Genomic DNA, 218,535 nt, shown 5'->3' with positions numbered 1-218,535 from the left:
CACAGATTAGGGTGGATAGTGACGGAGAATGAGCGGCAAAGGATTTAGAAGCATTGAGACACATTATTAAGTAAGACTACATGCCAACTTTCAGCGCAATCGGCCCAGTAGTTACCGAGATATTGCAATTGTTGCAAAACCAACACCTCTTCGTTTTGCACGTGGCACGTGCATAAGTGGTCACCCACGTACATCGGGAATAGTCCAATTAATTGGTAGTAAGAATGAAGCTACCCTACAAAAATTACCGCATGTAAATCGGTCAAGTGGTTGCTGAGATATAAGCCTCGCAAAAGCGTGACCACGGCCGGCCGGCCTAGAACACAGGTTTACGCGATAACTGTACAGATTCGAGATATATGTTTGAGGGGATTATTAGTTTGGCCGTTAAAACTTGTATGTTCATGCCAGTAGGGTTAAGTTTGTTTACTTACTTCATTTAGCTGTATGGTAGGCATGTAGGTATATGCGCTTTTCGAGGAGCGCTGCAGATCCGAAAGTTTGCTCGCTTTGCTCGCACTTTGCTCGCTTCGCTCGCTTGATAATAAATTTATTTTATTTACCGGTAAAACCTGTACCGAATACCTGTACCTGCGCCTAATCCTGATCCTAATCGCAAACCTGTATTCTTAATATCCACAGAGTTCAAAGTTTAATGATCTCCCGAGCTGGCTCTCATCGTTTTCACTCAGTTTTTTAAGCGAACAACTGAGCCTAAAGCACGTGCTCTCTGCTCGGCGCCGGCCTCGGCCAGCCTGGGGCAGAGATGCACGCGCTGACGCCGCACCCGTGGTCCGATTGCGCCCATCTTTTGATACGATGGTCCGCCCCACCCAAAGTTTGTGGTCACTAAATTTCACGTCGATACGCGGCGCCGTTCCGGCGCAAGAAGACACATAAGGCTGACGGACGGACAGACAACTTGAAATTTATTACGGAGCGAGCGAAGCGAGCGTAGTCTTTCCTTAGATTAACCCTCGCCCGCACATGGGGGGGGGGGGGTGGTTGCCACCCCCCCCCCCCCCCAGGTAGTCTTTCTGCTCTGCACTCAACATTTTTAGAGCTAGGAGGCTGATTTTTCGTATAGCTGCTCCTCTATCCTTTCTTGATGTCCACTGAAAATTTCAAGTTTCTGTGACTTTTGGTTTCGGAGATATGACCTTGTTTTTCAGGTCATGTCATGACCCAAATGGCCAATTCTCAACATCTTGCGTTGGCTATGGGCCTTGTGAGCTTTTGACACCTTGATTTCGGCCTTTTTTGCCAGTCTTACCTCCCACCTATCATGGAACATGTTGTTCGACGATGTACAGATGTCAAGGTCAGGGTCAAGGTCAACCTAGGTCATCTAAGATAATTGCGTTTTAGGCAAGCGGAATTTACTTTTTGTGAATTTTTTTGACCGCATTTTTCGTAAAAGCTTCTTAGATCATGATTTCATGTAATATGGACACATAAACAATCGGTGCACACATCAGTATACACACAGACACACACAGACATACATACACATATATAATTGACCTTGACCTAACTTGACCTGAAATGACCTCAGCAGCAAAAACCTGGTCGGGTAGTGTGACAAAGAGGTTCTAGCTGGCTTGGCACCAGAAAACGGCATCGTCATCGGTATATGATAAGCAGCGCACTTGATATCCAACGGTGACCCAAAACAGCAACATTTTTTAGTTTGACCTGACCTGGAAGGTCAATGACTGACCTGAGAAGGTAAAACTGGGTATCATTGGATTCGTCTCTTCCCAAAGAATCTTTTTGGTCTTTACCGCTAAGCTCTATCTCCAACAGGAACGAAATGGCGCGGGGGGGTGGCAACCACCCCCCCCCCCCATGTGCGTTCTAGGATGGGAAAATGGCATGTGCGGGCGAGGGTTAACGGAAATTTCTGAGTATGAGCGGCCGGCCGGCCGGGCGGCCGGCCGGCCGGCCGGCCGGCCGTGCGGACGCTTTTGCGAGGCTTATATCTCAGCAACCACTTGACCGATTTACACGCGGTAATTTTTGTAGGGTAGCTTCATTCCTTCTACCAAGTATTGGACTATTCCCGATGCATATAGGTGACCCCTTATGCACGTGCCACGTGCAAAACGAAGAGGTGTCAGTTTTGTAATTGTTGCAATATCTCGGTAACTACTTGGCCGATTGCGCTGAAAGTTGGCATGTAGGTAGGCACCCACTAGGCACTGCATATCCATGTGCCAGAGTTGGGGTGCTGCTGCACGTGCGCACGTGCAGGGGTCGTTTCCAGATCTCGAGAACGGCTGGACCGATGGCGCTCAAATTTGGTACACGGTTAGGGACCGGTTAGTAGGGTGCCGTGCACAAGTCAGTTGGGACCCATTTTGCACGTGCGCACGTGCAGGGTGCCGCTCCCAGATCTCGAGAACGGCTGGGCCGATTGTGCTCAAATTTGGCACATCGCTAGAAACCGGTCAGTAGGGTGCCGTGCACAAGTCAGTTGGAGGTACCCCCTCGAAATTTCGCACGTGCAAGACTCACCCCCTCGCTCGCTCCGTTAGTCGCCCCAAAAGGCGCTATACTGGTCGTTAGTATAGACAACTTGACATTTCAAAGTTGACAACGGACAGACAACTTGAAATTTATTAAGTAAGATTCTGAGTATGAGCGGCCGGCCGGCCGGCCGGCCGGCCGGCCGTGCGGACGCTTTTGCGAGGCTCATATCTCAGCAACCACTTGACCGATTTACACGGGGTAATTTTTGTAGGGTAGCTTCATTCCTTCTACCAAGTATTGGACTATTCCCGATGCATGTGGGTGACCTCTTATGCACGTGCCACGCGCAAAACGAATAGGTGTCAGTTTTGTAATTGTTGCAATATCTCGGTAACTACTTGGCCGATTGCGCTGAAAGTTAGCATGTAGGTAGGCACCCACTAGGCACTGCATATCCATGTGCCAGAGTTGGAGTGCTGCTGCACGTGCGCACGTGCAGGGGTCGTTTCCAGATCTCGAGAACGGCTGGACCGATGGCGCCCAAATTTGGTACACGGTTAGGGACCAGTTAGTAGGGTGCCGTGCACAAGTCAGTTGGGACCCATTCTGCACGTGCGCACGTGCAGGGTGCCGCTTCCAGATCTCGAGAACGGCTGGGCCGATTGTGCTCAAATTTGGCACATCGCTAGAGACCGGTTAGTAGGGTGCCGTGCACAAGTCAGTTGGAGGTACCCCCTCGAAATTTCGCACGTGCAAGGCTCACCCTCTCGCTCGCTCCGTTAGTCGCCCCAAAAGGCGCTATACTGGTCATTACGGAGCGAGCGAAGCGAGCGTAGTCTTTCCTTAGATTAACACGCGCAGTGGAAGGGTTGCGAGTACTACGCCCAGTGGAAGGGGGGGGGGGGCGGATGTCGCCCCCCCCCCCTAAGATCTCAGCTCCCACTGGAGCTAGAAAGACGAAATTTGGAGGGTAGGTGGGGGCCCTGAGGAACTCTGTTGTGTGTGAATTTCATGACCCTAGGTCAATATCTTCAAGGTCAAATGAGGTCAAAAGTGGTCAAATCTGCCATATAAGCGACTTTTTTGCGTTTACACGCCGATAACTCAAAAAGTTACCCGCCGATTTTCTTTTTTCTTGCACTATACGAAAGAACATACAATTGTGAGTATGTATGGTGAATTTCTAGTTAATCCAATGACAAATATGGCAGTTAGAAGCCTGCTAAGCGTAAAATGTTGCCGTCTGAAGCGGGATCGGCAGACGCGGGAAACGCGGCAATCCCAATTTTGTGTTTACACACTCATAACTCAAGTTGTTACCGGCCGATTTTCAAAATTCTTTGACCATAAGATTGCCTGTACATTTTTTAGTCTTCCCACAAAATTTTACGCGAATCGAATATAATCAGCGGTAAGGAGCGCGATGTAAAAACGGAACCGTCCCGCCCCGGCACAGTCTACAGTTCAGGCGGCGCGTAACGGCTAGCGCCGGCCGCCGCGCCGCCGCGCCGCCGCGGCGGCAGGATGTTTGACTTTACACCGCTATTAGGTACTAGAAAAGTTGTGACCCGATTTTTTTATTTCTTGCACGAGAAGATCCGCAGTTCAATTCTGGGCAGGTAGCCGAAATTTCACATTAAAATCATGTTTGCGGCGCGAGTTATTGGCGAAAAACAGGAGGGGTGGGCGAAATCCGCCCCCCCCCCCCCCTTCCACTGCGCGTGTTAACGGAAATTTCTGAGTATGAGCGGCCGGCCGGCCGGCCGGCCGTGCGGACGCTTTTGCGAGGCTTATATCTCAGCAACCACTTGACCGATTTACATGCGGTAATTTTTGTAAGGTAGCTTCATTCCTTCTACCAAGTATTGGACTATTTCCGATGCATGTGGGTGACTCCTTATGCACGTGCCACGTGCAAAACGAAGAGGTGTCACTTTTGTAATAGTTGCAATATCTCGGTAACTACTGGGCCGATTGCGCTGAAAGTTGACATGTAGGTAGGCACCCACTAGGCAATGCATATTATCCATGTGCCACAGTTGGGGTGCTGCTGCACGTGCGCACGTGCAGGGGTCGATTCCATATCTCGAGAACGGCTGGACCGATTGCGCTCAAATTTGGTACACGGTTACGGAGCAGTTAGTAGGGTGCCGTGCACAAGTCAGTTGGGAGCCATTTTGCACGTGCGCACGTGCAGGGTGCCGCTTCCAGATCTCGAGAACGGCTGGGCCCATTGTGCTCAAATTTGGCACATCGCTAGATACCGGTTAGTAGGGTGCCGTGCACAAGTCAGTTGGAGGTACCCCCTCGCAATTTCGCACGTGCAAGGCCCACCCTCTCGCTCGCTCCGTTAGTCGCCCCAAAAGGCGTTATACTGGTGTATAATAACATCTGTTTTATCGAGCACGCTTTGTTCTATATCATTCGCGAGCATTAGTTACAACTGCTTGTCCTATTCGCAGCCTTTCGATCTTGATTCGCTAGTCTCGGGGTACTAGTTCCGGAATTGTATGGAATGGTTGTGGATTCGAGGCGTGACTGGCGAATGTTCACATAGGGCGTTCAACTTTTATCAGTAAGCCACCATCAATAGGGGCATGCATTCATAGCTAATGTAATTGATTTTGAAGCAAACTGATATTTTTTCACTAAAAGGTGGGCAGCATTAATACTGCCCACCTAAATCGGCCGCATTAATACCGACCGGCAAGGCGGCCCGCATTAATGCTGACCGGCCCGCATTAATACGGGCCGGACCTCCAGTCAGTATTAATACGGGCCGGGCAGCATTAATACAGGCCGGGTTTTAAAACGGGCCGTAACATACACACAGATACATACAGACATACAAACACATATAATTGACCTTGACCTAACTTGACCTGAAATGACCTCAGCAGCAAAATTCTGGTCGGGTAGTGTGACAAAGAGGTTCTAGCTGGCTTGGCACCAGAAAACAGCATCGTCATCGGTATTTGATAAGCAGCGCACTTGATATCCAACGGTGACCCAAAACAGCAACATTTTTTAGTTTGACCTGACCTGGAAGGTCAATGACTGACCTGAGAAGGTAAAACTGGGTATCATTGGATTCGTCTCTTCCCAAAAATCTTTTTGGTCTTTACCGCTAAGCTCTATCTCCAACAGGAACGAAATGGCGCGGGGGGGTGGCAACCACCCCCCCCCCCTAGCGTTCTAGGATGGGAAAATGGCATGTGCGGGCGAGGTTAAACTCCAAAAAGTGAGCCGAAGTCATCAAAGGTCAGTGACATGACCTGACTTTCAGGTGACCTTAAAACCCACCCTAATGCATGGGGTCAACATCATATCACATGTTTGAACGCTTGAAACCACGAAAAGACTGCAAACGCGCGATTAATGCGAGCCGACATACGCCGAATCGCGATTACGGCCAAACATGGTCTTGAGAAATAGATCATAGGTCAGAGGTCATTTGGGGTAGGGTCATGGAATGTTCAGGGTAGGTGTAAAATTGATCAACTTGAGGGTACTGAAAGTTTTGTCGCGATCGGCCGCTTTTAGCGAGAGTTACTAGCGAAAACCCGAGGGGGTCCATTCGACCCTCCCCCCCCTATACGGGCGCATGTGGAATTGAATCAAAGATGATCGCTGGCATACGTAAGCCGAATCGTTATGCCTGCCTGATATGATCTCGAGAACAATGTCTCAGGACAGTGTTGGGTCGTTAGCGTTATGTAAATTTTCAAGGAAGGTCAAAATTGATTAGCTGGAGGGAGATGATTTTTTTTTCGCTATCCATCGCTTTTTAACCCGGCTGGACACGGGGGGTAGGTAACGTAGTCCCGGGGCGTTTCTCGCCCTCTCCTTGTCTAGCTTCGTAAATATGGAAGTTACGGAAACAAAAGTAGTACCAAACGAAATGCCCTTGCGAGACAATTCTAAAGCACCAGAGGTCAATTTTCGAGGTCAGAGGTCAAGGTCAAATGTAAAAAACGGCATATGTATAGTGATCTCAAAGTTAGCGTTTTAGAGGACCGCAGGAGGCAAAAAAAAAACCGGCAAAATTGGGTGTCAAACGAAAGACGAGAATCTTAAGGTTCTGAAAATGTGCTCAAAATCAAAGGTCAAGGTTAACCCGCGCCCCGTAGGGCTACCGGCGGACCCTACCACCCGTAAGGGGGGGGGGGCGTTTCGGCCCCCCTGAGATCTCGGAAATTTACCGGCCGATTTTCAAAATTCAAACGGCGATCGATAGCCCCACCAGGGAACTACCTTGTGACCAAATTTCATTGACCTAGGTCAAACCGATGACGTCACAGGTCAGGTCAAAGGTCAGATTTTCACCGTTCACAGGCATTTCAAGAAATGTGTTGTGAAATCGAGTAAATTGGGAAGTTATTGAAAACCGTCGATGGTACATTGTTCGTCAAATACATACCTCGCTATCTGAGGTCACTGATACCAGGTCAGGTCACAGAGGTCAGGTCACTAGGGGTCACAATATGAAAGTGTAGTGTGATACATGTTTTATGGTCCATTTGACATGACAAATGCGATTATGTGGGTCAGGCAGCCTTTGGAGTCAGTTAAGATTATGTTCCGGTGAAGGTCAGGTCAAGGTCAGGTCAAGGTCAGGTCAAATAAGGTCAAATTTCAAAGTTGATATTTTTGCATAAAAAGGGTATCCATTCGATGCAGCTCGTCACGGGGAGTCCAATGGTGGTCTTTGTTCTGCCCTAGGTGGTCTAGAATTGCCAAAAATTGAGTTTGAAAATTTGACGTCATCATTTTTGAACAGTTTTTTTCGCTATAACTTGGCAAAAAAGGGAGATATCGATCTGAAATTTGGTATGTAGATAGAAGACGGTAGGCACTATCATATATATTCCGTTTTTTCGAAACTCAAAAAACGTTTTGGATTTTTTGGCTAATATATCCAAAAAATTGCATTTTTGATTTTTGGGGGTCGAAACTCAAAAATTTTAAAAATCCGAGATAGCAGTTTTGTAGCCCTGTCAATTTTACACATTTTATGGTTGATCATTTTTCTGTATCTTCAAAGCTGTAGGCCTGACAGCTCTTCTCGCGAAGGTCTTTTTTGTGTCGAAAATGGCAGAACATGACGTCATTCTGACGTCATTTGTGGCCAACCTATCATAGCCTCTGGAAAAATCTTTGGTCACAATGTGTAAAATTGATGCCCGGAGGGGTCCTGAAAGTTTTGTGGCGATATCTCCAGCCGTTTAGGAGATATCGACGGAAAACGACAGGGGGGGCCGTTTCGGCCCGGCTACGGGGCGCGGGATGTCATGCTCAAAATTGACCTCAAACTTTGCACTTTTTGTACCTACATCTTGCGCAGGTACTAAATTCCAAGATGTTAAAATGTTTTGAGGCTTAGGTATCAGGCCCCTATTTGTGGTTCATCTTACGATACAAGGCTGCTCAAAGGTCAAGGTCACTGAGAAGAGTATTTTTGAAAGAAGCTATTTCACTGATTTAAGTTTGTAATAATAATTAGCACAATTTTGCCGTCCGGAGGCTCTAAATGAAGGCTTAGAGGAAAATAGATGCCAGACTCGTGATCAGCGGCTACGAATCCATCATAAACGACCTTTCATTTGTCAGGGTCAACCAAAGGTCATTCGGGGTCACATGAGGTCAACATAAAACTTGACCTTTTCCTAACAAAATATATATCATTTGACGCGGCTTGACGCAAATGCGTTGGTACCACTGCCGTAGCTCTAAGTCCATTTTTGTTGAAGTTATTTGCGAAAAAAAAACTAAAACCACAGAGCGGGGTCGTATACCTGACCTCTGACCTCAGCTCAGGTCACTAAAACTATTTTCTATTTTTCTCTAGGTCAAACACTACACAGTACACAACCGTGCCCGTAATTTGTCTTTATCTCTAAAACGCTATTTTTAGCAGCTAAATTGAAGTTCGCGTCTGTGACTCCGAAGTTTGCCGTGCAGGGGTCTAGAAAAAATGATAATGTGACGTCATCAAGGGGGCTATTTCCAAGTTTTTTTTTACCTCAGAAGATGTCAAATTGATGGGAAAAAAGCTGCTGAAAGTTTCGCTTCTCTATCCCTAAGCGTTCGGGAGCTATCGCAAATATTCGCCAGGGGGCGAACTCTCATCCCCCCCCCCCGGGCAGCGAGGGTTAAATCCGAGATTTGTTCGTGAAATAAACCGAGAGGCGAGAGGCATCCGTTAAAGGGGCTCCGACACATTACCGGGATCGGAGGATCCGACCAAAAAAGGTGCATCATTTACATACTGGGAGGCATATAACTAAGGAAGCGAAATTCTTAAGTAGTCGGGCCTTGACAAACATTGCAGGAGCACCGTTCCGCTCCCCGCCAAGACCCCGAATACGAGTAACCACAACACCGGACCAGCCGGCGCGACGAAGGGCGGCAACCACAGGTTGGGCGTTTTTCCACCAGGTGTCGGGCGGGGTATGACTGGCCGACGACGTCTGCCGTGGCCAGGTCGTGTCAGAATCGCGCCGCTAAGCTGCCCGAGGGCGGTCGGATTGAGCCCGTGCGCAGCGTGCGCGGATCTTTCACGGAGAAGAAGGAGCACCTCTCTTACGGGTAAGTGGGAGGTGTGGGTGAGAATGCCACACCGTTCCATGCTTCTATCCTCAGGATTCTGAAATCCTTCTCCTCTACGCCACAACCCCCTCCGGGCTGGACAGGCAACTTTATCTCATGCGGGCTGCTCCCTTGGAGCGGCACCGCTGCTCCTGAGGGAGCGCACCCCGTAGCCGGGTGCAGTGAGTGCCTTGGGGCTGGGTGGCCTGTCCTTTGGACGGGCTCAGCCCCGGCGACTCACTAGGGTGCCTGCCCAGACCAATGTCTCCCCCTAATTCCTATCATCCTTCCGGCTCTGCAATGGTCTTGTCGACCGAAAGGGCCTAACCCAACAAAAAAAAAAAGAAAAAAAAAGAGAATGCCACGCTGACCGTCGTTGTTGTCAGTGACTTCGGAGTGGTTGGATGAATGAGTGAGGCGAAATGAGCGCAATTTAAGCACTGAGTGAACTGAACTGTCCGTGACCACGTGCGGACCATTTTACGCGTGCATTATACCTACACTATGAAAATACTATAAACATTGATGTTAGGTATGCTATGTTAATATGCATAATGTATTCGCAATACGCGGGCAGGCTGAGGGATTTGGAACGCCATTCCTATCAATTTAATCCAGAATTTTGTTAACTTAAATAAGTTATTTTGTTATTCATAATGAGAATATCCAAACTTTTCTCAAAATGATTATGGCTGTTTAGTGTCAAACAGTTACATGAGGCGAAAATTGATGATGCCGATCTTTGTCTCATTTTACCAACTGTAAATGATGCCACGGAGAAATGCCAAATGAGAAGCTGAAAATACGTTTTAAAAATATCTTCTTAGAATATGTACAGCGAACTATTTCATTGCATACTCACAATGAAATAGTTCGTTGTATGTAGGTACATATTCTAAGAAGATATTTTTCAAAACATATTTTCAGCTTCTCATTTGGCATTTCTCCGTGGTATCATTTACTCCACTCAAATGAGGTAAGAAAACACACTAACAAGGTTGATGTGCATTTCAATCGGAGTTACTGTGGATGCTCTATGCATTCAAACCCCGTTTAAAGGGGCATGTACTTGCTCACATGTCGAGTAATTCTTCCCTGGATCTGCTTATAGTGGCTCCGACAAAGTGTAAAGAATCAATTACTTACAGAATTTCATAGCTGATGCGAGGATGTGATCCCTGTTAATGTGTATGAGAGCTTTCAAAAGGACAAGTGACCCGTGATACACAAAGCCAGCTTACCTGGTGCGGAGGTCACCAGGGGTCACCGGCCACAACAAAGGGCCATAAGCGATATATGTAGAACGAGCTCCCGCACTCAGCAAACACTGCTCAGTCAATAGACGCCGCATGGACGAGTGCATGGTTCGCAATGACAAGACGGCCAAGCCACATATCGAAAAGACCTTGTATAACGTCGAAAGGTCAAACTTAAGCCATCAGAGAGCCTCCCCGCCCTGCCCTTTTAGCAGGACTTCACTATGCTAATGGAAAGCAGCTCCATGCCGCCGCTGCTGAAACAAGCGGCTTGGCGCTCACGCGGCAGGCGTTGCTGCATCGAAAGGTCGCGCTGTCACGTTACAAAAGGTCCCGGCCACGCCGCCGCCATCGCTCACTTCTCATTGATTATCAGTGTGTCACAACCCACAACACGTAACAGAAGCGGTTACTGGGAAGTTGGAACCGATTGCCTCATAAATATATACCGTATGTCGTAAACAGACCGCTGCGACAGCCGATTAACCCGCGCCCCACTGGGGGGGGGGCTATTCCTAGCCCCCTCCCGTTTTTCTGCGATAACTTCCAAACCACTTGACGTATCGACGCTAAACTTTCAGTACCTTCGGCTGCATCAATTTGACACCTTGTGTCAAAGTTTGAACTTCGTAGCTACCATAGGTCGGCCGAAAATGACGTCAGAGTGACGTCATGTTCGGCCGATTTCGACGCAAAACATTGAACCACGGCAATCGCTCCCAAGAGCTCAGTTTTTAAGTTAGATCCAATTTCTTTGCATGAAAAGACTCAAAATTGACTGCGCTATCAAACTGTTATCTCGGATTTTCAAAAGTTTGAAAATTTCGAAAATTTTATATAATAATATTCAAAATTTATATTTTTATATTTTTTTTCAAAAAGTTTTTGACTTTTCGAAAAAACCGGAATATATGTGACAGAACGCATGCTTATGACTAACTCTAGAAAGTTTTAGCTAAATATCTTCGAAATGGCCAAGTTATACGCATTATTGCAAAAAAATTCACAATTATTAATTTTTCAAATCAATTTTTCAGTACGTTTTTGACATCGTACACCAATATAAATAACACCATCGTGTTCCTGAGCTCAAACTGCATCCAATAGACACATTTTTTGTTGAAAATTTTTAACTTCAAAATTTGACCTTTTTTTACCTGAAAGTGACCTGACCTAAGCTAAATTCGACTCAAAATGACCTTGAATGACACAGACGACATCAAATTCGAAATCTATGGCCTAAATGGACCATAAAACATGTGTCACGTGACCGACGCATGATATAATATTTCCATGACCTGTGATGACCTGACCCTGACCTGAAAATCAAAGTACAAGTTTGGTACCCTCAAGGTATTTAGAGCATCTGTTCACGAGTGTGTAAACCAAAAATGAGCCTGATCTGACTTGTAAGACGGCGGCCAGAGCCCAAAAGGTGAACAAGCCGAAATGCTAATAATTTTTACTTTGACCTGATCTGTGACGTCATCGGTGACCTTGAGGTCAATGAAAATAGGTTTCGCTCGACAGTTTTTCCAGGGCTATCAGACGCCGTTTGAATTTTGACGATCGGCCCAGTAGTTTCGGAGTTAGGAGGGGGGGGGGGGGGCTATGGAGAGCCCCCCACCCTTCCAGTAGGGCGTGTTATACGCAGACCCCAGTGGGGCGTGGGTTAAGTTTTGGGCGCCAGCTCGTTGTAGCTGTTGATAAAAAAGCGCACTAGGTGCCAGCTACTCAAACCCGTCGACAGGAATTCAGGTACTTGCTGCGCAAGATATTCTTCATAGCAAGATGATTATTGAATTCTGAGCACGCAGCCATCCATTCATCATTAGCACATTACCTAATTGATGTGAAAAATGGGTGGCTGTGCAATTACTAATTAGGTACTAAATGTTGAGAATTTGAATATTTTCGTTGTGCTCTTTTCAGTTACGTCTATAACGATATTTCATAAAGGCTAAGAGAAGCAGCTTAAGAAGGTGTAATTTTCGTAACTTTCATTTTACGTACAGCATTAAACTTTTTCAATTCCTTACATAAGTTGATCTCCCGAAGGTCCACCGCTCAGTAACCGCGCTTTCCCCACTGCTGAGCCCTGTGGGGCACCATGCGCAGGTCATGGCACGTTGCTAATAGGTGAGACTTGTTATTTCCGATCGCTGTGTTCGTTACCGCGCCGGTAATGTCACCGGCACACCGCTAATGCCAACGACGCGCCGGTAAAGCCACCAGTGCGCCGTTAATGCCACCAGCGTCCACCTCGGCGCTAATGGCGGTCCTCGCTGACGGTACAAATGACCCGTCAGAACCGCGGCCACCCAGGACCTCAAAGACTCCACAAAGGCTCTCACTAACAGCGGCCTCCTGACGAGGACAATTGTCACGACAATAGATAACGCCATTGAGCTGGCGTGTACTCACCGTTGGTCTACGCGGCAGCTGTCGTATTACATATATACCTATGTCTCGTTAGTGGTAAGACATGTCCCAATGGGGTTATATTTGGTGTAGGACATGGAAGATATCATTTGTTTTTGCTAGGCGCTTTCCAAAAATAGGCATTTTCTTTTGTTGTCGTTGTTCCATAAATGATAAGTGGTTACTATATGCTGCTAAGTTACCGAGTTGGATACATATAACAAAAGAGGTAGGCACTATTATGTTGGAGTTTCATTTACCAAACTGTCTTTTATGAGGGTCGAAAGTGTTTAAAAGAGCCATTTTTTTAAACAAATACCCATCGGCACACAGCAAGAAACAATAAGTAGGCTCGACAATTTTTCAGCCAAAATAATCAAGCCGCATGAAGCATAACGACGCATGTGAACGTTTGTTTTTGCACTTAGCAGCAGGCACAGGTGGAATATTTGGTACAGAGAGAACTGTCACCATTCCATAATGTGACTGAGTGGCTGTCTGCCCAGTTGCAATCAGTCGACATCGCTGAGGCGGTTGCTGAAGAATGAGTGACAACTTGTAACTTGTTGTCTGAGTTGCCATGGTAATGCTATGTCACTATGTGTATACTATCGTCGCATGTCGGTGTACCAATGCATATGAAATATGCATGCATGCGTACCACCTTTGATGCATGCCATTTTGGCCTCGTTGGTCGGTAGATGTAACTGCGGTTACTTTACGAAGTAAAATGTATAATGTTCTTACGTCACTAGCTTTGTTACTACAATTATTAGAGATACGGCTTACGTTCCAGGACCTATCACAAATGGTTCTTGGACGGAAGTGAGGTTGACAATTTTTAACTTAGTATGTTTTGCAAGTCATGAAAAAGAGTTATCAGCTTAGAAAGAAAATAACTATTATGCATAAACCGATTGAGACGATGACCTTTTTTGTACATTGCGCAATGTACATGTAAGCAACTTCTGCTGCGTTTGTTGAAGAAATGGACACCTGACATGCTTCCTTTTATCTTGTAACTTATACGTACTGCATGCTGGACAGTTTCCTGAAACATTGATTACGAGAACTGTTATGATGCAGAGTCAGGTTGCTATATTTTTTTGTCTGCAGCAACAAATTAGACACAAGTTATATAAGTGACAGCTTTGACCGTTGACGACAACTATGTGTAACATTTTCGTAATTGGTCGTTCATTGAGACTTATTACGATTGGTCAAGACGTTTCAAATTCCCCCTGACGTTCTAGCTATATCCATTACTCAATCCTATCACAGAACCCATAACGAGCCACACTGCGCTTGGCTCTGGGACGTAGCCGACTGCTGAGCGGCCGTTGTGGCCCTGAGGTGGTAGACTGTCCCGCATTACCAGGGTGTCGTGCGGCACAGCATCCACCAAGCCACACCGCAGCATTGAGCAATGCTGCCGCGGTACGTGGCTTATCTACAGCTCTGACGAAATTTCTTCTGACTGGTGGCACGGATGGGTCAATTAGTTCACCGTAGGACAATTGAAATGTGGAATGTGGATGACTGAAATGATTATTATGAGGTTTTGGCAGTGACTTTGAGGTTACCACTTCCAAATGGTGCCAAAATGCAGATGAGCATACCCGATGCCCAAACAAATTTTTATAAGCCATGGTTGGCTATACGTTCGAACACTTCAGCATGAAACTTATTTAAAGTATCATGAGTTATTAATAATTTTCTAGCATTGCATCTACACGTTTTTTTGCTTATTAGTCGATTTCAAATAAGAATTAATTGTGACGGACTGCATTCACACGTGGATTTCATACAGTCTCCAGACAGGCACCTTATCAAATGTTAGGTTAGTAAGGCAATAATCACTCAACGGTTAACTGCATGACGATAACCCACTTCTTTTGCAAGGGTCATTTGCAGAGGTTGAATAGCGTGCCGCTATGGCCTACTTTACAGTTTCCAAGGTTTAAAAAACGAAGGCCCTACTAAGGCTAATTGAATCCTTTCTGACTCTCCGACGAAAAATTTGCAGATTGCTTGCATTGAGACAATTCATTTCATCTGTATTACTATTTACTAAGCTCAAACGAACGAAAACTAAAGCGATTTTTAACTTTGTCTTACTTACCCAATTAGCATGAGGAAATCGGAATGCCATTGACATAGATACGTAATTCATCTTCAGTAAGGTAATTAAATGTTTAATCTGGTGAAATTGTTACATGAGTCAATTTTTCTAAATGCATACGGTCTGCGCTACGCTTAAAAATGATTTGCAATTTTCGATGAACGCTAATTTATAAAGTGCAAGTCGATACATTCCATTCATTTTTGAAACCGCATGCTTCAAACCAGCCTTTGATGCCGGCAATAGATAATAAAGTAACGAAACATCCCACAGCTCTCACTGAGCCCTCAGTTTCGCCATGTTTCACTATCCTTGTATTTACCGCACCTGGCGACTCTGACCATCTATTCCCTTCTGTTACAGACTGCGAGCTGACTTCGGTCGATGGTGAGGAGTATCAGCGTGTCTCCCGAGCCCTCCAAGGACCTGGAGATGCACGGCCACAAGGAAATGCACGAGCCGGCCTTCAGCCAGGCGTCGCCCTCCTCCCAGGTGCCGATTGTCGTCAACGAACACTCGGGCGTGCTGTTCGGCGGCGAGAACTCAGGTGAGGGTGCCGGCCTCGGTTCAGAGTGGCTGGGGGGAGGTAGACTTGGCGTGAGGACGGAGAAGAAAGGCGTCAACTTTGAATGGAAACAGGCTGAGTTGGAATGAAAAGAAAATAATGCTGGTAAGGGCGTGCTGACAAAAGTTTACGAAGCTGATGTAACCGAATGTGGTATACGGTTGATTTATCGATGATGCAATGATTCTGTTCCCAATATTTATCTGTATTTTACAGTTTTATTAATAATCGTGAACTTCCGGTATTGTTATTTTCAACTGCCCTTATTTTTAGAATGTCTTACTATCGTTTACTATTTTGGAATAACAGCCGCGATGCTGTTGTCATGGATCGAATTTTTGTGAGACTAAATTTAGACGTTTTGTTCTTTTTTCACCCAGCGCGATACGTGATTTATTTGCCGTCTTGATGAGCATTTTTGCCACGCATGCTTTCCAGTAAGGGGCCATATCGTTGTTATAATAAATGCAGCGCTTAATTCTCCGCGGGAGATTAATCGAAGGACCCTTGAATGCCAATATGTCTGGATATTACACTTATACGATATTGTTCATTCTTGACATTTGCTACGCGTCGCTTTTGATGAACGAATGATTGACTTTCGATAATTATATGAAAACCTCTGTCAATTTCCTGATCGGTGATTGCGATGGTAACAACACATTCATGCTAGCTTGCGTTGATTAAATGGTCGCTGATGATAACTTATATTACCATAATAACCAAGGCTTCAGTTGTTGAACAACCAAAGTAGTATATTTTGTCTAGCACACACTAGCATTTTGTCAAATTTGAAAATGTATGTTTTTCCATAAACTATTAGCTTTATTCTTGTAGCAATTACAGGATAATGTTTCAAACGAATGAAGTTCGACTGCGTCATGCATTGTTACGAACTTTATTCCGTTTGGACTTCACTTTAACATCACAAACAATCAACCGTAAGTGCCGTCACGCAAGGCAATAATGAGGCATAATTCAGCATATGAAAAGTGCTATTGCCATTCCCACGCAATGATAAACTCATGCCAGCAAGTACCGGCCATGCCAACAACTGCTGAAGGAAAGTTTCTCAGCCATTATGCGAGCGCGTGCCAACAGCCGCTCAGAAGACAAGGTACATTGTCACAGCCCTTCGTTCAGTGCCTGTCGCCGGCGTGGGCCGACACATTTCCCAGATGAGTGCCATCAGAACCGGCGCGCGGCCGGCGGTCAAGATCGCGGCACCCTCGGGTTTGGGTGCTGATCGATTGTTGTTAGGTGGTAGCACCAATACGGCGGCGGTCGGCGGGCGGGGCGTCGATGGGGGCTGGCGGAGGTGGCGGCCGCGGCCACCGGCACACCTGGCACCTGTGCGTGTCATCAGTGGTCGAGCACCCGCTGCCGCTGCAAACACGCTCCTCGGGAACGACTAGTGAGGCTGAACTCATAACCAGCGATGCAGAGCATCAAGACGCCCTACCGCGATGTCGGTGAGTGGACGACGCGCTCCTGTGTGAGTGTTTGGTCGTTATAGCTACCCACGGCGATGACGTAAAGCTGTCACAGCGCATGTCAATATCGTTAGTTCGAGGAAAAGGGCCGTGGGAGCCTGCGATAAGGTGTTTATAGAGCACTTGGCAGTATAAAAATGTCTCGCAGAAAATGGTTAGTGGATTGATGGAGAGTGAACCGAAGAGATCGCAATAATGGGTTATAATCGGTTTACGGCAAGCTGTTCGGAGGATTTTCGTCCACAGCAGCCGCACCAATCGAATTAACCCAGCTGCTTATATAAATGTGACCACAGCCGGCAACGGATTAATTCAAAACACCCTCAAAACAAAGATGCATCAGATTTGGCATTGTGCTCAAATCATTGGGAATGATTTGTTTGTGTTGGATAAGGATTTGGAGATTTTGGAAATAAGGAATGAAAAGTCTTCGACTCAGTTCTCACATATTTTTGTATATCCGCCGTATTTTCCAGAACAGGGAAGGAATATTGTATTTTTGCCTTAAATCCTGGGTAATTCTGCCCTTGCTTACAAGCGTAGCCATTGCGCTTACAAAATGAAATGGATTTCTTTCACCCGTGTCACATGTTCTTTGCAAAACAAGCAGTAGTAAACGACTTGATAACGTCGGCTGGAATGTAAATTTTGTTTCACTTCTTATGATTACCATCATGTCCAAGTCAGCACTACAGTGGGGTAGTACCGTGGTACCTAGTACACTATAAACATGCTTTGGCTTATGTTGATGCTATATGTAAATAGCAAAATCAGTGAACACAGAAGCCAGGATGTTTACTTGTTGATGTAATGAATAGAGAAACCAAAGCCAAAAGAAAAGAAAGAAAGCAAGCCAAAAGTCTTTTTGCTGGTGTATGTAACCCAGACAGGGTTGTATACCAATCAAGTCGATTGAATTGATTGATTTGTTTCAACGCGTATTTTGAGTTGATTGGATTGAGTCGATTGACTTTTCGAGATGACTGGTTGACTGACTCGTTTGACTTTAGCGACTGGTTGACTGATTTGATTCCCGAAAATTAGAGTGACTCGTATGATTGAGTCGATTGAATGGAAAGTTCAAATAAGTTTTAGTTGACAAAAAATAATGACACCAATTGATGACATCAAAGATCACAAAACTACACTGAAAACTGCTTGTCATCACAACTGCAATATGGGGTAGATGGCCAAATAAAGAACAGGGCCTAAACATGAACAGCCAACTTTGACTTTCAACTGCAAAGTGCAATAACTGCTCCAATCCTGGTGATAGAACCTGGCGATGCACCTACCTACCTTTCTGCACTCAGCAGGAAACGTGTTTTTTTTTAATCCAGATGATGAAGTGCAAGGCCCTATATACTAATAAAGTGTGATTAATTAATAATTCACATCTCCACATCTCCTCAGAAACAACCCACTGAACTCTATAAATATCTGAAACCCCTACAAAAATAACTGAAACAAAAGCGCCGTTTTCGTCTCGCTAATTACGTTTACGTACCTAATTAATAGCTAATTTGCTGCATTGTTAAATTTGCAGCAGAACGTTTGTTGATCTTGTTCTCCTGAGAGCCTAAGCATAACATATTTAATATATTTCATTTTCCTTAAAATATTTTACCGAATATTATTAAGTGGTTGTATTTCAAATGAAATAATAATTAAAACGAAATTGGTGTTGTACAACCGATTTATTTTATGATGATCTACCATACTACATGATAATCAATGACGTCATCTTACCAAAAAATCAAAAGACGTAAAATAAGGATTTATAAAAGCTTAGCATACTTATTGGCAAAACGTTTTCTTTGTTTCTTTGTTTTTCGAACCAATGACATCAGTACCTACTGGACCTATGGCGAAGAGAGTAATGACATCCCCCTGCCATTTCCTTTAAGATATATTTTTAATCCTCATCCCTATCCCCCAGTCCTAACAGTTTCAAATTGTATTGCAATAAAATGTTTTGAATTCTTCACATAAGTACCTAACATTAACCCGGTTTACATAGCATATTTGACGAGGCTCTAGCTCGTTAATTTGGCGATAATTTCGTTGCAGTGGTCTTCAAATATTTAGAGGGGATCATTTTGTAAATTGTTAAGCACCATTGGCATCTTTTGCAACATCACGGACGGAGATATAAGCTTGCAACAAACCCTATGTAAACCGGGTTATTGACATGCCACGTCCAGAGTCGTGGATCGCTAAATACTTCAAATCTCTTCCTTCCCAATCTGACAACATCCCACGTCTCAAATGCACATTGTGTTGAAAGATTTTTCAGGCTGCCCGTCAGTCTCTGTCTAACCGAAACCGTCACATGCAGGTAAGATATTTATTTCTATTTCCCTATGGTTAATATGTTATTAATGCATACCTATTATCCATTAAAATAGACATGGTGTAGGGTAAATGGCCAAATCACGAACACTGCCAAAATCCGAGCAGCCAACTTTCAACTGCAATATCTGATGTTTAGTGAAAATGGAGTTGGAATATGGCCAAAATTAAATTGACAACTTTTAGGTGAAAGGTGGTGATTTGGGTTAAAGGGAGATAATGAGCTTCCTTTTTTCTAAAAAAAAAATTTATTCGATATCCATGCTATTTTTACTGTGGTTTCTATAAAATATGAAAATTTCCTAGCACATTTTCGTATGTGAAAAATGATTTTTATTGTTGCAAAAAAGAAGCAGTACTTTCAGTACTTGCAACACCCACCGAAATGCGTTGTCCTTCTCTATAAAAAGTCGCAGTGTATGGCGCTTTTGTTTCAAACAGCGACGCTTGGGTTTTTGTTTATGTTACCGTGTGTTTATGTTGTGAGCTTGGTTGTCAGTGTCGTGTGTAGGGCGTTGGTTGTAGGTGCGTAGTACCCTACAACCAACGTGTATAGGTACTGTGGCCATTCAAATAAGATGGAACGCAGTTACGAAATTTATGTCATCCGGTACACATGTATTTCGACTCACTGGTATTCTAAGAAAGGTAATGTATTTGTATCAATATATGAAAAGAATCTTTTGACATACTGACTAATGAAATAACTTATACCATATTCTTCCAAAAATAAAGAGCAAGACTGCTGTCATTCGTTCCTTATTACGGAGCGAGCGAAGCGAGCGGAGTCTCATACTGAATTAAAATCCTGAGTATGAGCGGCCGGCCGGCCGGCCGGCCGTGGGGACGCTCTTAAAAAGCTAATATCTTAGGAACGGGACATCCGATTGACAAGCGGTCTTCTTTACTGAATGTCACTTGGACGTAAAAGTTCTGTGGTGTGATGGCCACCATGCGTTCTTGCCAACCACCGCACGTGGCGCGTGGTAAAGTTGGACATTTTTTAAGAACCCCCAAAACTGCAACCTCAATAACGGCACAACGGTTGGGCCGATTGAATTGAAACTCGGTACACAGTTAGGTCTCCATCAGATAATTCATCTGCATGTGTTAAGGTTGGGGTGCTACAGCACGTGCGCACGTGCAGGGGGCGCTCCCAGATCTCGAGAACGGCTGGGCCGATAGCGCTCAAATTTGGTACACGGTTGGGGACCAGTTAGTAGGGTGCCGTGCAAAAGTCAGTTTGGACCCCGCTTGCACGTGCGCACGTGCAGTGTGCCGCTTCCAGATCTCGAGAACGGCTAGGCCGATTGCGCTGAAATTTGGCACATCGCTAAAGACCGGTTAGCCCGCGCCCCGTTGGGCTCTGCCGAGCAACGCGCCCCGTTGGGGGGGGGGGGCCATTTTGCCCCCCCCCCCTAAGATCTCGAGAACCACGCAACCTAGCGACAAGCGGCAAACGGTGTTGGATAGCCCTATCAGGGAACTACCTTGTGACCTAATTTTATTGACCTAGGTCAAACCGATGACGTCACAGGTCAGGTCAAAGGTCCAATTTTCACCGTTTACAGGCATTTCAAGAAATGCGTTGTTAAATCGAGTAAAATGCATTTCATTGAAAATCATCGATGGGGAAATGTTCTTCAAACACATATTTTGCTATTTGAGGTCACTGATACCAGGTCAGGTCACAGAGGTCAGGTCACTGGGGGGTCACAATATGAAAGTGTCGTGTGATACATGTTTTATGGTCCATTTTACATGACAAATGCGATTATGTGGGTCAGGCAGCCTTTGGGGCCAGCTTAGGTCACGTTTTGGTCAAGGTCAGGTCAAGGTCAGGTCAAGGTCAGGTCAAATTAGGTCAAATTTCAAAGTTAATATTTTTGCATAAAATGGGTATCGAATCGATGCAGCTCGTCACGGGGAGTTCAATGGTGGTCTTTGTTTTGCCGTACGTGGTCTAGAATCGCTAAAAATTGAGTTCAACAATTTGACGTCATCATTTTTGAACAGTTTTTTCGCTATAACTTGGCCAAAAAACGAGATATCGATCTGAAATTTGGTATGTATATAGAAGAGCGCAGGGACTATCACATATATTCCGTTTTTTGAAATTCGGAAAAATTTTGGATTTTTTTTTTATTTTTTCAAAAAAAATCAATTTTTCGATTTTTTTGGGGTCAAAAGCCCAAAATTTTGAAAATCCGAGATAGCAGTTTTGTAGCGCCGCCTTTTGTCTACTAGACCATATAAAGAACTTTGAAATTGCTTGATAACTGTAGATTTGGTGAGCGTTTCAAGATTGCATGTTTTTTGCTCATTTTTGCTCGAACATGACCTCAGTTTGACCTCAATAACTCCTGACCTAAGGTGACCTAAGACTTGAAATTTGGTGTGAAGGTGTCAAATTGATGCCCGGGAAGGTACTGAAAATTTGGCGGCGCTGCGCGCCGCCGTTTTTTTATTATTCAGGAAAAACCACAGGGGGGGGGCCAAAATGCCCCCCAACGGGGCGAGGGTTAGTAGGGTGCAGTGCACAAGTTAGTTGGAGGTACCCCCTCGCAATTTCGCACGTGCAAGGCCCATCCTCTCGCTCGCTCCGTTGGTCGCCCAAAAGGCGTTTTACTGGTTTAAAATGAGAAATGCTGCAACTAAATTATGTATTGTCCGGTACCTAATAATTAAAAGCATTCGTACACGTCGAAAAAACAAATGTATAAGAAAACCTTTTATTCACGAATCGACCATAAAGGCAGCAATCAATTAAAATAAAATTTTCAAATATCATTTAGTTTTTACTCACCGATTTTACTTAAACCTGCAAGTACTTGCTCACCCATCACTACCAAGCGCGGAGCGCTTGAGCTACTTCAACCTAAAAAACATGGTTATTTTTTGTGATTTCGGCAAAATGCAATGAATTTACATTATATTTATACATTTTCTACTAAAAAATGGTCCCAACTCCAATAAAGTGGGAAAAGGTCATAATCTCCCTTTAAGGGGCGAGTCAACTACTGGGTTATTTTGCACCCATTAAATGAAACTTCTGCTCCAATTCTACCCATTGAACCTCAATATCATGATCCACCTGTCCATCACTAGGTATCCTTCCTTATTACATAGAAACTTTGAATGGCATGGCAATTTATAATTTCAAATGACAATATTTTTATGTTTCTTCTGTAGGTAGGTAGGTAGGTAGGTAGGTACACCAGACTGCTATGGACACTTTTCCAAATTGGTGGGGCAAAAAACCTAATGTATGTCTTGGTTGAGTCGTTTGATTGAGTTGATTGATTCCTTTCATTGTCTCGTTTGAGTCGATTGAATCAATTCCCGAAAATTGTTCTGACTTGATTGATTTGATTGGTTTCCCAAATTTGTCGTGATTGAATTGATTGCTATTGATTGAGTCGTATACAACCCTGAACCCAGAAGCAATGTTTTGATGGACTAATTGAGTGCGATAGATCGCATGTATGATTTCAGATACCGACCCGTTAAAAACTCAGTCATGGGTGATATGTTGGATGGGTAAGTCTGCAAAACAAGAATCACTAGTCAGTTCCCAGCTGACCACATGCTGCAACTTTTCGCGGTAGCTATTAAAATGTCACCATCTTTCAGTACTGCAGACCGTAACTTTTCTACCGGCGACCGCTGTAGCTAGTGAATCATTTTCAGCCTCCTCGACCTTCAGCGTCTGAGCGGCAAAAGAGGGAGAGAGAGAGAGAGAGAGAGAGAGAGAGAGAGGGGGGGAGGGGGAGAGAGAGGGAGAGGGGGAGAGAGGGAGAGAGACAGAGGCCTGCCGCATCAAGCAACTTGTAGCATGTTGTTTGTTGAAGCTTGCAGCAGTTGGATGATAGGGTTGAATGCCCAAGAGACTTCGGCATCTCGTTCACATTTATTCATTTGTTTCTTTATTATTTGTTTTGGTCTCCCTGAATAAAACATGATGCTGTATGAATTCAACAATAGAGGAGCTTAAAAGTGAAATTAAAGTAAATAAGTATCCCTTCTTGAAAAAGTCACTGTATCAGCAGCGTTGCCCTCAGCAGTGCCCCCGCACGGATAATAAACATACGGTTACGATACATTATCACAAATAAGGCGTCTTTGGTTTTGTCTACATATTATATTAATTCATACATAACGTGGCCGGGTCCGGGGATAATTCCAACCACGCCTGGTGGGCGTTTTTCGGCCCCTCCATGTCTAACTCAGTAAGTAAGAGAGGCAGCGCGAGGGAAATAAAAGCGGTATCAAACAAAAGATCTCTACAAGACAATTCTAAAGCACCTAAAATTGTTTACCATAGGAGCGAATTTTCAAGTTCAGGGGTCAAGTTCAAATCCAAACCAGCAATATCAATAAGTAGTTAATCAAGCGATCAGCATTATCAAGTGACAACACTGCCTTAGCTTTAAGACACTTGTTGTAGTTACTTGCAAAAGAGTGAAAACCCTGCCCGAGGTCGTTGAACTAGCCTCTGACCACAGACCTAGCAAAACTATTTTGTATTTTCCTTTGGTTGGGTATATGTACACTGTAAAAAAATTAGCACCCTTTGGGTCATAAGTCAGAGTTCAATTTTCAGTACCCTGTTGGTGCTTAATGTATGCCCCAAATGGTGCTTACTCAAGAGCCCTAGATGCTAGCATTAGCACCATCTTGGTGCTCAACTTACACTCCAAAGAGTGCTTAGTTCAGAGCCATAGGTGCTAAATAGGTGCTAGCACTAGCACCGTTTTGGTGCTTTGGTGCTAAATTCACGCACCCAAAGGGTGCTTCATTAAGAGCCATAGGTGCTAAATAGGTGCTAGCACTAGCACCGTTTTGGTGCTTTGGTGCTAAATTCGCGCACCCAAAGGGTGCTTCATTAAGAGTCATAGGTGCTAAATAGGTGCTAGCACTAGCACCGTTTTGGTGCTTTGGTGCTAAATTCACGCACCCAAAGGGTGCTTCATTAAGAGCTCGGGTGCTAACATTGGCACCGAAGCACCCTAGCATGCGTCTAGCACCCAAAAATGTGCCGAGTTCAATTTTCAGCTCCTAGTGGGTGCTTACTGCCGTATGGTGCTACAGCGTAAGCACGTGCTAAGCACATGGGTACTTGACACCGACCTTCTCGAGCCTCTGGCGGAGGCCGGGACTTTTATTCGGAGCGGAGAAAACTTAGACGCATTTTGAAGAGTGGCGGCGAGGGACGTAGCCGCCGGCCGGGAGCCGAGCTAAATCGAAAGGAACAATGCGATTCTTAATGCCTACCTCATGCTGCAAACACGTTTAGTTGTTTAGTTGTTTGTCGTTTATTTATGGTAATGGACATGACGTATGACGGTTATTAGAGTTAAATTTAAGCACAAGCGTAAACTTCTTAATCACAAAGCACCTTTTTACAAATTAAAAAAAAAAACAACAACAGAATATCAGCACGTCCATGCGAACAGTGCCACAGGGCCGCTCCCCTGGCATTATAACATAAGCTGATAAATCACAACATATCGGCGCCGCTATACAGGCTGCGGCCGCCGCCCTAAACAGCCACGTCTGCCGTCAACCATGCCCGTAATAGATAAATGGAAAAATATGCCATCTGCATTCTGCAGTCTGCACTGTCTCTTTCACTGTAAAGATTATAATTCATTTCATTAGCCATCAGTTATCTGTCGCCTATCTGGTAAAATGTCGATAAAACTTTGCCTTATCAACCCTAAAAAGGTGTGGAATTACATCCATTATTATTCATAGCACGACAGCAGGTCAGTGCAAGCCCACCTTAGCACTCCGACAAGGCTGGAAAGTTCCCACGCAGCTCCTCCATTGATGCTCCGTTTCAGACTTCAGACTCGGTCTTCATTTCAGTTAAGACGACACCCACTTCAGTATTGTCACTCACGAATACCCGTATTCGCCTACAAACGACCAACACCATCACTGTTTCTATCACTGACCGCACGCACATGGACCAACCAACCCGGCCGAGCGCTCCCGCACAACTGACTTGACAAATGCAAATAGCGTCGCGAATCCCGCGCGCGCTTTCTGAATTCGCTGCTTTTTTTCGTACGACGTAAGCACCCAGATGCTGAACAAGCAAACCAATTAGCACCGAACGGATGCGATGTTCCCGCCAAAATCGATGAAGCATATTTTGGGTGCTTTCATCAGCTCTGAAGTTTGATCATGGTGCTTAAAACTGATGCTTAGATTAGCACCATCCGTGCGTTGGTGCTATTCTAAGCACCCTTGAAGCAGGGAAGTGCTTCAAGTGCGGGCAAATTGTCAATTTCGGAGCTTAGACAAGTACCTAAGAGTCTTAGACTGCTAAATGTAGAACATTTTAAGTGCAGGTTAAGCACCCAGGGCTCTTGTTCCAGAACCGCAGCATCCGACTACACTGTAAAAAATATTCAGTACCCTATGCAAGGTTTTCTAGATGTCAAAAACCACTACCTATATCATGCTAAAAAAACACCACATAGTCTGCTTTACCAGCCTGCCTCCATATGCATACTTTATAGACACCCTCGGTACACCCTATGATGTCAGGCTCTGGCGGTAATTTTACACCCTGGGGTGTAAATTCAGTGTTGATTCACACCCCAATTCGTACTTAAATTAGTATCGTATAGGGTTGCTGTCAAAAACCACTCCCTATATGGTACTAAACAAAAAAGATACTTTCTGCAGAGCCACCGGAAGTACCCCTTCAACACACCATCAGGTCAGCGAACACCTCAGAAATACGCTCATGTGTGGTAAAACAAAACCTTTATTACAGCACGTGTATGTATTATATAAAAACAACAGCAGTCATGCACTCTGAAACACTTGCAATTAAATGCAAATATCTTCGCCGAGTAAGACAAAAACGACCGCAGAACTGCCAGTTATACTGTGATTGGCCACAAAGATCACGCAACATCAACGTCTGGCGTCTGCAGAACAACGCTTCAGAAAGTTGCACCTAACGTCACATGTCAGCATTCTAAGTGGTGAAAACCCTGCGGTTACAGGCCTCCACCCTCCGCTCTGCTGGGCAGCACGCCTGGACAGGTCAGCTGCTGTTTTGTTGATAGGAAGGTCAGTACCTTTCCAGAAGTTATTTGTCCCTTCGTCGATGCCCATGACACACTTCTGGAGGAAGTACAGCAGATTCTTCACTTTCGCGGAAAATCAATATTGAACAGTGAACACACATGTGTCAGCACGTTTGCCGTGACAGCCCCTGCTTCAGTCTCAGCTGTGTAGACGTGCGGGTTTTGTGTCACCGTCAGTCCATAGGTGGCTGGCTGGCCTTCACGCCTGGCGTCGCTACTAAGCGACGGAGTGTCTACGGTAATTGGCGAGAAGTCGCGGGGGTGCCAGCCTGCCAGGTCTTGAACCGCGCCCCACATGCGACACCGAAAAAGAAGAGCAGCCGGCCGCAGGTGGGCACTACCGTGTGTCCTGCGAGCCGCGGGCGGGGGCGGCTACTCTACACTGATACACTCGCATTGTCAACACCATAGCACTCGATTTTTGCATTGTCAGCACTCAGCACACAAATTCGGCGGCACCCCTCGTCAGTGCTGCCACATCGCACGCACCTGCAGAGCCAACTGCCGGGACCTCGCCGACGCCGCTGGCGTCGGGACCCGGGCCGCTGATTGGCTGTAAGCGATGTTACGTCATCACTGTGTTTGAAAAGGGCGCGAAAACCGCCGTGTGACTGAAACACGCGATTACACCCCAGAAGCTACCTAAACACCCGCCGGGGAATTGCGATTTTCGCGAAAGGTGTTATTTTGCGTTTATATACTTCGAGTAGTATGCATTGCATACTCAAATGGTGCGGCTAGTAGTCCTGTTCTAACCGAGGTGTACGGCATCAGCCTATTAGAACGATATTGATACTAGGTGCAGATCCAGCCACCCTGCAACCACCTTGGGTTCTAATTATGTTTATCAGTGAAAGGTGCTATTTTGTTTCGTATGCTTCGAGAAGTATGCAATGTGTACTGAAATGGTGCGGCTAGTAGTCTTGTTCTAACCAAGGTGTACGTTATCCATCTATTTAAAATATCGACTTATATTAGAACTATATTGATACTAGGTGTAGATCCAGCCACCCTACAACCACCTTGGGTTCTAAATATTTTTTACAGTGTATAGCACACCGGGGTGCTAATCTTTTTTTACAGTGTATGCTAGGTACACAGCGGTACCTACTCGTAATTTGCTTATATCTCTAAAACTCTATTTTTAGCAGCTAGGTACTCGAAGTTCATTTCTGTGATGTCGAAATGTATCGTATAGGGGTCTAGAAAAATCAACCCTGTGACGTCAACCCTTTGCGCAACTTTTGACGAAAATTTTTGACCGGGACAGGTCAGGTCACGGAGCTAAGGTAACAAGGTCAGGCCGCTTTTGCACTAAATCGTAGTTTTTTGTGCTTTTAACAATGATATCGGTTGCACTTTGGCGTTGTTTGGGTCAAAAGTGAATGACATGGCACTGACACACCCTCCATTGACCTATTTAAGTTCAAGGTCAGGTCAGGTTCAGGTCAGTGACCTCTGGTGACCTCTTGCAGGGTTGATTTTACCGGGGCTTATTCTTCAATATTTGTCCTCCAGAAGATGCCAAATTGGTGGGGGCAAAACTACTGAAAGTTTCGTACTCCTATTCCGCAAAAGGGTTTTTGGTTTCTTATTGGTATCTTGGTTTTTGTTTGTTTGCCTTGACAACCAGCAAACAAAAACGCGCAAAATGTATGAGGAAAGCCTTATTGAGTTCACCAGCTTGAAACGTCTAAGAATATTACCCAATCAGAAGCAAGCATTCTGAAGAGCTTTACGCCGATTCGCGCACCATCTGCCCGTGTCGTCTCAACATGCTGCTTGCGGACAATCTTGAACACAATTTTAAAAAAGACGAATCTGTTAGGCGAATCCGTTCCCGTTAACTTGAAATCTAGGCTTTTTCTTGCTGACGTCGTACACCCCTGGTCATATCTGGTAAAGACCTTGGCGATCTGGTAAAGACCATCGAAATTGCTCTCTATCGCTGTCAATTTATATTTTTGAGACGAATGGCTCCGGATTATGTGGTTTTAGCATATAACGAGCAAAACTGCTATCTCAACTCCATTCCCCATGTTAGACATGAACATGTCCCTTTAAGCCAGCCTGCCTCGTCACCCTTCACTACAAACACTTAAACGATCCTTTCATAACATTCGTACAAATATTAGGGTTGTATGGTATAACATTAACAGTGCAACATATCTCAGTTTTTAGCTAAAAACCTTTAGAGGTGAAATAAAGTGCCGTCACGGCGACGCACGGCGGTGGAAAATCGAACAAGCCAGCGATCCAAAATATCATTTTTGCTCTATAACTTTAACAATATACAATTTTTGTTAGCATTAACCCTCGCCCGCACATGCCATTTTCCCATCCTAGAACGCACATGGGGGGGGGGTTGCCACCCCCTGCGCCATTTCTTTCCTGTTGGAGATAGAGCTTAGCGGTAAGATTAAAAAGATTCTTTGGGAAGAGACAAATCCAATGATACCCAGTTTTACCTTCTCAGGTCAGTCATTGACCTTCCAGGTCAGGTCAAACTAAAAAATGCTGCTGTTTTGGGTCACCGTTGGATATCAAGTGCGCTGCTTATCATATACCGATGACGATGCTGTTTTCTGGTGCCAAGCCAGCTAGAACCTCTTTGTCACACTACCCGACCAGATTTTTGCTGCTTAGGTCATTTCAGGTCAAGTTAGGTCAAGGTCAATTATATGTGTTTGTATGTCTGTGTGTGTCTGTGTGTATACTGATGTGTGCACCGATTGTTTTTGTGTCCATATTACATGAAATCATGATCTGAGAAGCTTTTACCAAAAATGCAGTCAAAAAACTTTACAAAAAGTAAATTCAGCTTGCCTAAAACGCAATTATCTTAGATGACCTAGGTTGACCTTGACCCTGACCTTGACACCTGTGCATCGTCGAACAACATCTTCCATGATAGGTGGGAGGTAAGACTGGCAAAAAAGGCCGAAATCAAGGTGTCAAAAGCTCACAAGGCCCACGGCAAACGCAAGATGTTGAGAATTGGCCATTTGGGTCATGAGATGACCTGAAAAAACAAGGTCATATCTCCGAAACCAAAAATTACATAAACTTGAAATTTTTAGTGGACATCAAGAAAGGATAGAGGAGCAGCTATACGAAAAATCAGCCTTCTAGCTCTAAAAATTTTGAGTGCAGAGCAGAAAGACTACCTGGGGGGTGACAACCACCCCCCATGTGCGGGCGAGGGTTAACCCGGCAGTTGCTGGGGTATTTCGCCACCCACCGTTTGCTGGGGAGGGGGGGGGGCGTTAAACGCCCCCAGCCGATAACTCGAGAACCAATAGGCGCAGCGAAACGCACGAGGCGGCAAACGAAAGAACGCGACGAGACGCTTCAGATGAGTACTTAAAAGTTGAATTTTGAGGTCACAGGTCGGGTCAAGGTCAGGTCAAACACCTGAAATCGGGCTTCCAGTAGCATGGACTTCAGGACTTCGCAATGGGCGCCTCTCGTCATAAACTCTGTCAAAACGGTGCACAATCCATCATATAAGGCCTACAAGAGTGTCAGCTCCATGTAGGGGTCAGTCAAGCATAGGTCAGGGTCAAGGTCAGGTCAACCGGGTATGCAAATATCCCCGAAAATCAAAACTAATATTCGCAGCCTGTGACACATGTTTTATGGGTGATTTGGGGGCGTAGAATACGATGGTGACATTCATTTTATCATATGTGTACGTGTTTGGCTCAAAAAGTTCAATTTAAGAAATGCATGTATCATGGTCGTAAAGTAGTCACGAGAAATTGCCAAGATTCAGTTCAAGATTTTGGAAAATGCGGAACGATAATCAATAATCGAAGATAGCCATTTGATTGTTCATGGTATTCGCAGTCTAATGGCATTTACGGCATGTCTGTATGTCTATTCTGTGATTTTATATGATTTTTTGAACATATGCCGTTTTTGGTCGAAAACTCAGAAATCATGACGTCACTAAAACCTCGATATCTCAAAAATTTTTCCGACCGATTTTTTTGAAACTTTGTCACAATACACTTCATTTAATTCCCTACAGGTACCAAAAATTTGGCGCGCCTGCGGCGCGCCGTTTTTATGCTATGGCCCGGCGAAAAAAGTGGGGGCGTTTAACGCCCCCCCCCACAGCAACTCGCGGGTTTTAACTTTTACGCTGGCCTTACCTTAGCTGCCACGCTGAAAGGACAAACACTTCAGCATTTTATTATGAATAATTTAGCCGGAAACGGGGTGGCCGGGCTTCCCCCGCGCCCGGGGTTACCCCGGCTTCCCCTAGCTATCAGCTAGGGTTAGCTATCAGCTAGGGTTGCACTAATTGCTTATATGCCTGCTTTGTCATATTATCAGAGTATCATCAATTAAACACTGAAGAAAAGTCATAAAGTAAAGATAATTGCAGTAAAAGAGATTAGGTGCAGATTTGGTCAAATTAGGTGCACTCGCCGGATAGCCCGTCGTGAAAACGGCTAATGAAACTGCACATTATAACAGGTGGCGTTTTCCAGTGCATTTGACGGCATAATTGCATTTTAACCGATTACAATGATTTATTGAGTGAATAATTGTTTATCAGAAAGCAATTTCTGTTTGCTTAGGAATAAACTAAACAAGAAAAACTGTCTCGCTGAGACAGGAAGGACCTGGACCATGCCAGGAACATAGAAAATGCCCTGGAACACATGATGGAGAAACGGAAAGAGGACGTGCCGGTGTCACCAACTAGACCGTATGCTCCAGTTTTAAATAATGGAGCCTCATAACCTGATTTGGGAGTTATGACCATTATGCAATACTTTCCTCTTTAACATCTGATTTATTTGCATGCTTGCTTATTCAAACCAGCAGCGACCCGTCGGCAGCAATCTGAGCAAAGTTTGGAAAACTTAGCTCCTTACTTATTCATGGGACCACACATGCAATTATCGCCCTTCTGTTTATACACCTAACCCCATTTGGGTCTCGACTATCTGCCTGTGCCGCAATGTAGGTAAGTTTGTTGAGCAACTGGGCCGCGGGTGACAACGTGTTTGGCGCCCGTCCGGCGGGCCGGGCTGGTCGATGTCTGTATCGACCACGGCGCCTGCTCGCGTATCGGTCGGACGGCCGGGTCCGCGGCGCGGCGCCGCCGAGTGGGTCCGCTCAGCCGCTCCCGGGCACAGCTCTTCCGCCGCGTTCCGCGCCGCTGCGGAACCCTCCGCGCACCAGCGGCGCCGCGGGGCTTCCTCTCGTGCGTCGGCTATCCGGCCTTCCACCGCTGCCGCCGACACCGTCGACACCGTCGTCGCCGCCGGCGTTCCCGTCGCTGACGCGTCCCGTCGAGTCGGTCTGCCGCATCCCGCCGGCACCCACGTGCGTGGCGACGAGCCATGTCACTACCGTCGGATAAGCTACCGCTGCGGAACGTGATGTCCCTGCCATCCAGTGCCGGGTCGCAGCGTTCGCAGCACTCACAGCAGGGCTACACGGGACGCTACCGAGACCGACAGCCCAGCGTCATGTACGGAGAAGGTGAGAGATGAGCGGAGAGAGAGAGAGAGAGAGAGAGAGAGAGAGAGAGAGAGAGAGAGAGAGAGAGAGAGAGAGAGCGAAAGAAAGAAAGAAGAAGGAGGAGGGGGAGTAGAAGGCTGTTCTCGTCTCTATATAGTTTCAGTCAAACGTGGGATATCAATCCTAAGTCGCTTATAATATGGCAACGGATTGCGGATGTGCGCCAAAGACATACCTTACATATACATAATGCTGGCTGTCAGCTTGGCGTCTTGTACGGGATAACTGGAAAAATGAGAATCATCCACCTATGCCAGAGGTGAACACTAGAGGTGGCAAAACTGGAAAATTTTGGGACCCGGACCCGGACACGGTCTGACTGGCACACTTCTGGAACCGGTCAGACCCGGTCTAAGTCAGCGTTGGAACCGGATGGACCCGTTCCCGAAATTCATTATGAAAATTGTGTACAGTTGTAGGTATAGCAAGAAGAAAATAGTTTCTTTCCAATTGGGTATACCTGTGTTGCAAAGTAAAAAACTCATGCCATGGTCATTTCACTTCGCTTCACAGTTTGTATTTTAGAACCAGATTCAGGTCATATTTAAGAATATAAGAAGTAAGTAGACCAATGAATTTCATGCTAACCTAAGCCACTTTTACTACAGCTGCTAAAAATGATGTGAACTGGGGATCCATGGAGCAGTGTGCCTTCACCAGAGTCAGAACCTAACATCAACATGGAACAAGATAACATACTGATACATACCTTTTCTAATATTCTTGGTAAAAGATATTCGTTTTTAGAATTAATTCATTAGTCCTTACAAATATTATCAACTATCCAAGGCCCCAAACGAGAAAACATTCAAAAGCAAAATAGAAACATCAAAACTTTGTGAGGTCCGCCAGAAATGTCGACACGATAGCAATGCAAGGACAAAACAGGTGTTAAATCACTGCAAGATTTTGTTGGGGTTAAAGTACTGCAAAATCGTAATGGCAAATGGCAATAAACTTTTAAGTACTGCAAGGTTGCGATCATGACTTAAGTGCCAATTTATTAACGTAGAAAACAAACTACATTTTGTTGTTAGTACCTAGATATAGAATAAATACCAAGGGTTCTGAGACTTACCTGATTTCTTCCCAAACGTGTTCCAAAATTGTAACCTTTATGCAGTAGATTAGCGTGCGTAAGGTATAGCATATATGACGCTCAAATGCACCATTTTCACATCAACACGGAATTATTGGCCTTGGAGAAGGGCATTGGTATTGACTCAGTTTTTGCCAGCTGATGCCGTATGATGGCGCTAGTAGAGCGCTATATGTATAATACGCTCTGCTAGCGCCACCATGCGGCGCCAGTTGGCTAAAAATCTGATCAATACTACGGTTTCTGGAGAATGCCTTGGGGCTTGGATTCATTTTTAGCTTTATGGATTTATGAAAGGGCATGTTGGTTTTATGAGTTGTCTTCTAGCCGTGATAGAAATAATTTCAAAGCTGTTTGAGTTATGAAATGCATTTGAATATCAAACATGAACTCTGATTTCCGGTGGGCATAGTGACTTTGGTATGTCAATGTCTTTGAAAAGGCAGGTGAGAATGCCACTGGTCAGCCTTGCTTCAATTGGATTTGTGTCCATTTATAAATGGATTTCAGTCATACCTACTGTCCTACATATGTTATTGGTATTTGATTTCTACAGCTCAAAATATTGCTAGGTTTTGTACAGCAAACTGAATGGAAGTGATCCGTACAAACATTTGGTGAAATGTTTTCTGGATTGCTAGCACTTAGAACTTGTTTATTCTGTTGTAGGTGACAAGATAAGAAATTGAAGCAAGACTGACCAGTTGCTATAGAATAGGTAGCCCAATCTGCAGGAATATTAAAATTCAAAAGTGGAATTGGGACTTATGAACTGGAAACTGCATCAGCTATGACTATGTTTGCCAAGCCAAAGCATAAAAGATATATAGCGCTAGAGTGTCTCTTCCAGTGGTTCTGCGCAAACACTATGAAGCTAAACACCGCTAAGACGCAGGTCCTTGTACTAGGAACCCCCGCTATGCTGCGAGGACTGCCGCCTGTCACACTGACTGCCATGGGTGCTGTTATTCCGGACTCTAGAGTTGTCAAAAATCTCGGAGTGGTCATGGACAATCATCTCAGCTTCAGGCCGCACATCGATTATGTGACAGCTAAGTGTACTGGTGTCCTAATCGGTCTGATGCACGCCAAGCACGTTATACCGAAGGCCTCTCTGCCTGTGGTAGTAGAAGCGCTCGTGAACTCCGTTATCAGATATTGCTTCTCGCTATACGGTACGTGTACCGCTACTCAGATTCATCGTGTGCAGAAACTGCTGAACTTCGGTGCTCGAGTTATTAGCGGCCGTCGTAAATACGACCACATCAGTGACGTTCTGTGCGACTTGGAGTGGTTGAATGCCCCTAACCTTGCTAAGTACCATCGCATCAGTTTGGTGCACAGTGTCACTACGACTGGAAAGCCGGAAGCGATCGCACAAACCATCGGTGACACCCTGCGTCACTCGTACGAGACGCGCAGAGCTGCCGACCACACGCTGCCGAGAATCCGCACGGAAGCCGGTCGCCGGCGGCTCTGTTATAGCGCAGTGCGTGAGTACGACTCTCTGCCGTTTGACGTCACCGTGCGAAACTTTCGGCGCCAGCTCAAAAAGCATCTATTGAAAGAACAGTGTGAGGCGCATGGTTAGCTCAGGTCGAGTGGTTGAGTGCTGCTTTTTATGCCTGGTCTTTTACTTGTGTTGTAAATGTTTGACGTGTGCCAATGAAAAACCATGCACCATGGATTTGTCATGAATATATTATCTGTATCTGTATCTGTATCTGATATTAATATTTACCATAAAGCACAGGGAAATGATAGGACCCGGTTGGACCCGGCCAAATATTTTGGGGGACCCGGTCTGGACCCATCCGGGTCCAGACCGGTTCCATAGACCGGGTCCCCGGGTCCACATTTTGCCACCTCTAGTGAACACCCCTGACACATGTGGATGAGCTAATGGACCGTCATGTCAGCTCAGGTTGGTGTAACGTAGAGATGAGCACATTAGCTCAGCATCGTAATCTGCGCGCGCCGTCGAGGTTTGGAAGGTTCCACGTCCTGTTGGGGGGGGGGGGGGGGTGCAAAGGGCTTCGTATTACAAAGGGCTGTTGCTTCGTATCTCCGGAACCAATGGCCGGATCGGATAAATTTAAACAGCATTCTAAAGGGCTCGTCGAGATGCACAAGAAAGGATATCGATGACCTTGATATTTGACCTGTGACGTCACAGGGAGGCTAAATAAGGTCAAATTAGTCCAATTTACAATGACGAGAAGCCGGTCATAAAAATGAAATCTAAGCTTCCAAAATGAGTTTGGATATGATATACATGATAGATCTTGCATGTGGATAGTCACCTGAGTGGATGATGACATGTGACGTCACAACAGAGGTCAGCCTCGACCAATCAGAAAACACTTTCGTGAATCATAAGGAAAGGCATGTTAAACTGCGAATATTCGAGTCTTTATGAAGACATGTCATATATGCAACCACAGAAACCTCCTTGGCCATTTTTCTTGGACCTATGACGTCACAGGAAGGTCAAATATGGTCAAATTGTGCCGGTTTACAACGAAAAACATTTTTACGATTGGGTGACAGTGGGTTGAACGTCGCAGTATTGACACTGAACTGACCTTGCCTATTGTCTGGAGCTTTAAAGGATATCAAATCAGTGTTCTTGATATTTACATTGTCAAAACCATGCATTTCTCGTCCGTTTTCCCCGTGTTACTGTTCACAAGGTAGGCATTCTATGCCTTACGGCCAGCGTAACTAATTGTATGGTAAAATAACTTGGTAAATTTACGCACTTTCTACTTACAAAGGAGATAATTTGCCACTGATGCCAAGATCGAGATAAAGATGACGGTTGCTTTCCCAAACTCTTTAGTTTCTTTATCATTAGAAACTTTCTTCATTGTTGGAAATGTGTTGCGTAATCGATTGACCTTTGCTCATTGGAGGTATTGTATGAGGAGTTATTAAAAACGTTATTCATGTCAAGCGGCGGAAAAATTACAGCCTTCTTGCACGTTGACACGCATTCACTGCGTGCTAACTGTCAGATGTTCACCTCAGCTTCCAGTTCGGGCACCCTTTAACTTCGATATGTTTTGTTCTTCAACCGCATATCACCATAGCAACACAGCCGTAATGCGCTCCTCAGTAACCCGCGAGTTGCTGGGGAGGGGGGGCGTTAAACGCCCCCACTTTTTTCGCCGGGCCATAGCATAAAAAAGACGCGCCGCAGGCGCGCCAAATTATGGGTACATGTAGGGAATTGATTGAAATTTATTGTAACAAAGTTTCAAAAAAATCGGTGGGAAATTTTTTGAGATATCGAGGTATTAGTGACGTCATGATTTCTGAGTTTTCGACCAAAAATGGCATATGTTCAAAAAATCATATAAAATCACAAAATAGACATACAGACATGCCGTAAACGTCATTAGACTGCCAATACCATGAGCAATCAAATGGCTATCTTCGATTATTGATTATCGTTCCACATTTTCCAAAATCTTGAACTGAATCTTGGCAATTTTTCGTGACTACTTCATGACCGTGATACATGCATTTCTTAAATTGAACTTTTTGAGCCAAACACGTACACATATGATAAAATGAATGTGACCATCGTGTTCTACGCCCCAAATTACCCATAAAACATGTGTCACAGGCTGCGAATATCAGTTTTGATTTTCGTGGATATGTGCCTACCCGGTTGACCTGACCTTGACCCTGACCTATGTTTGACTGACCCTTACATGGAGCTGACACTCTTGTAGACCTTATATGATGGATTGTGCACCGTTTTGACAGAGTTTATGACGAGAGGCGCCCATTGCGAAGTCCTGAAGTCCATGCTACTGAAAGCCCGATTTCAGGTGTTTGACCTGACCTTGACCCGACCTGTGACCTCAAAATTCAACTTTAAAGTACTCATCTGAAGCGTCTCGTCGCGTTCTTTCGTTTGCCGCCTCGTGCGTTTCGCTGCGCCTATTGGTTCTCGAGTTATCGGCTGGGGGCGTTTAACGCCCCCCCCCCCAGCAAACGGTGGGTGGCGAAATACCCCACACTGAAAAAAATAATGACACCTAAAAGGGGTGTTTTTTGAAGCGTACCAAAAACGCGCAGTTTTCTGGAGTCCGATTACACCCGGAATCAGACACTTTCTAGGGTATTATGACACTGGTTGAGGGTGTATTTTTATACCGTACGGCGTCAAATGATTCCCGGAATCATACGCCTTATGGAATAAAAATACACCCCAAATCAGAGTCATAATACTCTAGGAAGTGTCTGATTCCGGGTGTAATCTGACTCCTGGAAACTGCGCGTTTTTGGTACGCTTCAAAAAACACCCCTTTTAGGTGTCACTTCAGGGAGTAATCGGATTTTGAGGGTGTATTTTGATCCCACACGGTGTATGACTCCGGGAATCATTTGACGACATGTGGTATAAAATACACTCCCAACCAGAGTCAGATTACCTCGGGGGTGTCTGATTCCGGGTGTAATCGGACTCCTGGAAACTGCGCGTTTTTGGTACGCTTCAAAAAACACCCCTCGTAGGTGTCACCTCAACGGTGTCAAATGACTCTTGGGGTGGTTTTTCTATACCGGCTCAGAGCCTATTCCTGTTAGCGTCATACATCAGCTAATATCAATGTTACCGGTACTATTGGTCTCCTATATAAGAAATGCCGGTAATATTCGAGTGCGGGGATTGGGTTGTGTGCAGGGGTGAGGGATGCACTCGAACCGAGCTGCGGCGAGGGTATAAAGGGTATACATATTCATCGCATCAGAAAAACAGGTCGCCTGGGCCCTTATCTTGAGACCAATAGTATGGTACAACTAACCAACATACCCATGGGTATGTTCTGCTTCTGAAGCTTATAGGAACGATTAGCCAGACTGCAACGAGACTTTAAATGTAGCTTACATGTGTCTTCACCCTTGCAGCTACAATTTTATCTATTGACGATGACGTCTTCTTTTCAATCAGTCTTTATACCAGATATTGTCAAATGATTCTCGGAATCATACACGTTATGGGATCAAAATACACTCTCCAACAGTGTCATAATTGCAGTTGTTAGCCACGTGACGCAAATTAACAATACATGCATGTCATTCTTTATTTTATATGCAACAATAAATTCCAAAACATTTGGGCACGAAATGTATGGCGAAATCTAATGAAAACTTATCGTAAGGCTCATGGGTCCGTGACTCCATTCACCGTAAGGAATTACTCACATTTCAACAATGTTCCATCAACCGGTGATTATTGCTACTTACTTAGGTAAAGTTATTGTGCAGCTTAATGACATAAAAACTTACCTCCGTCTCCATGGTGCGCTGCTATCTTGTCCTACTTCAAAATTTCGCCGAGTGCAGGGCGCCTCGTTGTTTAAATACGCATGTTGAGCAAACTACAAATAATATCTGAAGTTTATCGTTAAAGCACTATTACTTGAAGTAAATCTAGGTACACTTTAAACAACGTTTGGCGACATTAAAAAGCGCGTTAATTCAAATAAGTTCCTCTCCCCGCTCACACCACACGCACCCACGTGGGCACACTTCCGGCAACTGAAGGACTGAAGTCAACGGCTTTCCTAACGGTTTTCCTGCAAGGTCGAGCTATTTCATCTTCGTGGCGGACCGGCATGGCTAGAACACAAATGACGTCACACGACAATGCAGCTTGCTGATTGGCCGGGCATTGACTCAAACCACTGGACCTGAGCTGTGGTTCGCGCCAGGGTTACAGAGTCAGAGTCAGAGTCGGGTGGAGTTGACAGTTGTGGCCGGAGTCAGAGTCGGAGTCGACGGCGACTTTGGAAGCCGGAGCTGGAGTCGGAGTCTGGGTCACCGAAAATCAATTGATACCGCAGCGTATCCGGACAAATCTTTGCATGACATTTCTTCGTCGCGCAATTCTTCGTCCGCAAAACTTCGTCCGCTCATTTCTTCGTCCGCGCATTTCTTCGTCTCCGCCTTTCTTCGTCTTGCATTTCTTCGTCTCGCATTTCTTCGTCTCGCATTTCTTCGTCTCGCATTTCTTCGTCCGAGCATTTCTTCGTCTCCGCATTTCCTCGTCCGCGCATTTCTTTGTCTCGCATTCCTTCGTCTCGCATTTCTTCGTTTCGCATTTCTTCGTCTCGCATTTCTTCGTCTCGCATTTCTTCGTCTCGCATTTCTTCGCCTCGCATGTCTTCGTCTTGCATGTCTTCGTCTTGCATGTCTTCGTCTCGCATTTCTTCGTCTCGCATTTCTTCGTCTCCGTATTTTTTCGTCTCGCATTTCTTCGTCCGCACATTTCTTCGTCTCCGCATTTCTTCGTCTCGCATTTTTTTCGCAAATCTTCGCCCGCAAATTGACAGTGCAGCCTGCTGATTGGGCTATTGCCTATTTCATCTTCGTAGCGGACCAGCCATGGCTAGCTCACACATGACGTCACTCGGGGCATTGATTCAAATCACTGAACCTACACCAGGGTTACGGAGTCAGAGTCGGAGTCCGTTGGAGTCGACAGTTCTGGCCGTAGTCGGAGTCGGTTGGAAACGACAGTTCTGGCCGTAGTCGGAGTCGGAGTCGATATTGGAAGCCGGATCTGGATTCGGAGTCTGCTTCACCGAAAAGAAACCATCAACCAACACTGCAGAGTCAAGAGATTTTCGGTGAATCAGACTCCGAATCCAGCCTCCGGCTTCCAATATCGACTCCGACTCCGAACCAACACTGCAGAGTCAAGAGATGGTGGTATACCACCAGTGACGTCAAAACAATTTCTGTAATAATTTAGTGTTTTTTGGTACTATCATGTGGAGTTTTTGAACCCTATGGGTGTCATTTCACTCAGTTGGGCGTTTTCGTAATCCGTGACTCGCTTATTAGGTGTAATTTGACCCTCAGTGGTGCCATAATATTCCGGTGTCATTTGAACCCAATGGGGCTCAAATGACACCGGAATATTATGACACTACCGAGGGTCAAATTACACTCAATAAGTCATTTGAACGGAATATTATGACACCATTGAGGATCAAATTACACCTAATAAGGGAGTCACGGATTGCGAAAACGCTCAACTGTGTGAAATGACACCTATAGGATATAAAAACTGCTCATGATAGCGTCAAAAACGCTTAGATGTGTTATTTTACACTGACACCGTGCAGGATCTTTTGACACGACACCTAAAATGGGAGTCAAAATTTTGGGAGTCAAATGACCCTTGGGTATGTGATTCTGACCGAGATCAATTTACACTAAAAAACGGTGTATGGACACTGTATTTCAGAATCGGATTACACCATGGGTGTCAGTTGATTCCCAAATAGGGGATCGTGATTCCCGGGGGGAGTAATTATTTTTCTCCGTGCAGCAACTGCCGGTTTAAATTATGCTATCATATGCCTCTTGAGACCGGTTGAATCAATTACTGAACATAACTATTGTTAATTAATTGCTGTCTGACCATTAGACACTGCTAGTGCTTATTGACCGAAAAAAAAATGTTCAGTTGGGGAGGATATAGCCTTACAGCAAATCTTAGAGGTAAAATCATGCTTATAGGGCTTTGGAAGAAGGGGTCGTAACTCGTTGACCTTCAGGATCCGCCCCAATTCAATTAACCAGTGAGCTGACCGGCTAGCGGCGGATGGCTGGCGGCTACTTGTGCTGTCTTTTAGGTGACGGAGCACGACCAACTCTTTTGACACGTCCGCTGGCAAACGAGCTAGTGAGAGACTCTTTGACGGACACCCTATGGCAGAGGCAGGTTGATGATTTCATTAAATTTGTCTTGCCTCGATCCCATAGATCAACGGAAGGCAGTCTGGAAAAGTTGGACGGTAGAAACAGGTAGCAGAAAGAAAAAAAAGAAACGGAGAGAAAGAGAGAGAGAGAGAGAGAGAGAGAGAGAGAGAGAGAGAGAGAGAGAGAGAGAGAGAGATAGAGAGAGAGAGAGAGAGAAGAGAGGAAAAAGAAAAAAGGGAGAAGATATAAGAGTGACGACTGACGATTGAGTATAGTCAAATCGGATGATGATCAACACCAAGGCATCCTACGGTCACTGTCTATCCCTTCCCTTCTCATTTTTCAGTCGGGTAATATGTGTCTCTCTTCTCTTCTCTTCTCTTCTCTCTGTCTCTGTCTCTCTGTCTCTGTCTCTCTCTGTCTCTCTCTTTCTCTCTCTCTCTCTCTCTCTCTCTCTCTCTCTCTCTCTCTCTCTCTCTCTCTCTCTCTCTCTCTCTCTCCCTTTCCTCTCCCTCTTTTGGGGTATTTCAGACCCAAATTTAGGAGTTGAGTGAATTTTTCAAGAGCTGCTTTTTCGTGTATTAGGCTGGTAGTTACATCTTTCACACCTTTGCCAGTTGACTCTGAAGTTTCTGATCAGTGGCTCGGAAAGATCTGCACCGGCTACCGAAAGCCGTTTTTAAGAATGATTAATGACAAGGATGGCCAAGTTTGCCACTCCAGGACACAAGTTAGCAACCCATGTTTTCATAAATGTATGAAAGTATTTATCGTTGAATGGAGTGATCGCTAATGCATTGATGACTGTAATTGAAGCATAGTCAAGCGTATATCACAAACACAGAAACAATACATTTGGCGAATGGTGTTAATCTCGTTGGCACTGATAAATACTATTGAGTGTTGAACTCATTAAGGAACATTTCCTCCTTTCAATTTCCCTGTTTACATACGACGTCTGGATGGGGGAAATATAAACTATGTATAACTATCTTTAGCTTATAACTATAACTATACTATAACTATAACTATAGTCTATAACTATACCTATAACAAGAACTATAACTTATAACTATCCTCATCTTGAAAGCATGTGTCTTTAACCCCTTTCTAAAGATATTCGAGGCTGCTTTCAATTAGGATCATGATCTACTTGAAAGATCAGCAAGATCGTAATAGGGATATATCGATCGATCGTAACATTTACTTCACTCTTACAATCAGTGAGTGCATGCAAGGTGGGACATTCAAAGCAGCGGTATTGCTATTCCATGTCGTGGGCATCAGCTCGTCGCATTTCCGTGAAGCCCTCGTTACGTAAATACCTTAGCGACAATACCCGTTCAATATCGCCGGCCCGGGGCCCTTTCACGCATGCACCATCGTTCCCCATAGACACAGCTGCCCATTAGAGATGGCAGCCCATTCGGCTGTTGTGCACCATTGACACTGATGTGTGCACACGCGTCACGCACGACGTTTCTATGGTAACGGTAACGCTTGGTGAACAGTTTGCTCGTTATTGTGCCTATATTTCTGTCGCAAATATAGGCTGTGTGTGTATGTGGGCGCTGCATAGAAGAGCGAGTCCGATAGATCGCGTATGTCTCGCACTAATTGTGCTATTCATGTAGGAAAGTTGGCTAAAGTGGAGCATAGGTATGCATTGTAAAGGCAGTCAATCATTGTTGACATTCATAATTGATCTAAGAACATAGCGTTGAATAAGAAAGTAATGCCGGCCTTTATATGCTTGTATGAATGTCTCACACGTTAATATACCTTTACATTTTTCCTAAAACCAATTCCCGTTGGTAAGCTTGCTTTTTACAGGGTGTAACGAAATTATCCGGACATCTTTCTTCGCGCTGTAATTAAGAAGCAAGACATTCTGATATTTTCCCTTTTGAATTATTATATAGCCACCTTTCATAAGAGCGCAGGTACACATTTTTGGAGCATTCCAGCCACTGGATTTTCCAGCACAGTGGGTTTCATATAGAGTAGCGCCTTACTAACCTGTGCCCGCAGTTGGGCGGCGCTGGTGGCGGGTGTCCCCTCATTCATCTCCTGATGGACAATAGTCCATAATATATCGATGGAATTGCATGGGAACTATTTCCAAGCCATACCCCTTTATCCCAGAAGAACAAAAAGGTCCTCTCGGCATCACTTCTCATTCTGCTAGGGACTTGAAGGTGGTGCGCCGCCCCGTATGAAGACTGCGCGGCTTGAATCAGGCATCGGTACACGTTCAGAAACCGAGCCATCCTGTGCCGTCTGGTTGAGTGGCTCCAACCAATCGCTAGCCAGGATGTTGCGCCGGTAATACTCGTCACTGATAGTGGTTTTCTGTGTCGTCATGAACAGCTTGAATATTACACAGCAGCTGAACATGCTCCAGGTCTGGATTTTGGCCGGATGTTTGACGCCGGCGACGGCCGGCACATTCGAGCTGCTGGCAGCCCACACATGGCCGATTTGACGGTTCAACGGGTATTGCAGCTCGAACAGCTTCCCATCCGACCAGGTCACCTCATTCGTGTCTTCCTTCGACCAGTGGACACGCCCTGGCCTGAAGCCAAAGGTGGTGGACTGGTTGTTTTCCCGTCAATTTCATTGTCTTTTCCAGTTTAAAGAGCAGTAAAACCAAGCTAAAGGGCGGGTAACGGTGAATCATGATTTTGGACCTCTTATTATCTGCCTTGGTAAGAATTCGAGTCAGTATGCGGATTAATTGGTGCCGTTTCCTTGTCGCTATCTTGACAACTCTCCTCACCACTTGGCAAAGGGCGCCTTTTGCGATCGAGGCCGGGCTGAGTCTGCCACCAAGTCCCAGCTTATTACGCCTCAGGCAGATGTGCTACTGGCTGCTGCTGATGTCCAGCTGCTGACAGACCAGCTTCTGGCTCATGCCACCATGCCACCAACACGTAGCCTTACTACGAAACGAGAGACTGTACTCCTTTCTCTCCACTGCCTTAAACGAAAACTATCAAATGAACCCGTCGGCGACTCGACTCTTACTCAGAGCAAGAGTCATTTCGCAAGGTCAGGTCACTGCTGAGTTGAGAGCAGATACCAGAGGTATGCATTCATCCAATTTTCCAGCTTCTGACATTAAAAGAGAAACTGTGCTAGCAGATATGGCGAAAAAATATATGTCCGGATAATTTCGTTACACCCTGTACATCCACACCGACCGCGACCGTGTCCATTATTAAAGATATTCTGGTGGCTTGTCTTGGGCCGATTAACGATATTATTGGCGGCATTCGAATGACGGCTGGATGTAGCATTGAGTGTTGAATAGGCATCAAACTATGTATGTAATTTATAGACTAAAATTGTCCGACGAATGTTGAACTACTTGAAACTTGCACACACTGACACTGGACATGAAAATGATACCAAAATCTACACATACTGGCATGCAGAAAAGGTCGGCAATCCTGCACCAGCTAAAAACGTCACAGAGAAATCGTCTTTTTAGATCGAACGTTCGAAGTGGACAAATTGATAACAGCCCAAGTCAGCGCCTAGTTAAACTTGTTTCGCAATGCACAGTAAAGTCGACTACAGAATGATGTTCCACTCCTCAGAAGCTATCAGTTGACCGGAGCGCTAAGTTGTGCCGTTTATTACGCAATTAAGCGTGTCGATTGTGAGCATTGGGACAAAGCTATAAGTTGTGAACTCAGCCCGTGTGATGCGGCACAGCCTACCACTCCAGGCAAATAATTGCCTGTGAAAAGTGGAACATCATTCTGTAGTCGACTATACCTTCTGACCGTTTGGGATTTTTTCGAGTAGCTAAAAAGTATAAATGCAAGGCTTAGCATGCGCACCTGGGCGAACGCAGCTTGTCTCATTCGTTGACTTTCTGATACGGCTGCTCTCACCCTTCGAAAAGCTCCGTTAGGATTCGCCCAAATCCAGCGCTGGAGCAACTCATCCCGGGCTTTCACAACAGCGCCGGTGCGCACAAAGTTTGATGCTCGATACCAACTGAACCACAGGCTTTGATTATTATTGGAATGAGGGGCTTAACTCAGGTTCCTCAGTGTCATTATCAATTGAAGAGCCTCTGGGTTCACATCAATCACTATCTATGGGCCGTTGCCACAGTCCGCCGAAATTTCCAACAGGCATTGGTAGCTGGAAACGGAAGGGGAGACTGACCTGACAGGTCAACTCAGTCAGCTGGCCACCCATAGAAACCCGTAGCTTTATTGGCTAGCTCATACAATGGAGTCACTAGAAAACGGCTATTTAGGAGTCAGCGCTCGAACTTCATTGGTCTCTGGCCACACAGGGCATCGCTCACTTACTGCGGTCGAGGGACTGCACTTTGACGCCTATGTTTTCTGTTAAGGCCTGGCTACACTATGCGTTTTTTGCGTGCGTTTTTTGCGGGTTTGCGTGTTTTGTGTAATATTGTTTTAGAAGAAAAAAACGTGACTACGTTTTTGTGATGATCTTTATTTTAAATTTTAGTTAATATAAGAGTTATATTAACTTTAGTACATAACTAATGCACAACTAATGTAAAAGTTGTATTATTTACAACTTTTTTCTAGAACGATATCACGCAAAAAACGCAAACCCGCAAAAAACGCACACAGAAAACGCATAGTGTAGCCAGGCCTTTAGTCGTTCGAAACACCAATGATTTCCGTAATGCTGTTTGAGGGGAAACCTGGCTTCTAATTAGTTGATTTTTCGCTTACTTGGTCCGTCAATACATTGTTTAGGTAGTCTTGGGACTAATGGATGTAAACTAGTACCGACCAAATGCTATGATTGGTGTAAGTGTTACAATCCTTATCAAACAGCTAACAAAAGGAAACGAAGACATCAGATGGCAGGTGGACATCAGATGGCGGTCACCTGACCAATTAGGGTACCGATTTATTGACTTGATATTTTCCTGACTTTTCAGCCCTCAAACTACCAGACACCAGTACCTACTGTATTTTTAACCATCTCAGTGTCTATTGGCTGCTAAATTATTATCAGGAAGCCGCAGCGCGGTCATTGTCAGTTATACTTTAATCAGCTATCGCGGGTTGCAGTGAGACAGGCGATTGGGAAGACAATTAAAGGATTTCTTCAGTGACTCCTCATTGTCTGCTGCACCATTGCACGCCCATAAGGCTACATTCGTCATCCAACAGAGAACACCGTACGGCTGCATGCCCGGCTGCGTATAGAGAAGGCAGGACGCCCGGAGCGGCTGCCAATCTCTAGGCACAGCGCCGCGGCGGCTGGCGGACGGCGCAGTGTCGCTGCAGACATGTGTTCGCCGGCACACAGGTGCCCGTCGGAGACAGGTGGTCGGCGTCCCACTGGAGCCCAGCCGTCACCCGACACTGTGACAGGTGACAATGTCACGGCCGCAGGACAAGATCGAGTGGCCCGCGTCTGGCCGTCGCCGGAGGGATGTCACATCGGTCAGGTCAGGGAAGGCCGGCGCTGCCAGATTGGCCAGACCAGAACTGCCGCGTAGTCAGATCACTCAGTGCTGCCCGCTGCACGTCGCGCAATGTTGTCAGTTGTGTTGAGGTAAAGTCTCTTATTACAAGATGAAATTAGCATCGGAGTTAACGTTTCAAGCTAAATAATAGATAAGCGTTAGAACTCTTGCTTGCTTTGGAAAGTGGCACACACAATACTTATAAAATACCATTGACAGATAGCAAACCATATATTTACATAATGTATAGGGCTAATGTTAAATTGCCAAAATCAAAGGGGGCACGGTGCCCCGCTGCCCTCCCCGTTCCGCCGCCTATGCTCAAAGAAAGTTATTATAAGGTCAGAACTGCGACTGGCAAATGATGTGTAATGGTCACTTCAATTTTTTTTATAGTTTTCAAAGTTATGTAAGGTGCGTTGACATTGATACAAAGTCAACGGCTAAACAACAGGTGTCCAAGGTGATTGGCGTCAACCCTTTATTTTATAAGCGACCCACTGCACAGTGGGGATTTTTCCGATCTAGCACGTATTTATTCGTAGAGGGCAAACCATAGGTAGTATTGTAGCCAGATTGTGCACAGATGTTGGCTGGTGTGTTCTGGTGAGAGTGTTACCTGTAAATGTGCATAATCAACATAGTATAGGGGGGTCAATTGGACCCCCGGCTCAGCCGTTTGGCCCCTGATCAAGCTAGAGCTTCGCGGAAAAATCAAGCGTGCTGTCTATGACGAGATGAGGCCGAATATATCCAATTTCAAAGTCCAAGGTCATTAGTTGACTTTCCAAGTCAAGTCAATGACCCAACTAAAGATGGAAAATCGAGACCTCTTGGAACTTCGTAAAGTTAGGATGTTACGGGGTATTTTGGAGTGCTGATCACGAATTTCATGTTAGTTTTGATCACAGACGATGTCTTCATGCATTTAAGCCAGGTCGGGTCAGGTCAGGTCAGCCAGTAGACGTCCTGCCGGCCATCCATAATAGGTGTCACCTACTACTGACAGCTTCGTAACATGGTACGAAGGCACCAGAACTACTTCGTAAATATTCAAATGGTTGCTAAATTCGAAATCAACACCAAAAACTACCCTAGAAGCAAGTAAAACTCGAAAAAGTGAACCAAGGTCATCAAAGGTCAATGACCTTGACCTGACCTTCACGTGACCTTGACACCCACCATAATGCATGGCACCAGCATCATTTCACATATTTGAACGTTTAAAACCACAAAAAGACTGGAAACCGCGGATAATGTGAGCTGGCATACGCCGAATCGCGATTCCGGCCAAACATGGTCTCGAGAAATATGCCACAGGTCAAAGGTCAGTTGGGTCAGAGTCATGAAATTTTTAGGTTAGATGTAAATTTGATGATCTCGAGGGCAACGAAAGTTTCGTCGCGATCGGCTGCTTTTTGCGCGAGTGATTTGCGGAAAACCATGGGGTTTTATCCGACCCCTTCCCCCTCCCCCTCCCCACTAGTGCTAGGGTTAATAAGGTTGCGGTATGTATAATTTACGCCTTTCATCCTATTCCTCATGAATGTGTCTCAGAAAATATGCATCATATAAGTCAGGAAGTAAAATTATTCGCCCATGTCTGGAACATACCTATATCGTGCTGTTTGCCCTAGCGCTCCTAGAGTGGGGTATTAAGATACTCTAATGCGAATATTCCGTGTTCAGGCAAGTTCCGGCAGCCAAACTAGGCGTTGTCTTGTGCAGGAGAAAGTGGCGAATTCGATAGGATATGTTTCGGAGTGGAAAAGTGTGGAAAACATTGTTGATTTCCTACATTTATCTAGAATACCATTCCTTCAATATGGTGTCTGTAAGGGTTTTTTGTAAATGGCATTTTTGTGACCTTAGTAAGGTTGTGGCATACTTTCTGTTTGCCATTCAATTCCTAATATAGGTGCCTTTCAGAAGATATGCAACTTTAAGAACTCGCAAGAATAAAACCAACAGGACAGGACAATGAAATTGAGCCATACTTTCGGTCCTTACTGAGCCCATTGAGTAATCACGCATGAGTGTGAACTTTGGGCGCATTTTTCCTAGTCTTGCTGTGGACATACAGATTAAACAATGCCATATATGAAAAATTCAGACATTTCTTAGCCCCACTGACACATAAAATAAACAAAAACCAAAAAAGATTTTTTGAATTAATAGGCGCTAGATCGGAAAAATCCCCACTGTGCACTGTTATGACCTGTCGTAGTTGTAGGCAGGGCTGCGGAGTCGATGCATTTTAGGGTGAATCCGGCTCCGACTCCGACTAAGGCTTCAAAAATCGACTCTGACTCCGACTCCAACTCCGAATCCGACTCCGGACGGCTCTATTAAAATCTATACCATGATATTGAAGTTCATAACGGAGATGTTTTGGCTTGCCTTAAACGATCCCTTGTGCGTTCCAAGTCTTTGAGATGCAATTATGCAATAAAAATAACACGCAGAAGCAGAGCAGGTTCTGGAAAATCCAGACTCTTGTTTCTTTCGCCGAAAACGTTTGTCCAAAACAACAACATGGCCTTTTTTCGACAAAATCTAATTTCAAGCGCAGTATCGTCAATCAAACAGGTGCAGTGCATGGCGTTGAACCATGCAGCGTTAACTCCGACTCCGGAGTCGGAGTCTGTAAGATTTTGGCGACTCCGACTCCTGGCAGAACTGTCGACTCCGACTGACTCCAGCTCTAACACCGATTCCGACTCCGCAGCCCTGGTTATAGGTACGCATTTTATTTATTTCACAAATATTTTGAACTAATGAATGTACTAGATGCATCGATAACGAAAGCAAAACTGCCCTGACTCAAAATGAAATTAAAACATTAGCTACAAAAGCAGCTACCAGCTTTGTCAACGGAGTCATTCCTCGGAAGCTATGTCATCCCAGTCAGTAATTGCTAATTACTAACGCCATCGACCGATGCTAATGTGGAGGCAGCTGTGAATGTTGTATCAGCCCGCCATGGAGCACGCTGACCAGTGGGAGTTCTGCCGCAGACGCGGCCTTTCCGACGCGAGCGACGCGTCGATACACAACGATCGCCACCGCCGCGGCGCGTCGTATTGGCCGCACTTGCTGAGCGGCGCGTCACGCGTCGGTTTCGTGTTCGGCGCGCCGTGTGTTCGCCTGTGACCAGCTCATTGATTGGTCGGACCGCGGCCCGGTGGTGACGGAGCGACCGGTGCGCCGATCGGCCCGAGGTGCGGTGACGGAGTCGGCGGGACGTGGCCAGAAGTTAGCGCGGCCCACAGCTGTGATTGAATGGGAGATTGTCGGATTGAAGAGAGGTTATAACGACCGTCAAGAGAACTTGCTGACGTCTGGAGCAAAGTGCACCACGTGATGAAATTACCAGGTGGCGGTTGTCGATAAGACAAATATTTCCTTCGAATAAGGTGGATTTTCAAGCATCAGGAAAACGATTCGAGCAGACAAGCCATTGAAGAGGATCTAACCGAACTGGACCGAATTGAAACCGAACAAATTCGAACTGGATCCAAGAGCGTAATTGTTGGATTGCGCTGGAGCCCAAGACCTCGGAAATGTCGCGTCGGAGCTCTTCAATCCAGCCTGTTTTGGAGGAGGACCCTGCCAACGGCCACCACCTGCGGCCCTACTCATCCGTACGCATCAGGAGCGACTCCATCCAGGCCAGTACGTATTGCTTTGACCGATATGTATTCAAGTATTTTCTATCAATGAGTATGCTGGTTATTTTTCTTTAAATCAACCATTCTGTAGTTAATACGAGTATTGTCACGCGTTGTACACAGTGCAGTCAAGAAAAAAAGCGTTTCCATCTCCATGTCCCTATTTTCCCTTTTGCCCCCCCCCCCCCCCGCCTGGTTATTTCGTTCGTTTATATAATTCCGTTTCGAGTCTTTCGCTGCCTTGTCGTGTTTTCACCGGTGCGTTTGAACCTGACACTCTTTGCTGCAGTGGTAATTAGCAACACTTTTGTGCAATTAGAGTAAATGCAACCATTACATACTAATATGACTCACTTCGACTTCAGAGAGAAGGAGAGAGAAAGAGAGAGAAGAAAGAGAACGAGCGAGAGAGTGATTGATTGAGTGAGTGAGTAAGTGGGTGTGTGGAAGAGAGAAAAAGAGAAAGAGAGACGGGCAGAGATGGAAAGAGAGAGAGAGAGAGAGAGAGAGAGAGAGAGAGAGAGAGAGAGAGAGAGAGAGAGAGAGAGAGAAAGAGGACTTGCACGTTGAATGGCATACCCTAACCTCGGCGAATACCTACCGATCATGAGCATGCTCGTATTGTAAAAACCGATGTGGAAAGCCGTTGGATCCTTCGGGGGTTAAAATAACACTCCATCTACGAAAGCCTGCCAACCCAACTTACGCACAGAGGTGGACCCAGGTAACATAACGCACTAAATTGAGGTTAACCCGGCCGGGCCTGGGGGGTAATCCCAACCACCCGCAGCCCGGGGGGGTCGTTTTTCGCCCCCTGTCTAACTCCGTAAATAAGGGAGCTACACAAACAAAAGCGATACCAAACGAAAAGTCCTTACGAGACGATTCTAAAGCTTCCAAAATTTTTGACCTCAGGTCAATTTTGAAGGTCAGAGGTCAAGGTCAAAGGCAAAACCGGCAAATGTGTAGTGACCTCAAAGTAGAGGTCGGCAGGATGCATACTTTGCACTAGTTTCGTACATCTTGCGTGCAAACTTCGAAGATGTTTTGAAATGTTTTGAGGCTTATCAGGTCCCTATTTGTGGTTTATCTTACCATACAAGGCTGCTCAAAGGTCAAGGTCACAGACGAGTATCCTTGCTAGAGGCTATTTCACTGATTCAAGTAAGTAATAAAAAATAAGACAATTTTGCCATCTGGAGGCTCTAAATGAAGGCTTAGAGGAAAATAGATGCCAGATTCGTGATCAGCGGGTACGAATCCATCATAGACGACCTTTCGTGTGTCAAGGTCAACCAAATATATATCATTCGACGCAGCTTGACAAGGCGAATGCGGTGGTACCTCTCCCGTAGCTCTATGACCATTTTTGTCGAAGTTATTTGCGAAAAACTAAAACCACACCTCGGGGTCGTTGACCTGACCTCTGACCTCAGGTCACCAAAACTATTTTTCTATTTTTCTCTAGGTCAAACGCTACACCGTGCTCGTAATTTGTCTTTATCTCTAAAACTCTATTTTTAGCAGCTATTTGAAGTTCGCGTCTGTGACGCCGAAGTTTGCCGTGAAGGGGTCTAGAAAAATCGACCCTGTGACGTCATCAATGGGGCTAGGTCCAAATTATTTACTTAAGAAGATGTCACATTGATGGGAGAAAAGGTACTGAAAGTTTCGCATTCCTATCCCTAAGCGTTCGGGAGCTATCGCAAATATTCGCCAGGGGGGGGGGCGAAAAACGCCCCCCCGGGCCCGCGAGGGTTAAAGGAAGCCGTCAATTTTAGCTGCGCCGTGGCAGCTAAGGGGAGGGGTGGTGCTTTATCGCTCCTATATTTTTCGCGAATATTTTACAAACAGAAGCTTCTTCTTATCATACCTCTTTGCTCCGCATATTGTGACAATTTCAGGTCTATGTCATTCAAGGTCACCGGATCCCGGATTCGAGGTCATTTTGAGTCGAATTTAGCTTAGGTCAGGTCACTTTCAGGTAAAAAAAGGCCACATTTTGAAGTTAAAAATTTTCAACAAGAAAGGTGTATGTTGGATGCAGTTTGAGCTCAGAAACACGATGGTGCTATTTATATTGGTGTATGATGTCAAATACGTACTGGAAAATTGATTTGAAAAATTAATAATTGTAATTTTTTTGCAATAATGCGTATAACTTGGCCATTTTTAAAGATATTTAGTTAAAACTTGCTAGAGGTAGTCATAAGCATGCGTTCTATCACATATATTCCGGTTGTTTCTCGAAAAGTCAAAAAAGTTTTGAAAAAAAATATAAAATATAAATTTTGAATTTTTTATAACATTTTCAAAATTTTGAAAATTTTGAAAATCCGAGATATTAGTTTGATAGCGCAGTCAATTCTGAGTCCTTTCATGCAAAGAAATTGGACCTAGCTTAAAAACTGAGGTCTTGGGAGCGATTGCCGTGGTTCAATGTTCTGCGTCGAAATCGGCCGAACATGACGTCTATCTGACGTCATTTCCGGCCGATCTATGGTTGCTACGAAGTTCAAATTTTGACACAAGGTGTTAAATTGATGCAATTGAAGGTACTGAAAGTTTGGCGTCGATACATCAAGCGGTTTGGAAGTTATTGCAGAAAAACGGGAGGGGGGGGGCTATGAATAGCCCCACCTTCCCAGTGGGGCGCGGGTTAAAACACCCCTACCCTTTCAAGCCACGATATGTTACGATCGGACCACCGCGCCGCCCTGGCGCGGGTTAAGATCGCATTGTCTTGTCATCAGTATTTCTGTGCGACCGAGTAGTCAACTATAATCGTTTAAAATAACAACAACAACAGCAGCAGCAACAACAACAACAACAACAACAACAACAACAACAACAACAACAATAACAACAACAACAACAACAGCACTAGCTAAGACCTAGATAAGATATCGAATCTTTTTTGTTTTTATTGTTGCTTTTCCATAGAACTTCCCAGCTACTTCCAGCTCAGTTTTGCTCTGGTAACTGCTGCTAAAATAGCTGTTCGCTACAAGATTAATGCGTCTTTTGGAGCACAATTTGCAGATAGTGAGTGTTCATTAACGAGTGCTGCCTATGCGTGATAAATAAGTCCTTGCATCACTGCAATGAGGCTAAGCACTGACGTTCTGGGAGGGGGGGGGGGGGGGGGGGAGGGGATCGGTGAGCGGGCCGCATGGACCGGGCCGGACCGGACCGGGTCGATGGGGTGAGGAGCGCGCGGCGCGCCCGTCTGCGCCGGGTTGGGAGCATGCGCGCCGCGTCCGGCGCCGGCCGCGCTCGCCGACGGCTCGTCGTCGCCGTGCCGCCTGTCTCGGTATTGATTCGCTGCGGGCGTGATGTCGGAGGAGGGCAGGAAGGCCAGCGTGGTGGCCGTCGGCACCGGTAAGTGCTGAGCTCGGCAGGTCCGATCGCCGCCTCCGACCGGGGCCGCAGGCGCTGACCTGGCTCACTGGATGATCGGACATTCCGTGCGGCTCCCCCCTTTCACCCCCGTCAGGCCCGCATCCAGTCGCGGCAGCCTTTCCAGCCAAACCAAACTGAATTGCATAGAGCGTCTCCTACACTGCTCAATCCAGCCTGTACGTAAACAAGCCAATTTGGCACCCATCCAGCGGGCCGCGGCGCGCGGAGCTGTCCGCCGTTAGTGAAATCGACGCGTTTCTCTTTACCAAACATTACGCGTATTCTCTTTGTCAGATCGTCAATGTGATTAGCATGTTCCTACTCATCGTTTTACTGACAGATTAATTTTGTTGGATGATTACTGATTAGAGATGTCAATCATATACCAACATTTTGGTATACAGAAATACGGATGCTGAGGCGACATTAGCTTGGTATTTGGTAGGTATTTCAATCCTAATGCTCTTGGTATTTTGCTGGCATTATAATCCTTCACTAATGGTTGTGGTTGTGAAATGTACTAATGGTAAGAGGTTGTGAAATCAAGTTTGTATTTACCTCAATATCCCAAGTTGGCTCGGTTTGTTATGTTCCCATGGTTTTGGTTGGTATTTGGTTCGGTATGTTTTTGCTAGTCTTACCCCCTACCTATCATGGAACATGTTATTCGACGATGTGCAGATGTCAGGGTCAGGGTCAAGGTCAACCTAGGTCACCTAAAAGCATTGAATTTTAGGCTTGCTCAATTTACTTTTCGTGATTTTTTTCTGCATTTTTGGTAGAAGCTTCTCAGATCATGATCCCATATAATAGGGACACACAAACCAATCAGTGCACACATCAGTATACACACAGACACACACAGACACGCAAACACATATCATTGACCTTGACCTAGCTTGACCTGAAATGACCACAGCCAGTAAAAACCTAGTCGGATAGTGCGACAAGTAGCTGTTCTAGCTGGCTTGGCACCACAAACGGCAGCGCCATCGGTATATGATGGGCACCGCACGTGATATTCCAACAGTGCACCGTTCCCCCCTCCCCATGTGCGTTCTAGGATGGGAAAATGGCATGTGCTGGCGAGGGTTAAATCCATTGTCCTACCAGCGAGTGTCGCGGAAATCTGAAAAGTTAGATTTTTTTTCCGAAAAATTGACCTTTAACCCGCGCCCCGTAGGGCTACCGGCGGACCCTACCACCCGTAGGGGGGGGGGGCCGTTTCGGCCCCCCCCCCCTAAGATCTCGGAAAGTTACCGGCCGATGTTCAAAATTCAAACGGCGTTCGATAGCCCCACCCGGGAACTACCTCGTGACCAAATTTCATTGACCTAGGTCAAACCGATGACGTCACAGGTCAGGTCAAAGGTCAGATTTTCAACGTTCACAGGCATTTCAAGAAATGTGTTGTGAAATCGAGTAAATTGGTAATTCATTGAAAACCATCGATGGTACATTGTTCGTCAAACACATACTTTGCTATCTGAGGTCACTGATACCAGGTCAGGTCACAGCGAGGTCAGGTCACCGGGGTCACAATATGAAAGTGTCGTGTGATGCATGTTTTATGGTCCATTTTACATGACAAATGCGATTATGTGGGTTAGGCAGCCTTTGGGGCCAGCTTAGGTCACGTTTTGGTGAAGGTCAGGTCAAGGTCAGGTCAAATTAGGTCAAATTTCAAAGTTGATATTTTTGCATAAAATGGGTATTGATTCGATGCAGCTCGTCACGGGGAGTCTAATGGTGGTCTTTGTTTTGCTCTACGAGGTCTAGAAGTGCCAAAAATTGAGTTTGAAAATTTGACGTCATCATTTTTGAACAGTTTTTTTCGCTATAACTTGGCCAAAAAACGAGGTATCGATCTGAAATTTAGTATGTAGATAGAAGACGGTAGGCACTATCACATACATTCCGGTTTTTTCGAAACTCAAAAAACTTTTTGGATTTTTTGGCTAATATATTCAAAAATATGTTTTTTTGATTTTTTAGGGTCAAAACTCAACAATTTCAAAAATCCGAGTTCGCAGTTTTGTAGCCCTGTCAATTTTACACCTTTTATGTCTTAATCATTTTTCTGTATCTTCAAAGCTGTAGGCCTGACAGGTCTTCTCGCGAAGGTCTTTTTCGGTCGAAAATGACAGAACATGACGTCATTCTGACGTCATTTGTGGCCAACCTATCATAGCCTCTGGAAAAATTTTGGTCACAATGTGTAAAATTGATGCCCGGAGGGGTCCTGAAAGTTTGGTGGCGATATCTCCAGCCGTTTAGGAGATATCGACCGAAAAGGACAGGGGGGGCCGTTTCGGCCCCCTTACGGGGCGCGGGACCGGTCATAAGTAGGTCAAATGTTGACCTAGGACCACAAAATATACCACCAATCGCGAGATCTCGTTGAGAGCAATCCGTTGGTCTTTTCCGCTAAGCTCTACGACGCTCCGTTTTCAAACGCCATGGGGGGTCGCACCAACCCCCCTGCATGGGCGAAGGTGGCAAAACACCGTTTACGGGCGAGGGTTAACCCGGCAGGCGGTGGGCCTACCAGCCACCTTCCGCGCGGTGGGGGGGGGGGCACTTTTTTGCCCCCCCCGTATCTCCGAAACTACTGGACGGATCCGGAAAATTCAAACGGCGTTCGATAGCCCTGTCAAATTTGTCGAGGGAAACCAAATTTCATTGACCTCGGGGTCACCGATGACGTCACAGGTCAGGTCAAAGATAAAATGTTTCACCGTTCACGGGGCTTCTAGGGAAAGCGCTATAACACCGAGTAAAACGCATTTTGTCGAAAATCAGCGATAAGGCGTCAGTTGTCTAGTACATATGTTGCTATTAGAGGTCACTGGTCATACCAGGTCAGGTCACAGGTCAGGTCACCAAAGGTCACCAAGGGTCACCACATGAGCCCAACTTTACTAAGGTTATGCGATGCATGCTTTATGGCCAGTTTTTCATTTCCAACTCAATGGTGTTGGTTATAAGACCATCAGGTACGGTTTAGGTCACTTTCTGGTGGAGGTCAGGTCAAGGTCAGGTCAAAAAAGGTCAAATTTCAAAGTTGATATTTTTGCATAAAATGGGTATCGATTCGATGCAGCTCGTCACGGGGAGTCAAATGGTGGTCTTTGTTTTGCGCTACGAGGTCTAGAATTGCTAAAAATTGAGTTTGAAAATTTGACGTCATCAATTTTGAACAGTTTTTTTTCGCTATAACTTGGCCAAAAAAAGAGGTATCGATCTCAAATTTGGTATGTAGATAGAAGGCGGTACGGGGTCACATATATTCCGGTTTTTTCGAAATTCAAAAAACTTTTTGGATTTTTTGGCTATTATATTCAAAAAAATCTATTTTTTGATTTTTGGGAGTCAAAATCCAAAAAATTCGAAAAACCGAAATAGCAGTTTTGTAGCCCTTTTAATTTCACACCTCTTATGTCTGACACATTTTTCTGTATCTCTAAAGCTGTAGGCCTGACAGCTCTTCCCGCGAAACCTTTTTTTGGGTCGAAAATGGCAAAAATGACGTCACTCTGACGTCACTAGCGGCCAACCTATCATAGCCTTTGGAAAAAATTTTTGGTCAATATGTGCGCTAGCTGCTCCCGGGAGGGTACTGGAAGTTTGGTGACGATCGGCGCAGCGGTTCTCGAGATATATTGAAAAAACTAAAGGGGGGGCAAAAAAATGCCCCCCCCCCCCACCGCCTGGAAGGTTAATAAATGAGTCACAGTCCTTTTTCTTTGTTGAGGAAACTGCGCAGTTTTTTCAGGCTTCCAATGGTGGAAGATCCATAACGTGGTAGTTTCTCAAACAATATTACCTGTTATCTTCTCAATTTTCACATTTTTCTCTTTAGTTCCGTTCATATCACCCTCTTCTCGTTCCTTCGATTACCTTCAATCGAGCTGAACGGCATTAATTATAGTCTTTCACCGTCAGCGATTCGGAACAATGCGACGTTCCGTTATGCCCGATATTGCTCATAGCGCCAGGCCGTCGTCCTCGCTCCATCAACCGAAGTCTGTCGGAATGGACAGTATGAAAGGAATCGTTCAGAACGGAATGAATCGTCGGCGCGAGCTCAGAAAATGTACGCCGCACGGGCGTCACTGAGACAAAGAAGGCCCGCTGGTTATTGGTTGGTGACAGAAGGTAGCCTGTTTTGCAAATTTTTAATTTTGGTTTTGATAACTCATGGTGTGTTGTAAATCCGGGCATGTATGACGGTCAAAACGCCTTGACAATGAGACATAAATTTTGAGGATAAGCGAAAACGTTACGTTACTGGAGGTCACCAAAACAATGCAGCCTGTTGCATCAAATTGGAGCTAAGACGGCACAGCAGCACTGCATGCCAGATACTGTCACATTGGATTGTCGAGAGCGTCATACGGCTTACCACAAAAGGTCTCGTCTCGGCAAAAGCCGACCCGTCCCACGGTCGCCAGCCTCAGAATATGCAGATCTCGGCGCCACTGTCACTCCGACAAAGCCCCGCTGGGAATGCTGTCACTGAATGGCAAACAGGCCTGTTTCAGCTCTTGCGCTTTGGAAATGTCAGCACCGCGACCGGAGGTTTGAAATGTGCATTCGTATGCTCTAGTTGAACAAAGTGTCGGCTGTCGCGTGGAATTACATGATATTTATGCGCGAGACTCATTCTCACAGCATGTCTCTGAGCGTTATTCCGACTGTACTGAGGTATACCTAAACGGCTCGGCCCCCTGATGCTATCTGTCGCCCGTTTTTGTGTGAGACGTTTCAGTTTGGACGAGTTCATCTGAGCCCGTCGGCGGTGGACCGTTGACGAGTGTGACGGGTGCTGTCACACCGTCTCCCGTGTCAGCTCCTGTCACATACCGTGACGACACGGCGGTGTCACCGCTCCTGACCGATCACCACAGGACGGGGCGCAGACGATCACCCGATCCGGGGACTTGGTGGGACTCTCCCCACTCCTCTCCCCTCCCTGCCGACTCGGCCGCTGCCTTCCTCCCACCTGTCTGACTCAGTACCTTCACTGTGGTTTCGTCACTTTCGACTAATGTCTTGCTCAAACCAGCATTCCCCGCCAAATATCACTACGACATTGTATTTATTCTGCATGTCATTGGTCCAAAGCCTTGTCACTGAGTTCGTAGTATCGCGCAATTAAAGGGACTATCCCACCTTTAACATGGGATTTGAGTTGAGATAGCCAAGTTTGCGGCGAGGTTCAGAAACCACTATCTATCTAGGTTGCAACCCCCGCGGCCTCTTGGTGTTGAAGAAATTCGTTCCCTTCATTTGAAAATGGGCCTTGCGCAAGGCCCTATCTTCAACATGGAGCGACCGTTAGTGTGACGTCACCTCGTTTAGTCATTCTGATTTAAATGGGTTTGTTCGTTGAAAAATCGCTTAAAACTTTGTCTGAACTTTGTTGTGGTGCCTACAGAGTAAAAAGAATCAGCTTTATGACAGTAATGTGGCCTGGGGAAGGAGGTAATTTTGGGCTGTGACGTCACATATTTGAAAGTTTGTGTTTGGAATATGGGAAGCCTAAGATGTTTAATGAAAAATAAATGCCAGAACCGTGTTCCTGGTCATCCAATCTATAAAGTCGGGCACAATTTAACTGGTTTTAACAACATTTTAGAAGGTGGGATAGTCCCTTTAAAGCTGCCAGGAAGAATGAATGTCGCACCCCGACCATTCATTCTCCCAACCACATAGTTAAGCCTCCCTAGTGGCAAGTCACGAGGTTCATCAGGCTCATAAGCTCCAGCTGGGTAGTATACCAACCCGGCGGCCTCTCAAGCTCCGTGTTTTCGTCAGAAAAGGTGCCAGCTAAGGCGTCAATCGAGCTTGCCGTACAATATCCGTTACAACCGACGCCAGACGCCGAGTTTGTGTGTATTGACGCTCGAGTAAGGCTGTTTTCACCATCGGGTCTCTAAAATAGAACAAATGAAACGTGCGCTTGTCGGTGTTATTGAATGGTTGGTGCGTCCCACCGCTTCGATCGACTTTGGACGTTCTAATTTTAGCCCCCAAACGTTTTGGCGGCTACGTGGTCCGAATCCAATCTAGAGTTACGCATTATTGATGCCATTGACCATGTGTTATAGGCCAAACCACGGGTATTGTTACGGGGCGAACGGATGAATATCAGCTGGGAAAATCAGCGGACTTAAAAAGCCCGTTCCACCAATCCGCAATTTGTATATTTTAAGATGCCCACTACCTACCAGCTATAACATTTCGCTGATATAAATTGCTTCGGAATATGGGATGATGCTTAATAAAACGCGACGTTCGTGATTATTTGTTCTCTACAGTTCATGTATATGTACGGCTAGGGTGGCCGGTTTTGCAAAAAGTTTCGAAAAGTTTTGCTCCCCAGGTCTAATCTAACGTATTTGGGGGTGCTGATCACGAATCCGGCGGAAAAATATAAAAATCGAATTTTTTTTGACCGCCCCGGCCCTTTGAATATTTCCGGTTTTCTCAATTTTCGCATGTTTTTGAATAATATGATGAATGTAATGAAAAAATATTAACAATGTATCGCTAAATGCATGTACCAGTCGATTCGGCATACAGCAGCGTCGAAATCGGCACGCCGCCTGCTTCACCGGCCTCGCAGGAAAGCATAAGGCTCGGAAGGTTTGCGTTAGTTACCCGATTCTCTCCATAGATGGCGCTGGCGTAGCCGCCCGCCGGCCGGTCGTTGCCGTGCCGTTCACAGCCCCGGCGGTCACTTGCGACCGTCGTGGTCGTTATGCTACGTCTATCAAAGCACGACAGTAATGTTCACTTCATTTTTATGTTACTTCAGACATATTTTAGACCTAATGTTGAATTGGATAAATGACTATCGTGAATTGGCGAAATATTGGAGTGCGCTCGGGAGCCATTTACAATAGCGAGGAACGTAGGTGGATTGATCTGAGTAATATATGACACTGCGTTCACTGTTGATATGAAGTTTATTCACACTATGTAGTCGGGTGACATGAGAACAAAGTGACTAACATACCTTGTGTACGACACATGGATGAAGCTAATGCTACTTTTTCATTTTGTTTCGGTAGGCCCGTTTGTTCAGAGCGTAGCCGTCCTGTCGGTCTGCGCCTGTTACAGCTGTGACTGATTCGGTGGTCAGCTTTACAGCCCTTTCGGTGGATTGGGTATGGCAGAGGACCCCCGTTTTAAGGGGAGTCTGTAGAAAGTCGCGCAACTCATCCTCGCTCATGTGTCGTACACAAGGGGGCTCAATGTCTCGGCCCTCGTCAACCGCTCGCTGCACGTTAACCAGTTCCATATAGTTGTTCGCTTGAACGTTAATTTCCGGCAGCCGGAAGTGCCGAATGGGCTGCTGCTGTGGCGGTGGGGGTGGCAGCTTTGGCGGCGGTCGTGGCAGCGGCGGCGGTGGTGGTGGTGGTGGTGATGGCCGCCGCCGTTTCAGACGCCGCTGCTGCTGTTGTGGCGGCGGCGGCGGTGGCGGCGGCGGTGGCGGCGGCGGTGGTGGCGATGGCCGCCGCCTCTGTCGCCGCTGCTTCTGCTGTGGCGGGGGCGGGAACGGCGGCTGCTCCTGTCGCTGCCTTTTTTGACGAATGCTCTGGATTATGCGGACTGCATCTGCCCTAATGCCATGATTTTCATCGCCGCGAAAATCATGGCATTAGGACAGATGCAGTCCGCATAATCCAGAGCATTCGTCAAAAAAGGCAGTGACAGGAGCAGCCGCCGTTCCCGCCCCCGCCACAGCAGAAGCAGCGGCGACAGAGGCGGCGGCCATCGCCACCACCACCACCGCCACCGCCGACGCCGCCGCCGCCGGCGCCGCTACAACAGCAGCAGCGGCGTCTGAAACGGCGGCGGCCATCACCACCACCACCACCACCACCACCGCCGGCACCGCCGCCACGACCGCCGCCAAAGCTGCCACCCCCACCGCCACAGCAGCAGCCCATTCGGCACTTCCGGCTGCCGGAAATTAACGTTCAAGCGAACAACTATATGGAACTGGTTAACGTGCAGCGAGCGGTTGCCGAGGGCCGAGACATTGAGCCCCCTTGTGTACGACACATGAGCGAGGATGAGTTGCGCGACTTTCTACAGACTCCCCTTAAAACGGGGGTCCCCTGCCATACCCAATCCACCGAAAGGGCTGTAAAGCTGACCACCGAATCAGTCACAGCTGTAACAGGCGCAGACCGACAGGACGGCTACGCTCTGAACAAACGGGCCTACCGAAACAAAATGAAAAAGTAGCATTAGCTTCATCCATGTGTCGTACACAAGGTATGTTAGTCACTTTGTTCTCATGTCACCCGACTACATAGTGTGAATAAACTTCATATCAACAGTGAACGCAGTGTCATATGTTACTCAGATCAATCCACCTACGTTCCTCGCTATTGTAAATGGCTCCCGAGCGCACTCCACTATTTCGCCAATTCACGATAGTCATTTATCCAATTCAACATTAGGTCTAAAATATGTCTGAAGTAACATAAAAATGAAGTGAACATTTCTGTCGTGCTTTGATAGACGTAGCATAACGACCACGACGGTCGCAAGTGACCGCCGGGGCTGTGAACGGCACGGCAACGACCGGCCGGCGGGCGGCTACGCCAGCGCCATCTATGGAGAGAATCGGGTAACTAACGCAAACCTTCCGAGCCTTATGCTTTCCTGCGAGGCCGGTGAAGCAGGCGGCGTGCCGATTTCGACGCCGCTGTATGCCGAATCGACTGGTACATGCATTTAGCGATACATTGTTAATATTTTTTCATTGCATTCATCATATTATTCAAAAACATGCAAAATTGAGAAAACCGGAAATATTCAAAGAGCCGGGGCGGTCAAAAAAAATTCGAATTTTATATTTTTTCCGCCGGATTCGTGATCAGCACCCCCAAATACGTTAGATTAGACCTGGGGAGCAAAACTTTTCGATACTTTTTGCAAAACCGGCCACATGTAGGTACTTTTGTCTGATATAATATCACGGCTACCATCAAAAGCATCAGACCTTCTGGTCTTTAGCCCTCGCCTGTTAACGATTCCGTGTCTGACCTGCGTCCTTTTGTGTTGCAGATAACAGCGGCGACAATGGCCTGTGCGGTGTGCTACTGACGCTGATCTCATGGTTACTGGTCCTGTGCACCCTGCCCTTCTCGCTCTGCGTCTGCTTCCGGGTAGGTAAACTACAGAGCCCAGAGGGTAAGTTGGGAGGTGGCAATGAAATGAAACGAAATCTGTAAAAGTCTCTTAGTTGTGGTTTATAGCAATTTAATGCACCCGTGTCGGTCACGGTTTATAGAGATTTACGGAAGCCATGCGTCTTGGAAGATTACAGGTCACTTTTAGTTTATATCTCGCCGGGTGATGGATAACTTCGTTCAGGCAGTTAACGGTCCCGCACTGAGTCCAAAGTTGTAGGGATTGCGAATTAGTTGCGCCGATTCTGAGATCAGTTACACACTACGCCCGTGATATCAATCACATTGCTCAATTTCCAGGATTTTTCATCTTTAACGGCATTTATCGACGTAATCGGTCATCGGTCAATCGGTCATGATGATCCACGATCATGCTCTAGCTTTGCCTACTGGCATTGCACACTACTACTGGCACACTGGCATTGGCCTTTGGTCTTTGTAAACTGTTTTCTAACCAAACATTTGCTACGCGGATGTTGCATACCACAGCCGAATCATAACAGGATGCATACTTTCGAGGCGGCTATGTTTTATATTTTTCAAAACTACTGATCCATGAAATGAAACATATAGTTTGCTAAGCATGAATACCTACCTTACAAAGAGATGTTCACAAAAACTGAGTGCACTTTATTTTTAAATTAGGTACGAAAAACGACTACTCTCAGTTTTAGATGGGGATGCAACTAATGATTATTCATTTGTGCCAGGTGCAAGTGTTGAATATCGGCAGCATGATCGTGTAATACGGACTGACATCCAGCTGTTTGTCGACAGGTGGTGCAGGAATATGAACGGGCGGTCATTTTCCGACTGGGACGGCTGCTATCCGGTGGCGCCAGAGGCCCAGGTAAGGCGACTTTCGATAGGGCTCGATAGGGACGGCTGCTGTCCGGCGGCGCCAGAGGCCCAGGTAGGCTCACTTTCCGAGATCGTAATAGGGCAATGACTATGTTTTACCGCTCCTCTCAGACGCCTAGTGACGTCGGGGTAAGGCACTGCACGTTGGCTACCGATCCTGAGTGTGTCCACTGTTTCATTTATGAGATGTTCTTCGTTCTTGCTTAAATATAACATTGCAGCTTTCCTTTATTTGATTGGCAAACTTGTTAGCCAAATACCTCTGTCATGCAACAATGACCACAGAATAACCGAGAACGTGGATCAAGCCAGCATACAGAACAGCAGTCATGAACGCTAGCCTGAAAATAACTTCATTAGACTGATCAGTTATCGAGCCTGATATAACGCTGATCGACCAGGCAGCTACCACTAGCATTATGTATCGTCCAGAATCCACGCTCGAGTTGTAACTTAGTAATGCGTTGCTGCCACTACAGTGCATTCAATTTTATTGCAAAATATTCCTGAAGACTGAACATTATGTTTCAGTTTATACTGCATAACTTACCCAACCCCATGATTCACCTAATTTTGGGTAGATTGATCTGGAACATCAAATAGTTTACGATCGGAAAATTACTTAAATACTATTTTATAGCCCTAAATTATTCCATCAAATGCCTTATTACACAGATAACGGTAGCACTACTGTTATCTGTGCTTCTTAACCCGCGCATGACTGGGGTATTTTCCATAACGCGAGTGACTGGGGGGGGGGGGGGCTCTCCAGAGCCCCCCCTCCTATCTCCGAAACTACTGGGCCGATCGTCAAAATTCAAACGGTGTCTGATAGCCCTGGAAAAACTGTCGAGCGAAACCTATTTTCATTGACTTCGAGGTCACCGATGACGTCACAGGTCAGGTCAAAGTAAAAATTATCGACATTTTTGTTAGTTCACAATTTAGGCTCTGACCGCCGGACCGCCGGTCCGATCAGGCTCATTTTTGGTTTACGCACTCCTTGACGGTTGCCTTAGATACCCTGAGGGTACCGAACTTTTACTTCGAATTTTTAAGGTCAAGGCCAGGTCATCCTAGGTCACGAAAATTGTATATCATGTATCGGTCACGTGATGCATGTTTTATGGTCCATTTTACTCGTAGATTTCAAAAATAGTGTCGTCTGTGTCATTTGAGGTCATTGTCAGCTGAATTTACCGGAGGTCAGGTCACTTTCAGGTCAGAAAAGGTCAAATTTTTGAAAATGAAATTTTTCAACAAAAAAGGTGGCTATCAGATGCAGTTTGAGCTCAGGAACACGGTGGTGCCATTTATATTGCTGTACGACGTCAAAAACGTACTGAAAAATGGATTTGAAAAAAACATAAAATTGTAAAATTTTGACAATAATGCGAATAACTTAGCTATTTTTGAAGATATTGGGCTAAAACTTGGAAATCTAGTTTATCAGTGTGTGTTCTATCACACATATTCAGGTTTTTGCGAAAAGTCAAAAACTTTTTGAAAAAAAAACAAAAAATATATTTTGTAATTGTAAATGAATATTTTTCAAAATTTTCAAAATTTCGAAAATTCGAGATAGCAGTTCGATAGCTACGTGTGTTTGTAGTCCACTCATGCAAAGAAAATGGATCTAGCTTTAAAACTTAGCTCTTGAGAGCGTTTGCCGTATTTCAGTAATTTGCATTAAAATCGGCCGACATGACGTCACTCTGACGTCATTTCCGGCTATACTATGGTAGCTAGAAAGTTGAAATTTTAATACAAGGTGTCAAATTGATGCCTCTGAGGGTACCGCAAGTTTCGTGTTGATCCGTCAAACGGTTTAGAAGATATTGCTGAAAAACATGAGGGGGGCTCTGTAGAGCCCCCCCCCCCCCCCAGTCATGCGCGGGTTAACTTGCAGCACGATTGGCGCGGCTAACAGTGATGTTGTGGCATCTCATATGCCTCACATCACTCGACGAGCATCACAGCATATGTAGGCGCACACATATAGGCATACCTACCTCATATCCTCCTGTATACCTCACGTGACCCACGACGGCATGCATGAATCATGCCACTGCGCGGCTGCTACCAGGATCAAGTCGCCCCTATTTCGCCGTAATGAAAAGTGCCACCGCCGTGCGCCACCGGCTGCGATGTGTTTTGGACGGCTCAGCTGAGGGCCGTGCGGTCGCGGTCCGGGTCGGTCGCTCTGGCGCCGGCCCGGCAGCATTGATCCGGATTTGCTCGCACTGTGCAGTCGGCGGTGCGTGAAGGCCCGGTGACGAAACGCCCGCCGCCGGACCGCTTCCATTACAGGCGGCAAATTTAATTTCGAGATTGAAATCGAGCCGTTTAATTTTAATTAGACGTCAGATGAGGGGAACTATAACTTGGGACGAACAAGATGTTAACCCTCGCCCGCACATGGGGGGGGGGGGTGGTTGCCACCCCCCAGGTAGTCTTTCTGCTCTGCACTCAACATTTTTAGAGCTAGAAGGCTGATTTTTCGTATAGCTGCTCCTCTATCCTTTCTTGATGTCCACTGAAAATTTCAAGTTGCTGTGGTTTTTGGTTTCGGAGATATGACCTTGTTTTTCAGGTCATGTCATGACCCAAATGGCCAATTCTCAACATCTTGCGTTGGCTATGGGCCTTGTGAGCTTTTAACACCTTGATTTCGGCCTTTTATGCCAATCCTACCTCCCACCTATCATGAAACATGTTGTTCGACGATGTACAGAGGTCAAGGTCAGGGTCAAGGTCAACCTAGGTCATCTAAGATAATTGCGTTTTAGGCAAGCTGAATTTACTTTTTTTTGAAATTTTTTGACTACATTTTTGGTAAAAGCTTCTCAGATCATGATTTCATGTAATATGGACACATAAACAATCGGTGCGCACATCAGTATACACACAGACACACACAGACATACAAACACATATTATTGACCTTGACCTAACTTGACCTGAGATGACCTCAGCAGCAAAAACCTGGTCGGGTAGTGTGACAAAGAGGTTCTAGCTGGCTTGGCACCAGAAAACGGCATCGTCATCGGTATATGACAAGCAGCGCGCTTGATATCCAACGGTGACCTAAAACAGCAACATTTTTTAGTTTGACCTGACCTGGAAGGTCAATGACTGACCTGAGAAGGTAAAACTGGGTATCATTGGATTTGTCTCTTCCCAAAGAATCTTTTTGGTCTTTACCGCTAAGCTCTATCTCCAACAGGAACGAAATGGCGCGGGGGGTGGCAACCCCCCCCCCCCCCATGTGCGTTCTAGGATGGGAAAATGGCATGTGCGGGCGAGGGTTAAAAAAGTATTGTCAAAGGTCATTTACCTGTCTCATACGTCAACTTTTCGTAAAAGCAAAAGGATTTCTGCTATTTCCCTATAACTTTTTACAAACGTCTTCTTACCCACAATGAGGCTGGAATGATAAATCAAAATCACTAAAGTTTATAACATTTTTACCAACACATGTGCTCTTTCGCAGGAATATTCTTCATCTTGCCATGCATCGAGAACTACACCAAGATCGACATGCGCACGTCCGTGTTCGACGTACCTCCGCAAGAGGTAAGAGCGCGCTAACCGTCAGCAGCATATTTTCACACCTCTGTTCAGCGTATGTTTCGTGTCCGCTCTCGTCTCTTGAGGCCACTTGAGCCGGTCGGCACTTTGTTGTCCCTCTCCTGAGCACGCTTAGACGCCGAGTGGATCTGTCACTGCGGCGGCCAACAATTGCGGGGCTGGTGACACAGACCATCTGACAGGATGTTTGTGTCTGTTCTGTCGCGCTCTCTCCTCTCTCTCTCTCCCTCTCTCCCTCTCCCGTCAGGAAGACTCACAAAAACAGTCCATATCTGATCTGGCCCGCGATGGAACTTGGCAAGACTCGTGTTGACAAGACGTCTCCGTTTTGTTGTGAGGCAGTGGTCGGTGACAGATTGAACGGATAGCAGATATTATTTCTAGACGTGGGTGGCCAGCTAACGGCTTCACATAGCAGCGTACAGGCTTAATGATTTTGCATCTCTTGAATAGAAAGTCACTTTCTCAATGACGAACAACACAAAAAGTGGACTGGTCATCGGATGGTCTTAACCCTCGCCCATGTAGGGGGGGGGGCGGTTGGTGCAACCCCCCCCTGAGGTTTTTCTTAGCTACACGCCGAACCGTTTCAGATAGCCTGCTCAAGTTTTCAGTACCCTATGGGGCATCCTTTGCGCAACTTTTGGTATTTTTTTTTGTCAAGGTCATGTCAGGTCACGGAGTTATGACGTCATAAAGGGAACAACCTCCGGCCAGATTTACGCTAAATTGGAGATTGCTTCACATTGGTATAAATGCCGACTGACCTGACACACTGATGGATTGTTTTAGAATCATAACTGGCTGATTTGACATTGGCACAATGTCCGTTGACCTTTTCAAGGTTACTAAAGGTCAAGGTCAGGTCAGTGACCTCGGTTGACCTGTAATGCACTTGTTGCCTTTTCGGGGTATTTTGATGCCCTGAATTCGAATTTGCTATCCATTTCAGGCATCGTCGGATGCTTCTTGTAGTTCATTTTGGGTCAGGGTCAGGTCAGTGACGTCACACGCCTGACGTGACCCAATGCACAAATGACCTTGCAGACTTCCGATGCTCCCAACGCATCATTTTTAGAGTTATGACATCGAAATACACACCAAACGATAGAGAATTGATCAAGGATCACGATAGTGAAGGTTTCAAGTCGATATCTCTTACCGTTTTGCCGCAATCGGCGCGGAAATCTGAAAAAGTTAGATTTTTCCGAAAATTTGACCTTTGACCGGTCATAAGTAGGTTAAATGTTGACCTAGGACCAAAAAATATACCACTAATCGCGAGATCTCGTTGAGAGCAATCCGCTGGTCTTTTCCGCTAAGCTCTACGACGCTCCGTTTTCAAACGCCAGGGGGGGGTCGCACCAACCCCCCCCCCCCTGCATGGGCGAAGGTGGCAAAATACCGTTTACGGGCGAGGGTTAAACACAGAATGACCAGGTCCGGTATTAGGGTTCGTAACTTACCGATAAGTCATAATAAATTTCGATTGAGCATTAAACATTGAGCGGCAAGGCAGCACCGGACTCGCACACTGGTTGGTCACGGCAGCCCTGACGTTCAAACTGGGCAGCCTGTGGCGTCGCGTGCCAAACCTGCGCCTGGCACACCGCTGTCCCTCGTGGATGGTCGCCGTCACGGTGCCACCTCTGTGACCATTCTTCTCCGAACGAACGAGCCATCCACTCTGGCCCGACACATGGCCCGTGTCCTAGGCCGCGGCCGCCCGACACACGGACCGTGTCCTGTCGGGCCAACTTCGCTCCCCCGACAAATACACTGATGCATCGGACATTTACTCACCGGTGCCCACTGGCGTTCCCTACATGTGTCCTACAGTTGGCACCTATTGCAGCGTATTTTTCCGTTTTGTTTGCTTTGCTTCGTTTTGTTTCGTTGTAACAAAACAAAACAGCAAACAGACTCCGATATATTGTCGGCTCAGCTTTTTGTATGATATTCTTCTAAAAAATGCAAAATTTTGTTTCGTAATCGTATTTTCAGCTTATCCAGCTGTAATCAAGGGTCTAACGACAGCAGCTTCGCATCCTATCTACGCTTTATTGACCTGACCCTGACCTTGACCGTCCCTGCCCTGTCTCTCACTCTCCTTCAGGTACTGACCAAGGACAGCGTGACCGTTTCGGTGGACGCCGTCGTCTACTACCGGGTCAGCAACGCCACCATCAGCGTGGCCAACGTGGAGAACGCCCACCACTCGACCCGCCTGCTCGCCCAGACCACGCTGCGCAACATGCTCGGAACCAAGAACCTTCATGAGATCCTCGGAGACCGGTCAGTGGATGGGTGGGGTATAAAAGGAGAACAGCGGGTATGTGGGTTCCAGTGGGATGTAACGGGAGAATAATGGGTCCTTACAGGCTCCAGTGAGTCCAGCGGATGGTATGCACTCAATGTACGGAGCCAGGGATTCCCTGGTTCACATATGGATGTAGCGGGAGACCAATGTGATAAAATAGCTGAAATGTAACGGAAAACTACTATATCCCAGCTATTCCTTTGATCAAAGGAATAGGTATTCTCCAACGCATGCTACAAATGGATCCCGCATCAGCCATGCGAACGTACTTATCGATTCCCGGGCTTCCTTTTTTTTAATAGCAATACAAAAGAAGTAGTGAACGGTAGGTAATTATGTGCGTAGCAAGAACGGACTAAGTATTGATCTCATACAACAAACGGTAGTAAACAAGTCGTTGGAACATTGACATTAGTCACTTTTCGTTTTTTCTCTGACGCAAACGTTCCGTGCCGGCGAGCATTAAACGAAACAAAAGTCGTAATAAGGTGGCGAAGGCTTTTAAACTGCTTTTAACTGCTTTTGCTTTTAAACTGCTTTTAAACGGGTTTTAAACGGCTTTTAAACTGATTATGGCTTTTAAACTGCTTAGTTTGATGTTTAAAAATAGTGCCGATGCTTAATGAATCATTGAATGGATAATTATATGGATGATTAAATGGAATATTGAATGGTTGATTGAATGGATGATTGAAAGGGTGATTGAATGGACGATCACAGGTATGATTGATTTAATGGTTGATTGGATGCCTGATTGGATGATAGAATGGTTGATTGGTTGATTGAATGGATGCTTGATTGGATGATAGAATGGTTGATTGAATGTTTGAATGGATGTTTGAAGGTTTATCGACTCCCTGACTGAATGCAATGGGGTAACCAGTGGATTGAACAATTGGATGAATGGCTAAATTGTTGGCTGGACAATCGATCTACTGAGTAGTTGGTTGTGTACACATTACTTGTTGGTTGTAATTATATTGTTTGTTGGTGAGATGACTAGAATAGTAATTCGTTGGGTCAAAGTGATCTCATACAGTTGTACACAGATTCGGTTACGCTATCTTATGTATGCCTGTTAGTTTGGTTTAGTCCTACATTGTTTAAAAGAGGCCGTGCTACTTATATGGCACGAGAATGTCATTAAAGGGACTATCCCACCTTTAACATGGGGTTTGAGTTGAGATAGAGTTGAGATAGAAGTTTGCGGCGAGGTTCAGAAACCACTATCTATCTAGGTTGCAGCCCCCGCGGCCTCTTGGTGTTGAAGAAATTCGTTCCCTTCATTTAAAAATGGGCCTTGCGCAAGGCCCTATCTTCAACATGGAGCGACCGTTAGTGTGACGTCACCTCGTTTAGTCATTCTGATTTAAATGGGTTTGTTCGTTGAAAAATCGCTAAAAACTTGGTCTGAACTTTGTTGTGGTGCCTACAGAGTAAAAAGAATCAGCTTTATGACAGTAATGTGGCCTGGGGAAGGAGGTAATTTTGGGCTGTGACGTCACATGTTTGAAAGTTTGTGTTTGGAATATGGGAAGCCTAAGATGTTTAATGAAAAATAAATGTCAGAACCGTGTTCCTGGTCATCCAATCTATAAAGTCGGGCACAATTTAACTGGTTTTAACAACATTTTAGAAGGTGGGATAGTTCCTTTAATATCCGTTGGTGGGATCAGTTAATTCGGCGCTTTTGTGACGTTCAATAATTTGTACATTTCTGTGCTTTGTATAGTTAACTTTTGAACTGAAGAAGGAACGTTTCCGAAATATATTCATTCATTTTAGGCTAATTTTGGATTGTTAAAAGATAGTGAGCATACGGTTATTCTTCTACGAGAAACAAAAGTCGTTATGATACAGGCATTGCCCATATATTCCTGCTGACGGGGAAAAGATGAAAGATGCAAAAGATAGTGCGCGTAGGTACTTTTTATAGTAAAATGTAATGGTAAAGCAGTTACATTTATTTCTGCGACTGCGGCCGTGACATAAGAGATTTTGAGCAGATGTCAACATTTAACAATTTTACCTTTCAATGTAATGGAAGCCAACCTAGAATCGTTTCAGAAAAACAGCGACTCCTATTAATCGCTCTATATTTCTGTGCTTGCAGGGACGGAATATCAGCCTCGATGCAGAACTCTCTTGACAGCGCCACGGACAACTGGGGAATCAAGGTCGAGCGTGTCGAAGTGTGAGTATGAATATTGAATACCCATGATACCCATGTAGGCGCTTAAAAGAACTGTGTGCGATCGACAACTGCGAAGTCCCAAGTGTTATGACGGTGGCCTTCCAATTGGCGGCGTTACGAGCGCATAGCGCGGCGCTGCCGCCAGTCGGTGTGCTGCGGTACAGCATACCCGCCAGGCAGTCAGTGTACGGCGGCACAGTAGCAGTCGGTGTGAGGCGGCACAGCATACCATTCCAGGCGGCCCAGCCGGCTGACAACACGGGATAAACCCTTACTGCGGCGACGTGGGTGCGTGGTCTCGTGTGTTCCAAACACAACAATGCAATTTGTATTACAGTGCACAGTTATCAAATGCATTTGACTTATCTAAATACTCGTAGTGGCTGATGCAACCAGTTAACGATCATTATTGCACCGTGACGATTAGACCGTTCAGGCGGCGAAGGACCACGTCCACGTTTCGCCGTCCTCATGGCACCACCCACGTCGGGCGGTCCAGTTTGTTTCACGGCACAATTCCCGCTCGAATTCGGCATGTGTCGCGCGCTGGCACCGGCCGGCGATATTTCACGGCTGTCTTCACGCGTCTCTCACGGCCCTGACATACGACGGCGGCGCTGTCGGCCCGGAGAGACCGACGATGGCCCACACCTTTCGTCGCGCGCGACGCGTCGCCGGCCCTGACGGCGCGGCGCCGCGGCGATGCGTCACACCCGTCACAGAGGCGCGTGCCGCTGAGATGTGACGGGCCGCCCGCAGAGATGTGACGCGCCGCCCGTGGCGATAACCCAAGCCATGATGAGGACAGTTTGGAACTCTGGAATTCGGCAGGGGTAGCGAGTGGTTCGGTGTGATGCATTATTGGGACAAACGAGACTGTGAAACGGCTCGCACTATCTTCGTCGACTTTCTTGACTGACCGTGACCTTCGATAGCCTCCAGTGACCCGCCTAATGACCCTCTGATGTCAGTCTGCGACCCGCTACGACCTACGATGACCTCCCATGGCCTGTTATGACCTCCGATGATCTCCCGTGACTTGCTGTGACCTCCGATGGCCACCAATAACCCGCCGTGACCTCCGATAACCTCCCATGACCCGTCATGACCTTCGATGGTCTTCCATGATCCGCTATGACCTCCGATAGCCTTGAATAGCCCCCATGAATTCTGGTGACATTATGTGACTCTCTTTGACCTCCAATGACCTCCTGTGACCCTATATGACCTCCAATGACCTGATATGGCCCTCTGTGACCTCTATTGACCCTTGTGACCTCTGTTGACCCGCAGGAAGGACGTCCGTCTGCCGGTGCAGCTGCAGCGCGCCATGGCCGCCGAGGCCGAGGCCGCCCGTGAGGCCCGCGCCAAGGTGATCGCTGCGGAGGGAGAGAGCAAGGCGTCGCGCGCGCTGAAGGAGGCGGCCGATGTGATGAAGGAGTCGCCGTCGGCCCTGCAGCTGCGCTACCTGCAGGTCAGGGTTCGGCGCACGTTGGAAGGACGGGAGGGAAGGTGGGGTGAGGGGGAATGTGACGAGTTGTGGCGGAGTATGCCAGCAATATTAATTTCCCGTAGCGTACCTGCAGAGTGCTGTGCTAACTTTTGACAGATCGCTGCAGTTTTGGTGAACAGTTTAGCTCAGCATTTTAATTTTAGACCGTCATTAACCGTAAATTGTTTGTCTTTGCAGACACTGAACTCGATATCGGCTGAGAAGAACTCGACAATCATCTTCCCGCTGCCTATCGACTTTATGTCGCAGTTCGTCAACAAGTAGCGGCGTCGGGCACCCCAGACCCCGACCCGACCCGCTGACGTCACACATCGTGACGTCACAGGGCGTCGCAAGTGACGTCACCGCGATGGCGTAGGATGCCGCAATATGGCAGAGCAGCAGCGTTGTGACCCCGCGCTGCAGACGGTCCGTTTTTGGGAGCGGACCGCGTGTCCGTGCGGCAGCGACAGATGTCGATTTGTACCGTCACCAGCCACCTCACGCTCGGCCCATAATGGGCCCTCGAGTCCCACGGGGCCCACCAGGTCCCACCGGGACTCAGCAGACCCCACCGGGGTCCCGGGGCCCGCGCACGGTCCCCCGACGGACCCACGTACGGCGGCACACGCACACGCCACAGTGTCTGTGCTATTCGTGGTGTCACATGTGTTGTTCGCCGGATGTGCTATTCGAGTCAGGCGCTGAGCCTTCGAAACGAGCGGCCACATCATGTCCGTTAATCAGTAGATGACGTAGATTTTGTGATCGACGCGGGCTGCGCTTCAGGAGTTTACCGACAGTATTGTTTTATTGAATGTCTGCTCTGAAATCTATGATAGTTTTTGTATCTATTTATGGGTTGTTGTATGCGGCAAATGAGACATTATGTATGTGTTCAAGTGGAGGTATGTTTATTGAAGATGCCGAACGTATGGTTTCAAGCTATTTTCATGAAGTGCAATAGGCTGCGTTATTGTATCACCAGTTGTAGATACTTTAACCCGCGCGGGGCTGGGGTCTCCAGCCGAACGCGCGGGGCTGGGGGGGGGGGGGGGGTAAATTTTACCCCCCCCCCCCCTGTTATCTCCCGAACTAATGGTCCGATTTGAAAAATTCGAACGCCAATCGAAAGATCTCATCACGAACAACTAAAAACATGTACTTTATTTAAAATTAGAGGTCAAGGTCAAGGTCAGGTCAAGGGTACAAATTGCAAGTTTCTACAGTATCGGCCTTGCACCGTAGTTGCCGAAGAATGGAGTCATGGACTGAGACTGATTGCCCAAAACGTGTTCTTAGGCTACCAAGACAATATTCGTTGCATACAATATCATTCAGATTTCAAGGTCAAGGTCAGGTCAGGTCAGGTCAGGTCACCAAAAACAAAATATAGAAAAGGGCATGTGCGACACATGTTTTATGGGTCATTTTACTCATAGAATTCAATAGGCACACTCAATAAGTAATATGGACCACCTCTGGATGAATTTCAGGTCGAGGTCAGGTCAAGGTCAGGTCAAGTGAGGTCAAATTTTGAAGTTGGTTGTTAAGGCCTAAAAGATGTCTATCTGATGCAGTTTTTCACGGCAAATCGAATGGTGCTATTTTTGTTTCCGTACGAGGTCTAGAACTTCCAAAAAATTCATTTTTTATTTTTTTTTGTGTGTCGTGACGTCATTAAATTTTGAATAACTCCCACATTTTTGAACCAATTCTTCTAAAAATTGGTATGTAGGTGCACATAGACCAGTTCTCTGATATATATTCCGGTTTTTTCGATACACTCAAAATTTTGGATTTTATAACTATTTTCCCAAAAAAGTCGGTTTTTTGAAAAAAATTGGGCCGAAATCCAAAATTTTCAAAAAACCGAGATAGCCATTTGATAGACAAAGTAGAAAGACGTATAACCTTTTTTGACACGTCTTCATTCCTTGAAAAATGAAGATGTTAGCGGCGTTTGAAGTTTTGCCGTTTTTGAGGCGAAAATGGCGAACATGACGTCACTAAAACATCAATTTCTCAAAAATTTTCCGACGGATTTCGCTCAAATTTTCAGGGAACATGTCAAATTGATGTAAGAAAAGGTACTGAAAGTTTGGCGGCGCTGCGCGCCGCCGTTTTTGAGATATAGCCGAAATTCGCGAGGGGGGTAAAATTTACCCCCCCCCCAGCCCCGCGCGGGTTAAGAGCAAAGTGGACAAAGCTACAGGCTGAACAATCCGCAATCCACGGTATATCTCAACAGCCTAAGGGGCTCAATACCAGTGCGTGATGCGTCGTCAGTTAAATTCCGTCCGGACAAAAAGTTCGTTCTGCACGCACGTTAATTAAACCACAGCTTTGCCGTCCGCAACGTGTCGTGGTTTCACAAATTGATGTCGGCGTTCGGTATCTCCCGCACACATTGTGACTTTTTCCTCAACCACAGACAGACTCTGTCAAACAACTACCGAGGCTCAATCCAGTTAAGAATCTCGATACCCACTTGTTAGTTTCTTTCCTGTGTGATAAACGGACGGAGTTAGGCGGAGTTAAAATAATTCAACTAAAAGTTCAGGGAAGTTATGTCCTAAATTTTCAATATTCCCAATAGCCTGAACATTACTCACGTTAAGCCAAATAAAGCTGCGCTACCGTATCTCGTGAGGCTTCGCAGTTATTTCTCTCAGTGGACAGCATCTAGTCATTTTATGAATCTCATGAGGCAATCTCTGCGCTTTCGGAACAAGGACGCCTGCCGTCCCAGCGGGCCTCCCACAGCGCTATTCGCGGCACTCGCCTGCCTGCGGCGGGCGGCGCGACCCGTTGGTGGAGCTCGTCGCACATGATACTCAGTGAATGGCACACCTGAGCAAGGTGCTGTGTTCAGTTTGCAGATGCGGGAGCCGCAACAGCGGTGATTGGTTCATCGGGGCGTACTGCCTAGCGATTGAATGGCGAGCGATGTGAGGGAATCGAGCGGGAAGACCGGGCCGAGACATGTGATGAGTAGTTTTTGGAATTGTTTACAGTGTGGGGATCTATCGGCAGTTCAGGATAATCATTCACTCTCGCATTTACTGTGCGCGTTGTTGGTTGGTGTCGATGTTAAATAAAATCCGGTTCACCAGTCTGTCTATGTGCAGCTGCGGCGATCGGGGCCCGACATCCGACCCGAGGCTGACTCACTGCTGCACCGTCCCGGCGAAGTTTTGACACGTCGGATGACGTCATCGTGCCGTCATAAACAGCCTGTCACAGGAGCACGTAGCACAACACAGCGGCGGACAACGCCTCCGCTTTCATTATTCATTTTAGTATACCTTTCTTGTGGTCACATTTGGTGCTCCCATTCAGAGCAGTAATGCTGCTTAGCCGTTGTTGAAACTGAGATTGCGGGAAGACGGCCAGAACTCAGAAGAAAGCATCGCTTATTAGTTTCCGGGTTTGTGGAATGTCCGCTTCCCAGAAAATACTACAGCTTCCTTGTTTTCGTCGCATATTTTTCTCACATGACAATAAATACACAACTGAGCGGCGATTGACAGTGGTACGTCTGACTTGAACAATCCTACTGCATGCATAGTTTTTACACGAAGATATTCTTGCCTCACACACCCAGACGAGCAAAAGCAAAACAACAGGCGGAGTAGATAATGGTCGTTTTATACAATGGCGAACGTTCAATAGGAGGTCGAATATAAAAGCAATATAAACACCAATGATGAAAGAAGAATCCAGTTCTTCCGTCCTTCCTCGTTTTCATTAGGAAGAATACAGGCAGCACTCGTAAGACCATGGAGCTTGCAAAATCCCACGGGTATTTGCGTGTCAGCGCATGGTAACAACATCAACGGTCTACACGTGGTGATCTACACGACGTGGTGAAAACTAAAAAGAACAGGACAATTTCAGCCCTGTTCTCACTGTGTCAGTTACATAAATGTAACTTAACATAATGATTCGTTATGTTACGCATACAATCTAGTTCAAACCACATCATATCACAATGGAGGGCGAATGTGCAGCCCAGAAAGGATGTTCGATGCCTCCAACAACAACCATCCCTCACCCGTATCCCCACCCAGCCGGACCCAGCCGTGTCTAACCCCACCTCCATCAGAACACATCTAACCGTTTACTGGTCGTCCGCTCCCTCTTCTCCGCGTGAATGCTGGCCTCCTGGGCCCGTAACCTACCCAGGTGCGCCTTCTGGTCGGCCAGCCGGGACCGCAGGTCGGCCCCCGTGGCTCCGGCGCTGTTCCTCCGACACCCGGCCTCTAACCGGGCCACCTGGCGCTCGGCAGCTCGGATCTGCTCCCCGACCTTCAGGTCACGCAGGTTCAGCTCGGCCCGGGAGGCGGACTTCACCGGGGCGGGTCGCGGCGGCCGGTCGTCCTCACCATCTGTGAAAGGATGGAGGATAGGGGTGAGTTAGCACAGCTGTGAACAGGATCAGAGGTCACATTAGCCACGGATAGGTATGTGATGATAATGACGATGGGGTGATTTACACACCGATGATGCATAAATACTATACGATAGTAACAGCTGATAGAAACGACATACTACAATGACAACGACACTGACATGACAATCACAATGACAATGACCACAATGACGACAACAATAATATTATCTGCGAGCCCGCACCTCCTGCCCACTGGGGCATTCCACGATAGATCGTACCAGGCCCGTCACCCTCATCTCTCAGATTTTAATGAAAATTGGTCCTAGGGGTAATCATAGGCCCCAAAGACGCCTGGCAAAATATCAGACTTCTCAGATCAAAACTTTTTTAGTTATATTGCTTTACATTTTTTTTAACTTCGGCTTGTAACGGTGAGTTTGATGGCCTATAACTCAAGAACGGGTCAAGCAACCAGCAAACGGTAAACAACACTAAGCTTGCGATGAATCAAAAATTAATATTACTTTTTAAAAAGTCCAAAGAAAAATTTTCACTGTTGAACAAAAACCTTAATCTTTTTTCATTTGCCTCTAATGACTTTTGGGACCAAAATTTTTCACATTTTTATTGTTTCAAAATAAACTTCATGTCATTGCAAATCGACATGCAAAAAATTAAAAAGGTGTTCTTTCTCTAAGTTCCTCATTTTCCCGCAAACAAAATGGGTTTCGGAGGGGTTGATGCGACCCTAGCACACCGTTTCGCTTCTAATAGAGCTAGAGCCTCGCGGAAAAAGCGAACGTGTGTGCCGTTACAAGTCGCAGCGATTGGTACCCGATTTTAAGGTCTCAGGTTAACCGGTAGCGTCTGAGGTCATGTCAAGTGACTGAAGTTCCGAGTTCGGTTTTTAGTAAATAACTTCGCAAAAAATGGCCGCAGAGCCGCGATTTTGGCATCATTGTGTTCGCCTAGCTCAGGTGCGTCGAATGGTATACTTTTTGTTAGGGTGAGGTCAACTTAACTAGTTGACCTCGGGTCAAGGTCAGGTCAGAGCCCCTCAGGTCACGAAGCTGGGCAAAGGGTATCATATGGCATATCGTTCGATTCGGAAGGTCTTCCCAAGTCCATTGGTGACTTTCCCGACTCTCTAGCTCAATTTGATCGGGAGTTATTGACGAAAAACTCGTATGACCCTAGTGACGTCATAAATGACGTCACGCAAGGTTAACAATGCAAAAGTGAAGCATTGGACTTTGCAGGGAATGCATGAAATCACGACACCATGTACGTGAGATAGTTTTAGATCATTCTCGGCGCCAAAATAACAGTTTTTATATTTCCCCATTGACTTATAACAGTGATGTTACGTGACCGACCTGACCTCATGTGACCTTAAAAAATTCCCAGATATACAAGTTGTGAGACCACTGGAGGACACCATGTATGCGTCCTGTAACTTTCATCTCGGACAGCTATGGTCATTGGCGTCCAAAACAATGTCAGAACCAAACAGCCTTTTTCACTCTCGCGCTTACAGGAAAGAGGGTTGGATGAACCCTCTTTTCATTTTTTTAGATGACTCAGACTTCAATTGAAATTTCAGTACCCCGTGATGTCACTAGGCAGCTTTACCACGCCATTTGTAAGCTCCCCTCCCGAAATCACTATTCAAAACCGTTATCGTGACGTAAAGTAAATACATTTATAGAAAGAACACCTTCCTAATTTTTTGCATACTTCTTCACAATGAGCCAACTATTTTTTTAAAGAAATAAAAAATCCAAAAAAATTGGTCCCAAGGTCCAAAAAAATACAAATGAAAGAAAACTCGATATGTTATATTTCAAAAATAGCGTATTTTTCAAAATTTCAAAAATACATATTAATCTCTATTTCATTGCAAGTTCAATGTTATATAACATTTGGCATTTGAATAATCCGTCTTAGAGTTACAGCCCGCCAAACTTAGCGCTGCAAAGCAAGATCCAAAAAATGTCATACACCATAACTCAAAAAATACTTATCTGATAAGCTTGAAATTGTTACAGGTGGATTCAGAGCCTCTGATTACCCCTCGGACCAATTCTCGTCAAATTCCGAGAGATGAGGGTGTCAAATTGGAAAAAAGTGGTACGATCTATCGTGGAATGCCCCCACTATCAATTAAATACCACGCAATATGTTTCATGGAAAAGCAACGTCGCACACAACGCTATATAACACGCATCTCATACAATCAATCTAGCAAAGCAAGTTCAAAGAATATTTCATATGTATTTACAGTTCTATAATCTGATGGTGGCAAAGGAGAGTACGGTCACGAAACCAGTTAAGATCTCATTACAAGATACCCTTTCAGGAAATGAAGGAGCTACTTTGAATTACAAATAATCCCACAGAGTGCTGGACTTGACCGTCCAGTTTTAAAATGTATTTCGAGGTGCCTTGTCGCATTTCATGGGATGATTAAGCATAATCGAAAACTTTATTGAAAGACGGCTCTAACAACTCTGCAACTTCATGTCCGCTATAATTTCGGATAATCGGCTTGGTACGATCCCAAAAAGCTGCTGAGTCCAAACTCGATTAGCCTCAAGGTCGACAATTCACGGAAGACCACCAAAATACAATACAAAACACGGATACACACGTCCAAATTTCATCCACAGATACAGCATAGTCTATCAAACGTTCCCAATGTTTAAACCACCCCGCACCGGAAACATCGGACAAATTTCATCGGATTTATCCGACTCGTGCGGGAACAACCCGCCTCCCCCTACCCCCACCGTGCACATCGGACGCGAGGCGGGATGCCGGTTGGCTCTCCGCCAATCCCATCGCGGTGCCACCACGTGCGACACAAACACACACATACACACGGCGGCGTCGTGGCGTAATGCCGTCATTAGTGCGGGCCGGCCGAGCTGCGGGGCTCCCCCGGGAGACGGCCGAGCAGAACAGGTGAGGTGGAGGTGGTGGTAAGCAAAACAGGAAGGTGGTACTGGTAGAGAGAGAGAGAGAGAGAGAGAGAGAGAGAGAGAGAGAGAGAGGGGGAGAGAGAAAAGAGAAAGAGCGAGGGAGGGAGGGAGGGAGGGGGGAGAGAGAGAGAGAGAGAGAGAGAGAGAGAGAGAGAGAGAGAGAGAGAGAGAGAGAAAGAGAGAGAGAGAGGGAGAGAGAAAAGAGAAAGAAAGAGAGAGAGAGAGGGAGGGAGGGAGGGAGGGGGAGGGAGAGAGACAGAGAGAGAGAGAGAGAGAGAGAGAGAGAGAGAGAGAGAGAGAGAGAGAGAGGGGGGGACGAGGTGCAACTGAAGTTACGCGGGAGTTGGTGAGAGGTTGAGAGAAGTTGGTGGACGGGAAGGTGTTGAGAAAGGTCGTATTGCAGCGATCTCAGGAGATGAACTTGTTGAGCAACGCTGTGGAACGAAAACACGACCGGAGTTCATCTCGAAAGTAGAAACGACGGGACGAGAGAAAGACAATGACAGAGTGACGCGGAACACTACAACATTGCCGCGTGAGAAACAGAGCAAAGGGATTCATCCTCGTATTTTCTCTTAGCAAAACCCGTATGATTTCTCATTTCACGCATCAATTGACATATGACAGTGAGGCAAAACATGATTGCCCACCAATGGAAACGACTACTCACAGCCTCACAATTGATTAGTGTGCATTGTCAATACCAATAGTGCGACAAAGACCATCAACGGCCCTTTGTTCCTGTTGTGTTTCAAGGAAGCGAGGAAAACCCATTCCAGACACCTGCCGTGTGAACCGAATACCACGCCGTTTCTCTCCACTCGCTCTCACAGACAGTTCCCACAACTCACAGAGGCACGCAGACACACACGGTTGAACCGTGAACGTAAACACGTCAGCGGAGCGAACTGCTCGGGCCGCTGAAATTAGAACAGAGCTTCCTATTGATTGTAGAGCGAACTCGAGGAAAACAACGACCATCGGAATTCAAAATACTCAGTCAAATTCACCAGCAGTGGCAACAGATTCTAATGATTCCGTAGGACAGCTATCCCATACGCTTTGCAAACGGCTTCAAAATGACACTGCAATTTTCTGCGAAATACGGTGCCGCGAAACACTGCTGAAAACGCACAGCACATATTCAAGAAAGACCGCAAGACCGCAAGACCGGCTGGAAATATAAAGGGACCGTCCGTTTTCTGAATGAGACGCAATAAGTTCTTTTCATCACAGTCTGCAGCAAGCCTCATGGAAGACCTTCGACCAGATACACGAGAGCAAAGACTGGAACAGCTGTCCACACCAGTCGGTGTCACATTTGTCACAGTTGGAAGTACCAATTATCAGGTCGGTCCGGAAGTCGACAGCGACAGCCTGTTCGAATATAGTTTCCAGCCGGTGGTACTCACGAAAGGGGGCGGAAGTTCTTCACGTCAAACTGATCAAAGAGGAGCAGACAGTAAAAGTCAGACTAAAGTGCCTGGACAGTAAACCCAGACGAAGTATTCGGCAATTGTCTTTTAGCACTTCAGACACCAATATCCTAAAGTGCTCGCCAGCAGCTGTTGTTGATCCCATTAATGGGTTACAACAATAACTGCGACGTGACAGACAGCGACCACCATTGCCGACCAAAGCGGCGAGGTCATGGCCATGGTCACCGACACCGAAACTTTTCAGACCGTCAGATGTCCGAATCTTTGAATTGAAGCCGACTCGGGTTGCATTTTCGTCGACTCAGTTCACTCGACACAACTCTCCCAAACTAGCGTCCAGCAGCTGGCCACCATCAGTCCCAAGGGCAGCATGTGGCGTATATGCAGAACTTTCCCTGCCTCTCCGCTGCTCAGCTCTCATCTGAAGCCATCCGCTCCGCACTCTATCAAACTCTGCCAGCTCGGCCGCACTTCTGAAAGGCTCAGTGAGACCATCACGCCGGCGATGGCCCGCTGAAACCCGCCGCGGCCGAGCTCGAGCATCCCACTCCGCCCCGATCCCTTCACATCTCTGCTGAGTGGATGGCTCGGACGGTCACCGCGCCGGGACCAGCCGAGTACACGGCGCCGGCCGGCGGTGACCCGCTCTGACCTTTACAAGGCCCACAGCGCGGGCTCACCCGTCGCTCGCTGTGTCACATTCCATTGGTATTGAGCCGGTCACGAACAACAGTAGCCACTCGGGTCCACAGGGGACGGAAGAGTCACCCACTGAATAGCCGCTATAGCTGACAAGGAGCGGTGACCTTTACAATACCGCCACTCCTAGTCAGGAAAGAACTATACCAATGTTTTGAGTTGCAAGACAATTGACTACGGAATTAGGAAGTACTCCCGTGGGCGTGGCGATAGCAAGAACGCCTACACTACACCGAAGCGTATGTGTGTTTGCATGCATGTTTGTAAGACGAATGCCCATTACTTGACTACATCAACATATCAACATTCAACATACACGCTCCTTGGTGGCCATTACAAAATAACATTTTTTTCAGAATACGTCAGAAAGCAAACTCTGTCCCACGACCCAACAAAGACCATTGACTTTACAAAGACCATCGACTCCCCCAACCCCCGCGGCCAGGAGTCGTGTAGCGGTAGTGGTGGTGGAGGGGGGTGGGGGGGGGGGGGGTGACACCGCTCATTCCCTGACCCACAGGATTATACCGCGTCCGTATCGAATACCACACCAATTCCTGATGATCACGCGTTTCCACGAAGCGATTCATACAGGCACGCCCGCAGGACATTTATCCTCAATGCACAACGCCGATCGATGGTACGTGCGTCCCTGAACTTTACAGCCTACAGAGGTATTTACGGCGTCGACGACGGTGTATTCACCGAATGTGACATCATCAAGCCTCTATGTAGGAATTGCGCGTTTAGTCCGCCTACGTAGAAGCCTTATTTTGGATCAGCGACGCACCCCTGACCACCAGACAGTCTGGGGCAATATGCGTTCTATAGGCTATCGATTATCTAAAGACACGTCCGCTTTTGACGATTTTCCTAGAGGAAATTTTTTGTACAAATGATACATTCTGTATATAAATTAAGTTCAGCTGAACATCCGTGGTCTAAATGGTTACGAAACACGCATCGGCAAGAAGGATACTATTATCGAGAATGTTCGATGGCCGCTATTCGTATGTAATTCAGACATTTTAAAACAGCACACATCTTCCTTTTTCGTCGTCTTTTCTTGGATTTCCAATGCCAGCAGGATTTTACTGACTTCATTCATCGCCAAACAGTAGGTAATGCTGACATTAAGCGCAGTCATGCATAAATGTCCCGATTGAAAATATTAAACGCTTGAATAGCATTTTACGGAAACATAACCGGCCCAATCGCTCCTATTACGGTAAGTTATTGCTCACTTACGGAAAGGAGTCAGATATGGATTCAGAGAGCGAGGCAATCAGAGGAGATTGTCACGATAATTTACACCAGAGCTAATCAATACCCCAAAATTTGTTGCAGTTTAACAATGAACCAGATAATTTTGGTCTGAGAAATGTCTTGGTACAATGGTGACAAAGGAATTCTAAAGAAATTCCACTTCAAAGCGCCTGCGTGCAAACCTACGAAACGATCGAAAGACTGTGGTCCACTCACGCTAGACGACCAATGAGTTGGGCGACAATCAATTCCTGTCACCGTCTAAACGATGGAGAACATGCTTTTGCTCCCAGTTATAGACAGTCTCGAGAACCCCAAACGCCACCATCATTCTACCGTACCACTAAAAACAACTCCCAATTTCTCACCGCAACCCATCAGAATATCTCACCTCTTCGGGGTCTCCTTGCCTCGTTGCCAGCCCAACTCTCACCCCACAAACTAAAACAAACTCACCTTTACCGACCCCCTGTAAATTGCCCCACATCCCCTCTGTGCATCCTGCACTTACCTTCCTCTGCGCCCATCACCCGATTAATGACGTCAAACATGGCGTTCTGGGCCTTGCTCCGCTGATAGGCTCTCTCGCCGATCTTCTGCTGTCGCCGCTGATCGCGCTCCAGTCTCTTCTCGACTGTGAGGAGACATGACTGACCGGCGGCCGCTGAGCCCTCACGTAGCGCCATGCAGTGGTCTGAAGGGATGGGAGGGGGGGGTGTTAAAGTAAGGTGAGGAGATGTGGGGGGGAAGTTGCGTGGTGAAATGTGTCGTTGCTTGGGATGTACAGCCAAGCAACAGCCCAACAGAGTGGAGAGTAAGAAGGGCATGGAGAGTATAATGAAAAGAGAGGGAAAAAGAGAAAAAAGAAAGAGGAAAAGACAGTGGAGGAGAGAGGGAGGGAGAGAGAGAAAATGAGAGATAGGGAGAGTGAGAGAGGGAGGAGACAGAAAAGATATAGAGAAAAGGAAAAAAGGAGAGTAGGAAAGAGGTTGAGCAGAGGAGAGAGGGAGAGAGCTGTGGTGGCACACCATGTCAATACCGCCCATTCGATTCGGAGCTGACCAAACATCAATTATAGAACGAAAGGGCGGTAGTCGAGGGCGTAAAAATAACCATTTCGAGAATCGCATCCGCCGTTCAAATTGACTATCGACCGCAAGTCACTGGCTGGTCAAAAATAGATATAGCCAGAACACGACGGACTTTACGTTTTGCCTCGTCTGCTTTTTGTCCACCCAGTACATGCTGAAATAAACATCCGAGCTCAGTACAAACGGATGTGACACCAGAATTGCCCCAAAGGACGGTCGATGGGTGCTCATGATTTACGCGTGGATCTTGGTTGAATGCGTTTTACGATCATCAGAAAAGAGCAACGAAAGTAACGAATGCATTAAAACACTTTTGACCCACAGTATCATCAGGTTTAGTATCCTGTTGAGCGATAACTATCCCGAGGTATCAACCTTCAACACTCACCCCAAACCATCAAACGTCACTGTTGCATGCCTGTCCATCCCCTCCGGCGCCAACTTTGCACGCAACCCGTCCCCTGGGTGCTGAATACTAGGCCACGTGTTGCACGGGAACTCCACGTTCGTGCCTTCATTATCCTCTAATTCCACCGCATGAATGCGGGTGTTACATGTAATGTGTACTTAAATGTTTATAAGTTGAAGCTAAAGTATCAGAAAGACATGTTGGATGAAGTATTTAGTATTGAGCTGCTAAATGAAATCGCATTTTATTAAATTTTCATGTTTTCTGTGACGCATGATATTGGAGGGGAAGGAGGGTGAATTGCGCCACCTTAAGAAAAAACGCTAATTGTAAGAAAACCGCTGGAGATATAAGCATGCTCTGGTAACCATTTCAAAGAGGAACTCATTGGCTACGATTTAAGAGCCTCCTGATCAATTAAGAATGTTTCGGTTGCTTCTGACAGCTGTTTTTCAGAAACATGCAAAAGGGCGCATTTGCCAACAACAGCTGTAAATTGCGCCAGGGGGATGGCGCAATTAGAACCCAATTGCGCCCTATACTTTAACATGGCTAAGCGAATGAGACGGAATGTATACACCCCGGCAGTCTAATGTCATTGCGGCTTACTTAAACATTTATAATGTTATTCAGGCCGGATAAATAATAAATGTTGATATAAATTGCGATGTTTTTTGCCAAGGTAGATAACATTACATGTGTCCGTACGCTTGTAAAAGTGCAACGAAAACGTTTACTGTAGCCGACTAGATATATGTGAACGTATGCGCCTATGCGGTTAAATTTTCAATCGTTTCTCTCGAAATTAATAATTTTTTATCGTTTCGACAACTTTATGACATCAGGTTTTACTTTTTATCATAGCTGTCACCTCTCACGCCTGAGTCCACGTTGAAAATGTCGTATTTTGTCAATTAGATCTCAAGCTCGTAGCCTAAAAGGCAGCTGCATTATAAGTTTAACGAGAGAAATAATTTGCGGACTGACGACAGCGGGTTGCTCCTCTGCCTGACATTAAACTCCTTCTTTATTGCAATCAGTTAATGATACATTCATACTGTTGTGATACAATAGCTACACCATTATTATATTTGCGCCCCCCTGGCGCAATTGCCATGGGCGCAATTAAAATTGAGGTACTTTTTTACTAAAAGCGTAGAAGTTATCATAAAGATGTTGAAGGAAGTTTACTGTTTCAGTGAAATATAATGAAAAAAGGGGTTTTCTTTCTAAATATCACTCTGAAAATCACACAAATATCGCAAATTTTTATAGCCAACGGTTCAAAATACTACAAAAAAGTTAAGAAAACGCCGCAACATCTTTGATGGCGTAATGAGCCTTGCTGATTGGCTTCATCGGAGAGCTTGGGCCATAAAATGAACTATCCAGTGGTGAAAATAATGTTTTCGAACCCTAAATTCTAAACAAGCCATTGAATTCGTGGGAATGCTGGTGGGCGCAATTGATTAGGAGGGCGCAATACACCCACTTTCCCCGATAGGCTAAACTTACTGCTGAGTGCTGAATCCCTATTCACTTCTACCGATAAGTAAAAATGTTCCTCCCCACAGTTACCTCTTCAATAACCCATTGCACCGTCAAGCTGATGGAATACTACGGTGAAGTTAGTGGGTTATCAAGGCCTAATGGACTACGTGAGTGACGTAAGTATAATAAATAACGACGGCCCCGCCGGCACCGTGTCACGCTGCCACCATCCAGCGACAGTGCGGACAAAGAAAGACGCCTGTGCAGCCGACAGTTCGGCGAACCAGCCGCGTGGCTTTATGATCCTGAGAAAGGTCAGAGCTAAAATTAATTATCCGGCTTCCTCGGTCTAAAAGAGAGCCATTAGGGAAGCGGTATCATTGAATGTCGTAGAGAAAGTTGACATCAGTCAACCAAACAATGGCAGACTTTATGCAATGAGGTTGCCGACAAAATAGAATGATAATTTTGTAAACGTTGACTGGCTACTCGAAAGGGCATACATACTGTAGTGGGTTGAGATGCAGATGACAACAATCTGGATCTTAATGAAGCCGAGTAGGAGATATAAACTGAAAACTTATTAACCTCGCATCGGCCCCGCGGGAGCAGTTTCCATTTATTTTCAGCCAAAGACCAATTAACCGTCGGAACAGCAGTTCTGCGAGACGGGAGGCTGTTGCAGAGAGTTAATGAGACGTACTCACAAACTCCCAAGTTTGTCGGTCGTGTGAATAGCAAATACCAAGTTTCAGGCGAACTACTACGCTTCAGTTACGTACAGAGTATTTTCAGTACCCGGTAGTTGTTTCGAAGCAAAACCGGAACCAACCAGTCTACGACGAAGACTGCACTGGATTGAAAGTTTGATCAAAATGCAATTGCTTAGTCTGGAATAGCTTGAACATACAAACTATTCCATATGGCTCGTACTCATTTATATAGCTAGGAAAACGGTACAAACCAAAGTGGACTGCCTCATATGCCCGTACTCTTGGCCACGATCGTCCTTTCAGTCCTACACATTCAGGGCTTTCGTCTATGTCCGGCAGTCTACCCTACCCATAAGCCTGAAATTCCCTATCCCCAGTCCTACCCCTCACTCCCCACAACACCCGTAACACTCTCGGCACTCACTCACCCAGCGATCTGCCGGCAGGGTAGACCCGCGCCTCGACTGGCTCCACCCGGCCGTCCGCCTGCGGCCCCAGGCCCGTACCGACAACGTAACCCATCTGCTGCAGCAGTCGCGAGCCGATACCCTGCGGAGCGCGGGCGTGGGTTACTCTACCAGAGTTCTACGCGGTTGTTCTATAGAGAATGGAGGCGACAGATGTTCAGTGAGAGGCCTAAGAACGTGGAGATTGGGCATGCTAATTAATCGTGTATGCTTTCAGACAAGATAACATTGAGGTAGGTACAAGTTTTGGCAGGTAGCTATAACACATTTTCTCAAGTTTTGCTAACTCCGACCTAAGTTTCAACCGCCGACAGTAATTACATAATTAATGACGTCGGAGCCTTGCCTGTGTTTACCGCTGTCACGGCACAGAAACAAACAAGAAAATAAACACAGGACACGAGATAACCGCTAGGTTAGCCACCAGCACCAACATTTACACCACCCAGACGCACAGGATCGATGGTCAGCGAAACACACCTTGGAAACGGTAAATCACCCTTGCGAGCTACACGGGACTGAGGATACCCGCGAGCATGGATGGAAAATGTATTTCTAGCAGTATTTTCACCCATGCCGCGACTGAGGAGAATGTCGGAGAGCACCCATACCTTTGTGTGCTTTTCCCAGGCGCCGAGCTGGCTGGTGGAGCCCAGTGTGCCGTTCCAAGTCAGTCGGGGGCAGAACTCGACCTGTTCAGGGTCCGGCTCCGGATCTGGCTCCGGTTCCCGTCCGGGCTCGCTCTCTGTCTCACTGTCGGAGCTGGAGGCGCCAGAGCTGAGGAAAAAACGGCTGAGAAAGTAGAGGGAAGTACACGCTACACTTTAGGGAGAACGACACTAGTTGACGAAATTGAACATCGTTGGTTAATCGCAAATCGCATAAACTTTTTTGTGCAAGCACAATAGATATTACAGGGCTGCGGAGTCGGAGTCGGAGTCGGAGTCGGAGTCGGTCGGAGTCGACAGTAGTGACCGGAGTCGGAGTCGGAGTCGGAGTCGATTTTAGAAACCCGAGCCGGAGTCGGAGTCGGAGTCACCGAAAATCCATCGACTCCGCAGCCCTGCTAGGTCTGCGGAGTCGGAGTCGGGAGTTGGAGTCGGTCGGAGTCGACAATTCCGCCCGGAGTCGGAGTCGGAGTCGGAGCTGGTTTTTGAAAGCCGGAGTCGGAGTCGGAGTCGGAGTCGCCGAAAATCCATCGACTCCGCAGCCCTGATAGATAATACAGCAGCACAGAACAATATAGTAGCACAAGTGATCCCCGGAAAATCCCATTGTGAGCGCACAAAATAAAGTGCTAAATCACAGCGTAGACAACCGATAACTGTCTTGATTTAGGTATTCCCCAGGCATTAAGCACTATGTATTCCTTCTGTGAATCCTTCCAACACCCAAACACCCCAGACTTACCCATCTCCCGTCACGGCTCCGTCCGCCGCCGCCAGCGGTACCAGCTGTGAGAGCGGCACGTGCCGCGTGTGTCGGTGTCCGATGGGCCGCACGGTGGCCTCCTCCGTGTCTGTGTGCACCAGCTGCACCACAGCGCGCTGCCACAGGCCCGAGTCGGAGTCACGCGGCACCAGCACCGCACTGCCGGCGGTGAGCTCTGACGCCGAGTCGCTGCCCGGGAGGGAGGGGGCTGTGAGAAGCAGAGAGAACGGGTCTGGACCATCATCACACAGTGCTGAGGATCAGTTCTGGCGTTCAGTCGTAGTTGGGAGAGGGGAAAGGTCACGAAGGACGGCTGTCGACTGACGCCTGTGGAACACACTCAACAGGCTATGTTGCATTAAATAATGCGACAGAGGGGAATATGCTTTGGGTAATGTTACGACCGCTGGCACTGAAGCACGCGGGGCGCAAATGTAATATAGCATTATGTATTGTTTATAGCTATGCAATTCTGTTGTGCTGCCAATGCCACTGCTACTTGTCCCACACTCACCGAAATGTCCGGGCTTGTACGTTATTTATCGCCACATCATTGACACTCCCCTGGCAGCAGTCATAAATATTTACCTGTATTCCCTGATGTCCGCCACGGACACGAGGTGACCGTGTGAGAAGCGGCACTCGTCTCCGTAGCTACACGTATGGCGCAGGTAGTACCGGCACGGCTGCATCACCCTCTGGGTCGGGTGGCTGAACAGAACGCGCAGCTGGAACAAAACATCGGCCGGTGAGCGAATTGGAAAACACTAACAGATGTGGCAGCGGAATTGGAAGACACGCGAGGTGCTTATTTCGCGTCGTTTGTAATGCGATCAAAATCAACACCATTGGATTATATGTCATCTCAGATAGGCAACAGCATGGTGTCGGTAGATATTGGTCTCTTTATTACTGTTTCGTTCTTCATACCTGAAAAACGAAAGGTCAACAGATCAATCGACATAATTACATTTGCCAAGCATGAAATGCCAGCCCGAGCACGTACTCATCGCTTTGGCAGCTTCTTGGGTCGACAAATGGACGATAATGGTTCCACTTGAAGGGCACCCTGTCTGACAGAAACTAACGACTTTTTTGCGGCCGTCAGGTCCGAATGCATTATCCCATAGACGTGTCCCATTTGAAAGGCCCCATCGAGGCGATTGAACGCCTCGCCGACGAATCACCCAAAAGAAGGGCGGCAGTCGTCCAGCCCAGTAGGCATTCACGCTCAGTGCCGCTTCACCCAGCGTGTTTGCGCGCTCGTGTTACGGCCGGCGGCACTAGATCGTTACGCTACATTAATCGGTGGCGCGCTCGATCAATAAGACCGTCTACTGCGCCTCACTTTACCCGGCCTTGATCGTGGCGAGCCACCTAACACCGCCGGAGCGGCTGTGAATGCTCCTTATTACCTGCCGCCACACCGGAGGGAGGTGTTCCAAAGGGGTCAAAAGGTTCCATTAGACGTCCTATTGACCTTAGTAGAAACGTGTTGATGGGATGGTGTTGAAAGCGGCTATTGAAGGGCCGATTATGGCGAAGGGGATTTGAACATGATGTATATTATACGCCGAGTAGCATAAATGCATTTCAGGCGTGACAGTCGAAATTGATACCCAGTGTATGGGAAACAGCGAAAATGCTTTCAATTATACATAAGTTATCGCATTGATAGTAAGCTAGTTGGCATTCAGTTAAGAACTTCGACCTTCAAGTTCAAGCCATCCAATAACCCAGGCGGAAATTCGATTGTAGTTCAGTCAATACAAAAGACATTTGACCCCCCCCCCCCTCTCCATCCGTTGCATCAAGTCAAGGGCACAGGCCAGTCGGTACTCGTACCATCACATCCTGCGGGGTAGTGGCGCTCTCCAGACTGGCGTCATCCACAGCCTCGATGACGGCGGCGTGGTACTCCAGCTGGCCCCACGACTGGGTGAACGGAGCCGAACACCTCGTCCCGACCATGGGCTCCAGACTCGACTGCAAACACGGGGGCGTGACATCGGTTAGGACAAAACTGAAAACAAGGAGACATGACATCGGTCAGGGCACAAACAAAAACAAAACTACGACGGAAGCAAAACAGCGTGGGGGGGGGGGGGGGAGGAAGGGCGTGCAGGCGTGGGATTTAAAACAGAGAGCAACCGTCAGTCAGTGGCAGTTAATGACAACTTCGTAGTGTGTTGCATTTACTTTAATACAGTACGTGTTTCTATTGGGAACGACCACTCAATTGGCGCATGCTCGTATGCTATGCCTCATACGAATAAGAGGCCTGAAGTAGGTCAGAGGCCGGCGTGGTGTGACTTTCGAGCAGGTTCATCGTGCTTTTCAAAGGTTTGCATGTCACCAACGACTTGAACGCATCATTTACTCCGTGACGTCAATGCCGGTTTTTAATTCTGGCTACCACACTTCCAAACTATTTCCATTTGCGGAGCAAAGTTTCACGAAGGTTTAATGGCTTACTGGAAGCGTGATGCATAGCAGCAGTTTGCGATGTAAGCTACTTGGCTTTCATAGCCACACAAGTTTGCCAGCTGGCCACGCTGCTGATGGAAATTGGGTCTGAGACATCATGGATAGGTACACCAGGAGACACCGATAAAGCCGTGGTAAATGAATAAATGATCAGTGTAAATGAATTAATTACATAAAACTTTGATTAACTGATGATAGACCTGAAAGGGAGCTCTACATGAGTGACTTTCTACATTAACTCTTTACTACTTTTTCCATGAGCTACCCTACCACTCAGTTTATGACTTATTGATGTTTCTTCTAAAACCCTTTAGTGTCACCTTTAGCTCAGCAGTATGCCGCTGCTGCTGCTGCCTCAGACTGAGGTTCTCGGCGCTGCCACCAGGCGGCGGTGGCGACGGCCCATCGTCTCCGGCTGCCGAGCTCTCGGTCGGAGAGTGCTCGGTCTGCTGCCCCTGCTCCACCGCCTCAATCTCCATCTGGCGGACAGACAGGTGTCGGTATGCATAGGAAACGGGTCCGGACTGCGGTAGGGAAAATGGGCATAGTAAAGGACAAAGAAGCAGGGAACAGATGCCAAAACACAAAATATGACACGTGGCAATCATGTATCTGATGGATACACGAACAATCTATGCTGGTACTTCAGAATGATAAGAAAGCAAAGACTTGATACTTACCTTGAATAGTGCCATTTCATCATCAAGGCTTCTTGATGGCTCTGTTGGAGCAGGTCCACTGTTTTGTAAAGAGGTCGCCTGACCACCCCTGGCATTGGCAGTCAGACCCTGTTCAGAGGTCGGTTCCACAGAGCTTGTCTGGTGAGAGCTGCTGTGCTGCAGCTGTGTCAGACCAATCAGCTCAGTCAGACTGGAGGCGAGTTCTCGCAGCTCCTCATTGTCTGGTGCGGCTGCCAAGGCAGCGTTCACCTGCTCCAGCTGTGGGGCACAGATGGTCATTTCAGTATGGTGCACTCTGCTGTTGATTCAAGAGCCTTCAATGGATATTGACTCAAAACTGTCAATGAAACGTAACAAGACTCAAGGAGCAGTAAGCATTAAATATATTTACAGCCTATAAATATATTAACATCCATGAACTTAAAGAGCACATATTGATCAAATCCAATATCCTCACCAGAATCCAGTGTCCACACATAATTCATTTTTTGCACAAACCATGGATTTTCTGGAGAAGTTTTCAAAGTTAAACTGAAGAAACTTAATCAGACAAACTTTCTAAGAATCTTTCCTAAGAAACTGAACTATGAAGGAGGAATTGCTTCCAGGTTAGGTATAGTATTCAATAATCTATCATTTCATAGTACTTATTTCAGCAATCATCGTGACCAGGGCCGTGGAGTTGATGGATTTTTTAGGTGACTCTGACTCTGACTCAAGCTTAAAAAAATTGAATGCGACTCCAACTCCAGCTCTGACTCTAGATGATTTTCTTCAAATCCAATCATGATAATAAAGGTCATAACAGGGATGTTTTATTTTGACTGAAACGATCCTTTCACCCTTGTGCGTTCCAAGATACTGCATTGCAGTAATATGCCTTAACATTCAATAACATGCAGAATTAAAGCAGGCTCTGCCAAAGGCTTCTGCTTCTTTTGCTGAAAATCTTCTACAAAACAGGAGCATCACCTTTTTCAACAAAATTTTCATTTCAAAAAGGTCAACAAGCATAATATTACCAATCAAACAGGTGCAGGCCGCAGGGCATGACATTGAGCAAACCAGTGTAAGGCGCTCAAACTCCGGAGTCAGGGTTGGTAGGATTTTGGCAACTCTGACTACGGGAAGAACAGTTGACTCCAACAGACTATGACTGACTCTGCAGTTCTGATCATGACAACCAATCCTAGAGGCAAATTGAAATAGCCTCGGCCTGGTAGTGATAACACTGAACATGCACCACAGACAGCATATGCACTCTTAGTCTTGTCCTTTATGCACAGCACAATTGATGTCAATTAAATGTTTATTTGATTAAGTCACCTGTATCATATAATCATTCAGGTTAGCTTCATCCATCCTGGTCCTCAACTTTAGAATTGATCTTTATAATATAGCACTGTGAAATGAACCGGCACAACTGGCGGCTTTGATTGAAAAATGCCCGAACCCCGTCAAATATATTGAGTTGGTTTTCTATGGCTGAGTAACAAAAAATCGTTTATTTTTCTTCCAGCTAGTTTTCCGGGTTTTCCGTAAAAAATCTCGATATTGGGGGTCACCGGCGTCCGTATCAGAGCCTTTTTTTTTTTTTTTTTTTTTTTTTTTTTTTTTGCTCGGTCGGCCTAGTGCCATTCCCGAGCAGGGGGCAGTTACTCCGGCAATTTTCGCCGGGCAGCAAGTGTTACGTTAAACCGGTTTATGTGAACCCGGTAGCAAAAACAACGTGGGATCCTATCTTAATGTGGAACCAAAGCTAAGGGAGGTACTTACGTGTACAGCCAAAGAGCCGAGATGTCTGGAGTCGCAAACACAACAGTGGGAATGACTTTTATTAACAATACATGATAGACATGAACACTTGTGAGCTGGTGTCAGTGTAATGGAGCCGGGAAGCTTTCATCGCACTGACAGAAGGTATAAGACCTTCTAGGCTCCAGCCCCCCGGCGGGGCCTTGTTGTGGGGTGTAATGGTCGGGAGAAAAAGTCCTAAATAATAAAAAACCCGACGCCTAACGCAAAGGGCAAAAACCTCGCACCTAAGCCAAAACGGCGCGAGGGAAAAAGCCCTGTAACCGCGATTAATTAATGTGTGAGTTTGGGGGTGAGCCGGGAGACGAGGGCTCTGGTTAGCGTTTTAGGGGCGGCAGCCGCGGCCCTAACACGCTAAAGGCTCTTGATGATCCGAGCGTCGGCGAGAAAGACGAACAGAAGGTCGTGGATATCCGGATGAGTGTCGCCCAGGAGAGTCGGAAGGTCGAGAGAGAGTCCATGTGTGTTAATGTATTGTACTATATGTCTGCGGTGTTGGTGTAGGTGTGGGCAGTGGAGGAGGAAGTGTGAGATGGTATAGCGTGGGTGGTCGCGGCAGTGGTGGCATATGGGTGGAGGTGCTCTGTCCAGGATGTAGTTGTGGGTGAGTTGTGTGTGGCCGAGCCGGAGCCTGGCTAGGACTCTCTCTTTGATCCTTGTGTTTTGATGGGAAGAGTAGAAATGGCAAAGTTTCGGTTTAATGGAGAAGAGATGTGGTGTATGATCATCTATCCAGCATTTTTGGCGGTATCTCTGGAAGGCACGGAAGAGCGAAGACAGAAAATCCGGAAGGGGGAGAGCGAGATGATTTCGAGATGGGAGATGAAGACCTTCTTTGGCTAGCTTGTCCGCTTTTTCATTCCCCTGTATTCCAACGTGGGACGGAATCCACAGGAGAATGACGTGTTTGTTTTCATCGGTAAAGCCAATAATCATCTTTTTTATTTTATAAACGATTTCGTTTTTTTCCATTTTTCTGTGAGCTATTGCCTTTACCGATGAAGCTGAGTCTGTGCAGATCACAGCCTTTTCTATGTTTTTCGACGAGACATATTTGAGTGCTGAGTGAATGGCTATCAACTCAGCACTAAATATGCTATGGTCGTCGTGTAGCCTACTTGTTTTGTTATGATGGTCAGATGTGACAGCGGCTGCCGTCCTCCCGTCACAAACTGAACCATCTGTATATATGTATGCATAGTCTTTATGTTCTTCTTTATGCTCATAGAAAAGTTGAATGCTTTCTTCTTTTGTGACTTTTGATTTTGCCTCTGCGTACAGGAATGCAATATTCTCTATGGCTGGCAGAAAGAAAGAAGAGATGGGTGGCCGATGAAAAATAGATGGAAAATCCAACTGGAAATCACTAAGTGTCCTTTCTATGCGATAGGCGATTATCGGGTATTTGAGTTGGGCCGTTGTGGGAGGGTCGTCCGTATATCGATTGGAGACAATGCGGTGCGAAGGCGAATAAGGGGACAAGAAAGTGCGCGCATAGAAGCGAAGGAGTTGGAGTTTACGGCGGTGAGAGAGAAGAGGAATATTACATTCTGCGTGGAGAGCCTTGATATTTGTGGTGCATTGGGCTCCTGTAACTATACGCAGGGCCTTATTTTGTATAACTTGAAGTGATTCGATCTGATTAGAAGCTATATCATCAAATAGAAAACTGTTGTAATCCAGGATAGGACGGATTAGGGAAGTGTATAGGTTAAGGAGGGTGCTGCGATCAGCACCCCAATCCTTTCCTGCTATACACTTAAGTATGTTGAGGCGCCTAGTGCAACGCATTTTAACGTCTTCAAAGTGATGTTTAAAGGAGAGTCTACTATCTAGTGTGATGCCGAGGTATTTGAACGTTTTAACGTATTTGATAGTTTGGTTCTTTACTTTAAGTTCGGTATCAAATTTAAAACGGGACTTATGGGAGAATATAAGTGCTACTGTTTTGCTGGGTGACAAGACTAGGCCCCATTTATCGCACCAGCTATTAATATCCTCCATTGCGTTTTGAACGGAGGCAAAAGCCGAGTCAATGTTTCTTCGCGTTACCCAAATGGCCACATCATCGGCAAAAATAGAATGCTTAAGGCTACTAGGTGGATTTTGAAAAAGGTCGTTAATCATAATAAGGAAGAGGGTTGGGGAGAGGACACTGCCCTGAGGGAGGCCGTGATCCTGATTAAGATTGGGAGAAAATGTGTTACCGCATCGTACGTTAAATGTTCTATCTTTGAGGAAATTAGAGATATAATGGGCCATGTGGCCGCGAATACCTGTCTTATGAAGTTTGATCAGAAGGGCTTGTTTATTTACTTTATCAAAGGCGTTTTGAAAATCAATGAAAACTGCAAATGTATACATGTCATTTTGGAAGCCCTTCTGGATGTCATCAATGAGGTGGACTATATTGTCTGCCGTGCAGCGGCCAGACCTAAATCCTGTTTGATGTGGAGAGAGGAGGTAGTTACCTTCTAGATATGCCCTAATCCGTCCATTGACCATATGTTCTGTCAATTTAGCAGCGCAACTGGTTAGGGATATAGGTCTATAACTAGAGGGGGAGGAGGGTGGTTTGGAGGGTTTAAGGATGGGGACGATGGTACTGTATCTCCAGCTCTCGGGGTACAAATTGTTTTCCCATAGATTATTGATTACTATCAAAAGGTTTTCAAGGCCGGATTCAGAAAGGTTTTTGAAGAAAGGATAGGCTATCTGATCCGGCCCTACCGACGTTTCACCACATCGAGATATGGCGTGTCTAAGTTCGAACAAGTCAAAGTGCTTGTTATAATTTTCAGTATTTGCTGAGTCGAAGGAGAGGGTGTCGAGTGTTGTGTTAAAGCTGTCATGTTGTACTTGTGTGTATTGTTGAGCAGAAGATATTCGTGCGTAATGTTGGGCGAATTGTGTCGCAACTTGAAGGGGAGTGGCGTAGTGGGTGTTGTTAATGTAGAGATGAGGAATTTTGTAAGTTGTGCTGCGCCTTGTATAAAAAACTCTAATTAGCGACCAGATTTTAGAAAGGGGAGTAAATCTATTAAAGTTGTTAGAGAAGGAGTGCCATCCTTCTTGTTTTGCTTAAAGTATTATTTGTGAAGCATCATATCGGGCCTTCCGGAGGGCATTTTCATGGTAATCGCAAATACATTTGTTAAAGACTCGTAAGGCACGCTTCCGCAGAGCTACAGCTCGATTGCAGTCAGCGTTCCACCAAGGGGCAGCTTTGTTTTCACGTGGGGGGTGGGTATGGGGAATATTTTGGTGAGCAGCAGCGAGAATCACGTTTAAAAAGGTGTTGATGTCAGGGGGAGGGGTGGGAGTGTGTTCATCTATATGTTTTTGAAAGGAGGCCCAATCAGCTTTCTTAAAGTTCCAACGAGGAAGAAATGTAAAATTGGCTTGTCCTGAAGGGACATTAAGTTGATAGTGAATGGGATAATGGTCGCTAAACAATGTATCATCTCCGACGTGTTGAGTGAAAAGTGTCGCGGTGTTAGTGTCTGTGAAGGCCAAGTCGATGACGGAGTGTATGACTTGACCTTGGTTGCGTCTGGTGAAAGTGGGTGTGCGGTTGTTAATGCAAATGAGATCAAGTGAATCCATTATCTTATCAATTAGTGTTCCGCGCGCGTTGTTCGTTGTTGAGCCCCAGGATCTGTGGTGGGCATTAAAATCTCCTAGTATTAGGCAGGGGTGGGGGAGCTGGACAAACAATTGGCGGAGTTCAGAGGAGGAAAAGCGGTGGCTAGGGGAAAGGTACAGGGAAAGGATGGCAAGGTCATGTTGCGCTATTTTGACTTGAGCTGCGACCGCGTTAAGCGTGGTGCGGAGCTGAATTTCGTGGTGCAAGAGGTTATTAGCAATATAAAGGGCCGAGCCGCCTCGGCGGGGTTTTTCATTTACGTTATTTGTATATAAAGTATATCCACGTATGTTAAAGTTGTAATTAGAGGAATCTGAGTCCAGAAAATGGGTCTCCTGAATGGCGGCTATCAACGGTTTTTTATTTAATATATAGTTCTTGAATTCGCCCCAGTGGCTCACTAGAGAGGAAGTGTTCCACTGGAGGACGAATTCATCAGATCGATGCATGTTTTATGTGTGTTGAGTGTTAAACAGATTTTTCACGAGCAGCCGCCGCTGCGGCTCTGGTCTTCATCCCCTCTGACGGGGTTAGGGACGGGGCGCGTGTCGTGGCTCGCGGATGCTGAGTGTCTGCGTTTACATGCTGGCTCGCCGCTGGGGCGGCCTCATCCGTCTCTAAGTCGGCGGGCGGAGAGGCCACCGGACCCACGATTGTAGAGACGGTCTCTGTGTCAGAAACGTCTGAGTCCGCCCCTGTGTCCACGATACTGTCGACCCATGACTCCATCACCATGTTGCCGGTGCTGTTTGGAACCGATTCGTCGTCGCCGCGGTCGCACTGCGCCTGTCCCGGGGTGACAGCCGGAGGACCGGCCGACGTCTCCGTCTGCTTTCCGTCCGAGCTGAGGGGCGATTCGGTCACCCGCTCCGGCTCAGACGCGGGGGTCTCCACAGCCTCGGGCGCGCTCAGCTGTCGACGGACAGGGGCTTTCGGGGTGCGACTCTGGACCGGCGGGTTTTCGCGACTCGGTACGGTGTCGGTGAGTGAGGCCCTGCGTGGAGAGGACGAGAGCGCCGGATATTCAGAGGCACCTGACTCCGAGTAGGAACTCGGCGGGAACGGTGGAGGCGGGGGTGGTGGCGCCAGCTTGGCTTTGAGCTTATTTTTTTGGTACTCCCATGCGGGGCACATCCGATCCCAGGCTGGGTGCGGGCCACCACAGTGGCCGCACCTGTAGAGATCCCGGTCGCACTCATCGACCTTGTGGCCGGATGTGCCACACTTCAGGCAGTTCAGTCGCTTTGACCTGCAGGTCGTCTGGTTGTGGCCGTAGCTGCCGCACTGTCGGCAGAGGCGGGGGCTGGGCTCCCATTCCCTGACCTCCAAGATTTCATATCCCGCGTATATAGCCGGTGGGCAGGTAAGGCCCAGAAAGTGGATTTTGATCCTCGGGTTTGGGGTGGGGCCACGCGAGCGGAGTCGAGTGACGAGGGTGACCCCCTGCGGCCGCAGTTCGTGTAGGAGCTCCGTTTCGTCCATGTTTTTCAGTGATGGGGCAAATACAGTGCCGGCCACCGAGTTCAGTTTGGTGGCAGGGCTGGCGGCGACTTCGTTGCCGAGGAAAGTCTGGATCGAAAGGGCCAGCGAGGCCTGAGCCTTGTTTTTAACCCGGATTAGAAGAGATCCCGATCGGACTACCTTTGCGGTGACAACCGGGCCGATTAAGGTGTCGAGTTCTCGTTTGATTCGAAACGGTGACAGGCCCTGGAGGGACCGATCAGGACTAGTCAGGATGATAAACGACTGCCCGTCAGGCACGTCATCTAGCGGCTCCCAGCCTCGACCAGGCGAGCCCGGAGAGGAATCTTCGAGGAGGGGGCGGGTCAGGGGAGGGCGGGGGCGGGAGAGGGGAGGGGCCATGTTTAGAGAATGTAGATGGTTGGAAATGCGCCGAAAAAAGCGTGCCAAACGCACGAAGAGGGTTAAAAAAAAAAAACGAGATCTCACAGGCGGCACACCCAAGAAACGAGTATGAAGGAAACTTTTGATGGAGAAAGGAGCAAATTAACAAAACAGAGACGTAACAGTAAGGAGAGAACAGAGAACCTTACCGGTTTGTTTAAATCACGATTTTCCAGGTGGGAAAATGGCCGACACTAAACCGACGCGGGGTATCAGAGCCGAATGGAATAAAGTTTAGGTTTTCGTGGTTCTGGGTCATCATCAAAAATATCCTTTTCCTATTGACGTAATAAAACTTAAGGTAATGGGTAATACATACTTTCCTCAGGATATTTTACCATATGCTTCTGATATTGCATATCCCAAAAACATATTTCTTATCAATTTACGGATCTTCCACCTATGATTTTATAACTTGTTATGAAATTGTTTTATGATCGACCAGAAATACTTCAGGGTTAGGAATAATGACGTCATAATACCAATTTGAAAGATGAAACGGTTTGAACGGTACCAAGCGAGGCTGCGCAGTTTCTTCAAAACTGGCGCATGAGTTTATCTTTTATGTTCTTCATATACAAATCCAACTGCAAACCATTGCTGTCATTGGCTTAAATGCACACATCAGCCCCAGCTTTGTCCCGAAGGGACGCTGATGAACACAATCATTCCTCACTCCATCGGAATGTGGTGAAGATTTGTGAGGCTACAGCATAATTTTGTGATAATTTCGATGCAGTGCTCTGCTCCTGGTAGATTTTGAAAGCATGATTTTAAAAATGTAAAGCACTATTGGCATCTATTGCAACGTCGCGGGTGGAGTTATAAGCTTGCAACAATCCCTATTTACACGCGGCTGTGGAATTTCGCCCGCGTCGTGTTATATAACATAGCTTAGCGAGCTCATAACTGGCTGTTCAACTGGGTTGAACTGAATTTCCTAAGTCCTATAAACCGAATTGTTCTGGCTATTGCACCTCATTTCAGTTTGAGCTTCTGTCTTGATGCATAATGTTTATGTGACTTTATGTGTGTTTAAGTGTGACTGTGGAATGTTAATGTTATGTGTGTTTAAGTTAACTGCGTAATACTTTCACTTAGAAGCTTAACCATAGTGTTGCATTATTAAAGACTTTGGTATTGTGTTGTCAGTCATCAGAATCTGTGACTTACCTAATTTACACAAGTTTGACAGTTGAGTGATCAGTGAGTGTGGGACAACACAAGTTAGTGTCATCTTGGCTTGCTGCTTCCTGATGCTACTGGTATTGCAGTGTTGGGTTTCCATAGAAGCATGGACAAACTGGAATGCTCTCATGTTGAGTGCCAGAGTCTGTTGATTTTTCCATGGAAACACACTACACAGTACCAACTACCATGATATGATACCCCTAGCAATTAGCATCAACTGATAAGCCATGAAACAGGGCCCAGGACTCTTGTGATGGCTGTGATGGCTTATGGTTTTAAGGTTCCACAGTCACGCTAGCATTTACAGCAGCTCTACGACCAAGCATTTTATGCTCAGATATTGCAACATAACCATGGAATCAAAATACACACATTTCAAACACATTGCGACTGAAAACATAGCAGAGATTCCATCTGCTAAAACCATGGAAAATCATCTTGATCACTTACCTTGCAAAAGATTCACCAAAGTCTAATGTTTCAATTTACGATATCATGTAGTCACTTTTACTTGACATTTGACAAAAGCTGTTCTTAACCCTGTGCTCCTAGTTAATTGTATGTTGGGAGAAGTTGTCAAGAACAGAAATGTGACACCACTATGAAAGCTATAAATTTAGTTGTGTATCTTGCATTTGAAGCATATTTACTTAGGTAACTTGCATTTGGAGCATTTGAGCATTGCTTATTATAGCTAACAAGTAACTGCAGCTCTGGTGTAGACTGTAACTACTGACTGCACTCTGCAGTGCCTGACTGTGTGAAAGGGACAGTAACTTATGCATAAGCCAGGCATCAGAGCTGAGGGCATGTGTTAACCTGGCACTGCGGTGGACCTTCCGCGCGTGGGGGGGCATTTTTTGCCCCCCCCCCCCCCGTGTCTCCGAAACTACTGGACGGATCCGGAAAATTCAAACGGCGTTCGATAGCCCTGTCAAATTTGTTGAGGGAAACCAAATTTCATTTACCTCAGGGTCACCGATGACGTCACAGGTCAGGTCAAAGATAAAATGTTTCACCGTTCACGGGTCTTCTAGGGAAAGCGCTATAACACCGAGTAAAACGCATTTTGTCGAAAATCAGCGATAGGGCGTCAGTTGTCTAGTACATATGTTGCTATTAGAGGTCACTGGTCATACCAGGTCAGGTCACATGTCAGGTCACCAAGGGTCACCACTCACCACTCACCACTCACCACATGAACCCAACTTCACTAAGGTTGTGCGATGCATGTTTTATGCCCAATTTTTAATTTCCAACTCAATTGTGTTGGTTATAAGACCACCAGGCACGGTTTAGGTCACTTTCTGGTGGAGGTCAGGTCAAGGTCACTGGTCAGGTCAAGAAAGGTCAAATTTCAAAGTTGTTAGTTTTGCATAAAATGGGTATTGATTCGATGCAGCTCGTCACGGGGAGTCTAATGGTGGTCTGTGTTTTGCGCTACGAGGTCTAGAATGGCTAAAAATTGAGTTTGAAAATTTGACGTCATCAATTTTGAACAGTTTTTTCGCTATAACTTTGCCAAAAAAAGAGGTATCGATCTCAAATTTAGTATGTAGATAGAGGGCGGTAGGGACTATCACATATATTCCGTTTTTTTTTTAATTCAAAAAACTTTTTGGATTTTTTGGCTATTATGTTCAAAAAAATATATTTTTTATTTTTGGGGTCAAAATCCAAAAAAATCAAAAATCCGAGATATCAGTTTTGTAGCACTCTTTATTCTACACCTTTTATGTTTGAAACATTTTTCTGTATCTCTAAAGCTGTAGGCCTGACAGCTCTTCCCGCGAAACCTTTTTTGGGTCGAAAATGGCAGAAATGACGTCACTCTGCCGTCATTAGCGGCCAACCTATCATAGCCTTTGAAGAGATTTTTGGTCACAATGTGCAATAGCTATTCACGGGAGGGTACTGAAAGTTTGGTGACGATCGGCGCAGTGGTTCTGGAGATATATCGAAAAAACTAAAGGGGGGCAAAAAAGGCCCCCCCCCACCGCCTGGAAGGTTAAAATTAGGTTGACATCTCAAATACAAACTTCTAAGCCACCGCTGCATGATATGTAAGATGATATGCTTATCTATGTTATTTTCACAGGCATAATAAAAGAACAAATATATATTTTTCGTAGCTGAAGATGTCAACTTCTCCCCAAGGCAATGGCATTGTTTCCACCAATGCTGCAGCTTCAGGGAATCAAGGTAAATGATTAAACTATTATATTTATTCTGATGGCATATTGTTGTAAAAGGCAGACATTCAGTATTTGGCTCATTTTGATAATGCTCTTGCTCTCACTCATCTAAACGTGTTTACAGTGGCATTGAGGAACCTAAAGCAAGATGGGATTAACCAGCTGGTGGATCCCAAACATGCATCAAAGGCACTGTCAACAGACCTTGTTGACCTGGCAAAGGAAGTGCAAAAGGCAAGTCCTGCTAATAAAACCGCCGTCGTATTGCAGTTGACTTTGGGGCCCGCATGCAGTGCTGGATGTTCTTGTATCCAAGCTGACCAATAGCAGGGTGTTCCTCGACCACCCTGTACCAGCCAGTCAGCCAGTGCCTCGGCTGTAGGGACAATGGCCTGATCTGCTTCTAGATAGACCGTTCAGTACGGTGGTATAACCAGAGGACACGGCCTTCCTTCATTCCCCGGAGTAACGTTCTGACTCGTCGGGCCCGATCAATCGCGGACCGCGGTACATCTAGCGTGGGTACAACTTTCATTGCCTCCTGCCACCTGTGGTAGTTTCGATATGTGACGTGTGGTTAGGACTGTCGCGCACGATAAGTGTAAAAAACATGAATCACTGCTATTTATTACGGAGCGAGCGAAGCGAGCGGAGTCTTTCCTTAGATTAGCCCGGCAGGCGGTGGGCCTCCCAGCCACCTTCCGCGCGGTGGGGGGGGGGGGCATTTTTTTGCCCCCCCCCCGTATCTCCGAAACTACTGGACGGATCCGGAAAATTAAAACGGCGTTCGATAGCCCTGTCAAATTTGTCGAGCGAAACCAAATTTCATTGACCTCGGGGTCACCGATGACGTCACAGGTCAGGTCAAAGATAAAATGTTTCACCGTTCACGGGGCTTCTAGGGAAAGCGCTTTTAACACCGAGTAAAACGCATTTTGTCGAAAATCAGCGATAAGGCGTCAGTTGTCTAGTACATATGTTGCTATTAGAGGTCACTGGTCATACCAGGTCAGGTCACAGGTCAGGTCACCAAAGGTCACCAAGGGTCACCACATGAACCCAACTTTACTAAGGTTGTGCGATGCATGTTTTATAGCCAGTTTTTCATTTCCAACTCAATGGTATTGGTTATAAGACCATCAGGTACGGTTTAGGTCACTTTCTGGTGGAGGTCAGGTCAAGGTCAGGTCAAAAAAGGTCAAATTTCAAAGTTGATATTTTTGCACAAAATGGGTATCGATTCGATGCAGCTCGTCACGGGGAGTCTAATGGTGGTCTTTTTTTTGCGCTACGAGGTCTAGAATTGCTAAAAATTGAGTTTGAATATTTGACGTCATCAATTTTGAACAGTTTTTTTCGCTATAACTTGGCCGGCCAAAAAAAGAGGTATTGATCTCAAATTTGGTATGTAGATAGAAGGCGGTAGGGACTATCACATATATTCTGTTTTTTCGAAATTCAAAAAAACTTTTTGGATTTTTCGGCTATTATATTCAAAAAATCTATTTTTTGATTTTTGGGGGTCAAAATCCAAAAAATCGAAAAACCGAAATAGCAGTTTTGTAGCCCTCTTGATTCCACACCTTTTATGTCTGGAACATTTTTCTGTATCTCTAAAGCTGTAGGCCTGACAGCTCTTCCCGCGAAACCTTTTTTTGGGTCGAAAATGGCAAAAATGACGTCACTCTGACGTCATTAGCGGCCAACCTATCATAGCCTTTGGAAAATTTTTGTCACCATGTGCGCTAGCTACTCCCGGGAGGGTACTGAAAGTTTGGTGACGATCGGCGCAGCGGTTCTCGAGATATATCGAAAAAAACTAAGGGGGGGGGCAAAAAAAATGCCCCCCCCCCCCACCGCCTGGAAGGTTAACGGAAATTTCTGAGTATGAACGGCCGGCCGGCCGGCCGTGCGGACGCTTTTGCGAGGCTTATATCTCAGCAACCACTTGACCGATTTACACGCGGTAACTTTTGTAGGGTAGCTTCATTCCTTTTACCAAGTACTGGACTATTCCCGATGCATGTGGGTGACGCCTTTTGCACGTGCCACGTGCAAAACGAAGAGGTGCCAGTTTCGTAATTGTTGCAATATCTCGGTAACTACTTGGCCGATTGCGCTGAAGCTTGGCATGTAGGTAGGCACCCACTAGGCAATGCATATCCATGTGCCAGAGTTGGGGTGCTGCTGCACGTGCGCACGTGCAGGGGTCGTTTCCAGATCTCGAGAACGGCTGGGCCGATTGTGCTTAAATTTGGCACATCGCTAGAGACCGGTTAGTAGGGTGCCGTGCAGCTGGAGGTACCCCTCGAAATTTCGAGGGGTAAGTCAGCTGGAGGTACCCCTCGAAATTTCGCACGTGCAAGGCTCACCCTCTCGCTCGCTCCGTTAGGCGCCCCAAAAGGCGTTATACTGGTACCACACATTCATGTGTCTTATGAGGTGGCATTTTTTATTTTCTAGCCTTTCTTTCAACTGAACTAGTCAGGCAGTCTTTTCTCCAAATTATTAAAGCCGGCTAACACGTTACTTATTTTATTTTTCAGGCGGACTCATTTGTGCGGGCCAATGTCGGTAACAAACTGCAGGTGATTGTGGAACAGATCCGCTTTCTGCAGGCTCAGGCCGAAAAGGTGCTGGGCGAGGCAAAACGCAACAACGATCTGCACCACGTGACGTGCAACTGCAAGAAGATCCCCGGCAACATGTACTACATGTACGAACGTCCCAACGGCCAACGCTACATGTCTATGATTTCGCCTCAGGTACGGACTATTTGTTATTCCAGACTGGGGAAAGTAAAGCTTTTCGCGTTATTTTTTAACTCTTGATTTGTGATTGCTTCGTGATGAATGATTGCCAATCACTAACCACTTACCCGGTTATTGTGTTTACAGGAATGGGGCAGTGCATGCCCGCACGAGTACCGGGGCGCCTACCGACTCGAGAACGACCTCTCCTGGACCCCTGAGGAGGACCTGAGCAGCCGCGCCACGGACGACGCCCTCATCGAGCAGATCCTGCACAACAAGCGCGTGCTGGCCATCGCTCAGCCGTCCGATGGCGGTGTCTCGTAGAGGTTTTACTGGCGAGGGAAATGTGCGTTCTGCTGCAGCTGAGACGGCTGCGGGCCGGATCGCTCGTGACGTGCAATCGTGTGACGATGGGGTGTCTCATACGATGGACTCAGGGGTAGGTGGTGAGTGATGAGTGGTTGTCACAGGGGTTGGGGGGACTTCTTATACGGTCCTACTTTGGTGGCTCCGTATTGCGTGGCGTTTCGTAGCTGTTGAGACGCGAGATGTGTGATACGGATGGTTAGATGAGGATATGAATCGTTTTTTGAATTACGCTCATATTCTGGTTGCGGAATGGCGAACTGATGAGTAACTCAGGATCCAACCTCATTGTTTCGCCCAAAAAGCATGATGCGTCGGTCTTCGAACGTCGCTTGATGGGTGGGCATGTTGTACATTTCGTTCTGTTTATCACTTTTGTTACACTCGTTTTTACTTTGACGCCTCGACACGCTGAGACTGGGCGGTGTCAGTATCACTGGTCTGTCGTTTGAGAGCTCGACATGTCGCCATGTTTATAATGGGCGGACTGGGGGCGCGGCGGTGCGGCGTGTGTGTGCCTTGTTTTTCTAACACTGGATACGGTGCATATGTCCTCTGGCCGGAGTGCGACGTATTTCTGCCACTGCCTGTATGTGTAGTATGGGTATTTTAATGGTCAATGTTTGACTCGGGGTGAACAGTGTTACGGGAATTACGAGCGAGCGACTCACGTACCGAAGTTCAGTATTGGTTTTCCATAATCCTCATTTTTGCTGCTTTTGATCGTTGCTACTTGTTTATACATGAACTCTCATCCCGTAACTGGCAGACTTTTTATGGTACATTTATGAACGTTTTTTTACAACTCATCCGTTTCCCGTTATAGTTTATATGTTTGGACTAAACAACTTTGATATACTTTTTCTGTTAATACAATATTTCGGTATGCAACTTCAGTTCGGATTTTTTTTTTTAGACTAATAGCGGTCTATACTACTGGAGTGACACAATGGCACGACTCGCATGACTCGAGTCGACCGGGGTCTGCCGTAGACTACCGAGATCGGGTGATTTACCTCGCGTTCGATGTCTCGGACGGCGAACTGCGAAGATTCTGCGTCGTCCGGTCAATCACGCTCCATAACCGCAGCCGAGCCCTCGCTGACCTTCAACGGGATTGGCCGGACACGGGACAACGTAGAATCTTCGCCGTCCGAGAGACATCGAACGCAGGGTTAGCCTAGCAATGGCTTCTTGAAGAAATCATACACATTCGGCTCAGTCCGAGCGTTGGAGTTCTGCCTGGTGAAGTTCGAATCGGTCCAGTAGGCTCAGTGCAGTGCCCTATCGCCTTTTGGTGAGGGTCTCACAACACCAGTCTGTCCCTGAGTTACCGGCATAGTCACACTGTCAATGACCATAATCAGTGGATTCCACTAGACCCTTGTGAGCAGAAGTTGGGACGTTTTGTTCAGCTGCCTTCGATGAAAAATAATTATCGTTGTCCATCATCCAAGTCCAACGACAGTCTAAATTCGTCTTTATATTTCAATGAATGCTTGTGGCACAGCGAATGATTAATATTTCAGGCAACAGTCACTGCCAAGTGCCAATGCATTGTGACAAGTTGTTACACTACGAAGCAGTCACTAGGAAATATTGCATGGTACCACGTATCAAATGTCAGTTATACTGACTCAAGGCACACAGAATTATCACAGTAATTCTGTAAATATTTCATATACTTTTTTCGCTTTGCTTTCCAAACTTCATGCATTCAGTGGGAGTGGAACGCTAGTAATCAATAATCAGTGCAGTACATGATTAATCCCAATATCAAAATCACGGCACTTTCGGATTGGCATCGCAACACACCGCCACACAGCAAGCCCTTTCCCTAGCATACCCTTACAACAGAGTCTGGCAGCCAGTAGGAACAATAGTTGACCCTATCCCCCCATTCCAGCCGTCCACATATGGAGCTACCTGTTGTATGAAACCGTGCGAACGCAACAGGCCACAAGGGGGCGAATTCCGAGACTGGTTGTGATTGTTCCCTCCTTCGTTCCAACGCAGCCGTCATGACGTGCTGCCTGCTGTTCTTCTAAGGCATGCTGAGAAAATTAACAGCGGCTGCGCATGGAAACTTCAGTAGCGTCCTCTCGACAGTTTATGATAACAGGGTTGAGTCAGTAATTTCGTTCCGCACGGTTGGCATTTTTCAAAGACAAGCCCCGTGTCTAAATGTGTACTGTGTGGAGTCAACATCGTTTCAAAAACCAGGTGGGAAGCACGGCTGTACTGATGCGAAGATAGGAGAGCAATATGAAGGATGTTCAAACTGTATGTTTATCTAAACTGAGCATTGCCTTATAGTCGGTAAATACTGTGGAATGAAGATGGTCACTTGCTGCGTACGTAGCAGCATTATAACTCCCTAATTGAATAAACAACATAGTTACTTTGTACGCGTGCATTAAGTTACCCAGGTACGCGACGTATGGGGGAGACGCTTTAAAACACGTCTATATCTCGATCAGTATAACATGCGCATTATCCATGTCCACATTCATGCCTAATTGTGACACCTGCATTCCTGAGCAGAAGACCAGCCAGCACACTTGGGCACTTCAACAGGGTACAAGGCACATGACGTAAACAAGCCTGTCAAAGCGCTAAGACAGTCCTAAGAGCTCGATGGTGTGATGAGGGGGCCAGTGCGGCGGAATAGGGCATCCTTGTCCGTTTCGTGTGGTATGGTGGCTGGTGGGTGGATGATATCCAACGGGACGGCCTCCTGGCAGCGCGACACCACAATACTAACGCGACGACCACTGGCCGTATTACTCTCCCTCAGATTCGGTATGGTGCAGACGACTCCGTGCGCGGAGACGTGCCGTTTAGCTCTGCCATCCAGCGCAGGCTAAGGCAATGCAGGGGAATTACCAACTCCGCCCGACATCCTTGAGTCCTGTGCTGGTCCCGTCACAAACCACGCCAATCCATGCCACCAACTCCGTGCCTGCCATCTACCCTCGGATCCTCGTCTCGCCTCTTCCAGGCACCAGTGGATGACTTGACCGCACCGTCTCAAATCTACTGGCCACTCTTGGACCCACTCAGCACCAAGCTTCAACCGCACCGATCACGAACCACCGGTTCAGGTTTTCCCCTCGGCATTTGCCGCCGTGGTTGTCAGCCCCCGCGGTCTCTCAGACGGTCTCGACTGGCCTCCGAGCACCGACCGTATCCTGACACTGGTCGCAGTCCTGCATCTGATCGTGGTACTCCTCAATCTGTAGCGTCATCTCGTAGAAGTCGTGCCGCTCGCGCACCAGCAGCGTAGCCTGACGAAGCACTCCCTGAGGCTTGACGTCCGGGCCTGCGGGGGAGAGTGAGGGACGGCCGTCAGACGTGTGAGTGGGCCAAATATCCGACGACAGATATCAGAACAAACTTACAGACAGAAGTAGTATACCAAATAAACCTACCGAACCCGGCACCCTTCCTAGGTTACAACTTATTTCAGGACAACAGTACCACCAAAGCTGACCACTTCACGTGAATATTAGGAAAAATGCTGGGGTCGAAAATAAGTACACCTCACAGAGCGCCATCGCCCATCACGCCCCACCAATCAAATCAGCCGTAGCAGCCACAGCAGCGCCCTCTTCCCTCTCCCCCCTGTGCGTCTCCACGCAGCCACGCAACCGATCGGACTCACCGATGACGATATGAGCGGAGAGGGCCGGCTTGTCCATGCTCAGCGACCACACCCGCAGGTTGTGCACTTTAAGCACCCCCGGTATCCCCTCGAGTATCGCCTGTAGCTGCTCGATGTCGATGCCCTTCGGGATACCTGTTGAAGGGCAGCCGGGAGTCAGTGCGGCTCGCACCACGGGGCAGAGTGCAGGCTGAATGTGTGGATAAAATGCCACGCGACTGAGCAGACATTCGTGCAAAAGCTGCCGACTATTTGACAATTATAGATAGGATAACCTTCCAGGCGGTGGGGGGGGCATTTTTTGCCCCCCCCCCTTTAGTTTTTTCAATATATCTCGAGAACCGCTGCGCCGATCGTCACCAAACTTTCAGTACCCTCCCGGGAGCAGCTAGCGCACATGGTGACCAAAAATTTTTCCAAAGGCTATGATAGGTTGGCCGCTAATGACGTCAGAGTGACGTCATTTTTGCCATTTTCGACCCAAAAAAAGGTTTCGCGGGAAGAGCTGTCAGGCCTACAGCTTTAGAGATACAGAAAAATGTTTTTGACATAAAAGGTGTGGAATCAAAAGGGCTACAAAACTGCTATTTCGGTTTTTCGAATTTTTTGGATTTTGACCCCCAAAAATCAAAAAATAGATTTTTTGAATATAATAGCCAAAAAATCCAAAAAGTTTTTTGAATTTCGAAAAAACCGGAATATATGTGATAGTCCCTACCTCCTTCTATCTACATACAAAATTTGAGATCGATACCTCTTTTTTTGGCCAAGTTATAGCGAAAAAACTGTTCAAAATTGATGACGTCAAATTTTCAAACTCAATTTTTAGCAATTCTAGGCCTCGTAGCGCAAAACAAAGACCACCATTAGACTCCCCGTGACGAGCTGCATCGAATCGATACCCATTTTATGCAAAAATATCAACTTTGAAATTTGACCTTTTTTGACCTGACCTTGACCTGACCTCCACCAGAAAGTGACCTAAACCGTACCTGATGGTCTTATAACCAACACCATTGAGTTGGAAATGAAAAACTGGCCATAAAACATGCATCGCATAACCTTAGTAAAGTTGGGCTCATGTGGTGACCCTTGGTGACCTTTGGTGACCTGACCTGTGACCTGACCTGGTATGACCAGTGACCTCTAATAGCAACATATGTACTAGACAACTGACGCCTTATCGCTGATTTTCGACAAAATGCGTTTTACTCGGTGTTATAGCGCTTTCCCTAGAAGCCCCGTGAACGGTGAAACATTTTATCTTTGACCTGACCTGTGACGTCATCGATGACCCCGAGGTCAATGAAATTTGGTTTCCCTCGACAAATTTGACAGGGCTATCGAACGCCGTTTGAATTTTCCGGATCCGTCCAGTAGTTTCGGAGATACGGGGGGGGGCAAAAAAATGCCCCCCCCCCCCCCACCGCGCGGAAGGTGGCTGGTAGGCCCACCGCCTGCCGGGATAAGTCTGATATAATGAAGCATAACAAGCTGTGATGCTCAATGCTGTCATGAGCTGGCGTCATCGGTTGGGTTGCATGAAGGCAGTTTGGCTAAGCCTTCCATTAAATAAAAATCGGCGAACCAAGACGAGATAACGGAATTAATGCATAGCAAGGCATTAATTAACTTTCCAGTCATGCTCTCTGAAGAAATCTGGTCGTCGACATGCAATTATAACGGTGATGCCACAGGAACGCACGCTATCACAGTCGCGAACACCCGACCCACCTTCCATTAGGACGTTGAGGGTGTCCTTGAGAATTGTAAGTGTCGTGGCCAGAACAAATATGCTGAACACGAACGTGCAGATCGGATCCACCAGAATCCACATAGGCTGCCAGATAAAAAGTGCACAGTTACTTCACGGTCAACGGAGGGCCCAAATTTCGGTATTCGAAACTTGCGGTAGTAATTGGGAGTCATCAGCTATCAACTTCTTACTTACGGACTCCAAGAAAGGCAAGCACCACACGAGAACGCAAGCTCAGAAAATAGCCTACACCAGAAAAGAAAACTATCAATGCTAAGTTTCTCTAAAAAAAAAATGCGTGAATCGAATCGATATTGGCAGTAAAAGCGTCCACTGGCGTCAGACGTGAAGGACAAAGTTGAGATTCTTGCTATTCAAAGCATATAACGTTCCACATACAAACACGTACTACTATTAAAAATCAAACATAAGAAAAAATAAAGATTGTCATATTTTCCTCAAACATTTAACCACAGGATACTTCAATGTTCGGTGGCCGGAGTCCCATTTCTTATACCGACACGACTGCCACCTAGCGAGCGGCACCTCACCTTGAAGTAGATGACCAGCGCCGCGATGAACACTCCGATGCTCTGGAGGAAGTCACCCAGCACGTGGATGAAGGCGGCGCGCACGTTGATGTTCTGCGCCCCGTGAGAGTGCGCCGAGCCGCCGCCGTGGGAGTGGGACGAGCCGCCGCCGTGGCTGTGCCCGTGCTGGTGCAGCGTGCAGCCCATGCTGGGAAGGGGGGGGGGGCGAGTGTCAGGGGCGGCGTCAGGGAAAGAGCATGAGACTGTGGGAGGCACACAGACCACAGTAAGGACACGTACGAGCACACCGGGTAGATTTACAATATTGTTCATCGTTGAACACAAAATTAGCAACTCAAGCGTTAGGTGGAGCTACTTGACACTGGGTGTTTTGTTGGCAACAAACCCGGATATCGATAACGCCCAGCGTGTACTAAGTTCGCAGTTATAGAGTTCATCATTATTCTACAACCCCACAACTAACAAATCTAGCAATCAAACGTCGAGGAAGATTTTAATTGTATGTAAATTTTAGCCTTGCTTCCAATACAGGTTATCAGTAAGATGAACATCTTTTGACCCCACTGCCGCATTCTGGGCTTCCGACTAAGTCAAGTGACTGCGAGCCCGGACCACGTGTCAAACTGAGACTGTCTGTTTAGACGAACCGATGATGTGTCGCAGGCCAGAAACAGAGACAGCTACGCTGCGCATATGAAAGATTATAGTGTGGAGGCGAGATAATGACGTGTGAGCAGCCGCATAGGTGGAAATAACCCAGATGGACAACCATGTGGCTAGAATAAACTGAAACTCGCACGTAATGGCCCAAACGTACCATACTGTAGCATGTCAAGTGCCGACACAAACACGCGGAAATGTCATCAACCACATAGTAATGAATGACTACGCTTCCATAAAACAAGGAAATTGGTATGCTAGGAAAATGTCATTCCTCTTCAGACACATTTGGAAGTGCAACGAAGGATAAAAACAAAACAAAACGAAAAACAGCTAACAAAGTTGTCCGGCTTGATACGTTTGGCCCAAGAACTGCAGACTATGATACGTTTGGCCACAGAACTGCAGACTATGATACGTTTGGCCCCAGAACTGCAGACTATCTCGCGATTAGCAGAAACGAATTACCTTTTAATTTCCAAAAGCTACACTACCAAAACTGACTCACACTATGTTGACCAGAACGCCGAGCCCTGACGTGATGAGCATGACGACGGCGTCGAGCTCGAACTGCTGATAGATGACCCGCTGAATGGCCATGTAGACGAGCACGCCGGTCACCACCCAGATGAGAAGCACAGAGATCAGCGCTCCCATCACCTCTGAGGAGAGATCAGGGCAGAGTTAGCTGACCGGCAACACATAGATCAGCGCGTGCGTCACCTCTGAGGAGGGGACAGAGGGTTTAGATAAGCTGTCCGGTCACCACCCAGATGAGATTAAGGACGGAGATCAGCGCTCCCATCTGTGGAGAACGGGACAGAAAAAAGGTGAACTGACGGAAAGAGGAAACAATATCAAGTGAATTAGTGGTGGTTATTCCTCAGGTGATAATGATGGTAACCGTACTTCGATCCATCAGAGTTTTATCATTAACACAGAAGTGAATGCCAATTACGGGTAACAGTCACCAACGGCATCGTTGCTGCATATTATGACGATGCAATCTTCCATATGATCCCAGCCATTTCACATGGCTCTCAAGTGGTTCGGCTATCCCAAACAGTCCCAAGTCCACCCACACCCAAGAGACTGCTTGTTTTTCTGCGGACCCCAACTACCACCAATCACTGCCGGGTTTAGACTCCCCCCCCCCCTGTCACATACCCAACCCCTCCCCCCAGTGCCACACGTCACGTCACCGTGACGCGTCACACCCCACCACAACACCCACCCATCGCTCAGAGCTCGGTCCCAGACCGGTGTAGCACCGACCACGGCAGGGCTCAGTCAATAAACGGGGCGCTCTGGTGCCGGACAGGGTCCACCTCGGCCCGACAGGGGTGACCTGCTCTTCCGCATGTGGCCCACACACGCAGTAGAACGTAGAAGAGTAGGAAGAATAATTCAAAAAGGAATACCGATAGGGCGGTTGAGCAGTGGTAAAATGACAAAGAACTCACCGGTACTGACAGGTGCAGATGTCAATGATAGGCTGATCAAAGTTGCATTCGCGGCTTTAGAGGATTATAATTCCGCTAAACCGTTATATAGAAACATTTAGACAGCTTATAAAAAGAAACTTTGTGAGATCAATGAAGCAGATCCTCAACCCATCCAATAAACGGCACGTTTGGAACAGATATTGAGATGCAATCATCCTAAAATTGCCGCAAAAATGCCAATAAGACAATATTCAAGACATTCAAGACCAGGAAAAACAACATCAAAATATTTTTTGTCCCTTGCAACTACCCCGGTTTCCATTCACATCCAATCACCACAAGAAGCGGGTGTCAAAAACAATAACAGGATGCTGTTGAAGAACTGACCTGCGCGGTGCCACCCGAAGCTCATGCGTGCCGTGGCCGGTCGGGAAGCCACCCAAAGTGAGAACAGTGAGATCATGAAGCTGGCAAAGTCGGCCAGCAGGTGGGCAGCGTCCGTGGCGATGGCGATCGAGTTGGAGAGGTAGCCGCCTGTAGAGTAAAGCAAACATGGCATCAGGGGGTGAGCGGTCAGTCGGAGGGAACAATGCGCAGGAGTGAGAGCAATTGGTCAAAAAACGATAACTACAACAAGGCTGCGAAATCCAACGAATACGCATTTAATTTATTATTTTTTGCGCTTCGTTTTATTATCTCTGTATGCAAATTGGCAGAAACAACACTTGAGGAAGTTCTCCACAGAAGCTAGTGCATCTATTTAGAGGCAAATTTCGGTGGAATGACGTCATTGCGGTGAGCCGGTGACGTCATACTCACCAATGATTTCAGCCACCATGAATAGCAGGCACAGGGCACTGGCGATCATTAGTTTCCTCCGTGCAGCCTGGTTCATCCCGGCTGCCCGAGACACGTGACAGTGCGAGTCTAGAAACACACAACACAGTCATGGTCACGTGACAGAAAAAAATAATTTAAAATAAGAAGGGAAAATGTTTAAAAAAAGCTCTTCGATATGGGTCACATACGGGCGTGTGTGTATGGAGGGTGGGGCGTCAAGTAGAGGAGTACAAGCAACGATCGTTCCTGTTCTTATTCTGAACCGCATTCATAAGGTAACAAGGTTTATTCAAGGACCGTTCCACAAGTGGCTGTCAGGGCCCAGTCAATACAGATGCGACACATGATGTCACATCTCTTGGAAGGTCATTCCACGACAGCGCAGCCCTGCGTTGGATTGGGAAGAGCCTCCTCACCAGGGTGAGCCGGTAGCGAGGCAGCTTCAGCACCGGCAACCCGCGGCAGCGCTGCGCGTTTCGAGCTCCGATACGGCGGCACGAGGACGAAATATCGCTCGCAGGGAGTCCGGAAAAGCCTTAAATATCATTTTATCAATGTTGTCTCAGTGGATGGTTTATATAATGCTGTCTCAGCTTCCTCCACTGTTCATAAGGTGGCATCAAGCCCGGCCTGCGAAGAACTCCCAACGACGCCACCTGATACTTTATCGCCTTGCCAACAGCTACACCCAATGCATCGGAGCGTGAAAGGTAAATGCAGCCGCAAAGACCGACTGACCGTGCACTTAGGCTTTAGCACGACTCGCTGAGTGACTGGCCACCTGTATAATTTGGTGCATTAACGGCGCCGGCTGGAGCCCATGGTTTTGAAGGAACCCGTATTGACAGCTCATAACACGCCATTGATCTAGGAAGACGTGCAAACGCGACGAGGCCGATGGAGCACAAGGCCCGCTCGGAGCCCGCTCGTCGTTCCCGGGGCGCGGCCGGCCGCTGCGCTCGTCTGTCTGTTCGCGCGGCGCGGTCATGGCGCTGGGAGCGGGCCCGCGGCTGGCGCGGCTCGCGCTGGTCGCCTGCTGCGCGCTGCTCTCCGGGTACCAGTGCTGGATGCTGGTACAGATGTTCAGCGAGGAGCCCGTCTCGGTGGTCACGTCGTTCACGCCGTGGGAGGACGTGGCCGTGCCATCCGTCACCGTCTGCGGTACGCCTTATCAATGGCAGCGGTACCCGTTTATCTTCGGCCTGCCGCGAAACAGCACCGTCGGTCAGAAGCTCTGGTACTTTGGTAATAAATTCCACGAGGGGATTCCCACTTGCGAGCCGGCGTGTCGTCCCCAGGAGAGCGTCCCCTATCCCGGAGGACGGGTCGAGGTCGGTATCGGCTGGTGGGAGTCGTGGCCGTCGCTGAGCGAGAGCACCCCCTGCCACACACTCACACCGAACGTGACGTGGAGCCAGCTGGCTCAGGCCGCCGGCCAGAGGAGATTTGAGCTGAAGCTGAAGATGAATGACGAACCGTCCAACTGCGATTACCGGCTGTTTGTACACCCGCACCGGAGGCCGGTGATGTCCAGTCTTGGCGTACGCGGCGTGCAGCAGGACCTGCGACTGCGCTATCGCTGCCACGGGGAGACCTCCGATCTCGTCAGCGTCAAACTCATCTCCCGCATCATCGACCGGGAGAGTCTGAACCGCGCCCCATGCAACCCCGCCAAGGACTACTACTACGAGTCCTGCATCATGGACTGCGCCCACCGCCAGTGGGCCCAGCGGAAACACTGCGCCATGCCGGAGATGATCCGCGACTTCCCGCAGCTTCCCGAGTGCTCCCAGGCCGTGCTGAGGCAGCTGGCGCAGCAGGACGGCTCCCTGGCCGTTAACACGACCAGCTGCCCCTGCCTGCCGGCCTGTCGGATCCGCAGCTTTGTCGCCGACACGGGCGTGGAGATGTCCCCGGTGCGGGACGACAAAAAAGAGCCACTGATGGTGCGCGTGGAGTCCGCCTCGATCGCCGAGGAGGTGACCACTGAGCGGCGCTCCTACCGGCTGCCCAGTCTGCTGAGCGAGATGGGCGGCTTCGTCAGCCTCGTGCTCGGCGTCTCAGTCCTCTCCGTGGTCGACATGATCACCGAGGCGATCACCAGAACGCGCATCATGCAGACCACCGAACCGAAACGTACTGGGACCATCGGACCGGACCGCAGCCGGACCACCACAGGGGACCACAGCTGGACCACCACATCGAGCTGCAAATCCCGTGTCACCGTCACCGCCGCTGACAAAAGCGCTACGAACGCTGTCGGCAATTCGCGCAACTCGGTCAGGATCAGAGCTCAGGGAGAATCGCAGAACCCAGACGGCCTAGAGAACTCACCTCTTCCTGCATGCAACACAGCAGACGCCGAACTTCGATCGGAGTATAACATTTACACAATTGAATTCTAATCAGATTCACATGAACCATGGCCGTAACCGCCAATACGGTCAGTACGGAGTGTCCGTACTATCTTTAAGAATCTTGGTCCGTACCAGCCCCTTCTCAGACTTTTCCAGTAGGTATCTATTTGCCGCGAACGGTGCACCACGCCTCAGAAATGTTGCACGAACGACTCTCTTGCATGACATGGAGGCGCCCTATAAGCTTCATAGGCGCCTCTCTTCGCATGTAGGCGCCCCCATGGCCATAAGAGGTGCCCCTTATAGCCCTCACAGGTGCCCCTCTTTCGCATGGAGGCACCCATATGGGCATCACAGGCGCTCCTCTTCCGCGTGTAGGCATCCTTATGGCCTTCATAGGCGTACCTCTTTAGCACGTGGGCGCCCTTATGGCCTTCATAGGCGCCCCTCTTTAGCATGTGATTGTGGGCGCCCTGGGCCTCAGAGGTGCCCTTCTTACGCATGCTGGCGTTCCCTTCACAAGTGCGATGGCGTCCCCCATGAGGGATGGAGCCTCCTGTGACAGTTGGTCCGCACCACTCTGTTGAGCGTGATTACGTCACTGTCCATGCAGGCCTACCAGGATTCGGTGTAGGCTCATCAGGGGCCGAGTAGGCCAATCAGGGGTCGAGGTAGGTCTATCATTTGGGGCCGGCATTAGCGAGTCAGGTGCAAAGTACTTCGATCACCGTATTAGGGGACGTTGAAGGGTTCTCAGGGTCCGGGCGGGCCAATTATTACCCCCGATGGGCCTATGACGTGCACTGATGGACTAACGCCAGTCCCTGATGAGCCAACACCATCCCCTGATCGGTCTGTGAAGCCCTCTGATGGATCTATATAGGCCACTGGTATGCGTAAACGGACCCCTGATAGACCTTCGTGGCCTCTAATTGTCCTAACTGACCCATGATGAGCCCAAAGTGTCCCCTAACGGCCATACAATCGCCCCTGATGGGCCAACGCCGGTCCCTGATCCGGCCTCAGAGGTCTGTGCAAGGCATCCCCATGCCTCTGGCCCCGTCTCCGCGAGAGAAGGGAGCGGATCTGACCGCAACCTTTACTTCGATATATGTACTTAAGCAGCTAACAAGCCTGGATTCACTCCGCTCGCACCACTCCGGATCCGCTCAAGCCCCGGATCCACCGGTGGGTGGAGACACGGCAGCTCGCTGTTGCAACAATGCATTTGCCTCGTGTATCGTTCATCCTCTTTTCATTCTCCAATCTCTCCTCTTCCCAATCGCAAGCTGCACCCGGCATAAAAGTGAGAAGACGCTCCCACGCCTTGACCGTCGATATTTTCGCCGCGGCTGAGCATTTTTGTGCCGTGTTTGTTCAGTTTTTCTTCCGCTTCTCACTGATAACACCATCGCTCTCCGATAGCAAGGATCAGAGCCGAGGGCACCTAAGTCGTTAGGGTAACGGTCCGAAGCGAATAAACGTAAACACATTCGATGAACTGGCGACAAATGACGGAAAGGGATGCGATAAGAATGATGAGCCGATTTTGCGGCAAAAATTTGGGCAGTTCTGTCCGCTATAATACATGTGCTGACTTGCAAAACGTACCTTGGGCTTTTTACGCTACGCGAAGGTGATTTGCTTGATGCATTGCATTGCATTGCATTTGCATTGAATGATCGGTCAACTAACATCTGGCTACCCTGAAAGCTCCTTGTCCCATCTCGTACCTTTGTAGAGCCGCTGCAGCTCCTCGATCTTCTCCTGCGAGCATCCCTGTTCACAGGCGGTGAGCTCATCTCCGTGCAGGCAGTAGATGATTCGCCGAGAGTCCACGGGCGTATCCGCAGTCGGCCCGAACGTGTTGGAGCCGCCGCCGTCCGGCCTATGGGCACAGGTGCAGCACCGACATCAGCGGGCGGGACAGGTCGAGTTTGTCAGGCACGGGGGAACAGGAGGCGACGGCTGTTGTATCTGTGGATGGCTGAAGGTCCGGCCAACAACTCCTAATCATGACGTTTGAATGGGATCAACATCACACGATTAAAATCCAAAGATACAGATGCCTGCCATCGATCAGTGATCACACTCAGTTTTTTGTGATCTTTGTTTTGATTTTTCTAATGTTAAGGCACAATGGACTAAATCTTTCTGTCGGGTCGGCACTCGGCACCGTATGTTCAAACCCGGAGCGTCATGGAACCGCAGCAAGACACACAAACATACACTTCTCCGAACCGGCGGCAAGATTAACTCGACATTCTTTCCGACATTCCTTAGGGAGCGGTGTGGGCTGTCTCCTTCTGAGACCTGTTACTCTCTACGTTCCGACTCGACGTTACACTCGCTTATTTGTGCCCGTCTTCAAGCATCAACAGTTAGCATAAGTGCCTCAATTTACGTCTTAATTACAGAAAGAAGAGACATACCCGAACCACGCCTCCTCTGGACTGCCGAAGCGGACGGTAAGCAGCGTCGAGGCGTCACTCTGCTGCGTGCCACCGTCCGCCAGAAGCGGGGTCTTCTCCGTAGCCGAGGACTTGGTCCGCGGGGGTGTCATCTTCACCGTCAGATATCAGTGCCGGAATCCAAAACGAGCTCAAAGATATACTTTATATCTTGAGGCAAACTCCAGAATCCAAGTATGCTTCAGAGTTCAGACACCAGTTTTATCTCGGCAATTCAAAAATTACTCCAGGCACAGAACACGTTCCGATCTGATATCCACAGTCCGATGGCAATACCCAGCCACTCTGCACGCTGTCTCAGTCACTGCAACAGACCACCAATCTGCTCACCGAGTCCACGTCACAGCACCGCGTCCATGCGACAGGGGCGCGCTCCCGACCCTGAATGGCCCCTCTCCAGGCGGCGTACGGGGCGGCGCCGGCCCCGATACCGTATCAGAGCCGCGGCGCACGCGGTCCATGCCCCCGGCACTACCCTTACACACGGCACTGTGCGCTCCTCCGCCGTGTGCCCCCGGCAGGGTGGCCGCTATCTCGGGAAGGGGAAATTGCGTTCGTGCGTACTGCGAAATTCTTTGACCGGTGTTGTGACAGAATAGGGAGATGGGAGATAGGAGAATAGGGGGGACTCGAGCTTACCAGTCGACCTGAGCATCGCAACAGATATTATGGTATTTACCCGTGCAATGGGTAATAACTAATGACAGCCAGTTGATAAAGGGTAATTGTCGGGACCTGGCGGGCAGGCAACATAGGTGCTGGAAACGTTCAAATGCTAAGCATACAAAACTCCAGATAACAAAGAGCCCGCAGCCCGAGTGCCCACCGGATGCAGTGGCCGCTCCACACGGTACAGTGCGGTACCACTCGGGACACCGCCTGCGGTGGTGAGGGTAAACAAAGCCCACAGCCGCCCGCCCACCCCCTCTCGCTGCCGGTCTCTGAGCGTGTATAGTGTCAACAGAACCACGCCGTCAGCGGCTGAACAGTCACCAGCTGCGGCCGATTTCATAAAGCCTGGTAGTATTTTACATCACGGTGTATTTTACGCCCTAAGAAACTACGCCCTCTAGAACTGGGCTGTTTTATTAGGATCACTGGGTGTATTATGCCCCGGTTGTATATTATCATTTGTTTTGGACTGCATTTTACTACATCCATCACTTTAATCATAGTAAGTAATATCATATGGCTGCATCCGCAATTTTTCTACGAAACCGTTTGGACATAAAATGCAACCGAATGGGTGGGAAACTGCGCCATTCGTAATTTTTGAACTTTTATGAAATCAGCCGCAGATTGCGCCACGTCCGACGGGACATTCACGCTCGTAAGACGCCAGGCCTTAGCGTCGCTTCCCGGGGTTTGAATCTCAGACTACTCTTGAACTAGCGAACGCTTCCACGGAGAGATAAAATAAAAATGATAACATGTAGAAAAAAATCATGCGAAACGATGACGGCGGCGGAACATTTAACCTCTCGTCGAATCCATCGGTTCTCTACATAAGCACAGCCGACGTTGTGCGACCGCCTTGCCGTTTCACCTCTCATTGAACCATAGAGCTTCGCCAAAGAAAAACACGAGCGTGTGCGCCGTTACGAGACACAGCGACTGGCAACATATTTTAAGGTCTTAGGTCAACCAGTCACCTATGAGACACTCAGGTCAAGAAGTTTTCCGAAGGAGTCATATCGCCCGCATCGGCAGGTCTCGATTCGATCGACCCGTTTGAAGCAATCGCGGGCAAACCCTCGAGTGTGCACCTGCACCACCCCTGGCGGGGATGCGAGAAATAATGGCGAGTGGGAATGCTTATCAATTAGCAGGCAGCTAAATAACCGGGATATTCCTATTCTACAAATTTCCTGTAATTCCTCGGTAATTCGGATACCGTAGTTAATATTGCAATTGAAACTAGCAAATAAACTCCAACGTAGCATTGACACTTACAGAAAGTTAAGAATAGTCCCATTTTTCTGAGGATGGGACAGATAATATATGCAAAAAAGGATGCCGTTATTGATATCAAAATAAGGCTTTTCAGGCCCTCACACATGTCCGTCGCACGTTTTAACCCGCGCGGGGCTGGGGGGGGTAAATTTTACCCCCCTCGCGAATTTTTGCAATATCTCAAAAACGGCGGCGCTGCGCGCCGCCAAACTTTCAGTACCTTTTCTTACATCAATTTGACACGTTCCCTGAAAATTTGAGCGAAATCCGGCGGAAAATTTTTGAGAAATTGACGTTTTAGTGACGTCATGTTCGCCATTTTCGCCTCAAAAACGGCTAAATTTCAAACGCCGCTAACATCTTCATTTTTAAAGGAATCAAGACGTAACAACAAAGGTTATACGTAATTCTACTTTGTCTATCAAATGGCTATCTCGGTTTTTTGAAAATTTTGGATTTTGGCCCAATTTTTTTTCTCAAAAAACTGACTTTTTTGGGAAAATGATTATAAAATCCAAAATTTTGAGTGTATCGAAAAAACCGGAATATATGTCAGAGAAGTGGTCTATGTGCACCTACATACCAATTTTTAGAAGAATCGGTTCAAAAATGTGGGAGTTATTCAAGATTTTATGACGTCACGACACACAAAAATTTTGAAAAAATGATTTTTTTCGAAGTTCTAGACCTCGTATGGAAACAAAAATAGCACCATTCGATTCGCCGTGAAAAACTGCATCAGATAGACACCTTTTTAGGCCTTAACAACCAACTTCAAATTTGACCTCACTTGACCTGACCTTGACCTGACCTCGACCTGAAATTCATCCAGAGGTGGTCCATATCAGTTATTGAGTGTGCCTATTGAATTCTATGAGTAAAATGACCCATAAAACATGTGTCGCACATGCCCTTTTCTATATTTTGTTTTTTGGTGACCTGACCTGACCTGACCTTGACCTTGACCTCTGAATGATATTGTATGCAACGAATATTGTCTTGGTAGCCTAAGAACACGTTTTGGGCAATCAGTCTCAGTCGATGACTCCATTCTTCGGCAACTACGGTGCAAGGCCGATACTGTAGAAACTTGCAATTTGTACCCTTGACCTGACCTTGACCTTGACCTCAAACTTTAAATTAAGTACATGTTTTTAGTTGTTCGTGATGAGATCTTTCGATTGGCGTTTGATTTTTCCAAATCGGACCATTAGTTCGGGAGATAACAGGGGGGGGGGGGTAAAATTTACCCCCCCCCCCAGCCCCGCGCGTTCGGCTGGAGACCCCAGCCCCGCGCGGGTTAATTGAGCAGCCCCGTCCCGGTGCGCTAGACAGTATCATTGGCTCGGCATAGGACATCCAGCGAGACGATGTGATGGTGGCCTTGGCCGCCGGCTAAGCGGCCCACTTGGCACAAGTGTCGACCGACCCCGTCACCGCCGTGACAGTAACCGGGTCGGAGGGAGGGGGCAGCAAAATGGCGCAATTGGTCCCAATGTCGGCATTTAATTGGCACTTGAAAAGCGTCTACTGAGGAGCTCAAGCCGAAACGCAGCTCTTGAACATTGATTTAATCTATCCACGAAGGGGTTAAGCTCTGTATATTTTACTCGTGTATCCGCGTGTTGTGTGGGGAGGGGGAGTTGACTTGTCTGCAGTCCATCAACACTTGCCAGTCCGTCACCAAGTGTGGGGCTGAGTCAGCCCGACGTAGTCGAGTCTCGCCTCATCGTGTAATGCATATGTTGACACAGCAGCTATTTCCTCGCATGCAGCGTACACCATTCGCCAGCAATAAGCTCTATACTCACCCCTCCGCCGGGAGAATGGCATCCGGCTCCTCATCCAGCAGGCGCACTTTTTGTCCGTATTTACGGCTATCTTCTCCCACCACAGCCCCGTCCTGGCTGCCCGAGAAACCGAGCTTCGGGTTATCGTCGCGTGGTGGCAGCACCGGCGTCTTGACAACCACGTCCAGGTGGGTATCTTTGAAGGAGACACAGTACGTCGAGCTGGCCGACGAGACGAGACGGGAGCGAGATGGGACAGCGGGAACCTCCGCTGGCGGACTCGGAGCCTCGGCCATGATTGATTGAGTCCCTGAAACAGATGAAGAAGATATGGTGGTTAGGTAGAATTGAGATGATTATCAATTTCTATGTGCAACATGCTTTCTCTCAGGTAGAGAAATTACTCTGAGACACATCTTGTGACCATGATGGCACAAAATAATGAGCTTGTGAAAGTATTTCAAAAGACAAGAACTTAATAAAATGCAGACTAGAATTGCAAAACTACTGTAAATCATAAGACAAAGTACAACTTTATGTTATACTTCATCAAAGATATGGATGTATTTTGGTTTACTATGTAGTACATTGGCCATGAACACATCACTTGATCAATATACTATCAAATCATGAGCTTCCAATCAAATCAAATCAGATCTTCAAATCAAATTGTGTTGTTATGTAGCTATAAAAGAATGAAGCCCAATTGGCATGTAGACTGCATATCAGCATAAAATGGAAAGTCTGGCACCATTATTTGAACTTGTTTCATTTTAATTCAAAATAGGTACTTGGGTCAATAAATGGTACCTCTACCTATATGAAGGCTTCAGGCAAATGGTATGCTCTGTTGGGCAGGATCACCATTGAGCCTTGCCTAAGTAACATCTTGTGGGCTATAACACAGATAACAATAAACTGCTGTTATCTGCATCAGATAGCAGTAGAACTGCTGTTATCTGTGTCTATAGCTGCCTTTTGCACCCTCTAAAACTGGAAAAATTCACAAAGCAGAAACATGAAAGGAAAGAACACACCTAATCCTGTCAGGTGACACCACAAATTGATAATTAGAACACCTACTTTTTAGTTGACAAACAAAAATTAATGATAATTACAGTCCTTTTAATACAAAACATTAATAAAATACACCCCACGGCCCATCAACCATTAAGTCAGGGGTTAAAATACCTTAGGTAGAGTTAGCTGCTGTCAGGTTAAATTACGCTTTGGTTTGGTATTTCTGCTTATTGTGTAGAACTTGACTGTGGGTACCTGTTTTTGAAGAGTTAAGGATTGTATGAATAATTTACTAGGCTGATAGCATGGGTTGTGACAATGAAGTGTGGTTTTTATTCAATTTTGAGCCCAAGGTGCAAAAGGCGACTTCACCATCTCCTATTAGGGGAAGATGGGGGAACACCGACCCCCTTAACCTTTTAGGGTCTAGTCACGTAATTTTTGGCCAAATGATCAATCTCTCAGTTTCATTAGATTTTTGCATCAATTTTACATATATATCAACCAATTGTTTTCTTGTAGTGTCCTTCATAATTGCATTATTCCACATTTAGTAAATGTCTACATTTTTTGGGGTAACACCGCCCGAGCTCAGCAGGCAATGAAATTTGCAGATTGCTGGACTATTTATTAAGTTGTTCTTCTTATCGTAAATTTTGAGGCGTTTTAGTAGATTTCTAAAATACAGTGGAAGCAACTTTATTATATCCCTGGGACAATGTAGTACTCATTTATACAACTAGACGACTTAAAGTTCCAAAATTTCATTTTCTCGAAATTTTTCATAATCCTCTAAAAATAAAACATAGCAACAACGTTCTTTCTTTATTTGAAATGCGCCACTCCTTGGTTAGGTGTTACAATGTGCTTTTAAGTACCGAATTTCCCAAGTGGGCGGTATTACCCAAGTGTCTGCATTTTTATAAAAATCCTTCAATATGGCAGCACGACAAAAATTTTGCTAGAGCAGGAGCACGTAATGCGCTTGGATGAGTCCCAATTATGGCATAAAATACTACTTCAGGACTAAAGTCTGTCAAATAAGATCAGTTTTCTTCTGTTTTTTTTATGTCAGAAAAAGTATAAAACACATTCACGAAACGTAAAATTAGGAATTTCTCGCAAATCACCTAAACCAATGCGGTGCACTGCCCATAACTGCGCTCAAGGCCATATAACCACTGCGCTTCTGTTGTCGTAACGCTGCCAAAAAACAGTCAGCTGTCGCCTTAGACCTTTTTATATTTCTGATATCGGGGTAGGCGGTGTTCCCGAAAGGGCGGTTTTCCCCCATCTTCCCCTATATGCCATCATAATACACCAACTTTGCCTATATTGATATGTTTTCATTGATACCTACCTAATACCTATTATTACCAACGGCCTTGCCTATTACGAATAACCTGACAAATATATCCAAAAAATAAAATTTCATGTTCTTACTGATATCAAAAGCTAAAAATCAGACATTCCAACTTTAAATGGATTGAATTTAAAAAGCATTGTCTGTCCAACTTACAGCAGCTGCAACTTCAACTTGAGCTTCTCCCAAGGCTATATAAACCTTATATAGGCTTGTCCCAACCAACCATTACGGAGGTTTAACCCACTTACTTATCGCGGATATATCCTATACTGTGCCAGTACCAAGGCCAGTACTGCCGTCATCACCCCTACTAGCAGCCGCCGTTGATGTCAATAATGCCCAGATCCTCTACAAAAAAGCCGAAATAAATAAATATTGTGTTCAAAGCGTAATACAAAGAAAAGCTGACATACCAAAGTGCTACTACCATTGAGCAGAGTCCGGAAAAATAGTCTTCGAGTACTATTTTAGCTGCTTTCGAACACAAATGAACAATAAATCATTTGACGCGGCTGAGACATTCCTAATAAGTTTAGGACAGCTAAATAAAAATCTTGCGAAAGCTACGATAACGGATCAGATCCAAGTGTCTAAAAATCACTTTAGGCTTCTCATAATCACGGTGACTATCTCATAATAATATACAAACAGGCATATTATGACAGTAGGGTAGGGTGGGGTAATTTGAACATGTGGGGCAATTTGAACATAGTGTGAAAAACATAAAATTACGGAAAATCCATCAGTGGCATGACGATAAGACCGATGGGGGAAATTATCGTAACTAAAAGGGCTATCATATGAACGGAGTTTAAAGTTTCGGGGAATGAAGATGTTGACGCACACTGTAAAAAATCAATTTCGCAAGTAAAAACGCCTAAAAACACGTCATTGCAACTTCATTGCAGCGCAAAATCTTGCATTGCTAGCGCCTAATAAGCAACGGCTTTTGTTGTACAATGACCTAATCAGTGCCTTCAATCCAAGAAATTTGCTTTTGAAACCTGTTTTTAAATATGGCAAAATAACTTTTAGCGTGGGGGTAATTTGAACATAGTGTAAGAATTTCAGTGAAGACAGGGATAGCTCCGAAAAAAAAAAACGTTCCCAGTATTTTTTTGCCAATATTTTCGACCCAAAGCAGTAGCAGATTAGTGATGCCAGTTTTATAAAATTTACGTCTTATATCCGTCTAATATCCGGCATTTTCGTTGATTTCCGTTAAAAAATGTTAAAGTCAGCCATTTGTCCAAATGTGTCCGAAAATTACTCATTAACCCGCGACCTGGTGGGGGGGGCTATTTTTTGCCCCCCCCCTCCAGACTTTTCAATATATCTCCAGAACCGCTGCGCTGATCGTCACCAAACTTTCAGTACCCTCCCGGACATCAATTTTACACATTGTGACCAAAAATTTTCCCAAAGGCTATGATAGGTTGGCCGGAAATGACGTCAGAGTGACGTCATGTTCTGCCGTTTTCGACCCAAAAAAGGGTTTTGCGGGAAGAGCTGTCAGGCCTATAGCTTTGCAAATACAGAAAAATAAAAAAGACATAAAAGCTGTAAAATTGACAGGGCTACAAAAATGTCATCCCGGATTTTTGAAATTTTTAGATTTTGACCCCCAAAAATCAATAAATAGATTTTTTGGATATAATAGTCGGAAAATCCAAAAAAAATTAATTTCGCAAAAACCGGAATATATGTGATAGTCCCTACCGCCTTCCATCCACATACCAAATTTGAGATTGATACCTCTTTTTTTGGCGAAGGTATAGCGAAAAACTGTTCAAAATTGATGACGTCAAATTTTCAAACTCAATTTTTAGCAATTATAGACCCCGTAGCGCAAACCAAAGACCACCATTAGACTCCCCGTGACGAGCTGCTTCGAATCAATACCCATTTTATGGAAAACTATCAACTTTAAAATTTGACCTTTTTTGGCCTGCCCTTGACCTGACCTTGACCTCACCTTCACCAGAAAGTGACCTAAGCCGTACCTGATAGTCTTATGACCAACACCATTGAGTTGGAAATGAAAAATTGGCCATAAAACATGCATCACACAACCTTAGTAAAGTTGGGTTCATGTGACCTGACCTGTGACCCTTGGTGACCTGACCTGTGACCTGACCTGGTATTGTCAGTGACCTCTAATAGCAACATATCTATTAGGCAACTGACGCCCTATCGCTGATTCTCGACAAAATGCGTTTTCCTCGGTGTTATAGCGTACCTAGAGGACCCGTGAACGTTGAAACATTTCATCTTTGACCTGACCTGTGACGTCATCGGTGACCCTGAGGTCAATGAAATTTGGTTTCCTTCGACAAATTTGACAGGCCTTTCGAACGCCGTTTAAATTTTGCGGATCCGTCCAGTAGTTTCGGAGATACGAGGGGGGGGCAAAAAATAGCCCCCCCCCCACCAGGTCGCGTTATAAACAGACCCCACCAGGGCGCGGGTTAATCAACACTCAAAACTGTCATTTAAATTGCTTATAATGTTATTTTACCAGCCGAAAAGTGTTCATTATATTGAGAGCTTAACAAGCTTTCCATTCGCCAATCAAAGCTATGCACGATTACTTTATAAAAAGCTCTGAAGTGTAGCAAGCCATCGTCCAATGTTGTCCAGTCTGCAGTGCTACCTTTGTCCAACCAATTCCGAATTGGACATTGAACAAAATCAGAACTCCAAATGCCCAGGTTTCGATTGGCACCACTATAACAGATGCAGTAAGGTTGGGAGAGCTTTTATCGAACAAAAATGATAGACGTTCTGTTAATTGAAGAGAGGCGAATTCTGTCAACTGACCGGTGCGCAGCGTGCAGAAATTGATACTTTGCAACTGTTATTTTTGTTGTTGTGTTGATTTTTCAAGTGAAGGTATGTTTAGAATTGTTCTGCCTATTTGTTTATGGGTCAAACAACATCGGTGCTTGCGAGACTTATCATTTTTATGACAGGTAAAGGCAGTATGTTCAAATTACCCCAGGGCGGGGTAATTTGTCATTTGAACACACCGTGAATTGGTGGAGAAGTGAGGCTATGCTATTCAAGGTATGCTCGGCTCGTCCAAAAATGAGGCTTGCATGGTGAAGGCAAGTGACACTTGCGCTACTGAAGCAGTTTTTCTTCATTCAGGGTTGAGCTGGAATTTGGTACCTACAACGGAGAAGACGTAAAAATATGTTCAAATTACCCCACACTACCCTACACAAGTGGGCTAGCTTTGTAGTCTCTTTTGAAACGAATATGAGCACTAGGCCAGGCTCGTATAAATTAAATCGTATGCAATTATAATTTAGGAAAACAACCACCCGTTTTCTGCATCAAAAGGCTATCGTCACAAAAAGTGAAAATCAGACAAAACTTTCTTTAGAAAGAACGTTACTTATTTCAAAACCTGATTTCGCGACCGGTTGGCGGCTACCTCATACCGTCGCCCATTTCGAAGAGCGCCACGAGGCATGAGGCAAGGCATCGCATCGTGTCAATAAAAAAATGTTTTGTCGTGCTGCCCACTTGGATAAAGGCTATATCTAAGGGAAATAGATATCAGCGTGCGACATCTCGATAACCCTTGAAATTATAATCTAATTCATAAGTAACCGTATCGAGACGAAAAGCATTCAGCATTACAGGGTTCTACAGCGCAATATCAATATAATTTCGCCGGTACTGGCTCCCAGACCATCTTGGCTACATTTTAGTCACGTGACCTTCGAATTTTTGTGACCCTGACCGGTCAAGGGGTGTACGGAGGTCATTTCCTGTGCAGTAACCAGCGTGCGCAGACCAGGTGTCCAAGATGGCAAAACTGCAGAGCAAATCGTCCCGCAGCGGGGCAGTCGGCATGGTTGCCGGCGGCATGACCCACGGCCAAGTCGCCGAGGCACTGGGCATGAGGTGCCGCACGATTTGGCGCTGGTTGTCACGCGACAGAAGCGGATAGACGCCTGAGAACAAGCTAGGTCGCGGCAGGAAGACTTTCGCAAGCCGGGTATAGCCAGGGTTACTTTTACAGGAAAAGTCGAGAGGGGAAATAAAGTTTGGGGCAAGGGCGGATCCAGGGGCATCTGAAAGGGGGCCCAATGCCATTAGGGTTTTGTTAGGGTGGCGCCTGCAAAACCTTACCTACCCCCAAATCCTCCCCGGATTCTGGCCACTTTATATTGTTAGGTTGCCAAAAAATAAATTAGCTAGAAAATATACGTAGGTACCGGGCTTCTAAAAAAAAAAGTTAGACGATTTTATAATTAACGTATTGAAGGGTGTATCAGTGTAACAAAACATAATTGGGTATCACCTAAAAGCCTCATCAAAGACATTTCGTTTGAGGGGATTTCGACCCTCGGCAGTCGCTTTTCTGAGCCGCGCCGAGGTCATGTTTGAGATGATTCCCTTTTTGCTCGATGCACAGTTTAGCCCGGCGCAGCGCGCATGCAGCACGACCCACGGAAGGCTGCAGACGGCACACCGCTGACTTTACTGCATCCTTATGATCTTCGGAACTTTTTGGGTGGTTTCGGTACACCTGGGACTTGAAGTGGTCCTATAGGAAACAGTCCGGTGGGGTTACGTTCGGAGAATTCGCCGACCGTGTCTCGAACCTCGGGATCACGCGCTGCCCGAAGCGCTCCCACAGCCCCTCCCGGTTTTCTTTAGCGGTATTGGCGTGGCACCGTCTTGCTGGAACCATTGGATCTTAACCCGCGCACCGACGGGGGTCTGCGCCAACTTCGTACCGACGGGGGGGGGGCGGATGACCGCCCCCCCCCCCTGAGATCTCGAGAACGAAGCAAGATAGCGACAAGCGGTAAACGGCATCGGATACGCACGGCCAAGATCTACAATTTTTACAAAGGTCATTTTCAGGTCAGGTCAAAGATGACGTCACAGGGGTCGAAAAAGTCAAAATGGCGGCGCTAGATATGGAGAGAGTTTTTCTCGAATACCTTTCGAATTAGTCAAGATAGGAACAAACTAAGGGCATCATCGTGATCCTCTCGTCAATCCGCATCGAATGATATATATGTTGACCTCGAAAGGTCAAGGTCAAAGGTTGACCTCAGGTCACGTGACCTCGAGGTCATCATGTATATCATTCGATGCGTCTTGACGAGCTGAACACAATGAGACCATCCACGCGTCTGTATCTTGTTCCTGTACGGAGTTATTGGCCAAAAACCTTTGGTGACCTTTGATGACGTCACATGACCTCACAGCTGCCCAACAGCAAAACAGACCTCAAGGTAGTGAAGGTTGATCGTATATGAAGTCATGTATGGTATATGGGGCCATTCCGACCCGTTTTAGTGGTAAAAACAGGGAGTTGATTTTTCCCCCATTGACTTATAATGGGGAGGTCGCGAAATTGACCTGACCTTAGGTCACCGATATCAAAATTCCGAGATATACAAATTGTAGCTACTAATGACCTAATAATATCCTGCGAGTTTCAAAGGCCTCCGACATCTACTGTAGCTCTGGCACGGTGACAAAGTTGCAAAAAAGTGACTTGAGGTTGGGTCATTCAAAGTGACCTGGTGACCTGACCTTAAAAGGTAGGAGGTTCAAACTTGCACACCATGTGTAAAATTGATGGGGTTATAGTCATACCAAATTTCGCGGCGCTACGCGCCGCGGTTTTCCCGCTATTCGCGAAAAACCTCAGGGGGGGCGGATATCCGCCCCCCCCGTCGGTGCGCGGGTTAAGCGTTTCCGGATCTCTGCTCATCCTGCACTGAAAAAAACTTACTCCCCATTTTCTAATTTTAGAATGTCAAAAAGCACTCCTGCAATCGAATAATTTTATGACCTGGCATAAGTGCCTAAAATGGGGAGTTTTGGGGAATAAAACTAGCATATAGAATATATTTAGTATCCGAACGCTTAGGTATATTATTCGTGCTAGGGAGTAATTTTATGACGGAGGATAAAAGTATGCTATCTTTGGATAAAATTACACCAGATGATAATTTTATTAACTTAATACTAAAATTACTCCCATTCGGGGAATAATATTGCCATGCCAAAAAGCACTCCTTTTTTCGATAATTTTACCCCGGAGTAACTCCCCGGTAAAATCAAGCCCCGGTGTAAAAGTACCACCCCTGATAATGCGGGGTGATGTGATAATATTATGACCAAGTGTAAAATAAGGAATGCATTTAAACAATGTATTGAAACACCAACAATTGATTAACGAATGGTACCTGAGCATCAGCAGGTACATCTTAATTTGGACGCACTTCCAGTGATGGCGCATTGCGGCCGACAGGGACGTAATTTTGCTTCCTAGTTGAGAAGCGGCGTCTCAACTGGGAGGCAAAACTTCGTCTCTGCCGGCCGCAATGCGAAATCACTGGAAGGACGTTCAAGGTCACAACTCACAAGGGCGTTATGGTTAACACTGAGGCTAACGAATAACATCTGCGCACAGAACCACCGCCACGGAAGGCAGATAAAACGAGCGTGTATGGTTAACACTGAGGCTAACGAATAACATCTGCGCACAGAACCACCGCCACGGATGGCAGATAAAACGAGCGTGTATGGTTAACACTGAGGCTAACGAATAACATCTGCGCACAGAACCACCGCCACGGATGGCATATAAAACGAGCGTGATCTGGGCTATGAAAGACGTACTGAGACTCATTGGCGTACTGAGACCGCCGCAGCCATGAATTAGTCATAATACAGAGGCTCCAGTAGTGTGAGCCACACGTTGCGAGTCACTTGAGCCACAGGTGAGCCACAAGTCACGAGTCACTTGAACCACAGGTGAGCCACAGGTCGCCAGTCATTTGAAGTGGGCATCTCCGATGCTGGTTCTACACTACCTGGGTAACCTCCCACACCTTCTGTGATAAGCCAGATAGGTTTACATCGAATCCCACACTCCGGTAAAGAATCTCGAACAGGGCCCTGCAGGGCCCCGTGAACTTTGTGTAGAAGACAGCGTGGGCGGCCGTCATTAGGGCCACGGTCTCCAACCAGGTGGCCGGCAGTTGGCAGACCACCACACCGTCCACCGATAGTTCCTCACCTGCCTGACGAACCCCGTTTCTCGGATCCGCCAAGGTGCCAATGGTTGTTCCACAACCATAGGCAAGTAGAGCTAGCAGCTCGTCGTCTGCCGTGAAAAAGAATATTGCAGTCAGTTGGCATCAATGCATATCGTACAAATAAACGTAAAGGAAACCTAGGAGAGAAACAAGGAACCGCGTTCGTACAGTAGCTGGCTATGCCATCTACAGTATCTGGAGACGATTCTTCGCTTCTTCCTGATTTCTTTTCACTCTCAAAATCGTAGTACGGTGCGTAGTACGTTTGCGTAGTACGATACACTCTTACAACTAAACGTGGTGCATAATTACAAAATAATTATACGTCGTTAAAATATTTCAGTGAAATAAGAAATTCGTACCCGATGTTCCGCTGTCATGGTTAAGTATGGAGTGCAAGTAGGTATCAAACTGCATGTAACTGTGGTATATTTGGAGACAATGAAGACAACCATGAATGGAGACAACCTGAATGGAGACAACCATGACTTTTCAATATCACTAGAGTTAAACAACACTTTTTGACTAATAGCAAAACCAACGACGATTTCAAAAAACCGACGTTGCAGGCACCGTCACCGGGGCTGACAATGTATTGTTTACAAACAAACACTAACATATAGCATGACAGGACCGGGAACACCGCCAGACACGCCACCACCGCTAGCCGTCAGCCGACACCTCGACTTCCCAGTACGCGGCCAGACTGATGACCCGCGAGCGGTCACGGCCGCTCGCGACCCCAACGCCCCTGGTGACGGCTGCCGCAACTATGGTTTCAAAAAACCGACGTTGCAGGCACCGTCACCGGGGCTGACAATGTATTGTTTACAAACAAACACTAACATATAGCATGTCCGTAGCGAGAATCCTTCTGTGTCCCTGCCTACTGTAACATACTGTCGGTAAACGAATCAGGCACCTTGTTGTGCACATAACGGTCCATAAACACGGAACGAGTCTTCCAACGACCGAGCCTCTGAACGTCGTCAGCGTTGAAGCCGTGGCCCACGGCCGCTGTTGCCCCGGTGGGCCGGAAGTCCTTGGGTGTGTGTCCCGGCGGCAGGCCGTACTCCTCAGCCGCCTGGATAGCGTCCTGCAGCACCCCAGCTACAGCACTGGCGGATATGGCGCCGTGCGGTCGCACCAGGCTGACAAATAACGGCCGGGTCCTGGGACAGCGAATGGACTCCGTGCGGCTAATGTACACACGCAAGGCCTCCACGGGATCGACCTGTGCGTCCGAGCACGGGGGAATCGTAACTTCGAACCCCGTCCGCTGCGCGTCGTTCTTAACACCAAAAAAGGTCACGGAGGCAGATCCGTCAGAATCAAATTTCACATGATCTACCGACATAACAAAGCGGGACGCAACACTCGTGCAAAAATCAAACGATGACGCCTTAGGCGCCACATCCGAAGGCCGTAACATAAGGACAAGAGCTAACAGCGTAATTGTCTTCAGACGCAGCTGTTTCGTCGACAGAGTATTGTTGCATGGCCATGAACGAAACATACGAGTAAACGCGGACACATCCATGACACGCGAGCGCAACATCGGAACTGCGGTTCCACACTTAACAATCGCCTGACACAGCCGCGAAATATACTGATCACACATCAAATTGGCCATACCACATGCGTCATATGCTGCTCCTAACGCCGCAGAAATACATCTCAGAGTCGAATGAGGCCTGTCGGATGATTTGCATCGATGCAACAAAAATTCTGCTAAAATAGCCGTGTCAGCAGGAGGAAATTGAGCGGCACGATGGACACAAAACTCGAAACAATCCTGAAGGTAACGGTTATACGTCTGTTGAGTAGAGTCCGCCAAACACAAAACGAGAAGTTCACTCGCGGTGTGCGACCAGCCACGGGTACTCAGCTGGGTGCGCCACAAATCCGCCAAGCGTACAGTCTCCAGGCCGGATTTCGGTGTGGCTCGATCACCTCGAACCCCGGGAGGACCGGAACACATGCCCGCGACACTGGCGGCAGGCGCAGTGGCGGGGCGACGCTCAGCCGCCGCAGCCTGGCCATCCACGGCTGTGCCGGCCAGAACGGTGCGATCAGCGTGGCCACTGCCTGATGAGCTTCGATCGTGTCCAACACTCGTGGAATCAGCCTGAACGGCGGATTGACAAAGTTGTTGTGACTGGACCAGTCGGCCTGACCGAAAGCGTCTACCCCCGCTGTACCGGGATCTAAGTACCGACTGTTGTACAGAGGAAGGTGAGTGGTCGAACATGTCGCGAACCGATCGATAGAGTGAGGGCCAAACATCTGATCTAACTGTCGAAATACCTCTGGGTGTAAGAACCACTCGTGACGGAGGGGCAGCCTGGAAAGAGCGTCCGGCTGCACGTTGGATTCGCCACTGACGTGATGCGCTGTCAGCATCACGTGATTCTGAAAAGCAAAAGACCAAATTGCCTGAGCAATGGCGTCCAAGCGTTGATCAGAGGAGCCAAATTTATTGATCAGTGCTACAGTAGTGACATTGTCAGATAGGACTTCTATATTTTTCCCAGCAAGATGCTCCCGAAATGAGCACAGAGATAAAAGAACAGCGAGAAGCTCGCGAAAGTTGGACGACTCCTGGCTCACCGGCAAGGTCCAGAACCCTGATGCAGTCTGGGACACCGGTTCGGACAGCAGCGCCCCCCAGCCGGAAGCCGATGCGTCCGTGCTCAGTTGCATGTCGAAGGCCGCTGGCGGCAATAACACGCGGCCGTTCCAGCCGTCGAGAGATCGAATCCACCACCTCAGATCGGCGACCGCCTCCACCGTCCATGAGAGCTGTTCGTCCCACGATCTCCTGGAATTTAAAAGCCGATAAACATTTCGCAGCTTCAGTTTGCACGGAAAAACTGCAGCTAACATGCTAATGCAGCGCCCGGCTATGCGAGCTAACAACCTTGCTGAGAGATGGGACCGTTTCAGTACACGAGAAATGTCCTGTTTCAACTTCGCAACCTTCGATTTTGGTACCGAGATGGTCGGCGGACTGCCGACGGAGGCGCAGTGGATATCGAACCCCAGGTAAGTAACCTGTCTCGAAGGCTCAAGCGATGACTTTTGAAAGTTAATCTGCAGCCCCAGCGCACCGAGGGTGTCGATGCAAATACGCACGTGCTCTGCGATGTGTTCATGTGGAGCGGCTAACAAAAAATCGTCGACATATGCCATGATCGACCAAGGCCATATATAGTAGGTAGCGACACTGAGCGATTTGTTTACAGCCAGTTTCGATCCCGATGACGCAAATGTGTCGTCACGAGACAAAACAATATGGCCACCTCTAATGAGAACCAAGTGCAACAAGTTCCCAGATGTAGGCAGCACTGACGTCACCGGGATCGAAACCAACGACATCAGTACTGGACCTATGGCGAAGCAAAGTAGTGACCAAGATACCTATAAGAAACAGGTAGGTCCGATGTTTTGAGTAAAGCCCCCGTGACGTCATTATCATTTTTTATGTGGAGAATTCCGCCTATAAATTAAATATCCCACATACGAAAATTCGTATTATGTAATGAAAAATTACAATCTTTCAATTTCATCACGAAAACTATATTATTTATTTTAAAAATTAAAACCCTTCAAGCGTTTGACCCAACCCCCCGCTACACCTTTGGTCACGTGACTACGGTGGTGAACTTTGCTTTTTGCAATGTTGTGACCTAAACGGAAGTAATAAATGTTGAAGATGTATTATTTATGTTGTTTGAAGCAGCAATCGTGTAACTAGATTTTGAAATTATTTATAAACTGCTGTAAAGAGATCACGTGATGCTACCAGATTATGTACACGACAGCATCTTCTTGAACCTCGATTTCGAGTACTTGTACCTTCTTTGAGGCCTAATAATGGACGTTTTCGGATATAAAATGAAACACTAAATCTAATGACGCCAACATTTAATCCTTTTTGCACTTCCAGACTGAGATATCCTGGCATGAACTTTGGCCAATTTGTGTGTTAAGCCTATGGTGAAGGGAAAACTTCACGCCCAGCTGACGTCACAGACCTCGGCTACCAAATCGTGTCCGGTGGGGGTCGGTAGTGACACCCCCCTGTGATCGACATCCTATGTTCAATCCGAAGGTACTCTATGACGGCCCGAATGCACTTATGAAAATAATAAGGAGAATTCGCCCAGCCAAAGGGCAAGCAATTCCAAACGTACCAGCGTCCCCCATAGGCAAAGCCTAGGAAAGTTCGAAAGGATGGGTGCACGGGGAAATGAAAGAATCCATCCTTTAAGTCTAGTGTAACCGCGCGATCGTTATCCCGCATGATTTCGGGTAGCACAGACACGTTTTCAGATGAGAAATGGGGCACATCACAATGTGCGTTAACATATCGCAAATCACAGATCAGTCGATATTTTCCCATCTTTTTCGGTACCACCTTCAAGGCTGAAACACAAACCGGTGCATCTGTCACCTCCGACACAACACCTTTATTAGCCAAATCAGTAATTTCGGCATCGAGAAACTTTCGCTGTGCGTCATTAAACACGGGGTTTGGGTAGGCCCGCGGCTCTGGTACAGACGAGAATGACATCGGAACACCATTTTTTAACCAGTCCACCACAACACTGCTGGCGCCAATGCGCACCCACTCTGCGACATTGAGCGGCATCGTCAGCAGGAAGAAGTCCGACAAACAGCAGTTCAATCGTCAATGCACTGCGCGCTTTCACCTGCTCCTCGTACGGGCTGGCCCCGTCCGTATCCAGCCCCACGTGACAGGTCAAGGTCAGCTCGGCCGCGCGTCTGTCCCCAGTCAGCTGGCTGGAAACCCAGACCGCCCCGCCGCGGGCCGAACTGGAACCCGCGTCCGGGCCCACGGCTGCCCCGCCACGATGCTGGCCGGCCACGAGCCGTACTGACCTGATGGTACTGGCGGGCCCCGGCGATGGACACGGCCCGCTGGAGGTTCTCGAGGGAGTTCGGCGTGAAGGCGGCCGGATTTTGTTGCAGAGTAGAAAACAGCTTGGCTGTTCCGTCGTCAAACTGGTTACTAACCAGTAACTGCATGTACTCCTCTTGCAGGAAGCGCAGATGTGCCAGGCTGACGGCCGAGACCTGGTTGACGGCTGCGTCAGCCGGATCGCAGGTGGAGAGGAGCTTGAGCACCGTTTCCTGATACCGGGCCGACTTTTGAATGATATTGAACTTCGGAAGGTCTGCCCTGCACACGCCGGCCCGACTGTCGCCGACCATGAGATCAGGCGGCAGTTTCACCTGGGCGACGCTCTCTCGAATCGCCCGAAATTCAGCTTGAACCTCGCTGAACGAACCAGATACGGCACTGGGCATCAACTGATGCTGTTGCTCGATATCAGTGACGTGTCGACGGCCGACATTGTCACTTTCACAGTCACGGGCAGCGATTTTTTCCACAAGGCTCTCTAGCTTGTCAAACCTTTTCGCGATTGCGGCCACCTCACTTTGCAGCGCACTGATGTCTGCCATCCGCTCGGATTGGCAAGGAGCCGCCTCGAATACCGGCGGCTCCCGACTGCTCACGGCGGTAGCGCGCCCCGCGGGGTCACGGTACATAGAATACTAGGTAACACCGGTTTGTCCGCTCAACACAGGGCCAATGGTCACCACTTTCTTCAGCTGACGTCTGTGACCTTGAGCTGACCTAGGATGATAAACAGCTGACAATTTAGGCCATTTGGAACTCACTTGACAGCTGAAGAGCGTGATTTAAAATATAAATATTTGTCAGACACTGACAAAAGATATTATTCACCAGTCATTTTTTAAGCACATTCTGTCATAAATTTGCTGACTCCCACTGCTCTTCCACACGGCAGAAAATGCAAGTGCAAATTCTGCAGTCTTGAAGTGAACCAACACTTATGGTACACATGGTCGTTTCTCTCAGAGCACAACGGAAACTGCGGGAAAACAAGAGAGAGTCGGACTCTACAAATGAATGAATTTGGAAGAAAAATAGCTGCACTTTTTCCTGTGGAAATGATGATTTTGAAAACATTGGCCATCAACTTTAAAATTGCCTCCAAATCTGAAAATGTGTGAATTGACAAGACAGGCAATCTTGCTGTTTTTGACCAAGTTTGTTAATGATTTAGAGAGATTCGGTGCGAAATTGCACTGATATGTACTTTTGAAGGCGAGGTCTCGATCAGTGTATTAATTTTTATTTTTAACTTAACGCTAGTCCCACTTTTCCTTCCAAGAAAATATTTTTGTCAATTTTTCACTAATTCTTTTATGCGTCGTTGCTTAAAAAATAAAGAGAGTCGGACCGTAATTCTTTCAAAATGACTGATCGTGATCAATATCTATCGGAATATATCAACAGATCGGCCAGACTCATTGGCTAAATATGTTTAAATTGCATTTTTCTTACTTTCTGCAGATTTCCTGCAAAATTTTTACTGTAGTGTAAGCTGCGTTTCCTGCAGATTGTGATCACAGACCAATGGGAGACAAGCATTTCTTCATCAACAGGTTTAGTCTTCATTAATTGGTCTAGCGTGTGTTTTACGCATGCGCAGCTTATGTCACAGCTGCGTAAGAACACGTTCGCTATAAATCATTATGGATATTTCTTTTCGGGATATCAATATCCAAGGCCTCAATATCAAAGGGTCAATAACATTTGTAGGATTTGCGGCGGCGGGACTATAGTCATTAACTAATTACTTTATATCAGATTTTAATGGAGAGTGGTAAAATGCCCGCACGACTGTTGACTTTCATTGTAATTGCCTGAGCTGGTTCCTGGCGGCCGCCTCAGATTGCAGGATGGTGTCAAGTATCTTGACCTGACAGGAAGGTGGGTACCCTGACCCCTAGCTCAATATTAATCTCAGATGGAGCCCGTATATATGTCTTAGAGCTTGTTTAAGTTTTAACCTCACCTACAATTAACCTAACATAACCTGAAATAACCAGACATGCTAGAACCCTAATTTTGGTCGAATGCTGACTGATGAGCAGAAAAATATTAACTTTTTGACGATTTGCCATGCCTACCTATGTCTGGACGAGGGTTTGTTGGTTACTGTGTAGATAAACTATGGTGAAGATAAAAAACATCTACCCTAGCCTAACCTTGCGTACTAACCTACAACTTTTGGTAAATGTTCAGAAAGAGTCTGATTCACTTTACAGGCATACATTTTGTACATTCTTACACTATTTGACATCCTGAATCCAGATATGATATTTACATGTGATACAAATACAAAACCCAGACTGGAAAACATCCATACACTACGCCGGACGCCCGTGAGACCCTCTTGCGCCGAAATTCGGCGCAAGCGATTTTGTGCTGAAATTTATGTGTGATTTGCGCCAAAAATTAGGTGCCTATTTGTGCAAAAATTAAGCCCTTTTTATATAAAGCACATGTGCATATCTACCGATCAAGGCTATATCAAGGCTATGGCGTCCGCCACCATGCGCCGAATTCGGCGCATTCGAAGTTACGCCGGACGTGCGCTGAAATTTTCGGCGCAATCCCGCCACTACGCTGGACATATTCGGCAACCTACTAAACAGCCTTGGTATCAACTATCAACCTACCATTCATACTTTATCTGCACATACATATTGATATATGGGGTATGTTTTGTTCAGTAGGTTATAGTAGGTCAGGTGTCTACATGCTATCATTTGTCATGCTTTGATTTCAGGTGGTGTCTTGTGGGCTTTATAGTGGGCTTTGTGGCCCTCGTGCAAGGGTTAAGTGTTGATGCACATAATGCAATGTGTTTTTTCCATGGGCGCAGGAACCTCACGTAAAGTTTAGGGGGGACACTGGGCAGAGAACTTCAATGTCACTTTGTGGGAACCCTAATACCCCTATGAACAAATTTTTTGCAGTTTCGTGCTCATCTCACCTTGCCGAACCATTTCTTGCTCTTAGATTTGAATTTAAATGAAAAATAAATATTTTACTTTAAAAATTAGCATAGCTGAAAAGTGGGGGCATGCCCCCCGCTCCTACGCCTATGTTTTTTCTTAATTGTACAAATCATCCAGATTCATATGAGAAGGGCAGGTAGCTACCTACAAAACCAAATCAATGCCTCAATTGTTTATTGATTTCTTACAATAAGTCCCTCCTCTGCCAATCGCACTAAACTATCTACTGTCACAATGCAGTGTGCGTCATGATTTCTCAACTCAATGCATACAATTTATTTCCATTTGTCAATCATATATTTTTTTTTACAGGCTTTCTGGTTATGACTGAGGCCGGCATCTCACCTGTCCTGGCTACGCCAAATCACTGCGGATGCCGGATGCCGAGGACCGAAGAGCCAACCGCTTTGAGGCGTGAGCTCTATGGCGTGGCTCGAGTGATCACCATCTTCTGACGGCTACGGCGCCGTCGACCTGGTTGAATAGCTGGGGCCTGGACGAGGGTGCCCTTAGTACGGTGGCCAATCGGTTACGTCCGAGGGGCGCTCGAACACGCTGCCGTCGCGTGGCTGCCGGCGGCCGCCCCCTCGCACGTGAATCTCCTGGAGCGAGGACTGCAAGAGGCGGACGCATCATCACCTGTGTCCGCGCTCAACACCGTGCCACGCACTAATGGCGGAAGCCCGACTTTCTTCGATGGAGGAGAGAAGCTGGACGCTCGCTGCCAGGCTGCTGGGGAGGGCGCTGGCTCTGCCATCAGGGGAGGGTGAGACTAAATGCTTACTTCGAAATCTAAGCTGCGTTGCGGCATTGGTGGTTATGTGCGGCGTGTATGCCGCATGATTAGTAAGCGGCGATCACTAAATTAAAGACTCAAAAGCTCCGACCGGTTTTCAATGAATAACACCGCAAATGCCAATCGCTCTCGTCATAAGATATTTAGATATAAATAACTAAGTTATCTACATCGTCATTTTGAACCAAATTAATACTTTCAACTTAACTCACTCATTCCTTCCTTTGTTGGCTCCGAACAGTCTTTCGATTGTCTGGAAATCGTATGCTAAATCCCGTACCTGTTTGCGACTGGTGCATATAAAGGCCGATGTAAGAATTGGAATAGGCTTTCGCATGCGATTTCCTGGCTACCCAAAAAAAGTATGTACCTATCAGTCATGCTATCAAAACATGGTATGTCAGCCCGGTCACCGGCTTATGGTGCTCTGCTTGTAGTGCCCCTGACCGTCACCGACTCTCTTCCCTCCTGAACCCTCGCCCGTATTGGTGTTTTTCCAGCCGCGAACGTATAGGGGGGGGGGGGGGGGGTCCGTTGGACCCCTCCTTGCCGTTTGGCCCCTGATCGAGCTAGAGCTTCGCGGAAAAAACGAGCGTGTTGCCCGTCACGAGAGGAAGCCGGTGATATCCAATTCTAAGGTCCTAGGTCATCGGGTGACCTTCCAGGTCAGGTCAATGACCCGAAAATCGGAAAAATCGGGACCTGTTAGAAAGTCGTAAAGTGTGGCTGCCGTGGGGTTTTCCGGGGTGCTGATCACGAATATCGTGTTAGTTTTGATCAGAGATGATGTCTTTAAGCATTTAGACCAGGTCGGGTCAGGTCAGGTCAGGTCAACCGGTAGGGGTCGTGACGGGTATTCGTAATACGTGTCAACCGCTTCTGCAGCTTCGTAACATGTTACGAATGCAGCAAAACTACTTCGTGAATGTTCAAATGTTTGCTAAATTCGAAATCAGCTCTAAAAACTAGCCTAGAAACATGTAAAACTCGAAAAAGTGAAGCGAGGTCACCAAAGGTCAATGACTTGACCCGACCTTCAGGTGACCTTGACATCCACCCTAATGCATGTGAGCAACATCAAATCACATGTTTGAACGTTTGAAACCACGAAAAGCTTGCAAACGCGCGGCTAATGCGAGCCGACATACGCCGAATCGCGATTCCGGCCAAACATGGTCTCGGAAAGTAGGTCACAGGTCAAAGGTCATTTGGGTCAGGGTCATGAAATTTTCAGGGTGGATGTAAAATTGATCAATGCGAGGGTACTAAAAGTTTCGTCGCGATCGGTCGCTTTTTACGCGAGTTATTCGCGAAAAACCTTAGGGGGTTGCATCAACCCCCCCCCCCCTGTGCCGGCGAGGGTTAAGTTGAAAGTATTAACCCGCGCCCCAGTGGCGGTCTCAGCCAACTTCGCCCTAGTGGGGGGGGGGGGGGGGCATATGTTACCACCCACCTCTAACTCAAAAACTAAGAGGGCTAGAAAGACGCGGTAAAAAGCAATCGATAGCTCTCAATGCGTACGTTTGAAAGTATTTCGGTCTTTTTTCATCTTAGAGCAATATTGGGGTCACTGGAGGTCATCAAAGGTCAAAATTTGCCAAATGTCATTATATTTTTCCGAAAACATGCATTTATCTCAGGAACTATGACAGCTAGAAAAACGCATGGAAAAGCAATCGATAGCTCTTGAACTCTTCTTTCGATAAGGTCATCATCAAAATTGACCTCAGGTCAACGGTTTAGCCTCCAGAGGGCAAAAACTCCAAAAATAGCCTGTTTTTACGAAAAGTGTTTTTCTACAATAACTTTCGTCTACAAAAAGCCACGACATTTCTCTTGCCAGAATCGTGTTCCCCTCGCCGAGACGCGTCAAATGAACTATAATTTGACCTTGAAAGGTCAACTTGAAAATTTGACCTCAGGTCAAGGTCATGACCTGACCGGAAAAGGTCATGTTGCATATCAGTCGATGCGTCTCAACCAGACAAACACAATGAGACCATCCCCAGCGTTCTATCTCTTTCCAATCGCGAGTTATTGGCAAAAAACTGGTTGTAGCCTCAAATGACCTCGGATGACCTTTCTAGAGGCTATCAGCAAAAATGACACCTTGGTCATCACGAGTGGTCTAAATCATTGTGATTCTGAAATATTTGGACTGTTCCTATGCGTACACACGGATCTAGAGACATTTTCATTTTTCTCCATTGACTTGTAATGGAAAGGTCACGCCACTGACCTGACCTTAGGTCACGGATATAAAAAATCCGAGATATACAAATTGTAGGCGCCCATAACAGCATGCAATCCACCAAGTTTGAAACCTTTCTGACAAACACTGCAGGCTGGACATGATTGCAAACTTTTTTTTTGGCATGGTCAGTTAACCTGGTGACCTGACCTGACATGACCTGGGGTAAAAAATTTCACACATTGTCCAAAATTGATGTACCAAAAGCTATCCCAAGCGGCGCGGCGCTACGCGCCGCGGTTTTTTATTCACACGCAAAAAACGCGACAGGGTGGTAACATATGCCCCCCCCCCCCCCCACTGGGGCGAAGGTTAATTTGGTTCAAAATGATGATGTAGATAACCGCGTTATTTAAAGCTAAATATCTTATGACGAGAGCGGTTGGCATTTTTGGTATGCAGTGTTATTCATTGAAAACCGGTCGGAGCGTTTGAGTCTTTAATTTAGTGGTCGCCGCTTACTAATCATGCGGCATACACGCCGCACATAAACGCCAATGCCGCAACGCAGCTTAGATTTTGAAGTAAGCATTTAGTTAGTCTCACCCTCAGGGGACCCCCTGCGCGCGACCGCCGAGGCCTCGACACCGGCGCGCCTGTCTTCTGTCCGAGGCTGGAGATTGCGAGGCCGCCAGGCCTGGGCGAGAGCGAGAATCCCACCGTGGCAACAGACGGCTGGCGTCACCTTCCGGTTGGACTGTGCCCGATCCGGGCTGGGGCCACGGCGGCGGAAAGGAAAGCGTGGCTACGCTGCACCTCGCGTTCCTGCCCCTGTGTGCTGTCCGGCTTTGGACGGACGGATCTGCGGAGGGCGGAGTCTTCAGGCGCTGGGCGGGAGCCGTGCTGGTCTGGCTGGACGAAGAGGCCGAGGAACTGCGGGCCCCGGCCGGAGAGCTGTGCTATAGCTACCGCGCGGAGATGGTGGCGCTGGTTACCGGTACGGAGACCCTACTTGGAAGAGACAGAGACAAGGACCTGCGTTCCGTACATATCTGTTAACTGTGCGGTGGTGCTGGTGTAGTGCAGCATTTTGGGATGGATAGCTACATTTCACGATTAAATAGCTGTTACGTTTCAGTGCAGGTGGCGTGACGAACAATGTGGTAGTTATCTGTTGGCCAGTTCTGCGGCCGCTGCTATTTCCTACTCGAAGGCGGGCGCGCTGTTTGGCTGGGCCGTCAGGATGTTCCCATTATGTGTCGACGACAAAGCGAGTTTATTCATGTTCTTTTAATGCACAGAGGTCTGTTGTATATTTGAAGTTTTATTTTAAGTTGACGATTGTGAAGGGCAGATTCATCTTCTCTCTTTCATTTGTGTTGCCACTTAAGCGTTCATGTTTGTTATGTGTACGTCCGGCTTGGTTGTCATCTTTATTCGTGATCTATTTTATTTTACGAACATGCTGGTGATCAATGCAATACACTTTTGGTTAATAATGCTGCTTTAGCTCTGATCCTTTGTGGTATGTCTTGATTGTACTACTGCGATAGTGATTTTTCCTCACCAAAATATGCAGGCAACCAATGTAAATGCTGCCAAAAGTTTGTCATTACGTGATGTATCTAAGAAACATCAAGTTCCTGAACGTGGTCGTGTACTACGTAACCGGAAACTCAATAGGACGTGGAATACTGTGAAGCGAAACTACAGAAGTGAGGCTGGCCACGCCAAAATCAAGTGAGATATGTCTAGCCTTTCTTCAGCCGAACCTGGGGTATGTTGCAGCACAGCTATGTCGACCGAGTGTCGTCGCAAGCTGCCCCACTCGACGAGAAAAAGTAAAACCGTCCCGTCCTAGGCTGACTAGGCTTAGCTAGGTGGCAGCACAGTCGCGCCGGCAGGGGGCAGTGCCACAACCAGCCGACTGATATTTTCGTGTGACGTCAGAACTGGTGCCTCCCTGGGAGTACGCGGCCAGACTGATGACCTGCGAGCGGTCACGGCCGCTCGCGACCCCAACGCCCCTGGTGACGGCTGCCGCAACTATGGTTGGCTGTCCAAAGGTGAGGTACAACATGTTGTCCCGCCCGTCGTTAAAGTGCCACCTTTTTACGGTTTTCGGTTTAAAACGGTTTTCAGTAGACCTGACCCACCTATGACCTACCCTGAAGTCCGTTTCCCGAAATTCGTCCTAGTTTTCGAGATATCCGCATTCGAACTTCACATTGATGCCATCACAAAAAGTGTGGGAGATGGGATTTTAACATGGTAATGTTACATTCCCATATTCCACACATTTGTGATGGCTTTAATCTGAAGTCCAATTGCGGATATCTTGAAAACTAGGCCGAATTTCGGGAAACAGACTTCAGGGTAGGTCATAGGTGGGTTAGGTCTAGTGAAAACCGTTTTGTGTAAAAAAGGTGGCAGTCTTCCTTTAAGCCAAAAAAAAAAATCATCAAGAAAATAAACAGTTGTCCTGCCCTCTGCTATTAATGTATTACGCCATTGGGATATGTGAAACGTCATTTCTCCATCGTGCAGGAAGAAGCATGCGTGGGAAATACCTTCCTACACTTGGTCTTGGCTAACGTTTTGGCCTGACCTCGTATTTATCGAAAATACCTCGGGCCTAACATTCGCTAAAAAAAAAATCAGTCAGATCTAAACATTATTCCAGCCCTGGCCAGGAATATATTGTCTACGATGATCGGCTCGAGCCCAGTTATATAGAAGAAGAGTATCCCCCCCCCCCCGGCACGATGTGTTGCTAGCGGAACACCTCATCCGAAAAGGTGTGCTTGTGCTCGTTCAAAACTCACCGTCTTTGTCGGCCGGCTCCACGTTTATCATCGTCTGGGCATACTTCTTCGCGGTATGTCTGATTTTGTGCAGGACATGCTCCTTCACGCCCTCCTCGAGCCCCATGATCATTCCCAAGTCAGTCCACACCTGGAAACATCGCAAAATCACATTAATGAATGGAATTAACATCAAGCAACATCAAGTGAACATTATATCATTATGGAAGGTCAGGTCAGGTAAGTTACTCCAGCTCACAAAAGTTTGAAAGCGCGCCACGTCAAGTGTCAACCTCTGGTGATCTTTTACCTGATAAAAATGACTGGAATGCTTTCGTCATGGTTTGTGACAAGATTCCCAACTCCGCCTTGAGCGTTTCGTTACGGTTACGTTGCTTAGGACCCGCCAAGTTAGATGGGAGAGGGGGGGGGTGACTTCCCAGCAGGCGGTAGAAAAACCAGAGGGAGTGGGTTAAAAATTATACAAATTTTCCAGATGTTTTCCTATCCAATTTTGTTCCCTGATAGCGCGGATATAAAATGGTGCCACTAATTATATAGTTAGTTCAGTTCAACCATCCCCCGTTAACGAGTTTCAAAATTCCTTTACCGTTACATCACGCTGCCGAGCTGGCGGGAAAAAAGTTCCCACGGTAATTGACATGGCTGTTTCCCCTGGTTTCAATGGCCTTGAGCATGTCATGGGTGACAATTTGTCTTCCAGAATTTCATCATCGCGGAAATCTTCGTCCGCAAATCTACGTCAACGCATTTCTTGGATTGTATGGTCATACTACGGATTACTGTAAAGTCATACTAACAAAACACAAAGTATACAGTAATTTCAGCTTACCTTCGAGGACTGGGACGCTTGCTCGGTTCTCTGACAGAAGGCCTTGGTTCTGACGACTTGAGCACAATGGCGGTCGCGAATGGTCGCGAACTGCAGGGACATTCCGAAAATATTATTCTTGGAATAATACTGTGCTGGACGAATAGATTAATCACTTTTAGATTAGTTATGTCACAACGGAATAGGATTATCAAGAAAGTGATACAGTATTGCTTGAAATACGCTCCCGAATACTCCCGAAGAATAATGTTAGTAATGCTACCACATAATATTACTCCATGGTTATAAAATTATTGTCCGGACATGATAGTTTTATCACGAAGGAAGTAATTTTTACACCTACATGAGAATAGTTTTATTCTGTCGCGTCAATTTATCAGCCGTAATGGAGTATAAAAATTACCCTAATTACTCCACATCGGTTTATTTTTATGCAGTTTTGATAAAAGTACTATAGCTGTCAATTTTATTACCATCAAATGGGAGTTCAGCACAAATATATTCCAATGACCTTGTTTATCACTGTGAAATAAGCTAAAATTACCCCATGCCTCTTTGAGACTGATATAAATTTATAACCCGAAAGAATAAAAAGAACACGTGATAAAATTAGAAGATAAAATTAGCACTTGCTAAAACACAAAAGAGATGATTATAGTACCAGGTTTAAGAATAACTTTCAAAAACGCCCTTAATGCAATGCAGAGAGTAAGAATACGCTACAAAACATAATCATTATATGCCATTGGTGCGTGATTATTCGGCAAACTGGAGTGGAAAAACTCCAAAAATAACTCTCTAGGTGTAAGTTTTTTTCAGTGTGATATTGCAGAACCCTCTAAAACGTCGCCAGAGCCACCCGATATCGCTGACCATTGACAGTCTGAGTAGCGCATCTCTCACACGAGTGGTGTTCGCCGTGAGCCTTTGATTGGGTTTATGGCCGCCGCTGTGTTCCTTGAATTGCGTGAACCTATTGTTAACACTTCCTCGAGCCAGAAACTTGTCAACAATGTGGAAAATTTTGATTCAAGATGTTGCTCTCTTTGCCCTAAAGTGTTTGAGGATCTTCCGTGGTGTCGAACCGACCGACTTAGTCTGGGAAAGCATAATTTCACGAGTTTTGCTTTTACTTCCTAAGACCACGGCTTCATTTTTTAACCCGCGCCCCACTGGGGGGGGGGGCTATTCATAGCCCCCCTCCCGTTTTTCTGCAATAACTTCTAAACCGCTTGACGTATCGCCGCCAAACTTTCAGTACCTTCGGCTGCATCAATTTGACACCTTGTGGCAAAATTTGAACTTCGTATCTATCATAGGTCGGCCGGAAATGACGTCAGAGTGACGTCATGTTCGGCCGATTTCGACGCAAAACATTGAACCACGGAAATCGCTCCCAAGAGCTCAGTTTTTGAGCTAGATCCAATTTCTTTGCATTAGAGGACTCAGAATGGACTGCGCTATCAAACTGCCATCTCGAATTTTCAAAATTTTGGAAATTTGGAAAATTAGTAATATCAAAATTCAAAATTTGTATTTTTATATTTTTTTCAAAAACTTTTTGACTTTTCGAAAAAGCGGAATATATATGATAGAACGCATGCTTATGACTTACTCTAGCAAAGTTTTAGCCAGATATCTTCAAAAATGGCCAAGTTATACGCATTATAGCAAAAATTTCACAATTTAAATTTTTTTTTTTCAAATCACTTTTTCTGTACGAATTTGACATCGTACATCAATATAAATAGCACCATTGTGTTGCTGAGCTCAAACTGCATCCGATAGACATGTTTTTTATTCAAAAATTTCAACTTTAAAGTTTGACCTTTTTTGACCTGAAAGTGACCTGACCTCAGCTATATTCAGATGAAAATGGCCTCAAATGACACAGGCGACACCAAATTCGAAATCTATGGCCTAAATGGACCATAAAACATGTGTCACGTGACCGACTTCTGGCATAAGATTTCTGTGACCTATGATGACCTGACCCTGACCTGAAAATCAAAGTACAAGTTTGGTACCCTCAGGGTATCTAAAGCATTGTTAACGAGTGCGTAAACCAAAACTCAGCCTGATCTGACTTGTAAGACGGCAGCCAGAGCCCAAAATGTGAACAAGCCAAATATTGATAATTTTTACTTTGACCTGACTTGTGACGTCATCGGTGACCTCGAGGTCAACGAAATTAGGTTTCGCTCGACAGTTTTTCCGGGGCTATCAGACGCCGTTTGAATTTTGACGATCGGCCCAGTAGTTTCGGAGTTAGGAGGGGGGGGGGGGCTATGAATAGCCACCCCCCCAGTAGGGCGTGTTATACACAGACCCCAGTCCCACAGTGCACGGTTTAAGCTCAAACGGGTCAAAGCTCAAATGGGGCGCGGGTTAAGCTCAAACCATGGTGTCATATAAATCTACGAACAATTCTCCGTTTTTCAACGTGCATTGAATTTGCTATGTTGTTAGGGGTCCTCTATTCGAAAAAGAAATCCGTCTAACTTTTTTTAGAAGCCCGGTACCTACCTTGGCGGTAAGGGGCGGGGGAGGTCCCAACTTGACTGCGCCCTTGCAAATGTCAATCAGTAGTATCAACCTATTACCCTGGCCAAACATCAAGTAGCGCCTTTCTAAATAGAGAGAGGTTAGCACGTGACTATTTTTGCTAGGCCAAGACCGATTGAAGGACCCTGGTTCGAAGGAAGACCCTTGGTTCGAAGAGGTCATAACCCCCGTCCCCCGCCGGTTTCTACGCCTGTAGCGATATGTCAGTGATTGCGAAGAGATGGAACAGACAAGACAAGAGACGGTTCCATCGACCATCCGATCGGTATCGGGTCAAATCTGGAGTTCCCGCTGCACTGAACGTAAAATGGTTGGATGGAACCTCAAATTGAAAATTATCCAAGCGCCAGCAACGTTGATTGATGACTAGAGTCTGATCAACGATGATCATAGAATCTGAGTAGGGAATTGATTGAAAATGGGCTCAAAAATAAATTTGAAAGGGGGAAATTCCCCCTTCCCTCCCTAGCCGTTCACGCACAATTTGAAAGGGGGAACGGAATTTTCGAAGGGGGGAAATTCCCCCTTTCCCCCCTTTAAAAGTTACCCTGGGTATAGCGCAGATCGTCATCGCGAAGTGCGGAGCTAAAGACGGCCTTATCCACAAGAAAACTGGTAAGGAAGCTGTTGCCAAAACAGTCATCCAGTCTCCAAGTCGACAATCCATCGGTACCGGAGGTTATCTCTAAAGCTGAAGCCCACCAAGTTACGTCTCCAGAGCCTTTGCAGTCTATTGGCATTTAAATTTGAGGTAGGGGAAGCCGGGGGAAGCCCGGGCGCGGGGGAAGCCCGGCCACCCCGTTTCCGGCTAAATTATTCACAATAAAATGCTCAACTGTTTGTCCTTTCAGCGTGGCAGCTAAGGTAACGCCAGCAAAAAAGTTAAGGCTGACAAAAATTGCATATTGTTAAAGTTATAGCGCAAAAATGATATTTTAAGGGTTTTTAGCTAAAAAGTGAGATATGTTGCACTGTAATGTTATACCATACAGTACTTATATTTATACGAATGTTATGTAAGGACCGTTTAAGTGTTTGTAGTGAGGGGTGACGAGGCAGGCTGGCTTAAGTATGACATTTTTTCGAATATCTCTGTTCTAAAATAAAAATTAGCACATTGGGGTAACCCGGGGCGAGTGGCCAAGCTTACCCCCAACCGAGAGCAATGCCACTAAACCACTGTTTTCCATGAGATAATAGGTACTGAGCAGGTTTGGTTTACACCTAGATCAAAGATAAATTTCGAAAATAAACATGTTATCATAGACAAAGCCAGTCATGTCACTTAAAGGGACCCTCCCACCTTAACATTAGATTTGAGTTGGATAGCCAAAATGGGGTCCCTGGCTCACAATTACCGGTTTCGGCACTCACAGCATCGAGAAATGCCTTAAATCGGAAATATTGAATTTCAAAATTGCAGCATTTTGATTCAGAGGGGCTAATGCATTGGAATACCCCTCTGAATGTGTGACGTCAGCGCAGATATCTAACGATTTTTAAATGTTTGACTAAAACGTTTTGTAGCACGCGGTGGTATATGCTGCTTTGCGCGCAACATATGCCGCACTTTCAAATAAAGTCGCTAGGAACAGCGGAGATCCCAAAAAGTAAACAAAAGTAAAAGGCTAATATCTTGAAAACCGGTGAATATTTTTCGATGAAATTTGGTAGATATTCGTTTTTGCTCTTTCTGAACCGAGCGACATCACTTTCATGCCAATTCAGTAACTTTTTTGAAGGTGGGAGGGTCCCTTTAAGGTCAACTAGGGTCAAACTACGTTTTTGCAGATAACGCGACAGACAGTGAAGCTAGAGCTTCAAAAATGGTGTCGTTGTGTTCTTCTTCATCAGCCGAGTCGAATGATATGCAATATGATGCATTAAGGTAAAAAGAAAAATAAATTTTAAGGAATTTTGAAATACATATTTTTTGTCAATTTTGCATCACGATTTTCATCGACCTGTACTGTATATGTAGTAGACGCTAGCTAAAATACCAGTAGTGACATAAACTCTAAGATGTCCAGAGCTAATCAGTACCTTACTATTTCACTTTCCGCTAATATTTGGAAAACACATAATGGTTTCATCAACTCGTTGTAAAGCGCTGGGGAGGTGGCCGGCGTTACCCCTATGCCGGGCTTACCCCAGAAAAATCAACACTTTTTTAAAACTCGATTTTCTCAACCTTATACTTATTCCACAAAACCGAATTTTTGGGAAAACACGGCCAATGAACTTAGCTAGCTAGCAGGATATCAACATTTTATACAGCACGTATGGTATGTAATAAAAATGAAAAAGAGCTTACTATGCCGGGCTTCCCCCGGCTTCCCCTACGGTCATATTTGAGGCAAGTACAAAATAAACAAATAGATAGATGAATAAATAAATAATTAATTAAATAAATAAATAAATAATAAAAAATAAATAAATAAATAAATAAACAAACAAACAACGAAAGTCGCCAAACGCCCAATGCTTTTTCTGTCGGCACGCCACGAGTATGTTGCCGTTCCTCTGAGAAAAACAATCCCTAATCCAGCGGGCACTCGGTGCAGTGTGCACCGGCAGCTGGCCAATCACTAACTCCGGCGGGGGCTGCTCGGTGCCAGCGGGGACGGCTATCTGCTGTCATCGGGGCGCAACTCCCCTCCTATCGCCACATTTCCGTCTGACTGCCCGCGCCACCGTCACATTTTGGCGGACATGGGAGGCCGCGTGTGCTGCGCCATCGTCCGCATTCATGCAGCAGCGCTCTGCGCTTATACGCAGTGCGCACGTTACGGACCTACGGTACCGATTCTGCTCCGCTGCTCAGGGTGGTGCGTTAGCGTATTATACTAAGGGGAGTGCATAACGTTCATGTGTGCCTATCTAACACTATAGCAAAAGTCAAAACATTGGCTGTGGTATCAATGAAACTCCGTTTTACTGGTACCTTTTATCAGTGTTTAGTGGGCATCCGAATTCCGATATGTAGGTAGGGAAAGATTTATAAGAGCCTTTCAGCACAGATCTTGAGCTATTAAAAAAGTAACATTTATTTTCATTAGCTATATCTCCTACCATAAGACCGTTTTGTGAAAACCGTGCTAAGTTACTCAATAAAACAATAATAAGATCTCTGCTAATGATAAAAGCCCAGCATTAATTTCCATCCAGTGGCGTTTAGGTACAGGGGGGGGGCATGGGGGCCATGGCCCCCCCTTTCCGCCCAGCCGCCCAGATGGCGCCCCAATTAGCGCCGAATAGGCTGATGCCGTTTTACAGAGGGAACATGAATTAAAAAGTGATGTGCAGACAGGGATCGAACTCAATATCTCTTTGGGGGTGCCTGGACACCCCAATGTTCTCCAGGGCACCCCGAAATAGGACCTGAGCCCCCAATTATGAAGGGCGCCCCCCCCGGAAACCAGAAATTCCGAACCCCCAGGGTCGATGGCGCCCCTGTAGAGTCGCTGGCACCCACCTGAACGGAGCAGTCGCCCCATTAAAGGTTGATGGCGCCCCTCTAGACCACCCGGCGCCCATCTGAGACTCACATTCGCCCCATCCAAGACAACGCCCCTTGAGACTACAGTCGCCCCACACAAGCTCAAGGCGCCCATCAAGAGCGTCCGGCGCCCTGCTGAAGGCAACAGCGGCCCCATCCATGCCCAATGGCGCCTTCAACGCCCTTCTAAACATCACAGTCGCACCATCAATCCGAGGTCGCTGGCGCCCCTCAAGAGCCATTGGCGCCCACCTGAACCGGGACTTCAGTCGGCCCATCCTAGATCAATGGCGCCCCTCTGAAACTACTGGTGCCCCTCTGAAAATCCCAATCGAACCATCCGAGATCAATGACGCCCCTCCAGAGCGTCCGACGCCCTACTGAATGCAGCAGAGACCCCATCCAAGCATCGCACCCATCTAGAGCACCCGGTGCCATTCTTAAGATAACATTCGCCCTATCCGAGGTCGTTGGCGCCCTCCAGTAGTCACGGACGCCCATCTGAATGGAGACTTCAGTCGCCCCGCCCCATTCAAGATCGATAGCGCCCCCCCCCCCGAAACCACTGACGCTAGGTAATTATTTGACAATGGGGCTTTCTCATCGACACCAAGGGCCCTTTCCAACACTGGCGGATCCTGGGGGGGGTCCACGGGGTCATGACCCCCCCCAAAAGGTCTGAGAGGGTCATTTGACCCCCCCCAAAAGCCGAAGACCTAAATGCGCTATAGACGCCGTCTTGCATGCTCAAAATCACCTGTCAAACACTTCTGAGCTAATACCTTTGTTTTTCTGGATCGTGTTGCGTGAAAAGGCGTATTGAAGACCAGAATCTTACTCGTTTTTGTCTCAACCGTGCGAGCACCAGGGGATGATCCAGGAAAACTCCAAGGGGATGGTCATGAATTTAATTCGTGGTGCCCCTACCTATACGCAAAATTAAAAACTCAACGGATTTCGGTCACTTAATTTTGGTGATGTCCTATTTTCATTTTTTATTTTGTTTGTTTTATTTTTAGTGCCCCTGGGCCCTGGCAGGTCAAAATCACGTCTGAGGCGAAAGAAATTCACGGGAATCCCAAAAATCACGTCAGGACATTCAGGGCCCTCTGACCAGCCTGACAGCTAGGGCCCTTCTTACTTCCTGGGGCCTCCAGTGAATAACCGCTAGTGTCTGTGTCTGACCGCTAGGGCCCCTCTGACTCCTCAGTAGGTAGGAGGCCCTCTGTAGAGGAGGTCCTCTGTAGAAAGGAGGCCCTCAGTAGAGAGGAGGCCCCCTGTAGAGAGGAGACCCCTTTAAAGAGGAGGCCCTCTGTAGAGAGGAGACCTGCTGTAGAGAGAAGGCTCTATGTAGAGAGGAGGCCCTGTGTAGAGAGGAGGCCCTCTGTGGAAAGGAGACCGCCTGAATGCAGAAGGCCCTCTGAAGAGTGGAGACCCGCTGTAGAGAAGAGGCCCTCTGAAGAAAGGAGGCCCTCTGTAGAGAAGAGGCCCTCTGAAGAGAGGAGGCCCTTTGCAGAGATGAGGTCCTCTGGCTCTTTGAAGAGAGGAGGCCCTCTGTAAAGGAGGCCCTCTTAAAGGGAGAGACCCTCAGTAGAGAGGAAGCCCTCTGTAGAGAGGAGGCCCTGTAGCTTCTGTAGTTAAGAGGCCCTGTGAAAAGAGGAGGCCCGCAGTAGAGATCGGTGGTCCTCTGTAGAGAGGAGGCCCCCTCTGTGTTTTGACAAATGTTTTTGCAAATTTTTCGCGGCGCTTCGCGCCGCCGATTTATGTACATACGTACAGGTCAATACGAAATCTTGACTGTAATTACATAAACCAACCGTGTCAAATTGAATCAGAATTCATATGTGTGCTGTAAAGGAACTCCGGCTTGTACTGCAATGCTAAAAGGGTGGTAAAATTTGTGTTTTGGAGCTGTGTTTCGACACATTCTTTTGCAAATTTTCTCGGCGCTTCGCGCCGCCGATTTATACACCAATCAATAAGAGAGAAATAACAGTGACTGTAATAACACCAACCGTGTCAAATTGAATCGGAATTCATATGTGTACTGTGAAGGAACTCCGGCTTGTACTAGCATGCTAAAAAGGTTGTAATATTTGTGTTTTAGAGCTGTGTTTTGACAACTTTTTTTTGCAAATTTTTGCGGCGCTTCGCGCCGCCGATTCATACACAGGTCAATAAGAGAGATCGTGACTGTATGCTACTATTTACTAATGCATTAGGCTAAAAGTGAGGTAACTATATCTACTTCTGGGTTTTTAAGTCGGTCGACCCGCCTCCCCCCCCCCCAGTAAAAAATCCGTGGCGACGCTCCTATATAGGTGGGTTTCACTAACTAAAACTACTGAGCCGAGTGACTTACGATAAAACTTCATCTTATAAACGACGAAGATCAAATGTCATTTTTTGATCTCGACATACTCGCTCCCTACCCCCCCCCCCCCCGGTCGTCAGAATTCATTCACCAGACCTGGTATGTCGGCCGACTGGTGACCCCCCCCAAAACGACCCCCTAGATCCGCCCTTGCTTTCCAAGATGCAGCAGCCAGGGGTCGCCGAGCTGGGCTAGGATGTGCCAAGCGTTTAATATGAGGCCGCCTCGTTTGTGCCACCGCCACTCGTTGCGATACCGCCCCTCAATGGGACGACGCCGCCCCTTCACCGTACAATGCTACCCCTCAATGCAAGTGGTGCCCCTCAGCGCAGTGCCGCCCATTGCGATGCTGCCCCCGCCTAGCAGTGCGGTGCCGCCCCCAGCGTACGCGTTTTTTTTAATTGAACCTGCTGGGGGTGTTTGAACACCCACTTCTAACTCAGCTTGTGGGCCACGTGGAGACACGCAGTAGGCGGCGTTCGAAAGAGCGTCAAAAACTATTACAAAACTACTTAGATCATTTTTAAGGTTAGGTCGAACTGGTCGAAGAGTTTGATTTTCGGTTGTCAGGTCCCCAGAGACAACCGAAAATCAAACTTCGCCGATCTGACATTTTTCGACAAAACGGCGCAAAAGTCAGGATTCAGAAACAGATTGAGCTACAGCGCCGCAGCAAAGCGCATTCGATAGCTCTTTTTATGCTCTTTCTGATTAATTATCTCAGATTTGACCTAAGATAAACGTTTTACCCTCAAAATATACGTTTTCGCGGAGGACGTTTATCTGTAATACCTTTTGGCTCAGACCTGCACGAGATTAGTTTAACCCGCGCCCTGCTGGGGGTCCTGGAATTCCACGCCCTGCTGGGGGGGGGGGGGGTTGAACACCCAACCCTCTCTAACTCGGCTCCTGGGCCACGTAGCGATACGGAAAAGGCGGCGTTCGAAAGAGTGTGGAAAATAAGGAAGAAATCACTTTGGTCACTTTTTTGGTCAGGTCAAAGGTCAGCAGGCGCGGATCCAGCGGGGGGCGGCGGGGGCGGCCGCCCCCCTCCCCCCCTCCATCCGAAAAGGCGCCCATATCCCGCGGCAGAGAGGGCGCCCCGAGCAGAAGAGCGGCGACACAGCAAAGGTTGAGGAGAAAAAGGGCGCCTCCAGCAGAAGTTGGGCTCACCAAGCAGGAGAGCGACGCCCAATTGCCCATTCCCAGCAGATGAGAGTCGCCCCAGCAGAAGAGCGGCGTCTTATTACAAGAATAAAAGATACCTTCTGTTCAAGAGGGGCGCCCCTGGCAGCGGAAGGGCACCCCCAGCAGGAGAAAGCACCCCTGAAGAGGAGCGACGCCCCAGCAAACGGAGAGAGGCGCCCCCATTCCGAGAAGAAGAGGGGCGCCCTGACAGCAGATGGGCGCCCCAGCAAAAAAGGAGCCCCATAAGAAGAAAATGGATGCCACTAAGAGAAGAGGGGTGCCCCCGGCAGCGGAGGGGGCCCAGAAGAAGAGAAGGGTTTCCAGCAGGAGAGGGGCGCCCCCACCAGAAGAGGGGCGTCCCAGCAGAAGAGAGGCGCCACAGCAAAAGTTGATCAGAAATAGGGAGTCTCCGGCAGAGTTTTGGCTCGCCATACAGGATAGGGGCGCCCCATTGACAATATCCGGCAGAAGATAGTTGCCCCGGCAGCAGATGGGCGCCCCAGCAGGCAGCAGTCGTCGGGTGCCCCCAGTAGAAGAGGGGCGCCTCATTACAAGAAGAAGAGGAGCATATTCTGCACAAGCGGGGCGCCCCTGACAGCGGAAGGGCAGCCCCAGCAGAGGGGCGGTGCCCCAGAAAAAGGAGAAGGGTGCCCAACTCCGAACAAAAGAGGGACGCCCCAGCAAAAAAAAACATAAGAAGAAAGGGGGTGCCGCTGGCAGAAGAGAGAAATCCCCGCAGTGGAAGGGCGCCCCAACAAGAGGTGTCTCTAGCAAAAGAGAAGCGTCCCCTGCAGAACAGGGGCACCCCAGCAAAAGTTGGACAGAAATGGGGCGCCTCCAGCAGAATTTGGGGTCGCCCAACAGGAGAGGGTCGCCCCATTCACAGTAGAAAAGGGGACTCCCCAGCAGCAAAGGGGCTCCCTAACAGAACAGGTGCACTCCAAGTAGAAGTGTGACGCATCAGGAAGAAGAGGGGCGCTTCTAGCAGAAGATGGCCGTCCCAGATAAGTGGGTCGCCTACAGCAAATAGGTCGTTCTTAGAAGAAATGAAGCGACTCAAGCAAAGTGGGCCTCCCCATGAGCGATTGGGCGATCCAAGCAGAGGTTGGGCGCCCTCAGGAGAAGTGAGGCAAACCAGCATAAGTGAGACGCTTCCAGAAAAAAGGAGAAGAAGGATGCACCAGCAAATGGAGGCCACCTTTTTGCTAATATTTTTTTGCTAGCGTAGCGGCGCCCATCTACGACTTTTAACCCGCGCCGTTCTGGTGGTCTGAGTTTTCCGTGTCGTGCTAGGGGGGGGGGGGGGGGAGGTCACGTCCCCTCGTCTAACTCGGCTCCTAGGTCGCGTAGAACTAGAGACACGCGGTAAGCGGTTTTCTAGGTTAAGTCAAATAAGGTCAGCGTACCGGGACGGCCCGGACCACTTCTGCGCCTGCCATCTGTCGGGCAGCGCTTGGAACTACAGCGGGCGCCGGCCGGCCGGGCCGCGCGGCGCCGTTACGGGGCTCATGGAGGCGAATGAAGTGGTGTAAAACCAGACGAATTTTACGCTTGTAAAGCAAAAAACTAAAAATGTACACTCACCACGGTGTTCAGGAAAGTACTGGGAACAATATGGATATAATTTAAAGCTAGTACGATGCGAACTGTTGGTTCCCTAGAGCAGTATTTACATACTTGTCGGAGATAGGACTTTAACATTACCGGAGCTTCTAAACTGCGCTCGCAAAGTACTTGATTGTAAATATTTGCATTTAGAGGCAAAAATCTAAAAATGTACAGTCAGAGCGTTGTTCCCAATACTTCTAGGTACATAATGAGCATAAATTTAGCTTGAAGTGTCATCACACATTGGTTCCCAGTCCAGTTTAAAGCGACACTTTAGACGCGTTTACATAGGGTTTGTTGCAAGCTTATATCTCCGTCCGTGATGTTGCAAAAGATGCCAATGGTGCTTAACAATTTACAAAATGATCCCCTCTAAATATTTGAAGACCACTGCAACGAAATTATCGTCAAATTAACGAGCTAGAGCCTCGTCAAATATGCTATGTAAACCGGGTTTTTGTGCCGCAGAGCCTATCTCTTCCAGTGGATGGCGGCTGGCTGGCGGTTGTAGTGGTGGACAAGACAATTCTTGAGTGAAATGAAATCGTTTTCTTTCATAGAATAATTTTGAAGAACTCGTAATAATTGACAAATGACCGTTAATTACAGTGTATAATTTAAAGTTCATGGCAAATGACAAACTTTTAAACAATGATTGTGAACCCCAGTACCGCTGCGCGAGTAAGCAAGTACTCGACGCACGGTCTGCCCGCCACTTCTGAAAATGGTCCGCGGCCGGCCGGCCGCGACCCGACACGGGTCACCAAAGGTCATCAAAGGTAAAATGTTGCCTATTTCAACAATTTTCGAAGCGCCGGCACATACCTCGGAAACCAATAGAGCTATAGTGCCGCGGTAAAGCGCATTCAATAGCCCTTTCAAAGGTGCTTCTGTGAACTGCCCTCAGAATTGACCTCTGGTCAACGGTCTAGCCTCCAGAGGGCAAAAACTCTAAAAATAGCAGTTTTACGAACAATGTTTTCCTGCAATAGCTTTTGACTCAAGAGAGGCTCGACATTACGTTTGCCAGCATCGCGTTTCTGTCGTCGAGACGCATCGAATGGACTATAGGATGACCTTGAAAGGTAATTTTGAGAATTTGACCTCAGGTCAAGGTCATGACCTCACCGGGAAATGTCATGTTGCATATCAGTCGATCTGTATCGTCGAGCTGAACACAACTGAGGTGTTTTTATCGTTCTAGCATGTGTATCTATCAAAAGTTATTTTCAAAAAAACTGTTGAGGATCTTTCATGACCTGGGGTGACCTGTGGGACATAATGAATGGTCACAGGTGCAACTTTCTTATTCAGTGTGTTAATTTTACATGCATCCTAATACTTGCGATTGTCTAGAATGGCGCTCGTCCAAAAGCCTTTCAGTTGTCTCACATAAACTTAGGTATATACCTAATGGAGATTGGAGAGGTCGCAAAACTGACTTGACCTTAGCTCACAAATATCAAAATTCCGAGATATACATTTCATGAATTTTGTTGCTTTCATCAATCGCTGACAGTTTCAAAGCGACCGTTCAGTCGGTATAGCAATGGTGAGCATTTTAACATTCTGGGGTTAGGTCACTTGGCATGATCTGGTGACCTGCCGTTGCATGACCCGGGCCTGACACTTTTACAACATGTGCAAAAAAGGTGCATGATAATGTGTGCTGAAAACGGCGGCGCTGCGCACAGCTGTTTTTTTCAGATATTTGCGAAAAACCTGAGGGGGAGCATGACAACGTCCCACACCACGGCGCGGGTTTGACGACTCTCGATTTTGACGACGGTTTGGCGCCCCTTCGTATGAAGCGCCCCCAGATTGCCAGGTCGCCCCTATTTTGACTTGCCGCCCCCCCTCCCGAAAAATCCTGGATCCGCCCCTGAAGGTCAGGTCACCAGAGGTCATTGAAGGCCAAAATTCGCCGATTTGTAAGTCAGATGTCGACAATTTTCAACAAATTGACGCACAGCTCGGAAGCTAATAAAGCTGCAGAGCCGCGGAAAAGCGCATTTGATAGCCCTATTGACGCTCTTTCTGAGTAATTTTCTCGGATATGACCTACCGTCAACGGTTTTGCCTGCAGGGGACTAAAAGTAACAAAATAGCCGATTTTTTTGGGAAACCGTTTTTCTGCAATAACTTTTGACTCAAACCTTGCACTAACGTTCTTTTACTGGCATCGTGTTCCTCTCGTCAAGACGTTTCGACTATCACTTGACCTTGAAAGATCAACTTGAAAATTTCACCTCAGGTCAAGGTCATGACCTGACCGGTAAGGGTCAAGCTGCATATCAGTCGATCCGTATCGTCGAGCCAAACACAACTAAGATGTTTTCACCGCTCTAGTATGCCCTTATCAAAAGTTATTCGCGAAAAACAGTCAAATACCATTGGAGACTGAGATGACCTCAGGGGCATAAAAAGGGGTCAAGGGAGCCATTTTCATGTTCAGTGTGTCAAAGATACTAGTAATTCAGTGTTTTAGAGTGTTTATGATGACTTCCATCTAAATAAGACGACTTTCAAATTTCTCCCATTGACTCCCAATGGGGAGGTCGCAAAATTGACCTGACCTTAGGTCATCGATATCAAAATTCGATGATATACATTTTGTACATGATGTTGCTCTTATTAATCTCTGAAAGTTTCAAAGCGATCAGTCCCTCGGTGTAGCTTTACCAGACATTGAAACTTGTAGTGAGGTCACTTGAACTGACACTGACCTTAAGCGACCTGGGTCTGAAATTTTCACAACATATGTAGAACAAATGTATAATAAGGTGTGCCAAAAACGGCGGGACTTCGCGCCGCCGTGTTTGGGACATTCGCGAAAAACCGCAGGAGGGGTGTTCAACCTCCCCAGCAAGGCGTGGGTGAACCGGCATCGTGTTCCATTTTTCGAGACCAGTCAAATGAACTAGAACTTGACATTAACCCTCGCACGACCAGGCCATTTCTCATAACACGAACGACCAGGGGGGGGGGGGTTGTTACGACCCCCCCCCCTGGCGTTTCGAAACGGAAGGTCGTAGAGCTTAGCGGAAAAAACCAACGGATTGCTCTCAACGAGATCTCGCGATTGGTGGTATATTTTTTGGTCCTAGGTCAACATTTGACCTACTTTTGACCGGTCAAAGGTCAAATTTTCAGAATAATAGACTTTTTTCAACTTTCGGCGGCGATTGCGGCAAAACGGTAGGAGATATCGACTTGAAACCTTCACTATCGTGTTCCTTGATCAATTCTCTATCGTTTGGTATGTATTTCGTTTCCCTAGCTCTAAAAATGGGGCGTTGGGAGCGCCGGAAGTCGGCAAGGTCACAGTCGGCGGCAGAAATTCGAAAAATCAAAATTTAAATTTTTGAAATCTGATTGTATTTTTGGATTTGGGAGGTCCATTTGCTCCCTATAGAAGCTAATATTGCTGCATATTCCCATTGAGGTGACAAGAATTAGCAAAATAGTGGTTCGGGCGCTTTTCAAAAATAGTACCGGACGCTGTTCCTCTTGTGACGTCATAGCTCCGTGACCTGACCTGACCCGGCCAAATTTCTTATACCATATGATAGCCAATACTTGCCCCAACATGCATGAGAAGTTTCATCACGATCCATCAACCGATGTCCGTACCACCGGCAGGAAACCTCGGGCGTTGGCACTCAGTTTGTGAAAATCCGGCCGGAGGCTGTAGCTCTTATGACGTCATAACTCCGTGACCTGACATGACCCGATCAATTTTTTTTCGGCAAAAGATGCGCAAAGGTTGCCCCAGAGGGTGTTGAAAATTTCAGCCCGCTACGACAAGCCGTTTAGCGTGCACTTCGAAAAAACCTCAGGGGGGGTTGATACAACCCCCCCCCCCTAGGCGTTCTAGGGTTAAAAGGGCATTTTGAGAATTTGACCTAAGGTGAAGGTCATCACCTAACCGTGAAAAGTCATATTGCATATTAGTCGATCCGTATTGTCGAGAAGGAAAATAATTATTTAAGGTGTTCATTGCTCTACCATATATCTATCAAGTTATTGTCAAATCCTGCTGGAGTCCTTTAATGACCTGAGATGACCTCAGTAGCATAAAAGTGGTCACATCACGAGTGAAATTTTCCGAGTAAATGTGCCATGTTTATCTGTATCCCGATGTTTAAGGGTGTTTTCGTTCTTCATAGGAAGAGCATTTCAATTTTCTCCCATAAACCCGCGCCGTGCAAGGGGGGGGGCGTTTTTACGCCCCCCCCCTTCCGCTAGGTTTTTCACGAATATTTCAAAAACGGCGTCGCGCAGCGCCACCGTTTTTACTTTGGATCAGTGAGTGAACTTGTATATATATTTTTTTTGCATACAATAAAGGTTGTTGTCTATCGAGCAAGGTATATTTTACCGTTTCGGATTGGCATGGATGCTTATTTTTGGGAATAAAATGTCCGAAGCCTGAGATCGTTTCCTATTTCGTGCTAAATATTCATCAAGGTCAAGTTGTTTTGATTAAAAAAAAACACTGGGCTGCAAATTGAATTCATTGGATTTTATGAAAAATCAGCGAAACCTGTTTTTCATACTCGTATTTTGCAACTAGTAAATCATGCAATGACGTTATATTTTAGACTGATGCCCCATGGAAGGCAAGACTGGCAAAAACAGCCCATTTCACTAGCTGACAATGGCGCCCCTCTCAAGGGAAAAGTCGCCCCCTCGAGCACCATGGCCCCCCCTTTCGCTGATTTCTGGCTACGCTACTGTTTCCATCTATGTAATCCTTCAGATAATTGAACTTAGCCAAGATAAGGCTGTTACCCCACTAGCCGCTGGGGGGGGGGCATAAAGTTGCCCCCCTTTACGTTTTGTGGAATATCTCCGCAACCTGATGAGATGCGAACGTGAAACTTGGCATAGCTTCAATTAAATATCTAGGCAATATTTTAGGAAAGTTTGGTGGTTGTAGCACGTAAGATGACGTCACAGTGACATCATAAAGTTTTGTCGTTTTCCAATATGGACCGTTTCTGATGTCGCTGAGCATAAAACTCAACCATGTAAATGAACTAGACAGCACCTGCTGTCATCCTTAACCCTCGCCGGACCAATTGGTTTTCTACATACGCGCCGGCCGAAGGGGGGGGGCGGGTACGACCCCCCCTCGCCGTTTCGCCCCTGGTGGAGCTAGCGCGTCGCGGAAAAACGAGCGTGTGCGCCGTTACGAGACGCAGAGATTGGTACCCGATTTTAAGTTCCTAGGTCAACCGGTGACCTCTGAGGTCAGGTCAAGTGCCCCAAGGTACGGTTCAGTTTTTGGTGAATAACTTCGCAAAAAACGGCCGCAGAGCCGCGATTTTGGCAGCATCGTGTTCGCATCGCTCAGGCGCGTCGAATGATATACTTTTTGTTCGGGTCAGGTCAACTTCGGGTGTTGACCTCCGGTCAAGGTCAGGTCAGCACCCCCAGGTCACGAAGTTGGTCGAAAGAGTTCATGTCGCATATCATTCGATTTGGCAGGTCTTCCTGAGTCCATTGGTGGCTTCCCCGACTCGCTAGCTCAAGTTGATCAAGAGTTATTGACGAAAAACTAATATGACCTTGATGACGTCATAAATGACGTCACGCAAGGTCAACATTGCAAAAGTGACGCATCTAACCTTGCAAGGAGTGCATCAAATCACGATTTTGTGTGCTTGAGATAGTTGGAGATCGTTCCCGGCGCCAGAATAGCAGTTTTCATTTTTCCCCATTGACTTATAATGGTGAGGTCACGAAAATGACCTGACCTCATATGATCTTTAGGAAAAATCCGAGATATACAAGTTGTGAGACTCATAATGGATACTAGATCCTGCAAGTTTCATTTCCCTGTGACATCTCCTCTGGCAGTGAGGGCGTTGCGAAGTTGCGACATCTGAAGACCGTGCAGAGGTTCACTTATGACGTCATAATAGGTCAGTGACCTGACCTGACCCAAAAATGCGGTTGGTGTCAAAAGATCCGGCTTGAATCAAAGGTCAGGTATACCAAGTGTCAGCTCTCTATCGCCAGCGTGTTCGGAGCTATCGCGAAAAAACCCTATGGGGGGGGCGGCACCCGCCCCCCCCCCTCGGCCGGCGAGGGTTAAACATCTATAAAGTACACTTCCAACTGGTTCCTGACTAATAACCGGTCCTTTATATTCGGTCTCATATATCGAACATATCGTGAGGAAACTAAGAGTCGCACATCTATATAATTGGACTTCTGACATCACTGTGACGTCATTTCAAATGGGATCGACACCAAATTTGGACACAACCTTGGATAGGTATTCAGAAAGATGTGTGCACAGTTTCGTTTCTCCATCTCTTCGCGTTGCGACGATATCGTCGCCGGAAGTAAAGGGGAAGGGGCAATTATATGCCCCCCCCCCCCCAGCGGCCGGCGGGTGGCGCGGAGGCCCAGCAGCCGCCGGGTTAATTCATCTACTTGTATGCTCTTAAGTCCTACAGGCTACAAGTTTGCATGTTTTCCTTTTTGTTGCTGTCTAGGGCACACATATTCTTACTGGACGAGGAAGAAACGCGTTGCGAGTGTTTTCAGGCAAAACACCATTTGGACCAGACATTCTTTATGCCGTTACGGTGTAAGCCTGGATTACGTTTACGCAAGCGATATTGCTCCATACACCTAAATATGGGACCAAGAGGAGCCGGAGTGTGTTGAACTATAATGCATTATGCAAGTGGGAGCTGTGCATGCTCAGCTCTAAAACGATGTACACGTAAACAGGCAAAACAGGTTACAGAGCGATGCAATTGAAAACAATTTTTCACGTGTCGTTATCCTGTCCTGCCACACCCAGTATTTGCTCTTTATTTACAAGTAGTACATCTTCCTCTTCCGGCATTTACTATAGAAGAGCCAAATACAATACCGACTACGACTTACATACTTAATATTAATCTCGTCATTCGACCACGCTGCGGATCATTTTTCATCAATTTTTCTCTGCTTCTGATTACGATTACGAAAACAGACGGTACCTATACTTGATATCTACACAGAGACATTTGTCATTAAGAGATAACTCTCAGTCATTTGGGACCCGAGTGCGGTAGGTGGTTGTTATGTGATCGCCTCAATAGATGGCGCTGGTGTTGAGCGCCTGAACATATGCTGTGCCGCATAACACACAACCCGAGCAAACGGAGGCGCACGAACGGAGGAAGTGGTTTGCATTTCTGAGAAAGTTGAAAAGACATTTTGGTAGCAGAAAACTAAGTTTGCTTTTTAGGCATATAGTGATTGCGAAGAAATAGCACCCAATGCCGATCATTTGTAGGTAAACATTCTCAAAGTAGTCAATAACCCGGTTTACATAGCATATTTGACGAGGCTCTAGCTCGTTAATTTGGCGATAATTTCGATGCAGTGATCTTCAAATATTTAGAGGGGATCATTTTGTAAATTGTTCAGCACCATTGGCATCTTTTGCAACATCACGAACGGAGATATAAGCTTGCAACAAACCCTATGTAAACGCGTCTAATAGCCGCGTTTACATAGGGCTAGTTGCCAGATAGTGGAATTTCCACTAACAGAGGGTTCACAAGAAATACGCCATGGCCAATATCCTGGACGCAATTCGGTGTGCAGACGAAAATATGCATGTGAGTGCTAGAAATTCGTAAATTACATTATTTCATTGACTTTTTTTGTTAAAAACACGTGATGACAAGCTCAACAAATCTATTCATGGTGGCTTACGTGGCAAATTGGCTTTCCTTTGTGGGATAATGCCATTTTCATTAGCTCTACTTTGATTAGCGTATGACAGGTGTTCGTGTAAAATAAGCAATTTTACCTATTTCCTTTATCAGTTTGGTAGCTGAAACTGCTACCAATTTACTTCCACTATGACAGTTTCCAGTAACATATGCTACTGATTGGCTAATATTAGCCAATCAGATCTCTGGAGTTCCCCGCAGTGCGTTACAACTATGACGCGGCAAAGACATATTTGGACACATCATTTCTATGTTGATAAGCCTATCTACACTGCATATTGGCCTTGCGTGGATGTCATCAAGTGAAATGTTTTGGCCTAAGGTCAGTGAGACGCTAGTCGCTACTCTTCTATACGCTATGCCCTTTTTCAATATGAAAACGGTGTCGTGTTCTGACTGCAGGCAACTGGTAAGTTTGTGCAGGTCTCACGTAAATAGGGTGTGGGGCGAGAGCGCTCTATTGCTTTTCGATCCAGCAGGCAAGGATTTTGTTTTGTTTTTTTGTAAGGGAGTATAAGTTGAAGTCACAAATTTATTTAAGAGTTAGTACAGTTGTTTTGGTTTAAAAGTTGGTGCATTTGCCTTGTCAAGGGTATGGAACCTCAATATATTGCTAAGTCATATTTCCAGGATGTTGATAGGTATGTTTGGAAAAAGATGTTTTGATAATGTCGAGAAATGTAGCAAGGACATTCCTATCTTCCAATCAGTTGCTCGCTACAGTTTCATGATTTTAAGGTGTGCATGAAATAATGAGAAAAGGTAAAAACAAAAATATGAACAAAAATTTTGTTAATTCATGATGCATGATAGAAAAAGTAATTTTCTTTCGTTGATTAAAGCAAGGCTTGCGACTGAACCATAATGTGCATTGACTGCTGCGCAGTGTCCCAAAATTTGTAGATGTGGGTGGGAAACGACATAGAAATGCAAAAAGCATTTTCCACTCTCACCTCCAGTTTTCAAGCTCAATTTTCCACTCGCAATTCCACCGAGAAGGAGCAATTGTAGATAGATTAATGTTTTTGATCATTTTCCCACTATTCTTGGGCCTTACCTGACCGACAATTTTTCACTTTCATCCTTTTTTTTTGGTCAGCAATTTTCCCCTCTGACACCCAAAATATGATTTTGGTACACTGCAGTGCTCCGAGTACCTACAAAACCAACAGCATGATGAATGGCTGAATTCTGCCCGAGTGGCTGCATTACCTAGTTGTTTTTTCAATTCACCACACTCCTCTGTATTATGCAGGCATGGGAGTTATTTCAGAATTAAAATTAATATTCAATATATCTTGTTTATGAGACTCCTCACGGGCCAGACTGGAAAACATCCATACACTACGCCGGACGCCCGTGAGACCATTTTGCGCCGAAATTTCTGAGTGATTTGCGCCAAAAATTAGGTGCCTATTTGTGCGAAAATCAAGCCCTTTTCATATAAAGCACATGTGCTCATATACTGATCAAGGCTATATCAACCAGGCAGAGTGTTTCGGGGCTTTGTACGCTATCCCATGTTTGAGCGTCCGAATTAGTTTTTATGTTACGGGCGGCTGTGACCGCCCGTTGTGGCATGCCTGGCGCCGCCCGTGGCGCCTCCCCGGCTGGCCGCGCCCGGCGCCGCCCCTGCCGCGTGGCCCTCGGGCGGGGTCGAGGGCTGGCGCTGGCTGGGCGGTCGGCGGCCCGGGAGAGGCAGGGAGACCGTGGTTACGAGCGGTTGGCTCTGTGGTTCTTGTTTGGGCCTCTGCCGATAATACAGTAAAGCATCGAGTCTGAGTGTGTTCAGCTCCCGCAACATTTGGCGCGGTCGGTAGGACTGCAGAAGACGACAAAGGGTGAGTTCATTAATTTCATTTGATGATATTTATTGAAATTTAGTTCATGAATGTTGATTGTCGTAACTAGTCTGTGCTCGACAAAAAGCGGGCGGTTTGCTCGAAAATAGAACGCCGATATTTTCTGTTCTGAGGGGAACGTTAGGAATAAGGCGGTCCGCCTGGGTGCAGTTTTGAATAATTTGGTGAATTGTTTCCGCTGGCCATGGATTTCAACGACACTATTTTGGTATCGCGAACCCCTCGTTTTGCGGGTATAGAGACAGATGATTGGGAGCGGTGGATATCTCGTTTCGAGTCGTTAACGGTGGGACTCGGAGACGTTGAGCGAGTTAAGCGGCTGTTGCCTCTGCTGGATGGCGTCGCACTCGATTATGCGCATTCGCTGTATCAGGGTGACAGTTCGTACTCTGAGATAAAGTCAGGACTTGGGGTCCGGTTTGGTCGGTTAATCGAGCCCTTACAGGCGCAGGCCGAGCTGGGGCGCGCCTCCCAGTCGCCGGGGGAATCAGCTGAGAGCTTCGCTGACCGTATTAAGAGACTGGGGCGGGCTGCGTTCCCTCATTCTACCGGTCCGTCAGGGGAGGGAAAAGGTCCTGAGGAAACGTATGCAGAGAGGGCGTTCGTGATGAAAACCCTGACGAGTCGGTTCATATGTGGACTTCGGGATGAGTGGCTCCAGACGAAACTGTGCCACCGTAATCCTGAGTCACTGTCTGCGGCTGTAGCGGTGATCCGAGAGCTGCATAAACGCCAGGAGGTCGTCCAGGCGGTACGCGCTGCTAACCCATCGACACATACAGGTACTGGGCCCCTTCCCCTGGGTGCTGTAGCGTCAGCTGTTCATGCAGAGGTAGGAGGTGGGTCGCAGCAGGATGCAAGGATAGCTCAGCTGCAGCAGGAGATCGGCCAGCTGCGGTCTTCGTTGGAGGCGTTCGCCGTTGCCAAGACGGACCACCTGCCTGAGGCTGTCAAATGTTACGGGTGTGGTGCCCCCGGCCATTTTCGGCGTGACTGCCCGGTGGTACGCCGTGGTCAGCCGAGAACTGGACCGAGAGCCACCAGGGTGAAATGTTTTTCGTGCGGGCAGGAGGGTCACATTCGGAGTAACTGTCAGTCGGCTGTACAAGCTGCCACCCCGCTCCAACCGTTTTGTTTATTCTGTGGCGAGGCTGGGCACTGGATGGCGGCATGCCATTCTCGCCTGCAGCAGGGGCCTCCAGCAATGGGTGGACGTCGGGGGCTGATGTCGAGGGAAGCCCTTCCATCTGATAAGCCGGCGGAAAACTAGGGGCAGCTGGCCCTGTGGGACAAGAGCCGGCTGCGTGTATCCAGTCCCGATTAACTGCAACAGCCATTCGAGTCCACTTGGGCAGCCTCGAAGTATGGGCGCTGGTCGATTCGGGTGCCGACTTTTCCATGGTCAGGGATGGGCTCCAGCAGCGGTTGAAAACGGAACTGGCTTGTCAGGCCACCACCCCGACGCGGTCCGCGAAGGGAGCTGGTGGTAGCCCCCTGAACATCGTTGAGGTGCTCCGTGATGTCCCTATCCAGGTGGAGGAGGAGTCGATTGTGTGTCCACGACTGGCTGTGGTGTCGGGGCTGGTCTATGACGTGATCCTTGGACGTGACTTCTGTTGCCAAAACAGAACTATCATTGACGATGAGAAGGGGGTGATCCGTATGAAAGGGATGACGATTCCACTTCCAACATACCCTGAGATCCGTCCCCCGCGGGCTAGAGTCATTCTTGGCGATGCAGTAACACTACCAGGTCGTTCGGTAACAACGGTAGCAGCAGTGGTGCAGCGACTTGATGGCCAGGGACCTTTTGTGACGTCAGCAGGCTCGGTAAGTGGGATGATGGAGCCAAGCCGCACGGCGGAGCGTGAGGATCTATTGATTCCACGGGCTGTGGTGGTGATCGCCTCCAATGGCACCATACCTATCCGGTTGACGAATGTCGGAGCGGAGGGCGTCCGTCTCTTGAAGGGCTCTGATGTCGGGACGTTCCTTGCGTTTGGGGGCGGTGAAGACGCCCTGTGTGTTTTGTGTCCCGGGGCAGACTGTGCCGATTGCAATGTGGCGAGCTGTGGAGATGGAGGTAATCCATCTCATGATCCTGGAGAGGTGGAACCGGAGGTGCAGCAAGCCCTGTCACCAGAACTGACAGACTTGAGTGAGAGAGGTCGTAACAAACTACGGGGTTTATTTGAGACCTACAGTGACGTCTTCAGTAAAAGACCGGGAGACATTGGTCGTACAGGTGTGACAAAACACAGGATTGACACGGGGGATGCAGTCCCAGTCAAACAACGTCCACGACGGATACCCATGAAAGTCCGAGACCAGGTAGAGAAACAAAAAGAAAAGATGTTACAGGATGGTGTCATTGAGGAAAGCGAAAGTCCGTGGTGTTCGCCGGTCGTGTTGGTGCGCAAGAAAGATGGATCCTTCCGCTTCTGCGTCGACCTGAGGGCTGTGAACGCAGTGACGAAGGGCTTCGCCATGCCGCTCCCACGAATCGACGACTCGCTCGATACCCTGTCAAGGGCGAGGTGGTTTACCACGCTGGACATGGCCACAGGGTATTGGCAGGTTGAACTGGCGGCTGAAGATCGAGAGAAGACGGCATTTTCGACTGGGAAAGGCCTCCATCAGTTCAGAGTCATGGCAATGGGTCTCAAGAACGCCAGCGGCACTTTCCAGAAGATGATGGAACTGATTCTCGCAGGCCTTGACACCAAAAGCTGTTTGGTGTACTTGGATGACGTCATCTTGTTCAACAGGACCGAGGAAGAACATCTGGCTACCCTGCAGGAGGTACTCCTGAGGATTCAGCAAGCCGGGCTGAAGCTAAAGGCACAGAAATGTCGATTCGCACGCAAGGAGGTGACTTTCCTTGGACATCTCGTCTCCGAGGAAGGGATACGTCCAGATCCGCATAACGTGGACAAGGTCCTGGCCTGGCCGCAGCCGTCATCTGAGGAGGAGATGAAAAGCTTCTTAGGCCTGTGCGGGTACTACGCGCGGTTTATTCAGGGGTATGCCGCGATTACAAAGCCACTTAGGGACGCCGCAGTAGAGGAGGGACGAATCAGGTGGTCCGAACCGATGCGCATTGCATTCGAGCTGTTGAAGTCCACTCTGTCCTCGCCTCCCGTACTGGCTTTGCCAACAGGTGAAGGGACGTTCGTCCTGTATACAGACGCATGCAACTCTGCTGTGGGTGTGGTGCTGGCTGAACGCATTGGAGATGAGGAAAAGGTGATCGCCTATGAGAGTAAGGCACTCACAAAGCAGCAGACGAGATGGCCGACTTACGATAAGGAACTCTGGGCGATCGTTCATGGCATCAGACATTTCCGTCAGTACACTGTTGGTGCCAGATTTGAAGTGGTGACCGACCACAAGCCGCTGGCAAACATACCGACATCGATCGCAGCAGAGCGAGACGGCACAGGACGTCGTGGTCGATGGGCGATCGAGCTGAGTTCTTTCGACTTCAATGTTCGGATCCGCAGCGGTCTGGCCCACGGGAACGCTGATGCGCTGTCTCGCAGACCACCAGATATGGCGTCTGCGGTCCGATCTGGTCAAGCCCAAGGCCAGGGGTGGTGTCCCGGTCGCTCTGTCTCAGAGAGAGGAGATAGAACGGAGACGGTGGGGTCAGTAGCGGGCGGCTCGCCCGCGCCGACGGAAGGCGGTTCGCCTGAGTCGGTTGTGACTCTTGTAGCTCCAACTGCTGTATTCTCAAGGCTTACGCAGGAACCGGCTGCTGTATCAGTCGCTGTGTCACAATCAGTCCAAGAACGGACCCTCCCTCCAATCGCCCAGGCGCAAGCCAGTGACGCGACGCTGTCGGCTCTCCGAAGAGCACACGAGAGGAAGGAGAAGCCAAGGCCTGCAGCGTTCGCTGGGTGGGGAGTGCTGCGAAAACACTGGAGCAAGGTGCGCGTCATGAATGGAGTAATCGGCATTGCCTCGGGTCGACAGTTCCAGGCGGCGGTGCCTCAAACTGAACGGGCCGAGATCATCCGACTGGCGCATGATGATCCATCGAGCGGGCACATGGGTCGCAGACGGACCATCGCCCGGGTGAAGGCTCGATTCGTCTGGCCGGGGATGAATGAGGACATCCGGAGCTTCTGTGCCTCGTGCACGCCGTGTCAGCGGCGGTACAGACCGGCACCCAAAAGACGAGCACCGATGGTTACCGAGGTTACCTCACGACCCTTCCAGAGAATAGCCATGGACATCACGGAGATGCCTGTGTCGAGAAGAGGCAACCGATATGTGCTCGTGATCATGGATTACTTCTCAAAGTTCGTACGAATCTTCCCGATGCCGAATCAGAAGACAGAAACGGTGATGGAGGCACTCCTTCACTGGGTTCAGGAGCTTGGTGTTCCCGAGAGGCTTCACACAGATCAGGGCGCTCAATTCGAATCTCTGATGATGCGTGAGCTGTATCAGAGGCTCGGCATCCACAAGACTAGAACAACGCCTTATCATCCTGAGAGCGACGGGATGGTGGAGCGCTTCATGAGGACCCTGAAAGACATGGTGTCGAAATACATCGACAGCCAGGGCCTTGACTGGGACGAAAGTACCAGATCATACGCCATGGCCTACAATTCTTCCCTCCACGAAACCACCGGTCACACACCTTTCTACATGATCCATGGCTTTGAGCCTCGGTTGCCTTTGGATGTAATGTACGGAACCGATGAAGTCGCAATACCAGCTGAAACCTTCCTGAACAAACGGCTGAAGAACATGAAGCGGGTCTTCGCACAGGTGAGGAGAGCCTCCTCCCAATCAGCTGCTCGAATGGCGGTTCGCCATGACAGCAAACTCAATTTTACCGCGTACCCAACGGGCTTGAAGGTGTGGGTACGAGACCACACTGCCGCTGTGGGAGGAAAACCGAAGCTGGGTCTGCCGTTTAAAGGACCGGTGACCATCGTCGAGAGAAGAGGCACACCGGGGGAGGAAGTTACCTACCGGATACAGGACGTCCGCGGCAAGACACGCGTCGTGCACCACAACGACCTCAAGGAGTTCATCCCTCGTCGGACCGACTTGCGGCCAGTTCAGGATCCGAGTGGTCCAAATGGACGTGGTGAGGCCGTGGGGGTGGATCCCGTGAGCGACTGTGGTAACGAGCATGGCGTTCTGCTCGAGGTGCCGTTAATGCACTTACTCGGGAGAGCTGGCCCATCTGGTGATGTGGGCGTCGCTCAGAGGGGAATGTTGCCGCCAATGTCATACGTGACCAGATCAGGCCGAGTGTCGCGACCACCTGAAAGGTTCCAGGCGGGACTATGAGTGTGGTGGAGGTGGTGAAGGCTGTGATTGTGTATATAGTTGTAATGTAAATAGCGTGTCGTAAGTGTCGCATTGTTCAATGTATGATTGTTTCCGTGAGGGGGGAGGGGTGTTACGGGCGGCTGTGACCGCCCGTTGTGGCATGCCTGGCGCCGCCCGTGGCGCCTCCCCGGCTGGCCGCGCCCGGCGCCGCCCCTGCCGCGTGGCCCTCGGGCGGGGTCGAGGGCTGGCGCTGGCTGGGCGGTCGGCGGCCCGGGAGAGGCAGGGAGACCGTGGTTACGAGCGGTTGGCTCTGTGGTTCTTGTTTGGGCCTCTGCCGATAATACAGTAAAGCATCGAGTCTGAGTGTGTTCAGCTCCCGCAACATTTATTTCCACGTAAACCCAATACTTCGACGGGAGCCAGCGAGGGCCCGGCAGCGGAGCAGCACGTGCTCCGGCACATCAGCCTCTTCTCGGCTCACGGTGCAGAGCGCCGCTGGGCACCGCTTGTCTGGGCACTGCTGGCACGCGGCGGAGTGGAGACAGCCGATTCGGTGCCGTATTGGAGCGAGCGGCCCCGGTGGCCCGCCCTCATCTGGTGCACCGAAATGGCATCCTCTCGGTCCTCTCCGGGGAGAGGGGAGCGGCGGCGTGCTCCCGAGGAGTGGCTTGAATAGTGATTCTGAGCAGTTGTCGCGCCACTGATGCGAGGCCGGACAATGAACCGCCCTGGTCAGCGATCGGGCGTTTGAGGGCAGGGCGGCCGCCAGTTTTGCCAGATCGTCCACGCTCTCATTCCCCTCGATACTGCAGTGGGCAGGAACCCACTGCTATTGCTTAACGACGCTTGGCGACGTTCAACAAGGTTTTCCATGCCTATCTCTACGCCGAAGGTTGAGGCCTCACCTGGGCGGCCGTTCCTCCGCTGAGTAGACTCAGGGCGGCTCGCCAGTTCGAGCACGCGACGACCGGGGCGGGGACGTGTCGTCCCGAAACCTCTCCAGAGCCGCCCGCGGGGTGAATCTGCTGCTAGATTGACCAGCGTACCGCATAAATTCGGTGACTGTCTTTCGCCAAAAATTTATGCGACCGCCCTGCACCGAAAAATTCTTCCGCCGCCATGCGCTGAATTCGGCGCATGCGAAGTTACGCCAGACGTGCGCTTAAATTTTCGGCGCAATCCCGCCACTACGCCGGACATATTCGGCATAACGTGTATTTTTCCAGTCTGGCTCACCGGTATGGATATGGCTGCTGGCAGGCTGTAGCCGGCCTTTGTCAGTAAGGGATTGGCTATGCATGGTTCTGTGCGTACATATGATTTCAGACCAAATTCTGCCCTAGCCCAGTATGCGCGCTTAGAATGTGGAGGGCATGCCAACATGTTCCTCTCAGCGGGGACTATGTCCTTGTGAACCCTTCCATTCAGAAGATTCAGAGCAAATTGATAACATAAATCCTTGGCTGGAGTGGTTGCTGGGGTGCTAAGACTTAAAATATGCGCTAATGTCAGGTGTCAGCCAGTAGCGGCGGAACACCTTCAATTAGGGGGGGGGGGGGGGGCACTGCCGACTTTTGGTCCCAGTCCCATTATTTCCATGCAACGCCCATAGGGCTAATGTTAAAATGCCAAAGCCAAAGGGGGGCACGGCACGGTGCCCCGGTGCCCTCCTCGTTCCGCCGCCCATGGTGTCAGCTCAAGCTACAGAGCTGCCATTCCAGCTGTTCTAAACCCCATAATAAAGGTGGTATTTCTCCTGACAGCTGAATCCTCTCCAGTGACAGCTGATCCTCGCCATCTGATCCTCCCCAAAGACAGCTGACACTCCCTGGTGGGGGATGACCTTGCCCGGTGGCTGGTGGCAGCGAACCCTTCCCAGTGATAGCTGACCTTCCCCGGTGGGAGGTCACAGCTAACCCCTCCGACGGATCACCCTCCCGGTTCTGAGCCCCGGCGTCACTGCCTCCCATTGACAGACTTTTCTGGCGGCAGCAGAAAAGTACTCCAGCCCAGCAGACTCCAGCCGAGCCGCACCCAGTGACGGCCGACGCCGAGCGGCCGGTCGGCGCTCCAGACGGGCCGCGCCGCCGGCCAGCCCACCGCCAGGCACTGCACCAGTAGCGGCCGCGCCTGCCCGGCCAGTACCCGGGCCGCGCACACTGCGGCTGACGTGCAGCCCGCCGCCGCCGCAGTCGCCGACCCATGGACGGATACACGGCCACCTACGTCCGGCTGGCCGACCAGACCACCCTGACCTGAGCCCTGTTCAAGTGCTCTGCGGCCGCCGCGGCTCCCGCGGCCGGGAGGCGGAGCCTAATATCGGTTAGGTTGAACACCGGCCTCGCGGCTGCGGCCGCTGCGGCCGGCGACGAGAATGGCACGGTTGTTTTGAAAGGAGATGCTGATCAAAATTTTGTGTGTAATGGCTTTATAATGGCTTTATTACTTCAATTAGTACCTTTTTGAAGCAAGTATTCCTTAACAACATAATAAAATCAACCGAAACAAAGAGCGAAATCCGCAATGTTTTGTCTCACGCGCGCAGTTCATGTCGAAGTTTCCCTGCGGTCGCTCCCGAGCGACCGCGGGAGCCGCAGGAAGAGCTACGCATTACCCAGAATGCTGTTCTCGCCTGATTGGCCGCCAGCTAAGCTCCGCCTTTTTGGCCGCGGGAGCCGCGGCGGCCGCAGACACTTGAACAGAGCCCAGGTCTATCCGCCGACCGGAGCTGGTGCTGCTCCTCAAACACCTGCGGCCCAACACGGCATACTCAGTTCCGATGAGCGCCTGTAACCGAGCCGGCCAGGGTCCTGCCAGCTCGCCCGTCACCGCCACCACAGAGGAGGGAGTGCCGGAGGTGGCGCCGCGTCAGCTGACCTGCCGGGTCGTGTCACCCTCCTCCATCGGTCTCAGCTGCCTGTGGCTGGCCGGCGGCGCGTGCTGGCGGCGCGAGGGCCAGTTCCCGGCCGACCTGGACGTGGCCGAGTTGTGCAGTCTGCTGCCGGTCACAGTCTACCAGCTGTTGGTGAGCGCCCACAGCGCGGCCGGCACCACAGAGTCTACCACCCGGCTGGCCATCCACGCCGCAGACGGAGCAATGATATCTCCGCTGCCGCCGCCAGAAAAGTCTGTCAATGGGAGGCAGTGACGCCGGGGCTCAGAACCGGGAGGGCGATCCGTCGGAGCGGTTAGCTGTGAACTGGCCACAGCCGGGTAGAGCCCACCGTACTCCCGGGACACCTGCTGAATCGTCAGCTGACTAGTGACGTCCTTAACTCCAGAGGTGCTGTCTTGGACGTGGAACCTGCCGCCCAGCTGGTCGGCGCTGACGCCGTCCCTCGTCCAGGTGACAGCCGGCGGCGGTGACGCGGTGGCCGCACAGGTGAATGAGACCGCAGTGTCCACCACCGGCTGCACCGTCTGCTGAACCAGCGACAACAGCAGCCGAGCCGGCAACGCTCCGATCCTGACCTGGGTGGTGGCGAGGTCATCGGTCACGTGACACTGGTACATGCCGGCCACGGACGGGTTGCCGCCGGTCAGCTGCAGAGCCGGCCGGCTGGCGGCGGCGGGCAGACGGCGGCCGTCCTTGAGCCAGATGATGTCGCCGGCTGCCAGGGGCGGCGTCACGTGACAGGTCAGCAGAGCGGGCTGTCTGGTGGTCACCAGCAGCTGACTGGGTTCGATGACAGCGCGGCGTGTCACTGTCACCTCCAGTCGCGTGTTCCGAGCCGCGCTGCCCACCTCCGAGCTCGGCGATCTCGGCATACGCCCGCGTCCCCTGACCTGATCCGGCGTACCACCAGCTGCTGGCCACTGACCTCGACATGACCAGAGTGGAGCAGCGGCGTCAGCTCAGCGCCGCGCACCTGTTGTTGTTGTTGTTGTTGTGGTTCCCTCCAGCCGCGTTACCGCGGTGTAGCCGTGCGGCTCTGGAGGTCCCTCACGGCGGCCGCCAGGGCCGCCACCTCTCCGTCGTCGCGGACGTCTTCCGGGCTCGGGAAAATCGTCCAGTACCTCCGGAGACGCCAGCCCATGAGGGCTGGGCACCGGAAGAAGAGGTGCCGGTACGTGTCGGCCTCCTCCCGGCACACGGTGCACCGGCCCGCCGTACAGTCGGTGTCAGGGCACTGGCGGCAATCGCCGGAAGAGTTCCGTCCAACCCGGTGGAGGTATTGGCGGGAGCCCGACCAGTGGCCCGCGCGGAGTTGGTGGACGTCGACGGCCGACGATCTGTCCCTCGCCGCGACCGGTGGCCGCAGCCGGTTCCCCATCAGGGTCCTGTACCAGCCCTCCGGCCAGGCGGCGGTGGTGCGGTCGCGGGCCAATCTGACGGCCGCACGGTGGGCGGTAGCGACGTCAACCGGGACCGCCGCCTGGGGGAGCGCGGCCGCCTCCTTGGCGATCTGGTCGGCGCGATCGTTACCGTCGACGCCGCGGCGGGCCGGCGCTGCGGGCCACCGTGCGCAGCGTCACACACTGGCGGTGTGGTAGGTGACATCCCATCGTCGCCGCGTCCCATCTCAGAGTGTAAAACATAGTGTTATGCCACTATTATTGATGCTCATTGCTCAGTACGATACAGATAATGGCACATAGATTTAGCATCATCAACTAGGAAAGCATTATTAGTCACCTGTCTTGTCCTCTGTCGACGATTGATCGTGCCACACAGTACAGTCAGTCTTTAAAAGTACCGCCGTATTGGTGCGGTGGATTTCTGACGGAGGAAAGGCTGTTTGATTTTAGAGTAGCCGGACCAGTGGACCTGGGGATGGATAAAGGCTCACTTTGGCTCAGTGACTCTCAACTTTAGCAGCCTTTCCTCGATCGGGCTTGATGGATCCACCGCACCGATGCGCGGTGCTTGGGATGTACATACAGTACATTGGCAAAAGCGTGTAGATACTATTGAGCAGCCTGAACGCCTAAAGAGACCCTCCCACCTTCAAAAAAGTTAATGAATTGGCATAAAAGTGATGTCCAATGGATGAGAGTGAGCAAAAAGGAATATCTACTGGTGTACATTAATTTCCATCGAAAAATATTCAATGTTTTTTTATAGATATTACACTTATTATTTATTTCCCGGGGCCTACGCTGTTCATACGAAGTCATTGGGAAACAGTTATTTGGTATTTTAAAAGTGCGACCGATGTTGCGCGCAAAGTAGCATATACCACCACTGCTTCTTGAAGATGTTAGGATGTACAAAACTATGGTCCTTTTAAAGAAGATAATGTATTTTACTTGACGAGAATGCTGCAAAAATTCCTCCAATAATAATAACCGGTAATTACTTCTATGATATACGTATGAAGGTACCTATTTTGCAACTGTGTCAAAGCACAAAAGAACAGCATTCTGACAGCTCACTGTGTTATGTTGAAATGGCAAGTTTGGTTAAACTTGGTCAGTGCTGAACTTTGATTTTAATTGCTAATTGTTTTTTCATTTCAGAGTGTTAATGGAAACAGACGACGCTGAGCTGGGGCCGGACGCAGCAGGCGACGGACGCTGTAGTGTGCTGGGCAAAATAGTCCAAGATGCTGGTAGCGGGTGAAATACGCAGCTGCTCGTCGTCTCCAAGAGCGCCGCGGACGCCGTGGACTGCGCCATCAAAGTCGACGGAAAGTCGGTTCCAGCAGCCGACCGTCTCAAACTACTCGGAGCTGTTGTGTTCGGGTATAGGGGGTGTAGACTTGGACCGCCTCTGCGGCCCCACCTCTGTGTGCCTGGGAGCGCCCCTGCCGGCGCTCAGCTGTCCGTGCGCGCCAAGCGGCGTGAGTGGCGCACGGGACGAAAACTGACGCTCGCCATACTTGTTTAGTTTTTGGAAGACTCTCTCGGCCCATTCGCACCGGCAGTAAATAAATCGCGTTTCTCTTAAGCTCTCTCTCACTCGAACCGTGAATTACGAACATAACATGGCGCGGTCAGTAGATGGTTCCGTGCGAGTGATTAGTGTATAGCGCGCCGTGATCTGTGACGATGAGTGACATTGAGAAACTGACGCAGCTGCTCCTGCAGCAGGCGGAGCTGTCGGCGCAGCGGGAGCGAGACTCAGCGCAGCGCGAGGAGCGGCTCACTCAGATGGTGGAGCGACTGGTCGCCGACCGACAGCCACCCGCTACCGTCGCTGCCGACGATGCCTCGGCGGCGACAGCCGCCCGGACGTCGGCTGCCGCCCCGCCCGTGCGCCTGCCTGCTGCTGCAACGCCGGCGCCTCAGCTGTCGTCCTCCACATCCCTGCGCGACTTCGCTGTATGGAGGGAGAAGCTGGACGGGTACATGCTTCTGACCGGCGCGTCCGCGCTGCCCGTCACTGCCCAGAGAGCTGCCCTTCTCAGTCTTCTCGACGAAGATTGGCACCGGGTGCTGCGCTATGGACTGACGATAGCGGACGACTCTCCCCTCTCCGCGGTGGTAGACGCAATGGAGAGTCATCTCCGTAAGCAGCGCAGTGTCCTGGTCGACCGCCGTGCGTTCTACGCCCGTGTCCAGGAGCAGGGCGAGAATTTTGAGGAGTTTCTGTGCGAAGTGAAGGAGCTCGCGGCATTTTGCGACTTTTGCACACACTGTTACGACTCACGCCTGCGTGACAAGATTGTGTGTGGCCTGCGGGACGAGGAGACGGTGAAGCGTCTGTTGGAGGATCCGGGGCTGGACCTCAAGAAGACGGTGGACATCTGCCGTGCGCCAGAGAACGCCCGGGCTACCTGCTCCGACCTCCGCTCACCGACGGCGTCAGTGAGCCGTCTGTCGGCATACCGCCGTTCAAGGTCGCGCGATGCGCGCCCCGCGGCCCAACCCGGCGGGCGTTCCGCGGGTACGGCCGGCGTGCGCCGCCCCCAGGCGCGCCCCGCGGCCCAACCTGGCGGGCACTCCGCGGGCGCGGCCGGCGCGCGCTGCTGCCGCTGCGGGCGGGCCGCCCACGCAGACCCGGCGGCGTGCCGCGCTACTAGCGCCATCTGCAACTCGTGTGGCCAGCGCGGCCACTTTGCAGTGGTGTGCGCCCAGGTGGCGCGCGAGAGCGCCGCTGCCCCCGCCGAGCGCGCAGCACCGGAGCGCGCGCGGCCCGCGGTGGGGCAGCCGTCAGAGCCGCGCATCTGCCGTGTCATCAGAGACGTCTACGTGAACGGCATCTCGACGCGGCCGACTCCCACTGTGACTGTCCGACTGTCTACGCCGGCTGGTGTGTTCACCGTGCCGGCCCGGGCCGACTCCGGCGCCGAGGCGACAGTCATCGGAGAAGACAGCCTGTCTTCCATCTGCGTGGAACCAGCGCAGTTGGAGCCCTGCATCGGCCAGCCATTTTCAGCAGTAGGGAAACAGCCGCTCACCTGTGTCGGGTCGTTCCGGGCTACTCTGGAGCTGGGCGACCGATCGACCACCGCTGCCGTGTTCGTCATCAGGGAGCTGACTGGCCTGCTACTCAGCTGGTTCGACTGTGTGGCGCTGGGGATTCTGCCGAGGGATTTTCCGGCACAGATCCGGTCCGTCGAGGACGCACCGCGCCCTGCTGATGACGTCACGGCCTCTGTTGACGTCACATCCGCTGGTGACGTCACACCCTCTAATGACGTCACACCGTCTGCACCGCCGGCCGCTGCCGGCTCCGCTCGTAGCGCCAGCGGCCGCTCGGCCCCGTATGAGGCGCCGCGTGACAGGCCCTGTCCGGCCACCGGGACCGAGACGGGCGCGCCGGCGCCGCCGGCCGATGGACCCGGCCCGGCCGCCGGCCTCAGCGGTCCGCTGCCGGCCTGGGACAGCGACTCAGACCCACCGGAGGCGGTCCGTGCAGCTCATGCAGCCGCTCTGGTGGAGTGTTTCCCGCGTGTGTTCGGGCAAGATTCGACTCTTCGAGTCATGGACGGCGGTCCGATGACGATCGAACTCCGGCCCGACGCGTGTCCGACGTCGGTCACCGCTGCGAGACCGATCCCCTTCGCCTGGCGTGCCGAGGTAAAGGCGCAGCTGGACGACCTGCTGGACCGCGGCGTCATCGTCCCTGTGGACTACCCGACGGAATGGTGCCATCCCATTTCGTGCGTGCCGAAGAACCCGTCCGGGTTTCGACTCTGCGTGGACCTGACGGGACTCAACCGGTACGTGAATCGACCCACGTACCCCTGCCGGTCTCCTCACGATGCCGTGACGAGTCTGCCCGCCGGGCACCGGTGGATGTCGACTCTGGACGCCAAGATGGGCTACTTCCAGGTGCCGCTCGCTGAGTCAAGTCAGGACCTCACCTGCTTCATCACGCCGTGGGGCAGGTTCAAGTTCGTCCGCTGTCCGATGGGATGCAGTGCGTCTGGAGACGAGTACAACCGGCGCGGCGATGCCGCGCTCGGCGACATCCCAAACTGTGTCAAGATTGTCGACGACATCCTGGCCGTGGCACAGACGTACCGGCAGCACCTGCAGCAGGTGATCGAAATCCTCCGGCGCTGTGACGACCGAGGAATCACGCTGAACCCGCTGAAGTTCAAGTTCGCCCAGAATGAGGTCAAATTCTGCGGCTACAAGATCACCCCGGCCGGCTACACCACCGACAATGAAAAGGCGCGCGCCATCGCTGATTTCCCGAGACCGGAGAACGTCACCGACCTGCGGTCCTTCATGGGTCTGGTGAATCAGCTGAGCGGCCTCACACCGGAGCTGGCTGGCTCGACTCAGGCCTTCAGAGACCTCCTCAAGTCGCGCCGGGTCTGGCGCTGGACTGAGCAGCACGAGGCAGCGTTTCTGCACACCAAGATTGTGCTGTCGTCACCGCCGGTGATGGCATTCTTCGACCCCCAGCTGCCGACCGTGCTACAGACGGACGCTGCTAAAACCCGAGGACTGGGTTTTGCACTGCTCCAGAGGCACGGAGAGGACTGGCGTGTGGTCCAGTATGGTTCACGGTTCCTGACCGATACCGAGAGCCGATATGCTGTAATCGAGCTGGAGCTGGCTGCTGTACTCTGGGCCTGCAAGAAGTGCCATGTCTACCTGGCTGGCATGCCCCACTTCGACCTGGTGGTCGACCACCGACCGCTGGTGACCATCCTAAACTACAAGCAGCTCAACTCGATCGACAACCCGCGTCTGCAGCGGATGAGAGAGAAGTTGTTGGCCTACAGCTTCACCACCAGCTGGCAGAAGGGATCGAGTCACGTGATCCCAGACGCGCTCTCGCGAGCGCCCACCAGCGACCCCGCCGCTGATGACGACGGAGCGGTGGACACCGAGGACGACCCGCTGCACGCCAGCGTCATTGCCGCGCTGCAGGCCTCCGCTCGATCGGAGGAGGGCGCCCAGCTGGCTCCGCTGGTCGACTCCACACTGGAGAGAGTCCGCGCCGCCGCGGAGCGCGGCACCGAGTACCAGACTCTCAGCGAGCTGATCCTGGCCGGATTCCCAGAGAACCGGCACGAGACGCCCCCTGCAGTACGAGCGTACTGGGGCGTGCGCCATCAGCTGGCCATCGACGACGGACTGGTGGTCTACGGCGCTCGACTGGTCATCCCGTCCGCCCTCCGACGCGGTGTGCTGGAGAAACTCCACGAGTCACACCAGGGCGTTGATAGGACCAAGCGCCGTGCTCGGCTCAGTGTGTACTGGCCGGGCATCGACAAGCAGATTGCTGACACTGTCGCCGCCTGCGCTCAGTGCCGTCAGCGCCTGCCCAGCCACGCCCGGGAGCCGATGTGGCAGGAGGACGGCGCACCGACACGCGTCTTCGAGTCGGTCTCGGCCGACTACTTCTCCGCTGGAGGACGCACGTACCTGGTGTATGTGGACCGCCTGTCCGGGTGGCCGTACGTCACTGTGTGTCCCCGCACCGCCTCGGCGGACCATCTGACGCGGCAGCTCCGACTGATGTTCTCGCAGACGGGCGTCCCGACCGTGTTCCGGTCAGACGGCGGACCCCAGTTTGCATCAGGCACGCTCCGCCGGTTCCTCCAGCGCTGGGACGTACGGCATGAGATGTCGTCACCGCACTACCCGCGCGCTAACGGGCACGCGGAGGCCTGCGTGAAGACAGCGAAGAAGCTGGTGCTGGCTGCGTCCTCATCGGGCCGGCTCGACCAGGACCAACTGGACCGAAGTCTGCTCGAACTCCGTAACACGCCCCGAGCAGACGGACGGTCGCCGGCACAGGTGCTGTTTGGTCACCCGCTTCGCTCTGGTGTTCCCACGCACCACCGCGCCTTCGCTCCTGAGTGGCAGCGAGCAGCCGCTGTCTGTGAAGAAAAGGCTGCCGAGCTCCAGGAGCAGGTGGTCAGACGCTACGACGAGAGCACGCGCCGGCTGTCACCGCTCAAGATCGGCAGCCGGGTCGACCTTCAAGACCCCGCCACCGGCCGATGGAACCGGATCGGAGTGATCGTGGGCGTCGGTCAGAGGCGCACGTACCTCGTCAAGACCGCCAGTGGCAGGGTCCTGTGGCGGAACCGCCGCTACCTGCGCCCATACCGGCCCCTTCTGACAGAGCCCACCCCGCCTGTGGCTCCGTCCGCCCCGCGCGCGCCCCAGCGGCCGCCGCCGCCGCCGCCAGAGAGCACCGCGGTCGCCGCCGAGCGGGCGGTCCGACCCGCTGCTAGTGCGCCGGTTGTGTGCCGCTCGCCGCCGGTGCGGTCACCCGAGGTGGAGACGGCCGCCGCCGCTCTCCCGCGTCGTTCTCGACGGCAGCGCCGCGCTCCTGGTCGGCTCCGAGTTCAATGGGGTGCGACCTCGTATGAGGAGTGATTGTGAGACAACGTCGTGGAGTGTTGTGTTTTTGTGTGTTTTTGACGACTGTTGTCTCGAGGGGGGATGTTGTGTTCGGGTATAGGGGGTGTAGACTTGGACCGCCTCTGCGGCCCCACCTCTGTGTGCCTGGGAGCGCCCCTGCCGGCGCTCAGCTGTCCGTGCGCGCCAAGCGGCGTGAGTGGCGCACGGGACGAAAACTGACGCTCGCCATACTTGTTTAGTTTTTGGAAGACTCTCTCGGCCCATTCGCACCGGCAGTAAATAAATCGCGTTTCTCTTAAGCTCTCTCTCACTCGAACCGTGAATTACGAACATAACAGGAGCCACCCCCTCAACCTGCTCCTTCACGTCGGGGCCCATTGCCGCAGTCTCCGCTCCCGAGTGTGCCCCGGATCCAGCAGCTTCGCAAGCTGACAGCGCGGGGCTGGGGACTAGAGGAACGACAGCTCTGCGCTGTAGCGTCTGGATACGTCCGTGGAGTGCTGGTGCACGCGGCCGCCACCTGGCTCCTGGTGACGCCACAATCCCACGTGGAACTTCTCCAGAGGGAGATGCAGGCGGTTACCCGTATATCACCGGCTGCCCCTTGTTTACCCCAGCCCACGCAGTGATGGCGGAGGCCGAACTGATGCCGGTGCCCGCTGGCCGCCCGGCGAGACGTGCTGGTAGCGAAGCTCTTCGCCAAGGCGCACGCGCTCCCCGAGGGCAAGCCCTCAGGACTATCGCGGAAGATGGGCCGCCCAGCCGACTGAAGTCGGTGACGGGCTGGCGTGGGGTGGGGCACGAAACCTGGCGAGCGGCTGGGATCGCCCTGCTGCTCGACCCCCTGGTTGCATGCCAGCGCGCCGCCGTGGGAGGTGGCCGCCTTCCCAGACTTCACCTTCAGGCTGGACATCGGGACACTGCAGCGCGACGCCTCGGCTGATGAACTACACCTGGCGGCACAGCGACACTTGGCCACCCTCCCCAGCAAGCCATCAGGGTATGAACTGACGCATCGGCGGAAGCGGGAGTCCGCAGCGGAGAAGCCTTCGTGGAGTGTACACGGGTGTGGGAAATGAATGCTAAGTGTATCCAAATTGAAGGCACTGCTCTCGAAGGATATAAATACTGAACAGCTTTGGATTGTTTGTATTCCAAATGTTTACTTTCAGGACGAGTACTCCTTGTCATTCGGTCGTCAACTCCTCTCTCCGACGCCGGCTTAGCGCAGGCACGTATAACCTAAAATTTGGCCGGGGGGGGAGCGGAGGAATCCCGTAGAGAGAGCCTCCTACCTACAGAGGGCCCTCTACCCGAGGAGTCAGAGGTGGTCAGACACAGACACTAGCGGCTATTCACAGGAGGCCCCATGTAGTAAATTGAATGACCCTAGGTGGCAGGCGAGTCGGAGAGCCTTGATTGTCCTGACGTGATTTTTTGGGGATTCCCATGAATTTCGTTCGTCTCCGACGTGATTTTGGCCAACGTGGGCCTTCTGCCAGCATGGGCCCTGAAAACCCCTAGGGGGCCGGGGGAGGCGCACCCCGTCCGTCCCCCCTTGGGTACCTACGTCCCCGGTCGGTCCAGCGGCTCCACACGCGCCTACCGACACACAAGAAACTCTTGCCATTATGTTTGCTTCTGACGCAATCATGACAGAATTACGCTCTATTGATATGCATGCTGCCATTGCTTTGGAGTCGGTCTTTTGAATTTCTGCGTTTTTTTTCGGATCGGCTCCACTCTCCAGACAGCTGGCTCAGCCTGATCGACCAGAGCGATGCGACACCTATACCAACTTGATACCAACCTACTTGGTGGGGTGGTGAATTCATGAAATGCGAATGCGAAACATGGCAATAGATGGCGGAACGAACAGCATGGGGAAGGCTGGAGTGGGACACGCATTGAGAAATGAAATCCGTCACTTCCCAGATTTCGAACGCATCCTTAGAGTGCATTACTTTTATGTGCTTGCGTTCGGTCTTGGGATTTCTCAGCAGATGTCGCCAACAGCAGAGAGATTGATCTAGAATGTCTCGTTATCGGAAAAGTATGGTAGCTATACGCCAAATGGTTTTTGCGTATAGTTACCATATTACTTCCGATATGACTGTTGACATTACTGCGGATATGACCGAGCAGTGCATTGGCAATATGCCAAGGGCAGTAACATGCCGTCAGTCACGTCAGTCATCGGCCTTGGCTATCTGTAAGAATCTTGGCAGGAATCTTGGCCTTTTCTTGGACCCATAGCGTCGGCCTTCGACCAATCATATCGCCGAATTCGCAGGCAGTGAGAGACAAATACGGCGTGCCGAAGACATATTGGGTGTCTCAAAATCACTGAGAACTCTATAGCTCAAAATTTAATCCCTGCACTTTTTTAGATCTACCCCGTTGAGTGGCATTTTTGTGAAAATTATGTAAATATATATCAGAATAAGGGAGAAGTGTAGGGGGCGGCGGGTGAGGTGCAGAAGAAGAATAAGAAGAAGTTGTACCTATCCAGTAATTTTATCTTGATTTGTGGATTAGACGAAGACTAGATTTTGATAAAGAAATCGACAAACTTGAACTGCAGGTAAGGTGTTGGTTTGTCATGCCGATTGTCTTGAAACCTGTTCCTTTTAAACCTGGGCTTCACCATTTATGCTCCATATGTGAATTAGCCTTGAGGCAAAATAATCCGGCAGGTGGCTATTTTCTGTTTGTAAAACTGGCCTCAGATGGAGTGCTATCATTTGATCAACCATCACATGATCAGGCAGCAACAAAGTTTGTGGTTTTAGAATCTTGAAAAACTTTCTTGGGAGTGGCACTTGGTAGACATCTGTTTGAGATTCTGCTAGAGCAATAGTGTCGTGCTCAAGCCAGCCAAATTTTAGACTGCCAATTCACAAGAAAAAATGCTTGGTTAATGAGATTTCAGCCTATTAGGTAAGGCATCAATAGGCATTTAATTCAATTCTGGTGGTAAAAATCATGACCATATATTGGCATATCATCAATTTTTAATTTGTTGTGGCACACCTTGTTGTATGTATATTGAGGCTTGAAGATGCTCAAGTAAATATTTTTGATGCGTGTGTTGATGAAGGCTAAAGTCCAATGAAAATAAAAAGCAGAAATTATCCTGACCTTCCCTTCCCTACTAACCTCCAACCTCCAACCTATCAGCCTACAAACCACCGTTCAGACTTCATCTACACGCAGGTTTAACATTTTATGATAAAGTAAAAAATGCTCAGCTTGTAATCCAATGCCTTTCAAAACCAATAGGCCTTTTTGGCCTTGCGAATGGTTAACGGAGAGAGAGAGTTACCTAACTCTATCATGTAAAAGCTGCTTTGAGAAAATAGCACTGTGTTTTATCCTGGCTTCATGACTCTCTAACACTCTTTCAAACACATGGTTGTTTTCTGACAATTGGTGATACAGAGAGGGTCTGCATTAATGTCCAAGTATGGTCATTTAGGATCAATTTTTGGTGCCCTCGTTTTATATTATTCCAGCACTCCAGCAGCCTTACCCCGCGTTCGATGTCTCTCGGATGACGAAGATTCTACGTCGTCCAGCCAATCCCGTCCAAGGTCAGCTGGGGCTCGGCTGTGGTTATGAAACGTGATTGGCCGGACGGCGTAGAATCTTTGCCGTCCGGGAGACATCGAACGCGGGGTTAGTCTCCCCAACTGACATGCGCTGAATTTGTCTCGCATTAACTTTACACCTGACGTGCGCCGAAATTTTAGGTGGAACCCTGCCACTACGCCAAATATAAGTTATGGCATGATCACTGCTCAGTTGCGCAGGTTCACCAGAACAGCGTCATGGGTGCAAAATGACCACCGTAGCGCCCGTAAACCCTAATAAACAAAGAAGCAAACATCAGTTGCGCAGTTAATGCCAATTTTCACAATTTTGATTGTCCATTGATATTGTTTGGTCATTTCAGGACTCGTGGCGCTGCTCGCCTCCTCGCCAATGCGAACGCGTTCTCTGAGGACAACCCGCCCAAGGCTAGTATGGCGAAGCCACGCCACCGCGCCGGCTATAGACTCACGGCCTGAAGCGAGTTTGGGCGCGACGGCTGGCGAGCCAAGGCGGCGGAAAGTCGTCTGGCGGAGCTCCCGTCTGAGGCGAGCTTGATCTGGTCAGACAGCTCCGCCACCGATGGTGTGCTAGATGGAGGAGGAGGGGCCACCCCCCCCCCCCCTGAACCGCGACATCCGGGAGGTGCGTGTCGCGGCAGGCGCCCTCTGCTCTAGCACGCGCGGCGAGCTATTCGCCCTAAGAGCGGTGTTGGAGGAGCTGTTGACCAAGACTGGTCGCGACACCTCTCTTCCGATAATTATCGTCTGTACCCACTCGATGGCGGCGCTGGCCCTCCTGCGGAGCGGCGCGGCGGCCCAGAGAGCCCCTCTGGCCGCAGACATATGGGGGCTGCTGGCAGCGCTCACCGAGGGGGCCATCCAGTGATAATGCAGTGGGTTCCTGCACACTGCGGGCTTCCGGGCAACGAGCGGATGGACGCCCTCGCGCGCGAGGCTGGCGCCCTATCCCAACGGTAGCGCCGTCCGCCGATCGACTTGGGCAGCACTATCTGCAAGGCAGGCGCGCGCGACGCTGCGCGCGCCTGGCGGCGGAGCTGGCAGGACGGATGACCCTGGCTGCCGCCGTGAGAACCATCCAGAACCGTACGGCTATGCTGCGGCAGCGGCTGAAAGGAACGCAACAACAATAACTACAACAGCAGCTGCTAATGAAAGGGGAAATCATGGAGCCGGATGACCCGGCACATGGCGCTCAGCCAGCTGAGAATGAGAGCAGCTATCAAATCGCCAGCAGGGTGCTGCGGCTGGTAACTGACGACCTTGGAAGAGAGAGCGCCTCCGCTGATGCGGATGAAACTACCCCCTCTCGGGTTTGTTTGACGCCGTCTCCGTCGACTCTTTCGCCTGGGCCGGCTGGCGACCGCGCTACATTTCTTGTGCAGTGACTCGTAACTGTGTTCACCAAACTTTTAAAACTCCCCACGTTAGCATCTTTAAAGAATGTTTTCCTCGTACACTGCTGCAATGTCTTATGTAGGCATGTTGTACAGTCTAAACGAGTGTGGAATGCTTTGTTGTGCTTGTTTTGTATTTCGTTTGCTATTTATCACGGTGACTATAATTTATTTTGACCAACCCTTGCCTTGTTACAATTTTAGTGGATGGTTTCTGAACTGCTGTTTGCATTATAGATGTTGCTAGTGCGTAGACGCCAAAGATTACTTTATACCTATTGACGCGCCAGATAAAGGAGGTGAAGTATTCCTCTGATCTATACCTACGGAATTCCTTTATGTGTGTTTTGTAATCGATATTGGCGGTTTTCTTATGTGATGCGGTGTAGAGCGTGGCTGAGGAAGGCGATGTTTAAAGTTGCTAGTTATTTTTCAATACATCTTTGATCGGACTGTCGTGCTTGCTGTAGGTCGGACTTCCGTTCTTGATGGTGATTGGACGCACGTGCCGGTAGTTCACAACAATGCGGCTTTCGATTATAGTATAGATTTAGATGCATTTAAAGTGTTTGTATACGTAGTCCTGAGTTTCGAGATATTATCCTTGCGGGCTTCTTGCCAACAGATTGTCCACTTCTGTGTCCAGTACTCATCCCACTCACGAGGCTCAGTTGTGTTTGCCAGCCCCTATACGGAAACATTGGCCAGATAACTGACTACTACTGAAATTTTAAGAAGCGTGGGCAGTAGGGCATAACGAACGGTCCTCAGCTTCAGTAGCCGCGGAGGGGGGGGGGACACCGCCGACTTTTGGTCCCATTCTTTCCATGCAGGCCAAAATCAAAGGGGGGCACGGTGCCCCGGTGCCCTCCCCGTTCCGTCGCCTATGCTCAGGTTATTTCTGACCTGACAGGCTCAGGGAGGATTGCTCTTTGTTGTTTTTCTCCGATGAACCCTCTTGCTGCACACTGGCTGATCCAAAGGATGGAGGGGACGGGGGGTGCAGACGTATGAAAAAAGAAGACAATGTTCTTTCCCTAGCGCACGAAATCAATTCTTAAATGAAAATTAAACGAATAAGCTTCCGTTAAGAAGCCCCCGTTCCGTATCTTCCGTTCCATTCCACGACTCGTACTTTCCAGTGACTTGCTGCAGTAGCGTCATCTATACCTCGCCCTTACTGCCGGGAAGGCCGCGAGTTGCGACATCTATACTATGTCTAGGCCTGAAGTACCTCTTAGTGTTCTTCCGCCACGATGTATTTATTTTTGTCAATCGGTTTGGTCCTTCTGGCCGGATAGGTCGTCAGAATTATCTGAAGGTGCCTGAAATGTCTCGTTAGTGGAAAAAATGTCTCGTTAGTGGAATTCCACTATCTGGCAACTAGCCCTATGTAAACGCGGCTAATTTTAGCATACGTCCGCTGTCGGCTGTTCCTTACTGACTTGCCCGCTACAGTACCTACATACATAAAAAGGGAATGGGTCTATTCTCGTCATCTTTCAAAAGCGAGGTTAATATCTTATATATTTACTATTGCTGCTAATCTAACCGTAAAAGAAAATAGGAAAGCCGAAAGCATTCCGACCAAGATTATTATGTACCTAATGTAACATGCATGTTTGATATGCATCAATTCATTACCATCTAACAGGACCCATGAGTAGCATTCCGTCATGAACTTCCCTTCTGTCGACAAGTCAGCCTTTCAGCCCGTGATTCAGTGCATCCTGTGTATGAGGCGCCTCTTGCGTCTAGGTCGGCTCATCGGTCTGCCCAGGCCAGCCGTGTCCCTGCTCCGGAAGGGCTTTGTGGCGGGCGCTAGGGGCCGAGATCTGAACGCACCCTTATAAGAGATCATATAAGGTAGGAAGGATGAAGAAAATGTGCAAGGCCACGCCTCTGTGCTGCAGCTGGTATGATGTGATCTATAAGATATCGAGGCAAGTAATTGAAAACTAGGATACGCGACCAGCCGAATAGTTGAGGGCTGTTGTCGTAATGTATAGGTAGATATGATTTTTTTTTTATGGAACTGACAGAGAGAAAAATAGCGCACTTTTCGTGTAACTGTAAAAATATCGCAATTAAAGCTTGAATTATGGTCAGCTATTTTCCATTTCGCATTACCAACCTCTATACTAAAACTAAGGTTGCTCTAGCTAAATGGTTCATTTCCACCCTCTCCCACCCTCTACTTATCATTCCTCTTATGCCACGGTGACTACATTCTTTGCAGGAAGAGCGGAAAGCATTTGGTTGGCTCTTTTGGCACCCTACCTCTACCTTCCTCTATCGATGGTAAGGCTCCCACTCGGCCGCGACTGACGATCTAGAAACGGCTTCCGTAGGGGGCTTACAGCATTTTCTCCGCGGTGAAAGCGAGAAAAACACAGTGGATTTTGAACAGAGCGCGAACCGGTTGGCTCAGCCGGTCTGTCAGTAACACTATGGCTGAGGTTCTGTTAAAGTGCTCCTAGCCGAAACTCCTTTTGCGGGCTCCGTTCCACCCTGGACAAAGCGAATTGAACGAGGAAAGCATTCATTGCATACCTATGAACAAGGAGACCCACTAATGTTTCCGCCAGTTAGGTGTCATCTGACAAGTGTCAAGTGGTTCCGTTTTGACATGCCTATGAAGACTGTGCTGTCACTTCTTAGACGCAATATGGACGGAACTTATGAATAGGTATGTTAATTTCACTGCTACACTTCACTTCTTCTATTTCTGAATCCGCTTTAGTGTAAGCTCGTATTGACTTTTTTAAGCAATGAGTGTCACATGGCCACGATAATCAATCAGTGATCACAAAAAGTGATGGAAGGACGGTCGCAACGTCTGAAGCAGGCTGTATTGTGTCGTAATTATAATGGTGAGTTTATATCGGCATCTCTTTACACATTGTCATGTCCAGTCCTGTGCTCACAGAGAACAGGTGCTTTAATGTCCATCTCCAGATTTATTCAATTATCAATAATATCCCTATAAGTTTTTGTATACAGCAAGTCCTCGTAAATTCATAAAAACCAATGTTTCGTAAATTATCAGTCATCGCTCTAGTGCTGAGCGTTAACCCTCGCCCGCACATGGGGGGTGGGGGGTGGTTGCCACCCCCCAGGTAGTCTTTCTGCTCTGCACTCAACATTTTTAGAGCTAGAAGGCTGATTTTTCGTATAGCTGCTTCTCTATCCTTTCTTGATGTTCACTGAAAATTTCAAGTTTCTGTGATTTTTGGTTTCGGAGATATGACCTTGTTTTTCAGGTCATGTCATGACCCAAATGGCCAATTCTCAACATCTTGCGCTTGCCATGGGCCTTGTGAGCCTTTGACACCCTGATTTCGGCCGTTTTTGCCAGTCTTACCTCCCACCTATCATGGAACATGTTGTTCGACGATGTAGGGGAGAGTGGGGCACATTCGTGCATGGGGCACATTCGTTTTCAGCAGTTTATGGGAACACGAGTGACTGCACGAGCTCAAGGTAAATTATGGAAATATGTCTATCATTGCCGCCCTTCGTTCACCGTAGAAGACAACACTGTACCTGCTGTCATGCTTGATAAAAACGCAAATTTGTAATATTCGTGAGCTTTCCAAACTTTTCTCATATCATCCATTTTCGTGATCCTGACTCGGAAATGTGGTTCAGCTTTTCAAAATTGGGGGTGAAGAAGCTCACTCTATTCACGGAACTGCTGCAAACTTGTTTGTTGAAAAAAGTGTCATTTTTTCAAAAAGAAATTTTGAAATATATTACTAATAACGTTGTGGGGCAGGTTCGTGTACGCACTGCCTGGGGGCACATTCGTGCATATTTTTTTAGTTTTGCGATTTATGACTTTATCTGTAGTAGGTTTCTCTAATGACGCTCGCCTGACTCAGTCTCGACTGCTTGCGACGTCGTGACGAGCAATTCACGCGAACTTGGCGAGGTCACGGAGGCCGGCAGTTGGAACATTCTTGTTGGCCAGCCCATTCTTTCTACATATGTTGTGCAGTGCATTCTTGTCGAAAGGAATCGAGTGAAATGACCCCCTGCCAATTTCCTTTGGTAAATTTCTGGTAATGCCCGGTAATTTCTCGAACTTTGCAGGGTGAGCGGGAGTGCCCCACCTCTTGAACGAATGTGCCCCATAGGTGGGGCAGTTTCGTGCAAATGTTCAGAGTTATTAAAAGTCATTTTTTCTAATGGAAGCAATAATTTTAGAGGATAACTTTTAAAGAGGAAAACTATCTGCAATAGTTCCTTTCCATACTACAATCAACAATTTTGCCATTGCACTAACCAAGGAATAGATATATGGGTTTATCCATTTTTTGCACGAGTGTGCCCCACTCTCCCCTACAGGGGTCAAGGTCAGGGTCAAGGTCAACCTAGGTCACCTAAGATAATTGCGTTTTAGGCAAGCTGAATTTACTTTTTGTGAAGTTTTTTGACTGCATTTTTGGTAAAAGCTTCTCAGATCATGATTTCATGTAATATGGACCCAAAAACAATCGGTGCACACATCAGTATACACACAGACACACACAGACATACAAACACATATAATTGACCTTGACCTAACTTGACCTGAAATGACCTCAGCAGCAAAATTCTGGTCGGGTAGTGTGACAAAGAGGTTCTAGCTGGCTTGGCACCAGAAAACAGCATCGTCATCGGTATTTGATAAGCAGCGCACTTGATATCCAACGGTGACCCAAAACAGCAACATTTTTTAGTTTGACCTGACCTGGAAGGTCAATGACTGACCTGAGAAGGTAAAACTGGGTATCATTGGATTCGTCTCTTCCCAAAGAATCTTTTTGGTCTTTACTGCTAAGCTCTATCTCCAACAGGAACGAAATGGCGCGGGGGGGGGGTGGCAGCCACCACCCCCCCCCCCCCATGTGCGTTCTAGGATGGGAAAATGGCATGTGCGGGCGAGGGTTAAAAAGGGACCCTCCCACCTTCAAACAAGTTAATGAATTGGCATGAAAGTGATGTTGCTCGGTTCAGAAAGAGCGAAAACGAATATCTACCAGATTTCATCGAAAAATATTCACCGTTTTTGAAGATATTAAACTTTAATTTTGCTTACTTTTTGGGATCTCCGCTGTTCCTAGCGACTTTATTTGAAAGTTCGACACTTGTTGCGCGCAAATCAGCATATACCACCGCGTGGTACCAAACGTTTTAGTAAAAGATTTAAAATCGTTAGATCTGCGCTGACGTCACACATTCAGAAGTTCATTCTAATGCATTATCCCCTCTGAATCAAAGTGCGGCAATTTTGAAATACGATATTTTCGATCTGAGACATTTCTCGATCTTGTGAGTGCTCAAACCGGTAAGTGCAAGCCAGGGACCCCAGGCTATCTGAACTCAAAACTAATGTTAACCCGCGCCCGGCTGGGGGTCCTGGATTTCCACGCCCTGCTGGGGGGGGGGTGCTCGAACACCCCCCCTTGTAACTCGGCTCCTGGACCACGTAGCGATACGCAGAAGGCGGCGTTCGAAAGAGCGTCAAAAATAATGACGAAATCACTTCGGTCAATTTTTTGGCCAGGTCAAAGGTCAGGTCACCAGAGGTCATTGAAGGCAAAATTTCGCCGATTTCCAGGTCGAATGTCGAAAATTTCCAAGAAGCCAACGCATAACTCGGGAACCAATAGAGCTACAGCGCCGCGGAAAAGCGCATTCGATAGCCCTATTAACGCCCTTTCTGAGTAATTCTCTCAGATTTGACCTAACGTCAACGGTTTTGGCTGCAGGGGGCAAAAACTGCAAAAATAGCCGATTTTTTCGGAAACAGTTTTTCTGCAATAACTTTTGACCCAAGCCTTGTACGAGCTTACTTTTACCGGCATCGTGTTCCTCTCGTCAAGACGCATCGAATGAACTATAACTTGACCTTGAAAGGTCAACTTGAAAATTTGACCTCAGGTCAAGGTCATGACCTGACCGGAAAGGGTCATGTTGCATATCAGTCGATCCGTATCGTCGAGCTGAACACATCTAAGGCGTTTTCATCGCTCTAGCATGCCTCTATCAAAAGTTATTTGCGAAAAACTGTTAGATACCATTCGTGACCTAAGATGACCTCAGGGCATAAACAAGGGTCACAGACAACATTTTCATGTTCTGTGTGTCTAAACCACTTGTAATTCGGTGTTTGGGAGTGTTTATAATGTCTTTCGTCCAAAAGAGGCGCATTTCAATTTTCTCCCATTGACTTATAATGGGGAGGTCGCAAAATTGACCTGACCTTAGGTCATCGATATCAAAATTCTGAGATATACATTTTGTACATGCTATTGCTCTTAGCAATCGCTGAAAGTTTCAAAGCGATCGGTCACTCGGTGTAGCTATGACAGACATTGAAACTTTTTATGAGGTGAGGTCACTTCAAGTGACCTGGTGACCTGACCTTGAATGACCTTGGTCTGAAATTTTCACAACATGTGTAGAATTGATGTATGATAAGGTGTACCAAAAACGGCGGCGCTCCGCGCCGCCGTTTTTGAGATATTCGCGAAAAACCACAAGGGGGGGGTGTTCAAACACCCCCCCCCCCCCAGCAGGGCGCGGGTTAAGGTGGGATGGTCACTTTAATAGCATTGACTCGCTGGCTTTGCTTGTGTAATGTGTATATTGAAGCGCATGAAGAGCTACATATGTCTATGTGGGCAGATGTTTCCAGGTGTTTTTTTTTTTATTCAGGCCTCCCTCCAACGGGCTCGTATCGTCCCAATTACAGGAGAGCTCCTCCTCCTCCCGGCCCTCATTACCCACCCTCCAGGCTACGGCTGAAGTGGGAGCCTACCCCACACCTGGTGACACAGCCGGGGACGACGCCCGCGGAACGGGCGGAACCGGGAATCGAACCCGAATCCGGCACCGCCCACACCGCGGGTCGACGCCTTTACCGACTGCGCCACCAGGGCCGTTTCCCTGAAAAAGGGCAGTCCTTATTTCAGTACGTTATTAGGGGACATCTGACAACAACGGCCGCTACGAGGAGTTCATTAAACTCTGCACAAAGAGCTTCATTTGTTTACTCATAAAGCTAATGAGAAGGATACGTCAGCGTATGGAAACACGAAAAATAAGTGCTGTAAATACCAAGCGGTGTTGCGAGAGAAATGGTGACCACGGATACATACTGCATACCTAACCAGCTTCAAGCTTGTATGGAGACAGTCTGATCTCACCCGAACCCTGAAAATCGTGACGTTATGATATTGACGCTCGTTCACCGAAGTGTCCTAAAAATACCAAAGGTACACATTAGCCGTTTTCACGACGGCCATCTGGTACACATTTGGTGCACATCTGGTAGAGATTAGGTGCAGATTTGGTCAAATCAGGTTCAGTGTGTCTCTTAGCAGCTATCAGCTAGGGTTGCACTAATTGCTTATATGCCTGCTTTGTCATATTATCAGAGAGCATCATCGATTAAAACACTGAAATAAATTCATAAAATGAAGATATTTGCTGTAAAATAAATCAGGTGCAGATTTGGTCAAATCAGGCATTCATTCGCCGGATAGCCCGTCATGAAAACGGCTATCACGTAGCCTAACCTGACCTCAAACATTTTGCATCTTCAATCATTAATCATTTCAACACTCGTGTGGAAAATAAAACGATACCAGCGCCTACCCCAGAGACAGCCGTAATGGAAATTTTGATTGTGATAGAACAGAGTCCCGTCTGCGGGCACAACCCAATTATAAGGGGCACTGGATAGCCACAAAACATATCCCTTATGAGTCAGCCATCATTACAAGAAACTGGATATGCAATATCATATCATTCATAATGATGTTGGGTCCAAATTGAAATCATACAGGTACTCAAGGTTCTAGCTCATCCATTTTGTCGAGATTTAACTCGTATCTACTAAAAATAGTTAAAATGTATCTGAACAGTATTGCGCTGCTTAATTTAGTGCCGATCATAATCCCATCTTTTGTAGCCACAGACGTAATATTTGCATTGAATCATTCCTGCATTTCATAGTTCCTGCGTTTTCTTGGCTAGACTAGAATTATATAAGCTAGAATTGGTCTTACTGATATCTCAACTATAACAGATTTATAATCACCTTTTCCACCTCACGTAATTGATGCTGCTTCTTCCGACAGCTAGCTTTAGTTCGGTATAGGATAAGGAACAGTGGGATGATTGCATTTTGGTGTGATTGCTGCCATCACATATAATCCCGCTGATCGAGCAGCTTCCCTAGAAAAGCTCTCGGTCTTTAATCCGCTCTGGTCGACTTACAGTGTCGCCAAATCGGCCCAGCGACCACGATCCGATTGATGCGATCGGGTCGGCGATGACACCAGCATCTGGTTGTTAGCGTTTCCCGAAAATGGAGGATGAGATGACCAGCGTTCCCAGAGACCGTGTATCGTCGGCGGCAGTATTGGGAGCCTGCTTGGAGCTTACGTATAGCGGATTCCCTCTTGCACTAAGATATTAGCGGTTCTTATGATGGTAACACCGTTGATTGGACAAATTCAGAATTGGGGTCTTATCAGTTTTGGTATAAAAGATACCAGTCTTCAAAGACTCTTCATCCAAAACTGATTCTTTTCCTGTACTCACCAATACAGATTCTGGTGTTGTAGGTCTGATTGGGTAATTTTTGAAGAGTATTGACACATGGCTCCCCTGAACCACCGGCGTCCCGGGGCTGCAATTGGGGCTGCCTTCGAAGAAGATGAATCGGTCAGGCAGCTGCAATAGGCCGATAGTTGATTGTTCTGCTTGCGAAAACGTTAAGCTTGGGCGAGCCGTGCGAATTGGACGGTGTTGGGTCGGGGCCGCCATCAACGCCTTTGGTCCGTGTGTACGAGTTCAGCTGACTGAACATGGACAGCTCTGCAGATAAACGAGCTGTATGGGGTTGTAGGGTACTATGGTATGACGGAAAACAACGAATGCCCAAGGATTTGGTGGCATCCATGCTTACATGATATGACCCTGGGGCTACGGATAAAGCCTCATTTTACGCATGAATTTGAATAGTCCCAAGACATTTCATCGCCTAAAGCATTCAGCCAGCACGGCGCCTTCAACTTGGTTAACCTTGGGACTCTGTTTCAGTTTATCCATATTAACGTAAACATAGATAACATGAATCTGGATTGGACACGAAATCAGTCTGATGCAGAATGGGGCCGAAATTTTCGGAATGGGGAATCGACTATTTTTCTGTCAAAACAAGTCAAACAAAACAAGTTCAAGTGCCGTTTGGGCTGCCGCTTGAATGGCAATACCTTTGCTCCGACGTTTTGATGTTTTTTCGCTCATATTTCTTTAGAAATAAATAAAAACGAGTTTTATTAGAACCGTATATTGCAACATTGACAAGTGGTTCATTAGCTATGCAGTGGTTACAAGACGCCACAACGAGTGGAGATAGGGCGAAATACGCAGACAACACAAAACATTAATGACAAATGAGCATGTTCGCCTCACGCCTGAAAGGGTACGCTCGCCGTTTTCCACCCCCTCCAAACTGTGACACGTCGAGTACGTGCATAGCAGCGCCGAGCAACGCAAGTGGGCTTGAATCCTCCCGACAGACGGGGCCGGGCGCTGCTCTGCAGTGGCGGTCGTTGCACTGCTCGCACTCCACCATTGACCGGTTCGGAGCTGGTGGACGTCAACCGCAGGAACCGTCCTGTCGCTGTCAGTGATAGCTGGTGATAGCAGTGATCCCATCAGCTGTCTGTGCCTTCCGACCAGCCATGCCTGGATGGTGCGGGCCCTCGTGTGCGGCTGCGTCTCCGTGGGCCGTCTAGAGGTCCACCGGGACTCGATTCTGGTCGACATCGCTCGTTTTCCTGGCAATGACATCGACTCTCACATCGCACTCCAGGCCGCAGCGCGAGGACACCCATGCTGAGGTGGCCGGCTGACAGTCCTCGGAGAATCCTTCAGCTCAGCAGGGGGCTCTGGACGGCTGATCTGTAGCGGAGAGGCGGCGAAGGCGGATTGGGAGTCGTTTAGGCAGAAGGCTGTTTAGAGAACAGTTGTCTTTGGTTCATGCTACATGTCGAAGGAGCAATGAACAGGATAGTCTGTTTTTCGTCCTTGGGCTTCCTACCTTACCACCATACAGGCGTCCCAGCCGCCCTAGCCACTCCACGAAGCTGTTCGCTTCGGGTCCTCTGAAATCACCTCTACCGTTGAATCTAGTCAGTCGTATAAACAATCCTCTTTCTCGATACCACTGGGCAGTGGGCGGGCAACTGAGCAGCCGACCAGCCAGTAGTGGGTGACGGTCTTCCCTCGTCCGAGTCCTCGCACTCTGGGCACGCGTCGTCTTCCTACAGCTCGATGCAGTGATTGTAAGCTCCTAGCAGCGTCCAGTAGCCGTTGGAAAGTCTAGCAGCTCCGACGTTCTTCTGGCGTAGAGGGCAAGAAGTTCACCCGGCGTGAGCCATTTTAGCAACGGGTCTTCTGTAGAGCCGTTTATACCAGTGCCTATGAGCGTGCGCCTGAGTCTGTATCTCGCCGACCGCAAAGCGAAAAAGCCTAACTCTGTACATGGCTCACTCTGGCGCTCGCTCGTTTGTTGCCCCAAAGGGCGTCTTGGTGTTACTATGGTTCCAGGAACCCTGTAGCTGTATCGGTGAACTTGCAGTGCTGACGACCCATGGTGCCTCGGCTCGCTGATTAGTACTGTATCCAATTTACGGCGCCAAAATTTCATCAGTTTTCTTGAAATTGTTAACTTTCGTTTCAAAGCATAGTTACTAGGTACCAAAGTAAGTCTTCCTCAAATTGACGGCCTCAGCTGGGCACCATGGAGTGGACGCTTGGCTACGATTATGTGAGCATTATGCATTTTTGTGTGACTGTGGCCTTTCCGAAGAGACGAGATTTTCAGCATTACAAGGCCAAGGGCACTGCAGCTCCTCTCTTGAACGAGAAGAGGGCAAAAAACATTTTAAGTCCGTCTATGCAACTTGGCTGCCCCGGAACGCTCCTGGTTGAGGTCTCGATCCTGTGTGGTAGGGTTTTCATCGGAATGGAGTCTTTTTTTGTCAGAAAAAAACGCGCTTGTCGCTTGTTGTTCGTCTTCTCCGCAGTAGCGCTTCTTATTCCTTGCTTTGCTGTTTGAAAGGCTCTCCAGTCACCATTCCTTTACCGTGTTTCCTTTTGTAATGTAAGCCATAAGCTAAAAAGCGTGAAATTGTAAACGAAGCGCATATGCCTAAGTATCAATCACTTGAATTAATTGGAAAATATGTTGAATCGATTATGATCACAAAGTAAAAGTAAAGCACAAATACTTGTGCCCTGATTTAATACTTTGCGAAATAATACAGTTTGAAATGTTTAAATAATGCATCATCCATCCAATGCAAGTTATGGTAAATTTTAGCAGATCGATCGCGCGGACAACAAACAAAGGATCCTACTGATAAATTTTCGGCCCCATTCTGCATTTATCGGATTTCGTGTCCAATCCAGATTCATGTTATCTATGACGTAAATAAAGATATGGAAACAACAAAACCAGTCACAACTATATGCACATTGTTCATGGCCACTTTAAATGTAGTCACCTATAAGATGGCACCCCTCTGTTCCACCGCTCTAAGGCAGCTCCACGTACATCCATCGATGCCGAGGGGCGGAACCGTCGCGCGTCGCTCAATCAGCGCCACTTTTGTTGCGATGCATCATGTCCTGCCGTCTGGGACGGGCGCCGGGCCGCTCAGGTCAGGCGGGGTCCGCGCCGACGCTCCGTGGAGATCGACACACAGCATCGTCCTGGCAATGGCGCATGTAATTGCAGAGCTGGTGCCGGGAAGGTATATAGGGCCTTGCCGGGAAGGGTATATAGGGCCTTGCCGGGAAGGCTTGCCGGGAAGTAGGTACGTCGGGCTGGTGTGGTGTTAGCGGCGGAGCGGCAGGGTGATATGACCGTGAAACTGCGCTGGGTTATGGACGCCGGCACCTCGCGGTACTGCTAGGCGGGTGGATAATGAAGTGAACTGTTTGAAGGACATTATTACACAGTGTTGGTGGCATCCAGGCCTGGCAAATAAGTTTCATTTATCCAATTATAAGCTGGTGCCATTGAAGTACATAAATGAACACGTATGTAGAGCAGATCCCATTTCTAAGAATCACTGCGTGTGAAATAAACCCACTATCAGATACGATTTCAGCTAAAAACTCGAGCATCACATTACCCTGCCGCCCAGTTCAGTGACGTTTAGCAAGGTAGAACGGCGGACAGTGACAGCCCCGCATTATCTCGCATGCAGCCAGTCGGTGTAATAACGCGCCCGACATCAAAGGGGCCCGCTCACGCGCTGTTCCGTGTGCGACAGCGTGCAGTTCGCGCTGGAGGAGCACGCAGTTGGGGCTGGAGGAGCACCTGTTTACGGCCCCGCGGCCTTTGTTCCTCCGACTGTCATTCACGCCGGCAGAGGAGCTACCAACGACATGGCTAGGAGGCAAGAGTTGAAAGGAGAACGGAATGCGCTTGCAAAGCTCATCTGGCACAGTGCATACCTTCTTCCTGCACCAGCTCAGTGACTGTCGTGAAAGGCGAAACTACTACAAATGCTCCAATTGTAACCAGGTTTGTGTCGGTCCTTTAAATGACTGCCATATTGCTACTTTAGAGACACAAACTGGAAGCGCGCCCTCCAAGCTCTTTATGACGTCCTCAAAGCTGCGTGGCATCCTCTATTTTACGTCGCAAAGATTTCCATTTCCATCTATTATCGCCCCATTCCCATTCCAAAATGCGTTGTGTGCGCGGCGGAAGCTGAAGTTCCGGCTCCGATGTAAATTGGCTCCGCCCTCGGCATAAGTTGATGTCTCTGCTGAACGATGAAGGCTCGGGTCCGGGGTGAGCCGCCTCCCTGAGCTATCGACAGTCCGTCTGATGATCGACTGCCGCCGCCGACACCGCATTGGTAGCTTTCCGACGCCTACACGGAGCCCCATCACGGTCACGCAGCTGGAAATGGCACTCAGCGCCCAGCACGGTGTCTTCACTAGACGTGACAACACTCTGAGCGGAATTGCATAGAATAGATATCCAAGCCTCCACTCCATCATAAGCACCAAGCTGAAGTATCATCTAAGCGCCTACAGAAGTTGAACTAACATTTCCCATGCCACAACCGCATGAAATAATACTAAGGAGCAACTCCAAACCATGATATTTGCTCTGATCGTCACCGGAAACCACTCAACTGGAATTTGAGGCAGCAACAGATGGCTTCGGACGTGAACTTAGTTTACCATCATGGCTTCTGTAGAGCCGATTCTTGGCATCAAAGGTGGCTGAGATCAAAATATAAGCCCAACTTTGCAACGCGTTTGAACTCGCTCAGATACAGACTTTCGGCATGCTTCCGCAGCCGACCATTTCCCCTTAAATTTCAAAGACAGCATGGCATAAAAATGAATTTTCGAATTGCATTGCCAGTTTTCTGGTGGCTGAGCTTCCACGAGAGTTTTCGCTCGAGTACCTACTCTGAGTACGTACGGGGAAATTTCTATAATGTCGCCTCGTCACCCCGTCCGTCGAGCGGCAGCTCCGCCCGAGTTTGTTTCTCATTACAGCCACTAATGATGGCTCGTTAATCACGCAAGGCGTTGAGCCGTTATGAAGGCGAAACTGGGCCTGCCTGGTGGTCGGTAGAGCTCACTGGGTTGAAAGAGTTTCCAGGCACCGACAATTCCATGACATTGGCTCTCTCAAAGAGGTAGCTGGAAGAGTCTTCACAGGCAATGAGTGATGACCACTGTCTACAAATTATATCATTAGCTCAGTTAGAAGCACAAACAAAGGGAACAGAAGAGCTTTTGTCTTTTCAAGTTTCAACCAAATTATGTAACGCTTATGTAATGCAGCGGCAACACGCAGATAGATAGGCTAAGTGGTTTGGTGAAATTGGAGCTTATTCCTAAACCCATACATTATTGTTACATATCTTAGCAATAGTCTGAAACCCTGAAACCCCATTCGGACGCTTACATTGATGCTGTACAATGGATGGATATGCTCCAAGCGGCTAGCCACGTTCATATTATTTTTGTAATAAAACTTATTAACCAGTAAGTGATCTGCAGTTTGCCGAACTATAGCCAGCTATTATCTCCACTAGTAATGTCATTTTGTTCCCGAACTGTTGATCAGCCAATACCGTGCTGACCTTTGCAGACAAGCGATTGGATCACTATTTCAGACACCAACAAATCGAACCATCGAAGGTCAATCTGATGGACTCTCAAACCAGGGTTGTTTGCCATGTCTATTGAACAAGCTAAATGCAAACTTCAAATTTGCGGCATACTGTGGCATAAGTGTACACAGTACACAGAAGTGCCGCTTAAATGGCAAATCGATCTTCAAAATATCGTAAATATTTCCCCGCAAAGTGCCCGCTTTCTTACTGTCACTGATATGCTTTTGATTGTCCGTAATGCGCGTCCCTCGCCGGTTTCCGGTCATATGTCGGCGCCTGTGATTATCGGGGAGGCCCATCAGCAATCACTGCATTATTAACCGGAGGTGTGACGAGCCGGACAGCTACTCACCTGATTAATCCTGCTCCTGTCGGCCGATCGCCAGTGGCGTGCTGCGTCGCCCGACCACCCTCATTAATAGCTGCTTACCGCGCTCCCACGCCGAGGCGAGCAAGGACAGACTGAGCTTGGGGGTGTATGGGCTGATAGTTGTAGTGGGGACAGACGGGTGACGGCAGGAGCCAAGAAGGCCGAAAAGTAGCCAGGCAAACAGTAGAACTAGCCGCACGGTGAGCTAGCTGCGTTGGCAGAAAGAGCAGCCGGGCTTTCCGTAAAAGCGACCAGACTGAGGGCATAAGTAGCCATTTTGGCTTGCAGCAGTGAGGTATTTGATTGCAGCGGTCCGCCTGGGGCACGGGCCACGGGCGGGCGTTGAAATAAGGTGATCAATCACTGTTGGTGGATTGGGTACCAGCATACAAGTAATTTGCCAGGTGCATGACGAAAAGCGCTAGAGGAAGCTGTGAGCATTTTGCCACCACGGCAAAAACTAAGAAAAGGAGCTGATTGCAGTTACGTAGCATTGAACATTATGGTTTACATCAGACATGTGCATGAATCCGAGAAAATTGATCTGGGATCTAATCCCACGGATCCAGATCTCGGATCCGACGGGATCATAGATCCAGCTCTTTGATTTATCGAGAGATCCGCGGGGATCATAGATCCGAGTCTAATTTTTTGCTTGAGATCCATTGAGATCATGGATCCTCATTTATTTTTTGTCGACACAGAAATCCCAAAAATCACTTGTTGCAACTCCCAAACGTTCAGTTTTAATGATTTTATGTGTTTGCGCGTTATAATCCATAGTCTTGTGGCACTTATTGACCTAGGAACACTTGAAAACCTGGTTTCAAATGCTGTGCATGGTGGATCAAGTCAGATCATAAATCCACGTTCTTGGTTTATCGTCAGATCCTATGAGATCATAGATCCAGGATAAATCTTTCACGCCGGATCCGGTGGGATCGTGAATCCTAACCTGCAGTTTGCTTCGAGATCCACTGAGATCATAGATCCATCACTCGGATCCATGCACAATGCCTATGCCTGGTTTACGTAATATAGATTGAGTAGCATATACCTATCATGGCTTTGGGCTTGTAAAGTAAATGATCATTTTATTAACATACATTTGAATTATCCTTAACATTTTTGCTTTTCAAAAGCCGATCATTTGACATCAGCACGAAACAATAATTAACGGTGATTTGGGGTGTTCTGGGTTTATAAGTCACATCATATGTATAACATGTGTTACGGCACGCAGCATTGTGACCCCGTTGGACCTGTTCCACGTGACAGTGCGTGAACTATCAATAAGCGGCATCTGCTACCGTCCCCGTCACTGGCACTGTCATCGGTGATCGACGCCAAATGACGCGCCCCATTCCCGGGCCAAACAGATATTCATTACCTTGTCACGGCGGATCGTTGGCATAACCTCGTCTTTTTCCGTTGAGCACATCTGTTTACTGTCATCGCACGTTTGCCTGTGTCGCTGAGTAAGCACGGTAAATCTCAATTATTTGAATACAAGACACCTGAAAGTGTGAAAACTGTTCACTGTGTTATGAGTGCGCGTTACTGATAACTCACCTTTGCGTCACATCAGGCTCATCTCGTCTCACAAACATCGCTCACTGCTACACAGTGTGAGACGAGGGCTACACTACAACATAACCAGGGTCAATCAATCGTCCCATACCTACAAAAAAAAATGTATCGCCACTCAAAGCCAAACGGGCTGCAGATAAGATTCACAGCTCTATGTCATAGCTTTAGAAGACTTCTTGAGTAATTTCAACGTAATCGCTTCCAATCCATAACACATATTTATCCATGATTAGAGAGTGATTTGAGTTGATTCTCTACTCGTATATATAAGCTGAAGTAGAAAACATTTAAGACAATGCGAGTCTCGAAGGAGTAATTTATTCAGTCCAGTTTCACTTCAGTGTCGTTGGAAAGCCCATTTCTCTGGTCCAGACCAGAGTTAGCCCGTTGCACGATAGCACCAGCAAACAAAAACTTGTTGCATCTCAGCACTTCGAATCCACACCAACAGGACACGCTATCAGTTAATTGCCGCACTAGCAGCCGCTGAAATAACACACTGTTTGCAGTCGCAGATATTTGCCTGAAATGCATAAGAACTTTAGACATACTCCAGACATTCCCGACAAAAAAGTTAACCTGCCCGACTAAAATGAACTCAAACACGAATATCTTAAAGGAGCTTAAGTCCACTTGTAGCAAGCAACTTCAGAACGAGACAGCATATTCGTAAAGCACTCTATGTCTCGTAAGTCACGATTACCGACCCTTAGCGGCTTTAATCTAAAAGCTCCCACCGACCGTTATAACTGCTAAATTATTCATAAAATGATAAAATTATGCTTCATTGTCTGGCATCTTAACCCTATTAGTGGCAGGCTCCTGGCTACCCCATATTAGTGGCAGGGGGGGGGGGGGGCTGTTTACGACCCCCCCTTGATATCTCGAGATCTAACGGGCCGATTTTCAAAATTCAAACGGCATTCGATTTGGCTCAACGAGATCTACATTTCTAAAAAAAATAAAATTAAAAAATCTCAATAGGGGGGTAGAGGGGGGTAAAAAAGGGCAAATTGCAGATACATTTTAGACTGTTTATCACGGCCAGGTTTCTGAACCAATCTTAACGCAACTTTTGCCGATCGATAGAGAATGAACCAGGAATTAACATGGATCCTAAAAATATGCATTTTCAAAAATCATAGGCGGATACAGATCATTGAGATTGGGGGTACACAAAAAGTATAGTAAATAAGGTTTTTGTTGGTACTGTTTCTAAAAAGGGTGGCAATGGTCTTGTTATGTTACAATTTTCTTATGGGAGAACGACTAAAATTGTATTGGTCATGCATAGGCGATGTCAGGGCACCTATGTTGGGAGGTAAAAAATAACCCCCCTTTTTGGACGCCTGGATCCGCCTATTATAGCAAAAACGTGTCAAAAGAGGATGCACAATAACTTTGTATATGTTATCCCATGATACCTTTCATTCACTGTTCGTAAAACTGGTGCAGCATCGTGATCTTCGCCCAAATGACTCGCTTCACGAATAGGACCCCCCAATTCCCAGTGCTCTGGAGCCGCCCCTGGTAAAGTTATGAACTTGAAATTTTCAGGGAATGTGCCCAATTTAGTTTTAGGAAAAGTCAGAAAATTTCAGCATCGTAGCTTCAGCGGTTTCGGAGATATTCCCGAAAAACCTGAGGGGTGGATAAAAACAACCCCCCCCCTGCCACTAATAGGGTTAACAGGTTACGATTCAAGCTCAAAATTAGGATATCAACTGGCAAAGCTCTTGATCGAGCATAATGCTGAAAATGTGTTGCATGGAACCTTTGCTTGCACTCATTTCTTGAAATATTGAATTCCTAGATCAGTGAGCAGAAAAAAAAACGCTTAGGGGGTTTTCATTCCAAATATCCTTAATATGTTTTTGTACTTAAACACGCGCAGTGGAAGGTGGGCGGATTTCGCCCACCCCTCCTGTTTTTCGCCAATAACTCTCGCCGCAAACAAAATATTAAAGGGACCCTCCCACCTTAATATTAGTTTTGAGTTGAGATAGCCAAGTTTGCGGCCAGGCTCAGAAACCACCATTTATCCTGGTCGCAAACCCCGCAGCTTTATGGTGTTCAATAAATTTCTTCCCTTTACTTGCAGGGTGGGACCAGCGTGGTCCCTATCTCTTAACCATTACGGGAATCTGATGACGTCATCAGGCTTTCGAATGTCCGTTAAATGTTTGACTAAAACGTTTTGTAGCACGCGGTGGTATATGCTGCGTTGCGCGCAACAAATGCCGCACTTTTAAATAAAGTCGCTAGGAACAGCGGAGATCCCAAAAAGTAAACAAAAGTAAAAGTCTAATATCTTGAAAACCGGTGAATATTTTTCGGTGAAATTTGGTAGATATTCGTTTTCGCTCTTTCTGAACCGAGCGACATCACTTTCATGCCAATTCATAAACTTTTTTGAAGGTGGGAGGGTCCCTTTAATGTGAAATTTGGGCTACCTGTCCGGAATTAAATTGCGGATCTTCTCGTGCAAGAAATAAGAAAATCGGTTCGCAACTTTTCTAGTAATAGCGGTGTAAAGTCAAACATCCTGCCGCCGCGGCGGCGCGGCGGCGCGGCGGCCGGCGCTAGCCGTTACGCGCCGCCTGAATTGAAGACTGTGCCGGGGTGGGACGGTTCCGTCTTTACATTGCGCTCCTTACCGCTGATTAAATTTGATTCGCGTCAAATTTGGTAAGAAGACTAAGAAATGTACAGGCAATTTTATGGTCAAAGAATTTTGAAAATCGGCCGGTAAAAACTTGAGTTATGAGTGTGTAAACACAAAATTGTGATTGCCGCTTTTCCCGCGTCCGCCGATCCCGCTTCAGCCGGCGACATCTTACCCTTAGCAGGCTTCTAACCAGGGGTGTCGATTTGTGAAAATGGTTGGGGGTGCCCAGAGCTTTAACCCTCGCCGGCACAGGCCATTTTGCGTCCTTCGACGGCACAAGGGGGGGGGGTACGACCCCCCCTCGCGTTTGGCCCCTGATCGAGTTAGAGCTTCGCGGAAAAAACCAGCGTGTTGCCCGTCACGAGAGGAAGCCGATGATACCCAATTTTAAGGTCCTAGGTCATCGGGTGACCTTCCAGGTCAGGTCAATGACCCGAAAACCGGGAAAATCGGGACCTGTTAGAAAGTCGTAAAGTGTGGCTGTTATGTGGTTTTCCGGGGTGCTGATCACGAATATCGTGTTAGTTTTGATCAGAAATGATGTCTTGAAGCATTTAGACCAGGTCGGGTAAGGTCAGGTCAGGTCAACCGATAGGGGTTGTGACGGGTATTCGTAATGCGTGTCAACCGCCTCTGACAGCTTCGTAACATGTTACGAAGGCACCAAAACTACTTCGTAAATGTTCAAATGGTTGCTAAATTCGAATTCAGCTCCAAAAACTAGCCTAGAAACATGTAAAACTCGAAAAAGTGAACCGAGGTCACCCGAGGTCACCAAAGGTCAATGACCTGACCTGACCTTCAGGTGACCTTGACACCCACCCTAATGTATGGGAGCAACATCAAATCACATGTTTCAGCGTTTGAAACCACGAAAAGCTTGCAAACGCGCGGCTAATGCGAGCCGACATACGCCGAATCGCGATTCCGGCCAAACATGGTCTCGGAAAAGAGGTCACAGGTCAAAGGTCATTTGGGTCAGGGTCATGAAATTTTCAGGGTAGGTGTAAAATTGATCAATGCGAGGGTACTGAAAGTTTCGTCGCGATCGGCCGCTTTTTACGCGAGTTATTCGCGAAAAACCTTAGGGGGGGTTGCATCAACCCCCCCTGTGCCGGCGAGGGTTAACCCTCACCCGTATACAATGGGGGGGGGGGGGTCGAACGGACCCCTCTCGGCTTTTCGCGAATAACTCGCGTAAAAAGCTGCCGATCACGACGAAAATTTCAGTAATGCCCTGGCGTTGATCAATTTTACACCTACCCTTGAAATTTCATGACCTTGACCCAAATGACCTTTGACCTGTGACCTACTTTTCGAGACCACGTTTGGCCGGAATCGCGATTTGGCGTATGTCGGCTCGCATTAGCCGCGCGTTTGCAGTCTTTTCGTGGTGTCAAGCGTTCAGACATGTGATATGATATTGCTCCCATGCATTAGCGTGGGTGTCAAGGTCACATGAAGGTCAGGTCAGGTCAATGACATTTGATGACCTCGGTTCACTTTTTCGAGTTTTACATGTTTCTAGGCTAGTTTTTGGAGCTGAATTCGAATTTAGCAACCATATGAACATTTACGAAGTAGTTTTGGTGCCTTCGTAACATGTTACGAAACTGTCAGAGGTGGTTGACACTTAATACGAATACCCGGCAGGACCCCTACTGGTTGACCTGACCCGTCCTGACCCTACCTGGCCTAAATGTACGACGACATCTTTGTGATCAAAACTAACATAGGTAATACTCGTGATCAGCATCCCGAAAAAACCATAGCAGGCACACTTTACGACGTTCTAACATGTCCCGATTTTCCCTTTTTGGGTCATTGACCTAACCTGGAAGGTCAACCAATGACATAGGACCTTAACCCATTAGATACGCTTGGCAGCTTTTGCTGCCAGAGGACAAAATAGCGCCGCATTCCTAAACGTTGCGGTGAACTTTCAAAGTTCTCACCCGAACGGAAGACCAAAACAATGCACGTCATGTGCGCTCGGAATTATTGATCGAGAAAGCGAATGTGCTGAGAAATAAACAATTTATCGCCGGGGTGCAAGGGGCGCGCGATGGCGGCCGTGCGGCGGACACCAAAGAAGTCAGTTGCGAAGGTGGTGTGAATAAATGTTACCTTTTAATTATTGATTATTGTAAAGAAATGTGTGATTATCAATGGGAAGAGCTTAGGTGCGCCATGAATTTCTCTAAATATCGCCAATCGTGCGTTATATTTAAGTGGCAGCAAAAGCTGCCAACCGTATCTTACGTAGTCAAAAATGGAGCAGTTACGTCCTTTTTGCTATGCCATTCGTAAGTGAGCAACAATGCCTTGCTTTATGGCTCATAGTGTAATGCCCCAGTTCTTTGCCTTTCCAAAAATGGTCCATTACCGGGGTTCCTGTTCAGTGGCGTATCCAGGATTTCTCTCAGGGGGGATCCGCAGTCAAAAGGGCCCTTGACTGACTGGGTTGAAAGGGCCCTTAAGTGGCAAAAGGGCTCTTGTAGCCTGAGTTGAAAGGGCGTTCAACCCGCGTCCCGTGGGGGGGGGGGCGAAACGGCCCCCTGCCCTCTTCCGTAGCTATCTCCTAAATGACTGCAGATATCCCCACCAAACTTTCAGAACCTCTACGGGCATCCATTTTACACATTGTGACCATTGTTTTTTTCCAGAGGCTATGATAGGTTGGCCGCAAATGACGTCATGTTCTGCCATTTTCGACCCAAAAAAGGTTTCGCAGGAAGAGCTGTCAGCCCTACAGAGCTGTAGAAACATAAAAATGTTCCGAGATAAAAGGTGTACAATTAACAGGCCTAGGTCAAATCTGAACACAGTTTAGCCCCGCCTTGGGTTGGGCCCAGGCTGGAAGGTTGACCCTAGGTCAAATCTGAGCACAAATTACAGAAAGAGTGTCAAAAGAGTTTTGTTTGTTTTGTTGGGCTATACCCTTTCGGTCTGACCAGACCATTTCAGGGCCGGAAGGATGATAGGAATTGAGGGAGACATTGGTCTGGGTGGGCACCTTGGTGAGTCACCGGGGCTGAGCCTGTCCAACAGGACAGGCCGACTGCAGCCCCCAAAGTGCTCACTGCACCCGGTTACGAGTGTGCTTCCTTAGGAGCTGCAGTGCGCTCCAATGGGAGCCGCCCGCATGGTATAAAGTTGCCCGTCCAGGTCCAGCCTGGATCATGGGTTGCGGCATGGAGGAGAAGGATTTGAATGTCCTGAGGATGGAAACGGCGAAACGGGTGTTAACCCGCGCCGGGCCGGGGGGGGGGGGTGTTTGAACACCCCCTGCGGTTTTTCGCAGATATCTCAAAAACGGCGGCGCTCCACACCTGTTTGTGCATATTTTCCGCACATGTTGTGAAAATTTCAGACCCAGGTCGCCTTAGGTCAGGTCACCAGGTCACGCCAAGTGACCTCACCTCAGAAAAAAATAAGAATGCTCGTCATAGCTACACCGATTGATCGATTGCCTTGAAACTTTAAGCGATTGATAAGAGCAACATAATCTATAAAATGTTTATCTCGGAATTTCGATATCGGTGACCTAAGGTCAGGTCAGTATCGCGGCCTCTCCATTACCTATCAGTCAATGGGAGAAAATTGAAAAGCGTCTGTTTTGCACGAACGCTATTCTAGACACTCTCTAACATCGAGATGTAAGTAAAATTGGCACACTGAATCGGAAAATGGCAACTGTGACCCCTCGTTATGTCCCCGAGGTCATCTCAGGTCACGAACAGAATCTAACAGTTTTTCGCCAATAACTTCTGATAGAGGCGTGCTAGAGCGCTGAAAACGCCTTAGATGTGTTCGAATCGACGTTGCGGATCGAATGATATGTAACATGACCTTTTCCGGTCAGGTCATGACCTTGACCTGAGGTCAAATTTTCAAGTTGACCTTTCAAGGTCCAATTATAGTTCATTCGACGCGTCTCGACGAGAGGAACACGATGCTGGCAAAATTAATGTCATGACTCTTTTGAGTCAAAAGTTATTGTCGAAAAAAACGCTTTTCGTAAAAACGGCTATTTTTGGAGTTTTTGCCCTCTGGAGGCTAAACCGTTGACCTGAGGTCAAATCTGAGAACATTACTCAGAAAGGTCTGTAAAAGGGCTATTGAATGCCCTTTTCTCTGGCGCTGTAGCTCTATCGGTTCCCGAGATAGTCGTTGGCAGTTTCCAAAATGTTGAAATAGTCAACATTTTACCTTTGGTGACCCCTGGTGACCTGACCTTTGACCTGACCCAAAAAATGAGCTTAGTGTTTTCGTCCTTATTTTGGACGTTCTTTCGATTGCCGCTTTTTGCGTGTCGCTACGTGGCCCAGGAGCCGAGTTAGAAGGGGGTGTTCAGACACACCCCCCTTCCGGCCCGGCGCGGAATCTCAGAGCACCGGCCCGGCGCGGGTTAAAAGAGCTATTAACTACGCTTTTCCCCGGCACGGCATTCATTTCCGAGTGATGCGGTGGTTTGTTGAAAATTGTCGAAATTGGACCAGAAAATTGGCGAAATTTAGCCTTGGATGACCTATGTGAACTGACCTTTGACCTGATCTAAAAATGACCAGAGTAATTTCGTCATTATTGTTTGCGTCCTTTCGAACGCTGCCTTTGGCGTGCTGGTACGTGGCTCAGAAGCCGAGTTAGAAGCAGGGGTGTGGAGCCGGAGCTGGAGCCGGAGCCGCCGGAGCCGGCATATTTTGCCCGGAGCCGGAACCGGAGCCGGAGCCGTCCAAAAGGCGGCGACTCCGGCTGCTTTTTTGAAGAGGAAAAAATTATTGACCTACATAGTTCGGTTTGACAGTACAAGGCAGTAAAACATGTGGTATTCAAAATAGCCTTGTTATGCAAATACAGAAGCAACGTGAACCAATCCTTCATCTTTTCTCTTCCACCCGTATTTAATTGTATAGAGGATGTACTGAGTATTGGAGTCGAAGCCGGAGCCAGAGCCGGAGCCGAAGCCGATTTTTTCTCCAGAGCTGGAGCCGGAGACGTCTGAAATTTCCACGGCTCCGCATTCCTGGTTAGAAGGACCCTGGCAGGCCGAGTGGGAGGGTGGGTGCCACCACATCGTTTTTTTTTTGCGACAGCTCGGGACACGTCGGCAACAGAGAGCCAAAACTGGGCATAGCTACCTGACCTTTGATGCAAACCGGACCTTGTGACACCTGCATTTTCAAGGGGGGCCTCTGGTCGTCTTAAGGACCCTCTGTTACCCTCAGAGGGACCCTCTGAGGGCCTCTGCAGACCATCACTGGCCTCAAAGGGCACTCTAGTGGCCTCCATGGACCTTCTAGGTACCTGAAAGGGCCCTTTGTTTTCTCTCCAGGGGCCCTTGTTTACCTCAAAAGGTCCTGTTTTACTTCAGATGGCCGTATGTTTGTCTAATACATGAGGCCCCTGGTGGCCTGAGAGGCCCTGTTTGTGTCCCAAAGGGCCCTTTGTTGACCTCTTAAGGCCCCTAGTTGGCCTAAAAAGTCCTCTGTTCTAAAGGGCCCTCTGTTCCCCTCAGAGGGCCAGTCTTTTCCTCAGAGTGCCTGCTGACCTCATAGAGCCCATAGTGGCCTGACATAGCCTTCATATCACCTCAGAGGGCCCTCTGTTGTAAGGCTCAAGTGACCTTCTCAGAGGGCTCCGGCTGCCCTGTGACTGACAATTGTCCACTCTTATCCCCCTTTTGGGTGACCTATTTTCCCCTCTGACACCCAAGCCAAAATACAATTTTGGGACACTGACTCCGAGGGCCAGTTGATTTTCAGAGGGCCCTCTTTGAAGTGGATGTTAGGACCCGCTATTCGCCTCAGAGGGCCCTCTGGTGGCTTCAGACTTCAGAAAACCCTATTTTGGTATCAGCGGGCGCCTCTCTGTGGCATCAGAGGGCCCTCAGAGGCCTCAAATGGCCTTATTACATCTCAGAGAGCTGTCTTTGAACTCAGAGGGATCTTTTTTACTTCTTTGTGGTGTCTAAGGGGGGCCCTCTGGCCTTTGTTCGCCTCAAGGGGCCTCAAGGGGTCCTCCGATGACTTCCAAGGACCCTCTTTGATCTCAGAGGGCCTGATGACCTCATAGGGCTCATGGTGGTCTGACATAGCATCATATCACCTCAGAAGGCCCTCCAGTGGCCTGAGAGGGCACTTTGTGGCCTTTGAAGGCCCTCCATTCGCCTTAGAGGGCCCTCTTTGATCTCTTTGATATCTTCGATCTCAGAGGGCCCTCTTTGAGGTGGCTGTGAGGGCCCTTTGTTCACCTCAGAGGGCCCTCTGGTGACCTCCAGGGACCATCTTTAATCTAAGAGGGCCGTCTCGTGGCCTCATAGGATACCTTGTGGCCTGAAATTGACCCTCGTACCTCAGAGGCCCTTCTGTTCGTCTTAACAGGCCCTCTGCTGGTCTTAGCGGACCTTTTGTGTGCCTGGGAGGGCCCCCTGAGTACCTGAGAGGGCCCTCTGTGTGTTTGAGAGGGCCCTCTGTGTGCCTGAAAGGGCCCTCTGTGTAGTTTGCCTGAGAGGGCCCTCTGTGTGCCTGAGGGGGCCCTATGTGTACCTGAGAGGGCCCTCTGTGTGTCTCAGAGGACCATATGTGTACCTGAGAGGGCCCTCTGTGTGTCTGAGAGGGCCCTTTGTGTGTCTCAGAGGGCCTTGTGTGCCTGAGAGGGCCTCCTGTGTGCCTGAGAGGGCCCTCTGTGTGTTTGAGAGGGCCCTCTATGTGCCTGAAAGGGCCCTCTGTGTACCTGAGAGGGCCCTCCGTGTGTTTTAGAGGGCCCTCTGTGTGCCTGAAAGGGCCCTCTGTGTACCTGAGAGGGCCCTCTGTTTGCCTCAGGGGGCCCTCTGTTTGCCTGAAGGGCCCTCTGTGTGCCTGAGGGGGCCCTATGTGTGCCTGAGAGGGCCCTCTGTGAGCCTGAGAGGCCCCTCTGTGTACCTGAGAGGGCCCTCTGTGTGTCTCAGAGGACCATATGTGTACCTGAGAGGGCCCTCTGTGTGTCTGAGGGGGCCCTATGTGTGCCTGAGAGGGCCCTCTGTGAGCCTGAGAGGGCCCTCTGTGTGCCTGATAGGGCCCTCTGTGTACCTGAGAGGGCCCTCTGAGTGCCTTAGAGGGCCCTCTGAGTGCCTGAGAGGGCCCTCTGAGTGCCTGAGAGGGCCCTCTGGGCTCTGGCCCCCGTTCGTCTCAGAGGGTCCCTTTATTCGCCCCTTTAGAGGGCCCTCTGTTTGCCTCAAAGGGCCCTCCGTTTGCCTAAAAGGACCCCGTATTCGCCTCAGAGGGCCCTTTGGTAACCACAGGGGGCTCTATTGTTGCATTGGAGGGCCCTCTGTTGCCTCCGAGGGCCCTTTTTATCTCAGAGGACCCTCTTTGACCTCAGAGGGCTCTTTTCGACCTATTCGAGATGTCTGAGAGGGCCCTCTGAGTGCTTGAGAGGGCCCTCTGAGTGCCTGAGAGGGCCCTCTGAGTGCCTGAGAGGGCCCTCTGAGTGCCTGAGAGGGCCCTCTGAGTGCTTGGGAGGGCCCTCTGAGTGTCTGAGAGGGCCCTCTGAGTGCCTGAGAGGGCTCTCTGGGCTCTGGCCCCCTTTCGTCTCAGAGGGTCCCTTTATTCGCCACTTTAGAGGGCCCTCTGTTTGCCTCAAAGGGCCCTCTGTTTGCCTAAAAGGACCCCTATTCGCCTCAGAGGGCCCTTTGGTGACCACAGGGGCTCTATTGTTGCATTGTAGGGCCCTCTGTTGCCTCCGAGGGCCCTTTTTGATCTCAGAGGGCCCTCTTTGAGCTCAGAGGGCTCTTTTCGACCTCTTCAAGATGTCTGAGAGGGCCCTCGGGCCTGAGAGGGCCCTCGGGCCTGAGAGGGCCCTCTGAGTGCTTGAGAGGGCCCTCTGAGTGCCTGAGAGGGCCCTCTGAGTGCCTGAGAGGGCCCTCTGAGTGCCTGAGAGGGCCCTCTGAGTGCCTGAGAGGGCCCTCTGTGTGTCTGAGAGGGCCCTCTGTGTGCCTGAGAAGGTCCTGTTCGTTGTAAAGGGCCCTTAATTTACTCTACAAGGTCCCTCGTTGGCCTAAAGGGGTCCTCTGATAGTCCTAAAAGGGTCCCTAGAAATGTAATCGATACTTTTCATTATGTAAAAAAAAATGTAAGTGGTGAAAAGGGCCCTCAAAGTGTTTTCAATTTTTTTTCGAGTAAAAAAAAAATTTTTTTTTTTGCTCCAGGGGGGACCCTAGGACCCCCAGGGTCCCCCCTTGGATACGCCACTGTTCCTGTTATTTATTCTTGTCTGCAGAGCATTGCATACCAACACACTACCAGGCGTGTAATGTATTCCGCCATTGCTGAAGCAGGGACGTTGAACGGAGTGGTGCGGACAAACTGTCATCAGAGGCGCCATCCCTCAAGGGGCGCGCCGTCGCCTAAGGGAAGGTGGTGCCGTGGCTCTATAGATTAACGGGAAGAGGGGCGCCTGCTAGGCCTGTTGGGGCGCCTTTGAGGCCTAACTATGGGGTCGCCCCCGCCCCCGCCCCGCTCCCGCCCCCCATGCAAAAGAGGGGCGCCTACGAAGGTCATGGCCATAATGGCGCATCTGCACGAAAGAGGGGCGCCTGCATGCCGAAGAGGGGCGCCTATGAAGCCCAATGGGGCGCCTCTACGAGAAAGAGGGACACCTGTAAGGTCTATAGGGGTGCATGTAATGTCCATAGGGCACCTTTATGCGAAAGAGGGGCGCATTGCATATGAAAAAGAGGCGCATTGCACAAGAAAGAGGGGCGCCTCTGAGACCCATAGGGGCGCCTTTGATGACCAAATGGGCGCTTACATAGGAAAGAGGGGTGCCTATAAAGCTTAAAGGGACGTCTTCCATGTGAAAAAGGGGCGCCTGGGACTTGAGCGCCCTTCCGAGCTGTCCGAGGTCGCCGGAAAGTTTGTATATGTCTAGCTCCTGCTGCACTATCCTCCAAAATAATTCGATTGGATTTAGGCCAGGACTGTTCCCTAGCCAAGTGTCCTTCCCCCAGATATCGGACAGATGGTCCTGGCACCGCCTAGTTCCGGAAGATCGATGAGATGGAGTACCGTCCAGCATGAAAATGCTGTCCGACCTGCGGGACACCATGCGCCGTTGGAGCACGGGGTAGTGGTCTTTTAATGCCAAACGCACGCTTTTTCAGTATGTTTTCTAGGTAGTAGTCGGGATCGACTTCGTCTTTTGCTAGATCACGTCCAGCTGGCTCAGCTCAGGCCCTGCTAGGACATCGTGATCGTTCGACATACCATTGCGGCGAGAATTTTTCGCAGAAGTCTGTCGGAACTTGGGCCGCGTTTTCAGCCCATGCTCGTTTTGGGGGTCCGTGTGGTGAAACCATTGAAACGGAGACTCGTCGCCGAACTAGACCCGCTTCTACATACCTACTCCGTTTCCACTCTTCTACCGGCCAGATTCTCCGTTTCGTGCAAATCTGAGGGCTCTGGGCTTGCTGATTTTCGTTATTTTGGCCGCACCAATAGTCAAGCGCCTTCAGTCCAAGGGCGTTCCTCCCTTATCAATGGACAACATTATCCGAGTGATCATTATGAATAAGACTTCAGATTCTCCGCAGAATGGTCAAACTTCCCAGGTGCTTTCTTCATGACGATCTTGGCGACGGTTGAGACGCAGGAGGACCATGCTGATTGGGGCTTATGCGTGACGCTACTTGTCCCTAAACTTCTTCCACCAGCGCTTGTTGGTGAAAACGGGGGCTTAGAAGTGTGAGGCAGCGTCCTTCCATGTGTTGCCACTTGCCAGCTTGGAGCATGCCAACAGCGCAACTACGAACCTCTCAACTGTAAAGCTAAACCTTCGTACTTAGACGTTCAGTAAATGCGCCGTTCAATGGTTAAACAATTACCCATGCCAGTGACCACTATTGGTAAAGGTCAGCTTTTCAGATAATCTCCGCTTCA

General features: G+C 48.2%; 7 protein-coding genes and 2 long non-coding RNA genes across 25 annotated transcripts; 6 read left to right on the top strand and 3 right to left on the bottom strand.

The window, feature by feature from the left end:
- The first annotated feature begins 8,856 nt into the window (after positions 1–8,856).
- LOC122393108 (band 7 protein AAEL010189-like) lies at positions 8,857–73,904 on the top strand. Of its 5 annotated transcripts, none has more exons than XM_043388749.1 (9): positions 8,857–9,060; positions 15,223–15,406; positions 62,383–62,483; positions 63,285–63,357; positions 66,862–66,944; positions 69,076–69,254; positions 71,393–71,473; positions 72,767–72,947; positions 73,164–73,904. In XM_043388749.1, exons 2-9 carry the CDS (start codon positions 15,244–15,246, stop codon positions 73,248–73,250), a joined length of 948 nt encoding a protein of 315 aa, XP_043244684.1. In that variant the 5' UTR covers positions 8,857–9,060; positions 15,223–15,243; the 3' UTR covers positions 73,251–73,904. The 5 variants fall into 5 exon arrangements, with proteins under 5 accessions (XP_043244684.1, XP_043244683.1, XP_043244685.1 ...); XM_043388748.1 differs by lacking the exon at positions 8,857–9,060 and adding an exon at positions 14,611–14,920; XM_043388750.1 differs by lacking the exons at positions 8,857–9,060; positions 15,223–15,406 and adding an exon at positions 31,449–31,880.
- A 2,528-nt stretch (positions 73,905–76,432) lies between these two features.
- LOC122393116 (zinc finger CCCH-type with G patch domain-containing protein-like) lies at positions 76,433–94,078 on the bottom strand. Of its 2 annotated transcripts, none has more exons than XM_043388776.1 (10): positions 93,842–94,078; positions 92,516–92,773; positions 92,156–92,314; positions 91,194–91,334; positions 89,937–90,076; positions 89,328–89,537; positions 88,529–88,694; positions 87,879–87,999; positions 84,258–84,440; positions 76,433–77,356 (listed from the first exon to the last, which is right to left on the bottom strand). In XM_043388776.1, the coding sequence occupies exons 1-10, from the start codon at positions 93,875–93,877 to the stop codon at positions 77,070–77,072; spliced, it is 1,701 nt and encodes a 566-aa protein (XP_043244711.1). In that variant the 5' UTR covers positions 93,878–94,078; the 3' UTR covers positions 76,433–77,069. The 2 variants fall into 2 exon arrangements, with proteins under 2 accessions (XP_043244711.1, XP_043244712.1); XM_043388777.1 differs by having other exon boundaries at positions 92,973–94,054.
- A 6,376-nt stretch (positions 94,079–100,454) lies between these two features.
- Positions 100,455–107,140, top strand: LOC122393115 (uncharacterized protein C1orf50 homolog). 5 transcript variants are annotated; one of them, XM_043388773.1, is made up of 5 exons: positions 100,455–100,483; positions 103,171–103,274; positions 103,392–103,501; positions 105,814–106,032; positions 106,165–107,140. In XM_043388773.1, exons 2-5 carry the CDS (start codon positions 103,211–103,213, stop codon positions 106,342–106,344), a joined length of 573 nt encoding a protein of 190 aa, XP_043244708.1. In that variant the 5' UTR covers positions 100,455–100,483; positions 103,171–103,210; the 3' UTR covers positions 106,345–107,140. The 5 variants fall into 5 exon arrangements, with proteins under 5 accessions (XP_043244708.1, XP_043244710.1, XP_043244709.1 ...); XM_043388775.1 differs by lacking the exon at positions 100,455–100,483 and adding an exon at positions 100,499–100,581; XM_043388774.1 differs by lacking the exon at positions 100,455–100,483 and adding an exon at positions 100,564–100,633.
- Positions 107,141–107,856: 716 nt separating this feature from the next.
- On the bottom strand, positions 107,857–126,663 carry LOC122393114 (zinc transporter 2-like). 2 transcript variants are annotated; one of them, XM_043388770.1, is made up of 11 exons: positions 126,508–126,581; positions 123,895–124,183; positions 120,092–120,434; positions 119,393–119,547; positions 115,282–115,389; positions 114,850–114,996; positions 113,526–113,679; positions 112,358–112,544; positions 111,785–111,890; positions 110,051–110,185; positions 107,857–109,708 (listed from the first exon to the last, which is right to left on the bottom strand). In XM_043388770.1, exons 3-11 carry the CDS (start codon positions 120,220–120,222, stop codon positions 109,539–109,541), a joined length of 1,293 nt encoding a protein of 430 aa, XP_043244705.1. In that variant the 5' UTR covers positions 120,223–120,434; positions 123,895–124,183; positions 126,508–126,581; the 3' UTR covers positions 107,857–109,538. The 2 variants fall into 2 exon arrangements, with proteins under 2 accessions (XP_043244705.1, XP_043244704.1); XM_043388769.1 differs by lacking the exon at positions 120,092–120,434 and having other exon boundaries at positions 126,508–126,663.
- Positions 126,664–133,901: 7,238 nt separating this feature from the next.
- LOC122393113 lies at positions 133,902–136,156 on the bottom strand. The gene is made up of 2 exons (XM_043388767.1): positions 135,949–136,156; positions 133,902–135,750 (listed from the first exon to the last, which is right to left on the bottom strand). Exons 1-2 carry the CDS (start codon positions 136,133–136,135, stop codon positions 134,225–134,227), a joined length of 1,713 nt encoding a protein of 570 aa, XP_043244702.1. The 5' UTR covers positions 136,136–136,156; the 3' UTR covers positions 133,902–134,224.
- Positions 136,157–139,960: 3,804 nt separating this feature from the next.
- Positions 139,961–145,047, top strand: LOC122393112. Its single transcript, XR_006258631.1, has 3 exons — positions 139,961–140,167; positions 141,574–142,027; positions 144,861–145,047. It is a non-coding gene; the product is annotated as an uncharacterized LOC122393112 (long non-coding RNA).
- A 22,117-nt stretch (positions 145,048–167,164) lies between these two features.
- LOC122393118 (Down syndrome cell adhesion molecule homolog) lies at positions 167,165–179,963 on the top strand. 6 transcript variants are annotated; one of them, XR_006258632.1, is made up of 2 exons: positions 167,165–167,296; positions 179,502–179,963. XR_006258632.1 is itself a non-coding variant. In XM_043388783.1 (2 exons), the coding sequence occupies exons 1-2, from the start codon at positions 176,821–176,823 to the stop codon at positions 179,526–179,528; spliced, it is 273 nt and encodes a 90-aa protein (XP_043244718.1). In that variant the 5' UTR covers positions 176,783–176,820; the 3' UTR covers positions 179,529–179,963. The 6 variants fall into 6 exon arrangements, 1 of the variants encoding a protein (XP_043244718.1); XR_006258634.1 differs by having other exon boundaries at positions 167,175–167,209; XR_006258633.1 differs by lacking the exon at positions 167,165–167,296 and adding an exon at positions 167,439–167,528.
- A 69-nt stretch (positions 179,964–180,032) lies between these two features.
- LOC122393109 (uncharacterized protein K02A2.6-like) lies at positions 180,033–184,775 on the top strand. The gene is made up of 3 exons (XM_043388754.1): positions 180,033–180,787; positions 181,007–181,602; positions 181,894–184,775. Exons 1-3 carry the CDS (start codon positions 180,033–180,035, stop codon positions 184,773–184,775), a joined length of 4,233 nt encoding a protein of 1,410 aa, XP_043244689.1.
- A 1,860-nt stretch (positions 184,776–186,635) lies between these two features.
- On the top strand, positions 186,636–190,221 carry LOC122393107. 2 transcript variants are annotated; one of them, XR_006258630.1, is made up of 4 exons: positions 186,636–186,929; positions 187,202–187,344; positions 188,276–188,353; positions 188,716–190,221. It is a non-coding gene; the product is annotated as an uncharacterized LOC122393107 (long non-coding RNA). The 2 variants fall into 2 exon arrangements; XR_006258629.1 differs by lacking the exon at positions 188,276–188,353 and having other exon boundaries at positions 186,883–186,929.
- The last annotated feature ends 28,314 nt before the right edge of the window (positions 190,222–218,535 follow it).

Source organism: Amphibalanus amphitrite, unplaced genomic scaffold (genome assembly GCF_019059575.1).
Source record: "Amphibalanus amphitrite isolate SeventyFive unplaced genomic scaffold, NRLGWU_Aamphi_draft 000516F_arrow, whole genome shotgun sequence".
Lineage (NCBI taxonomy): Eukaryota > Metazoa > Arthropoda > Thecostraca > Balanomorpha > Balanidae > Amphibalanus > Amphibalanus amphitrite.
Note: the sequence above shows the minus strand (reverse complement) of the source record. Positions and strands in the feature narration are given on the sequence as shown.

Bases quoted from the DNA above. Each gene is read 5' to 3' on its own strand.
- LOC122393108 (XM_043388749.1), top strand. From the start codon at position 15,244: ATGGTGAGGAGTATCAGCGTGTCTCCCGAGCCCTCCAAGGACCTGGAG. The intron at 15,407-62,382 runs GTGAGGGTGCCG...TTTGTGTTGCAG, and splicing joins GTTCGGCGGCGAGAACTCAG to ATAACAGCGGCGACAATGGC. The intron at 69,255-71,392 runs GTCAGTGGATGG...CTGTGCTTGCAG, and splicing joins CATGAGATCCTCGGAGACCG to GGACGGAATATCAGCCTCGA.
- LOC122393116 (XM_043388776.1), bottom strand. From the start codon at position 93,877: ATGGATGAAGCTAACCTGAATGATTATATGATACAG. The intron at 92,315-92,515 runs GTAAGTATCAAG...TCTGTCCGCCAG, and splicing joins ATGAAATGGCACTATTCAAG to ATGGAGATTGAGGCGGTGGA. The intron at 77,357-84,257 runs GTAAGTGCAGGA...ATCCTTTCACAG, and splicing joins GGTGATGGGCGCAGAGGAAG to ATGGTGAGGACGACCGGCCG.
- LOC122393115 (XM_043388773.1), top strand. From the start codon at position 103,211: ATGTCAACTTCTCCCCAAGGCAATGGCATTGTTTCCACCAATGCTGCA. The intron at 103,275-103,391 runs GTAAATGATTAA...ACGTGTTTACAG, and splicing joins TGCAGCTTCAGGGAATCAAG to TGGCATTGAGGAACCTAAAG. The intron at 103,502-105,813 runs GCAAGTCCTGCT...TTTATTTTTCAG, and splicing joins TGGCAAAGGAAGTGCAAAAG to GCGGACTCATTTGTGCGGGC.
- LOC122393114 (XM_043388769.1), bottom strand. From the start codon at position 124,169: ATGGCCGAGGCTCCGAGTCCGCCAGCGGAGGTTCCCGCTGTCCCATCT. The intron at 112,545-113,525 runs GTGAGTCAGTTT...CCCCCTTCCCAG, and splicing joins GGCGTTCTGGTCAACATAGT to CATGGGCTGCACGCTGCACC. The intron at 109,709-110,050 runs GTGAGTCCGATC...TCTCCCCCGCAG, and splicing joins CTCCGCTCATATCGTCATCG to GCCCGGACGTCAAGCCTCAG.
- LOC122393113 (XM_043388767.1), bottom strand. From the start codon at position 136,135: ATGGACGGTGGAGGCGGTCGCCGATCTGAGGTGGTGGATTCGATCTCT. The intron at 135,751-135,948 runs GTGAGCCAGGAG...TTTGCTTTTCAG, and splicing joins CAGGGTTCTGGACCTTGCCG to AATCACGTGATGCTGACAGC.
- LOC122393118 (XM_043388783.1), top strand. From the start codon at position 176,821: ATGAGCGCCTGTAACCGAGCCGGCCAGGGTCCTGCCAGCTCGCCCGTC. The intron at 177,067-179,501 runs GTGAGCGCCCAC...TTTTCATTTCAG, and splicing joins TCACAGTCTACCAGCTGTTG to AGTGTTAATGGAAACAGACG.
- LOC122393109 (XM_043388754.1), top strand. From the start codon at position 180,033: ATGAGTGACATTGAGAAACTGACGCAGCTGCTCCTGCAGCAGGCGGAG. The intron at 180,788-181,006 runs GTCAGTGAGCCG...CCGCGCTACTAG, and splicing joins GACCTCCGCTCACCGACGGC to CGCCATCTGCAACTCGTGTG. The intron at 181,603-181,893 runs GTGACGTCACAC...TGTTCGGGCAAG, and splicing joins TGTTGACGTCACATCCGCTG to ATTCGACTCTTCGAGTCATG.